Source organism: Glandiceps talaboti, chromosome 8 (genome assembly GCF_964340395.1).
Source record: "Glandiceps talaboti chromosome 8, keGlaTala1.1, whole genome shotgun sequence".
Taxonomy (NCBI): domain Eukaryota; kingdom Metazoa; phylum Hemichordata; class Enteropneusta; family Spengelidae; genus Glandiceps; species Glandiceps talaboti.
The window spans coordinates 22,682,044-22,884,872 of NC_135556.1; the positions used below are offsets into that span (position 1 = coordinate 22,682,044).

The 202,829-nt window shown below is 35.5% G+C and overlaps 12 protein-coding genes across 14 annotated transcripts; 7 read left to right on the top strand and 5 right to left on the bottom strand.

The window, feature by feature from the left end:
• Positions 1 to 4,383: 4,383 nt before the first annotated feature.
• LOC144439386 (uncharacterized) lies at positions 4,384 to 14,317 on the bottom strand. The gene is made up of 10 exons (XM_078128672.1): positions 14,275 to 14,317; positions 12,784 to 13,000; positions 11,453 to 11,591; positions 10,863 to 11,024; positions 10,174 to 10,299; positions 9,548 to 9,640; positions 7,642 to 7,865; positions 6,822 to 6,893; positions 5,642 to 5,810; positions 4,384 to 4,740 (listed from the first exon to the last, which is right to left on the bottom strand). Exons 1-10 carry the CDS (start codon positions 14,315 to 14,317, stop codon positions 4,384 to 4,386), a joined length of 1,602 nt encoding a protein of 533 aa, XP_077984798.1.
• Positions 14,318 to 15,596: 1,279 nt separating this feature from the next.
• On the top strand, positions 15,597 to 18,087 carry LOC144439502 (uncharacterized). The gene is made up of 3 exons (XM_078128797.1): positions 15,597 to 15,700; positions 16,894 to 16,968; positions 17,463 to 18,087. Exons 1-3 carry the CDS (start codon positions 15,678 to 15,680, stop codon positions 18,049 to 18,051), a joined length of 687 nt encoding a protein of 228 aa, XP_077984923.1. The 5' UTR covers positions 15,597 to 15,677; the 3' UTR covers positions 18,052 to 18,087.
• Positions 18,088 to 20,270: 2,183 nt separating this feature from the next.
• On the top strand, positions 20,271 to 33,322 carry LOC144438932 (putative methyltransferase-like protein 24). Of its 2 annotated transcripts, none has more exons than XM_078128157.1 (7): positions 20,271 to 20,576; positions 25,348 to 25,433; positions 26,385 to 26,540; positions 27,176 to 27,402; positions 28,430 to 28,501; positions 29,608 to 29,758; positions 31,772 to 33,322. In XM_078128157.1, exons 1-7 carry the CDS (start codon positions 20,492 to 20,494, stop codon positions 32,066 to 32,068), a joined length of 1,074 nt encoding a protein of 357 aa, XP_077984283.1. In that variant the 5' UTR covers positions 20,271 to 20,491; the 3' UTR covers positions 32,069 to 33,322. The 2 variants fall into 2 exon arrangements, with proteins under 2 accessions (XP_077984283.1, XP_077984284.1); XM_078128158.1 differs by having other exon boundaries at positions 29,686 to 29,758.
• Positions 33,323 to 50,258: 16,936 nt separating this feature from the next.
• Positions 50,259 to 54,830, top strand: LOC144439387 (putative methyltransferase-like protein 24). The gene is made up of 4 exons (XM_078128673.1): positions 50,259 to 50,353; positions 51,376 to 51,447; positions 52,975 to 53,125; positions 54,531 to 54,830. The coding sequence occupies exons 1-4, from the start codon at positions 50,259 to 50,261 to the stop codon at positions 54,828 to 54,830; spliced, it is 618 nt and encodes a 205-aa protein (XP_077984799.1).
• A 23,002-nt stretch (positions 54,831 to 77,832) lies between these two features.
• On the bottom strand, positions 77,833 to 86,902 carry LOC144438564 (coiled-coil domain-containing protein 134-like). 2 transcript variants are annotated; one of them, XM_078127646.1, is made up of 7 exons: positions 86,437 to 86,902; positions 84,333 to 84,454; positions 83,605 to 83,689; positions 82,990 to 83,168; positions 82,582 to 82,650; positions 81,971 to 82,072; positions 77,833 to 79,218 (listed from the first exon to the last, which is right to left on the bottom strand). In XM_078127646.1, exons 1-6 carry the CDS (start codon positions 86,558 to 86,560, stop codon positions 81,974 to 81,976), a joined length of 678 nt encoding a protein of 225 aa, XP_077983772.1. In that variant the 5' UTR covers positions 86,561 to 86,902; the 3' UTR covers positions 77,833 to 79,218; positions 81,971 to 81,973. The 2 variants fall into 2 exon arrangements, with proteins under 2 accessions (XP_077983772.1, XP_077983771.1); XM_078127645.1 differs by lacking the exon at positions 77,833 to 79,218 and having other exon boundaries at positions 81,684 to 82,072.
• LOC144438565 (protein YIPF6-like) lies at positions 86,759 to 95,638 on the top strand. Its single transcript, XM_078127647.1, has 7 exons — positions 86,759 to 86,795; positions 88,315 to 88,431; positions 89,247 to 89,325; positions 89,687 to 89,729; positions 90,673 to 90,798; positions 91,239 to 91,396; positions 91,746 to 95,638. The coding sequence occupies exons 1-7, from the start codon at positions 86,769 to 86,771 to the stop codon at positions 91,862 to 91,864; spliced, it is 669 nt and encodes a 222-aa protein (XP_077983773.1). The 5' UTR covers positions 86,759 to 86,768; the 3' UTR covers positions 91,865 to 95,638.
• A 2,218-nt stretch (positions 95,639 to 97,856) lies between these two features.
• Positions 97,857 to 101,880, bottom strand: LOC144438523 (large ribosomal subunit protein uL6-like). The gene is made up of 5 exons (XM_078127583.1): positions 101,866 to 101,880; positions 100,210 to 100,257; positions 99,294 to 99,499; positions 98,232 to 98,445; positions 97,857 to 98,041 (listed from the first exon to the last, which is right to left on the bottom strand). Exons 2-5 carry the CDS (start codon positions 100,253 to 100,255, stop codon positions 97,938 to 97,940), a joined length of 570 nt encoding a protein of 189 aa, XP_077983709.1. The 5' UTR covers positions 100,256 to 100,257; positions 101,866 to 101,880; the 3' UTR covers positions 97,857 to 97,937.
• Positions 101,881 to 102,191: 311 nt separating this feature from the next.
• On the top strand, positions 102,192 to 109,653 carry LOC144438569 (protein YIPF5-like). The gene is made up of 7 exons (XM_078127654.1): positions 102,192 to 102,325; positions 103,800 to 103,921; positions 104,707 to 104,846; positions 105,873 to 105,907; positions 106,545 to 106,655; positions 107,110 to 107,291; positions 107,722 to 109,653. The coding sequence occupies exons 2-7, from the start codon at positions 103,806 to 103,808 to the stop codon at positions 107,882 to 107,884; spliced, it is 747 nt and encodes a 248-aa protein (XP_077983780.1). The 5' UTR covers positions 102,192 to 102,325; positions 103,800 to 103,805; the 3' UTR covers positions 107,885 to 109,653.
• A 3,478-nt stretch (positions 109,654 to 113,131) lies between these two features.
• LOC144438968 (plasminogen-like) lies at positions 113,132 to 122,021 on the top strand. The gene is made up of 9 exons (XM_078128199.1): positions 113,132 to 113,269; positions 114,235 to 114,397; positions 114,771 to 114,863; positions 115,394 to 115,519; positions 116,465 to 116,632; positions 117,580 to 117,772; positions 119,342 to 119,628; positions 121,107 to 121,285; positions 121,692 to 122,021. Exons 1-9 carry the CDS (start codon positions 113,156 to 113,158, stop codon positions 121,860 to 121,862), a joined length of 1,494 nt encoding a protein of 497 aa, XP_077984325.1. The 5' UTR covers positions 113,132 to 113,155; the 3' UTR covers positions 121,863 to 122,021.
• A 3,693-nt stretch (positions 122,022 to 125,714) lies between these two features.
• On the bottom strand, positions 125,715 to 128,974 carry LOC144439388 (E3 ubiquitin-protein ligase TRIM33-like). The gene is made up of 3 exons (XM_078128675.1): positions 127,888 to 128,974; positions 126,513 to 126,676; positions 125,715 to 125,852 (listed from the first exon to the last, which is right to left on the bottom strand). The coding sequence occupies exons 1-3, from the start codon at positions 128,972 to 128,974 to the stop codon at positions 125,715 to 125,717; spliced, it is 1,389 nt and encodes a 462-aa protein (XP_077984801.1).
• Positions 128,975 to 133,571: 4,597 nt separating this feature from the next.
• Positions 133,572 to 189,300, bottom strand: LOC144438615 (E3 ubiquitin-protein ligase HERC2-like). The gene is made up of 76 exons (XM_078127713.1): positions 189,231 to 189,300; positions 188,890 to 189,124; positions 187,154 to 187,271; positions 185,913 to 186,113; positions 184,897 to 185,113; positions 184,064 to 184,324; positions 183,518 to 183,803; positions 183,006 to 183,170; positions 182,264 to 182,476; positions 181,763 to 181,914; positions 181,390 to 181,535; positions 180,935 to 181,048; positions 180,586 to 180,757; positions 179,666 to 179,939; positions 178,681 to 178,881; positions 177,919 to 178,147; positions 177,136 to 177,463; positions 176,721 to 176,908; positions 175,938 to 176,093; positions 175,310 to 175,495; positions 174,906 to 175,091; positions 174,414 to 174,505; positions 173,430 to 174,068; positions 172,495 to 172,687; positions 171,887 to 172,005; positions 170,905 to 171,078; positions 170,363 to 170,499; positions 169,518 to 169,843; positions 169,009 to 169,184; positions 168,261 to 168,453; positions 167,451 to 167,666; positions 166,794 to 166,975; positions 166,049 to 166,199; positions 165,472 to 165,683; positions 164,851 to 165,072; positions 164,061 to 164,232; positions 163,054 to 163,301; positions 162,517 to 162,832; positions 161,822 to 162,000; positions 161,012 to 161,179; positions 160,159 to 160,384; positions 159,818 to 159,926; positions 158,140 to 158,276; positions 157,480 to 157,667; positions 156,442 to 156,639; positions 155,232 to 155,519; positions 154,534 to 154,630; positions 153,743 to 153,886; positions 153,132 to 153,222; positions 152,466 to 152,643; positions 151,899 to 152,152; positions 151,306 to 151,450; positions 150,506 to 150,731; positions 149,841 to 150,009; positions 149,072 to 149,324; positions 148,484 to 148,672; positions 147,861 to 148,014; positions 146,868 to 146,975; positions 145,745 to 146,035; positions 145,034 to 145,167; positions 144,043 to 144,168; positions 143,190 to 143,461; positions 142,779 to 142,977; positions 141,870 to 142,084; positions 141,074 to 141,251; positions 140,491 to 140,744; positions 140,134 to 140,273; positions 139,518 to 139,613; positions 138,621 to 138,910; positions 137,948 to 138,173; positions 137,239 to 137,433; positions 136,871 to 137,005; positions 136,403 to 136,565; positions 135,684 to 135,789; positions 134,800 to 135,012; positions 133,572 to 134,070 (listed from the first exon to the last, which is right to left on the bottom strand). The coding sequence occupies exons 2-76, from the start codon at positions 188,965 to 188,967 to the stop codon at positions 133,810 to 133,812; spliced, it is 14,634 nt and encodes a 4,877-aa protein (XP_077983839.1). The 5' UTR covers positions 188,968 to 189,124; positions 189,231 to 189,300; the 3' UTR covers positions 133,572 to 133,809.
• A 1,753-nt stretch (positions 189,301 to 191,053) lies between these two features.
• LOC144439389 (cystine/glutamate transporter-like) lies at positions 191,054 to 198,668 on the top strand. The gene is made up of 9 exons (XM_078128676.1): positions 191,054 to 191,618; positions 193,247 to 193,372; positions 193,646 to 193,745; positions 194,003 to 194,171; positions 194,394 to 194,497; positions 195,800 to 195,911; positions 196,765 to 196,914; positions 197,251 to 197,425; positions 198,604 to 198,668. The coding sequence occupies exons 1-9, from the start codon at positions 191,054 to 191,056 to the stop codon at positions 198,666 to 198,668; spliced, it is 1,566 nt and encodes a 521-aa protein (XP_077984802.1).
• The last annotated feature ends 4,161 nt before the right edge of the window (positions 198,669 to 202,829 follow it).

Genomic DNA, 202,829 nt, shown 5'->3' on the forward strand with positions numbered 1-202,829 from the left:
AGCAAAACAGGTTATGTTTTAAGATACCGGAAAGACCTTGCCAGTAGTTTAGCAAAAATATGTGACTTTACTTAACTTATTTACTAAAATATGATAATTTTATTTTTGTAACTTATTGTATTGCATTATACTTAAAACTTAGGTTCTGCACCAGTGTCCCACGTTGCAGAGTACTTGCCAATTTTAAATGAAGAAAGACAACATATGCCACAACTTGTATATAGTTTTGACATTTCATTATGTTTAGTGCATGTCATTTTATATATTATTTGGTGTCTTGATTTGAAGTTACTTGACTTGTAATTAATTTTCACCTTGATTTTACAAGAGACTATAGCTATTTTATTGAAACTATTCTAGTTCCCAAGAAATGTATTTCATATCTCATTGATTTATTATTTATTTTTGTATGATTGAAAACAATCAAAAATCCTTTTGTCAAATATAAAAAGTATACACACATATAATATAGACTAGACTGTAAGATACGTCGTGACGTTCCGCCCTCACTGGCCTCCTCTTAAAATTTCCATTACTTTCCCCAATTTTTGCCATACTTTCCCATATTTTTCTTTGATATTACTGGCACTGGTATAATTATGTTATTCTCCAATATTTTTCTTCATTCAGGCAGAAAATACTAATGACCTAAGGGTAGACTCGTAGTGACAAAGGCTCCTTATGTCACTCATATTTTCTTTGGCTGAACAAAGAATAATGTGTTAACTGAAATTTTGAATTTTTGGTCCCATTCAAAATTGTAAATTCAAAAAAGAAAAATTTAAGTTAGCATAGCAGAATAGTGTAAGTAGCAATAGTTCTTGAAGTCTACAGGTTGGGTTATATGCCTTGGTCTGAATGTTAAAAACCTTGTTGTCATTAGTTACCAACCCTTTGATATCATAGATTTATCACAGCTGTTACAGTTTTAGATTTACTTACCATTGATGAATGTCATTGTATTTTGATGAGTTAATGAACATGAGACAGACAATTTTCATTGCAGTTGTTTTACTTGTGGCACACTGATGGTAGAATTCTATTACCAGCCCCAAATTTGATGACCAATTATCAACAGTATGTTATTTGAAGACTCAAGTATTAGACTTTCGAAGTCAAAATGTGTGAGTTGTTCCAGAGATCACAATCTCTATTGTAATAGTACAGTTTTGTGATATGCTTTCCATAACCTCAGTAGTCTTGACGGACATGATAAAAGTCAACCCAAAATGGTGTTTATTGTTCGATGTGGTTTACACAAGTGAGTGATAGTAGTGTGATGGTCCTGTCAATCATACATATTATATCAGCATGCAGCACTATAGTTTATTAATATGAAATGCTGTCTAATGCCTTCCACAATGAAATGCATTATTAATGTTCAAAATAGGACTACCAATGTATAACTTTGATTCAAAGAATTTGTCATATGTAGGGACCCGTATGTATCAAAGATTCTGTTCTTAACATGTGCAGGAAATGTCCCAAGCCTGATTTTAAAGTTAGAAATAATAAACTTTTATCCTGGGATGCGTGTCATCCATCACCTGTGTAACAATTCATATTGTTCACTCTCTATTATAAGTAGACCCTCTGTACATATAGTCTCCATCCAAGACTTTCCTGATATAAACTTCCATTGTAACAAAATAATATACTTCCAGTGTGTCATAATTATTATTCATGTATATTAAATATATTCTATTCCATGTGTTGTCTCTTTTGTGTCATTATTTCAGTCAGAAATGGTGGACCTGTATTTCTCATATTTTACATTCTCTGATGCTCCAAGGCATGTGATTCAATCCAAGGGTCTTGTGTTTACATTGTAAAATAGATGCTCCTGCAATTAGTTTCCCTGAAAGAATTTACATTAAAAGGAGGGGAAATGGAGCAACACACACACACACAATGAAGTATACCTGATACATCAACACAAGAAAGATACATTATTATCTAGTGGGTCAGGACTACTTTTTATCTTCAGTATGGACAGGTTATGGCCAAATTTATGTGTAAGAAACAAAACAAAACATTCTGCAAAGTTACTAGTACATGTATTTATTTCTATAATTACTGCTGAAAAATGAATTAATTACAGTGCACAAAAATATACATATATTATCTTACATTAAGCTTTACATTTTTGAAGATTGGTCGTTGTTTTTCACAAAGAATCTGAACATCGTCACCTGCTTGATTTTTGATTAGATTAAGTTGCCATTATGTTGAGATTAAGTAAATAAAATTATTAAGTATTAAATTCAATAACATACTCAGAAAGAACCAGTCTTTCCTGAGCTGAAAGTACTTCAATATCTATTGATTGCATCTCGTCTCTAAACTGCATCTTACAAATATATTTAATTTGATCAATTTTAACATGGAACCCTATGACAAGCTAGTGCGAGTGTGGTGTACATTTGTAATTGGAGTATTTGCACAGGTCCTTGCAGTGTTCTCTGTGGCAGTACTTTCATGAGCAACACTGCAAGCACAAGTACAAATACCACTGAGTACCAACACTGGAACTCATGCAGAATGGGGGTTCTGTTATTATTACATATGTTTATTCAAAACAGCAAAGTCCTGTAAAAATAAAAAAGATACTGCGTCTGTGCAATCGCACGTTTCTTGTACAAAAAATGGTCACACCCTTGTTTGCATATCATTTGCATGCAGGTATACAATAATGTTTTTCGTATTGCACAGCAGTACAAACACAACTAGTATGTGCTTGTAACAGTGCAAGTAATCACTGGTACATATGTAATAATCAGTATTACTGTTAAAGTCTTATTTCTATACTGTACATGACTAGTACCACATGAGGGCACTGTTTAGCAACAACGTGTACAGCAAACCCCAACAGGATATCATAGGGTTTTATAATATTTTTTATTTTATATTTCAGCGAAAATATCTTGGGGTAAAAATTTTTGACATTTTTAGACTTGGACAAGCAACTTTGCAAAAAATGGGTAAATTAGTGAAATAAAACTGAATAGAGACAACACTAATGATTAGAACTATCATTGTATTTACAAATGAACCTAATTTCTTTTAAGTTACAAATAGTTTTTATAAATATATTTCAAAACACATATAGTGCAAGTATGAGACAATTTTAGTACTGATGATATTCCAGAATAAAAATATTGATATGTCCAGCCTTAGTTTTGGTGATAGTTACAACCATCTAAAGATTTCCAAAATAGTAAAAACAATTGTTAGTCATAAACACACTTTTTCCCTTGTCACATGCTGCCATAACTAACATCAAATATATATTTTGATGATGGTGAAAGAAGTCAATAAGTTATGTAAATATTGAGTGAAATACTACACCATATTACATGTAAGCATGTGTATTTTTGTATGCATTTCTATTTTCTGATGTGAAATGCTACAGTTATTCATTCGCAAACGTTTTCCTGCTAAGAAATTGTGATGGATTGAATTTCCCATCACTCATAATTTCACACCACAGCAGGCTTTAACGATCCAAGCAGTCCTTTTAAACTTTGTCTGCTGAGAAACTGCTATTCATTGGAGTTGGTATTTTTAGCTTAAATTGACAGAAGTTAGCCCTAATAAAAAAAATTGTGTGGTTCTGATTATGCTCAATTTTAGAATAGGTGGGGTAGGTAGATTTTTCATTTTATTTTATTATATTTTTTTTTTCTGTGTGAGTGTCTAGTTCAGGTTTTCCATCGTTTTCCAAATGGTCTCTGTGTTGTTTATTTCTTCCTATCAGATGTACAGACATTACAGATTGGAAGAACAGTTTTAGAGTGTCTTTTTTAAGTTGATTTCAGTTTCTGCATCCACTTTTTCTTGTGAGACTTCACAATTTATGTGATTTCATTATTTTTTTCTTGAATATGTCAAAAGAGTTTAGGGTCGGTAGTGAAAAGCTAGGTGGGGTCGGGTAACCGGAACCAAACAATTATTTTTTTTAGGGCTTGTCATAAAGCCTCTATTTCTGAGTTGTGAGTACCCTGGTATATTGCAATAAACATCCACTTCATGCGTATTTTGATATTAGATTCTCCCTTCTGGGCGAAGATATCGTTGTGCTGTGAATTATGTATCCTTTTTTTTGAGGACAATTAAATAAATGAATAATAATTTACCTGGTATATTGCATGTAATAAAATCAGGAGTGGGCAAGAAATTGCATATCACTGAAAAATCAAAGGCTACAAAATATGCTACAAGTACTCTACTAAAGTAATGCGTATTTGTATGAGGTGGGACTGCCATAGTGCAACATCCACCATCACACTTCATGATTAATAACTTTGATGTGTCTTCCTGTACACTCTGTCCAATCACTGGAGACTTACTGAGCATGCTCACATCCAAAATCTCACAAATCTATCATCGGTTCAGAATCTTCTTGTTGCTATGGCTACCCCACCAGTCTGTAAACCTGGTGTTAATCCAAGCAAGCTCATAACAACATGGCTCAGCCTGAAAGTAGTTCTCTCCTAGTTTTATCTGGACACTTTGCAAGTTTTCATGCCAATGCCACTGTTTGAAACCCTGCTGTTCTAGCCATTTCAAGGTGCTGTATTTTTGCCTGAAATCTTCTTTTTCTTCTTCATATGTTGGTCTCCAAAGATGGACCTCAAAGACAAGTAGTTTGACGTACTGGAGTGTTCCCTTTGCCAATAATTGTGATAATACTTGCCATTCGGCCCCCTCTATGTCCATTTTCAAAATATCAATTTTGTACTGAAACAAAGGAAAATGGTATTGATTGGAAATTACAAGTAATATTTTACTACAAATAAGTACAATGATTCTCCATTAGCAAATATTTTGTTTATGTGTACAAAGTAAACAATTTGAAACTATATTTGAATTCTTAACTATCATGACATGAAATCATCGTCCTGTGATGTTTGGCAGCTCTTCATCCGCATAAATTCTTGGAAAACTAAGCCTTGTTAAATGAACGCAAGAAAAAAATACATGTGTATTTTCTCATCAAATAGAAACCCAATAGAATAGAGAATAGACAGCATCAGACAGCTGACGGTAGAGGGAAAATATGTATTAAATCATAACAGACCTATGTATCTATGAAATCATGCTAAAAATACTTTAAACCTAAACATTTTCCCTAAAGACTTACTTTTGCTTTATTGCTAGAAAATAAAAATGTTAAAAATAAGTAGTGACTAAAATGGCTTCTTGTACAAGATCACAATGTACCAGTCTAGTAATTAGTAAAAATAAGTAGTGTCTAAAATGCCTTCTTGTACATCATCACAATGCACCAGTCTGGTATTTAGTAAAAATAAGTAGTGACTAAAATGCCTTCTTGTACATGAACACAATATGTACCAGTCTGGTATTTAGTAAAAATAAGTAGTGACTAAAATGCCTTCTTGTACATGATCACAATGTACCAGTCTGGTATTTAGTAAAAATAAGTAGTGACTAAAATGCCTTCTTGTACATGATCACTATGTACCAGTCTGGGAATTAGTAAATATTAGTCTTCGAAAACTAGGTGAAGACTATAAAATTGCACAATTTTCTAGAGGTGAAAATATTTAGGTTTACAGTATTTTAATGAGCACTCTAACTGAAAATGTTTTGAAAGATATTTCATGTAATCAATACTTACATGTTGGTGATCCATTTCTCCCATGAGGCCCTCTAGAGTTCGAACCTTCCACTGTTCTGAAGTGAATGCATCCATTCCTCGCCCATAGTACTTGTCAGTGTTTCTATCCATCAAACCAAAACTGTGAAACCATACTTTCTCTGAATGTTTGTGACTTGGTTGGTGTATGCTAGTGATAACAAAGTTACAAGTAATATAAATCAAAATGACTGAAATTGCACAAAAGGAGTATATGGATGGAGCATATAGCGTCTACGAGTTGGCTTGTTGAAGACATTAAAAGTACCACAGTCTTTGTGCTACAATATCAGTATTTTTTTGGCAAGGTTTGGGAAGTCATTTTCATGAGCAAAAGTAATTTTTGTGCTGTTATGAAGATAGGCATAATTATTTTGCAGGAAAGCGGCCAGTGATTGTATGATGATGAAGAGCCCTTTTAACAGAGAATGGGGAGATATGATAAACCTTGTATAATAGTTCTCCATAAATGATACCATAAATTTGATGGGGAACCCTGGTAAAATAACATGGGAACTAGGGTAGATAGCGGGTAATACATATTTACCATCTTTCATAAAAACAAATTTCTCATAATATCAATTAGTTATGGTAATATTGATATTCGTCACACTTATTTCACCGACAAATCATGCAAGGTACATTTGCATTCATAGTTTGTCTTGTTGATTACATTGCATTATTGTTCAAAGGGAGAGTGATGGGAAGATGTGATGGATAAAGGAGGCAATCTGGAAACCCTCCTCAGTGATAAACAAGGACAAAGGAGGGTTTCAACTCAGTCAAGTCTTGGACAATTTATTCACCACACTGCCCTCTAGTGGTGAACAGTAAGCACCATTGGTTTGTACTGAGGAAGGCAACAGTCACATTGCCACAGCATAGACATGTAAAAAAAGTAATTTGGTTGTGTACTATCAAAGAACATTACAATATTATAGAAGGTCAAGCCTTACGTCAGGAACCTGTTCACTATAGATAGACATAACTGTCACAAGGCACATCATTATTCATCTACCTCATATTTCATTTCGTGTTTTTGCCTGACTACTGTATGTCAATTAAAATTAATTGCAAAAACAGTACACGCATGGATAAGCAAATAGAGCAAATTGGCACCATTTCATCAAGAGATATTGACTGTACATGTATTGTTTGCTACCTCGGATCAAAGGAGAAGACATCACAACCATACCCAGCCATGGCTTCATCAAAGGACCAGTCTTCTCCAATACTGTCGATACAAGGACAATTTCCGTTAGGGCTACTTATCAGGATATAAGAGAAAGTATACCAAAATAAATATAGGGCAGGATGTAACATACAATGATATAAAGACACAGTTTTCAGTAGGTTAACTTTCAGTAAATGTGTAGTTTTAGGCTTAGCCTGGTATGTAAGTAATACACTCGACATATCAGTGTTCAGTGTAGGTAGTACTGAATGTCACAAGGGAACATCTGCCATTTATATGTAAAGAAAACATGTTATCATTTATACATTATTTCCAATGAAAATTGCACAATGTAGTACTACATGTATTAAAATAGCTTGGTATGTTGTTCTTATCTGTGTCTGCTCTCTGTCACCATGACTACTCAACTCTATTCTAGCAAGTATATAACAAAGTTGCAGCATGCTGTGTGAGTGACATGCACTCAAGACTGACTTGTTAAAATGATATAAATGATGAAGCATGGAGTGTTCATATTAAAGAAAAGAGTCTACAACATTTATCAAATAGAAAAGTCTAGAACACAAAGGCTAGACCACAATAAAAAAAATGAGATCCATGGCATCTCATACAAGCTAAAAAACACAAAATCTAAGCTCACGACTGTTTTTTTTTCAAATTCAAAACGATTCGACCAAAGGTTTAGATGTGGAATGTTTGAGTAATTTATGATAAGTATTAAATTTCAAGTATGTTCTATGCTAAGGCACAAAATGTGGGTGGGGAAAAATATCGGGAACAAACCTACCCAATGGAATAGACTAAACATCCATCCGTATCCAAGCCAACTCCTGGATCAAAACATATGTCCCACCCACCATCTTCATCCAAATCATTACCCATGTGTTGACTTTTTTTACAATGTGTTGGGTTTGTTTTCATGTACATCAGTAAACGTCTGATTTCATCATCCCAGCTACCATTAATTTTATCACCTGCCCAAGGCTGCATTTGAAATGATGTCTGGAAAGTCTGCAAGGAAACATCAGGTTAAATTTACACAGAGTTTGATTTCATAGTAGTACACATGTACATGTCATTGATGTAAGTATATGTTATTTGCCAAATACCGTTCCATATCTTGCTGCGAGAGGTAATTTTTCTGGTATAACGGAGAGCCGGAGGTGAGCCGTTATACCAGAAAAATTACCTTGAGCAGCAAGATGTGGAACAGTATTTGGCAAATAACATACTTATACGTCACCTGCGACTATGAATTCATTTTTGAATGTCTAAAAATGCTGTTTCATTTTAAAATAAAATCACTTCCGCGTTATACTGTTGAGCGTAGTATCATGCACCTCTCTGATAACTGCAATGCAGTTGTTTACATGTCAGCCTTAACTTTATCATCCAATCAGAGTGCGCGTTTGCTCAGTTGTATGACGTAATGTTTACTATTTGCATATCACTCAGCGATATATTCAAACTTATAACCATCAGCTGAAAAATGAGTGCATCTTTGTTTTGCGTACTGTATTCCATTAAATGTACATAAATGTTCGTGATATGCTTTGTTGTTCTAGTTAAGCAAAATGTACACCCTCTGTGGTGGTAATTTTCATATCCTTCATAAATTTAGGAATTCATGTTTACGATCGCGTGACGACCGTGCGTTTGCCGCCACTGGACTTTCACGGTTGTGGGTGGAATTTTTGACTATTTCCCTGTGACATGAAAAGTACAGTTCAAAGACTTGTTACAATGTATACAACGGTGATATTTTGTTCGATTGACAACAAATTTGGCATTGGAAATGCTGGTTATAGCTCGATCTCTCGTTGTCTGCTAGATTTGTTTACAAGGGGACGTTCAGTGATCACGTGATACAACAAGCAAAAATACGGCTGTTGGTGAAAAATACGCCTGTGTACCTGCAGGGCTCTCGACCAATGAGAATGCAAGATTGGTGACAGGTGACGTATAATAGGCATTATACCATACATGAGTTAAGTTCAACAAAACATATGGAATACATACTGTGGTCATTCTACAGTAGAACAACGCATTTCTATGTCATGTCAATGCATGTCAGATGTAACTGGTTTTGCTTTGTTCGTAATACGAGTCAAAACATTCAAAATTGCTTAATTTTTCTTTCATATTACTGCCAATGGTAAAATTCTATTATTTCCCAATATTTTTCTTCATTCAGCTGGAAAATACTCGTGACCTTAGGGCTTGTCACTACTCATTTAGCAACTCGCAATGACAAAGACCCCTTAGGTCACTCATATTTTCCTTGGCTGAACAAAGAAAAATATGGAGCTTAGGAATAGTATCTAAATATTTGACAGCTACAGCCATTAATTTCAGACCAGTAACATGATCAACTCACTAAATTACTAATCATATGGTGATGTTGCTTGTCAAGTAGTAATTATTTTGACTAGCACTACAGTGCTAGGAACCCACAGACTTTCTTACACCACTAAGTCAACTTGACTAAAGACAACCATGGCTCATACCAATGCTACTAACTGGTAAATACATGTAGAGGGACTAAAATATTGTCTCCACAAAATAGCATTATTCTGTATTCAAATAATTCTCGTACATCATATATCTATTGCTGTAGATGATGTAAAATCACGAAATGACTGTACATATCAAAAACTATAAAGAGAGGCCCCTGAGAGTATGTGTTAACTTACTTTATTGCGTCCATCAGCTGAAAGCTGCATTTCTGGTTGCCATTCTAGTATTTTAGGTTTCAATTCAACTGGACTTTGTGTATCTTTATGTAGCTGTGTTTTGAATTAAAAAACAGATAAGATTAGAACATACTTGTAAATTGCTGGTGTGTATGTGTGTGTCCATGGGTGTATATGCACGTGTGGTGTGTGTGTCTGTGTGTATCTGTGTGTGCATGAGTATGTGTATGCATGTGTGTGCATGTGTGTATGCATGTGGGTGTGTGTACACAGTGCATGTTTGTGTGTGTGTGAGGTTGTATACATGTGTGTGTACATTTATGTGAATGTGTGTGTGTGTGCTTGTGTGTGTACATGTGTATGCACACGTGTATGCATGCATGGGTGCGTGTGTGTGTGTGTGTGCATGTGTGTATGTGAGTTTGTATGTGTGTGTGCATGTGTGAACTGGTTGACATTACCACAAATTACAATCCTGGTATATCATAAAGATTTCAACGTACTAAGGATTTCTATGTTGACAGTCAATACTTTTTAGCCATGACAAAGTCACTGTATACCTGTAGTAGCAGAATCCTTATCATGACTTGGCTATCATAAACTTGGTGTATTTGTGTGTTACTCACCTTAACCCATGTTGAGTAGAAACAACACAGAGGTGTTTTGATTCCATTTCCATACTTCAATGGTATGAAATTGGAAAATGTTAATGAAAAGCCTGCACCCTCAAGTCTTCTGAACACATTCTCTATCTGTTCCCAAAAATGAAACATTACGTAAATCAAGTTTGAATTGGCACAAATGGCAGATTATGGGGTGTTTTAATCGTATGTGTCTTTCTGTACTCTTACTTCTGAAAGGTAGGAAAACCAAATGTAACATTATGATGATAAGAAAGAGTGAACCAAAATTTCACAAACAATGTATTTACTTGCAATTTTACTTCTACTTTCGGGGAAAATAAAAGACTACATTCTTTGAGTATTGTTAATGACACAAATTAATAAAGACAGCCATACAGGCAATAAAAATCTTTAAATTATTTACAAATCATGATTTTTCCATTCTTGCAAACCAGAGTTGTTCTTCCATGACACTGCGAAATAATGCCTGTGGGTGGTGCATCTTGGACCGTGCCATAAAAGAGGCTGTGGTTGTTTATGACGATGAATCTTCCGTACAAAAATTTTTACACAAATAATAGAAAGGACCCATATTGAAATTTTATGAAAACATAAACTAATATACCCTCTTGAAAATAAGCAAGCCTTTACAACAAAAAATTATCAAATTCACAAAAATGAAATAACATTACCCGTCTAATATCTTCTGGTTTTAAAAGGTGATAGGATTGTCCATCATAGACTATATCCATTTTAAGCAGCAACTGTCGAATGTTGTCAAAAAGTCCTGATGAAAGTCCTTCATGAAATAATTGTAAGCTGGACTGACCAATATCAAGTTTTAATAATTCAATCTGAAAGGTAATAAATATTATATTCCATCATGTTAATATGTTTATCTGATTGGATGAGAGCTCAATGTAGCCATGGTAATAGAGTGATTTGCCAGTAGTAAAACTGTTGGGAATGAGCGCATGATATTTTACATGTAATACTCTCTATATGTGTCCAGTGAGTATGTTTTTGACTGCACCATCAAGATTGTCTGCACAGACACAGGAATTGTGTTGCAATGCAGTTTCAGTCATGAAAAGCAAATATTTGTTGACAAGACTCCTAAGTTGCATTTGCTAGATGGTTCTGTAAAATGTGTATGTAATTGTGTCATTTGTAGAAGCATAACTTGAATATTTGTTGACAGGACTCCCTAAATTGCATTTGTTCAATGGCGCATGCTGTAAAATGTGTATGTAATTGTGTCATTTGTAGAAGCATAACTTACATCATCTCTAATATTTGTTGACAAGAAAGCAAAAAGATTCTTCCCAACTTCTGCTGCTTCTATTTGTCTGATTTGACATCTATCAAATACCATTTTGAAATTATCAACCAACATCTTGTCATTCTTGAAAGATGAACTACTGTGTTTAAGAAAAAGATATGATGAAAATTTCTTAAAAAGAGAAACTCTAGAAAAGAACACTTTTTGTAAGTATTAAAGCATGTACATCACATCACATATAGAAGTTGGTTAATGAAACAGACTGCTGTCTTGAGAAAATTATCACAAACATTGCTAGACATGTGGTTATCGTAATACCTAATCTGGGGCTACTGATAAAATAAACCTCCCACAAAGGTCAGTGTGACTATGAATTGATTAAAAACAATGTATTAACATTGTTTACAATACTAATTGATTAGTATTTATTATCACATTTCCCACGATGCAACATTCAACATGGCGGGTTTGCAAGTTCCCTATTGTGACCTACACTAACTGTAACTGGAACATTTTTCGAAACATCTTTGTTAGATATAATGATGTACTTGTAATATTGTACACCCTGAATAGTGTTGAATTACCTGTTGGTATACATATTTGCGTAACAGTATACACACATTGTATGGTGAAAAAGTGTCCAATCAAAATGATTTTTGGGTCCACACCCAAAAATGAGCACCTTTAATGAATCACAATATCAACTTATTACTATACTACCTATCATAAAATAGATTTCCACACACCCTTCTAATTGACATGCGCAATGTCTAAATTTTGGTATTTTTTAACAATTTTCTGTGAATATAGTTGTATGATTGAAAAGTACTATCCCAGTTACAGCTAGTGTAGCTATGTGGAACATCTAAAGGTAGTGCATGCAAAGAATAGCAATAATTGTTGTCACACTAGATGGCCATAAACCTTTCTTTCATCAGACAATACAGTAATACTGTTATATCAGGGCTCAAAATTAACGATAGTCCATGCCCACAGACTACCAATTCTTGTCAAGGGACTACCATAATTTGCTGATGATGGTAGCCCACTTGGGCTACCACTGATTATGTGACGAGGATGGAAGATTTATGGACATGAAAGTATTTTAATAATACAAATTTCCAATAGAGGAAATCTGTTTTCAGTTCAGGAATATGGGACAACGGAGGAATTTTTTTTTCAGTTCAGGAATATGGGACTACAGATCACAATCCTTGGGCTACCAATTTCTGAAATTGGTAGCTCACTAGGACTACCAAAGAAAAAAGTTAATTTCAAGCCCTGTACATTTGAAAAAAACAATTCAAAATATACAACTTGTTGGTACTTACGTTACTGCAGATATAATACATTCATTATACTTTGGTGTATCCAGTTTTATACCTTGCTCCATATCTCTACAAACTTGCCACAATATATCATTACTACTCTGTTTGATAAGCAGTTGATGTTTACATCTGTACCGAACTCTGGTCAAGACCCTGACAAGGCTTGAGGGCAGATTACCCCATAATGTGGAGGACTTTTTAATAATCTTTGAGTCTTGGCCTGAAAAGAAAAATTTTGTTTAACCGAAACAGCAAATTCGGGTTTAAAATGGTACTGCGCTATCACGCACTTTCATGTACAACAAACGACTGTGCCTATATAATTTGCATGCAGGTGAGCAATAATGTCTTTGGAATTGCACTGCAGTGCAAATACCACTAGTATGTGCATGCACCAGTGCAAGTAATCGTTGGTACATATATAATAATTTAGGTGTTGTTATGTTTCTTAGTATATAAGAATAATTCAAAACTACAATCAAGTTTGTTTTTATGTAAAATTTATTTTGTCCTGTACTACAATAACCCATTGATTACACCCTTGACAATGCTGATGAGATTTCAGCTAAAATTTGGCATTCACTTCCAAGAAATGTTATTATTCTGTGAGTAGGAATTTTCATTTAGTATGATTGATTGCATTTTCAAAAGCAGACAAGTTTCTTTGGGATGATTGCTGAATGTTGCACCAGCTCAACAAACGAACATTGTTTGTTTAGGTCAAAATCCCCTCCCCTAAATGAATATTCACAAGTGCGACATCAAACGTTTCTATATTATGAGGCAAACTATGATGAAAAATGAAGGATGTAATGTAAAAACATGATGTAATGTAAAAATATGATGTAATGTAAAAACATGATGTAATGTAAAAACATGATGTAATGTAAAAACATGATGTAATGTAAAAATATGATGTAATGTAAAAATATGATGTAATGTAAAAACATGATGTAATGTAAAAATATGATGTAATGTAAAAACATGATGTAATGTAAAAACATGATGTAATGTAAAAATATGATTGTAAACACAATAAAATACTACCAGAAACCCAGCACCATATATCATATTAGAAGTACATTTTTTATCATGTTTTCCGTTGAAATTTGGTTAGCAGTGCGAAAATGAAGTTCACCACATCACACTGACACCAGACCCCCTCCCCTACTAAATGAACGAAGTTAGCTCAGTAAGCTTGAACCTTGTGTGACATTGTGCAATTGTCCCTTACACAGACTGTATCAGCTACATTGTACGTCTAAATTTTCAACTCAGCGTAATTTTTAATATCCTGACATGTTTTAATGCATTTGTTACTCAAATTGTCATTATGTGTTTACTGTGCACAGTGCAACAATACATGGGTTTGCAGAATTTGATTGGGGGCCACCAAGACTTTCAAATCCTTCCCACAGCAGACACTGACATAGTGTCATTACAAAACTCACATATCAGAACAGTAAACAGACTATAGTAGAACTGATGTCTTACCTGTGTTCAAATATAACAATACCATTGATAACACAACAGTCATTATAATACAGATACATGTTTTCTTCATAAGCAATTTCTTCATACTACTGTCTTTGACTTTCTGTTAAATTTTCACAGTTCTTGCATCAAAAGGTCACGCTACAGTTTTGAACACCAGATACTTCAACCAATTATGCTAAGTTAATCAGCTACACATTGTAATTACAGGGTCCAGAGGGAATATTCAAATAAAAGATGGTTTTAATATTTTCATTAATCTTGCCTTATTGACTGCAAAATTAATAATTAATAATTAATAGGTCACAATTAATTTTATCCAGAAAATGGCATCACTTGGTTCACACAAGCACCTTGGCAGCCACACAAATGATAACCTGGTAAGAAATGAATAACAAAAAACAATTGAGGTTATTAGTATATAGTGCTGTATTACATTAATGTAAATTATAGTATGAATTTGTGTGTACCATATATGGCTCAATCATGGAATAAAAATCTTCATAGCAACAGTTAATTACCATATTACAACAGTGGTGATCCCCATATACATTTACATATGTCCACAAGTGTTTGGTTTTACTTTTAGTCATGTTACAAGTTTACAACCCATAACACCAAAGTAAAACATTTTCTGTGTGTACCACGATCGTTTATAGCATACTCCACATCAAGTGTAAAAGTATACTGTTTCATTTGCTAATTGACCACTTTAGAATGGTCACATGCCACATTTGTAAATAAACCAATTGAAACAGTATACTTTTGCACTTGATATGAATGCTATAAACGAGGGTGGCACATAGAGAAAGTGCTTTACTTCAGTGTTACCTGTTGTACAAAGACTATAATCCTAACATATTGTCAATATGATTTCAGATATATTAAATAGTACCGTAATTAATCTAACAATGAAGGCATTCAGACACTGGCACTGGACTCAATCTGTATGAATAGTAATTTGATATACAAATTACAATTTAATTTTTTAAAATTTTTATACACATTGATTCAAGTGCCTGTGCCTTCAGGCTTCACATATATATCATGTGAGTTCTACCATGGGTGTATGCGAGATGGTTCTGGATAAGTATATTTTTCATTTAATTTTAATTGTGACTGGTGTTACAAAGATCGATTTCATTCGATGTGTAGACAGGCTTACCTTCGATTGTTACCGAGCAGGCATCATAATTCAGTTTTGATATGTTCGATGTTCCAGCAGACGAGACGTGATTTTGTTGTTGAATGAATTAACAAGTGCCTAAGAGGTCTCCTTGCAGCCTTGGGGTCACCGTCGAGGGGGCTATTCAACACGAAATCGACGTGCTGTCACTGCACTGCACTGGCAGCTTGCTAGCTCGTGTTTGTGTGTGGATTTCAGTGAAACGCGACAAGAAAGTATGAATGAAGAAGAACTAGAGCAGTAAGTATAGATGGAATCAAATACAATACGTAATCAATCACGTGTTACAATCTTACTAATGCTTGACCGAGTGATTATGGAGTCACGACTACTCGCTTGAGCTTGGATTCCCCGCTGAATAAATAAAGTCCGATTCCGTAATCACTCCGTCTGCGCTGCAAGCAGTAAGGACTACAGTAAGGTATAGTATAACACTCAATAATTATCGCCTATACGTTACAATGGTATTTCACACTGCAGATACGCCGTAATAAATCTATAATACTTGTGAGTGAAATAATTTTTGTAATGACTCATTTGCCGAAAAAATGAATAATCAATATATTTAAAAGAATAATGTTTGGACATTGAAAAGTAAACAAATCTGGCCACAATTTGTCATTTGCATAGAACATTCCAAGAGAACCAGAACAGTACCATATTATGCCAAGCATCTTATCAGGTTGATTTGAATTAATTCGTTTATCTATTTGTGTAGAATAAGTAGGGCTATAAGGAGTTGCAATTGCATTATCATACATGTTTTATGTAAACAAATGACAACAACAGCAACCCCCCCCCCCCAGGTTGGAACAGGTCATATAAGCTCAGACAACATTAGTTGTCTGATACATAACCAATACATCTTCAACTAAACACAATATAGAAAGCTATTCTACACGAAATGTCATAAATGAGGGTGAGAGACAGTGTAGACTGATGTGAATGGAAATGTGTAACAAGTTTGTCATTTCATCACAGAGCGCACCAGAATATACTATTTGAAATGTCACATGTTTAGGTTTATGTAGATTTATATCCTTCATTATTCCATCATTAAAAAATGAAACATTTGTCTGTGGAATAATCAGAGACAAAATTGCAACATTCTGCTCACCATACTGATGAAATTCAAAAGTATGATGTTCTAGTAGGTACATGTCAATTATATACATGTCTTGTCTCTATAGCCTTCAAATTCTACCAATATTCTGTAAATTTGGTCATCACTTCATCTGAAGGAATCTTACAGAGCAAAGTTGTTGTTGGTGGTGGTGGGTGTGTGTGTGTGTGTGTGTGTGTGTGTGGGGGGGGGATTCAGTCATTACTCCATTTACAGTTTTCTTTTATTGCATATCAAACCAAAGCAGTTTGACCATATTGTAAGATTACATTATTTTTCATTTTTCTTGATATTTTCTTGATCTTCACAGACTGGCCTTGCAAGAGATTCTACTGGAGGCCAAACGTGGGAAAGCCAGAGCTGAGGCATACGGTCCCTCAGGATGGTAATTATTTTTAACTTTGATATTTCATAGTCCTTGGCCTAGAAAGGAGATAGTAAGGAATTCAGTTCTTACAATTTCCAAATTCCCGTTGTGTGTCCAACATATTCTTGTTCTTTTCCTTGGTGATATTGGGTAAGATTTTGTTAAAATGTAATGAAATGTGTAGAATTGTATTCAACTAAAATGGGATTTTTCTTTTATGTAGTAAGTCCCTAAAATATGAGAGACATCAGAATCTGATGTTACTACCATACTTGGTGCAAGGAAACTGCACAAATAAATCCAGTTAAAAAAATAAAAAAACATTTTCTTGACATGTTAATATTCAAAAATCTGCCCCAATTTCATCCTGTTTTTCCCAACTTGTAGTTTCTTTTGAACAAACAAATACTCCCCCCCCCATAGAATCCCCCCTCCCCCTGTAGAAAGAGGATTAAGTTTCTCATACTGTATTTGTGTGTTAATGTTAAATATGTTGTTTCTGAATATTTCAGGGAGAAACCAAAGCTTCCAGCAACAAACAAAAGATTTCTTAGGACTACTTTATTTAGTACTCTTAGTGACCGTACAAGGGAAGCAAAAAACAAGGCACGTAGGCTGAAACAGAAGGAAATACTCAATAATGATAGAACATTTCACAGAGGAGACTCAAAGGAAGCTAGAAAAGATTATATGCAAAAGAAGCGACGGCATTCGAATAAACCTGAATCAAGGAGAATATCGAAAGGAAAAAATGACAGTTGTAGAGAAGATGAAATAGATGAAAAGATAGAGTCTAGAAGTAAAGCTAAGGACCACCATTATGAGTCTGATTATGATAGAAAAGGGCAGGACCGTAGTTCTGAGTGTCTGAGACACTTGGACACAGAAAGAACAGAGAGGGGTCATAGTTCTGATCAAAAGACCAAGAGGAATTTAAAACATGATGTTTCTTCACGAGAGGATTGTCATAGAAAAAAACACAGAAGTCATAAAAAGCATAAACGTTCTAGATCATCATCATCATCATCAACATCATCTTCTAATACACACAGAAAACACAAGAAAAGACATTCAAGAAAATTAGAACACGATAAGAAATGACAGGAGTTTAAGCTGAACACAATTTTTTCACATTGTGATTTCTCATATGTTTTTTGCAATAGGGCTACACTTGGAAAGGTGTTTCTACCTTTAGTAGCTCTTCATAGTTTTTTATTTACAATATTTGTAATATGTTGTTAATAAATATTTATTTGTTGCTGTTGTAATGCAGGTTTCTAATTACTTGCTCCCTGTGATGAGAATTACATATGATTTGGCATCAAAGTATGATATAATTACTTGCTCCCTGTGGTGAGAATTACATATGATTTGGCATCAAAGTATGACATAATTACTTGCTCCCTGTGATGAGAATTACATATGATTTGGCATCAAAGTATGATATAATTACTTGCTCCCTGTGATGAGAATTACATATGATTTGGCATCAAAGTATGACATAATTACTTGCTCCCTGTGGTGAGAATTACATATGATTTGGCATCAAATTATGACATTATTACTTGCTCCCTGTGGTGAGAATTACATATGATTTGGCATCAAAGTATGATATAATTACTTGCTCCCTGTGGTGAGAATTACATATGATTTGGCATCAAAGTATGTCATAATTACTTGCTCCCTGTGGTGAGAATTACATATGATTTGGCATCAAAGTATGATATAATTACTTGCTCCCTGTGATGAGAATTACATATGATTTGGCATCAAAGTATGTCATAATTACTTGCTCCCTGTGGTGAGAATTACATATGATTTGGCATCAAAGTATGTCATAATTACTTGCTCCCTGTGGTGAGAATTACATATGATTTGGCATCAAAGTATGATATAATTACTTGCTCCCTGTGGTGAGAATTACATATGATTTGGCATCAAAGTATGTCATAATTACTTGCTCCCTGTGGTGAGAATTACATATGATTTGGCATCAAAGTATGTCATAATTACTTGCTCCCTGTGGTGAGAATTACATATGATTTGGCATCAAAATATGACCTTGTCATGTAGTGCCAAACCTGAATGGAAATCTAAAATAATAGATGTTTTGTGTCTTTGCCTGTGTATAAAATCTTTGAAGGTAATTCCTGCCACAATATTTTTAAAAACAGGTATGATGTAGTTTATGTCCTCAATTTATGTAATCAATGAATCAATAAATCAATCATTCATCTATTCAATCAATCAATCAATCAATCAATCAATCAATCAATCAATCATTCATTCATTCAACCAACCAACCAACCTACCAACCTACCAACCAATCAGTGAATTTATAAAATGCCAGCTATGGTTACTTTTAAATTAGTACCCTCTCGTTTCATTTGCAGAGAGGAATCCTTGGAAATGTCTATCATTCTCTCTTTTTTGTTCGCTGTTTTAGTGACCACATTTCAAGTCGGTAACATCTGAGCGTTGGTGACTGACACGGGTCCCTTGGTAGGTAGTCTGGATCGTAACGATAACGTATATTGTATTGTATTGTATTGTATTGTATTGTATTGTATCGTATTGCTTTATTTTCACTAATGTATGAATAATAAATGTACACTTACAGACACTAAAGCTACAATAGTGAAGGACATGACAAATAGCTCTAAGAGAGCTAATGAGACGCCTTGCCCTGCCACTTGATTAAGCATCAACACAGTTTGAAGTGAATAATATAACACTCAGCAAGAATGTATTGAAAAACTTATAAATCGGAATATTATTTGTATAACAATCGGAAAATTGATACATGCATTTAGAATAAGGTATGTAAAAATATAATAATTTTAAGTAATTTTATTTTTGCATAGCTTATTCTAAATGCATGCATCATGTGCGAACATGTAATTTAGTAATTTCATTTTTTTTTAAAAAAACAATAATTATTCTGGAACCACTGTTTTTGAGATCTGTTGGTTGGGAGTTCCAAAGTAAGGTACCAGTATACATAATTACAAAAGTATGTTATAGGAACTAGATTAACGGTACTTGGGAGGCGACTAGTAATTGGGAAAAATATTTTTTTTAAACAGTTGACCATATTTTCCTTCCCAAAATGTTAAATGAATATTAAACAAATTCAAAATATTTAGAGAATATGAGACAAAACAATCTCACAAGGGAATCGACAGGTACCAGTGTAGTTGTATGTACAGTGACAAGTAACGTGACATGGCGTACGTTCAAAAAATAACACTTAAACTCTGACCGTATGCGGATATGCAAATATGATCGAATGTCTGTAACTAGCATACTAGGTGACGTGTGCCACGACGACTACTACTACTACTACTACCATACACATTCAGAACTACTTTACAGTTCAAGGCTTTGGATAAGTGAATTATCTATCTATCTATCTATCTATCTATCTATCTATCTATCTATCTATCTATCTATCTATCTATCTATCTATCTATCTATCTATCTATCTATCTATCTATCAGTATCGTGAGATAATCTTGAAGGTTGTTATAAGTATCCAGCGATGAAACGAACAAGTATTTTTGCTCTATGGACCTTTGCTATAATTAGCTTCGGAACTAATGTCTTTCTATTCTATTTTCAAACAGGTAAGAACTTAAAACTTTACATTTTCATTAGAAGCCGGCCGCCGGCGAAAACAGGCGGCTGTGCATGTAATAGCAATTTCGTTGGCTGGGATTTGAGGGGGGGGGGGTTGTTTTCCAAGTCAATGTTTGAAAGGCGTGAAAATTGAAATCTGTTAAACATTGGAATCGTAAATGCCACAGACACGTTTCCTGAGATATGTGTCAGAATATAATAAAATATCGATAATATTAAATCTTATTTTTGGCCGATAATATGTTCAAGGGGTAAAATAACATGAGTTACTAGGTTACCGCGAAACTCATGTTATTTGACCCCTTACACATATCAAATTATCGGCCAAATATGTCAGCATTATCGTTTATTCTGAAACATATCTCGGGAAACAAGTGTCTGTGGTAAATGCCTTCTCACATGTTAGTCTGACAAGCACAGCTAGCTGTCTTTGGCGCCAGAAAAACGATACAATATAATTGTACCCGTAGCCATGACAAACCATGCCACAGACAGGTACAAACGTAACTTCAAAGCTTGCAATGCATGGTCGACCCCTGACCGGTCAAGGACCAGCACTTTCATAGAATTCAGTATTGACTATACACTTAATACGTGATTGGCATAATCACTTTTGTAAGCGGCGACCCTAATTCATAGTAAACTGGTTATATACAACGAAATGACCTAATCAATTATCTCCTTATGGCGACGCGTAAGAAGACGGTTATATAAACCACAGGCAAAAACAACTTTACATGGTTTATTGCGTCTGCGAAAAAACAGAACTCTCACTAAACGATCCTGAAACGATCGAAGTAGATGACAAACTAAGCGGCCACTACATCCTACAAAAAGAGGACTACAATCAACCAAGAAACAAAGGGTTCACTGAAATAAAAATAAAATTTCAGTAGTAAAGCCTAAACAAAATTCTTTGGTTCCGGTTAGCCGACCTCACCTAGCTTTTCACTGCCGACCCTAAACGTAATTCTCTTTATATATCGAGAGAAAAAAAATAATAAATCGCAAAAATTGGGAAATAGTGGATGCGGAATCTGACATCAATATAATAAAAAGACAAAATAAACCTGTTTTTCCAATCTGTAATGGCTGTACATCTGATAGGAAGAAATAAACAACACAGAGACCATTTGGAAAACAAATGGAAAACCTGAACTAGACACTCACACAGAAAAAAATAGAATACTATTAGAATAAAAAATTTACCCACCCCATCTATTCTAAAATTTAGCGTAATCGGAACCACACGTGGCAATTTTTTTATTAGGCCATAAAAAGAACATCGAAGGAGAAAAATAAAGCTAAGGGAACCCTCAGTAATTACAAGGGGGGGGATCAAGCTCGCTCTGTGGTATAAAACGTGACCCTCCCCCTAGTCAGTTGTGCTAAAAAGTGACCCTCCCCCAATTTCCTTTCTCTAAAATATGACCCTCCCTGTTCAAATATTTCAATGAAAAAAAGTTAACTGCCTCCCTGTGGAGTAGTTGCTAGAGCTCACTAGTAGTAGTCAGGAAGTCCTAGGTTTGGGTCCCACCAGACGGAATTTTTAAGCATGTATTAAAGATCCCACCACATTGATAGTTTTTACAAGCATTCGTTGTTTCCCACCATTACCACTACAGTGAGCTTGTGTTTGTATTGGCTGAGCGGCAGGCCAGAACTGCCATAGACAAGATGACAACGCACAACTGACAACCTCAGACCGAGGTCAACATCTCCACTCTACTACATTATCCCCAATATCTTGGCACGTTGTTCCCCTTTACTATTTTGAGACTCGCTCCTCACACCGCAACTAACAGTTTATTCACTGCATTTCACTGATATGCTGTGATATTACCTTACAATGGTGGCAGTGATGGTATGTATGTGATAGCAGTAGGATTTGGAACTTTTGACAGCGGTGGGATCATGCCAAAATCACAAAATAATGCAAAGTTAGATAACACCAGATATGAACTGAATGCCTTCCGCAAGGAATTTCATGATTTATGCAAGAAATTTAGCTCTATATCTGTGATTCGTCAAGTCCCAATGAAAGTTAGTTGTCAAAAATGTTGTTGAAATGCCAGCCACGCCTCCTATTCTCAGCACAGGACAGCTTGCCATCCTCGACTTCACTCGGCTTTCGTGATCCCCTACATACCCGGGATATGACATGTGCGTGTTGAACTTCCTTCTGTCCCACCACGAGTTTACACTCCGGAAAAAGTGGATAGTGTGTCAAGATTTTGTTGAGTGGCGCGCGCGCCCTCACTGTATACTAATTATATAGGTCAATGTATACGTCACCATTATTGATACATTGTCGCGAAATTTTCTTCGTAGGCTATAGGCGAGGCTTGGTCTATTTTCCATATTTTGACAACACACATCATTTGGGTATAAATTATAGATTATTACACTTGATAAATATGTGAGAGTGCATTTATATCCTGCGATACAGAGCGAGATAAATGATTATGTACAAGCCTTGCAACAAACAGCGGTAGTTTGTTATCGAGAGAAATCGGAAAAGAACTCGGTATTCGGTAAAAAGGAGACGGTTCCTAAACTTCTAATCGAACATCTAAAAAAATACGATTTCTCTTTATTCATCTGCGCATTAGTGTGTGAAATTTGAAAATGATAAGTCCACATTTGACGAAATTGAAACGATGATAAATATTTCACCTGTTTGTGAACTCCGTGCTCATTGTAAACCTAGCTATAAGGCCAAGAAAAAAAAATTGTTTTCTGGTGAGTTTGAATCACTTAAAAATCCTGCCTCAGTCTTCTTTTTTCTCGTGTTTGTCCAGCCAATGCAGAGTGCAGATCCAAGGGGAACACAAAATAAGGTTGGCACCTACGAAACCCCTGAAAACATAGTCTTTCTCAGTGTACAGCTATGTAGAGCACGAGTATAAAGTTGGCATCGGATTCAGATTCAGGTAGCTTCATATTGAGCGTCAGATAGCCTCAGATCCGAATACACCCGACGGCAGTGAAGCAGAATCCTTCCCTGTAGTCTCAATGGTATTATTTCAGGTTTGAGTCTGTCGGGTGTCTTCGGATCTGAGGCCATCTGACGCTCAATATAACGTTCATAAGATAACGCTACCTGAATCTGAATCTGACGCCAACTTTATACTCGTTCGATCGATTAATTACTCAAATTCGTCATTAATATTCATCGGATTATTACTAAAACCTAATCAGTTCTGGCCATTACCCTACGGAACATGTCTATGAAATTACGTTTGAATTGATGCAGCCGTTTTTTCGGAAATCGTGACACACACACACACACACACACACACACACACACACACACACTCTCTCACACACACACACACACACACACACACACACACGCACAGACACACAAACTTCATCGGTATATTATAACCTTCCTTACTTACGGAAGGTAAAAATGAGTCAAAGTAAAATGTGACCCTTCCCTAATTTCTGTTTTCTAAAATATGGCCCTTCCCCGTGGACCGATTTGTAAAAAGTGACCACCCTTATTCCCCCCCCCCCACCTTGTAATTATGGAAAACATCCTAAGAACAATCTTAAATTCATTTAAAATCTATCGGCACATGTTGAAATAATTGCACCAAAGCTTGAAATTCATCCCAACAGCACAATATACCCAAACAGACAAAGTCTCCCAGATCAGAGACACCAACACATCGAGAATGCGATACATATAATGCAAGACAAAGAAACCAAAATGTATCCATTAAATTTAGAAACAAATCAAAACCAGTAACGCAAACTAGATTTCTATTAAAAGGCGACAAAAGAAGTAATGGTAGAGACATACATGTACCGTTCCACAACACAATAGACAACATATCGCATGCCCAGAGAATAGCCATTGCATTGCAATGTTAGAATACAATATCCAGATCACCATCAAGACTCAGCTTTGGCAAAGGTACGTGTGGTAATCATAGATACAAGCAATTTACATTACTGAATGTGAACGACAATTAACCAATGAAATGCATGGAAGGTATTACACCAAATTAATAACAAACGATACACAACAATTGGAGAGATTCAGAAAGTTATTCATCAAATGTATGACGACGAACACACTGACTATGATATACTCTTTTATCGCGATTCCTCAATCATAAAAATTCGTACACCACAATGGTATTAACTATCAAAAATACACAAAGACCCACCACCTGAAACTAAATGTGTGGGTCGTCCCATCATTAGTGGGCACTCAAGCCCTACTAATCACATATCACCATACCTGGACTACTTAACCAAACCACATACGTACAAGATACAGCGGACTTTATCAACAAAATCCAAACTGTAAAAATACAAAAAAAACACCGCAATACTTGCCACTCTAGGCGTAGTGTCGATATACACTAAAGTGATTCACATAGAGGCAATTGATCTTGTCGGGAAAGTATTAAACTCAGAATCGTATTTGTTCCGAATGTTTGAATACAATGCGTACTATTTACAAACAGACTTTTAAAAAAGTTAGAAAAAAACCGCAGAATCATGGTCGTTTTCTTCATCATTTCCACGAGGCACTATATATAATTTGTATAAACTGCTTATGTAAGTTGGGTGATACATGTGGGTACGGGAGTCATTTAATTCGATGCACAATTCCAAAGGAGGGTAAAAAGCTCAACACAAGGCATTTTATTTTTGAAATACAGTATAATTGAATTGAAGCGGTTATGGTTTTACAAGGTATGACGAGTAATAGGCTGTTATGTCTCTCCTTTCGTACAGATGAGCTAACTGACCTCAAGAGACTATTGCAGGACACAATTCAGGCGGAGGCACTTTGTCAGCAGACTCTTAACAGCATCGTCATTGTGAGTAGCAAGTCTGCTTTCGTTATGGTAATAGAAAGAACTCATTAGCTTTGGTAAACACCCAACAAACACTAATTAGTCCTTTTCTTAAGTGATGATTTTTAGTAATCGGGTTACATTTAAAGAATGCATGCTTCTTCAAATTCATAATTTGGTACATGTGTTAACCATAACAAAGCTCACATGTCCACTAAAGTTTGTTGATGTAGTTTTTAGTTTTAATGAATCATTAGATTAGTCTATCAGGTAACAATAAAGACATATATAGTACCAATGACACGGGTGACAGTGTGACACAGACAGCAATGTTATTGAAAATTTGATGGTGACACTGGTGACACAGACAGTTTTCAGCAAGTGAAAGAGAATCACATAATGACAGAGACGGTAATAAACCTTCAGCTGCATGTACTCGAGATATGTATTCTGGCTAACCAGGGATGATATTTCTTCCGCGACACTGCAGTGTGTCTTGGACGGTGCTGTATGAAAAAGAGGAGGCTTTGGTTTACAATGATTGAGATTCAGCTTTGCTGAGAAGTGCTATTTTAATATTTCATTTCCAATAAAAATGTATTGTCATAAATGAGCCGACTGCTTTTTAATGCCTCCTACCCTAAAGAAACATGAATATTTGGGATGACCCCTATTTTTCCATTGGGAAATTTGATAGCCCGACTGAAAATCCCCTGGCCCCACAGGAAGTTAAAAGTGTACACTTCCTTACTACATATATGGCCACACTCTTTCCTCTTTGACAAGGTCGCAAAACTAAAGGACAGTATATGTGGTAAGTTTGAATGAACTGGTTTGTAGAGATGTTGCTGGTCACGGACACACACACACACACACACACACACACACACACATGCACGGACAGCACCCTTTTCAATAGCCCCCCCCCTCGACTTTGTCCATTGGGGCTGAAATACAGCAATATTTCATCAACAGGGTAATGGCGGTGAAGTAATGATGAAGACACACGAGTCTGCCAGGAATGATAAGCTAGGAGTCGAAAAAAACAAACTCAGAAAAGCCTATGTTGAATTAGGTGGTATTTTAAACCAGGACAATGAACGCCTCTTTGCCAACTCGGAGGATAATAAGGTAGGTAATAAAACATGGTGGGTACCAAACATTAAAAATGATTGTATTGTGAGAATAATACTGATGTAAAAGGCTAGGTCTTTGAGATGTGAAACTTGGATATGGAATATTGAACGACTCGGTATGTGGTCGAAGAGACAACATTTCTTATATAGAAATACCGGTAAAGGGGAAATAGGATAGGTTGCAATGCAACACCTTTTGTAATGGCCATGCTGCAAAAAATTGATGTGATGTGATACATTTATGTGTCTGGCTAGATTTACATACAGTTGTTGACATGGTGACACGATACATGCCAAATTCATACGATGCATTTGTGTCCCTGACTAGATTTATCGATGTCACTCATGTTATTATAGCTGAGTTCAGTGCACACATGAGCATACCTAATTATGCTGAAATGTCCAGATATAATCCATACCGAAATCCAAAAGGCAAAACGTATATATAAAAATAGAATATTTTAAATGTGAACATAAATTTTTAAAAGCTAGATATATCAGATAAAATTGCATAATTAATGTAGACAAAATTCAGGAAATAAAATGTACATCTTGAAATTCAAATGTTCTTTTATTGCCTGCTTGGCTTGCTGCCACAGTTATCTCCCTTTTTGTCATCACTCATCACAGTCCATGCTTGAATATATGGTGAAGATAGCTAGATGGCGAAATCACACTGCCAGTGAAGATTTTGAAGCTGAGCTGGGACCGATGTTGAACTACATCAAGACAAAGCAAATAACGTGTAAGGATCAACGTCATATGGGTAATGCAGATCCACATGATGGTGGCTGGGAAATCTGTTTTGATGACATCCTACAATTGAAGGCCGCCAACTGCGTCGTGTACTCTGTTGGGTAAGACATAATCTAATGGTAACCGTTCATATTATGCAGATTTATGCAAATCAAAATCAAAATAACGTGAAATCGAGTGAAATCATCCCTTAATAATTTCAGGTGTCTAGAGAGCCTACAGTAACTACAAGGGGGAGGGTCAGGGGCTGTTGCCTAAAACACGACACCCCCCTGTTTTCATTGTGCTAAAAAGTGACCCTCGATTTCCTGTTTCTAAAACATCACCCTACAATTAAAATATTTCAAAAAACATTGTTTAAATGTCAGACATGGAAAAGGACACTAGTCCCAGAATCAATTGTTTACAGGACTTAATCCCACCGCTGCCACCACTTTGAAAGTTTTAAAGATATTGATTATTTCCCAACTACTAACATCAGAGTGAATTTGTGTGAAATGGGCGCAGCATTATTCAATATCTGTGTTAGAGTTTGAAGGCCAGAAAGTCAACTCGTAAACACTAGATGAGAACACTCCCCATATTGTCAAGACCGTAATCAACATCTTCACAATATTATCCCCGATATCTTACCCAACTGTTCCCTTTTTACTCCCGTGGGACCCACTGTGACGTCTCTCCACACATCACAACTGACAATTAAATCACTACAAGGTTGTCAGCAGCGATTTGATTGACATGGTTTGATATTACGGTACCTGTACCTAACTCTAACCCTAACTCTAACCCCATCCCTAACCACTGTGGCAGCAATGGGATGCCAAATTCCCAAAAAAATGCAAAATTAAAGAATGAGTCAAAGTAAAATGTGACTCTCCCCTTATCCCATTTTCTAAATTTTCTATGGCCCTCCCTGACAACCAATATTTACAAAGTTACCCCCCTCCCTAATCCCCCCCGCCCCCCCCCCCCCCACCCACCACCACCACCATCATCATACTCATTATTGTCATTATCATCATCATCATAGTCTGTATTATGATTGTTAAAACAATCTAAATGGTACGTAAAGTATTGGTGGCAGATCGTTGATACTATCCTAGTATTTATATTCACTTCTCATTGCAGAATTGGTAATGATTGGACATTTGACGATGCAATGGAGAAGTATGGATGTGATGTGTATTCATTTGATCCAACGTATGTATCTGAAAATCATTATATTTGTTAACTAGCCAGACCTGCATTTAAGCAGTGACTTTTCCATTGATATCCAAACCATCATTATAAGCAAAGTATCCCTTATATGGATGAAAAGTTGACAATTTCATTGTCAGGTTACTTGATCACATCATTGTCTTTCTTCAAGTTTGCATACAATGAACGTAGTATTGGGGCACAAGTTGAGTGAATACATTTTTAGCATATTGTCTTAGCTGCACAAAGGGTATTCGCAGCACTCTACTTACTGAGGCACACTTACCCATCACTCACATGTCACCATGGCCTTATGCGGTTGACTGAACTCAAACAGGGTATATTATGATATTATGATATAACTTGTAAACAATCCAATGCTGTAATTATATATACATATATATGTAATTATATATATATATTATATATATATATATATATATAATCGAAAATCCCTGCTATTCAATCATCTGTTCTAACAGTACTTTTACTAGAAAAGTTTTATGTAAGTCTTTTCACTTGAGTTGGTAACAGACTGATAAACTCAGCTTGTGCTACCTTATATACATTCACTATTCTGTGACATGTTTTGTAACTGTATTACGTGAAATGCATATTAAAATAAAACTACAACAAATTAACATATTTGAACATTACCAGATATAAACTGAATGCCTTCCATAAGGGCAAAGAACATGCGTTTTGATTGTTGTTCACATACACATTATATGCATCATCAGAATGCGAAATTCTTAGCTACCATCCAAGGTTGTATCTTTTTAATTAGTAACTATGCAAATGACCTATCACCATACTTTATTATAAAACTACATGAACGGTTGTATAGGACACTTACAGCTTATTATTAATGTATGTATAAGAAATGTATATTATATGAAATTTGACATTGATTCTACAGATATTGCCAAATATGAAAAACTATTTATTATGCAAATAACTAATTTAAATCAAAAGCCACAACAACATGATTTATATGACCCATGTGCTTTTTTATCATCAATGTACATATAAAGTATTTGATATTTGAAGTAGCAATATTGCCTTACTATCAAAAATTGTTCTTGTGAAAAATATTTGTTTAATTGTAGTATTAACAAGCCAAGCTATCAACGTTCTGCAAAAAGTTGGTTTTATAATTATGGCCTATACAACTTGAATACAAACAGTTACACTGGCAACGGAACACATAAGCCATGGAAGATGAGAACTTTCGGGAGACTGATGGAAGAATTCAAACATGTGAGTGTTGTCTGTTGCTTCTTCTCATTAAGTAAAATGTTTTGAGACAGTGGTTTTTGGATGATTTTGATTTACAAAATAATTTGTACCACAAAATGTTATACTAATGCAGTCGACTTGATTTGCAAAGTGAGTCATATGAATATGGTGTCCTAATATTAATTTGCAGAAATTGGAATGGTATTAATCGTAAGGGACTTTGAAATGGGGGGGGGGGGGTACTATTGTCGTGAAATGCACATGGCTGTCGATACTATAAGTAATACAAGTCAATTTTATGACATTATAAACCAAATTTTGATATTTTGTTTATGCAGTGATTAAACAATTTCAAATATTACATTGCAATTCGCTCATTGTTACCTCCCGTAAGGGGAGGTTATGTGATGCTTATGTCTGTCTGTCTGTCTGTCTGTCTGTCTGTCTGTCTGTCTGTCTGTCTGTATGTATGTATGTATGTATGTATGTATGTATGTATGTATGTATGTATGTATGTATGTATGTATGTATGTGTGTCTATCTCTGTGGACACGATATCTAAAAAAATGTGGCATCAATTCTAATGAAACTTGCTCCACATCTTCCATATGCTAATCAGAAAAACTGATATGGTATATAGTGTATAGTTTGTTGATGTAGCACATAACTTTAATGAATAATTTGAATAATTAATTATTTGTAGTAATAAGGCTATATCTTAAGAATGCACACTTCACATTCCACAACATTTGGTATATCAACCATAATAAGCACGCATATCCTAAATAGCTAGTTGACATAGTTTTTAGTTTTAATGAATAATTTGCATAATTAATTATTTCTGTAATTAAGCCGGATCTACAGAATGCACACGTCAAATATCCCACCATTTGGTACATACATCAAACCTAATAAGCGCACTAGTCCTATTAAGTTTCTTGGCATAGTATTATTTTTAATGGACGGGTTTCAGTTTCCTTGTGAATGCTCACTTTATCAAAGTTAGAGGGGAAAGATTACTACCACAGTGGATATTTCGACATCCAAGTCATCAGTCTTTTGTAAAGCTTTAGAGATGTTATGTAACCTGGCAACATTTAATTTGGCTATGACGCATTGGTATTGAGGAAGGAAGCTGCCTCAGGGATCTGTAACAGCTAAGTTTTCATTTGAGGGCTATAATTAATGATTTTTCGTTATTAATCTATAGCTTAAGAATGCACACTTTAAATTCTAGATAATTTGGCACATACATCAACCTTGACAAAGCACACATATCCTACAAAGCCTGTTTGTACAGTTTTTAGTTTTAATGAGTAATTTGCATATTTAATGATTTTCGGTAATTAGGTGATATCAAGAATGCAAAGTTAAAATGTCGTTTAGCTTAGTACATACATCAACCATCACAATTCACATGTTTGATCTATTCTTTTGTGTACTTTTTCATTGTGATGTTTAATTTGTATAAATAATTATTGTTGGTAATTAGTAATGTAGTATATACATTTTAAGTAAAGATGTGCATGTCATGTGTCCTTTAAAGCTTAGTTATAATCTTAATGGTTAATTTGTATAATTAATTATTTTTTCGATAATTAGGCAATAATAACTATTCAGGCTCCAAAAGTCATATAGTTTCATATAATTAATTTTCCAATTAAGGGGTACATCATGTATAATACCTATAGTTCAGCTTTTGCATTCCAACAATATATAGGACCGAAAATATATTGTTTTGCCCTTAACAATGATTTTGCCCTTATGGGATGTATTCAGTTTAAATCTCGTACATTATAATATAGAAATGTGTTATATCAGAAAATGAATTCGGAGCTACCGTGCATAATATATTGGTAAATTTCATTCATTATAATAATAATAATAATAATAATAATAATAGTCAAAAATCAAAACATAATTAAATGTTGTGTTTTATTCAAATTTTAATAAGGGACAGAATACAATGATCTTGTTTGTTTCTTACTTGTATAAATGCTTAAATCGATAAGACAATTTTTGTATTCTTCGCAGGACCGAATTGATGTTTTAAAAATAGATATTGAAGGTAGTGAATGGAAATCACTGGACCAGATGCTTACTAGTGGTACCCTACAACATCATGTGAAACAACTTGTGTTAGAAATACACATCTGGAACTTCAAAACACCTGTCCATGATGATATCAAGAGACGATATAGAATTTTGCAGTGGATTGAAGAATCGGGCTTTAAACTTTGGAATTGGCATTTGAATTCACTGGCCTTTAAGATTGGTTCGGCAGGACAACCATGCTGCTTTGAGCTATCTTGGATCAATACAAAGCTGTGACAAGGATGCCAATTTCGAATTTACGAGTGTGTGTCTACCTTGCTATCTCTTTATAGGTTAAAATGTAGACAATATAGCTATCTCATAATGTACTGAGATCAAAGTTAGGGTATTGAAGACAATATTCTAGTACTCCATGGCGTTTAATGTGTATGGTTTGAAATTTTATGCCACTAAGTGGCCTCCTGCTTAATGTGTGATTTACATAATTAATAATTTTCTGTAATTACGCAATATCTTTAGTATGCACGCTTCGAATTTCATAGTTTGGATAATAAAATAAGTCATTGTAAAATCTGACAATCCTCATTATTTAAATGTCTATTTAAAATGTGACCTTTCCCAAGAACTGAGTCAGTTCCAGCATGTCTACTGAAGCAGTCGTAGCTGTGTTATAATTCGGAGTCAGTTCAAGTACAAAATGATTTACAGGTAACATATGTTGATGTGTGCCACGACTAAATACATATTCAGAACTATAAAGTTCAAGGCTAAATAAACGAATAATTATCCCTATATATCAGTATTTTGAGATATCCAGTCATGAGAGGAACATGTATTTTTACCCTGGGACATTTGCTGTACTTAGGGAGTTTTTACGGCCGGGGGTGGGCCAGTGACTTTTTGTTCATGTTGTACTTAAAAAAATAGTGACTCTCCCTGGAATTCATCCACAAAACAATACAACCCCCCCCCCTCTGACAAATAAAAACACAATGACCCCATCTGTTGACAAGAAACACTCTTTTTGTTCTTGCAAAAGACACTCTATTCTCAAAGCATAATACCGCACACTGCATAGTTAATTTTACATGTTACATTTTCAGTAATTTCAAGTGTATCTGGTTCACTCAAGGATAGACTACTGGGAAAGCCTAAACAAATCAGCCGTGAAATGATAGTGTGCAGTTTAATTTAACCCTTTCATGTAGTGCCAAACCTGAATGGAAATCTGTAATATAATGGATGTTTTGTGTCTTTGCCTGTGTGTAAAATCTTCGGAAGTAATTCCTACCACAACATTGTTAAAAACAGGTATGATGTAGTTTATGTACTCAATTTATGTACTCAATTTATGTAATCAATCAATCAATCAATCAATCAATCAATCAATCAATCAAACAATCAATAAATCAATAAATCATTCATCCATTGAATCAACCATTCATTTATTCATTCATTCATTCATTCATTCATTCATTCATTCATTTAACCAACCAACCAACCAACCAACCAACCAGTGAATTTATGAAATGCCAATTATATATATATATATATATATATATATATATATATATATATATATATATATATATATATATATATATATATACATATACATATACATCTTAACAGTAACGTATATTGTATTGTATTGTATTGTATTGTATTGTATTGTATTGTATTGTATTGTACTGTAATGTATTGCATTGTATTGTATCGTATTGTATTGCTTTATTTCCACTAATGTATGAAATTCAATAATAAATGTACACTTACAGACATTAAAGTTACAATAGTGAAGGACATGACAAATAGCTCTAACAGAGCTAATGAGACGTCTTGCCCTGCCACTTGATTAAACATTATCTCAATACAGTTTTAAGTGAACAATATCGCACTCAGCAAGAATGTACTGAAAAACTTATAAATCTGAACATCATTCGTATAACAATCGGAAAATTGATACATGTATTTAGAATAAGCTATGTAAAAATAAAATAATTTATGCGAACATGTAATTTAGTAATTTTATTTTGAAAACAACTCTGGAACCACTGTTTTTTTCGATCTGCTGGTAGGGAGTTCCAAGCAAAGTAAGGCACCATTATAATTAAAAGTATGTTATCGCATGAACTACTTGGGAGGCGATTAGTAACTGGGAAAAATAATTTTTTTTAACAGTTGACCATATTTTCCTTCCCAAAATGTGAAATGAATATTAAACAAATTCAAAATATTTAGAGAATATGAGACAAAAAAATCACACAAGGGACTGGTGCCAGTGCAGTTGTATGTACAGTGACAAGTAACGTGACATGGAGCGTTCTAAAAATAACACGTGAGTAAATTCTGACCGTATGCGGGTATGCAAATATGATCGAATGTCTGTAACTAGGTGACGTGTGCCACGACGACTACTACTACCATACACATTCAGAACTACATTGCAGTTCAAGGCTTTGGATAAGCGAATTATCTATCTATCTATCTATCTATCTATCAGTATCGTGAGTTAATCTTGAAGGTTGTTTTAAGTATCCAGCGATGAGACGAACAAGTATTTTTGCTCTATGGACATTTGCTATAATAAGCTTCGTAACTAATGTCTTTCTATTTTATTTTCAAACAGGTAAGAACTTAAAACTTTACATTTTCATTAGAAGCCGGCCGTCGGCGATAACAGGCGGCTGTAATGTAATAGCAGTTTCGTCGGATGGGATTTGAGGGGGGGGGGGGGGGGGAGTGTTTTCAAAGTCAATATTTGAAAGGTGTGAAAATTGAAATTTGTTAAACATGGCGGAAATGGTAAATGCCCCAGGCACATGTTTCCCGAGATATGTGTCAGAATATAATCAAATATCGATAACATGAAATGTTAGTTTTGGCCGATAATATGTTCAAGGTGTAAAATAACATGAGTTACTAGGTTACCGCGAAACTCGTGTTATTTGACCCCTTGAACATATCAAATAATCAACCAAATATGTCACCATTATCCTTTATTCTGAAACATATATCGGGAAACAAGTGTGTGTGGTAAACACCCCCTCACATGTTAGTCTGACAAGCATAGCTAGCTGTCTTTGGCGCCAGAAACACGATACAATATAATTGTACCCGTACGCATGAAAAACCATGCCACAGACAAGTACAAACGTAACTTTACAGCTTGCAATGCGTGGTCAGGGACCAACACTTTCATATTGGCATAATCACTTTTGTAAGCGGCGAGCCTAATTCGTTATATATGACGTATTGACCTAATACATATTATCTCCTAACAACTAAACAACTTTACATGGTTTATTGCGTCTGCGAAAAACCACAACTCTCACTAAACGATCGAAGTAGATCACAAACTAAGCGGCCACTACATCCTACAAAAAGAGGACTACTGTCAACCAAGAAACAAAGTGTTCACTGAAATAAAAAAAATAAAATTTTAGTAGTATTAAAGGCCTAAAAAAACTTGTTTGGTTCCGGGTAGCCGACCTCACCAAGCTTTTCACTGCCGCCCCTAAACGTAATTCTTTTTATATATCGAGAAAACAATAATAAATCGCAAATATTGTGAAAAAGATATTGATTATTTCCCAACTACTAACATCAGAGTGAATTTGTGTGAAAAGTCTCACGAGAAATAGTGGATGCGGAAACTGACATCAATATAATAAAAAACAAACAAAATAAACCTGTTCTTCCAATCTGTAATTATGGCTAAGAAGAAATAAACAACACAAAGACCATTTGGAAAACAATGGAAAACCTGAACTAGACACTCACACAGAAAAAATATAACAATAAAATAAAAAAATCTACCTACCCCATTTATTCTAAAATTGAGCGTAATCGGAAACACACAATGTTTTTATTAGGCCAGAAAAAGAACGTTGAACGAGGAAAATAAAGCTAAGGGAGCCCCCAGTAATTACAAGGGGGATCAAGCTTGGTCTGTGGTATAAAACGTGACCCTCCCCCTAGTCAGTTGTGCTAAAAAGTGACCCTCCCCCAATTTCCTTTCTCTAAAATATGACCCTCCCTGTTCAAATATTTCAATGAAAAAAAAGTTAACTGCCTCCCTGTAGAGTAGTTGCTAGAGCCCACGAGTAGTAGTCAGGAAGTCCTAGGTTTGGGTCCCACCAGACGGAATTTTTAAGCATGTATTAAATATCCCGCCACATTGATAGATTTTACAAGCATTTGTTGTTTCCCACCATTACACCACAGTGAGCTTGTGCTTGTATTGGCTGAGCGGCAGGCCAGAACTGCCATAGACAAGATGACAACGCACAACTGACAACCTCAGACCGAGGTCAACATCTCCACTCCACTACATCTTGTCACGTTGTTCACACCACAACTAACAGTTTATTCACTGCATTTTACATATGCTGTGATATTACCTTACAATGGTGGCAGTGGTGGTACGTATGTGATAGCAGTAGGATTTGGAACTTTTGACAGCGGTGGGTTCATGCCAAAATCATAAAATAATGCAAAGTTAGATAAAAAATGAGTCAAAGTAAAATGTGACCTTTCCCTAATTTCTTTTTTCTAAAATATGGCCCTTCCCCGTGAACCGATTTGGAAAAAGTGACCACCCCTAATTCCCAACAGCACAATATACCAAAACAGACAAAGTCTCCTAGATCAGAGACACCAACACATCGAGAATTAATGCGATACATATAATGCAAGACGAAGAAACCAAAATGCATACATTAAATATAGAAACAAATCAAAATGGATTCCGTAGACAACCAGTAACGCAAACTAGATTTCTATTAAAAGGCGACAATAGACAACATATCGCATGCCCAGAGAATAGCCATTGCATTGCAATGTTAGAATACAATATCCAGATCACCATCAAGACTGGTTTGGCAAAGGTCTGTGTGGTAATCATAAATACAAGCAATTTACATTACTGAATGTGAACGACAATTAACCATTGAAATGCATGGAAGGTATTACACCAAATTAATAACAAACGATACACAACAATTGGAGAGATTCAGAAAGTTATTCATCAAATGTATGACGACGAACACACTGACTATGATATACTCTTTTATCGCGATTCCTCAATCATAAAAATTCGTACACCACAATGGTATTAACTATCAAAAATACACAAAGACCCACCAGTGGTGGTCCACCTGAAACTAAATGTGTGGGTCGTCCCATCATTAGTGGGCACTCAAGCCCTACTAATCACATATCACCATACCTGGACTACTTAACCAAACCACATACGTAAAAGATACAGCGGACTTTATCAACAAAATCCAAACTGTAAAAATACAAAAAAACCCCGCAATACTTGTCACTCTAGGCGTAGTGTCGATATACACTAAAGTGATTCACATAGAGGCAATTGATCTTGTCGGGAAAGTATTAAACTCAGAATCGTATTTTTTCCGAATGTTTGAATACAATGCGTACTATTTACAAACAGACTTTTAAAAAAGGTTAGAAAACAAACGCAGAATCATGGTCGTTTTCTTCATCATTTCCACGAGGCACTATATATAATTTGTATAAACTGCTTATGTAAAGTTGGGTGATACATGTGGGTACGGGAGTCACTTAATTCGATGCACAATTCCAAAGGAGGGTAAAAAGCTCAACACAAGGCATTTTATTTTTGAAATACAGTGTAATTGAATTGAAGCGGTTATGGTATTACAAAGTATGACAAGTAATAGGCTGTTATGTCTCTCCTTTCGTACAGATGAGCTAACTGACCTCAAGAGACTATTGCAGGACACAATTCAGGCGGAGGCACTTTGTCAGCAGACTCTTAACAGCATCGTCATTGTGAGTAGCAAGTCTGCTTTCGTTATGGTAATAGAAAGAACTCATTAGCTTTGGTAAACACCCAACAAACACTAATTAGTCCTTTTCTTAAGTGATGATTTTTAGTAATCGGGTTACATTTAAAGAATGCATGCTTCTTCAAATTCATAATTTGGTACATGTGTTAACCATAACAAAGCTCACATGTCCACTAAAGTTTGTTGATGTAGTTTTTAGTTTTAATGAATCATTAGATTAGTCTATCAGGTAACAATAAAGACATATATAGTACCAATGACACGGGTGACAGTGTGACACAGACAGCAATGTTATTGAAAATTTGATGGTGACACTGGTGACACAGACAGTTTTCAGCAAGTGAAAGTGAATCACATAATGACAGAGACGGTAATAAACCTTCAGCTGCATGTACTCGAGATATGTATTCTGGCTAACCAGGGATGATATTTCTTCCGCGACACTGCAGTGTGTCTTGGACGGTGCTGTATGAAAAAGAGGAGGCTTTGGTTTACAATGATTGAGATTCAGCTTTGCTGAGAAGTGCTATTTTAATATTTCATTTCCAATAAAAAAGTATTGTCATAAATGAGCCGACTGCTTTTTAATGCCTCCTACCCTAAAGAAACATGAATATTTGGGATGACCCCTATTTTTCCATTGGGAAATTTGATAGCCCGACTGAAAATCCCCTGGCCCCACAGGAAGTTAAAAGTGTACACTTCCTTACTACATATATGGCCACACTCTTTCCTCTTTGACAAGGTCGCAAAACTAAAGGACAGTATATGTGGTAAGTTTGAATGAACTGGTTTGTAGAGATGTTGCTGGTCACGGACACACACACACACACACACACACACACATGCACATGCACTTAATCTAATGGTAACCGTTCATATTATGCAGATTTATGCAAATCAAAATCAAAATAACGTGAAATCGAGTGAAATCATCCCTTAATAATTTCAGGTGTCTAGAGAGCCTACAGTAACTACAAGGGGGAGGGTCAGGGGCTGTTGCCTAAAACACGACACCCCCCTGTTTTCATTGTGCTAAAAAGTGACCCTCGATTTCCTGTTTCTAAAACATCACCCTACAATTAAAAGATTTCAAAAAACATTGTTTAAATGTCAGACATGGAAAAGGACACTAGTCTCAGAATCAATTGTTTACAGGACTTAATCCCACCGCTGCCACCACTTTGAAAGTTTTAAAGATATTGATTATTTCCCAACTACTAACATCAGAGTGAATTTGTGTGAAATGGGCGCAGCATTATTCAATATCTGTGTTAGAGTTTGAAGGCCAGAAAGTCAACTCGTAAACACTAGATGAGAACACTCCCTATATTGTCAAGACCGTAATCAACATCTTCACAATATTATCCCCGATATCTTACCCAACTGTTCCCTTTTTACTCCCGTGGGACCCACTGTGACGTCTCTCCACACATCACAACTGACAATTAAATCACTACAAGGTTGTCAGCAGCGATTTGATTGACATGGTTTGATATTACGGTACCTGTACCTAACTCTAACCCTAACTCTAACCCCATCCCTAACCACTGTGGCAGCAATGGGATGCCAAATTCCCAAAAAATGCAAAATTAAAGAATGAGTCAAAGTAAAATGTGACTCTCCCCTTATCCCATTTTCTAAATTTTCTATGGCCCTCCCTGACAACCAATATTTACAAAGTTACCCCCCTCCCTAATCCCCCCGCCCCCGCCACCACCACCACCACCACCATCATCATACTCATTATTGTCATTATCATCATCATAGTCTGTATTATGATTGTTAAAACAATCTAAATGGTACGTAAAGTATTGGTGGCAGATCGTTGATACTATCCTAGTATTTATATTCACTTCTCATTGCAGAATTGGTAATGATTGGACATTTGACGATGCAATGGAGAAGTATGGATGTGATGTGTATTCATTTGATCCAACGTATGTATCTGAAAATCATTATATTTGTTAACTAGCCAGACCTGCATTTAAGCAGTGACTTTTCCATTGATATCCAAACCATCATTATAAGCAAAGTATCCCTTATATGGATGAAAAGTTGACAATTTCATTGTCAGGTTACTTGATCACATCATTGTCTTTCTTCAAGTTTGCATACAATGAACGTAGTATTGGGGCACAAGCTGAGTGAATACATTTTTAGCATATTGTCTTAGCTGCACAAAGGGTATTCGCAGCACTCTACTTACTGAGGCACACTTACCCATCACTCACATGTCACCATGGCCTTATGCGGTTGACTGAACTCAAACAGGGTATATTATGATATTATGATATAACTTGTAAACAATCCAATGCTGTAATTATATATACATATATATGTAATTATATATATATATATATATATATATATATATATATATATATATATATATATATATATATATATATATATATATAATCGAAAATCCCTGCTATTCAATCATCTGTTCTAACAGTACTTTTACTAGAAAAGTTTTATGTAAGTCTTTTCACTTGAGTTAGCAACAGACTGATAGACTTTCGACTCAGCTTGTGCTACCTTATATACATTCACTATTCTGTGACATGTTTTGTAACTGTATTACGTGAAATGCATATTAAAATAAAACTACAACAAATTAACATATTTGAACATTACCAGATGTAAACTGAATGCCTTCCATAAGGGCAAAGAACATGCGTTTTGATTGTTGTTCACATTGACATTACATGCATCATCAGAATGCGAAATTCTGAGCTACCATCCAAGGTTATATCTTTTTAATTAGTAACTATGCAAATGACCTATCACCATACTTTATTATAAAACTACATGAACGGTTGTATAGGACACTTACAGCTTATTATTAATGTATGTATAAAAAAAGTATATTATATGAAATTTTGACATTGATTCTACAGATATTGCCAAATATGAAAAACTATTTATTATGCAAATAACTAATTTAAATCAAAAGCCACAACAACATGATTTATCTGACCCATGTGCTTTTTTATCATCAATGTACATATAAAGTATTTGATATTTGAAGTAGCAATATTGCCTTACTATCAAAATTTGTTCTTGTGAAAAATATTTGTTTAATTGTAGTATTAACAAGCCAAGCTATCAACGTTCTGCAAAAAGTTGGTTTTATAATTATGGCCTATACAACTTGAATACAAACAGTTACACTGGCAACGGAACACATAAGCCATGGAAGATGAGAACTTTCGGGAGACTGATGGAAGAATTCAAACATGTGAGTGTTGTCTGTTGCTTCTTCTCATTAAGTAAAATGTTTTGAGACAGTGGTTTTTGGATGATTTTGATTTACAAAATAATTTGTACCACAAAATGTTATACTAATGCAGTCGACTTGATTTGCAAAGTGAGTCATATGAATATGGTGTCCTAATATTAATTTGCAGAAATTGGAATGGTATGAATCGTAAGGGACTTTGAAATGGGGGGGGGGGGGGTACTATTGTCGTGAAATGCACATGGCTGTCGATACTATAAGTAATACAAGTCAATTTTATGACATTATAAACCAAATTTTGATATTTTGTTTATGCAGTGATTAAACAATTTCAAATATTACATTGCAATTCGCTCATTGTTACCTCCCGTAAGGGGAGGTTATGTGATGCTTATGTCTGTCTGTCTGTCTGTCTGTCTGTCTGTCTGTCTGTATATATGTATGTATGTATGTATGTATGTATGTATGTATGTATGTATGTATGTATGTATGTATGTATGTATGTATGTGTGTCTATCTCTGTGGACACGATATCTAAAAAAATGTGGCATCAATTCTAATGAAACTTGCTCCACATCTTCCATATGCTAATCAGAAAAACTGATATGGTATATAGTGTATAGTTTGTTGATGTAGCACATAACTTTAATGAATAATTTGAATAATTAATTATTTGTAGTAATAAGGCTATATCTTAAGAATGCACACTTCACATTCCACAACATTTGGTATATCAACCATAATAAGCACGCATATCCTAAATAGCTAGTTGACATAGTTTTTACTTTTAATGAATAATTTGCATAATTAATTATTTCTGTAATTAAGCCGGATCTACAGAATGCACACGTCAAATATCCCACCATTTGGTACATACATCAAACCTAATAAGCGCACTAGTCCTATTAAGTTTCTTGGCATAGTATTATTTTTAATGGACGGGTTTCAGTTTCCTTGTGAATGCTCACTTTATCAAAGTTAGAGGGGAAAGATTACTACCACAGTGGATATTTCGACATCCAAGTCATCAGTCTTTTGTAAAGCTTTAGAGATGTTATGTAACCTGGCAACATTTAATTTGGCTATGACGCATTGGTATTGAGGAAGGAAGCTGCCTCAGGGATCTGTAACAGCTAAGTTTTCATTTGAGGGCTATAATTAATGATTTTTCGTTATTAATCTATAGCTTAAGAATGCACACTTTAAATTCTAGATAATTTGGCACATACATCAACCTTGACAAAGCACACATATCCTACAAAGCCTGTTTGTAAAGTTTTTAGTTTTAATGAGTAATTTGCATATTTAATGATTTTCGGTAATTAGGTGATATTAAGACTGCAAAGTTCAAATGTCATTTAGCTTAGTACATACATCAACCATCACAAATCACATGTTTGGTCTATTCTTTTGTGTACTTTTTCATTGTGATGTTTAATTTGTATAAATAACTATTGTTGATAATTAGTAATGTAGTATATGCATTTTTAGTAAAGATGTGCATGTCATGTGTCCTTTAAAGCTTAGTTATAATCTTAATGGTTAATTTGTATAATTAATTATTTTTTCGATAATTAGGCAATAATAACTATGCAGGCTCCAAAAGTCATATAGTTTCATATAATTACTTTTCCAATTAAGGGGTACATCATGTATAATACCTATAGTTCAGCTTTTGCATTCCAACAATATATAGGACCGAAAATATATTGTTTTGCCCTTAACAATGATTTTGCCCTTATGGGATGTATTCAGTTTAAATCTCGTACATTATAATATAGAAATGTGTTATATCAGAAAATGAATTCGGAGCTACCGTGCATAGTATATTGGTAAATTTCATTCATTATAATAATAATAATAATAATAATAATAATAGTCAAAAATCAAAACATAATTAAATGTTGTGTTTTATTCAAATTTTAATAAGGGACAGAATACAATGATCTTGTTTGTTTCTTACTTGTATAAATGCTTAAATCGATAAGACAATTTTTGCATTCTTCGCAGGACCGAATTGATATTTTAAAAATAGATATTGAAGGTAGTGAATGGAAATCACTGGACCAGATGCTTACTAGTGGTACCCTACAACATCATGTGAAACAACTTGTGTTAGAAATACACATCTGGAACTTCAAAACACCTGTCCATGATGATATCAAGAGACGATATAGAATGTTGCAGTGGATTGAAGAATCGGGCTTTAAACTTTGGAATTGGCATTTGAATTCACTGGCCTTTAAGATTGGTTCGGCAGGACAACCATGCTGCTTTGAGCTATCTTGGATCAATACAAAGCTGTGACAAGGATGCCAATTTCGAATTTACGAGTGTGTGTCTACCTTGCTATCTCTTTATAGGTTAAAATGTAGACAATATAGCTATCTCATAATGTACTGAGATCAAAGTTAGGGTATTGAAGACAATATTCTAGTACTCCATGGCGTTTAATGTGTATGGTTTGAAATTTTATGCCACTAAGTGGCCTCCTGCTTAATGTGTGATTTACATAATTAATAATTTTCTGTAATTACGCAATATCTTTAGTATGCACGCTTCGAATTTCATAGTTTGGATAATAAAATAAGTCATTGTAAAATCTGACAATCCTCATTATTTAAATGTCTATTTAAAATGTGACCTTTCCCAAGAACTGAGTCAGTTCCAGCATGTCTACTGAAGCAGTCGTAGCTGTGTTGTAATTCGGAGTCAGTTCAAGTACAAAATGATTTACAGGTAACAGATGTTGATGTGTGCCACGACTAAATACATATTCAGAACTATAAAGTTCAAGGCTAAATAAACGAATAATTATCCCTATATATCAGTATTTTGAGATATCCAGTCATGAGAGGAACATGTATTTTTACCCTGGGACATTTGCTGTACTTAGGGAGTTTTTACGGCCGGGGGTGGGCCAGTGACTTTTTGTTCATGTTGTACTTAAAAAAATAGTGACTCTCCCTGGAATTCATCCACAAAACAATACAACCCCCCCCTCTGACAAATAAAAACACACAATGACCCCATCTGTTGATAAGAAACACTCTTTTTGTTCTTGCAAAAGACACTCTATTCTCAAAGCATAATACCGCACACTGCATAGTTAATTTTACATGTTACATTTTCAGTAATTTCAAGTGTATCTGGTTCACTCAAGGATAGACTACTGGGAAAGCCTAAACAAATCAGCCGTGAAATGATAGTGTGCAGTTTAATTTAACCCTTTCATGTAGTGCCAAACCTGAATGGAAATCTGTAATATAATGGATGTTTTGTGTCTTTGCCTGTGTGTAAAATCTTCGGAAGTAATTCCTACCACAACATTGTTAAAAACAGGTATGATGTAGTTTATGTACTCAATTTATGTAATCAATCAATCAATCAATCAATCAATCAATCAATCAATCAATCAATCAATCAATCAATCAATCAATCAAACAATCAATAAATCAATCAATCATTCATCCATTGAATCAACCATTCATTTATTCATTCATTCATTCATTCATTCATTCATTTAACCAACCAACCAACCAACCAACCAACCAATCAGTGAATTTATGAAATGCCAATTATATATATATATATATATATATATATATATATATATATATATATATACACATCTTAACAGTAACGTATATTGTATTGTATTGTATTGTATTGTATTGTATTGTACTGTAATGTATTGCATTGTATTGTATCGTATTGTATTGCTTTATTTCCACTAATGTATGAAATTCAATAATAAATGTACACTTACAGACATTAAAGTTACAATAGTGAAGGACATGACAAATAGCTCTAACAGAGCTAATGAGACGTCTTGCCCTGCCACTTGATTAAACATTATCTCAATACAGTTTTAAGTGAACAATATCGCACTCAGCAAGAATGTACTGAAAAACTTATAAATCTGAATATTATATTATTCGTATAACAATCGGAAAATTGATACATGTATTTAGAATAAGCTATGTAAAAATAAAATAATTTATGCGAACATGTAATTTAGTAATTTTATTTTGAAAACAACTCTGGAACCACTGTTTTTTTTCGATCTGCTGGTAGGGAGTTCCAAGCAAAGTAAGGCACCATTATAATTAAAAGTATGTTATCGCATGAACTACTTGGGAGGCGATTAGTAACTGGGAAAAATAATTTTTTTTAACAGTTGACCATATTTTCCTTCCCAAAATGTGAAATGAATATTAAACAAATTCAAAATATTTAGAGAATATGAGACAAAAAAATCACACAAGGGACTGGTGCCAGTGTAGTTGTATGTACAGTGACAAGTAACGTGACATGGAGCGTTCTAAAAATAACACGTGAGTAAATTCTGACCGTATGCGGGTATGCAAATATGATCGAATGTCTGTAACTAGGTGACGTGTGCCACGACGACTACTACTACCATACACATTCAGAACTACATTGCAGTTCAAGGCTTTGGATAAGCGAATTATCTATCTATCTATCTATCTATCAGTATCGTGAGTTAATCTTGAAGGTTGTTTTAAGTATCCAGCGATGAGACGAACAAGTATTTTTGCTCTATGGACATTTGCTATAATAAGCTTCGTAACTAATGTCTTTCTATTTTATTTTCAAACAGGTAAGAACTTAAAACTTTACATTTTCATTAGAAGCCGGCCGTCGGCGATAACAGGCGGCTGTAATGTAATAGCAGTTTCGTCGGATGGGATTTGAGGGGGGGGGGGAGTGTTTTCAAAGTCAATATTTGAAAGGTGTGAAAATTGAAATTTGTTAAACATGGCGGAAATGGTAAATGCCCCAGGCACATGTTTCCCGAGATATGTGTCAGAATATAATCAAATATCGATAACATGAAATGTTAGTTTTGGCCGATAATATGTTCAAGGTGTAAAATAACATGAGTTACTAGGTTACCGCGAAACTCGTGTTATTTGACCCCTTGAACATATCAAATAATCAACCAAATATGTCACCATTATCCTTTATTCTGAAACATATATCGGGAAACAAGTGTGTGTGGTAAACACCCCCTCACATGTTAGTCTGACAAGCACAGCTAGCTGTCTTTGGCGCCAGAAACACGATACAATATAATTGTACCCGTACGCATGAAAAACCATGCCACAAACGTAACTTTACAGCTTGCAATGCGTGGTCAGGGACCAACACTTTCATATTGGCATAATCACTTTTGTAAGCGGCGAGCCTAATTCGTTATATATGACGTATTGACCTAATACATATTATCTCCTAACAACTAAACAACTTTACATGGTTTATTGCGTCTGCGAAAAACCACAACTCTCACTAAACGATCGAAGTAGATCACAAACTAAGCGGCCACTACCTCCTACAAAAAGAGGACTACTGTCAACCAAGAAACAAAGGGTTCACTGAAATAAAAATAATAAAATTTCAGTAGTATTAAAGGCCTAAAAAAATGTTTGGTTCCGGGTAGCCGACCTCACCAAGCTTTTCACTGCCGCCCCTAAACGTAATTCTTTTTATATATCGAGAAAACAATAATAAATCGCAAATATTGTGAAAAAGATATTGATTATTTCCCAACTACTAACATCAGAGTGAATTTGTGTGAAAAGTCTCACGAGAAATAGTGGATGCGGAAACTGACATCAATATAATAAAAAACAAACAAAATAAACCTGTTCCAATCTGTAATTATGGCTAAGAAGAAATAAACAACACAAAACCAATTTGGAAAACAATGGAAAACCTGAACTAGACACACAGAAAAAAATATAATACAATAAAATAAAAAAATCTACCTACCCCATTTATTCTAAAATTGAGCGTAATCGGAAACACACAATGTTTTTATTAGGCCAGAAAAAGAACGTTGAACGAGGAAAATAAAGCTAAGGGGGCCCTCAGTAATTACAAGGGGATCAAGCTTGGTCTGTGGTATAAAACGTGACCCTCCCCCTAGTCAGTTGTGCTAAAAAGTGACCCTCCCCCAATTTCCTTTCTCTAAAAAATGACCCTCCCTGTTCAAATATTTCAATGAAAAAAAAGTTAACCTCCTCCCTGTAGAGTAGTTGCTAGAGCCCACGAGTAGTAGTCAGGAAGTCCTAGGTTTGGGTCCCACCAGACGGAATTTTTAAGCATGTATTAAAGATCCCACCACATTGATAGATTTTACAAGCATTTGTTGTTTCCCACCATTACACCACAGTGAGCTTGTGCTTGTATTGGCTGAGCGGCAGGCCAGAACTGCCATAGACAAGATGACAACGCACAACTGACAACCTCAGACCGAGGTCAACATCTCCACTCCACTACATCTTGTCACGTTGTTCACACCACAACTAACAGTTTATTCACTGCATTTTACATATGCTGTGATATTACCTTACAATGGTGGCAGTGGTGGTACGTATGTGATAGCAGTAGGATTTGGAACTTTTGACAGCGGTGGGTTCATGCCAAAATCATAAAATAATGCAAAGTTAGATAAAAAATGAGTCAAAGTAAAATGTGACCTTTCCCTAATTTCTTTTTTCTAAAATATGGCCCTTCCCCGTGAACCGACTTGGAAAAAGTGACCACCCCTAATTCCCCTGCCCCCCCCCCTGTAATTACGGAAGACATCCTAAGAATAATCTTCAATTCATTAAAAATCTATCGGCACAAACTCATACATGTTGAAATAATTGCACCAAAGCTTGAAATTCATCCCAACAGCACAATATACCAAAACAGACAAAGTCTCCTAGATCAGAGACACCAACACATCGAGAATTAATGCGATACATATAATGCAAGACGAAGAAACCAAAATGCATACATTAAATATAGAAACAAATCAAAATGGATTCCGCAGACAACCAGTAGCGCAAACTAGATTTCTATTGGAAGGCGACAAAAGAAGTAATGGTAGAGACATACATGTACCGTTCCACAACACAATAGACAACATATCGCATGCCCAGAGAATAACCATTGCATTGCAATGCTAGAATACAATATCCAGATCACCATCAAGACTCAGGTTTAAATTTGGCAAAGGTACGTGTGGTAATCATAAATACAAGCAATTTACATTACTGAATGTTAACGACAATTAACCAATGAAATGCATGGAAGGTATTACACCAAATTAATAACAAACGGTACACAACAATTGGAGAGATTCAGAAAGTTATTCATGAAATGTATGACGACGAACACACTGACTATGATATATTGTCTTTTTTCGCGATTCCTCAATCATAAAAATACGTACACCACAATGGTATTAACTATCAAAAATACACAAAGACCCACCACCTGAAACCAAATTTGTGGGTCGTCCCATCATTAGTGGGCACTCAAGCCCTACTAATCACATATCACCATACCTGGACTACTTAACCAAACCACATACGTAAAAGATACAGCGGACTTTATCAACAAAATCCAAACTGTAGAAATACCAAAAACGCAATACTTGTCACTCTAGGCGGAGTGTTCATATACACTAACGTGATTCACATAGAGGCAATTGATCTTTTCGGCAAAGTATTAAACTCAGAATCTTATCTTTTCCGAATGTCTGAATACAATGCGTACTATTTACAGACAGACTTTTAAAAAAAAGTTAGTAAAAACCCACAGAATCATGGTCGTTCTTTCTATCTGGCATTTCCACGAGGCTCTATATATAATTTGTATAAACTGCTTATGTAAAGTTGGGTGATACATGTAGGTATGGGAGTCACTTAATTCGATGCACAATTCCAAAGGAGGGTAAAAGCTCAACACAAGGCATTTTATTTTTGAAATACAGTGTAATTGAATTGAAGCGGTTATGGTTTTACAAGGTATGACGAGTAATAGGCTTTTATGTCTCTCCTTTCGTACAGGTGAGCCGACTGTCCTCAGGAGAGCTTTGCAGGACACAGTTCAGGCAGAGACACTTTGTCAGCAGACTCTTAACAGCATCGTCATTGTGAGTAGCAAGTCTGCTTTCGCTATGGTAATGGCAAGAACTCATTAGCTTTGGTAAACACCCAACAAATAGTATGACACGAGTGACAGTGTGACACAGACAGCAATATTATTGGGAAATTGGTGGTGACACTAGTGGCAGTGACAGTTCTCAGCAAGTGAAATAGAATCACATAATGACAAAGACGGTAAAACTTCAGCTACATGTACTCGAGATATGTATTCTGGCAAACCAGGGCTGATATTTGATAGCCCTACTGGAAATCCCCTTGCCCCACTAGAAGTTAAAAGTGTACACTTCCTTACAACATATATGGCCACACTCATTCCTCTTTGACAAGGTCATAAAACTAAAGGACAGTATATGTGGCAAGTTTGAATGAATTGATTTAGATGTTGCTGGTCAGGGACAGACACACACACACACATGCACGGACAGCACCCTTTTCAATACCCCCCCCCCCGACTTTGTCCGTTGGGGCTGAAATACAGCAACATTTCATCAACAGGGTAATGGTGGTGACTTAATGAGGAAGACACACGAGTCTGCCAGGAATGATAAGCTAGGAGTCGAAAAAAACAAACTCAGAAAAGCCTATGTTGAATTAGGTGGTATTTTAAACCAGGACAATGAACGCCTCTTTGCCAACTCGGAGGATAATAAGGTAGGTAATAAAACATGGTGGGTACCAAACATTAAAAACGATTGTATTGTGAGAATAATACTGATGTAAAAGGCTAGGTCTTTGAGATGTGAAACTTGGATATGGAATATTGAACGACTCGGTATGTGGTCGAAGAGACAACATTTAATTTCTTATATAGAAATACCGGTAAAGGGGAAATAGGATAGGCTGCAACACCTTTTGTAATGGCCATGCTGCAAAAAAATTATGTGATGTAATACATTTATGTGTCTGGCTAGATTTACATACAGTTGTTGACATGGTGACACGATACATGCCAAATTCATACGATGCATTTGTGTCCCTGACTAGATTTATCGATGTCACTCATGTTATTATAGCTGAGTTCAGTGCACACATGAGCATACCTAATTATGCTGAAATGTCCAGATATAATCCATACCGAAATCCAAAAGGCAAAACGTATATATAAAAATAGAATATTTTAAATGTGAACATAAATTTTTAAAAGCTAGATATATCAGATAAAATTGCATAATTAATGTAGACAAAATTCAGGAAATAAAATGTACATCTTGAAATTCAAATGTTCTTTTATTGCCTGCTTGGCTTGCTGCCACAGTTATCTCCCTTTTTGTCATCACTCATCACAGTCCATGCTTGAATATATGGTGAAGATAGCTAGATGGCGAAATCACACTGCCAGTGAAGATTTTGAAGCTGAGCTGGGACCGATGTTGAACTACATCAAGACAAAGCAAATAGCGTGTAAGGATCAACGTCATATGGGTAATGCAGATCCACATGATGGTGGCTGGGAAATATGTTTTGATGACATCCTACAATTGAAGGCCGCCAACTGCGTGGTGTACTCTGTTGGGTAAGACATAATCTAATGGTAACCGTTCATATTATGCAGATTTATGCAAATCAAAATCAAAATAACGTGAAATCGAGTGAAATCATCCCTTAATAATTTCAGGTGTCTAGAGAGCCTACAGTAACTACAAGGGGATGGTCAGGGGCTGTTGCCTAAAACACGACACCCCCCTGTTTTCATTGTGCTAAAAAGTGACCCTCGATTTCCTGTTTCTAAAACATCACCCTACAATTAAAATATTTCAAAAAACATTGTTTAAATGTCAGACCTGGAAAAGGACACTAGTCCCAGAATCAATTGTTTACAGGACTTAATCCCACCGCTGCCACCACTTTGAAAGTTTTAAAGATATTGATTATTTCCCAACTACTAACATCAGAGTGAATTTGTGTGAAATGGGCACAGCATTATTCAATATCTGTGTTTGGATCTCATTCGCTGAGCTAGAGCTTGAAGGCCAGAAAGTCAACTCGTAAACACTAGATGAGAACACTCCCTATATTGTCAAGACCGTAATCAACATCTTCACAATATTATCCCCGATATCTTACCCAACTGTTCCCTTTTTACTCCCGTTGGACCCACTGTGACGTCTCTCCAGACATCACAACTGACAATAAAATCACTACAAGGTTGTCAGCAGCGATTTGATTGACATGGTTTGATATTGCGGTACCTGTACCTAACTCTAACCCTAACTCTAACCCCATCCCTAACCACTGTGGCAGCAATGGGATGCCAAATTCCCAAAAAATGCAAAATTAAAGAATGAGTCAAAGTAAAATGTGACTGTCCCCTTATCCCATTTTCTAAATTTTCTATGGCCCTCCCTGACAACCAATATTTACAAAGTTACCCCCCTCCCTAATCCCTCCCCCAACACCACCATCATCATACTCAGTATTGTCATTATCATCATCATAGTCTGTATTATGATTGTTAAAACAATCTAAAGGGTACGTAAAGTATTGGTGGCAGATCGTTGATACTATCCTAGTATTTATATTCACTTCTCATTGCAGAATTGGTAATGATTGGTCATTTGACGATGCAATGGAGAAGTATGGATGTGATGTGTATTCATTTGATCCAACGTATGTATCTGAAAATCATTATATTTATTAAATAGCCAGACCTGCATTTAAGCAGTGACTTTTCCATTGATATCCAAATCATCATTATAAGCAAAGTATCCCTTATATTTATGAAAGGTTGACAATTCCATTGTCAGGTTACTTGATCACATCATTGTCTTTCTTCAAGTTTGCATACAATGAACGTAGTATTGGGGCACAAGCTGAGTGAATACATTTTTAGCATATTGTCTTTGCTGCAAAAAGGGTATTCGCAGCACGACTCACTTACTGAGGCACACTTACCCATCACACACGTCACTATGGTCTTATGCGGTTGACTGAACTCAAACAGGGTATACTATGATATAACTTGTAAACAATCCAATGCTGTAATTATATATATATATATATATATATATATATATATATATATATATATATATATATATATATATATATATATATATATATATATATATAATCAAAAATCCCTGCTATGCAATCATCTTTTCCAACAGTACTAAAGACAGTTGTAATTTCATAGAAGACATTCATCGACATTAAAGTGGCCATATGGATGAGAATTTGGTATTTATTCTGGATTTTTATTTGATAAAACAGCTTCACTATGTTTTTCTACTTGAAAAAATAATGCGAAAGAACATATACCAAGCCCATGTTCATAACTCTATGCATTGCAAAATGATGCAAAAAGTGTAAAAAGTTTGTTATTGTACGTACAATAACAAACATTTTACACATTGTTTAATGTTTTGCCGTTTATTGAGATGTGAACATGGACTTGGTATATGTTATTTCACATTATTTTTTCAAGTAGAAAAACATAGTGAAGCTGTTTTATCAAACAAAAATCCAAAATAAATACCAAATTCTCATTCATATGGCCACTTTAACATTACACTAGAAAAGTTTTATGTAAGTCTTTTTACTTGAGTTGGTAAGAGACTGATAAACTCAGCTTGTGCTACCTTATATATACATTCACTATTCTGTGACATGTTTGTAACTGTATTACGTGAAATGCATATTAAAATAAACTACAACAAATTAACATATTTGAACATTACCAGATGTAAACTGAATGCCTTCCATAAGGACAAACAACATGCGTTTTGATTGTTGTTCACATCGACATTACATGCATCATCAGAATGTGAAATTCTGAGCAACCATACAAGGTTGTATCTTTTTAATTAGTAATTATGCAAATGACCTATCACCATACTTTATTATAAAACTACATGAACGGTTGTATAGGACACTTACAGCTTATTATTAATGTATGTATCAAAAATTATATATTATATGAAATTTGATATTGATTCTACAGACATTGTCAAATATGAAAAAAAAAACATTTATTATGCAAATAACTAATTTAAATCAAAAGCCACAACAACAGGATTTATATGACCCAAGTGCTTTTTTATCATCAATGTACATATAAAGTATTTGATATTTGAAGTAGCAATATTGCCTTACTATCAAAAATTGTTCTTGTGAAAAATATTTGTTTAATTGTAGTATTAACAAGCCAAGCTATCAACGTTCTGCAAACAGTTGGTTTTATAATTATGGCCTATACAACTTGAATACAAACAGTTACACTGGCAACGGAACACATGAGCCATGGAAGATGAGAACTTTCGGGAGACTGATGGAAGAATTGAAACATGTGAGTATTGCCTGTTGCTTCTTCTCATTAAGTAAAATGTTTAGTGATAGTGGTTTTTGGATGATTTTTATTTACAAAATAATTTGTACCACAAAATGTTATACTAATGCAATCGACTTGATTTGCAAAGTGGGTCATATGAATGTGGTGTTCTAATACTAATTTGCAGAAATTAGAATGGTATTCATCATAATGCACTTTCAATGAGGGGGTACTATTGTCGTGAAATGCACATGGCTGTCGATACTATAAGTAATACAAGTCAATTTTATGACATTATAATATGTACTTAAACCAAATTTTGATATTTTGTTCATGCAGTGATTAAATTTTGGCATAGTATTATTTTTAATGGAGTTTCAATTTGTTTTTGAATGCTCACTTTATCAAAGTCAGAGGGGAAAGAGTACTGCCACAGTGCATATTTCAACATCCAAGTCAACAATCTTTTTAAAATTTTTTTCCAAGTAGAGGTGTTATGTAACCTGGCAAAATTTGTCTATGAAGCATTGGTATTGAGGAAGGAAGCTGCCTCAGGGATCTGTAACAGCTTAGTTTTCATTTGAGGGCTGATTTTTCTTTACTATGGGCAATAAAGCAAATAAGAGCAATTTGCATAATTAATGATTTTCCGTTATTAATCTATATCTTAAGAATGCACACATTAAATTGTAGATAATTTGGCACATACATCAACCTTGACAAAGCACATATATGCTACAAAGCATGTTTGTATAGTTTTTAGTTTTAATGAGTAGTTTGCATATTTAATGATTTTCGGTAATTAGGTGATATCTTAATAATGCAAAGTTCAAATATCATTTAGCTTGGTACATACATCAACCATTACAAATCACATGTGTTTGATCTATTCTTTTGTGTAGTTTTTCATTTTGATGTTTAATTTGCATAAATAATCATTGTTGATAATTAGTAATGTCTTTAGAATGCAATCTTTAAATTTAGTATATACATTGATTGTAAAGATGTGCATGTCATGTGTCCTTTAAAGCTTAGCTTATAATATCAATGGTAATTTGAATAATCAATGATTTTTCGATAATTGGGCAATATGTTAACTATGTGGGCTCCAAAATTCATATAGCATTCTAACAATATATAGGCCCAAAACTCTATGGTTTTGTCCTTATGGGAGGCATTCAGTTTCACTCTGGCACACTATAATATAGAAATGTATTATATCAGAAAATGAATTCGGAGCTACTATACATAATATATTGGTAAATTTAATTCCTTATAATAATAGTCAAAATTATAACATAATTAATGTTGTGTTTTATTCAAATTTTAATAAGGGACAGAATACAATGATCTTGTTCATTTCTCACTTGTATAAATGCTTAAATCGATAAGACATCTATCACAATTTTTGTATTCTTCACAGGACCGAATTGATATTCTAAAAATAGATATTGAAGGTAGTGAATGGAAATCACTGGACCAGATGCTTACTAGTGGTACCCTACAACATCATGTGAAACAACTCGTGTTAGAAATACACCTATGGAACTTCAAAACACCTGTTCTTCAAGATATCAAGAGACGATATAGAATTTTGCAGTGGATTGAAGAATCTGGCTTTAAGCGTTGGAATTGGCATTTGAATACACATTCGCCAAAGATCGGTTCGACAAAACTGACGTCATGCTATGAACTATCTTGGATCAATACAAAGTTGCTATGAAAGATTGAATATTATATATAGAGAGACAAGGATACTAATTAAGAACGTTGTAGCATTGTCTTGCATGATCCGGTTCATAACCAGATGTAAATTAAGTGCCTCCCATAGGCAAAACTATAGACTTTTGTTCCTACGTACATTGTTTGAACGCAAAATTCTGAACTACAGCTATCATACATGGAGTACCCCTTAATTGGAAATTTAATTATATGAACCTAAATGAAATTTGTCTAATTATCGAAAAAATCATTAATTAGGCAAATGAACCATTATGATTATACACTACATCAACAAGCTTTATAGAATACACGTGCTTCTTTACCATCAATGCATGTACTTAACTATCTACATTTTAAAGCTTTCATTCTAAAGGTATTGCCTAATTATCAAAAAATGATTATTTATGCAAATTGCATTCTTATAATATAGCCAAATCATTAATTATGCAAATTTATCATGAAAACTAAAAGCTACATCAAGTTACATATGCGCTTTGTTATGTTTGGTGTATAACACACCAAAGTATATGGAATTTGAAGCTTGCATTCTAATGGTCTAATATAGTCTAATTATCAAAACTCATTAATTATGCAAATGACATTTCTACCAGAAACAATAAAAAACGTGCACATTGTTATATCATCCTTACGGGAGGCATTCAGTTTAAATCTGGTTTTGTTTTTCGCTTAATAACTTATCCATTTCATATGCTCAAAATTATTTCTGGACTGTATTAAATTCACCGCTCGTACGTGCATGATGATCTTTTGAAGTTTCTAGTGAAGTTATTGTTGAAATTCAATTAGTTTAATGAGATGAAACACGATGTTGATGTTAGATTTTAATGTTGTTAGAGTTCTTTTATGGATGAATAGGAACTATGTTTATATAGTAGCTAAGCATAAATGTATTGAATTAACACGAATATTGGTAGGGCTTTCATATGCCTTGATATTCAATGCTAACATTAATTGTGATCTGCCGTACATTGTATATTTATTTTCAAATTCGAGTTTACCTCAGTGATATATCCTGACATGAATTGTGGTTATGAAATGTTGTTTGATGTCGAACTTACTTCTTAATTCAAAAGTCTGTGACATCTTATTTACCATCAGTACAAGAGTAGATATCGTATAATGACTGCTTGTTTGTACTAAATTAAGCTGAGACATTATTGAATTGAAATTATTTTTTTGTGATGAAACGAAAGTCAACCTTGTTTATGTTCACCTCTGAGTAGTTATTTCGAAGTATCTGTATAACGAGTTTTCGAAAACTTCTTTTTTTTATAAAGATTCGTTTACAATCAATTGTTTTTTTCATTCCTAGCTATATTTTTGTTGTTCGTTGATTTGTTTCTTTAGTTACCGACATTTTCACTTGTTCGACAATTTTTCAACCTAGTCCCACTACCCTTAGACCTACCTACCCCTACCACACATCCCATCCCGATAATAAAAAACAATTACGTTGATCGCTTCCAATCTAATAACCCTAGTGTTCATTGATGTAGGTGAATCCCATAATACTGCTTTCATTTTTGGAGATTTTTGTGGTTATTTTTGACGTGTTTTCACTCATAATTTATAACTTTTGTGTTCGTTTTGGTCAAAGCAAATGCTCAAAAGTTGCACACGATAGACGTCTAAACAATAATTACATGGCACGTCCACTCCCTATTGAGGAAACCATGACGTCCCAAACTGACGAGATCAGTAGTTATATTGCTACTTTCGGAGTGACAATAACGGTATGATAACAATGACAATAACTTGATACTCTAGGCCCTTGTAATTGGTGTATAATAAATATAATTAACTTGATTATATGCGATGATTACTTTTATTATGTTTATGGCTACGAATTATGTATATTATGGGGGATTTAGTGATTAGCATATACACAGTTTGGACAATTGTTTCCGCACGTGCATTTTCACCTTTGATTACTCAATGTAATCACCATTTATTCAGTATATTGCTTTAGATTGTAGTTGTAGTTGTTTTTGTATTGTATCATTTTACTCATTATAGTTACAATTAAGCTTAATTATTTAACTTCAAATTCTATACTTAGTAATCATAAACCTGATTTCATTACGATAACAGTATATAATCATATATTTCCCCTTTTATATTTTTTTTCATCAACTATTTTCACTTCCTGCTATTTGCTATTGTATTATCAATGTTTGGTGATGATAGTAATAATAATAAAACGAATTTATGATGCGCCTAGTCTCCAGGCGCAGACACTGCATTGAACTACTAACAAAATGAGAGGATACAGAGAAACAATTTGAAAACAGTGTGTAAGTGTGTAAGTGAGTGATGGAAATACTTAAAACACAATGATTATCATACTATCATTAAAGGCCCTAGATTAGATCCCAGGTCACTGTATTTGTGCTCTATTACTAGCTGAACCAATACATCTTGATTAATCAATCAAGATATGGTTATACAAGGGAATATAGATATGAGTATATTAAACCCACCATTAACATAATTTTGTCATTGTTGTCGATGATGTAGGAGCTGATCGAAGCCGACACACAAGCCACAAAAGCACAATGAAATTGTTAACTTATTATCAAACGAATTATATCATATTGATTCTTGATCAAATTTAACATACTATAAATGATGGATTTGCTCTGTTCATGTCAGCCCAGCTTATTGAAGATACATATTTAATTCACATTCAAAACCCTCCATAACTCTTCGATTGTGATACCCGTTGGAGTCTTCAGTAATTACAAGTGGGAGGAGAGGTCACTTTTTAGAAATCGATCGGGTGAGGGTCACATTTTAGATGAAAGCACCAAAGGCGTTGTAGCACAACGGTAAACTTTAATTTTCTACTATGGTTATGTGATACTGTTGCTCGGCATATTTGCATACATTTTTTAAAGATTTATTTCCATGCCTGCCCATCAATGGTGTTATATCTGCAATGTACACCATTGCTTGACTGTTGCTACGGGCGTGGTCTTGTTGCCAGGAATATCTGCATACATTTTTGGAATGTTTATTCATTTAACTTCCCTTTACTGGTGTTATATTGGCATTATCCATCATTGTTTACCTGTTGTTATTGGCGTGGTCTTGTTGCTAAGTACATTTGCACATTTTAAAATATTTAGTGTATATATAATCCTTAAAAAAAATTCTGGTTTGACGAAAAATAAAACAATATTCTCAAATAAATGAAAACTTATTTCAATTAAAATAATGTAACCATGGAATAAAAGTACATAAACGGTTAAAATTAGTTTGTAAGTACGAAAAATATAAAATACTATAGCTAAAATAAAAAAATACTTTTGGCCTGAACGGCTTCCCATATGCCTCAGTTCTCTCCCATTTTAATCTTTTTTGTCATTACTCATCACAGCCCATACTTGAACATTTGGTGAAGATAGCTAAATGGCGTAATCATTCTGCCAATGAAGATTTTGATAATGAGCTGAGACCGATGTTAAACTACATCAAGACAAAGCAAATAACGTGTAAGGATCAACGTCATATGGGTAATGCAGCTCCAAATGATGGTGGGTGGGAAATCTGTTTTGATGACATCCTACAAATGAAGGCCGCCAACTGCGTGGTGTACTCTGTTGGGTAAGACATAATATATTTGTTGATATTATACAGACTTGTGTAAATCAAAATCAAAATCAAATAAGCTTTAAATCGAATGATATAATCCGTTAAACACTTTAGGTGTTTAGGTTTGACAATAATATATTGCACATGTCCACTAAAGAATTTATTTACATAATTGCTCAAGAAAAAGAAATTCATTTCTCAATTTTGTATGACGAATCCCATATAAAACATCTTATATCGGGAGTACTAGTGGTATGTAATAATAGACTGTTAACTATCTGTCTGTCTGTTTTTCTTGTCTATTTGTCTCAAATCTGCCATATGACTGATGACGACGACTTTCATCGCGATCTTCTATGCAATTTTGAGTTGACTAGGTTTTTGCCATCCAGCTTTCTACAGCATCCTTCTCCTCCTCCTCCTTCTCCTCCTCCTCATCATCATCATCATCACCAACATCATCATCATCATCATCATCATCATCATCATTATTATCATCATCATCATCATCATCATCATCATCATCATCATCATCATCATCATCATCATCATCATCATCATCATTATTATCATCATCATCATCATCATCATCATCATCATCATCATCATCATCATCATCTTTATTATATGTATTAGATTGCTAAAGCAATCTAAAGGGTTGGTAAAAAATTGGTGGCAGATCGTTGATACTATCCTAGTATTTATATTCACTTCTCATTGCAGAATTGGTAATGATTGGTCATTTGACGATGCAATGGAGGAGTATGGATGTGATGTGTATTCTTTTGACCCAACGTATGTATCTGAGGACATTCCATTTTTTTAATCGCCAGACACGTACTTTGGTTGTGATTTTCCATTTGTATTCAAACCAACATTGTAAGCAAAGTATCACTTACGTGGATGACCATGACCATCCAATTAAAATATTGTCAGGCTACTTGATCACGTCATTGTCTTTCTTTAGGTTTACAGGTAATCATAACACAACCGCAGATGAAGTTATTGGGGCACAAGCTGAGTGAATATATTTTTCCTTTCTTTGCTCCCACAAAGGGTATTGACAGCACTCTCTCTACTTACTGAAGCATACTTACCCATCACTCACACGTCACCATGGTCTCATGCGATTGACTAAACTCAAACAGGGTATATTAAGATAGAACTTGTAAACGATCCAATGGCGTAATTATATATATATATATATATATATATATATATATATATATATATATATATATATATATATATATATATATATATATATATATATATATATATATATATATATATAATCGAAAATCCCTGCTATGTAATCATCTGTTCCAACAGTACTAAAGACAGTTGTAATTTCATAGAAGGCATTCATCGACATTAACATAACACTAGAAAAGTTATATGTAAGTCTTTTCACTTGAGTTGGTAACAGACTGATAAACTCAGCTTGTGCTACCTTATATATACATTCACTATTATGTGACATGTTTTGTAACTGTATTACGTGAAATGCATATTAAAATAAACTACAACAAATTAACGTATTTGAACATTACCAGATGTAAACTGAATGCCTTCCATAAGGGCAAAGAACATGTGTTTTGATTGTTATTCACATACACATTGTATGCATCATCAGAATACGAAATTCTTAGCTACCATACATAGGATATCCTTTAATTAGTAAATTTCCTTAATTATGCAAATGAATCACAAGCATTAAAAAATCTTCATCAGCCAGCCGTATAGGAAAAATCACAACTTGTTCTTAGTGTATGTACAAAATTACGTATTATATGAAATTTGGCATTCTTCAGAGATTGTCAATATGAAAACCATTTATTATGCCAATAACTAATTAACATCAAAAGCTGTAACAGCAGGCGTTATACTATAGGACACTTGGGCTTTGTTATCATCAATGTGTATATGTATATAAGAATTTGGATTTTGAAGTTTGAAGTAGCAATCTTGTAATATTGCCTTACTAATAAAAATCAAAATATTTTTTAATTGTAGTATTAACAAGCCAAGCTATCAACGTTCTGCAAAAAGTTGGTTTTATAATTATGGCCTATACAACTTGAATACAGACAGTTACACTGGCAACGGAACACATGAGCCATGGAAGATGAGAACTTTCGGGAGACTGATGGAAGAATTGAAACATGTGAGTATTGTCTGTTGCTTCCTCTCATTAAGTCAGTGAAATGTTTTGAGTCAGTGGTTTTTGGATGATTTTGATTTACAAAATAATTTGTACCACAAAATGTTATACTAATGCAATCGACATGATTTGATTTCAAAGTGAGTCCTGGAAATGTGGTGTCCTAATACTAATTTGCAGAAATTAGAATGGTATTCATCGTAAGGGACTTTTCAATGAGGAGGTACTTTTGTCGTGAAATGCAGTCATAACCAATACAAGTCAATTTTATGACATTATAATATGCTGCTAAACCAAATTTTGATATTTTGTTCATGCGGTGATTAAATAATTTCAAATATTACATTGCACCGAGCATATTTTATTCCATAACATAGCGTATTAGAGTGTTATATCAGAAAATGAATTCTGAGCTACCATACTGACTAAATAGGTAAATTTCATTAATTACAATAATAGTCAGAAATTAAAACATAATGTTGTGTATTATACACATTATATCGATAACTCATCTATTCCACTTTTGCTTTCTTCGTAGGACCGAATTGATATTTTTAAGATAGATATTGAAGGTAGTGAATGGAAATCACTGGACCAGATGCTTGCTAGTGGTACCCTGCAACATCATGTTAAACAACTCGTGTTAGAAATACACCTATGGAACTTCAAAACACCTGTTCGTCAAGATATCAAGAGACGATATAGAATTTTGCAGATGATTGAAGAATCTGGCTTTAAGCGTTGGAATTGGCATTTGAATCCAATTTCCGTAAAGATTGGTTCGACAGGACAACCATGCTGCTATGAACTATCTTGGATCAATACAAAACTGATATGAAAAATGGAATATCATAATGACAGGGATTCAAATCGCAATAGCAATATTGACTGAAAACAATTTCTTGTTTGGCGTGATCAGATTTATTTATAGGATAATATTATTATTATTGTTTTATTATTAGCTTAATGTTTAACTTCTGAGGATTATCAAACCGAATTAAAGTTCAGTCGTGGCCTACTTCGATCAACATACGATTGATGAATGTTTATTCGGTGTGATAGTATGCCAGAAGTTATGATGGATGGTGAAGTGCCAATATAATTGGTATCTTGGTAATTATAACCGTTACGTGAGAAATGTCTGGGGGATGAGGGATTTGGTAGAACAGTAATGGTGTCTTTATTCAGTCAAGTCTATTGGTGCTGGTGTAGATCTTCCAGCTGGTCTCTAATAGTTCATCGTAGAGATGATCATGTAGTTCGATCACCCTTGTCTGAAATATCTTTCTTTCCTCTCATAAAACCTTCATAGTTCTCTCCCAACATCATATGAAGATTGAACATTTCTCTGATACAATATGGTAAAATCACAACTTATTTCCAAAGAGAAAAAAGGGTTTTGCAATTACATAATGATGTATTCGGTTTTAGCGTTTGAGTATACACTCCTATGTGTAGTCATGGTGGGTGAATGCATGATTAGAGTGGCCGGCTTGGAGGTTGCAGATTCGAGCCCCATCGCTGCCGTTTGTCTCTGAATGGCTAAACATGTAAAATCCTTGGGCAAGATTTGAACCATGACTGTGCCTTAGTCAACCCAGCTGTATAATTGCGGACCTGGTAGGATAGAGATTGCAATGTGAATGCTTTAATCCTATGCGCTTATAAAGGCTGCAATGGATTGTATGCTCCCCCAGGGAGATGAGTAAGTATATAAAGGGCCGTTGTGTCGCTATAGATCCGAGCCAGGGGTGAAGCACACAGATTGTGTGGGTAAGCGCTGTATAAGAATCAATATTATTATGTGTCTATTAGCTGAAAGTCTCATTGTCGTAATTTACCACTCGCATAACATTTATAAGCTCGAGGCTAATCAGTCTATCTCCCTTAGCCATAGTGTATACAATCCTAAACCACCAAATTTCAATAGTGCATTCAACTGAGTAGAATAACTAAAAACAACATTGGCAACGTTATACAAGACTAAGTACAAGCAGGTGACTCATTTAGATTCAGTCTCCCCCCCCCCCACCTCCGGATATTAATGAACTGGGATGAACTCCCCAATTTCATCATAGATAGAACGTCTTGAAATTGAGTGACTAGACTCGATTAGTTTTCTTCTCAAAGACTATTTTCTAGTCTCTCACTCACAATGTTAATGCTCATTTGTTATTTTTATGCCTATCTGTCTTGTGGGAAATAAATTTCAATTTAATTCAATTCAATTCAATATCATATTTTACATATAGACCGTACCGTAGAATATAGATGGATGGTGTGTATAGGTGTATGGTATGTATAGCTTTGTTATGTCGGTAGCACCCTCGTCCAGTTGCTGAGACGAGATTTGACGAGATATCACGGTAAAGCAGAAGAAGTAGAAGATGAGATACAACAACAAACATTGTTCGTCCTTTGGTAGGTGACGAACGTTAACGCTTGTAATTTATATTGACCTGAGCTGACAGCTCTTATTTCAGTTTAATCAAAACCTTGATGTAAGTAATTGTGGCACATGTAATTAAATACACATCATAAACCAGTGACCATACTTCCTAACTGTACCGTGGTAGGGTGATGTTTCGTAATCGACAGAGTTATCAGACGCCCACAGCTCATGTAGACACATCAATTGTCATGCATTTAAACGTGTCTTTCTCCAAATGGTATTTAGCTTTATATACTGTTCATATTAGTATAAGGTGTAACTACGATAGGCCCAGATATCAACTAAACTTATCGAATGACAATAGAGCACGTGTAAAGCCATCATCTTGAAAGATATTGAATGAATGAAATGTAGTATGATTTGTACAAAGGATTACAATGTGCTGGGAGTGATGCAATGTTACAGTAATGCTGTCAAAGCCCAATTCACTCTAATTACATTTTTCTGTACAGAATATGTGAAATTATCCTGAATATTGTTGTTCTGAAATGAAAACTCTTGACATGTACTTTATTAGTGTTGAATATAAGGCTGGTTCCATAAGGCATAGCCAGAAACGGAGGGTAAATTATATTCCTTCTAAACCATTATAAAACAATCATCCGAAATGTGATCATAATGTCAAATGTAATACTTAAAAAGTCACTGGTTAATACTAATATTGGACAGATACCTATTTAATTGAAAAATCGATACCAGAGAATTGCAAATTGATTCATCAGAAATACAATATCCGACACATGATTGAAAATGACTTGTACGGCCCTGTAATTTATACCATTAAGTATTTTGTCATTTGCCTTGAGACTACTTAAGTTAATAAATGACTTTCAGTCCAGTTGTCTAAATTGTTTCCGTAATATAAATGAAAACACAATTCAGAATAACTTCTTGAATCCTGACATGGGGTTGATCAATGTGTGCGGTAATACAACGCACAACTATAAAGCTCATCATCATCGATTATTTTTTTTCTGACAAGGTACCCAACTTGGCCTGTATGATGCCGACAACAACGTCCAATAAAAACAACATAAACAAGTTTACTTTTACCTTTGCTATATTTCGTCGTCTGATTGGTTAGATTGTGTCAGTTAGATTACAACTAATTCAAAACATTTTTTCTAAGAGAAATATATCTGACCATCACAGAACGATTGAGAAATGATTACTTCTATATTAAGTGTGACACAGCTCTTGTACTGGGCTTGTCGATAAATAGACTGCCCTAGAGATTTTTTGTATAGGTGGTACACCATCCTAATGAAGTATTATTCGAATAGAAAGTGTTAGTAAATGATTGTTATTTGAATAGCATGTCGTTAGACATCGACAGAGCACAAACCAATGTCTAGCGTATACACACAATCTTAGGGGCGAGATAAATAGTAATGTAGCATTAAAAAACCCGAATTCTTTTACTTTTAGGGTGGGGTGGGGGTTGGGCCATTTTAATTCTCATCCTACAAAAAAACTACTTTTACTTTTACTTTTAATGAATCCGTTTTATACCCCTAAACACAAATATGTCTTTAAGATGTCAATTTTAAGTAATGGAAGAATTTTCACCATAGTAAATGCGTGGCACTAAAATATAATAAAAAGTGTCAAAAATGACTTTTTTCCTCACCACATACTGGTTTCGATTCCATAGCATAGCACAATACATACTACTACATACTGATTTGAAATTGATTGTGCTGTCTTAAACAATTTTCAATTTTGGCCAATTTAGTTGGGGGTGTGGGGGTGTGTGTGAGTCTGAGGCCTAACTAAAAGAATTGTTTTTTATCCTACATTGAAATATTGATTTCGGCCCCAGGCTTACAGTGATCTAATATGACTTTGCCATATGCCTTTCACGAAATGATGACGCTATGAATCGTGTATGGTTACAATCTCCCCTAGCTTTCTATTTTTTTCTTGTCATCTACTCTTCAGAAAGTCTTTAATCTTGGAGAAGTCGTCAATGGACTTTGAATAAATATTTTGATTGCCTTCTATCGGCACAGTCTTATATAGAAAGATTAACATACAAATCTGGTATACATGGAGAGTTATTACATCCAATCTATTTCCTGTTCATGATAAAATTGCTTGTTCAGTTTATTATCGGAAACACAGAATTATGACAAATCGATGAAACCTAGGAACCATTCTCATTCTGTCAGTGATCACTTCGACTGTGACTGCTGCGTATACCGCAATGACAAAATGATGAATCCAACTTTCACTTTGGTATTACTGAATGTAGGTGCAATTATAACCATTCTCTGCTTTGTGGAAACCAGTGGTGAGTTACTTTATTTCGCTTTGTAGTTATCCTATTTTATTCCATGTGTTCCCTGTTATCACCCAAAATACTATCTACTCTTCTGCTTACTTGTTGCGTGTGCCTTGTCTGCAGGTTCAGTGTCAGTACATGAACCGTATGTGAAGATTCGAAAGACTGGCTTTCATCTCCCACATCACACCTTTGCCACAAAATCATCCGGAACTCTCTTGAACTGTGGTCATCATTGTTTTAATAACGCAGTGTGTAAATCTATCAATTATCTTAAATTTGATGGTATCTGTGAGCTCAATGATATCGCGTCATCTGCTGTTTCTGAGAATGAATTTTCAATCTACATGGAGATAGGACATGATTACAGCTTGGTGAGTACATACTGTCACTTCGTTGGGTTTCGTAAGTAAAACGCTTAGGAATTCAAATTTGACTATAGTACTGTTACAGTACCATAAATGTTTGTTTTCATCACATTTCCGCATTCTTTTCATTTGGAACTTGATATCCTTTAAGATATTAAAGCTAGATTAGTATTTGTGTAATCATGATTATCCCGATTATCTGTCTGTCTGTCTGTCTGTCTGTCTGTCTGTCTGTCTGTCTGTCTGTCTGTCCGTCTGACCACCCGGCCACCAGCCCACCCACACACTCATCCTTCCATAAACCACCCATCCATATCCATCCATCCATCCATCCATCCATTCTTCCATCCATATCCATCCATCCATCCATCCATATGCCTGCCTATATCGAGCTATTCAATTTGTATGTATATAAATTGGTTTGTTTGAACGGTTGTTGTATTTGGTTTGTTGTGTACGTTTTCTGTTATGTACAGTTTTATATAATTCCTTCCAATGTGTGTGTTTTGCAGGCTAACGAAATTGGCAGTTGTGTTAATGGCTGTCTGAACGGTGGTAATTGTACAGAATTATCAACGTGCGCAGAAAACAACGAACGACCATACCAGTACCAGTGTGATTGTTCGATAGGATACCGTGGATGGCGGTGTGAGAGGGGTAATATATCAAAATGAACACATTGATTGAAATAATGTACTTTAAAGAGGGAACGCCCCTTCAGGAAATAGTTATATTCTCAGAAAGTCATTTCAAAGTTTCGCACTATTGCCAAGAAACTAAAAAGTGAAACTGTTGTGCTCTTGTTCTCACAACGCCCCAACGTTGCCTTGTGGGACTTATACATATGTATTAGATTCACACTAAATATTCATGACTATTTATCTAAAGGTAATAAGCACCTAGGCTCATGAATGATGTATTTCTAGAGTCGTTTCGCAAATGAATATATATATACAGCAATGTTTAGATAATTTAGATAGCATGCCGATGTGAGCGGCAAATCAGGCAAATTCGCAAAGACCTGGTCAAGCTGTTGGAGATTGTATACATTCTGAAATCAATGTAATATTGACAGGCGCAAAACTAGCCTCACAGTTGAATACAGATAATATAGTTGAAAAGATGGTCACTCTGTGTCCCATTTAATATTTATTTTGAATTCGAAGTTTGTAGTTGCACTTTTTTAATCACGTGGGTTTTTTTTTCTTTAGAAATCCTGTACTCCAATGTAGCAATGGGGAAAGAAACTTGGCAGAGTGGTCCCAGGGCTAAGCATGGTGGGGTTTCATCAAGGGCGGTGGATGGGAATACTTCTGCTATTTATAATCATGGATCTTGTACTCATACATTTTATAGATTGAATATGTGGTGGAAGGTTGATCTTCAAAGGAGTTATCTCATCAACTTCATAAATATAACAAATCGAAATGGATCATGTAAGTTACAAACTATTATAACAATAATTGTGTATAATTGAAAAAATGCTATTAAATATATGATGAATATCTGATATATGACGCAAATTTACATATTACCCATTTGGGTAATTTTCTCGGATACAACTTCCATTTATTTTTTAATCCTTGAATTCATGAAAGCTCTATGGGGGGGGGGGGTATTGTAATTGTTTTCCAATGTTATAAAGCATTTAAAGATGTAACTGGAACACTTTTGAAAATGTTGTGTTGGGTACAATAACTTACTCATAATATCGTACACCCTGACCAGTATAAAATCACCTGGGAAAACATATCGTTAAAGCTGTATACATAATAAATCAAATCAAATTGATTTTTGGGTCTGCACCCAAAAACCAGTGCCCTCAACGGCGATCACGATTTCAACCCGTTTCTGTACTGCTTGTGGATGTTATCGACCAGACATTATTGATGGTTTACTAATTGTCAGTGAATATATTGTGGTTGCCTGGTCGGAAAAATGATACTACAAATACAATAGATACAACAAGTACATTTTTTAACATGGTGACATATTCAAAAGATAGCTTTGGCTAAGATGTCAACTTTTCAGTACACTAGCTACAGATAATATATACTTTATGGAGTCATAATGGTCGAATGGTTAGAGTTGTCGGCTTGGAATCTGCAGGTTAAAAGGCCTTTGGCAAGATTTGAACCACGATTGTGCCTCAGTCAATCCAGCTGTATAATTGGGGACCTGGTAGGATAGAAGTTGCAATGAGAATGCTATAATCCAATGCGCTTATAAAGGCTGCAATGGATTGTATGCTCCCCAGGGAGTTGAGGAAGTGTAAAAGGGTCGTTGTGCCGCTATAGATCCGTGTCAGGGGTAATAATTGTAAAGCACTTTGAGCACATAGTGGGAAAGCGCTGTATAAGAACCAACATTATAATAATTAAGTCATTTACCAATTTTTAATGAATATATCTTCGGTTATTTGATGAACAAAATGTCCCAGTTGCAGCTAGTGCAGGTTTAAGCAGACGTTTCAAGTCGCATAGTTCCAACAGGTTTGAAATATACGTCTTTTTGTAAATTAGTTTTCCAAAGTATTCATAGCACCCCTTCTTCTAATTCTCCTTCGCAGCTGAACGAATTCTCTCCAGTGAAGTGAGGGTTGGATTGTCAAACGTTATTGCAAACAATCCTGTCTGTGCAGCACTGATAACTGAAATCGACCCCAATAATACCAATCAGATTCTATTAGACTGCAATGACATGTTCGGTCGTTATGTAAGTGTACAGCGAACTGATGATGTTAACCAAGCCTTGACTTTATGCGAAGTTCAAGTGTATGCAGATGAATCTGGTAAGATGGCTTTAACAATTCATTTTAGTACTTTGCCTTGTCCTAGTTCTTTTATCCCTTGTCTCTTGGTCGATTATTTTTAGAAATGAATTTTCCCTAAATTAGTCGAAAAAATGAAGACTTTGTTTATGAAAAATGGCAAATTATTTAATACATGTAGAACAAAGTGGCTAATTTACATTTGTATCAATTATTATTAGTAGTATTCATTAATGTATGTGCACATATGCATTTCGTACACACGTTCAGAAACACCTGCCAGGTGTTGGATATTTACGGTATTGCGTGTGCCTTCGATCAATTTACATGTATCAACGTGTCGAATAGGGTACTTTATTAGCTGTGGTTTCTATATAAAGTCTTAGTTACACACACACACACACACACACACACACACACACACACACACACACACACACACACACACACACACACAACCAACTAGAAGTTTCGTTAATATCCTTTGGAACACCCAGTATACATGGACCTTCAGTTTCTACAGTTTCGCATGTATTGCCAACTCAACTATTAAATATTATTTTTAATAGCAATGTGTTGTATGGTTGTAAGGCAGTCTCAATAGTTACAAGAGGAGGGCCTGGGGGAAATCAAGCCTGTTGCTTAAAATGTGACCCTCTTCCGATTCAGTTTTGTAAAAAATGGCCATCCCTCAATTTCCTTACTCAAAATAGGATCCCCTTGAAATATTCAAAAAAACATGGGTCACTCCCGATATTGTCTGGACCGAGGTTAATATCTCACTTCGCCACATTATCCCTATATCAAGCTGTTAGATATCGGGGCTTACTGGTGATATGGGACAACCGACGGTTGCATGGCACCAAAGGTGCACATTGAGAGTGTTTACGCCCGAAAACTAACTAAGCCCACTGCTCTCTCTCTCTCTCTCTCTCTCTCTCTCTCTCTCTCTCTCTCTCTCTCTCTCTCTCTCTCTCTCTCTCTCTCTCTCTCTCTCTCTCTCTCTCTCTCTCTCTCTCTCTCTCTCTCTCTCTCTCTCTCTCTCTCTCTCTCTCTCTCTCTCTCTCTCTCTCTCTCTCTCTCTCTCTCTCTCTGACATATTACCGCACTGTTATTCCTCTCTCTGATATTACAATGCATTTTAGCTATAGTATTTTATATTTTTCGTACTTACAAACTAATTTTAACCGTTTATGTACTTTTATTCCATGGTTACATTATTTTAATTGAAATAAGTTTTCATTTATTTGAGAATATTGTTTTATTTTTCGTCAAACCAGAATTTTTTTAAGGATTATATATAATTGAAAGTCAAAATATATTTTTTGTTAGTGTTAATTTATTTATTTTTTTTAAACTTTCTTTTTCTCTCAACTTTTGCAAAACCAACTGGTTCTAACCACTCAAGAAAGTACTCTGCTAAAATAACCAGAGTAGCATCATTAAATCTAGCGAGAGACACAAATGCATCGCATGAAATCCCCCTCCCCCCCCCCTCTCTCTCTCTCTCTCTCTCTCTCTCTCTCTCTCTCTCTCTCTCTCTCTCTCTCTCTCTCTCTCTCTCTCTCTCTCTCTCTCTCTCTGACATATTACCGCACTGTTATTCCTCTCTCTGATATTACAATGCAGTGGTGGGATGTTGCAGCGGGATGCCAAAATCACACAATAATAATACAATAAGTAAAATGTGAATCTCTCCTTATTCCATTTCTCCGGGAACCGATTTGTAAAATCTGCCCCAGTCCTCCCCTTGTAATTAATTAATGAAGGCTACCTATTTTATTAAATTTACAATATAATGGATGAGAATAGGTAGTCACACCAATAAGACAACTAAAAAGTGATATTCTTTGTGTTTCGCATTTCGTCTCAGAATGGGATGTGTTTTTCGTCGGCGTTGGTGGATCTGGCGTCAATTTACATCAGTTATGGCTGAACGGTACAGCAGTTGGGCACAATGCTAATATCAGTGTCAACAGCACGGAGAATTATGTACACGGACTCGTTAACAGCTGGGAAGGACTTTACATCAAATATGTAAGTAGAAATGTAAAGAGTGAATTATTATTAACATACTTTTGTCCAGGTTACCTTCACTGACAATATAAGAAATATATTACAAAACATTAACACATATAATAATAGAAATAATAACAAATAAGATAAAACTTTAACTGTACAACCAGACGTATTCTTATTACCTTCCATAACGATTGTTATTCCTTTATTATCATCAGCATATACACAGAATTATACAATTATATAAACATTATTAACAATCATTATATACACCATTATTATAATTATATAATTGTGTAGTGTTTGAAGTAATAATACATTGCTGTGAATTTGAATGACACATGCGTTGTCATTATCAAGGTATGCACCATATAAAATATGAAGGATGCACTAAAATCATTAATTATGCAAATGAGTTATTAAAATCGCAAGCTACGCCAACAAACTTCATGAGAGTCACTTGCGCTTTGTCATGTTTGTTTAAACTTATTTGAAATTTGAATTTGCATATACGATATGGCTTAATTACTATAAATCATCAATTATGCAAGTGATTCATTAAAACTAAAGGCTATATCAGCAAGCTTTGTAAGATACATACACCTCGTTATTATCGATGTCTGTACCAAATTATATTGAATTTTGAAGCTTGCAACCTTAAGATATATAACCTTATTACCGTATATCATTAATTTTACAATTATACATCAATATTAATTGGATATTTACCAAAAGATAATCAGTTCTTGCCACTACTAGAAGAAAGCCTTGTAACAAGTTTCATTTGAATTGATGAATTAGTTTTCGAGATAGCGTGTTCACAGACAGACAGACAGACAGACAGACAGACAGACAGACAGACAGACAGACAGACAGACAGACAGACAGACAGACAGTCAGGCAAACAAAACATATAACCTTTGCTAAGGGGAGGTAAAACGACAGGTGAGGTGGTGTCATAACTATAGTGATATCCACTCATATGTATACTGCACACAGTAGTTACTTCAAAGTTCTTATGTATGAATGATATGTGTATTTATTGATGAAAATGCAAGGGAACCCGAGTGACAAGATACAAATTGAAGATCCATTCCTTGTATTGCTTGTCTGAAATGCCAAGTAATATTTTATTTTCCCCTCTTCTCTGTGCTAATGTCAGGGTTCCATCGTGTGTCTGTCTATCTGCACACCGATCTCACCTTGTCCTTTGAGATGTTAACAGTGAGACTAGATTCTACCAAGGAGGTTTAAGAGTCCCCTTACACCTTCATGATTCTACTGACTTGTCCAAGTGTGAACAGACAGTAGTCAGAACACATCCAGAATAGAGTACGTAATTACATCACATTGTCCGTTGGCTGAACTGTCTGGCTATGGCAGTAGTTTTACTAGTTCGTCAAATTCGTATTTTATCAATGTTTTTGTTTTTTCACCAGGTAAAGCTTTCGTTATTCAAATTTGGAATTGAGGTTGCAACGATTGCTTTTGACGGTGAGGGCAGTAACAAGACAAACTGGTATGATCCGAGTCGAATTATAACGTCATCATGGCTAGACCTGACCAATGAAACACAATTGACTATGTCAATCGATGAATTGTACGGGTTAGTGTATTATTCGTTATTTCGCTAATTACCGAGTTATGAGTGTAACGGTAACATTTATAATTTCTCTCCATATCGATTCCTGTTCTATTCTGATTTATAATCTGGTCAAAGAGAAGGCTGGGTTTTTTATTTGCCATGCTTGACTCTTTTTTGCGATCTCTGTTGTATTATACGACGGATGCCCAATCAGTAACGCTATTGTTGTGTATTACCACGGAAAATATTGAATATCTACACTAATAATTACAGTGGAGATCAATGCAAACGAATAAAAACATTTACAACAAAATAGTATTGGTTAGATAGAGGACAAATCTATTCTCGTAAACGCAGAACTTCTTGACGGTGCTTCTTGGACAGTGCCGTAAATGAGGCTGTCGTTTACGACGATGGACAAATCCGTTGATACCTGGAATAGTCTCACAAAGTGCTACATAAAAAGCTAAGTGGAGGTTCCAAAGGCATACACTAGAAGGACGAATCCTTGAGAAACTATTATATTCTGTATTGAAACCTCACTGAGGACAAGGCAAATGAAATACTTGATAGGTAATACGAGAATTACTAAAGATAACCAACCTCAGGGGAATACCACTCCAGGAAATAGAGACATTTTCATAACATATAGGTTCTGGCGAGTCATTTCATGATTTTACATCATCTACAATTTACTTGCGATTTCAGAGAAACTATTGCATCATGGGAGTCAGCAGAAAATAATCAATGGTTGCACACTGAACATTCATGAGTACTAAAATGACTATACACTTCAGTGTAAAATAGCTGTTATGAATATTCAGTGTGCGACATCAAATCATGATTATAACTGTACCTTTTTTTTATTCTTAAGTAATGGACGGGGATTTTCGGTGAATGATGACGTAAGTGATTGTGCGTCACAGTCTGGATGGCTGGTTGTGTTAGAGGAATCCCCTGTCAACTGTGACTGGGAAACAAATCGAACCAATCGATCGTTAATTTTGTATAGCACATCACAGTATTCAGCCAACTGGAACTCTCAAGGTAAGCCCAAAAATCAAACTTTACTGTTAACTAAACTGTAGCCCATTGTGTTGTTTTATTTCATGTATTTGTCATAATTGACTCTTTAAACATATCTCGTTTCTTTTCAATGAAATAGTTCTGTTCCAAGATATGAAAGATGTGTATCAAGTATAAAATATCATACTATGAGCCTATCCAGTAGTTTATATATATATATATATATATATATATATATATATATATATATATATATATATATATATATATATATATATATATATATATATATATATATATATATATATATATATATATATATATATACGCTCTGTTATAGTTATTTCTTGAGTTTTGTTGATATTTTGTTTTACAGATACAGACGAAGCTGATATCATGACTATATCTGTCTACTATAAATACTAACCAACCTGTCCTGGATGAAAAGGATCCCTGGACTCACGGCCTCTTAGATTAAATTTTGTTGATATTGTGTCAACGCTCGTTTGATCATGTCTATAAACGAAATGGTCGTGTCAAATGTTAAACTTGTTAATCAATAAAACTATATAACATGTTGTTTTGTTTGTCACAAAGATTTGGAGTAATTTATGGAAAATTTGTGTGAACTGCAATCGCGAATACTATCATTGATCCCTAATGACACATTCAAATTGTATCAGTGAAAACACGAGAGCTAATAGTATGGGCAGTACTAGTGTTAAGACTTTAATTCGCTTATAACACAAATACACTTCTCTTTCGAAGAGACCATCTTCGGGTCATTTGAATTTAGCGAATAACCCATGATTTGAGTGTACATTGCTTCAGATATTAATTTAATATTTACCATGGTTGCACCTGTATGTTTGTGTTGTTTTAATGACTGTATAATCACTTCCAAACCTTTTCACAAAGCGCTCATCTCGGGTACTGATAAAAGAAACCGATATGTTATAAAAAGAACAATTATGGTTGCTACAGCAACGATATACTCTCGCCTACAGGGAAGCACTATGCACATTTTCAAACAGACCAATATCCCTGATGCCAATATAAAACTTGTAAAATGATTGACATTGTACATTAACGAACTGACTTGATATTTACTTAACCGCTACTAAATAATTGATTGAACAAAGCTAAAAGGTTCAGCCATGTTCTGATTTATTATAAAATGTTTCATTTCTTTAGCAAATGATGTCGTTCATTATTTGATATGATCACAGCTTTGTTTTGATATAAATCAAATAACGAACGCCCACGTAGAAGAAATGTAATAAAGATCGCTCGCAATTACGACTGAAAGGTCGAAACAGTAAATGTCAATTTACACTCCGGAAAATGTCTTCATTATTCAGGATACAGCGTAGATGTCTATTAAAGTACACTTCTAGATGACGTTATTTTTTACGTACGATACACCATATAACAGTAAGTGTCCATAGTTCAATAGATTTGTAGTAATTTCTCCATGCATTCACAGATCTTCACAGTACATTTTCATTCTCTGCATTCTCTGTCCTTCTTAAGACATTGCAATAAAGGATCACACATGTTTGTTACACAGGTTGTACAACGCTTTCTTAAACTGATTCCGATAAAGTTTGAGTCGGAGTAAGAAAACCATAGAACCCATTGTAGAAAAAATAGTAGGCAACAGGACAAAAACTTGAGGTAACTTTCGATCAAGAAGTTGAGGATGAAAATATGCTAAATGAGTAGCTGTAATGTATGGCAGCCATGTAAAAGTTTGCCCAATTACCTTCACGGCAGTCATAATGGATAACTCACGACGTTTCTTGAGAGAAAGCGAAGCCGATTGTGTTTTTGAAATAGTATTGCACGTAAATTTGGGATATTTGTTTGCTTTCTTTGCAATCCCGAGAACCATTGATGAGAACAGTCCAGAGCTGACCATAACCGGCAAAATGACACCATACCTATTGATTAAGAACGTGTTGTATGCCATGAAGATGATGGGTCGGCAGACAAAAATACCCGTAACAGGATACTCATTCAGTCCGAAGGATGGCAATAGCGCCATTGTTAAACTGATCATCCAGCTTCCAAAGATAAGGCAGGAGTAAAATTGTACAATTACTTCTCTCTGATAAAGAAACGGTCGGCTAAAAAGCATATATGTAGAAGATGTTGCCAGCATCATATTGAAGACAGTTATGTTGTTAGAAAATGTATGAAGCCATGAGGCAAAGACGCAAAACCAGTACGAATCGAGGACAAGCAATGACAAGAACACTGCAGACTGTAAAATCATATTGCCGATGCTGAACAAATTACCTACGAAGAAGCTGATGAATATCCGTCCACGTATTGGATTCAAAGTATCTGTTGACGCTACGATTTTTAGCAGAAATATGAGTAATGCAGCTACTGTCGTACAAACTGTAGAAACAAAGACCATAACAGCAATGTTAGCCATGTCTTCATGAGTCTTGGTTGTGTTGGTCCAGTTTTGCTGCGACGGAATGTTGGCTTCGTTATCCATTTCTTCAGTATATTTACAATGCAACTGACTATTTAATCAGTTCCATTTGAAATGGAAAGTAAACCGTTATTAGCAAGGATCCGGATCCGGTATTGACTTGCTTACATTGTGAGGAAGCTATTTCTCCCCATACAATACGTCACACAATAATATTAAGATCTCACGTCACACGTAATATTAAGATCTCAACTCAGCTCAGATATATATCCATTAAGCATTACAGCCATGGAGCTGGTACCACAACAACACAGTAAAGGGAATGACGCTAATGGTTGAACTGACTACCTGTTTAATACTGATTACGTCACTCGACAATGTGATTTAAATACGTTTTGCATAACTAATCAGGTGCATAAAAGCAGATTTGCGACATGGCCTTTAAAGTATACTTTGAAATATACTTTATTGCAATCATATTATGAACAATAATTCTTCATATTTATTCTGAAGAAAACAAAAAGGATAAAGTAAGACTACTAGAAGCAAATTAACCCGTCGGTTATAATTGTTTCAGTATTAAACCATCTTTTCATTGTTAATCTTAGATATTCAATTCAATTGGAAAAGTTACTGGCACTCTACTAATTATATTACATCTCTGTAACAACGGCCATAAATTATGCATGTTACATCAAATATTACTTCAGTTGTGCTAATTGTCATCTCTCCCTTATTATGTATGCTTCTACGCTTGAAGTAACATACATGAAAAATGATGTTGCCTTGGTGTTTCGGTCTTGTGACATAACATTTTGCACACACTCCGACAAATTCAAATGCAAATGAGACAATTATATAGGTACCCTGCATAGGGGCGATGTAGAAGTAGACAAGTTAAAGTGTTGATTAAAACAATTGATGTCATTAAAATCATAATTTAAAAGTGGATGTGTAATGTTTACATATGTAACTATGTGAAGACTGTGAACATTTCTCGCTATTTCTGTATCCCTCCTGGCCTCCCACTAAACCACGATTAGTGCATCTTAATGTACAACCTATCGTTAGGATATTCTCCTCGGCCTGTTGTGCATTCAGTTCACTTTCATAGAAGAGATGCTATGATACAGAATAGGAGTGTTCAGCAATAGGTGTAATTTAATAGGGAACTTGCAATCCAGACTGAGCATGCTCAGACGCAAAGGACTATGGGATTATCTGTGGTTATCGTAATAATTTATCTCGAGCTACCGATAAAATAGACCTTCCACAATGGTCAGGGCGACTATGAATTGATTATTTGTGGTAACAAACAATGCAACATTATTGTTTACAATGCTAATTCCTTAGTATTTATTATCACATTTGCCATGATGCCACATTCAACATGGCGGGTTTGCAAGTTCCCTATTGTTTTACAGTTTTATCTGATGGTTACAATAATCGATTTTAGCAGTTCCAGAAGTTAGCTGTTGATAGATATGGATATTTCAATAGCTTATCAATGAAGTCCAAAGACAAATAACAGTTTGCAGTGCAATGCATGTATATTTTTTATTTTTCCATATTTTAGTCGTTCACTCCATTGTCATCGTTTAACACTCACAGCTTTAAGGATGCAATTTACTTTGGGTTACGTTTTCATTGAATATTCTTAAAGGCAATGTATACATGTCCTTGAAACTAATGTTATTAACTGTGTTAACTGCAATCTTCATTAGTACAGTTGGTATTATGTAATACTACAAATAGTTTAATTTTGAAGTCAATTACAGCCACTCTGCAAAGAATGTTTGATTTCATAATTCTTTTCAAAAGATGATAATGGTGTGTTGGTGTTCAGTCAATTTGCAAAATTGAAAAGGTGAGCAAATAATTGAAAACATGTAACACTAAACATTGAGACCTGTTCACTAGCCATACTGTTTTGATAAACAATTTGTCTCCATTAGCTGGTATCACATAATAAAGGGATCATTTGTTAATTTCTTGCTTTAAAAAACAAATGGAATACAAGTATCTACCATATATCCACAGTGACTCTCATTAATTTCCAATTACATTATTTGATTACATGTTCAATAAAGACAAGATCAGCCTATTGATTGATTCTCAAATGCCTTGCCAGCTGTCCTGCAGGATTTAGTCATAACAAATCTGAATAGACTCCTCCCTAGGCACATGAACACCAAATATAAAAGCATTCCTTCACTGACAATGGAGCTAAAAGGTTGAGAGGGACAGTTACAGAAATCCATCTAACCCCGAATCTCTACTCAGCTGTCTCTGACAGCAAAGTTGATAAACAAAACATTAAAGTTGCCAAATTGCAACCCTTGTATACACTACTATCACCATTGGCGAGTTTGTTGTTGGTAAACAAATCATAGTACAAGATAGTTGTTTATCAAGCTTGATTTGTCTGTTGAGGTATCCATAATCCATGTTTACTTTTTGTACTTGGTTCATTGTATCTTTGGTTTGGCTAGTGGTGCCATTTTAATACATAAATGACCTTACAAGACCAATTTTGTTGCTACAAATGTTTTATTTTCATACTTGAACAAGTCTAAAATACCCCTACAAGCCAAGTACTACATTGTTTCAACCCATTCATTTTGTTCAAATCAAAATCCAGTACCAATACTCATATACACACACTTATTCAATAATGATTGCAAATATTTCTAAAAACTGTCATTTTATGAAAACTGCATCCATTTCGTTTATCTAAAACTTAATTTCAACAAACATCACTTGAACCATAAACATCAAAATATTAATTGAGTAGCATTATTGCACTTTAGTATGTATAATTGACAACAGTACTTTGATCACATTCAAATTATAGTTCTATAAATGAATTGAAAGTCTGTCAAGTCTTACACTTACTGACTATTGGTAATGAAAGTATACATTCTGTGACATTTTTATGTAATACATGTTTCAGAAGTAGCAATACTACCATTTTAAAATTGAGAATGTTTATATTAGAACTGTCATTCAGATGAATCTATTTTACACTGGGACATAGTGTTGACAGTAATGGATCAATACTACATTCCATTGTGTAATTCTCATCACATCATTATGATATTGTATGCACAATGTTATCAAAATTTAATAGAATTGTGCCTATAGCAATCAATCTAATCCTTAGTCTGTTTACAGATGGGAAAGATCACAACAAGATCAATCTCTCATATGATTGCTCAATTTTGCCAAGTTCATTTCTGTCTGAAAACAGGCTAATTGTTACCATGACAGAGCGAAATCCGACTTACAGTATTACTGGACAAACTGACAATACTATGTAACATTACATCCTGCCCAGGTGCCATGTACAGCACTATGTTATGTATTTACAATTAGCACATGATTTTATGCAAATTACCTAATTTGCATTTCCATGTGTATCCATAAATATCATGCCATCAGACTTTCACATATAAAGGCACATGTTTGTATTTATCTTTAGCCAAATATCACAGTAATGGCAATGGCAGTTGAGTTGAATAACAGTCATTTATAGGAAATTTAACATATCTCTACAGGAGAAAAGGGGACACAATGAAACTTCAGTATAGCTAACTTCAGTGGAAAATGCATCATTTGTGTGTACCACTATATCAGAATGGCAGTAATGACATCATAATCCTGTGTATTCAAAAAAGAAAAATTCATTCAAAAGATATTCCATTTACTGTATTGTTTTTGCCAAAAAAAATCTATATTTCAAAACTGACATTAATTTGTCAATTTCACTGGCATTTGTACGACCTCATGGGTGGGTGGATAGGGTACAGATGTCAAGCTTGTGCTTGTATGGTTAACTTTAGAAGGCTATAGTGAAACACAACTGTTTATAAATTCACATTCAAATCTGCCTTGGTGACAAGACATCAATTATCTCAAATTGCAATGATTTCATAGTATGATCAAAGTGTTACATTCACAGGCAGTAATTATTAATGAGCACATCATTGTCAAAAGCACTGGACAGAAAATTTCAAAATAGAAGAAATAAATTGTAGACAGCACCCATGACATTATAGTGTTACTTGGGATATATTTTCTTCCATACAAAAAGGAGAATTTCATCCAAGGACCAAGGACCAGCCTTTCTTATAAAATATGCCAATTGGTTGTTTTTTTCAAGTGTTACCAAATAAATGTTCATGTATCATGACCAATGGAAATAATGGCCATTGTATAATAATTAGAAATATCATAGTTCAAGGGAGATTATACAAAATGTTTTAATAGCTCCAAAGGTTGTATAGAAAGATTAAGAGAGCTTCCATGCAACACACTTAATATGTGCACTGCTGTGGAATAGATTTTTAGACTTGACAGAAGTTAGCTGTGACCTAGTCTAGCTGCTAGGACTCTTGGGCTATTCTGCTTACTCTAAAAACAACAAGAGATCGCTACTGAGGGCGCTAGTTTAAAGACTGCATCCAGACAGAGGTACTCATCACCTTTCAGCTTTATTTGTAAACCCCTGAAGCATAGATCCAATGTCTTACTACAAAACTAGCTATGGCCAAGATTTCCTAAGTCGTTTACAGGTTCCAATGTGTAGATTTTTATAAAACAGATGTACACTAACTTATGTACAAGTTTTTTTTGTTCAGCTATGGAATAACATAATTACAGGAACGGATTGCAAGGTAGTTTAGTTATGTCATACAAAGACAGTCCGTCCTATCAATATGATGGACATAAATTTGATGTTATATTTTGACACCCACAATTACTGTCCTCCAACATATAATCCTTTGCCATTGTGCGTGCATCAGCCTCTAACAATTAGACCCTTATTAAACACACAAGGAAAAAATTCTGTTTGCAAAAGTCAAATTTAACAACATTATGAAAATCACTGACATTCAACATATTTCAATGCTAGTATTACATTAAAAAAAACATATAATTTAAAAGGGAAAGCAAACAGTAAAAGAAGGTGTTTTGCCCAATGTGTAAGTGTATGAGTGAGTGTGTGTGTGTGTGTGTGTGTGTGAGTGAGGGGGGGAGGGGAGTGTTTGAAATGACATAATGGTGAACAGGTGGACCGTTTATAAAATTAGATTTGTTTGATACTAGCATAGTTACTGATGATGACTGGTCATGGCTTTCTTAAAGTACTGAGATCACAGAAGATCAAAAATTTGCATTAACAACCTAAAAATATCATTTTTATCAAAAGACTAAGTGTATTTACCACAAAGGATTTGTCAGACTGGGGCCGAGTACCACTTGATGGATGTTGTTAAGTACTGCTTTGTATCTAATTTTATGTTCAATGGAATACAATTTTGTAATTAAATACTAACAATTGTTCAATAAATCAATGAATGAATGAATGAATGAATCAACCAATCAATCGATTGATCAATCATCAATCTATCAATTATACTGACTCAATTAACCCGTCTAAAGTCATGAGTATTTTTTAAGTTGTATCTACTCATCCATGGCATTCTGAATTCTTTCCTAAAGTTCTACTAAACTCTTTGGAAGAGTTATAGTGATGCAAGTAGTGAAAATGATTGATGACCTACAAACATAAATCCTAGAGCACAAGAAATTTCTCCATTAATCATCCATCCTTTTCACTGAACCATTACAACTAGTGATCTGATCAAAGACTTCATTGTATAATCACAAATGATTATCATGTCACTGGTATATCCTAATTGAAAATAAATTGCTGACCACTCAACTTTCTGAATACAAATCATAAGTTTATCAATCCCTTAGTACCATCAAACAGAATCTTGATTTTGTGAATATGTTGAGCGATCAACTTTACAATAATCTGTACCTGTAACTGACATAGACAACACTTTAATAATTGCACTTGTAATTAAGTCTACATGACATTATCACCAGAGTGACCTATGCAGTCAGGAATACCTCCTGTTTGGGATAATTATCCTAATTGGGAATGGGAATAAAAACATACAAAGTACTCTCCGTATTTATTCTGATCAGAATAAACAATTTTTCAATTAAATTGTTGACATGTACCATTGGTTTATCCCAGTTCGGATAATTGGATAAATGGATACAATTATTTAAAGTAAAATACTCTTCAAAGGCATGTACTGAAAAATTACCCGACCAACCTATGTCTGACCTCTGGCTTTTTTGTAGGTCTTTGGGAGTAGAAAGCATGCAAACCTGTTTCTATATGTGTCATGTAACGGTGACATGCACTATTGAGTTCAAAATTCATTGATACAAAAAGTAGCCCAATTGGGGATAATTATCCTGATCAGGATAAAAAGAAAGTAACATTTATCCAACTGGGGGATATTCCTGACTGGATGAAGACTTTGATCAGTTTATCACCAAAATTGTAAAAGCTATGTGAGAAAGTTTGTAATGATTCAATATAGCTCACAATCTACAGTTCTGTTCTGGATTGTGACAAACGTGGACCTCGCTTCTTGGCCTTCTTTTCTTTCTTCTTTGGCTTGATTGGTTCACTGCCTTGGAAATTTATCTGCCATGAGAATGATCGAGAAAACAAATGACAATGTCTGAAGTAAAAAATTCGTTAAACAATATGACAATGCCTGAAGTAAAAGTGTCATTAATAAATGATGGAAAGGGACACTGACCTGTTTGATAATTTATCAAAAAATGTAATGGGAGAAAACATAAATGTCACAAACTAGACAACTATAACTACATAAAGGTATGAATCCATGGTATGCCAATGTGTCAACCATCTCATGCTTGCACAGTCCCCTGTAGACTTACACGGTGCTGTATAGGCATGTGTGTCACACATCTTTTAACCAACTACAGGTCTACTGCAGCTAAACATTCTTGACAAAGTTAAAAATTGAGCACCAATCATTTTGTATAACATTATGAAAACACAACATCTAATGAGGCTTTAATATTTGCAGAGATTATTTTGATTTTATTGGATTTCATAAGTTGATAAAATATATTGGAAAGAAATGACTCTTTTTTAAATTATAATTGTCATCAATGAATTCCTACCTTGCTTTCCATTTTGTATGGATTCTGGTAATTTGGATCTCGTTCAATGACATTCAATTCCTGAGCAACCTGTGAATGTAATTTGTAATGCAACACAAATATGAAGTGAAAGAGTGGAATCAGATCATTCAGTACAAATCAGTTGCCAGTAACATCATATATGGAAATTGGTGACAAGTGAGCCCTCAAGAGGCCAGAAAAATGTATGCACAACATTTAGCCGATCAGTTCATTGTTCCATAAACAAAAGAACCAGATGTAAACTGAAAGTGCTCCCTTGGGTTAATTTCTAAACAGAATTATGTAAATAAGCAATGTACATTTATTTTAAGACTAGCAAGCTTTAACAAAAATTCTACGTCAATTGTTTTTTTTTGTTTTTTTTTGATAATTATAAAGGAAACTCACCAAATGTAAAAATGTTGCATGTACACCTTCAAAGACCCCAGTTTGTTGTGCAAACAAGACAGACCATGCCATGGTTTCTTTCCATTCCCTTCTTTTGTCATAGATATCATGAGATATATCAGGAAGTCGCAGTAGTATCTCACCAAAGAATGCCGTGTTTTCTAGAACACTAGATAAAGCTGTGAGTATACAAATGAAATTGAAGCTTATAAGTACAATGTACTACATTATCAGGGCTCTATGCTTGGTACTCTGTAAGGTACACCATGACGAGGTGCCCTCACACATTGGTCAAACCCTTTTCAGCAGGCACAAAGAGAATCAGGGAATCCTAGGAATAACCAGAGAATATTTTCATTTCTAGCATCCTAGGAATAACCTGATAAAAGAGTAGTGAATTTTGACTACACAACTGGGAATTTTATATCAGGGATCTGAAGATATCAAAACTGACAGCATTATTTTCAAAAAATTAGATTTGAACAAATTTATCAGGTTGGATATTTCAATGCAGGATTTCCCACTGGCATAATAAGCTAAAGGTAAAATTTCTAATAAAGCCTATGTCATTATGAAACCAATTAAAGTCTACAAAATGACAATTAGAATTCTTACCATCCTTTGTGTTATCATCTGTTGGGAATTTATCGCCGGGAATGTAATTAGTTTGTTGTATGGCGGCTTTAGCACCAGATAACACCTACAATACACAAAGAATAACTAATTTATTATGATGATGATAATTAATTTTACACAACGTTTCATTATCCAAGAATCCTTAGTGGATTTGAAGAAATATTCTATGTTGAAATATTAATGACCAAATTATTTGACAAAGGACCATTCTTTTTCCACAATAAGATAAATGCACTTTTATCTTCATATTGAAAATCCAGAGGTTAATAATGTACTCATTTAGGACATACATGTCCAGTGAACTTTAATGTTGATTGTTTCTGATTCAAAATTGGTACATAAAAGGAAAAAGTTTCCAAGTGCTCATACAGTTTTTGCTAGGAAAAATATGGAAAATGTAATTCAACATTATAAATTATAATGACTGAATTTGTGTGTGTGTGTGTGTGTGCATGCATCCATGTGCATGTGTGTATGCATGCGTGCATCCATGTGTGTGTGTGTGTGTGTGTGTGTGTGTGTGTGTGTGCGCGCAAGCGTGCATGTGTGTTCATGTTATTTTTTATTGTTAACTCCTTTTATTTGCTTTGGAGTAAAATACAAGTACATCATATCAGAAGCATATGGAAGAAACAACCACAACACTGAATAAGCAATAATCTTTGGTTATAACTTACTACATGTAGGTACCTATCATCAACTCTTACCTCAAATAGCTTTTCATACACTAGAGAAACTAGTTTGTACTGTTTTTCATAGTCCTGTAGAGCTAGGATATTGTTAATGGCTTCCATGTGATCTTGTCTCCTTGTCTGAAACAGTTGTCTATCTGCATTAACATTAAGGATTACATAACAAGTACCAAATGTGACACATTCAGAAATTTGCATAATGATATTCTGTAAAGCTGGAAAATTGTTCTTATTTTCGTTTATTTCAGGAGAAAACAAAAAATGCAAAAATAAGCAGTGACTAAAATGTTATCTTGTACATTAACACATAATGTACCAGTCTGGTATTTAGTAAAAGTTTTTTGCTGAAGACTATAGACTGTAAAATTGCAAAATTTTCTACTAGCGGAAATATCTAGGTTTACACTATGTCTTAAAATGTGTTGATTTGTATACGTTCATTCAGTGATTTCCTTGTGAAGTATTTTGCTACATACATGGGAGTTTTGTCAAAATGTTTAGTCCATCATTTTGTGCTTTTTAGGAACTAGACAGCTATTTCTTACGATTGATTTGTTGCCCTATATTTCATAGTTTCATAGTTTTACTAAGTTGTATATAACTACATAATAAACAATGGGATCAAATAAAGCAGGTTTTCAGGAATGAAATACCAGGATTCATATCAATAGATAATTTACTGATAAATAAACAACAGCAGTAACAAAATTAACATCAACTAAGATTCCTTAGTGTATTTTGAAGAAAATCTTCTGTAATGAAACACAAAATGACAATATTACTCCTCTCCTGTTGTCAAATTCTCGGTACCTGAAATAGAATTTTGTAGAAATAACAAACATTCAAATCCTTGGTTGAAACATTGACTTCCACTCTCCATGATAGCTACACATGAGAATAAGTCAACCATCTTGTTCTATTGGAACCCTCTAGCATAGACTCATAAATGCCGAATCTTTTCAGTGTAAAACATCTCTCATGAATATTCATTGTTCAACCATGAATAAATGTATATTATTTCTGCTGACTCCCATGATGCATTTAGCCCAAAGCAAAGATACCCTCTAAAGGCACAAGGTCAACCTGATGTATCCCTGAAATCGCAAGTAATTGGTAGGTGATGTGAAATCCTTTATTTCCCGAAGTGGCATTCCCCTTTAAGTTACTAACACACACTGGTAAGGTATAACATGCCAGCCTGGTGTTAGGATTTGACTGGCCCAGTCTGATGGTAGCCTAGTTGGAAGGCGATTATTGAACTAACATGTAAACTGCAACCATGACCAATATGTATGGATTCAGTACTAGAACACTAAAAGACTACAAAATATATCTTTATCGTGATTTACTTATCAATTCAATGGATTACATTTTAGTTTTCAAGTAATATAATTTTAACAAATTTCATATAATACACAAATGTTAATCAACAAACAAATGATAATATTTTTGTAATAGACCTTTGTGAGATTCATAGTAATGAAATACAAGTAGCTGTTAGAAATTAAACCAATCAACCTAAACCTTAGACTACTTCGTTAGTGGTCTGAGAGACTTAACTGAAGACCTTGGAAAGCTATTATCAGGTATTCTATTTGTTCAGACCACACACAGTCACAGTGAACAGTACCTTGAATTAAACTTATTTCAATTAAATGAAGTCTGTCATGTTGAGTGCTCTGATCTGTGAATTCATCTTTTCTAAATAATTAATTTAATGATGTAACTATAGTTGATTTACCTCCCATCATGACCATGCTGCATATGTGAAATGTCACAAAATTAGATATAAAAGACATACCTGAAGGACACCAGCATCAACAGAAACCAATTGTATATAATTAGATGATCATAGCTTATGTGGGATGCTTTCATCCATGGTTGAATAAATTCAATCTCATTCGTTCGTCTATCCGTCCGTCCATCCATCCATTCATTCCTTCCTTCATTCATTCATTTAACCACACACAAAAAGGGTGAATCTGTATTACCTAAGTGAACACAATACATGTGATTCTTCGATTTCATGAATGCAATAAACCATGTGTTCAAAGCAAGACTGATAATAATGCATCAATATTAATATATACAACTTTCAGATGAGCTTTGGAAAGGATACACAAGAGCAGACCTTTGTCTTCTCCAACGTTGCTGTTCGCATTGTTTGACTTTTGATCACTGGCGCAAACAGTAAAAGTAAGTACGAAGGAAGAGACAACACATAATTGCATGAAGAAACGCATTTTCCTATCGGGTTGTTATAGCACCATGTTAAAAAAACGAGCACACAATTTTTTTGCGGACGCGGAAGATACACCTGGTGGTCGCTCGCGCTCGGTGGTGAGATATACACGTTGCTCTATTATCAGAAACAGGAAGTAGACGAGGGATTCCCCTTCCCACCATGCAACACTGCACATGCGCACAAATCAATACTAGGGCTTTTCCAAAATGGAGGAAGACGCCAGTACGAGAGATGTGAGTAATGTTTATTAGTGTTTCTACTGATGTAAGAGAAAATTGGTAAATTTAGAAAGTTCCTTGTCAAATTATGACATAGATACTGATCTCTCTATGTATTTATGTTTTGCAATTTATCGCTAGGGTTAACAATTCTCTATGTGTAACAACGATTTAGGATTACACGTACATGTACGCAAATCAGGATGCGGCATGGTTGATGATTTTTGGTTCCACGTCAGCGACAGCTGTGCCATTGTATTCAGTGATTGCAGGTTGTTCTCACTGTTTCAACGTGGTTTATAACAAAATATATTCATGAATAATAATAATGTTAGTGTGCTGAGTTTACCATGTATCGTGGAAGAGGGAAGGGTTTTATCGTAGGCTTCAAGGAGTGTAATGATCGACAAAATCATCGATTATATATCGCCAATATCGGTATTATTTTTATTTTTTGAGAATTCAATCGTGTATGAATAATTGTCAAATGGCTCGATTTATTTTTTCCCCGCCAGATAAATCCAGTACCACCAAATTATTCATAAGCCGTCACCACCAACATTTTGGTATAAAATTAATTCACCGGTAGTACTTTATTGTAATATTTTACATATTGTTATCAATGTTATGACCCCAGTGAATCATAATGTGTGTCCACACTTCTTTCTCCTGAAAACAAAAAAATAATTCAAAAGTCATTTTCTGTAAGAGGACAGACAACAACTTTTAAGTTTAATATAAAATTTGTTGTTTGTATTTTAGCACAATTGAAGATATTTTTTACTCCTAAGCTGTGCAATTGTAATGGTAATAAAAGTGCATAGCAAATGTAACTAGTGAATAATAGGTTTGAAGGGCTTGTTGTAATATATTATGATTCTCATTGTAAGTCAGATATTGTTGTGGTGACAGCTTGAACAGTTTTGATTCAACATCTCATATTATATTCAACAAGCCAGGAAAATTTTGTAATTAAAAAAGGCTGAGATAGAGTTTAATGAATTTCATCCCGATTCGGCATCACATCCTTAGCTATTAATTGTGTAGGCCTGCAGTCAATTTAATGGCACTGGTTTATTTTAATATTAACTAATAATTACTAAAGATCTCCAGTAATACAAATGTACTATGAGTCAGATTTTCTCACTTATTTGTTAAATCCTGGTCCAAGATGAATATACAATGTACACTCTGTAGTCTAAATCGATGTATGTAAATATTTGTGAATATTTCTAGATTTGGCAAAGATTGTGTAAGGTGCATATTTTGTATTATTAAAGTACTCATAATACGACATATTGTATAGTAAATTTAAATGAAGTACCACATACAGTAAACAGACTTTTGTTTGATGCTGTCTAGTTTGTAGTATTAGTGTTTGCATTTCATTATCTCTGTTTTGTTTGATACATGATACAGTCATCTTATGTCTACCATTGTAAATGAATCTCTACTCAAAATATTGGTGATTTTAGAGACAGCTTAGCAATGGTGTATTTTATGATGTATGAAATACAATTTTACTCATTCACAGAATATGACAGATCTTGCCCTAGAGCATCCTATAGAGGGCGATATAACAGTACCTGGTGCACCAGATGAAGATGCTGATGAATTTTCAACATTAGATGAACCAGTCAGTGTTACAGTTGTAAGTAATACCTGCAGACTACAACATGTATCATCACATCATTTCCCCAGATAAGTTTATCAATGAAAATATAGTAAATTCCTACCTATATAAACTACCAGTACATATTAACCTGTTAAGGACTTGGTTTCTACTAAGTCTATGTAATGACACCTTAAAAATAGTAACATAGAATACTTGAAATCTTATGCCAGATATCTTAAGAGTTTCCAAATATGTAGCCTATGTCTGCTTATATAATGCAGTGTGGAGTAGGGAATGGTTACATATTCTGGAGCTATAATGTCACAATGTGTATTTTATATCTTGATGTGTTTTAAAATTTGTAAGTGGACTTTTGCATGATTGTTGATTTGATGTTGAGGGCCTCAATGGAAAGAAGCCGACCCTGCAACGCTCTGCGTTGTTTGTAACGCTTATTGAGTTTTACCCTGAATGAAGATATTTTATAATAAATTTTTTTTATAATAATGATAATAATAATGTGCAGACCAGCAGCTGGACCTTTCAGACTACCAAATCTGTAACCGTTCTGATAGGTCATATTTTCTATCAATGAACAATTTATTCTGTCTTCTGTTATGAATATAAATTACAGTATAGGTCAGTGACATTTGCCAAAATAACATAAATAGACAAAAGAAATATAAAATGAGAGTGCAATATTCAAATCCATGCAACAAATATTTGAAGAACTGAAGTCAAAACATGCAGCAAGAACGTATATAAAAATTACAGGCATTGAGGTATTATGCACAATCATACATTGTACATATTATCATACATGTGGGTTTTTTTCATTTGTTTATTTGTAGAGAAGAGATTTAAAAGCAGTTGGTATCAAATTCTTTCATGTTTTATGGCCAAGACAAAGTAAAGCATTGCTTCGAGAATGTAAGTATGTTGGCAGTATTGTAATGCCTTGGTTTTGTTGGTAGATGAAATGTGAACAATTGTATCATTTACAGTAATAATACGTTCTTGTAAGAATTAACATTAACACTTCACCAGTATATTTTAGCAAGTTGGCTACAATGTATACAACAGCCCTACAAGTCTAACAAAGTGAACAGGGATGTTTAGCCATACAGGATTTTATTCTGCAGAGTATGCAAACTTTATTGTGAAGTGTAAGCAGTATATCAATAAATTAAATAATGTGTTTGCAATCTTCTTTCAAACTGGGATTTGAATGTTGTTACATGTAATTCATTGTTTACAATGTCTGATTTTGTGATTTTCTTTGTTTTTACAGGGGATCTTTGGGGGCCATTAATTTTATGTGTTTTATTAGGAATGTAAGTTAACATTTACTCTCCTTTTTACTGATATTAAAAACTAGAATTGTAAAGCGTACAAACAAACAAACCCTTGAATATGTACATCTGTAAACATTCAGTATATGGTCTACATGCAGTTTGTGGTATCTTGACAAAAACCATAGTAATTTTGAAATGCAAATCTTTTTATAACTTTACAACCCATAACCCCAAAGTAAAGCATTTTCTGTATGTACCACAATTATTTATAGCATCCACATCAAGTGTACAAGTATACTATTTCATTTGCTAATTGATCACATTAGAAAGGCCACATGCTAGGCTTGTGAGTAAACCAATTGAAACAGTATACTTTCACACTTGATATGAATGCTAGATGTATAAACGAGTGTAGCAGATAGAGAAAGTGTTGTACTTCAGTGTTAGTTGTTGTATCATTATTTATGGGGAGGACGTCAATGAATACACTAGCAACATAAGTAACCGACAGTAGGCTGTGTTTTTCCTCACACCTTTTTAATGATTATGTACACATGGGAAGGGGAGGGACAGCTTGAGAACTAAACAGAAACGAATCACTTTTGATTAATGTGTTGGTCATTAAAACCAGTGTCCAAATGACTTGGAAATATGAATCATGTCAAAATAAAGTACATGTAAAACAATGCTTATACATGTATTAGTAAGGGTTATTGTGCTTATTGTGAGTAGCTATGTTTATGTACAACACATCACACAAGTCAAAGTTTGATATGCTGATTTTGTGCTCAAAAAACTAACCCGAGAATTTGTTGAAGATATCTTCAGAATATGAGAGTGCTAGTTTACAATTTGTGAAATACTTACAGTAAAAATGTCAGACTTGGATTCACTCAGAGTTATGTTAGTATGTTACACACTGTTTTAAATTTCAAAATTATGACCTTTGTGTTTGAGTCTCAGTGTTTTTTCCCTCTAACAGGATGTTACAGGGTTCTGCAGCTAATACCACAGAGGATGGTGGGCCACAATTTGCTGAAGTGTTTGTTATTGTTACTGGTGGTGCTATTATTGTTACACTCAATTCACAACTCCTTGGGGGTACAATGTAAGTTTTTACAACACATTTATTTTTGTTTCATGCATATAAGTGCAGCAGAAAACACTTCAAGCACGAGTGCAAATATCCCTGCGTGCCCACACAAGCACTAATGTGGCATGGGGTTCTGTGATTATTACATTTGTTTATCCAAAATAGCAATTGTCCATACAAATGATATGTGTGATCACACGCTTTCGTTTACAACAAATCATACCTTCATTTTGCATATATAATATGCATGCAGGTATGCAATAATAATTTCATGTTGCACTGCAGTGCAAATACCACTAGTATGCACATGCACCAGTGCAAGTAATCGCTGGTACATATGTAATAATTGTATGCAGTAGACCTTAAATTATTATAAAAGTCATGTAAATAGCTGACTAAAAGTGAATATTTTGACTTCAACAAATACTAAATTTGCGTTTTTTTGTTTATTACAGATCCTTCTTTCAGAGTGTATGTGTATTGGGTTATTGTGTCTTGCCACTCAACATAGCTCTCATAGTGTGTAGATTAGTGTTACTGGCACACCAAACCACTGTACTGTTTGTTATCAGATTTGTTCTTGTATTTGTGGCATTTGTCTGGTCAACTTTTGGTAAGTACAGTATCAATAACATTATCATGCGTAGCTATGTACTTGGATAAAGATCGTGTAATATAATTGAAGTAGCTGGTTTTGCAGAACCATGGCATCACTTTAATGCAATATTTACCATCTACTTGTAACATATCAAGAGAAATTACTAATGTCTGGATTTTGTTTAATAGTTCAAATAAATTCTGTAAACTACTGTCAATATTATATACTGCATAACATTCTTATATTGTTGGGAGCTTCAGAGGCCCAGGGGTCTTTCGTTCAAAAAAAAAAATAACATCAATTTCCAAAGTGGCATTTTCTGTCCCATATTTCATATGCTTTGTTTCTTCTTTTTTGTCTACAGCATCTATGGCCTTCCTAGCAGAGAGTCAACCTGTCAACAGAAAAGCACTAGCAGTCTATCCAATCTGTTTATTCTATTTCATTATTGGGTGGATGGTTTTGTCACATACACATTCCTAGCTTGCCTTGTATGGAGTGTCCCGTCCAGCCATTCAAACTTTCAGAGGGAATAATTGTATATTAATTTACCTAATGACTTTGTATGGTATTGTTTAAGACACAAAGGTCACTGTAGATTTAGTTAATGTGTATCTCTTATTTTACATTGTATCATTTTGTGAAAGGCCAAGAGTAAGTGCAAGTTTATCATATTATATGACTAGTTTCCCAAAAGCTGCACTTAGGTACATATCCACCACCCAAGTAGCTGTATTTAGTTTCTTCAGAATAACAAAAACTTATAAAAACCTAGCAATACCGATATACATTAAGACCAGAACTGTGCCATGCAAATATACCAGTCACAGATTAAATAATATGCATTTTAATCATAAACAAAAGAAACCTTTCTGTGTAGGTAGAGGGCGCATACACATTGATACTTTTGGAATTTGATGAATTCTTATGGCACCCTAATTGATAGTATGTGCTGTACATCCCAAATCATTCCATTTAACTTTACATCAATGAGATCAATAACACTGGTGATTGTGCCCAATGTTATCATGTTATTATAAAATTGTTAAAAACTAAGCTTTTGTAGTGAGACAAGGTAAGATACAAAATGTATGTGTTTGCAGGGTTTATTATGAAGTTTAGTAAATTTTACAAGCTGCTTGGTTATGGTATGGGGTGCAAATGTATAAAGAGCATATATATCAAAGAAAACCTATTTTTTACCATACTGGTCAAGGGAGCAAATTAATATGATTATTTACTACTTTCTGCATAGACCCTCGTTGGTGGAAGGTCTATGGTTTCTGTAAATGAACAACATTTTATAATACCCTTTGCTATTTCCAAATTTGGTTTTTCCAAGATGATTAGCTATTAGGTGTACCTCATGAATGTGATTGTGTCCTTTTATGTAAACTATTATTTATATGAGTAGTGTATTAGAGAGTGGTATTGATGGAAAGGTAGGTGCTAAGAACTTTAAACGTGTCTATAAACAGTTCACGTCATCTCAGCCCATCGTCTGTTACTTCACTGTATTATAGTTTATCAGTATACTATTCAGGGGAAGATATACATACATTTTTGATGAGTGTGGTGTGATGAAACTAGTGTTTTAGCTATGGTTTTATTACCCTGAGAAAGAGCAAAATGGATAATTTAATATAATGTGAATGATACAAATTAGCTTTATGCTAGGGAGTCTAATTGTATTCAAATCCCAAACTCCCTAGCTTGAAGATTAATTTTCACATCTTTCTGTAGAAGTCTGTAGCCATTAAGTGCATGAAAGTGTTGGAAAGGACTTGAAAATAACAATTGTAATGCACTGAATATAAACAAAAATAATATTTTAACCTACACTTTGATCATTACAGTATTGGTATAAAAAAAATTGAATACAAGACACTTTATATCAGCTTTTGGTTTCATGAATATTTACATACTAATAATTTCTTGATGTTTGGTGGCATGAAAGTCAATTTAAAAAAAACAACAGCACGTACAAAGACAATTCAGATACCAAATCTATGTCCTTATAAAGGAATTCAGATATTAAACAATGCCATAACTTAAAACTTGAATGTTTATATTTGTTATAGCAATTGACTGCACAGATTCTGTATATGCTATTGTGATATTAGCATATTTATGGTTGCTTACTTTTTTCTTAGTCTAGTTGCTATACGTTGGGCTCAGTTTGCTGTGATCTTTCTCCATGTATAGTCAAATGAACGTGATCTACTGAAAATCTAGCTAAATCTCTTGCTGGGGAAAGGGTGAACAGCGTATGTCAGTAGTAGTCCATCACATACAAACAGGTGGTTGTACTTGGTTACTTCATTTACTTTACTACAAATTCCACATCCAGTTTGAAAGTAAGTCACATGAGCACATAATAACATCATCAAGTTTATATCAACGCTCCATTAGCATTAAATTATGACTCAGTGGTAAGAACAGAATGCTGTGCTAGATAAAAATATTTGACTATACAATGGAGAGAGATCAGAGAAAATCAAGCTGAATGTATAACAACTAGACTAACTTTTCCTTTGCAGTGACTGAAAACAGAAAAAACCTTAGCTACTTAGATGGGAAACTAGTGCAAATTTTTTTAGATTGATGGTTTATTTTGGTTATTACATTTTATTACAGTTTCAATATTTCATTTATATTGGGGAATATGTAGACTGAAAGATTAATCGGTTTTTCGCTTATTTAATCACTCACTACGACTGAAGTATATATCAGCAACCATTTCATTTTACAACAAAATCCACCGAGTGGTGTGATCAACATTACCACACATCTCCCTTACTGTTGTACTTGTAGTGAGTGATGACATAACCAGAAACAATTATGAATTATTCAGTCTAGGAATATGGAGGAAGAGAATTTCTGTGGGCAAAGAAACTTGTATATAGAATGTTCAAAATATTAAATCAAAATTAATATTAATGACTTAATAAGCTCAACATGTTAGAATTTAGGTTGAGTAAAAATCATACTCTATTACCCAGAGTGGGGTATGACTACTTTCAAATGCTGTAATATGGTGATGCCAGGGAAGTGGTGCTAATGCTGGTACCTACCATGCTATACATTTTACCGGGTAGTATTGATAGTGTAATGCAACAATTTATGCCCTTCTTATTCCAACTGACAGATTGATTTTGCTTCTTTGCTGCTGTCAGAGTTCACTTTGGGATGCGTCTTTTTTGTAACTTCTATCCATTGATGTCATACGACAAAGAAACTTCATGTTGAATTTTACTGTACAATATTGGCATTGAAGTCAGAATTCACTTTCGGAAAAGTTTGTTGTAAATCTATGATCATAGGCATGGCAACTCATCCCAATCTGAAGTCTGGTTTTCTGTAAATAAGTCAAGGTAAGCATGTTGGCAAGAAGCTGAGAGGCATGTGTTGTGTGCAAGGTGGATCTACTTGAAGAACTTATTACTACATGAGAACAGCAACAATGACAATTTCTCTGTGTATGTAATGGAGTGTAGCACCATGAAGTATGTGGCTTCATAACATGTACTATGATTACTATGATAACCTGTCAAGGAGATGACTCACATGCACATTTAGCATAATGGGCAAATTTCAGAAAAGTGTGATTTTTAGTTTGCACATGTTTATATTGAGAGAAGCATAGTTGACGATTATACAAACTATTTTACATGGAATCTCACATCAATATTTTGAACTCTCCCCCCCCCCCCCCCCCCATTGAATGTTCAGCGTGGACGTAATGTAAACTACATAACACTATCAGAATCTATTGATAGATGTAATTTTGTGGAATTTTCCATGATGCAAAATGATGTGTTTGTGTGATCTCCTGACCATATACACAGACATTGTTAGACAACAGTTTGTAACATCAGTTGTTGCACAAATTTGTTCAAATTCAGTCTGATTTACTTGTTGCATGTGTGTTGTTCGTTTGTCATCTTTTAAGTCATTAACATGAAAATTTATCATATGAAAGGTTAAGGGTTACCAGTTCAATGGTCACCACACACACACATACACACACACGCACACAGTGAGTTGGTTTTCGAAAAACTTATTTACATCAATGTTGCACTCCTTAATCACCCATGTCAGATTCATTATTTAATCACCAGAAAAAAACCAAAATAATTCATTATGCATGAATTGATGATAGATGGAACAATACATGCAACAAGTAAACCTCAACAAACTGAGTTGTAATCTTTTCAAATACTTCAAAAATTCTTTTAACAATAAAAGGTATTATTTATAACATGCGACATGATATGGATTTTATTTCAAAGTAGACCCCATGTTTGGGTTTTGGCACAATTTGAGCCAAGTCATGAAGAACACTGGCTCTTTAGATTCTTCTTTTACTCCTTTCTTTCTTGCACTTGTGTGAAGAGAACATGTTCATCAGTATCTCCATAGAAAGGAAAAGGGCTTTTTGTAACACACCTAGTTCCTTTCCTATCTTGTGATTTGTCAGTGTGTGGTCACGTGGTATGTAAAATTTTCACATGGTTCAATGAAAATGACATTTACCAGTCAATTTTGGTGATGAGGCCCTTATATTAAAGCATGAAAACTGATGACAGATGACGTCACAACAGATGAAAATGGCATCGCCTTGTGCTGGTGAAGTAGACGCTGGCCAGAAACGTCATAGCTTGTACAATTTTCTGATGACAAACTTTGCCACCTATGTCAGAAAGGATTTGGAATGAACAAAGTTGGTAATTATTAAAAGAGTAAACTTGTGCAAATTCCTGCCTTTTTTCAAACTACCTTTACTGTTGTCATATACCGTTTACTTTTAAGGCACGACAATGAGGTAAATGATGCTTGTTAAAAATCACATGTTGACTTGTGCTCTCGCAACATGTTGTCAGTTTCCCTCGGTCCTTTGGGTCACCCCAGCACAGACTGTTCCCCCTAGGCTTTGCCCTCGGAAAAGTTTGTGTTGGGGTGACCCACAGTTCCTCAAGGAAACAGATGTATGATGTTGCCCTCACAATCAGTCAACAAATGTAATGTTTCGTCTTAAATCATACCACTTTTCCTTGTACTTCAACATTCCCATATATAAACAAACCACTATCTTCTACAAGTCAAATTTTCCATGGACCCCATAACCTGAAGTTGGAATTTACCTGTTTCCCAGAGTTCTAAGAATGAAATGTCGCGATGATGCATACTGACACTGTTAGCATGTTCAGTTTGGTGCTTGCCCCCCCCCCCCCCCACCCTTATTACTTGATCTCTTTCAGAAGTGCTAACATATTTATCTGCTTTTTTACTTCAGTTTTTTTTACCTTACTTCACTATTCTACTCCCATGTTGTCTTGCTCTGGCTTTCTCTTCTCTGACATCAGAGGAAGGAGGCTGTGTGCCTCTGAAATGTACATTACATGTACATTATTAAAGTAATCTCAAGCATGCTACCAGACCATGCTCACATTTTATTAGATTAACCTCAGACCACTACTAGAGTTAGTGGTCTGAGGATTAAAGTGGGGAGGGGGGGGGGGGGTGTCATTTGTTGGGAAAATTGGGATTACATAAGCCAAGATTCATTATCCAGGCTTTTGCATCAGTACCATTTTATATGGCACCATAAGGATTAGATCATACCATCATTTCTTTAAGAACCAATGTTTTCTCTTGCTCTGCCAGACAATGGTCTTCCTTGCCAGAAGTATGCCCGATCCAATATGGGTCTTTCTATTTTGTGAATATACCGTAGTGTGTATAGGATATCTTTTCTCTCCACCCTCACTGACCTGCTGTATGAAAGGGGTTGCCTGGGGTGTGAGGGTGCCCCGTCGTGGTGTACCTTACAGACTGGCATGGCCTGTGAAAGGGGTTGCCTGGTGTGTGAGGGCGCCCCATCATGGTGTACCTTACAGACTGGCATGGCCTGTGAAAGGGGTTGCCTGGTGTGTGAGGGCGCCCCATCATGGTGTACCTTACAAGACTGGCATGGCCTGTGAAAGGGGTTGCCTGGTGTGTGAGGGTGCCCCATCATGGTGTACCTTACAGACTGGCATGGCCTGTGAAAGGGGTTGCCTGGTGTGCGAGGGTGCCCCATCATGGTGTACCTTACAGATTGGCATGGCCTGCGAGAGAGGGTGCCCTGTCATGGTGTACCTTACAAGACTGGTATGGCCTGTGAAAGGGGTTGCCTGGTGTGTGAGGGCGCCCCATCATGGTGTACCTTACAGACTGGCATGGCCTGTGAAAGGGGTTGCCTGGTGTGTGAGGGCGCCCCATCATGGTGTACCTTACAGACTGGCATGGCCTGTGAAAGGGGTTGCCTGGTGTGTGAGGATGCCCCATCATGGTGTACCTTACAAGACTTTAGTTTCTGGTGTCTTGTTGTATAATGTATGAAAATTGGAATAAGTAGTACACAAGTGGTATCATTACTTTAACAAATATTTTGATGCCAAAATATAAAAACACAACACAATCATATTATTTGGTACCAACTTGGTTTATTTTTTTCTCATGCCAGAGAGAAGCATGACATAATGTACAATGTTGTTGTTCATTCTGCAAAAAATTAATCCACTTCTTCAACTGTGGTCTTTTCAGAAACATAAATACCATCTAAGAATTTACGGATATCCTTGTTTTTCACTGTTGTTGACTGTTGGACACGGGCAGCTGAAAAAAGGAACACAACATAAGAAGTATGGTAAGTAAGATTCACAAAATGAACAGACAAATACACTCTGAATAGCATACCTGCTATCTAAAACTAATAAATATATGTCGTAGTCCATAATACCACAATTCTACAACCTTGTAAATCATGATGTGGAGTTTAAAGTACAAACATAAGAAACAAACTCACCAGATCGTGATACAAGTTCAATATCGTTTCCTTGAATGATGATCTCATCTTTCATTTTTTGTGACATTTCCACTGTGACACCTGGTTGCATTGTGACATGGCGGATGACCTTTTCACCAAGGAAATTACGGATTTCGAGCAGGGTGTTGTTTTCTTGTACGTTGCAATTGATGGGAAAATGAGCATACACTGACCTCATCTTGTATTTGTAGCCCTGTAAAGATATCACAAAGTAAAAGATATTACATTTAGGGCTGTGTAATCATGAAGTAAGCCAAGGAAAATAATTATGCTTATTCAACTTTTGTACAACTACACTGATTTACAAGTACACCTATGTCCTCTTCACCAATGCTTAGACCTCTGAATTCAACATTTTTTGTTTAATGAAGCGTTAGCCAGAAAATGCCATTGGACCAATGGTGTAAATTCTTTTAAATCTACCTGCTGTATGCATGTGTGATGACACCAATGGCATAATCCATAATGAGATTCAACAGGGGTGAAACTATGACAGTGTGATATAATCTCCATCAGTAGACAAGATCAGCCAATCACAACATAGATTTCATATTGGACTGAGGCATACCTACGTGGGGTTGAGCCATAGCTATTTATAATCATAATCTTTTTTATTATTATTTATTATTATTATTATTTCTTTAATTCAGGCCACCAAGATGTCCCATAGAAATATAAAAAACATACAAACACAAAGAAAGAGACAGATAAAAAAACATTATACTAGCAACTATCTTGTACTATACATGACAATCCTATACTTTCTCCAAAAGTTTGAACAAAAATATGCATCAGAGTCAATGCAGATTCGAATTAAAGTATTGTGAGACTCAACAATACGTCTGTTAAATGTATACAGCAACTTTCGGTGGAGCGTTGAAAAATTCAAAATATCACTGGTTACACAGATATTACTTATGCTGACTGCACCTCTTTTTTGGTTGAGGCAAAAGTCTAAGTGTTTGTAGAGAGGATATAGTCCAAATCTGCCATTGCAAAGGTTCAGGCTACACAACATTAAGCAGAGTAATCTTAACTTACCAAGGTAACTCCTTTGATCATGTTCTCAATGTGACTGCAGAATGTACGTACACATGCCAACTCTTTGCGGTTACCAAACCATTTTTCTACACTGATCTTATTTTTTGCAATTTTCTTCAGTTCAATATTTGAGTGACTGAAACTCTTGGTCAGAGTACCACGTGGTCCCTTCACAGTTACAGTACGGCATTTCAAACGAATGCTAACTGCAATAAAAGGAAACAGGTTATTACAATTTTAAGGAATACAACGAGTTTGTCAATGCAAGACATGAGAAGGACAGCAATTTAATGTCTCAGTTTGTTACTATAATCATGGATGTATTTATATAGTAAGAAGGATTTTGCATGGACTCATAACATAAGCCAATTTTCTTCATTAATTTATCATGACACTTGCTGTCACACACATTTGCATCTGACACATCCATGCTTTCACTAGCAAATGTATGATAGCGACAGCATGAACTTGCTGCTAAGATAGGGTTATGGGATCAAGTCACAAGATATGCACACTGGGCACATCAGCATTACCTGCATGTGTACATTCACAGTGATGCCAAAAACAAAAACTTTGGAAAATGATAACGAAAGCTACTGCAACTTTCGCTTTGTTATTGTCATAAGAGCGTGGTGATTTTAACTTTCTCTATCTCTGAAAGTCCTTGCTATCCCCAATATTTTTTAGTTCATTAGAGAGCCTGAATTATGATCTTTCTAACAGTATGTAAGTTGAATGTGGGCTAAAGCAGCCTCACAGCGAATATGGTACATAGCAAAAGTCACATGATTTTGTTTACAAATGCTACAGCATTGTTTAAAAGATAGCTGGGGGTTCTGTAAGCTTGCAATATAAAGGTTTCATAATGGATTTATAGTATTTTCACGGCATGTAAATCATGAAGTCTAACTCTTACCTTCTTTAGGGATGACAACAACACGGCTAGACAGGATGGTCTTCATGGCTGTGGAAATGACAGACAGTTAACATTACATACACATTATGCTTAGTAATAAACTATTACACCTTAACATTCAAATCATTTTAATTCCTGTTAATAAATTGAAAACTTGAGTATGATTTTACATGTAAGAGTGAGGAATTTACGGTTTGTTTCCTCAATCTCAATTGTAACAAGGTCTTACAAATAAAGGATTCATTTGTATACAATTACTAGTACAATAAATATGGAAGAACATAGTTATCAAACACTATGCTTCTGAAGTAGAACATATAGCCGACTCCTTTGACAAAATGACAATTTTCACAGATAGCCCACATACATGTATATCCCGTACTGTCACTGGTATCCAGTCAAAACGTCCCCGGGTCAAAACGTCCCCGGTTTCCATAAGTCAAAACGTCCCCACGTCAAAACGTCCCCGTCTTTCCATTTTCCTCGACCCAAACTATTTGTGTGTGAGTGTGTGTGTGTTACATTATATCCTTATTTCTTACTATTTCTTACATCACAATACAGTAATGTGACTGCGTACCCACCTCAGGTGCCCAAAATACGTTTATGCGGCTCCCATGGATCGGCTAACACAAGTGCTAATTAGCGACACAAATGAAGAGGGCGGTAAGGTTTGAAGTCACGCGTGGCGACGCTTCAAATACTTGAATGTTGCGATTGATCAATGTATTTAGCACATCATGCAAATATAGTTAATCGTGATGAACGAAAGTAGTATGCACTGGCAAGTCGGTGAAAACTAAATTGTATCTTTCACGGTAAATCACGAACAGAAAATGGTTCGGAATATGGACATCGATACTTGACCGTGTTTTAGGGAAGGAACGGAAACTGTTACACAGTCAAGTCTCTTGGTTAAATTTTGGTCATACCCGAGGACGTTTTGACCCGGGGACGTTTTGGTCATACCCGGGGACGTTTTGACCCGGGGACGTTTTGACCCGGGGACGTTATGACTGGTAAGCCTGACACTGACACAATAATTCAGGGGACCAAACACTGGCAACAGACCATCGCGTTTAACGACGTTACATGTACATCATTCAATTACAATTTCATATACGATTGTTAAACTATATTGTAGTATGTATGCACTTAAACACATTAATATGAAAGAAAGAAAGAGAGTGATAGTGAAACTGCTTTCTACATTTGTTTTGCATAATATTTCTTCCCACCATCGTATCAAATCGTATACTATACATGATTACCGACACGGCGACAGAGATATCACGCAGAGACCAAACGGGAATATTCACGAAATTCATTTCAAATTAATGTAACGGTCACGACTATTTCTATTATCACCGGTGAATCTCTGCATTTCATATGAATTTGGCGGCATTTACTATACGATTCGGACACCAATTTGTTGTTGTGTACATGTGTTCATGTAGACCAATATGAAATACGATGGAGGGATCACGATTACAACTTTAATTTTTGACGATTATCAAAGTGATAATATTTGTAATATGCAGTGAATTAGACTTGTCTTAATATTTTCTTTATTCCAAATGCCCATCTTGCCCTCGATGACGAAAACAAATGTATGATTTCACCCGATTTCTCATAGGCTCGAGTTCTATTACACACCTACTGTCAGCAATGGCCGTCCAAAGAGGACATGCAAGGGTTGCTGGGAGTAGAGGTTACATTCGGGTCATTTGGGTACCCCTAACTTAATGCTGGTTACATTTCATCTGTCAAACGTTATTTTCGTTTCTTTTCGCGATGTAGGGAAATTTGGTTGTTGCTTTTAGATTATAACAATGATAATGCGTATGGGAAATAAACTGTTTGAATCTGACGTTGCTCGTAGTTCAAGTCTAACATATCGATCCTAAATATAGTTCACAGCGAGAAAGTTGAGGGACAGTGAAACGTGTATTGATCATGCGCATTTTGCACTTCCGCCATTCGTAAAAATGATTTCCACAGACGAAATATGGTTTGTGTTTTGAAATATTCGGTTCAAAATTCAGCATAACCGTTGTCGTTTGACGTAAACAAAGAGAAATATTTTTACACAGCATAAGAGTACTTTGATATAAAGGTAGGTGCTGAAATAGCTTTTCATTGAATGCAGAATGAACACCATTTATCGAACGTTTGGTGATACCGTCGAACTTCATTTTGCATGCACCTAACGTCTGGAGCTAGCGAAGCAAAATCTCTTCATGCAAGAATCGACGTCATGTCATATAGATGTGTGTATACAGTGATTGTCAGTTTTAACCAAGCATGGGAATCGCTTTTTTCCTCGAAGACTTGTAAATAAATGGTTGTTTTCAGTGTATTGACACTAGGGTGTGTCGTTCCTCAGTGACCGAAAAAAGGTGGGGGTGGGGGGGGGGGGGGTGTTGAAGGGTGAACGTCACTGACAGTCAGGACTCTAGACACCTTCGTATCTTCCATTCTAGACCTTTATAATTAAATGTCATCTCTCTGGTGAGAATGCTGTCATTTACTTTTGCATCACATCACCAACCTCATGAAGTTACATGCAATGATGAATGTATGCAAGTGTAAAAAGTAAACTTATGATTGGCATTTGATCATTTTCAATCCTAGGTTTTATGTTCATAATATTCATCACATTTTACACATGAAAAGAATGAAAATGGAATGCATATTTTCATAACAGATTACTGTTAGCTTGGTTCATCTCACTGTTAAGTGGTTTCACTTTGATCCAACCAATATCAAACTGCAGTCACAATTAACTGATGTTTTTCATAGCACAGCCTGTCATTCACACAGCATACACAAATGTAGATGTAAATGTCGCAAGGATGTGGAATTAGATTTACATTTAGTATCAAAGCAGTGTTAATCATGGATTTATTTTGATGAGAGCTCAAACTAGTAATACCTTCTGTCGTTGTTGATTTTAGAAAATGACTATTTGGAGTCTGATGGTTCTAGTGGTATCATTTTTACATACAATGAAGGGGTACTGATTGTGAGGATTTTGAGTATGATTTTACCACAGGGCATTTACTAGAAGGGTTGGTAACCTTATTGCCATGCTCAGGGAGAACAATGACAGTTGTTCAAAGAGTAAATGTAGAAGTTGAAAGATAAAATTTGTTTTGGGTCAAAAAGAGTCAAAATTAGACATTATATACTTGATTAGTCTAGATACTATCCGTGGCTTCAAATCTCAAGATCTCTCTTCTCCCATCTAATTCAATGGGACATCATGAACCAAAATTTGTCCGTGTAAATGAGTAAACCCCAACTATTAGGATGACATAAACAATGTATAAATGGCATCCTGATCCGAAAATATGTACCATATTTGATATAACTGCCACCAGTAAACACTAACTTATCATTGGACAGAATTCTGTGATTGATTGTTTAACAAAGGCATGATGTGAATGACTGTGTGAATGGCTTTGTTTGAATTTTAAATTCCATTATGATCCCAGGACCTCATTGAGGGAGACATTAGAAGAGATTCAAAGGCATTGATAGCTCTAGACTAATATTTGATATGCCTTGTATATCTTGTGTCATTACAGAAAACTATGGCTGGGTATGGACAAGGTGTAGACCAGGAAGGCTTCTTCCAGACCAATTACAGTTATGAAGATCAGCAACAGACTGGATATGATATGAGTGGATCACAAGAATATGTAGATAAGTAAGTATTGAGTAATGGTGCAATGCCCATGAGACTATTTTTCTTTGAAGGTGGACATAGAACAAATCATTTTATTCCCTACTGACGATTTTTCTCCAAACCAGTGAGTTCTGTAGTGTGATTATGGGATGACAATGCAAAACAATTTTCATAAGGTCTTGCGAAGTGTTGCTCTAAAAAATCTTGATTGGAACAACCAGACAGAACCTTGAAGTGAGGCGTGCTACAAAATTAAAGATGGCTTGATGAACAAATGAAAGTGCTTAGGTGTGTTACGTACATTGTAAGACTATGCAACCAAATTTAAAATCTTTTCTGAAAATCAGTCAGCTTTGCATATTACTTGTTGGGTGACTTGTTAGCTGTGCAGGCAACAACTCACCAACTACATTTTTCCAGTAACATGAATAAGTGGTCCAATTTCTCAACATTCTAAAAATACAACACATCAACTACACTTTCAGTTTATTAATGAAATTTCTACTCACAAAGTCAAAATATTTCTTGGAAGCGAAGCTCAAACTTTTGCTGATGTCTCGTCAGCATCGCCAATGGGCAGTTGTCACATTGTCATGACTCAATTTTACGATTTGTTTCCAAATTTTTTTTGACTCTGTGAGTAGAAATTTTCATTAAGAAGTATGAACCCTGAGTCTATAAACATTCATTCTCGTACATTTTTCAGTAATATAACTAAACATTCCATTCTCAAAAGTACATGAAAGAGATTGAAGCCAGAGTTTGTTATCTGTGCCATGTATGAACATATTAACTCCATCTTACAGTCAATATGGTGCATATGGCTATGGAGCTCAACCACCTCCTCCAGTACAACAAACACCATATATGGGCCAGATAATGACACCAGATGCACAGGCAGACACATATACTGAAAGTTTTGAAGACGAACCCCCACTTTTAGAAGGTCAGTCTTTGCTACAAAGATAATATAAAGCTAAGGTTACATATAGTTTTTACGATATGGAGCTAGGATCAGTCCAACTCAACTATAGAGTGATGTGCACACTGTGAAAAGCCAAGTCTTGAGGAAAGTAGCAAGTTTGATAATGAACAAGACACGGGTTTCACATAGGATTAAGTAGTATCTTTAATTCGTGAAACCTGTGTCTTGTTCATTATCAAACTTACATGTAGGCAAAGAAGTTAGATATTTACTGAATAGACAAGGTGTACCATTGATTCATATGGTCAAATACAAACTAAGATGTGAAAATAGTAGTTTTATACAACAGTAAGAATAACGTTTTCCAATTTTTGCAACTCTTACACTAGTTTCTTTGTACATCAATGCATACATTGAAAGGCGTAGAGATTTTGGATGTTCACCTATGACTTACTCTCGGTCCCCTGGCTTCCTTGATTTGTTATTTTACAATTAGCTGTATAGCTATGCATTCACAAAATGGCCCTGTCATTCACTTTGATTAGACTAACAACTAGTCTGGTGCTATCTGTGCATTGTATCTCAAGATCTCACTTGAAGAGATGATTCAATACCATATGTAGCATCTAGACTAACTAACTAACTACTCACTACGTCAGACCTTTGCCAAGCTCTGTCACAGTGTGTGGTTAGTGAAGTTCTATTATGTAATCATTGAGCGTACATCAGAAAAGTGGATTACAGGGACATTTTGATCTCATAGATATAGTTACTTTGTGAAAGTGTATATGAAATAATGACAATTCAGTGAAATCAGTGAAATAACAAATCTATTTGACAAAGATGACAAAGAAACTGTAAAATTATTGAATTTATCAGTCAATAAATCAATTCATTGAAATGAGTTCATTGTTTATCTGTAGATTTTTAATCTGTTTGTAATCTCTACATAATCCATATCAAATCCAGTCTTGTTGTACATGTATATTGATTACTAAATTACCATTTGCAATGACTTTAAAAGCTATGTTTTCAAATGTATTTCAGAGCTTGGAATCAATTTTGAACATATTTATCAAAAAGTAAGTAATTTTGTTATTTAATTCAAGAAAGAGTGTTTGATGTAATTTTTCCCATTTATACCTAAAATAGTATTTTATTACAATACAAGTGTACTTTGCATATTTAAGATATAGGCCTTCTTGCTCTCAGAATTGTATATCATATGGCTTTGTAAACATACTGACAAAGTTTCCACATATCTTTAATTGACCTGTATATTTTTATTGCAAAGCTTATTCCTTGACTTTATAATCACTGGATGTTAACACAATCATTTGAGCCATTATCAATATATCAATTATTAAAAGTGCACCTGATATTTGTTTTATTTTTCAAAATAGGCAATGATACAGACAAAATGTTTTCTAATTCCTCTTCTAAAGATACTTCATTGTGTTTTGTTCCTAGCTCGGTTTATCAATTACTTCAAAGGAAAGTGATATTTGAAACAATTCAATATTTTCTCTGAGTATTTTCATTACCATCTGCAGTAATACTATAACCATGAGGGCTGGATTCATTGGGCTTTTCTTCAAACTTCAGTTTTGTTATAACTGAAATTATTGTCAACATAATTTACAACATACACATGTATATTGAAAGGACGTGATGACTTGATCAAGTTGATGACAATGATAATTGTGTTGTGTATTGCAGACTTTATCTGTTATGAACCCATTTCGGGATACAGACCCAGCAGCCATTCATGACTGTGATTTAGCTGGACCATTGGTTTTTGCTATTATGTTCGGTGCTTCCCTTCTTTTGGTAAGATTTAAGGAAATGTGACATCTGTAATAGTTTGCTTGTAGTTTTGTACTGTGTACCATACCATACCATACCATTGAAGTAACTTTGCAAATGTATACAGTCCAAATTTGAGATTGAATGTGTAGTGAGTTAGTTAGATGTATAGCCAACTCAATATGGTTAAAGAGATTTTGATTCAAGCCAATTTCTTTTAATTTGAGAGAGTTTGAGAGAGAGAGAGAGAGAGAGAGTTTGAGAGAGAGAGAGAGAGAGAGAGAGAGAGAGAGTTTGAGAGAGAGAGAGAGAGAGAGAGAGAGAGAGAGAGAGAGAGAGAGAGAGAGAGAGAGAGAGAGAGAGAGAGAGAGAGAGAGAGAGAGAGAGAGAGAGGGGGGGGGAAGGGAGGGAGGAACAGGACACTTAATTTGTGGATATACATGTATCAAGAATTACTATTTATACTGTCCTTTTGCAGGCTGGAAAAGTCCATTTTGGTTATATTTATGGAATTGGTGGAGTTGGATGTTTAGCAATGTGGATGTTACTTAATATGATGAGTTTGACTGGTGTTTCCCTCAGTTGTATTATCAGTGTCCTAGGCTACTGTCTCTTGCCAATGGTATTCCTTTCTACGTTTGCCATATTGTTTTCATTACAGTAAGTTAACTTGTGTGTTATTACTTCAATAAGTATGAAAACTTATGCTGTGGGCTACTATGAACCTTGCGTACTCAGATTAGGCGAAAAATTACTCTTTTGGTGTCATTTTATTTGCTTTATTTTCTGTTGTGCAAGAGGTTGTTGTAGTGGGGGGTGGGGGGGTGGGGGGATGTACAAGGGGGTTTCACTTGCCAAGATAAAATTTATTTCTTGTGCCTACATGTATACATCAGAGAAACTACCACATGTGGCAGCTGTAATTTCTGTTCCATCCATAGCAAATGATTCATTTCCAATCTTTGCTGTGAAATTTCAGATTTGTTGACTAAATTTGTATATAGAAATTTGATGATTTAACATAAACAATCTTTCATAGTCCATGTGATAATTTGTATATGCTCATAAATGTGTTTTGTTTTCATTACAGGGGTTTGATGGGGAATGTAGTTGCTATGGCTGCCATCCTCTGGTGTAGTCTTTCAGCATCCAAATTATTTGTTACTGCCTTGGCAATGGATGCTCAACAACTTTTAGTTGCATACCCCTGTGCCTTACTTTATGGGGTCTTTGCTCTTCTGACAGTCTTTTAGAGGGAATTCAAGACATTTTCAAACTTTATTTATGACAACATATACAAAGACCACAAATGAAATGAAATGAAAATTGTTACTTGACCTTTGAATTTAAAAGCTATGATGCTACTGTCCAATGAAATAGACACATACACAAATGAAAATTCATATGTGTTGGTAAACCATACAATCTAGTATTGAATTCAAGTTTTGTTCCAAACGCAAACTTGAAAATTGTACCTGAAATTTTAGACTGCATACTTCAGTCTTTGTCAACAGATCGACCCACTAGGCACTTGGAACGGAGTGAAGGAAACCCTTTACATCCGGGCACTTAAAAACCATCATTGAACAAAGGCAGAGGATGATACAAACGTTCAGGCACCTATGACCCCCTCATTATGCTCACATGTCCATAAGTTCAAGTGTTCTGAATAGTGGATCTGTCTGATGACAAAGAGTGAAGTGTGCAGTCAAAAACTTCAGGTACAATTTCAACAAAAACTGAATTTGATCCTAAAGACACATACATCTTGATACTGATTCTGAGTTTAATATTGATACAGGTTGCTGTATAATGAAAACAAATAGAATAATGTCCCTGTGAGATGAAATCTCTCATTAAAAAATGTGTAGAATATAGATCAACTGAAAATGATCTTGTTGAAACCAAGGACAGATAATAATGACTCTTAGTACACCATTCAGAATATTGATTATTTGAAATGTTTCATAACTGTAGGCACAGGCACGCCAGATAGGTGGAATGATTTTGTTTGCAAGATGTGTTCACAAAATTTGCGAAAAACTTTACAAAAAGGAAGGCATTGCAAAGCAACTTCAGTACAGCCTTGTTTGCATTTGATATTTAACAGCAAATGATGAAACAGTGTGAAGACAATTTCTTAAAAGAATTTCTAACCGTGGTGATAATTTTCCTTTAAATTGACTGAGAGCAAGAACAAGTTGACATAGTTACCAATTTTAGTGTCTGTGACAGGTATGAATAAAACATTTCAAAATGTCACAATAGAAGGTTGGCAGGATTCAATGATAGTTGTGGTTGGTTGATCCAACTCAACATTGGTACGATATTTTGTAATGATAAACCGAAATAGAAAACACGATTTGACATGAAAGACAAATAGAATCCCAAACTGTATATTCACATGATGAAGTCAGCAGGTGTACATAATTGTTGTTCACTGTTTTGTATTAAGTACATGTACAGCATCTAGTTCCTTACATAGAGCACTATCAGTGTCTTTGTTAAGTTAAGGGTGGTAATCAGGTAAAATCTGATTTCCCAAGTCAATTTAGAGTGGTTCCCCACCAAAATGATGCTACAATATATTCGAAACTATGCCAGTTTTACTCTCTTTCTGTTACTGGGTTCCCAGACCTTAGCAAAAACACTGACTATCATCAAATGATAATTTTTTGCAAATATAGTCTTATGCCATTGTGATTTAAAGTCTACATAACACGTAACAATTTAAAAAGTTTAAAATTTAGGTATAAATAACATTAAAAAGTAATTGCATAGTTTTCTTTTCTTTTCTTTTTGCACTTGAGTTGCATTATCAAAATTAATTTTTAACAGTTAGGTAGATAGCGTATATCATAAGGCACTGTGTTTGTCATGCATAAAACCAATCATTTGCATGAACTTTGCAATTTAGTCAATTTGACATTTCTAAGGCGATGTCTGTCACTACATTATTGTCTTGTTAAACTTTTACATAGTCCTCACAAAGTTTGCTGAAGATAGTCAGTAAAATTCTCTTTCTTAAAAAAGAAAATGTCATTAGTTCAGTTTTACCTCCTAGAAGGGGAGGTTATGTTCTGGATCTGTGTTTGTGTGTGTGTGTGGGGGGGGGGGGGGGCATCTGTGTGTGTGTGTCTGTCTGTCTCATTTTCTTCAAAAACTTGGGTCAGTTCGAAAGTCAGTACACATTCTTTAGGGTAATGGCTAGAACTGATTTGGTAAACACCGTAAACATTAATGAGGAATTTGAATAAATAACATTTCAGAAAATAAGACTTATGGATTGGGTTCCGTCTGTCCATCTGTCCGTCCGTCCGTCCGCAGCCATTTCTTGGAGATGCCTGGACCGATTTTTTTCAAACTTGGTACAGGGGCAACATGCTATGGCATACATATGCACGTCAATTTGTTTTATGATACGATCCAATATGGCCGCCTAGCAGCCATTTTGTTTGTGAATTTTCCCTGTCCAAAGCCATAACTCAGACATGCTTGAACAGATCTCATTCAAAGTTGGCATTAGGACAGTGTTCTATGACATACATGTGCATGTCCATTGTTGTCGTGATACGATCCAATATGGCTGCCTGGCAGCCATTTTGTTTGTGAATTTTCCATGTCCAAAGCCATAACTCAGACATGCTTGAACAGATCTCATTCAGAGTTGGTATTAGCTCAGTGTTCTATGACATACATGTGCATATCCATTTTCGTCGTGATACAATCCGATATGGCTGCCTGGCAGCCATTTTGTTGGCGCAGTTTTCATGTCCAAAGCCATAACTCAGACTTGCTTGAACAGAGGAGTGATATCAAAAACAACCATATGAGGCCAAACAACATTAACCAGGTTTGAAAATGACAACATAAACTGCCAGTTCCTTAAAACCCAATCATAGCGGGGCTGTCATTTTCAATGACTTGTTATAAAGAATATTGTATGTGTACTTCAGACAGCACCATTGTAGATATATCAAAATGTTCACGAGATGACGTAGCATTAAAGTATATGAACTTATTGCAGCTAAGGCGCAAGAAATTTTCAAATGTACTCGTTACACGACTGCTCCTGAGGTTTAATTTGGTTCAAATCATGAGCAAAATATTTCAACCCCCCCCCCCCAGACTGCACCCCACCCCGATCCTAGGACATCACAAAACGAGTATTTCATAACAAAGTGTTTTGTCATATTCAATTTCATCCGCATTACAGAAGATACATATTGTTTTCTAAATATTCATTTCCGAAATGTCCAGTTTCTACTCGGCGTGGTAAAATCCTAAGTCTAATATCATGTCTGAACTCTCAAGCAAGTTTAGATTTTGTAAGATTCACACATTCTGTTTTCTAAAGATTCATTTCCGAAATGTCCAGTTTCTACTCGGAGTGGTAAAATCCTAAGTCCAATACCATGTCTGAACTCTCAAGCAAGTTTACATTTTGTGAGAATCACAAACATGACAGGGCTTGAATATGTTACAGCAGGAAAATAGTTTGTTTTTTTAAATCGCTAACTTTATAATGAAACATACCATAGAATTCAAGGTAGGAAATAAACATTTTCCAAAGCAGTTTATTATATGAAATTTATGATGGAAATTGCCCTCATAAAGAGTCCACAATCCGGTATTTCTCGCAAACAGGAAACTAACAAATTGGGCTCATCATGGTGACAGTAATTGTCCTTTTCATTAAAAGGAAATCATCTACTCTTTGTAATTATATGAAAATGTTTGTTTTCAAATTATCCATATACAATGACAATCGAAACTAATAGAAAGTTGAGAACAAAGTCTAATTCATAATTCTTAATCGTTCCATGACGTCATATTGTAAGCCTTGTTCATTCTTAAATCTTACTCGAGTTAACCATGGAAGTATCAAGTGGGTGATACTTCCATGGTCTCACACATGAAAACGTTTCGATTTTGGAAGCTAAAAATAAGCACGAACACTCCAGTTAGTAGAATTGATCAAATTTACAAACTGACAGGACATGTGTTATAGAAAGATTTTTTTTTCAAAATCATTAGTCTCCTGACAACGTGCTGATGACATCGACAGGCGCGACCTTTGACACGGCATCGATTAAGTGTTTCGAGTCAAATACACGTTCTTATTACCCTTGAAATTGATTGCCCAAACAAAACCAACCCTCAAAAACTTAAAGTTATATTTAATTCACGTGTGATAGTTCGTGCTTTTCCAACAACAGCGACTTGCGTTGCGTACACACATGGCCGCATACGTAGGACACGATCGATGTGCAACGGGTAAATACTAAAGGTAAAACTAAATTTCGTTGCATCATGGATGTATTAGTATATCTCCCCTAATACATCCATGGTTGCATCAATTGAATTCATTATTGTGATGCCCAAGTGTAGATTTTGGGGTGTTGTGTATTTTGTTTGTTGTGCATGAAATAGAAACAGGTGAAATACACATAAAATTGCAAGTGATGTTAAGTAGGGTTGAGTGGGGAACTTGGTCGAGGCCACAGTCACCTGTGAGCTAATATTCTATTCCAGAATGATAATACTAATATTCTATTCTAGGATGATCATAATACAAAATACCATTGCAGGTGATTGCTCCGGAAAATACGAGTATTTTTTTATAGTATTTTCCGGAGCAATCACCGGCGAGAGTATTTTTTGAATATCGCAAATACCTATAATAGCGTCATTATTTTGTATTATGATCATCCTAGACTAGCATATTAGCATCCTGGAATACAATATTAGCTCGCAAGGTGATATGATATGATATATCTACATACAATGTACGATGAAGCAGACTTAATCTTTACAACAACAATAAAAACGTTACAAAGCGATATGGAACAACTGGTTTAGGTCGAAAAATACAATACACAGGTATCGGCCAACGATGTGTTATTTAACCCCCTGGAGGTAACCATTCCCTACGTCATCCCAGTTTCACGCTTGCTCACGATTTAGACATCTTTTGAAAGTTCTGTGAATTCAGTGTACTAGGGTAATCATTTTACATAAAAGGTAGCCAGTGCGTATTTTTCATAGCAATGCACATCGAATGATGCCATAAAAATTTCGGATCTGTCACCAGCACTTTTCCTGGTGACAGGCGGCGGTCACAAGACACTCCGATATTACATGATGTATATTTAAAATTTAAGTGTTGTAATATATCATGGAAATTGACCGACCACACATGTTACCTTTATAATTGGACAATCTGGAGTTCTGGCAAACACGAATCACGCTTATTAGTTCATTTGGATGTATCTTACTATTGAACTGTCCTACGATGAATGAAGTCGCTCTAATTTGCATACTGATGTTATAATGATTATTTCCAAATTGCCCATACATACGAGGACAATCGGAACTTCTTGAAATTGGATAGTAAAAGTCTCTCATTGGATTTCTAGTCGTTTAGCTTAACGACAAAACAGGAGAGTTAATTATCTTGTACAATGTGGTCTACTCATAAATATAAGTTGAGGTGACAGGATTGTCAGTCTGGCACGAGAAAAATGTCTCGATTACTCCTCGCCATTACTCTGTGGTACTTCTTGTTTGAAGCATGTGTCGCTGGAAAAGTGAACGGTGATTATGCAGTGGATGAAGATATCAATAATGGAATAGAGGTAAAGTATTAAGTTTAGCTATCTTGCAACTGGTCTGTTATTAGTGCCCCCAGCCTTTTTATAGCAAAAATGAGATATTTGTGACACGCTCAATTCTTGTCATAAAAGCAGAAATACATCAAAAGTTGCGTCAACATGGATGGACAGATCAGATAATCTATATGATAACATGATATATATTATACTACACTTTGTGTTGTTAGGCTTGAGATCATAGAAGAGTTACTACCGAAAGGTCAATTATCTATCACTTTATTGAACTGAGGACATTTTACCTCATTGACGACTAGTGTTTTGGCTTCGACTGATATGATCTCAATTATCAGATACAGACCAATGCGTACATGTAAGGCCTTAAGTACAATGTATAAAGATATAACAAATGGACACTAGAAGAGTTACAGAAAATAAATAAATAAAGAACATATCAAGACAGAAAAAAACGAAACAAATCAATATGGTATTACATTGTAATAGCTATGTCAAACATCATGGTATACTATTCATTATATCGACTCGGATTTTGAATGCCGAGTGTAAGAAAAAGGTGCAATATTTCTCAAAGTCTGAATATTGGTGGTTCTCATGAGTCTTGTAAACTTAATTGTCAAAATATGGCTGGTTACGGTAATACTATACACACTGACAGTGTGTGGGTTTATAAATAAAATGATACATTTTATCTTGCTGTGAACACAAATCAACATTACTAACGGAACAAATCAACATCACTGTCGGATGAAATTTGGAAGATTCAAACACGAAACTGTTTGTTGAATGTGTTCACAGTAAGATAAAACGTAACATTTCATGTGTGTGCACTGTCCGTGTCTGTATTTTGTTTTGTGTAATTCACAACAAATATTGTGTGAGATGTTAAAAACCGTCGCACCACCTAATTGAAACACTATAGTCTTTCTGGTTTGGAAGTAAACCAATACATTCATCTTTTCAATCTTGTGTAGAAAAATGTCAGAGACTTGATGTTCATAGCTGGACGTTACCAGTACAATAGAAACACTGAGGAATATGATAGGGATGATCACTCAAAACATAACATAGCATCCGGGAGAAGGAATCTACGTTCCCTACTCTTTGATCCGGTGGGAAAACACGAATCATTACGTGGTAAGAACTTTAAGACTGACTTTGATCTACCGTTGAAGTTGACGAATATGTTTGGTCACTATAATTTAGTTTTTAACTTTGCTTTGTATTCAACCAATCTTAATGCCTATATGCATATTCCATACCCGTCACTTTAGTATTATTCTTTTTAAAAAGTAAAATGTATTTAACATCTATGCTAGAAACTAAATGTAAACTGAATACCTCCTATTTTAAACCGTTTTCACTCTGTATGAAGATGTTTTTAAAATGTGTGAAATTCGGATGCATGGTATTATCAATTTGTCAACATCAAGAGATATGGCACTCTGAGTTATTATTGATTGTACTGAAAATATTGTTTACATGGAGTTTCATTTACTCTTCCTATCAGACATCGAAGATACAACAATGCCCACTGGAAAGTCCGTACAATATACTACTATGTATACTTCTTGGGACGAAATGTTTAATGAAACAAATACAGGTAATGAAACAAGAACAACTAAGCATTGTAACAATAGTTTGAGTATGGGGTTTAATTGTTAATAAATATATACATGTCGAGTATTCCTCAGTACAAGCACAGCGTTAAAAGTACCACCCACGTGGTACAGGTAACGAAGGGTTGTATGGATCATTGTACTGTGATACAGTCACCTAGAGGCGAGTAGATCATATCAGTTAGGCACCATTACACGTATCTTACTTTAGCATATCTCAAGGCCGTATAAGAAATGCACAACTGAACTGATGGGAGGATGACAACACCACAAGCTTGCTTGTTCTGGGTGGAAATTATCGTTTATAGCTCATTATTGTTAAACACATCAGACGAGACTGTATAACACATTGATAAACAGGGAGGCAAGAAAGAATATACGAGAAGGCATCTATGTAATCATATCACTGACTTGATATTGTTTCCTGTGCTAATCTCTTAAATCATGTTTGCATGTTCTGAGTAATGTCACACCCTTGATCTCTTAACAGCTAAACCCATTTCTTTGAATTTAGTTTTTGAACGCTGTTCCCCAGAGGAGTTTAAGTGTCCCAAAGGTTTTCGAGAATGTATCCCAGGAAACTGGGAATGTGATGGACTTCCTGACTGTTTAGATGGGTTTGATGAAGAGGATTGTGAAAGTAGGTGTAGACAATAGCACGGTCTTTAACATTATAGAATTGTATAATCAAAATCGTCACGAATACTTTCCCCGCCGGATGTAATATTGAAAACAGTATCTCAAATGACGGTGAATATTTGATAAAGATAATTATATCTTGGAATTCCATAGTACACACTATAGTTTATAAAGGTTTCACAATGCGTCCATGCCTATACTAGAACATGGGATACCGTTTAAATAAATTCAAGGGGAAACTTTAGAACTAGATATAAACTGAAACTGGTCCTCTCTGTAACTTTCTGAGTTTTTGAAAATTGAATAAACATAGTGTTAATTATGTTAATCAAAATATCATTTCGAAGTAAAAACCTTCTCACATTTCTTCTTAAAATTGATCAAATTATGTCTTAATTATTATACAAATTAGCATATATAGTAGGTTGATTATTTACCAATATACAAGTACTTAAAATTCATGGCAAGATAATCTATAGAAAATAAAGAGAGCGGTAAATTAGGCCTAACAACAACAATTATGTGGTTTGAATACGCTTAATATAGCAGAGGATTTTTTATTTTATTTTTTATACACTTTTTTTAGTGAGTGCAAGTGCGGTAGTTATGTTTTCTGTTGTTTTCCATATGGTCTCTGTGACATTTGTTTCTTCTCATCAGATGTACAGCCATTACAGATTTGAAGAATAGTTTTATATTGTCATTTTAAGTGGATGTCAGTTTCCGCATCCATTATTTCTCACAAGACTTCATTTTTTTGCGATTTTATTATTTATTAGTCGGCGTGAAAAACTAGGTGGGGTCGGGTAGCCGGAACCATACAATTTTTTTTATTAGGTCTTAAAGAGTCCAGAAATAGCTTGCAGTTATATTAAGCCTAACCCTGCACACAAGAAGTAGGAAACTAGAGTAATTTATCCCGTCTGTATCGAAACAAATATTTCAGATGGTAATGGTTGGAGTGACTGGACAAAGTGGGGAGAGTGTAACGTGTTGTGTGGTACAGGTGAACATTCTCGTACAAGACACTGTCTGAACAGTGATGGTGAAGGCTGTAATGGTGATGGCATAGAATATAAACTATGTCATCTAAAACCATGTTACGAAGAAGCAGGTTAGTGGGTTTTAAAGTATGTGCACTTTGTGAATTATTTGGTTTACAAAACATTAATATATTACGTTGCAGCGTTATGTTTACTCCCTGTCCGTATGCGTATGATCTGGTTCAGTTCTGTATTTTGTCTCTCACCACCACCCCTCCCCCTTACCAAGTCAACCTGTTTACTTTGGGAGTGGGGGGTTTGAGCCATTTTAATTCTCATCCTACAAAAACGATTTTACTTTTAATGGATCTGTCTGTACCCTAACTAAAAATATTTCTTTTAAAAATGCCGTAAAATTGAGAAATGGAAGAATTTTCACTATGCATGGCACTAAAATAACGTAGTGTCAAAAAGGAAGTATTTTTTCCTCACTACATACTGCCTTTGTATTTATAGCACTACATACTACTACATACTAATTTGAAACTGATTGTGCTGTCTGAAACATTTTCAATTTTGGCCAATTTAATTAAAAGAGAGTAGGGATGGGAGCCTGAAGTCTAGCTAGAATGTAGTTTTTTTATCCTACATTTGTCATAAACATTTTGTGAATTGAAAACACTAGGAGAGTCCCATTGATTAGACCCAGTCTAATGAGTATTATACGTACATGTAGATTTCACAGTGACTATGGTTAACATCCAATCTTGACAATGCTTTTAAACAAAGTAATGTGTGTGGAGTCATGATGGGCGAATGGTTAGAGTAACCGGAATCTGTAGGTTGCAGGTTCGAGTCGTTTGTTTCTGAGTGGCTAAAGATTTGGGCAAGATTTGAACCACGAGTCCCGAGTGGAATGTACAAAATAAGAAAGCAAATAACAGTTATATATTACTTGGTAACAGGTGAGAAATTATGCTATTGGCTTACGGGTAACTGTAAAACTGAAGCCTCATTGTACACATGAATCCCAAAACATACAAAATTTCAATGCCCTTTGTTTGGTTATTTATATCAGAGACTGGTTGCGGTACACGGTTAATCTCTACACAACCTCGAATAGTTGGTGGTGAGGACGCCTTACCTGGAGAGTGGCCGTGGCAAGCACAGTTTTATTCTCTTCTGCAAAACAAACTGGGATGTGGTGGTACGCTGATTGGCCCAAAACACATTCTGTCGGCAGCCCATTGCTTTGATAGTTATATTGGAGGGTAGGTTTCAACCCATAAATGGAGCAAGTGTGACTTGAATATGAGTATTATCCGGGGTTTGGGTATGGGATCATTCGTTATATAGCTGTGCTGTCCTTTCGGCATGCATTATTGGCTGTTGGTCTGAAATGGGGATGTACATATGGGGAGGCAATTCTAAAATGGAATTTCGTCAGTCAGGTTCTTGGCTTTAAAGTCGCCATATGGATGACAAATTGATACATGTATTTATTTTGGATTGTAATTTGTATAACAACTCTTCTGTGGTTTTAACTTGAAAAAATAATGTGACACAACATATACAAATTCTGTGTTCGTAACTCAAATGGCGTAAATTGCAAGAGTTACACTGCACGTTATTAACACGTTATTATGTATACGATAACAAACAACAAAATTGTACTGCAACCACAGGTTGTTTACAAGTTGAAATGAGGATTTCTGGGATATCAAACATAGCCTTCACTTGTTTGTATATCTAGTCACGGTCCTTGTCAATTATTGGATACCCTTGCTGCTTTCTTCGGGAATGAAAATGTGTGACCGGAGACTACTACACAGTTTAAAACCAGTCGGGTTTTGGCTATGATCACGGATGAAGTTTTGAAGGAGAGTTTGTTCATAAATTTAATACTTTCAACCGTAGATGTATTACATTACTACAACCATGATTAAATGTATTAGGTAATCTAACCACACAGGCAAGCTTAGTGTACATTGGTGGCATTTTACTGTCACAGTCTTTACCCCATTCCAACATGCAAGGTCAAGTCATCATTTACACATTTGAAATTCAACACTGTATTGTTTGTTATCGTTATTTCACACCAATCCTCATCAACGCCTTTGACACCTGAGCACAAAATTGAATTATTTGACTGAAATCTTCAATAGGCCATTCCAGACTGCAAACAGGAAATTGATAATACAGCGCCCTCGCTCAAATTGGGGGTATCAGCATCTAGTACAGTTTCTTAAGAGCTTTGTCCCTTGGTATTCTGTAGAAGTGTAAATCAGGGGTGTTTTCGTATTGTTCAGACATCGAGGAAAGCAACAGTGCTCTTATGATTACCCCAAAGGTACACACAGACAGGATGTAGAGCAACACCATGGCAAATTTTGGAAAGGCCTATTGAATTTATGTAACAGATATAATCCGACCAATATGCGTCGAGCGGTAGCGAGGCGCATATTGGTCGGATTATATCTGTTTTGTACACCGGCTAATTTCCTTTGTTGTGTATTGACTTTAGAATTCCAATATACTCCGGAGATAACTCATACACTGCTATCATACCACCGCAACAACAATACTAATAATAACAGTGTCTGCGCCATCGTGCATGTCTGTATTGCATCCGGGCTATTTATACACTCTAGCTAATACACATACATCCCCTAACAAAATTAGACACTCACTTCACACTTCAAGTTCTCAAATACAGTGCTGTACTATGCATTTTCTCAGAGGATATTTTCACATTGGAGTTAGAAGACTTGTACTCCGGCGTGGGCGTTAAATTTCGACTGACAGTTACAAGTATTAATATCTCGATATTGTTGTTACAGAACTAATGTCAGCAATTGGATAGTTCGATTGGGTAAATACAGATCTTCCAATAAAACAGGAAATGATGAGACGCCGCTAGAATGCAATATCAAAGAGATAACAAGGCATTTAAAGTATGGAGAAGAGAGTGGTAACTATGATAATGACATTGCTATAGTGGAACTGGAGAATGAAGTAATACCCAATGACTTTATCAATTACGCATGTCTAAATACTGAAAAGAAGGCCGTTTTTGATGAACATTCCTACTGCTTCACAACCGGGTGGGGCCGTCTTCGATTACCAGGTGAGGATCTCATTTCTACATTCATGTAAATTCAGAATATCAGATATGTCATGTGAAGATGGGTTCTCATTGACAGAAAACTTGAACTGTGATACATTTATCGAAGTCAATGTATAAGGGATCCAGAAATAGCTAAGCAAGTAGTTTGTGTCTGTAACTTGCAAACACAGATAACAATATATACTAGTTATATATTTATTTTGTGTTCTAAATGTACGATGTCGGAGTGAAATATAATGCAGAGTAGCACCTCACTACCTGCAGACATGTAAAGGCAGATGGGCGAAAAAATCATATGAAAGTTAGGTTGAAGAAACATCACATGTACATTGTTTATTTAGTCAACTGTGAGTGAACATTTAGCCGCCAGTAAGGACTGGATGAGGTCAAAAGAAAGATCCACATTTTATTCTGCCAAAAACATCTTCATATTCGAGATCAGCTGCTTGCTGCTTCTTGTCGTAAACTAAAAGAACTAGTAAATGAAAACCATTACATAAACTAATAGACATGCAAGGACGTGAACTATATTTAGTATTTTCCATACTTGGCCAACAAAAATTAAGTTAATCAGTGACACTTCATATCATGTAAGTTTACTTCAATAAATTGATGACAACCATAGTCATACAGTTTTAGTTTTCGCAACTAAATAGTGACCTTTAGGCCTTAAAAATTGTGTGGTTCCGATTACGCTCAATTTCAGAATAGGTGGGGTAGGTAGATTTTTTATTTTATTTTATTATATATTTTTTGTTCATCTGAGTGCCTGAGGTTTTCCATTGTTTTCAAAATGGTCTCTGTGTTATTTATTTCTTCCTATCAGATGTACAGCCATTACAGATTGGAAGAACAGTTTTATATTGTCTTTTTAAGTTGATGTACGTCAGTTTCCGCATCCACTATTTCTCGTGAGACTTCAATGCGTAAGAAAACATGTTTAGCAGTGAAAAACTAGGTGGGGTCAGGTAACCGGTACCAAACAATTATTTTTTTTAGGCCTAATCAGTGTTTCGTTCATTAAAATGTATTTACTCACAAACCTAGCTACTGTTTTTTATCTCACAGTGACCATAATTTTCATTATTTCTTCATTCGCACAATGGATTTTATGACTAAATACATAGAAAAAACTAAGAGTAAAAAATTGAAACTTTTCAACAAAACACTTTTAAGAAATAATGTATTCTATTCAGTAAGATCAACTTATGCTTTTTTGTATAAAAAATAGCATAAACTCTTGATCCTCTCTGGAGTGAAAAGAGATAAAATTTACCAACACAAACATACTCTCCTAACTCATATACAATATGATTAATAGACAGAGTAGGGGTTCCTTTCTTGTCTTGTTGGATCCGTTTGTATTGAAGAATTGAGAATAATTTAAGTATGTTTGCCATGCCATCTCTGGACGTACCATCTATCTACAAATTTTCTACATCTTTGTCTACACACTCTGTTTCCCTACTGACACACAGAAAGCCATAATTTCACGGATGAAAATGAGATCGAGAAGGATCGTCCCGAGGTATTGCAAGAAGCATTGGTGCCATTGGTTCCTCATGATATCTGTAATGCTTCGAGTTCTTATAATGGAAGGTTAACATCCAATATGATATGTGCCGGATATTTTACTGGAGGAATTGACTCTTGTCAGGTTAGTAATATTGCGTCTTGTATCTATAGAGGTGGTGGTTGATGTATAAGGTCAGTGTATCTATTCCATATTAAACTATGATGGCTTTGTATGTTGGTATTTCCTTATCTCACAGCTTGAGGAAATGGCTGTTGCCCCATAGTCATAGTCTTGAGCTGGAGATTGATTTATACTGTATTAAAATCTAGGAAAGTGATTGCTTTCTCTTTTTTTCACAAAATGCTCTCAATTCATACGTATTTGGGATAATCTCATGAAGCTTTGCACAGACAAAATGAATTAGGTTTAACAAATAACGTAACCTGCCCACAAGAATAAATAAAACAGTTACGCAAATGGCAGATATTCATACGATATTCATACAAGCTTGAGCCTTTATGCTCTCAATCTGTTTGTATTGCATTAGGGTGATTCCGGTGGACCACTGGTATGTCTGCATCAGAATTCAGATGATGGCCTTGGTCATTGGTATCTAGTTGGTGTGGTAAGCTGGGGCGAGGGATGTGCATATACACATTATCCTGGTGTGTACACTAACGTTGACATCTACTTGGAATGGATTCAAGAGAACAGATAAGAAGTGTGAAAGATTCCAAGATTTAATCCCTGTTAGAAGGTCCAAGAAATTACCATCAAATGTCACATGGTTTATTTGGACTATAAAGCTTTCAATTTACATATAATCTTTTCTAATTCTTTATTTCCAGCATGCACTTATATTATTAAAAGAGATTCATTTCCTCATCACTGATATTTGAATAAACCAGTGTACAATCATTATCTCAGAGATATTATTTGATGTATTTATTTATGAACACGGCAAGTGTTCAAGCTTATATCCAGTGGCATAGTCAAGTCGTGGTGATGGAGTACATAGCTTATCATAATAACGGGTTTTGAATTCTTCCCGGGGTTAATTTATTTTGATTATTTTAGTGCACACATTTATCATCATGTAGTTTAGTATTTTTTCATCAGTAGATGTAGAGCTAAACAAGCCCAAAGTTTAAAAGAACAAATGAAGTGTGATAAAGACAGCAGCCATGGTATTTATTGAAATTATAACTGTTCCCAGAATGCATCGTAAATGTCTCAACAGGGCCTAGAAATTTTCTCTGCATCACGCCAAAAAATCTAACCTATCGTGATTTTAGTTTTCATGGAAAGAAAGCCAATCATCATACACTCTATTAGTTTCTCGACGACACTCTCATTGATATCCTTGATAAAGAGAGTTGATTTATTCATGGGAAGAAAAGACTAGTCAGGGTAAGACAAACAACAGAAAAATCAGCATTATTCAACCACAAAAAATGAAATCAAATCAAATAATTACTAACATGTTCGCTGAGCCCTGTGACCCCTAAATGATCACATTCGTAACCCTCCCCCACTCCCTCCCCACATATACAATTAAATTATAGGGTAACCCTTTGAAGTTGAGCATTCTGATGATGTACAAGATGTACAATCATCCAGTACACTATATTAAAGCATAGGAATTTCGCATTGGTATCTAACCTTCACGTTTATATTGTACGTACACGAACAATACTTTTTTATTGATGTATTATATAAAAACGTAGTAGAGTCTATTTATCGATTAAAATTCAAAAAATAAATACCCATTTGTCATCCATATGGTCACGCCATCAAAACTTTCACGAAAGTGACGGACAGTTCTCACACCCATCGCCACACTCAAAACACAATCGAATCTGTCTTCCGACTGAATCCCAGTCCGTTATTAGGATAATAAGGTAATTTTTCAGTTAACAAGACGTTTAGATCGATCAAGTTTTTATTGCATATTCAAATATTTTACATGACGCCAACAGTTTTGCATACCGTAAGCTTAGTAATAGTATACACATACAAAGAGTATGAGACAAAGAAATTAGGGTATTCGTGATGTCATCAACAGAGGTTTTCCCATAAACCCTTGCAGGAAATATCTTAATATATATCAAGATCAGCAGAGCTTCTTTCTTTACAAGTTTACAAAGTTTAGTAAGTTACATGATGCTACTTTATGACCCAAATCATACATGTAAGTTGACAGAAGTAATCAATACACGTGCAGCAGAGCTAGAGATAAGACTGCTGTCTTTTCCTTGAAATGTAGCAATGAGGTGTGTTTTAGCTTTAACACTGGTTTCTTCCTTTTCAACACACATTAATAAAAAGGGCTTGAAGGGGGACTTTCCCAATTACAACACTGGACCTGGACACGTGATCTCGTTCTATGCTTTGTACGATGTGACGCTAGTAACCAAGTTCATTTTAAGAGCTATACCATGTAGTACATATGTGTAACGTTAACATTTATGGTATCATGAATTAATGCATTGTTTCCGTTCTCTCAAAAAGTTGTCTATTTCGTCGACAGGGTTGACAAAATAACACCTAAAGAACTTATTACATGTCGTAATATCTGCTTCACGACGACCACAATTGAATAAATGGTAATCGGTCTTGCGTTGTTTACGACCATTAATATGAGTCACCGATGACATCGCAGGGATAAGGGAGCGTGTAACTGATTGATTGAGCGAGCGATTTATTGATTGATTGATTGATTGATTGATTGATTGATTGATTGATTGATTGATTGATTGCTTATTTGATTGATTGAATGATTGATCGATTGATTGATTAACCTTTTTTGGAGAAATAAAACTTATTTTTTGTTTGATATTGAATAATTTAAATTAGACGAACTACCTTTGACCTCTGAAATCTCTGGCCCGTGATTGGCCAATGACACACACATGATCATTATGATTGACAGAGGGGTGTCAGTCTGTCGATATATGTCAAGTATGATATTGTTTATATATATCAGCTGGTTTTGACCAGGTGACTCCATATACACATTCGCTGAAGCTCGTGTATCTATGGCATCAACTGGTCAAAACCTTTGGTATACCATACCCAGGGGTGGTTTATTGCTTATATATACAATATTTAACTCCCTTACAGGATTCTACACCCCTCAACAATAAGTTGGCAGTCAAATGGTTTAGATGAGGCCATGAAAAGTACAAACACCAGTGTGTTGTGACGTTTATAGTACAAAATGTAACTCAAAATCCTTGTTAGCACAATTATTTACATATTGGTACCTTGTTCTGACTTAACCAATACAAGAACAAGATCAGCAATTACAACATTTGTGAACACAGGGATAACATAAAAAAGAACTCAAAATCTGGCAACATAATTGCTAAACTGAATAGGATGGGTAACAGTACAGGTGTACCAATTTTAGTCAAAATGACACATATTGTTCCTTCTATATATCAACAACTTCAAATCTCCATATGGATGTGGAAAGTGCGCAAACAGCTTCATACTGTAGAGTTAAAAGGCTGGCCTAATGATAGGGCAGTCAAGACCCAATCAAGGTGATGTTTTTACACACACTTTACAGAAGATCTGGCACAAACCTAAAACAAAGTCTTAGGTGCAGCATATTTGGTTTTTAGTTCACAGCATTTTCAATGCAATACCTGATGAACTTGTGGACAGTTTCATTGATGGCTTAAGTTCGTAGACCTTTCCTATTGTGTTAAAACTGAACTATGTGTCAAGGTCCTGAATAAGAATGTCTATATCAGGAAAGCTGAGTTTTTATGAAGTAAATATACAGGATGATGTAGGAAACACAAGCAGCGGAGAAATATGAAAGAACATTCACCTACAATCGGTCACAGATTTGACTCTGAGTGGTCTTACTACTGAATAAAATACTGTAAGCCTACAAATTTTTGCAATTTCACAGTCTACAACTAGTTCTCAAACTTGGCCAATTTTATGAACTACTAAAGTAGCCTGGTGCACCGTTTATGTATAAAGAGACATTATTCACTACTTATTTTTGTGTGTTTTTGTTTTCCAGCGAAATAAGCCACAATAAGTCTTTTAATAGTGAATATTTCCAGATTTACAGTAAAACATAATGATTTATGCAGCAAATCTGCTTGCACTGAAAATATGACTAAATCTGAGAAACTAGAGTCCACACTTTAAAATTACTGATGTCTGGATATGGCACATAAAACTACTTACAATGTTTTAAGTAAGTCTCTTTGTCATGTGTCGAAGCATGGCCCTGTCCTCTGACACACCTGGAACCCATTTCCAGTCCTGTTCATTGACAAGCCTGGTACACATTTCCAGTCCTGTCCTCTAACGATTCTGATACCTATGCTCAGTCATGTCTTCTGACAGCACTGGAACCCACTTATATTCTTGTCCTCTGAAAAATCTGGTACTTATTTCCATCCTGTCCGCTGACAACCCTAGTACACATTTCAAGTCCTGTCCTCTGACAAACCTGGTACATATTTCTTTTGAGGTTCTTCTTCACCCTTTCCTCAAACAATCATACCCTTTTTCATGTTTTCTGTTGCTACATTAGATATGGTCAAGCTACTTTTAAGTCGTATTTGCCTTCTTTACCCATTCTATACGAGTTGAGCTTTCCAGTGTCCCATTTTACTTTGATCCAGCCATTTTCCCCGACTTCTTCAATTACTCTTCCTTTGCTCGGTTGGGGACCATCCTACAACAATGATAGATACCCATACATTGAATGTTTAAAACAAAATAACAAGAGGCAGATGATTCCTAGCCCCTCTGAAATGTTAGCACTTATCAGAATAATATGTTATTCCAAGGTAATGAAGAGATCAAACCATGTACAAAGCGTTTTAAATGTGATGACCTGTTTCATGATTTTATTGATCATTTTTAATCACATTATTTAAGTACCATGCATTTCCTATCACTCAAAGGTTCTAACCTGACCTCCTCATTTCCAGGCATGTCCTGTCCACTGACAACCATTTGTACATACTTCACTATGATTCATGTACGTCAATTCATATCCACTGGTATCCTCGTACCTATCATTTATATATTCTTAACTGATCTATTTCCAGTCCTGTCAGAGTACTTATTTCCAGTCCTGTCCTCTGACAACCCTTGGATCTATTTCCTGCCCTGTTCTCACATGTTCTTACCTGATCTCTCTATTTCAAGTCCTGTCCTCTGACAACCCTGGTACCTATTTCAACCTTTGACCTGTGACAATCCTAATACCTATCATTAACATGTTCTTACCTGATCGCTCTATTTCAAGCACTGTCCTCTGTCCACCCTAGTACCTATTTCAACCTCTGACCTCTGACAATCCTAATATCTATCATTCACATGTTCTTACCTGATCTCCCCATTTCCAGTCCTGTCCTCTGACAACCCTGATACCTATTTTCATCATAGTAGCTAGTTCAGGTCCACTGGTAGGTAAAGGTGCTGGTTGTGGCTGTGATTTAGTTTCTTCTACTACAGCAGCTATGTGTGGTTCATCAACTTCTTCCAGTGACTCTGTATTAGGAGGTAGTAGATTCAATGTACAATATACATAATTGTAATCTATTTGCCACATTTCAAACTTAAACACAGGAAATCCAAATACCCAGAAACTAAAATCTGGTACATGATTCAGAGAATTTTATTCTCCAATCATTTGATTTATATGTCATAACACTACATTTGTACCAAAATATATATCAGAAATTTGCTACATTCATTGTTTAGAAAATGCTGACAAATTCTAACAAGCTAGCTACTGAAAGAATTTTCGTCCAGATATTAAATCTTAATATTTCCTTACACTATTTAACGATATTCTTGCATATTGTCCTTTAATAATATGAACTGATAAAGATGGAAGTGCAGGTGGAAGATAAAAAATTCAATTGTGAAGTGATCTCGCTAATGTGCCTTAGGTGATGTGTGGACTCAATCATTTACACACTCTGTCATAAAAGCTTAGCATTTGGTAGTCTTGCTGCTAGACGTTCGGGCTTTCTTTCGATGCTATAACTATAAGCGAACGAAGTTCGCATGTGAGGGCTTGCCCGAACAGTCTAGCGAATGTCATTTTCAGACCGGACATTCCATTGAGATTGCGATAAGCGGTGGGTGGGGCCATATATGCATATATATACTTTAATATATTCAATCTCTGCATGCAGGTGTTGACAAACACATTTATGTCATTACTATGTCTTATCAGTTTATGGTAATTGTGTTTGATGAGTGTGTAGACGTTGTCATTCACACATTTTAGTTAACCCATTGGTGGTTATTTTCACAAGCCCCTCCTTAAGATGAATATGCATGAAAATTTCGCTATTGTCCTCTGTTTGTGCTTGTCGATAATATTGGCAGTTATTTATATCCTGATGACATTCGCTAGACCTCGGATGTTCCATCCTCGATAGCGTTGTTCGGCTGTGTGTCGTATTTTATCGGAAGAACATCCGAGGGCTAGCTGATAGACTAAGCATTTGGGTGTTTGACACACACACAATCCTTGTTTGAGACACATTGAATCCTGGTCATAAGAGCTTACAGTAAACTGCTGCATAAAATCCTCAAATGCTAAGCTCTTATGACCAGGATTCAGTGTCTCAAACAAGGATTAGGTGTGTTTCAAACAAGGATTGTGTGTGTCTCAAACAAGGATTGTGCGTGTCTCAAACACCCAAATGCTAAGCTTTTATGACAAAGAGTGTATGACGGCTACATACCTGTGCTGATAGTTACTTTCAATTCACCCACAGTTTCTTTCATAGAAAAATCTTCATGTGGTGTGAACTCCATAAAAGCGCTCTCTACTTGACTGCACTCTGTTTCAATAACTAAAATCTTGTCAATTTGTGAGGTCACTCCTTTCTGCATTAACATCACTTGGTTTGAACTTCCATAGTTCACCAGCTTCTCAGCAAATTCTCTTGCATGAGTGAGATCAGAACTTATACCTTCCATTTCCTTCAGTTGTGATTGTAGATTGGTTTTCCGATTGTCGTATTCATCCTTAAGCTGCCTTTGAATCTTGTTCCCACTTTCTCTCACTTTACGTGTTATGTCTTCAACAAATTTTTCAACGTGTTTGTTTATGTCCTTGCTCTCACTTTCAAAGCACTCACCCAAACAAGTTATTGTATGTTGTACCGCCGTTTCACTTTCAGTTATTTCATTTTCTTTTACACTCAAAGTCTCTATCATTCCTATCAGCTTTGTTTTAACTTCTGCAGCGGCATTATCTAAATGTCTGTATTTGTGTTCTGGTTGGGGATGACTGGTAACAGTACACTCAAGGCAAATGGGTTTGTCACACGTATCGCAGTAGAGTTTAACCTGATTGTCACTATGATCACTGCAGTAAGTGGGCGGTTGTAAAGAAACGGGATCAGTGGACTTCATTCTTTTGTATTCCTCAAGATTCAACAATTTGTGTGACTTTGTAGCACGGATATTTTCGTGTGGAGTTACACAGGTTATACATAATTCTGAAGCACATTCTATGCAGTATTTTATCGTATTAGATTTATGACAACCCCCACATACAGCACTACGTCTGTGTGAGTGTTCAATCAAAGTATTGACGAAGGAATCATCTGGGAACTTCTCTACTCCACCCTCGGGTATGCCGTGTTGTCTTCGGCAAACCGGACAGCACAACTCTTTACTCTTTGCAAACTTACCAATACATTGTTCACAGAAACTGTGCAGACAAGGCAGGATTTTAGCATTCTTATACAATTCCGAGCATATTGTACACGAAAGAAAGTTTTCGTCAATATCAGATGATTTTAACTCCTCATTGCTAGCCATAACGAGAGCTGTATGGTGATGATTATGATAGAATGCGTACTGTCAGTAAGTAATAACGAGTAGCACTGTCTGTATAGTACTCCGACTAATCAGTGACCTTATTACTTCCGCGTCCAGCAAACTGAAAGGTGTATAGTAGGGAAACCATATCTAGAATACTTGTCAAACTAAGGAAACACGAATAAAGCTTTCGAACAAGTAATGGTGCAGTCTAAAAGGAAACCACAAACTCACCAAAAATTAGGACATCGGGACCACTTCCGAAACCAGTGACGGGGGTCATGACAGGTCATCTCACCTTCAAACTTCGTCGTAAGAGGGCGATAGAGAGATGAGAAACAATACTTTGTGGCTCAAATTAATGCTAAAATGGTGTTATCTAAATATATTCTAATTCGTCACCTTTTTGCTAGAAAAAAGTATGTATTTTTTCTTGGATACGCCCTCAACAATAATTTTCTAAAAACAATGGTGATATGTACTAAAATGTCATTAACTTGTAAATACATTTTACTACATATCTGAGGAAATGAAAATATTAAGATGTTCTTAATATTCAATGTAGCATCAAATTTGACCTACTACATGTAAAACATTGTATCGGGCAGACACGATTTAAGCAAGGGTATCACATCTAAGTAGGAGATATATCATATTCAAAGTAGAGTAGAACTGATCGAGGTCACCTTTAGGTCATTTGCTTTAAATTTATTGAAAATTGACAAAGAAATGTATGGTGCTAGCAAAAACGTTTCAACGTTTCAAAACTACTTAGATCATTTTCCAATGAATGTGTGCAGGATGCTCTCATTTGTCCAAAACATGTGGATTGGGATCATTGGCTCACTGTATATGTAAGTATGTTGACTTCATCAGTGAAACTGTTGGTACAGTGCACGTGACAGTTTATCATTGCTTGAACACTGAAAAACAATCTCCACCATGTTCTGACACTACTAACTTTCCAAGTGGTTCATCGCCTGTGATGTATATGCAAGTAGGTCTTTTCAACTCTTCATCAGCACCACTAACATAGTTATTTCAATCCTCACAGACATATACAGAACCGTTTTTGTCGATGATGATGCCCTCTGGATGATTGAGCTGACCATTCACCTTCCCCACGGATCCAAAAGAGAGTGTGTATTCACCATGTTCATTAAACACTTGCATACAACGATCATCATGGTCCGACACGATGACATTACCATCACCAGTTATACAAACGCATTGTGGACTGCTGAACTGACAAGCTCCATTGCCATGACTACCAAAGGATTTGATGTAAGTATGGTCTGCATTATAAATACATACACAGTGTGCACTGTAATCAACAACTTAAGCCCTGCCATTAGTAGGGTTAATAGCAATACCATAGGGTGATTTCAACTCATCTTTAACAAAGCATCTTATCAATTTTAAATTCTTGTCACATACAAAACCTGCTTATTAGCACTATCTGTGATATAGATATGACCATTCACCATGCATACATTGAGATGATTTTGTGAAATTGATGATATCTTGGTGATCACCATTGATAGTAATATTTGTATTCTATGATTATATGTATCACAGACCATTTCCTTTGTAAGCATAACACCATAGGGGCTACTTTAATAGCCTACCCTTTCCTGACCCACTCTCCCCAAATCTACACGCCAACCCTTTCTGAGGCATAACTTTGACACTGACAGGTGAACCTTGTACTGGTAAATTATACACTGCTACTGATATTTTATGTTTACCCTCTACCTTGCCTACACCTGTCAAGGAAAACTTTCCCTCTTCATTGTCTGTTACTTTCATTTCTTCCCTTTTGTTATCAGGTGTCTTCATTGCAGCACTGACATCATCAGTAGTGGTGGTTGTAGCTGCATTACCTTTCACTCTCTTCTCAGCAGTTATTATGTCATCATTAATTCTAGCAAACTCTGGCATGTGTGGTTGTCTTCAACTTGCTTCATTGCACAGAAGTCATCAGAGGGTAGAAACGCCACGTAATCATCCTCCACTGGAATGAGCTTTGTTTAGATAACCTCTCTATCTGTGATGTCCTTCCATTTTGTTGACATTACTTGGATTAGAGTTCCATAGTTCATCAATCTCTCAGCTATTTCCCTAGCATGTGTGAGACTATCACTCTCGCCTTCAATTTCCTTTAATTGTGCTCATAGATTAGTACTACGTTTGTCAAGACAACTCCTTAGTTCAGTCACTAATTCATTTCCATTTGGCCTTACCTGACAGGTAACATCTTCAACAGTTTTATCAATGTGTTCAGTTACTTTGTTTTCTTCCAACTGGCAATGCTACTCCAAAGATAGTTAGCACAACTAAACTGAGGTTCAGTAGTGCTATTGGGATCGCCCGGCGTCTGTCTGTCTGTCTGTCTGTCTGTCTGTCTGTCTGTCTCTCTCTCTCTCTCTCTCTCTCTCTCTCTCTCTCTCTCTCTCTCATACAACACAACACAACACAACACAACACAACACAACACAACACAACACAACACAACACCAATGACAACCATAATGTGGGTTCAAAACAAAAAATTCCAAGTTAATTTGTTTCAATGTTTAATGCTATTATTTTTACCATATAAAAGGCAACTCTCCACTTGAGTTGAGATTTTTAATACACTTACACACAAAACAATGAAAACTGGGGTCATTTCATTGTCACAAAATCTCACACAAATCAGATTCCGAATTCAACACCTACCAGTTCAGAGAAAAAGTAAACAATATATCACATACTTAGCATATCTATGTGACTAATATACATATACTAGGTTTTAGAATGTACAGGAAGAAAACAGTCATCTCTAAGTAGTTCAACATTCGCAAAGCATATTAGAGTAGTGCTTCCTCCCCATCCCATCCCCCCACCCCCTCTGTTCATTCCTTGTGAGCTTGGCATCAAAATTTACAAAAGGAAATAAAAAACAAAACAATCACCTCTCAATTTGTAAATGCTCAAGATTTGAAGATTTGCAAAGTCAGTATTACCAATTTAAAACAAGGTAAAGACTTGACCAATGTCAAGTTCTACAATCACTAAATTATTACAATCACTCTCTGGGTGTACATTTCAACAGAGTACTTGACAATAAACTCCTATTCCAATATTAATATGGATACGGTACATTACAAATACTGATCAATAATATGACAAATAAGATGTTTGCAAAGCACTCAGTTGGTCTGAGATTAGCAATTATTACAATCCCAAATGATAGACCACCTAAATAGACATGGTACAAAAAGTTACACAATAAACCAATTGTAATGAAAATGACAAACAAACAAACAAACAAACAAAGTTTGACTACCTACGCAAAATTTAGTTTGAAACCCAAGATGTTTAGAATACAGCATGTCTATTATGTATAGCTTTGAGAAACATTCAAGCCGATAATACATGTCATGGATTAGCATGGTTTGTTTTTTTTCTTTCTTGAGAATCTGAAAACAGACGTCTTAAAAGTTATGAATGTTTTACATGTAATGATCCATATTCTACTATCTGAGCACGGTCTTACCGCGAGTGAATAACATAATAATAAACTTACAGTTTCTATTTCTGGGAATATCCATTAAAAGTTCTATTTGTTGCCTCACAATTTTTGATATGCAGACTTAACTTCAGCGCATAAAAACAATCTTCTGTGTACTTTACTTTCAATACACATTTGACGCTAAGAATAACAGATATCTTTTTTTAATTCCAGGTCTTCTACTAGTGGCACAGTACTACAGTTGTACAAATTGAGGGTGTCTTTTTCAAGGTTAGAATGCTACCCACGGATTCAATATATTGTAATAAGAGCAAGAGAGAGTTAGCCAGGCAAGTGTTTCAGACAGATACATATTCTTCCATAGTTGTTATTTTAAATTACTCTTATGCTTATGCTCCAATTTCTAATCATTTCTGTTAATTCAGAAGCTACTCCTAATATTTACCTAGTAATCAATTCAATTATAAATTAGTTGAACAAAAATAACATTGCATTTTATCATTTCATATATATTTATGATTCCACATAATATTCTATATAATTACAAGTAATATGATTGGCTCTTGAAGCTCACAATTACATGCCACCTGCCAGCGGTCCAATTATATATTTTGTCACATGACTGTTATACTTATAGTATAGCTGGTCTGTGATTGGTGAAGAGACTCCTAATTTGCATGCCACCTGCTCTAAGTAAATTAGTGACACATCAATTAACAAGGTCCAAAAGTTTTGTAATTTTGAAGCCCAACTTTTGTAATCCACTTGGTTAAAAATAGATCATGAATACATTGTTACATTACAGCGTAACAAGGTGACGAAAAAGAAGTTCTATGATTGGTTCTTGAAGCTCACAATTTGCATAACACCTCCTTTAAAAACTCTTGTGTGTCCATTGTACAAGGCTGTCCCAACAACATTGTTACAAGGTAGCACGATGTACAACATTGTTACAAGGTAGCACGATGTACAACATTGTTACAAGGTAGCACGATGTACAACATTGTTACAAGGTAGCACGATGTACAACATTGTTACAAGGTAGCACGATGTACAACATTGTTACAAGGTAGTACGATGTACAACATTGTTACAAGGTAGCACGATGTACAACATTGTTACAAGGTAGCACGATGTACAACATTGTTACAAGGTAGCACGATGTACAACATTGTTACAAGGTAGCACGATGTACAACATTGTTACAAGGTAGCACGATGTACAACATTTTCAGTAATTGTCACTCAAAGAGCTGCTATGGAGTTTCCGTTGTGTCCAAAATGCATATCTTCAATCTTTACCTTGTCACTGTCACATTTTAATCAGATTCCGGTTCAGTGTCTGATTCCACACTATCAATATCTCCATCACTGTCATCTGTGGTATCGTCACCAACTGGTTCTCCCGTCAGTGCTATCCTAGCATAGTCATCAGTATCAATCGACTTACAGAAATGGATGGCATATTTCAATTTCTCACGCAACACTTCCTTGCAGGAATATCGTGGCATCTTGAGAAGGAAGAAACATGTATAGGACTCGGGTAGGAAGTGGTCTGGTGGGTTGTACTTGTCAAGTACCTGTAAAACAAAATAACACAAATGATTCATATTTTGCTGACCAGGTGTTCTGTCAATAGGATGAAAACCAGTCAGAACTCTTGAAAACCTTGCAATAGAGTTTTGCTAAGACTATCAAGTTCCTATTTGTAATTTTCATTCATAATGCTTTATAATTTGTAACTTTGACAAATATGGAACAATTTTGTTTGTATGATTAAATATACAGCATTAAACACTTCTTTTATTGACTCAACTACTTTCATAATCAAACATTTCATTGTAACTCAAACAACAAGGATATATATATAAGTACCAATGTCACTGATTGTATGATGGCAACCCAACGAGCGCATATCTGAGCGAAAATTATTTATTTGCAGAAATTTGAGAAATTTACTCAAACAAATGGTTCAAAGTTCCTTCTGATTTTGATTGTTGTTTCTAAGTCATTCAGACTGTTACAGTACGACTATGAATAGAAAGTCTCACCAACATGTACCCACACACTTTTTTCTCTCTCTAAATTTATTTTTAACTCACTGACCAAACCCATCAATTTTAAGGTGTTACAATGAGACACACAGAATTAAGTACAGACGCCCTAAAGTGTAGATGTGTACATACTGAAATTTTTAATTGACATCAGGCTTCACTAGAAAAGCTAGTTTTGGATGATTGTATTACTAAAATAATCATCAAATTTCGCATATATCACTGACCATGATTGATATCACACATAGCTCATACCTGTAGAACAAAATCTCTGCCTCTAAAGTCAGCTATTGTACGAGGTAGACGCGTCCTTCCCCAGACAAAGCGAAGGAAGAGAGATCTTTCCGTGTTGGAGAACTCTTCCATGACTTCCCAGAACCAATGTACAAGAGGTGCTGATGCATCTACTCCTTTGTAGGTAGCCACACTCTTTAGTAGATGTAAAGGAATATCAGGACTACCACAGATCTAAGATCAGAGATATGACATAGTCAATCAATCAATACACATGTACTGTACTAACTTGTTTCCAATTAATCTATAACTACAGCTGCAAAAGGCAACATTCGGCTGTAGTCTGTATCGTCAAGTCAGTAAGGTCATATCTGCCTAGTATATAATTACATAGCAGATACGACCTTACTGTACTGACGCAACGATATGAAATGTACACATTTACAACCAGTAACAATGAAGTAAAGCACTTTCTCTATGTGCTACACTCATTTATAGCATTCACATCAAGTATAAAAGTACACTGTTTCAATTGGTGTATTTACATGCCCAGCATGTGGCCTTTCTAAAGTGGTCAATTAGCAATTGAAACAGTATACTTTTACACTTGATATGGATGCTATGAATGGTTGTGGTACATACAGAAAATGCTTTACTTTGGTGTTATGGGTTGTACATCAAAGTTGCAAGTTGAGTTTGTTGTTTTACTTGATTGATAACACTTTACGCTTGTAGACAGCATGATTCTTATTATACTGAGAGAATCTAAAAAGTTGATTAATGTAAACAAAACTCTCTCTTCAATCACAATCCTGCTGTGTTCAGTAGTAAAAGTGCACAACTACAGAATCTAGAAACTGATAAAAAGTAGTTTTTATAAAACATGTATGTGTAAACGCTCTTACCATAGTTTCCAGCTCATACCCAGTAAACAATGACAGTAATGGTACAGGTACAACTTTAGCCATACCTTCACGCACCCATTGTGTTTGGTCACCAAATTCATGTAATCTGAACAAAAAAGAACATCATCATTATACATTTCTTTTCCTCATAACTTTCTGGGGACAAAAAGATCAGAGTTTATTTTTGACAAAAACATATATCCAGTGTGTAAGTCGTTCACACAACATCCTTCCAGCCAAAAGTTCTATTTTCCCTTAGATTTTCCTTTCTCAGACATGTCATCTAATCACATCCAATAGAATATATACAAGATCATCTGGTCTTTAATACCCATAGTTCTCTTGATTCTATCAAATCAATACCTTTTGTTGGGTAGGTAGACATATGTATTGCTTGCCTATGTGGTTTTTTTTCTGTCTTACTTTCCAATCTGATGCTGAGCTAGATATAGATGAGACCTTGCTACTCATTGTTTGTGTTAGTTTAGTTTTGTCTTGTTTACATGTCATGAAATGTTTTGTTTACATGTAATAGAACATTTTTTGTTTTGTTTTGTTTATATTTAATTGAATATTTTGTTTGTTTTGTTTTGTTTACATGTCATTCAATGTTATGTTTCTTTTATTTACGTGTGGTGGCATAGGTCAAGAAATGTCAGAGAAGGCAGAGACACAAGGATCTAGATAACTCTCAAAGTACTACCGTTTGTACAACTTACCTGTAATTCAGAGCTGCCCTCACATACTCATTTCTGTTTTCTAAAGTGATACGTGTATACTTGGAACTTAATTGGACTTCCTGTCCACTTGCACTGGGAGTACTGAATGGCATCTCCATTTCTACAAACACACCAGCTTCCATGTCTCTTATACACATCAGACCTGTTGATAAAAATAACCTCATTGTTTATGTAACTTCTTCTATCAAAAGGTTTCATTTTGGACATGGTCATCAATAAGACTCTTTAACTTGTATGTTAAAGCTCTTCTACAGGATAGCTTATGTTAAAATTTAACATATTTTTGCAACACAACAGAGCTCTACTCATGAAAATACTGAGAGTGTGCATTAGTATTAGTGACTGAAACTGTACTGATGTAAAGATGCATTTGCAGAACTTTAATTTGGAGTGATAGGATTATGTCCCCACCTATATATCTCCATATGAAGAACACAAGATACTTACCAGGAACATAATCTTTATCAATTTCTGTAACATCGGCCACACTGAGTGGCATACCAGCTAACTGCTTCCATACTGGCTCTGCCAGGTTCAGACTCAAAGGACTCCCAGTACGAATGGCAATACCCATTAACATGCCTACAACGGAAATAAAAGAGCATTACAATTTTATGAACCTAGGACAATTAAGTATGGCATCTGTTCAGTTTCAAACTTTCAAAACAAAGTATAATTTCAGTCATTTATACTGTGTATCATGTGAGGCCTGTGAATCTTCATCATTAATGCTAAGAGATTAAGACCAAATTTGAACACCAACATAATTCCTACATCACAGACACTATATTGTTATTTATTGGAGGTGAACTTACCAAGGAACTGGTACATTTTCTTGTGTGTTTCTGACTTCAAGTGTGGGTTGAGAAGGAAGCAATCTCTATTAGCACCAGATTCATCACGTCCATTGGGAGTGACAATCAGTAATGGTACAGAACCATTCTGTAATTCATCACACATCTCAGCTATAGACTCACTGTAGCCACCACCACAGTCATCAACACTCTCACCTGTGATAAAATACAGCAAATAATATCTTATGTTGTACATACATAATACTTATATCAATGCACAGCATCTGTTAATAGCAATGTTCTTGCTATGTTTGTGAACCCTTATCATACAGCAGTGGGACAACAGGTAGTTTAGATATTTTATTAGACATTACACCATGGCATTGTGGGATATTGAGGATATGACTGGTGAACTAAGTTAGATTCAAACCACTTATAATCCATACCAAAAGATGTGAATATAATCCATGCTGCGATGTAACCCACAGCTGAGCACACACTCACAATTGACATGCGTCATCAAATGTATACTTTGAACCTCAGCATTAATTTTGTATAATAACTGTATTCTTCTAACAATATTCTTAGCATTAAAGAATGCAGTAACAGAACAGCATATCAGTTTCTTACGACAGATATACAAAGATACACAAATCGGGAGTGCAGTCACAAACCTGACATATTCCGACTAAATGTTAATGAGCTGACAAGACCAGTAAAACACACTTACCTATGAATTTAACTTTCCATACCCTATGTGGCAATAACAAACTGTCAGATCCAAAATTACTCAGTTTAAAACATGTCTGACCAAAGACTGACTTGGTACCATCAGGTCCAGCTAAACCACCTTTACTACGTGATCGCTTCACCTGTATCCTATTCAGCTCTATTACTGGACCATGTTGTCTGTCTCGGATCATTGTGGCTTGCACTACTTTCCTAAATGCAGCCTCCTATAATAATATAAACATTGCTTGTTACATACTTAGAAGCTGTTGAAAGTAAATGCTTTATGTGAAAAATATTGCAATATTATTGACCGACTTTTATTGCAGATAGCCGACTAGTACAATGTCAAATTTCAAACAGTAGCCAGGTTGTACAAATGGGTACATGGAAGGATGCAATTATTTATGTAATTGAGTCAACAGTGTGCACTATATGAAGAGGTCATGTGATGTGCATGGTCCACATGGAGTTGATGATGTGTAATGCTGTTTTCCATGATTACAGTTTTGTACCAGAGATGACAATTAATAGTTTACACTGTGTGCTCTGAGCATGTTGTCAAAAAGAGTTAGATAAGAATTTTTAGTCATCATCACTTGTAGCTGTTGAACACTGCAATGTACCATGCAATGATGTTGTTTTGTGTCACTTTACTGACAACATATGCTTACCTTTCCACTTGACACAAGCAATGACCGTAGTGCATCCATACCAACAGAGGGACCACCATCAGCCTCTTCTGTCTTGCCACGTAAATCAAACATTGGTATACATGGACAGAACAGTTCAGAGAAATGATGCAACAAAACCAATCGATTTCGAAGAATAGGGATGGATATTTCCTTCAGAACATTGTACTCCATGGGTATTTTACTAGGCAACCTTCCAGCATTTACTGGTTTACTAGTTGACCATGCAAGGCTGTGAGCTGATCCACATGCAACATGGGTGATTTTCTTGCCTGTCAGAGAAAAATTGCAGTTTATATTACAAGCATTGTCATCATTATGTTATTCTGGTATACATTCAGAAGCCTAATGTAAGCTTTCACACTATTTTTATTTTAAAAGCAAATGAAAACAAAGATAGTGTCAATGCCAGGGTAGAGTAATCAATATGTATACAAGACTGATAAAAATCTTTAACCAGCACTTACCAAATAAAGTATCCTTTCAAGTATTCACACCCATTCACACCCCTACCCCATCCCCTGTTTTATTACTATAACATGCATGCATGCACGCACACATGCACATGCGCACACGCACGTGCGCACACACACACACACACGCGCACACACACACACTCACACTCACACTCACACACACACACACACACACACACACACACACACACACACACACACACACACACACACACACACACACACACACACACACACACACACACACACACACACACACACAACTGAAATACATGTATGTATGCCCCATCCCCAAATACATGCCTGATACATACTTCAGGATAAAAGATCACTTCATTTATTATGACAATATCCACAATTAGCCAGCATTCTTGAACCAAGAAGACAGAAAACTATGAAATACCTTGTAGTGCTGTGACAAGTCTTGGTCTCTGGATAGCATTAGTTGTACCATCACCTAGTTGACCCTCATCATTGTCACCCCAAGTATACACTTCACCTGAAACACAACCATGATATTACATGTTACTAAAATACAACCATGTATTATTATGACAACTCTATCAGAGAGTATATAGACATATACCTGGATATCATAACTATCAAACATATTAATTCACATACTTCTTATAGTCATTTCAATACTTGTGACTCAGATGCACTAACAGTTGTGCAGAGTTAGATTTTGCAAGGTTTGAGGTTTGTTTGCATGCGACTTTGTATGAAAGTGACTGCCACACAATGAAGGGAGCCTGTGGCAATCTGTATGCATTTCTTACATTGATCAGTGACTGCCACACAATGAAGGGAACCTGTGGCAATCTGTATACATTTCTTACCTTGATCAGTGACTGCCACACAATGAAGGGAACCTGTGGCAATCTGTATACATTTCTTGCCTTGATCAGTGACTGCCACACAATGAAGGGAACCTGTGGCAATCTGTATACATTTCTTACCTTGATTAGTGACTGCCACACAATGAAGGGAACCTGTGGCAATCTGTATACATTTCTTACCTTGATCAGTGACTGCCACACAATGAAGGGAACCTGTGGCAATCTGTATACATTTCTTGCCTTGCAGCGCTGCCACTTTTCTAGGTCTTCTCACATGGTCATCAGTACCATGACCCAGTCTGTGGTAGTCACCCTTGCCCCTGTGGATTAAAACAGTCACAGTATCAGTCTCAGGTTGTGTTTGTGTCATTTGTAATATCTATCTCCTAGTAACGTCTTTTGATTCTAGACATTAAGAGTTTTTCATAGATGACATATCCCATATCAACTCATCAGCAAAATCTCTACAGATGTGGCTTGGAGCAAAATATCAGATTTTTTTTTAGATTCTCTCCTCGTTACAATATGAATACTCACCAAGTGTACACTGCACCCGATTTGGTCAAAGCCACAGAAAACTGAGAGCCACATTCCACTTTACAGACACCCAGTCCAACCAATGACTCAGTCCTCTGTGGTGTTTTACAGCCATCACTACCACCTCTGCCAAGTTTACCGTAGTCTCCATCACCCCATGACCATACACAGTCATCATCTGTCAGACACAATGTCTGAGCATCTCCACTTCCACAGGCTACATCAATCACACGGTAATCCTTCAAGGCTTCCACCTACAAGTATCAAACACAAAGCTCATTTCAAGGCGCAATGTAGAAGTAACAGTGGCAGTCAGCCGCTCAAAATATTTTCCTTCAATATCAAACAGCAGTAGGGGAACTGTTTTTAACTGTATTTTAAATACACAGCAACAATTTCAAATGTTAAAACTCAGTCACCTTTCACTGATACCGACATTTTTATATAATCCTCGATAACTACGTTTCCAGATTTGGACAAATTATCAATTATTTGTTTTTGGTGTGATTCTCTTTTGGTGGTAGAAGTTTTTATATTTGTTGCTCTTTTTCCCAGTAAACCCATAGTAAACTGTCAAACGTACCTGTTTAGGTCTTGGTTGATCTTCACTATCACCATGACCAAGTCTACCATATCTGCCTTTCCCCCATGTATACAACTCACCCGTTGATGTGATACAAGCACTATGAGCACCTCCAGCTGCTACATCCACTACTTCCTTACCACGTAATGATTCTAATACTCTAGGTCTGTCACATTGGCTAGATTGAAAAGAACCAAAATTATCAGAAATCTGTTGTATGGTTACCACAAGAGCAGCACCATAGTGTCCTAGTGTTAAAAAAGCAGGAAGAAACCAGAATATTCTGGGAAAACCTGCATTGTTCGGCAGGGTCACATTGAGCTTCTTACATAAGACCTGGTTAAATGTTAATCAAACCCAGCCGATGCTTGGTGGGTTCAAATCTAGGCTGTAGAGGTAATAGTGACGCCTATGAGGTAACTGTTTGACCACCAACAACCTCAAATTAACACGGGACAGATTCAAAGACAAGCTTATGCTTATACCTGGCCACTACACTCCATATAAATAAAAACTATCCATTATTCTAAAGGTATATGCCAGCGTTTATAAACTAATAATATCAAATTAATAACCATCATCAGTACTCTCAGTTTGGACCTTCTACTTCATGTTCTCATTCCATGTTCGTGTTCATGAGTGCATAAAATCTGCTATATAAAACATTTACGTTCTAATCCATGTTCATGTTCATGTTCATGTGTGCATAAAATCTGCTGTATAAAATACTTACGTTATCATTCCATATATGTTTTCATTTGTGCATAAAATCTGCTACAGTATATAAAATACTTACGTTCTAATTCCATGTCCTAGTTTGCCATCTTCAGCTTCACCCCATGTATACACCTCTCCTTCCTGAGACAAGGCTAGACAATGTTTACCACCAGAATTGACAGCTACTTTCTTGATAACTACATGTTGTATGGATTCTAGAAGTGTTGGTGTAGATACAGAGTCTGTACCACCTATGCCAAGTCTACCACCAGCACCATAACCAGTAGCATATACCTATAGGTTGAGATTGAATGTCAGAGATCAGTTCTATCAAAGCTTGTATGTATATGTACTCAAATTGATCAGCTTGCCCAGAATTTAGTAATTCTAAGATTGTAAGAGGGAGTAGACTCCACTAGTTGCAAGAGAACGATTTTTTTCTCCTGTCCCACAATGTATATTAAATGTGCTTCAATGTTACTGTACATTTATCTTACAATTACATGTAGCTCTGTGAATAAATATATATTAAATGATATAATATCATATATTATTATATTTAGCTACAGATGAAGTATGTACTAATATGCTGTAATATACCACCTCAATATACACTCAAATTCATTCAGTAATATGGTTCAACAAGTGTTCAAATTTATGTTTGAGGACAATATACATATACATGACATGGCGTGACGTGACATGACATGACATGATGACACATCATATTATGTTACAAACCATGCCTTATATCAGAATATGCACTGAGTATGCTATGTTACTTTACACTACATACAATTCATTATTATCATAATGTCAATCCAACTTGCAAGTAAACAGTTATTACCTTACATTTTTCAGTCAAAATCACACCCCTTCAAAATTTCCTACATAAAATTTGAACTAATAGTATGAAAATAAGGGCCCTCTCATCGTCACTTAACAAAAAAACATGCAAAGAATGACAATATATATTCTGTATCATTACCTTTCCATCTGCTGTAACACAGAAGAGAGTTTGTTCACCTCCCACTATCTGTATAGGTCTAAGTGTAGACAGGGCATCACAAGGTGTAGGTAGTTTGACTTTAGCTCCTTCCACTCCCCCTAGTTGTCCTCTGTGGTTATGTCCCCAACCATATATAGTACCACTACCACCCCATGATAAGGTCCAGTCTTCTGGTCTCCTGTAGTCATTACCATATACAAGAATAACTGTGATATGACATTTTTATCCGTAGACTAAAGTACACTTTATATGTATTGGTATCAGTTGACAAAATATAGTTATCAAGAGTACAGAAAGAAAAAGTTTAGCACTCTGGATTGACTGGTGTAACAAACACTTTCAAAATTATTTTCCACCTATGATTCAACCATAATTTCCAGTGAACTATACCTGTTCATCCACATCAACAACTGTTCGTCGTGTTCTTTGTGAAAGATTTGATGGTTATCGTGGTCTCTGGAGATTTCTTCTCCATCTGCAGTGATTTCTCTAATCTTCTTCATGACTTCATCCAGGAAACTGTACGGTAGAGGGATACGTTGTTCCAATGACTGAGCCACTCTGGCTGCTGTACAGTACCGTCTAAACCAAGCCCAACGATGTGACATTGCACAGGATGGTAACGCATCAAGACGTAAATCACATGCTAATGCTACCAATACCTGTAATCAAATAAAGCGTTTTTTAGTCAAAATATTACAACTACACTAGCTGTAACTGGAATGCTTTTAGAAACTGTTTTGTTAGATGTTATAACTTCATCGTAATATTGTATAGCCTGCACAGTATTGTCACAAACATCTGCTTTTTATGTAGCAATCAACCCCTCTTTATCCCTGTTAAAGTTTGTCAATGCCAAATCATGGACTCTCGAACCTATTCAAGAACCTACTCCAGTCTACCAGTCTCAAGAACCTACTCCACTTGCCGAACTTTCATCCACACTGTGGTCCTGGAACAGACTCCCAGACAGTGTAGTTGGAGTGATCAGTGACAATGGTGCTCAGTCCTTCAAGAGCCGTGTGCACAACCATCTTTCAGCACCCTGAAGTAACAAAAGATATTCTAACATACTCCTAAGCTGCAGTGAATCACTGCTTTGGCTCATGAGGTTTATTTATATAGTGCTTTGCTGCCTATAACTGTGCATGACCTGGTCATTTCTTATCAGCTATTGTTTACTTTAGCATTTCATTTTTTTTTTAAAAGGCAAGAAACCAAGTCATTAAAGGGTTATACATACCTTGAAGAATGGACTATGTAATAGGTGTTTTCCTCCCCTTACAATAGGATCTTCATATTCATACTGCCTCTGTAGAGCTTCAGGAAGTCCCTTGACTAACCCTACTAGAGCTGTACCACTGAAAGACTGTAGCACAAAATGATTTTACAATGAGACTCAATATTGGTATATGAAGTGCTTGTATCTTTATATTCATTCATTATTTATTTGCCACTTCAATTGAAATATTACAAAAGTAAAGGAATATATTAAAATAATTGTTCATTTTTCCAATTGCACTACAGCCTATTTCAAGTTAACGTTCACTGGCTCTGTTTGATACAACCATTCAGAAACAAGAAACTGCATATTCTACACTGAGAGCGCAAGATTGTAATTTTAATAATGTCTATTATGAAGTTAACATTAAACATACTACAACTAGACACAGATTTGCAGACACCAATGTTTTGACATCTCCATGTGATGTCTGCATAGTGGCACATTAGTTCATTTCATTTAGACAAAATGTTGCAAGACACTATTCATTCAATCTTGCTATCTTAAAATGTAGCATGTACAGTTTCTTATTGGTTTCTATGTGGTTGTATCAAACAGAGCCACTGAAAGGTACCTTGGAATGGGTTGTACTTAAAACTACACAGTGTAATATCAAAGCAATATTCTAATATTTGGCAAACATTTCATACATGTAACTTTATTTGCTACTTTTGAAGGCTATCACTGTATCAGTACAAATATCTGAACATCAACTCAGAGAATTTTCTGTGTTTAGTTTTAAAGTAGCAGGTACGCACCGACTTTTTTTTTGAAATGTGTATGTCAAGTTGTAATATTTCATCAACTCTTTTACATCAGCGACAGTTTATTAAAGTTTCTTTTCATCAGATTTCAAAATTAGTCAAAATATGACTGATAGATTGTTAACAACTCTACTGTAGTAAGGGAGAATTTTACAAGTTATATGATGAATATTGAATTGGACACGTACCACAATTGATGGTCTTGGAGCATCATCTACCATTTCATGTCCACCAATAATAGCATCCACATTCAGGGCTGGCCCATACTCTGTATTTATCAATTTACGTAGTCTCTGTAATGCCCACATACGTTGAGCAGCAACTAGAAATTAACATGAAGGATATATCATTTAGTAACATACACATGATGACTATACAGATAGGAGCTATGTACACTGTGTTATATAAATATATACACAGGAAAATGCATCCATATAATGCAGTACAAAGCCACAGTGACTATTCCCCACCTGAGCTGAAGGAGGTACTCAGAGGCTTTCAGATGGACATACACATGGAAATCAAAGAGTATAACCATATATGGACATGTGCATGACATGTGCACAATCATATATTACTAACAGAGGGAAGGAGGGAGGGATAGACAGAGTGACAGACAGTGATACAAATGGACAGAGGGCAAGACAACCAGAGACAGACAGACAGACAGACAGACAGACAGACAGACAGACAGACAGACAGACATACATACATACATACATACATACATACATACATACATACATACATACATACATACAGACAGACAGACAGACAGACAGACAGACAGACAGACAGACAGACAGAGTACTAAAACAGGGAACCTTCCATTGTGAAATGTTTCTATGCTAACTTAAAAGATAAGTTACAATAACAATGATTTTAATCAACTGACTTACTGAGTGAACTAAGTTGAGCACATGCTGCAAGTGCTGCAGCTAGACGTGGCATAATACGATGACTGTTAGCACTCTCCAGTCTAAAATCTAACAGACACGTCACCAGGTCTATAGAGGGTCTTGATAAAACTGATCTATCTGATAGCAGATCTTTAGGAGCTGCAGCTGGCATGATAGGAAACACTGTAAATCGCCAGCCCCAGCCATTGACAGAACCATCACTAGTAAATTTCCATTTGAGTTCATCACCAGGGATTCTCAACTCTTGTGACCAATCAGACCATTCTCTCCCTATATAAGTGGAAATGTGAAATCAATCAGTTAATCAATCATTTCAAAATCAATCAATATACAGTGTGCTAGTGTCCAGTATATCTTAGACTCTACAGCCACTGAAATGAGAATCTAGTGCTATATATGTGAGTTTTGATACTTGAGTCAAGTAAATAGCCAATTTAGCAATTTTCTACACTTTCAGTAGTGGTTGGCTTTAGCTCACAGAAGGGTTATTTAAATAAATTCCCAAAACATCAGCGATATATCATTTTATTGGTCTTTATTTTATTTATCAGTTTTTAGCTATCAATTAGGTTTTAAATAACGTGGTTTAATTTTTAAGATGATTAATAAATTTCAAAAGATGCATATGCCTTCTGCCTTCTATGTACACAGTACTTTCATGGAAACATTCCAGACAATGGTTTCTGAGAGAAACGTGAGTTTGGAAATCTTTCAACTTTAGCTTTGATTGTAGAAAATATATCAAATATTTAATGACATAATCAAGAACTAATAGTTTGTTTCCATTTAGTGCTACACATACATGTATTTGAGTCAATGTTTACCAGAAGCTCAACACAGAAATTTGATTTTGAAGGCACAGTTTGGATTAGGATTAAAATGTTAGGTGTAAAAGTTGTCTGGCATAGATATAGAAAATGATGGCCAGACCAAAAAAATAATCCTATGTAATCCTTATGTCTCCATTGATAATGTAACACTAACACAAGAACCTGTATTGCAATCCTGGCTTTTAGAAGCTCTACATATACATAGATTACTGGTCATACCTAAAAATACATAATTGAAGTTTGCATGATTGATTTTTCTGTAATCAACTTACCTGATCTAACTGATACTATTCTACCAGCACCATCCATTATTGTCAATGGATCGTGTCGTCTTTCTGTTGAACATTGACGGTCAAACTCAACTCTCAATGCTTCAGCACCTACAATACAAAGGAGACAAGAAATTTGGTATGTATTTATACATACATACATACATACATACATACATACATACATACATACATACATACATACATACATACATACATACATACATACATACATACATACATACATACATACATACATACATACATACATACATACATACATACATACATACATACATACATACATACATACATACATACATACATACATACATACATACATACATACATACATACATACATACATATACATATCACATTAACCATTTTTTCTGAGTTCCTTCTTGATTTGATGAAACTCATACAACAAACAACTTCATTTTAAGTAAAAACGAAATCAAAACAGCTACCAACATCCTCCCAACTCAACAGCCACCCTTCATAGACACTGTCATTAACATTAACAGAAAGTGTTTCTGGTTTCTGAGCCCTCTTGTGAAAATTTCTAAGAACACTTGGATATTGCACTAATCATGAACAAAGGCAATTCTGAATTTATCTGACTGACGAAGCACATATTAAAATGAAAGCAAAACTAGACTCGTTTTTCTTTTTTCATATACTACTCAACGTCCTGTATGGGACTAAACAAATAGGATGTAGTGTATGCAAATTTGCATTAGTCCTTGATGTTTCTGTTCTGTGTTCTGTTCAATGTTATTTCTGCTTGTTTGACCTTGTTTGAATTGCTCTGGTTCTATTAAGTTGATTATTTCCTGTGATAGATTGTTTTAGTCTTTCATTGTCCATACAAGATATAAAAGTATTTGTGACAGCCTCTGCATCCTGATGTTGAACAAGGGTTTTTGAGTGCTTGTCCCAGGTTGGCATTTGATTTGGTGACAGGTAGTTTTCCCTATGTTATAAAATATTAACCTGAAATTCTGACTTGTCCAGATGTTGAGATATCATCTGCATATGGATGAGTACTTTCTTGTACAACAGGCTGCATTGTTCCCCTTCCACTCTCTGTGTCAGCTGCCACATCTTCTAACTCAGTCACACAAAGCTCTAAAAGCATGTCTGCAACCTGTAAAATACAATAACAGATACTGTATTCTCTTGAAACTACCAAATAATTACCATGTCCTGGATTCAACACAAAATATATTTAACTTTGAAATCAAAAAGAACTGTTTAAATTCATATTCTTTTCTCTCTTGAATAAGAGTTGGCTATCATAAGATACAGACAATATGTACATTTGTCATATTTATGTTGCTTTTGAATTCATAATTTACTTTACACTGACAACTTTAACATAGAAAATGTTGATGTTGATAGCTACATGTATAGTGAGAATCGTTATTTCACATCATTCTATGTACACAGCTTTTTTTGTCTAAGTTTGAGTGATGGTGTACAACCAAAGAATCTCACACTTATGTTGAAAATTGTCTAAAATCCATGTGATGCTTGACATACTACTGGTGATCACATACATTCCTAGCATGAAAATAGCATCTCTGACATCAACCATACACTGTCTATATACTTACCTGTGAATATGTTTTACCAAGTGCTGTCAGAACTGATGACAAGGCATCTTTGCCGTGTGATCCTGCCCTCTCAGCTACAGCTAACTTTAACAAGTCTACCAACACCCTGGCATCTTCAGGCCCTAACTTAGAGGTGAACTCATCCAGTCCTTGGCTTATTGGAGGCTCTACATCATCTGGACTGGTTACCTGTGATGGAAGAGATAGCAAGAGGGAAATAACATAAACCTGTTCATATAAATCAGTGACTTTGTTCTCAACGTGTCATCATTTATGAAATAAACAATGCTATTATATGACAAGATTTTCAAAAGACCCTCGCCTGAGATTATTCACTTCAAAGGAAATGTGTGATATATTTCATATTTCTGTATCAATACATTCTCCCCTATGAATCATGCAAATGTCTGGATGCAATGAAGTCAGGTCTTTCACAAACTCTCTCAACTAATAGTTACTAAAGAAAGTGCACATTATTACTGCAAAAATATACTCAGTGTAGAAAGTAAATTTGGCCACATAAAGTCCTTGTGTCTTCCCCAACTATTTCAAATCAGCACATTCCAAACACAAACTGACTTGACTTACTTGTTCCGTGGTAGTTATGGTCTCTGGCACTATAACTGCCGTTGAACTAGAAGGCAGTACCCTGGATGACAAAGGTGTTTTGACATCAGCGGGAGACTGTACCTCTGATGATGGTGTAGGTGGTTCACTTACTTCTAGTGTCACATCACCAAGATCTAACGGTGTAGTTGCTGCTTGGTGTGGGGTCTCACCAGGTGTAGTGGCTGCTGGGTGGGGAGGAATCTCATTCTCAAGGGCTATCACTACAGCAAACCTATAAAACAACATTATGCAAAGGTTAAAGGTTATCTCCATGGTAATCTAGCAACAGAACGTCTCAATTTCAAGGGCTATCTCCATGGCAAACTTATACAAAGGTTAAAGATTATCTTGATAGCAAGCGAGTAACACACTTTTGATCCACATGACACGGGAAGTCATCACAATAGCCGCGAAGTTAAGTCCAGTGTTTTCAGACCTCTGTTTATAAAATCAGAAATCATTTATTGTTACTCTACTGACCTTTTCCCGCTTCCCTGCCCATATGAATTTGAAATTAACCTTTCAATTTTACATTATATCTACTTCCTCCAGTTTGAGAAGAATGAATACATTTAACAAGTGAATACACAACTTTAATATTTTACAAGTTTCAACCTTTTTATTATTAATAAACCGATACAAATACCAACACAAAAATAAGTTTGATAGTGATGAAATTTTTGTACATACGAAATAAAAAATCTAAAAATCCAGAAATCAGAAGGCTGGCTGACAGCAAGTTACTCACCTAGCATAGATAATTTGAAGTGATGTCAGAATGTGAGTCAATGCTTGTTGCTTAGCAGCATTGGTTTCCAATGACAACACTATTTTAGCCAATGATGGTCTCTGTTTGGATTGAGATCCTGCAGCGCCCCCACCACTCTGACTTGAACTATCTGAACTATCACTGATTCCTGTGGAAAGTATTAGTATATACTTATTAGACGAAGACTTATTAAAATCTCTCAACATATAACACAATAGGACTTAAAATATATGGTAGTATTCACTAACAACACAGAATATATGACAAGTACAACAAGTAACACTGAAGTAAAACACTTCCTCTATGTCCTACACTCATTATAGCATTCATATCAAGTGTAAAAGTACTATTTCAATTGGTTTATTTGCAAGCCCAGCATGTGGCCTTTCTAATGTGGTCAATTAGCAAATGAAACAGTATACTTTTATATTTGATATGGTTGCTATAGACGATTGTGGTACATACACAAAACGCTTTACTTGGTGTTATGGTTTGTATTATCAAATGAAACAGTATACTTTTACACTTGATATAGATGTTATAAACGATTGTGGTACATAAAGAAAACGCTTTATAGTTTGGTGTTATGGGTTGTAAGTTCATATAGTACACATAATACTTTACATCTTGAATTAAGTTCTTACCAACAGAGCAAGCTCCTAGTGAATCTCTAGGTGTTGTAAACAGTACAGGTTCATGTACAGATGGTGCGCTAGTGTCTGTGGTAGACCAGGCAATACTGTGAGATGACCCACATGCTACTTTGGTTATCTTGACACCTTCTAATCCATGTACCAATGCTGGTTTCTTGTTAACTGTAGTAGATCCATTGCCTTGCTGACCATGGTCATTATCTCCCCATGCATATACCTGAACAGTGGATAGAAACAAGGCAAGTTATTGTATCACTTATAATATCAACATAAAATTTGAATTCAAATGAGATTGCAAGGGTTATGTTTGGCCACATCAAGTCAAGTGTAGATTAGCATTCAATGTACTTTGTAAAGTGGAAATGCATTAGTGATACATTCCCTACATTACAATTGTCATGTTTTCAACCTTAGAATGAATGCTATTTATGTAATATATCATCTATCATCAGACCTAATATTTCTCCCCTGACATTACATTTTATGTTCATCCGATTCAAAACTGAAGGAAACAAGTTGATCACAAACAAGACTTCACAATGAAGCAACTGTTAATTATCAAACCCTCCACTCAATGGGAGTCTGTATAAAAACCTTAACTATCCTTCTGTAGATTTTCCTTCAAATTACAACAATGCCATTGACACATCACTTCCAGCAAATGTTCTGTGACATGTGATTTGTAGGCCTGAGAGCAATGTAATCTCCCATACTGCCTTCATTGCATAATATACAATCAAATTCATCCATTATTTCAACCTAACTGTACAACATCTTTTTCTAAAACCTACCTGTCCTTGGTCTGTGACAGCTAGACAGTGTAAAGCCCCAACAGCTACATGTACAATCTTCTTTCCTTTCAGACCCTCTACAACCTGTGGTTTCCTGACATGGGCATCTGTGCCATGACCTAGTCTGAAGTAGTCACCTTTACCCCTGTAAATACAACATGACATCACATTAGTTAGTAGCTGTCATGATTGTACACTGCAATAATATATGTTTTACTTTGTGAGTATGTATGTGTGAGTCTGTGTATGTGTGCATGTACATGTGTGTATGTGCACATACATGTGTGTGTATGTGTGCGTGTGTGAGTCCATAGTTATATGTTTGTTATCCTTGAAAAACTTTACTATTACAAAATGTGCCTATACATATTCATTCTTGGGGTAAATGAATTGTGCATAAATGAGTTTTATTTTGCAAATGTTTTTTAGTTCTATTTTAATTTGTACAATCTTTGCATGTATGGAAAGTCTAATTGAAAATTAACCAGCTCCAAAGACAACTCTGTTTTCATCATAGGGGAAGAATTGTGTAGGTTAACGTACACATTACAATGTACACTTTTATTTTTAAAATGGGACAAATTTGCACTTACCATGTCCATACTTGACCAGATCTTGTGAGAGCCAGTGAAAACTGAGCACCACATTCAATCTGTATGACTCCCTGGCCATTGAGCCTTTCCACATTATGTGGTATATTGACACCTTCACTGCCACCACGGCCAAGTTTACCAAAGTCTCCATCACCCCATGAAAAGACTAAACCATCATCAGTTAAACACAGAGTCTGAGCATCACGACTACCACAAGCCACTTGAATAACCCTGTGTCCTATTAGGCTCTTTACCTGAAAGGAGAGTTACAAAAAAAATATGAAAATATATCCCTTGAACTGTAACCTTTGGCAGTAAATAAAGCCTTAAACTGACAGAAATAGATATAGCCATGCTCCTATCTCATGTACACTGATTGAGATCAAGTGTGATTTTTAAAATGACTCGTTCTCTGTGACATTACATGGTTTCACACCTGAGTAAAGAACTGCCCTGGCATATCTATATTAGTCAGTACAGTGGCATATGTACACTTCACACACCAATGTGAAGACTTGACAACATACCAAAGTTATTTATACCATGAGGAAACATCACCATGCTTACCTGTTTAGGTCTAAGCTGTGTTGAATTATCACCATGTCCCAATCTACCATATTCACCTAGTCCCCAGGTGTATAAGCCACCATCTGATGTAATAGCTGCACTATGTGAACTTCCACATGCAATGTCCCTAGCTCTCCTTGCCTTCAATGCCTCTATCAACCTGGGCTTGTCACAATTCCTGGTAAATAATAATCACATACACATTCATTGTTTTATGGACCTAGAACACTAACCAGTGAAACATAAAATACAGTTTTAAATAACGTAATTATAAAAATATACAATCCATGAAATTAATTGCAGTAATATGTCATAATGTGAGATTTTCTGCTTCTGTCCTCTGCACCTAGACCTCGATGAGATTAGGCGCACTACAAATCGCCTTTATTATTATCATTTTTATAATGATGCTCCTTGATTCATAGACTGCACACTTTCTTAGGTTGGTACGAGATAATTCATTCTTAAAAATATAATGTGTATGACAAATGTCGCAGATCATACAATATATTAAAGTGTAGGGAGCCATTGTTAGGTGTACTTTGCAAAAAATTCAAGTATCTTATGTTGCTATAATATCTAAAGTGTCTCGATTTGATTGGTTGCTAGAATGGAACATCTGTTGGCAAACAAATCAAACTACTTGGTACACACACAATTACTTACATGCGACTGAAGTGGCCTAGCTTGCCATCATCTCCTTCACCCCATGAAAACACTTTACCATCCACAGTCAGTGCCATTGAATGACGACCACCTGAAACAACAGTAGTAGTGGTTAAGTTGGGGCAATTCAAATATCATTTAAATGTAATATTTACATCTTTAAGATATGAACTATAGAAGTCGGTAACACTCCTTGTAAATATATTAGGAAATACTTCCCATATCAGGTAGTATAGTACATATAAACTAGAATAATTATTACTCTGTGAGACAATAAAAGGGGAAGGGAGGGAAGAGATGTTTACATTCATATTCCAGTCTATCATGGTAGGTACCTCTGATGGTTTAGATTATGACATAAATGCTGATATATTTTTTTTTGAGACTTGCTTTCCTTATCGATTTCTTTAAACAATAGAAAAGGGTTAAAATATTGGCAACTTTTGGGCAAGATAAACAAACGTGACAATGATTTCGTTGTTTTCCTTTTATAGTGAGACTTGGTGTAAACTTATACAAGAACTCAATTAGACATGCCAATTAGTTATTCACCCATGTTGATACCACAGCGCCCTCACAAGGTCATACATGGATATTTAATGACTACTCACCTGAATGGACCGCTACTTTCTTGACGACATATTGTGACAGATATTGTACATATCTTGGTAGAGAGACATTACCATTAACAGTGCCAAGTCCTAATCTACCATTGGTAGACTCTCCACAGGCATAGATCTTACCCTCTTGATTCACTGTCAAAACAAATTTACAATGTAATGTCAGAAATTCAGCCTACTGAAAACCTACCCAAATTCTTTGTTAGAAAAAAATAGCACATACCCCGGTAGAAAGGACACTGACTGGCTCAACCTTTACATATAATAAAAAATTTCCCATTGATAAAAAGCCTTTTCATTTTATCAACATAGCCTGTACTTTCACATCCCTACCCTAGTGTCACTTGCGCCTCCTTCATTTTGTTTGGCTAGCCTGGTTAGACAATGTGGGATTTTTAATTTATGAAACAATTTTACCATGGCTTCCGATTTGAAAAACAAGTGTGAAGCAACATATGTCAAGCCATTGTTTGTCACTCAATAAATTGCAAAAAATTAATAAATGTGTAAAATGTTTGTTATTGTACGTACAATAACAAATGTTTTTACACATTTTTTGTCTTTTTGCAATGTATTATGTTACAAACACAGGCTTAAACAATGTTATTTCACATTAATTTTTCAAGTAGGAAGCCATCATAAAATCATTTTATAAATTCAAAATCCAAAATAAATACCCAATCCTCATCCATATGGCCATTTTAACATCACTAACCCTAAAACTGATGTACTGATAAGAGACTAAATGCTTTACATTATCTTGAAATAAAAAACTGACTTACCAATAAAGAGACTCTTTGAACCTCCACAAATCTGTACACACTGGAGCCCTGACAGCATGTCATTGAAGACTGGAGTTTTGATCTGAAATGGGAACATCTTTACAGTTATCGTGATTGAGCTGTAACAACTCCATTGTGTAGATATCAATATGCTATGTATGTAGAATCTAATGTATGTATTAATTTGTTAATGATAATGGAAACACATGTTTGCTGACTGACAGAAATGCACTGTATTATCTAAAGTATCTATTAATTTGATTGGTTGCTAGATTGGAACACCTGTTGGCAAACAAATCAAAATACTATATTTAGATCTCCTTATGGGTCACTACAAGCTAAATATACTGGTTCTTATATATGAAATGATTCTAACTGGAAGATTGCTAATGATCAAATTTAACCTTTAACCTATTTTGGATCTGTATGTTTGCACGTCAACCATTTTGTATCCCCTAACTCTCTTACCTTTGAACATTTAGGACTCCCTAATTTTGGTACAATTTGTCTTGTGGCCCTCTCTGCCTTTAGTCACTCTTACAGACCCCTAACTGGTCTGTATCTTTACAATTAGTCTTAAGGGGCCCTTATTGGTCTATATTTACAATGTCCTGAAGACCCCTTAGCTTTCTGGTCCATATCTTTACAATCAGTGTTAGAATACCTAACTTGTCTATGTGTTTACAATCTAGTCTTACCTTTGATCCCTTTGGACCCCCTAACTGATCTTTATCATTGAGTCCCCACATGAAGACTTTGGTTTGGATTTCATTGGCTGATGCTGTACTTGAACTTCTCTGTCTCATAGTTGTTCTATTGTTACCACTTTCTTCATCTTCATCATTGTCTGATGCTAGGAATGAGAAGCTGGCAGCAATGTCATCTTCATCAGCTCTCATCCTGCCCACCAAGTGAATGCCATGTACTTTGCAGTCTATACCGCTGCTTTTACACTGGCATATGGCTATCTCTATGAAACGGTGGTACTGCATGATAAAATGATTAAAAATAGTCACACATGGCTATCACTATGAAACGGTGGTACTGCATGATAAAATGATTAAAAATAGTCACACATGGCTATCTTTATGAAACGGTGGTACTGTATGAAAAAATGATGAAAAAATAGTCACATATCGCTATCTTTATGAAACGGTGGTACTGTATGATAAAATGATGAAAAAAGTCACACATCACTATCTCTATGAAACGGTGGTACTGTATGATAAAATGATGAAAAAAGTCACACATCACTATCTCTATGAAACGGTGGTACTGTAGGATAAAATGATGAAAAATAGTCACATATCACTATCTCTATGAAACGGTGGTACTGTAGGATAAAATGATGAAAAAAGTCACACATCACTATCTCTATGAAACGGTGGTACTGTAGGATAAAATGATGAAAAAAGTCACACATCACTATCTCTATGAAACGGTGGTACTGTAGGATAAAATGATGAAAAATAGTCACACATCACTATCTCTATGAAACGGTGGTACTGTAGGATAAAATGATGAAAAATAGTCACACATCACTATCTCTATGAAACGGTGGTACTGTAGGATAAAATGATGAAAAAAGTCACACATCACTATCTCTATGAAACGGTGGTACTGTAGGATAAAATGATTGAAAAAAGTTAAATATGACTATCACTATGACACGATGGTACTATGGTCCATAGTATGGACAAAAAAAAGTCCACTGAAATCACACTGATTGTCTCTCAAATACAAACTCCTATGAAGATAAAGACAGCAAACTTGGATATGTCCCATAATTCAAACTGCCATGTCAAAGTCATGTGATATAACTGCCAACTCAAAGGTACTTATCGTCAATACTTCAACTGAAGATGAAAATAATTTCATTTAGTCTTTGAATCCTACCAAAACACTCACCTCTGTAAGATCTTGAAGAAGTGTCACTATCTGTTCAGTAGCACCAATGTTGATAGTTTTGGGGTCTTTCATGGCAGATATACTATCACCCACAGACACAACTACTAGGGATGGCTGATAACTACTATCAGTTGGTTCAACAGACATTCGAAGTTTGTGTACCAATATGTCAGGATGCATTTCTAAACGGATCCAATGCTGTAAAAATATTGACAAAAATTGACGTAAATACTGTCACATTGCATGTTTCAATTAAACATATTCAGGTAAAGTACAGTGGAATCTTATGTCAACTTATGCTTGTCATAAGAGCTTACCATTTCAGAAATTGACATACATTGATTTATCGACATAAAAGGTTATCATTTTGGAGTTTGACATGACCACTCACCAGAGTACTGTACTACAAACCTCAACAAAAAAAGCTAGTCTGTGAAACATAGTCTTGCCAACAGTGCCTGTATTTTACCATCTTCAACAAGGCTGTTATATCTTTTGAAGTCACTCTTATGTACATTTATGATCAATCTAACTTGACGATGTGGAATATGTTTATATATTATGGGGGGGGGGGGGGTCCCCAGGGGGCAATGATGAGACTATTGGAGTTCTACACAACTAACCTCACAACAACTTTATTGCAATTTAATACAGACCACACAAAATGAAGCTTCAATCTGTGTAGCCCAAACAAACAGTCTTGGCAACAGACACTTCCTTTCACCATCTTACACCTTTTGAAATGTGTTTTGGAGTTCAACACAAAGAACTTAGCAGTGCTGTATTACAGACGTTACATTAATATTTGATATCAAAACATTAGAGTTTGCCTGAAAAAAGAATGAATGGTAATCTGTCCAAGACGATGTCAACCAATAACATTCCAATCTGAAGGCATAAATTTGGACATGAACTTAAGTGCCATCAGCTCAGTAAGTATAGTATCCAAGACATTGGTATTTGCAAAATGGCAAGACTACATGTGTATCAGAGTTATTTCATAAAGTGAATATCATGTAGAGTCAGAATACTATTCACCTTTCCCTGTGAGCCTGATGACTGCCAATATGTAGCTGGGTTGCCATCAACAAGTCGACAGGACTGACTTTCTCTAGTTGACACTGTCAGGTTTTTAACACATCTAATCCATTCATCAATCAGTGCACCAGCTCTGTTGGTTTTCTTTTTACCTTTACCAGGTTTACCAGCATTGACAGGTGATGCACCTACAACAAGACAGAGGAGGGTATATTAACTATTAGAGATGACGACAGCAAAGATGATCAATGACAATGACACAAAATGATGGTAATGTAAAACATGTTTTTGATTAGTAATGGTTACATTACCGCTACCACCAACAAACCCCCCCCCCTCCATCACCATCACCAATGCCACCAATACCATCACTACTATCATCACCATCGTCGTCATCATTGTCATCACCGCCGTCGTGATCACCTTCGTCGTCGTCGTCGTCGTCATCATCATCGCCGTCGTCTTCATCGTCATCATCATCATCATCATCATCATCATCATCATCATCATCATCATCATCATCATGTTCATGATAAAATTATCCACCTCAAATTCTATTTTACAGGCTGATGAGAGTACTACTTCCTACCAGTCTACTGGCTACCATTAACTAATCAAAACTGAATGAAACAAATTACTTTACAGTTCATCTTCACTCACCTGGTTCATTGATGCGATTAAACGGGTGTTTATGACTTCGTTTTGAACGGAAACAAGCTTCACAGAAATCAAAGTCTTCACAGGTCCTGCATTTATATCTTGGTCCACTAATTGGAAACATTTGACAACCATCACAACTAGTATACAGAAATGATCAATACTTGGGGATTAATATCTCAACAATCTTCACAGTTCCACTACAAAGAAAGGTCATTTGTAAAGTCACAATCTCTAAATTCATTCTGCAATGGCATATCTTGCCATGTCATATAGGTTGAGAAAGCAAAAACTTTGTTTGAAAGTGGGACCACGTTTTAATTCTTCAACAGTATCAAAACGTTGTACTTACATACTGTAATGAATGAAATTTTCTGTCAAACTATTAAACTAATTAGCTTTGCGGTTGCATCATGAAAATCACAGCAAAATAAACTGAAAATAAGTGTTGGCATAAAATAAACAAGTTTGAAAACACATCAAGTTCAATCAACAACTGTGCTAGCTGTTTGAGATAATATCTGATGTTGCCACATATACAACTGTAAGTCAAATTACATTTGACATTTTCTGTCCAACATGTCTCTGTTGCATAGCTAGACACGGTTGCCAACAATGACTTAACCAAAAATAATTAAAACCCAAAACTTCAAGCACAAAGACTAAGGAGTGACAACATAACATTTAATTCACATCCTCTCTATTCCTACTTCATTTTAGCAACATTTACAGTCTTGCTTTATACCTAAATTTCCAACCTAAGATGTACATTTTTGCATCACAACTAGCAAAAACTAAAACATTGTATAGGACATTTATTGCCACAGTGCATCACTACTGCAGTTTGACACATGTATCTCATATCTGACCTTGTCTTGAAGAGGAAAGAGGTCAAAAGTCAAAGGTCAAAGTTATGATTTCATAGTGTAGATACAGAGAGTTAGATGAAAACAGTACTTACAGATATAAAGAAAATTCTACAAACAAAAACAAAGAAACATGCAAGAATGAATTATCATGCCATCAAGTAGACAATGGTATCTAATAATAACACATGCCAAAGCCACAGACAAGACACACAGACTGTATCAGCAGCAAGCCTACCATGCTCAATTCTGGCCAACACAAGTTCTTGTGAACAAAAAAAATCAAAATTTAAAAGTGGGGTAAAATTAGTCAGTTAGAAAATAACTTATGATGAAGAGAACCAGGAACACTCAGGTTTTAGGTAGTTGCAACTATGTTCTAATTTTGGCATGGTTAGCAAAATGAATCAATCTCTCACCCCCGTTTCTAACTGAAAATGGAACGACTGATCATAGAAGAAAGTATTAAAGAATGTACCAAATACTGACTATTAGGGGTGACTGGATTGAAAGGGGTGGGGGTTTTTTGATTATTTTTTTTTTATTTTTTTTTGTTTTTGAAGTCATGCATTGGATTCTACAAAAAGATGTAGAACTATGGAAGAGAGGTACAAAAAGCACTTACAATCGGTCAGAATGAGTTTGGTCAGGCTTGCTGTCTCCTGACTCGCTGTGCTGTGCCTTATTGCTCTCCAGCACTGTGGCTCTAAACCTATTACTGCTCGCTTTGACAGCTACATTGGAAGAAAGGAACAGAACAAGAAGAGAAAAAACCACAATCATTGGCAAGCCCAGAGGTGGGAAGTTAGACTTACGTGATACCAGGATGGTTACTTGGCACCAGTTCCATTTCACAAACTAGACCCATCCAGTGAGACTGTTGTGGAAAGTCTACAGTTATGTCTCGTCCGTTAGCACTGATAGCTGCAATAGGAATAAAAATAAATGCATGCACAAGTGCACGGATTTGTAACTCAAAACTTTCACAAGGCACATGTACTCTCTTATGAAACACACTGCTGGTGCAATTCCAGTATTAAATTTATACAAAATTGACACTATCTCAGTCTTTGAATCCCAACTTTAGTTGCAATACTGGTCCATCTTCAGTAGTAAAATCAATGATTTGTTGTAATTATCAGGATATAACACTTACCAGTGACAGTTCCTACACTCTGATGGGTTGCTGATCCCCATTTATACTTTGGTGCTGCTACACTCTGTCTCACTCTCACTCTATCACCAACTTTGATGTTACAATTTGCAGGTATTTGAAAGTTATGACCCAACAGTTCTACATGGATGTATCGAACCCAGTATGTGCCACCTTTACGTTGCCAATCAGATTGAACATTCAGATCATGTAAACCATCACGATCCAACTGGAATAGCATAATCAAATAACTGTTATAGCCAAACATATCTCACAGAGAAAGCAGAGAAGCAAATGAAATATCTCACTTACTTGTCAAGTACATACTATCAATCAATCAATCAATGGAAAGAATTCGTATTGCACCAAAATCTAATACGAGTAATGTTCTATGGCGTTGAACAGGAACAATATGATGACATTGATATTAAACAAAGTTTACCAGTAGCTGCTTATTTATTGTATGCAATGAAACTCCAAAAGGAAGTGCATGAATATATTTGAGTATTGTGTATTTTAATATTTTTTTCCTGTCAATGTGTATAAACTTTTATTGTACATTGTATTATGGGCTGATAATTACACAAATAAAGACCACTAGCATTGAACAGGAACTATACTATACTAATCACAGAGATAAACACCATTTTTAAAAACCTGAGGCTGATAAGTGTTCATCATGATCTTCAACCTTGTATTGAAATGGTTCACTTTTGAACGTAATATGATCTTTGTATCACAATTACGAAGTACAATAAACCTTCCATATCATCGTTTTCTCCAACAAATGACGAGAAACAAATTGAAATATTGTGAACAAGACAAAAAAGTGAATTGTAACATATCTTGTTTTTACCTTGACCACTCTGCCAAGATCTGAGACTAAAACTTCTTCATAAGTACGACAACACTTGACCATCATTCCTACTTGAATGTTGTCTCTTACATAGATGGCATAGTCATCATTGTTGAAAAAATCAGTACGTTTCTTGAAGGTTTGATTATCGGCTTGTCCAGCATCTTGCTGCAAATCAATCAATCAATCAATCAATCAATTAGTGAATTTATAAAGCACCAGTTTCCACTACAATGTAGCTCAAATGTGTTGGTACAGTTAGAATGCTCTGGAGAATAGATATGTCTTTAGGTTCTTTTTGAAGATTAGCTGTTGGTTTTTGTTGTATTTCCAATGGCAGTGCATTCCATAGATGGGGTGCAGCACGTGAGAATGTATGCCGCACAACAAATATGGAATAAACAATTTTTTAGACAAATTCTGTTCACAATCATTTCATCCAGAAACTTCAGAAGTGCAAACTATTTTCTGTTCACTGCTTACGGATTCACATTTTCATTTTTGTATTACACTCATAAACTTAATCATGTGCTCTTTTCAAAGACATCAGACATCATTAACAGATGGATTATCTACTCTTTACTGAAATCCATTAAAACCATTTTAGCTCGTTCCTCACTTTACTGCTTAACTCATCCTTCAGTGTCACAGATACTTATTTGTTGATTTATAAGTTTCTGGTATAGGATATTATAACATGCAAAAGCTTTCAATTGCAATAGAATTCATATTTCCACTCTGACCGTTGAACAATGCAAATAAAATGAAAATCACCATAACACAGTAAGATTACATGAATGTTAAATTTACCGGATCTGGAGTAACTTCAGGGATCTCTTCCAAGTCATCTGATACAGACTCAGAGTCAGAGAAGTCTTCACATGATGACATACTTTCAGAGTCTGATATCAAGTCTGGTACTTGTAGGTCAGGATGTTCTAGTAACCAACTAACTAACACTTCAGCTGATGGGGAGTCACCTGAACTACCTGGATAACATAGAAATCAAAATATGTTAACGACACCTGTTTTAACAACATAATTCAAAATCATTGGTCTATTCAATAGAATTGGGAAGAACTACTTAGCCCATGAAATGTTACTGTCAGTTTTGATTGGCCTATGAAATCATGCTGTCAGTTTTGATTGGCCAATGGAATCCTTTAGTCAGTTCTGATTGGCCTATGAAAACATGCTGTCATTTCTTTTAAGCCAATGAAGTCCTGTCATTTTTGAATGGCCAATGACATCCAACTAGAAGCTCTGATTGGCCAATGAAATCCTACAGTCAGGTCTGAATGGCCAATGACATACAAATAAGTTCTGATCATCCAATGAAATGAAATCAAAATCGTACCAGTTCTGATTGGACAATGAAATCCTCTTTTCAGTTCTAATTGGCGAATAACATCCTACTGTGACAAAATCCCTTGTGAAAAAATAAGGATATTTTCTTCAACAAAACCCTGACTATATATACATTCAAGGAAGTATCCCACACTTACTGTGTGCCTTCATGGCAAATTCCACATTCTTTCGAGGAAATCCCATTTCCATGAGTTGTTGAACAAGTGGAGATGGTCTTGGTGGGGATGGTTTCCTCTTCTTTGATTTACTGCTAACTTTCACATTACTGTATTTCTCACTGATGTTGTTGTTGCTAACAATGTTGTTACTAGATGCAGCAGCTGCAGCACCAGTAGATGGTGTAGAGCTAACTGGTGTAGATGTTGGAGTTTCACTAAATGAACTCTGTGTATCATCAATTGTAGGATGACTAGCTTCAGCGGCAAGATACTGACATATCGCAAGAGCAGCAGCCTGTTTATAACAAAGCAAAACATTGGTTCTATTTTATACAACTCTTGCAATTGTCAAACTGAAAAAATCAGTATTAGGCGATATCAACCTGGGCAGAATGAGTGACAAATCAGCTGGAGCATACACTCACATGTAATTCTATCAAACTTCAAAGACACTTTTGATTTGGAGATGGTTTGAAAACCAACCAATCACTAAGAGCATAGCATCCATACACTCACCTCTAACTCTATTCTATCAAAGACAGCTTTGATTGGTGATGGTTTGGTGGCAGCAGCCATCAGATGTTGTAGAAGTAACACCTGGGCCGTGGAGGGTTCATTGCCATCTTCTGACGATGGTGATTCAATAGTTGTAGTCAAAGACAAAAGTTGACGTAGATACTGCTGGCGACTAAACAACACCCTAGCAGCCTTCAATACGCCGAGACGAATCTGTTGCTTTCGAAGCAATTTACAGTTGATGGGATCTACAAAGTAGAATTTGTAAATACATTTATCAATGCAATGATACAAGGTTAGCCATTCAGTGACTGAAATACAGTTTCTGTTGTAACTTGTCTACTTGATATCAAAGCTAATGAGACATGCAACTTAGTTGTCACTTAAAGACAGGACAATGTATTTACTAAGGTTGGGGTACCTGGGTAACAGAGGGAAAAAGGGGTAAAAGTTGCATAGTTTTTCACACAATCTACAATAATTTTGTTTTGGAACCCTGGTAAACTAACTGGGGAGCCCCTGCTTACCGTCCATAACAAAAATACTGCAGGATGAATATAACTTTTGACCAATTTAGTCCAGATCACACTCCAGGAGACTTAGTTTTGTCCATTTACCCAGTAAAAACAGCCACATGTAACAATTTTTGTTCACAAAACGAACAGTAATTCATTCAATGAACATGTCCACCACACTAATCACAGAAAAATATTACATATGAGTAGGTAGGGAAAATCTATCAAAGTTCTACAGTCATTTTACTGAGGGATCCCAATAAAATTATAGTATAATATATGGAAATATAAGAAATTCATCAAAGTAGCCTAACTTTCCTACCAAGGTTCTAACACTTGAAGGTTAGCATAAACACTGAATGAGAACCAAGGCTTTACAACCCTTAATCTGTGGAAGTTTTTTTGTCCTCTGTATACTCTCATAACTTATCACACACCAATACAACCCTGCAACAAAGGGTAAGAATCGTCATATTGTTAACTATTATTTACCTGTATCTGATGTATTGAATGACGATGAACTGCTTGGTCTACTCAGAGAGGCAGCAGCTTCAGTCTTGGGTGCACGGAATCCAGACCCAACAAGACTACCCAGAGATACCCATGTATGTAAGATGTTTTCTGACATCAATAGCTTCTCCACACTAAAATTTATAACCTGGACCTACAGAAACAATGAAACAGAACAAGATTACACACTGTTGCCGAAATAGACATTGAAATAGTACAAGATTACATGGTATTGCCAAAATGCATTACTCCTATTGTATGCATGGTAAAATAAATCCTATTCATTTATCCTATATACAGCTATCTGCCATCTGCTATATGTTTACTTTATGTATGTGGACGTAATTTTTCAATTTGAAAAAAAAATTATTACATACAAAAATATGTAGGTCAAAAAAGTGATGAATACACTTGGTGCACTGTGACAAAATGACCCTCCCTAGCATGTTGCATTACGTAGCATCATCAGTACTTCAGATGGTGAAACTTTCCTGATATTACACACTGAATATACCATAGTTAAAACAGTGACTGTATACAGTCTGTATGAGGTATTAACTCTGATTTGCAAGAAGTTTCAACAGACAGACATAATCTCTATTTCACAACAACAACAACAACAACAACACCACCTGTCTTGGTAACCTAGAGAACAATCAATGTCTATTCATTACTTTCTGAGCATTACCATTTGCAAAAAAAAAAAAAAAAAATTGATGGCTCTTGTTCAAAACACAAAGTGGTCATAACAAAGTTGTAAGAATTGACTTACTGATGAAAGGTTCTTGAGTCTACAGAGTTTCATAGTCCGTTGACCATCACACTGCACAGTCACTTTACCAACACTGGAGATACGTGCCACAGTACCTAGACCCCATTCTTTATGTCTGACAAATCCACCAAGACGTGGTCTGCTATCAATTCCACCAATAACAGCCAACACTGCCATCACTTCACCCTGAGTTTCCAACATACTACTGTCATCATCAGGTGTCTGCTCAATGGGATAAAAGTGTGAAGAAAATAGATACATTGTAAATTAAAATAGATACCATGAGATGAAATTGTAAATTAAAATAGACACTATGAGATGAAATTGTAATTAACATAGTGTCCATCGAAAATAAACTGTTTAAACTTTTGGGGTAACTTTGTTCAAGAAAACACCAATCTATTCACCGTCAATATCACTCACCAGTCACACACATTCATACATACTAACTAGGTATATTTTCTGTATACTGTTACAGAGTTAGAAAGTGGTAAAATGCTACATTATACTAGGTATATAACCAAGTAGTGGATATATCAGTTGGTTTATCATACTATTAAAGTCTGATGGAGTGCTCAGAGTTAGAAAGTGGTAAAACTCCACATTATATTTGGTACGTACCTCAGTAGCCGATATTACAGTTTGTTTATCAGACACCATGTCAGCAATCACACTAAGTCTAACTGAGATGTATTCATTGATAATTCGACTCCATGAATCTAAGGAGTGCAGTTTCCTCATCAGAGACACAAGTTCTTCAGCCACAGTACTGCTGAACGATGCTGTCAGAGAAACTTGAGCTTTGGGGTGTTTCTTCTTCTTTACACCATCAGCTGTTGGCAGAACACAATATCACCAGACAAATGTTACCCTAGAAACTTTGCATGAAATGTCTCTACATGTTTTACTGAAAGGTTTTGATTACAGTTATGAATAATTTTTACTTGCAAGTACACTTTGATGTCTAATTTTTCAATGTATATGTCTCTTTTCCACTATGGTAAAATCCCAGTGAAAATCCTTTTTAAAGACGTCAAATCACAATACCATGGACCAATGCTGATTCTGTGGAGACATGGCGATTCTAAAGGCTTGTTTCACTGCTCCATCAAGCTCCTGACAAACTCTCTATAATCATTTACACAAGGATAACCCCACTTACTGAGTATAAACCATTCAAAATGTTACTGGTACAAACCTGTTGGCAGCAGAGATGGATCTTGAGAACAAGATAACATGACATTTCCAAGTAAGTGAAAGAGTTCATTGACCAGATGTTGCATGGTATCTACTTGCTGACAGATATCCCAGGATGGTAACACAGCACGTAATACTCTCAGAGCCAATACCTACAATTATAATGATACACAACTCATTAACAGTGTTTTCTATGTAAATTATCACTTCAAACTTCTTGACAAATAGTCCCCTGAGGTGTGAACTTAGTCAAAGATTCAAACCATTTTTCTACCCATTCACTGCTGTTCTCTGCAGATGGTGGCATTCTTTGATATGGTAAGAACTGCAGTCAAATATGTGTGGTTCTATGTGTTGAAACCTGATATACTAAAGCTTTTATTAAACTGTCATCACAGCCATCTAGAAAAACCTTAGTAAAAGAGTGTTTGCTTGATATGTCAGTGACTATACTAATTTTTAAACACTGTATTATCAATAATTTTGCACTTTTAAAGGAGAATATAACTCTAAGAAATGAAGGTATTTTTGTAAACTTTGGGTTCTCGAGTGTCATTTCTGATGATTTTGAATCATTTACATTAAAGTTCAATTCTCAAGTTTTGAAACTTGTCTGTCTTTCAATGTAGTTTCTTTCCATGGACACATTCTGCCTCATGGGAACCAGCAGACATGGATATCTAATATTAAACAGAAGATAAATATCCATGATTGTCTTTGATATGGGTATCTGTAAGTGTACTTACCTGTCTGGGTAAATTGTATGCAGTAGGTGGCATATTTCGTTCTCCAATCACTCGTAGTAACTGTTCAATCCACTGTGGTGTACTCAGTGCACAACATACTGCAGGAGATGTAGCTATACTTCTTGCAAAGCCCAGTGTTGCCCATTCACAGTATTGTAGGTAGATGATACTGGCCTTAATACCTAGAATACAAAAACACATTCAGTCCATCAATATTAGAATATATTAGAACCAAATGTGAGATGATTCATGAAGGTTTTCTTCTTTGTTCACAGCTAAAAACCAACCAAATTGAATACTTCAAAGGCCTCACATATCAGAAACAATCCTTTTCATCAAATAGATGCAACACCTGTGACAACTACATCCTATTGTCATACCATCCACCATTATGTGTGATTACACATAGTATTTCCTTTCTTCACTGTGGCATACAGCCATGCCCATCATCATGCTATGACATTTATACTTCATACTTTCTTTATTGTAGCATATTGTCATCCTGATTGCTTTGTTAGATGGTCAATCCTTACTTTCTTCATTTCAGGATATTACCAATACCAAGCTACAGGCACCATGTTAGATGGTCAATACTTACTTTCTTCATTGTGGCATGTATTGTCATGCCCAGCACCATGTAAGTTGTTCAATACTTACTTTCTTCATTGCGACATCCAGCATCAACCAATGTCCTCAGCAGACCACAGACTGTCCTGACAGCTTCTTTCTGCATATTTTCAGCATGTACACCAGTACATATAGCAAGGGATCTCAGGAGATGAATGCCAGCATAGTGAATTAACACAGTAGGATGACTACTCTCTCTCATATGAGTCACCACTGGAATTAAACCAAAATCAATGTCAATTAACTCTTTTGAAAGTTATGACTGATTATGTTACAGCATACTGTAAACTTAGATATTTTCACGACTAGAAAATTTGGCAATTTTACAGTCTTCAGTTTGTTCTCAGAGACTTACTAATTACAAAACTGGTACATTGTGTTCATCTACAAGAAGCCATTTAAGTCACTCCTTATTTTTTCATATTTGTTGTCCAGCAAAATAAACAAAATAAGTCTTCAGTGAAAATTTCCAAGTTTACAGTATTTTGTATCTTCTATGGTTTGATATCACTACTTTTATGATAATTCTCATCAAAGTCTATTCAGCAACTAGATGACACTAGATGACGGTGAAATATCATAGACATGACTGCAATATTTTCTATGAAGGTGGCAACTAAATGAAGTCTATGTGCATTTCCAAATCATTTTTACAGAAGTTCTACTCAAAATATAAAGTTCACAGTATGGGTATCTATTCAAGTTTTACCAAATTTGCCACTCTGATATTGAGATTCCCAAACATTGCCAAAAAAAAAACTACTGGCATGTCATTATTCAAAAAAGTAAAAAAATTGTTCTGAAATTATTAAAATCCCAAGAATTGGTGTGTGTTAATACCTGGATCAATTTCAACTTCTTTGTCATCTTCTTCTGTACTCTGCATTGGAGGTGGTCCAGCTAGTTTTAAGTCATATTTGCCTTCTTTACCCATTCTATAGGAGTTGGTACTTCCAGTATCCCACTGCACTCTGATCCACCCATCTTCACCTAGTTCACCAATCACTCTACCTTCACTAGGTGGAGGACCATCCTACAATGACAAAATCAATGAGATTATGATGGTTGCAAATAATACCCTGAAAACAATGACAGAACAACAACATATAATATTTCTCACTGATCTCCCCATTTCCAGTCATGTCCTCTGTCAACCCTGCTATCTATTTTAATCATAATAGCCAATTAAGGTCCACTGTACCCAGATACCTAGTCTTGCTGCTAGACGTTCGGGCTTTCTGTCAATACTATAAGCGAACGAAGTTCGCAGTGAGGGCTTGGATGCTCCATCCTTGATAGCGATGTTCGGTCGTGTGTCATATTTTATCGGAAGAACATCCGAGGTCTAGCAGATAGACTACCAGATACCCTTGTATCCATAATTCATACATACTTATCTGATCTCCGCTTTCATTTTTTGCCTCTGTCAACCCTAGTACCTATTTCCAGTCCTGTTCTCTGACAACCCTTGACCCTATTATACACATGTTCTTATCTGATCACTCTATTTCAAGCCCTGTCCACCCTAGTACCTATTTCAAACTATGACCTCTGACAATCCGAATACCTATCATTCACATGTTCTTACCTGGTCTCCCCATTTCCAGTCCTGTCCTCTGACAACCCTGGTACCTATTTTCATCATAGTAGCTAGTTCAGGTCCACTGGTAGGTAAAGGTGCTGGTTGTGGCTGTGATTTAGTTTCTTCTACTACAGCAGCTACATGAGGTTCATCATCCTCTTCCTGTGATTCTGGGTTAGGACCTAATAGATACAACACACAATGTACAGAACATTTATTTCATATACCGGTAGTTTAACTTGATAAATTACATCTGTAACTCAAAATTAATGTATTTAACATATGAACACATCAATGGTACCTTGTGTCAAATTGTGGATAAGACGTTTCAACAAATACAGGCAACACACACAAATTCATGCACTTGCATGCAAGCACACACACACATCCCTGTAACATACCAATGTTTCAACAAATAGAAATACATGCAACACAAAGTCAAGCGCTCACCCACACACACCCACACCCACAGACACACCCCCCCCCCCAACCACACAGTCATTTGATTAACATACCTGCTAGCCTCAGTACAGTCTGTGTAAGACCTAGAACACCAGAATTCAGCAGCAAACTGAGACTGTTGGCCTGATGATCTGAAGTGAGCATAGTCAGCATAGCTAGTAGAAACCTAGCCTGTGGTAGAGTTCCTAGACTATTACCATTGCCATATGCTCTACTTGGATTTATACCAGAAGTCTTGAATAGGTAGTCAGCACTCAGTACAGCCTCTCTCAGTGTGTTGATGGCCCATGTGTGCAACTTTGCAAATGTGATTTCCATTATCATACGATTATATGTTGGGATCAGGTAGATATTCTTCAGACAGTGTGGAAGTGGCTCACTGGGATAAATAAGAAAGCCATAAATCAGACTACCCAATGACTAATGCAACAACAGAAATAGAGGAAATTGTGGAACATAGAACTAATGTGTCTCTAAATATCACCTAATTATAATAAAGAAATATTAAATTCTGTGGTTTTCACCACCTCAAATGGTTCAACATTATGTCAGACTTAAATACTCTGAATTTCTGTATGTGTGTACATGTATGCGTGAGTTTGTATGCATGTGTGTGCATGCTTACACACACACCTAGAAAATTCCCAACTCCACAGTGAGTCAAACCCACAATCTAACCCCTTCTACACGTCATTCTGAACCCCACCAACTTTTCCACACAAAGCTAGTACAGTACTGGTTCAATTTAATCTATTCTTACTGTATTTTACTCATCAATGGCTAAAACAAAGAACCTGATGTCATTTTAAAATTTCATGTCCATTCATTGATCAAGAATTCTCTATACTTATTCTATAGTCAGGTTCTATTTGTAAACCATCTGTATGTTGATTCCCACCTGTTATTCTTTGTCAAGGGCAGTAGACCCTGCCAACCACATAGGATATTATATCGTACAGACGGGATAACAAAGTCTTCCTCAACAAGTCCAAGCATAGCTTCAATACCTTTCTGACGAATTTGAGCTCTGTCCACCTAAAAATCCAGAGGGAAGGAAAACAAAAAATGTATTATTCAACTGTTCCAGTAGTTACTGGTAATTTGAAATGTCTGTGATCAGACTGTTGTTTTATCCATGGTCGACAATTAAAACTGGCTTTGAAGGTGCCAAAAGTCTTCTCCTTATCACACTATCAAACTGATATACACCACTGCTACAAAAACAACAGTAGATGCCTCTGATGTATGTAGGTTCACACAATGCTTCTATCAGTTTGCTTTATATGTCTATGACAGTTAGTCAAATTCTATAATTCCTCTGCCTCCTTACAATAAATTTCATGTCACAGTTTCTGACTTACCTCTTTAAAAGTTTACTGTGCCACTGAAACACACTGTGATTCACCTAAAATAATTATGCTTTTTTCTATGTCTTCTTACCTGACAGATGAGTGATTTACGTAGATTTTCAACATTAATTGGGTCTTCAGCCATGGAAAATTCTACAATCTTCTGCATAAGAGCCATTTCTGTAGTTGCACCAGTCATTCTCTGTCTCAACCATTTGAATTTCCTGGCACTTGTGATTGCACTCAAAACGGCTTTCCAGGAATCCTGAATAAACAGTAAACAAAATCAACCTAATTCTCACAATCTTCTCCCAAGTATGCAAAGTACAACAGACATTATATATTTCAGTTTCCAGTTCTAAAAAGATCAACTCACAGTATCTACTGGCAACTATTTTGGATGCCAAATTTTGACCTGATCTTGTTACTACAATAGAGGGATAAATCTATAAGTTCCAGGATATGACGAAACTACAAGTAGATTACTGTTCAGACAAAGAATCCTACTGCTTTCCATAAACATGGATGCATTAGCAAGGATAAATAACTTCAATGAACTTAAGACATAATCCACATTAAACAAGGAAAATTTGCAAACAAAATGGCTGCTCGGCAGCCATATTGGATCGTATCATGAAACAAATTGACGTGCATATGTATGCCATTGTATGTTACCCCTGTACCAAGTTTGAAAAAAATTGGTCCAGGCATCTCCAAGAAACGGCTGCGGACGGACGGACGCACAGACAGACGGAACCCAATCCATAAGTCCCCGTCCCGGACTTCGTCCGGCGGGGACTAATAATACTGCAATGGCATTATGCGTATATCCTTGTTCACCTCATCACCTCCATTGAATGTTCTTTTGCTCACCAAACACTGTACATTAAATCTGTATGCATTCAGTCTAGCATCAAGCAAGAAATGACACCTGAGATCACACAAGTACGCCCTCCATATTTTGCATGGCTACAAATTGTACAGACAAAATACAAAAGAAAGTTTTAATGTTCCTACCTTAGATTGAGAAACAATTATTCTATGTTATCTTGTATTTTTAAATAAATTCTTACCTTATCCTTGGCTGTTTTTTCATGTTTAGTTGACGGTTTAGCTAAAACTTTGACAACAAATCCACTGTCTGGTTTTCCTTCACTAGCTCCAGCACTGCTTTTATCTGGTTTGGCTGCACCTATCAATGATAAAATTAGAAACGGTCTCTATAAATGTTAAACTGGAGTACAAAACTAGCTTTTAGTTAATCTGTTTTTTATACTCAATTACTAGACTTTACACAGACAGTACTGATACTGTATTGCTTTGAAATAAATACAGATTCAGGGCTGAATTGCTGATAAAATTCTTCTTAGAAAACAAATACCATAGTCCGCATTTCCGATTTGACACTATATTGCTGGACTAAATGTTAAGAGTTAATTTCAATTATACACCAGTTGTCAACTTATGTTTTTCTCATATTTAACATTTTCAAATATTAATATTTAACTCACATAATTAATCTAAGATTCTAACAACTGCAAGTTTTAGGATAATTTGCCTTTCTTTACCCTTTTTTTTGATAATCTCAAGATGATGAAAATCAAATAAATGAAAGTCTTCAAAATAAATGAGTGACAATATGGGTAATAATATAATTTCTTTTCAAATACACCTGTCTTACCTTTGGTCCGTCTGTCTCGAATCATTTTGTGAGTGATACTTTTCCATCTTGGTGGTGTACTCAGAATTTTGAGTCGTGATGCAGCAGAGACTTCATTCCCTACTGCAGGTCGAAGTTCATTGAATATAAATAAACAACGCTCAACTACAGGTGCACATACTTCTTTGTAGGATCTCCCTAGATCTTGATGAGCCTGTATAAAGAGAAAACATGACAGTACAACGTTTCATAAGAAATCACTGCACAAGTGAGATATGACTGTCAGTAATTTCACTGAGAAGTTTAGAGATGCACTTGGCAAATACATTTCCATATTGGTCTAAATTAGCATTTTTGTCAGAGTATAATATACTAGTATAATATTGCCAAGTTTTCACAACCTGGGTTCTTCATCAATATTTTATTTTATTTTACCAGATTTCCTCTCTCACAAATTTTAAGTCTAGGGAAAGCACTGTAAATGAATATATGTCATCAACTAGGCAATGATTACAAACATGATGATCGAGATAGTTTTGAGAATGAAGTATTCATATACGAGGATAGTTATTTGTTTTAAACCACCACTTCTTACATTGATTGTTCATAGGGTGATTGCACCTAGGAATTAGTTTCATTTGCTACCAACAACAGGAAAGTGGACTATTTAGGCGTTAGTCATGTACATCATTTACCACTACTGATTTGTCAATCCAAGGCCTTTAAATTTGGGAAATCTTTTCTTTCAAATCAATTATCTCTGACAACCCTTGGGATGGTACAATACCCTCAGAAGTGTCCTACTAATTGGAAAGCATAATTATACAACTATACCTTCCTATTATATGCATTACCAACACAGGCAAAAAGCTGTCCTTTTTTGTCAATTGTGTCACTATTACACTGAATCCTACAAGTAAATCTGTATAGGAATGCAAAACAACCATCTCACATACCTTGATTAGTGAACATTTCATCTGAAAGACAACTTTACACATTTCAGCAATAGATCGTGGTAAGCTGATGTGTCTATGATGACCTGAAGCATCACCTTGAGCTCCATGTTCTGCCATTGCTAGCGCTGCATGTCCCAAGTCTAGATGTTTCATTAAACATGCAGTCAGTAATCGACCAGCTTCTTCTACAGGATGATCATATGGGAATTCTATCGGCATTATCAGATTGTGATGTTTACAGTATCTCTCTGTGTAAGACATGAATGTTCTTACATGTGCATCTTGTATTTTACCTTCTGCTATAGCTAACAGAAATGGACCAGATGGGTCTGCTTGAGACACCTGTCTGGCAAAGAGTTTCTGATTCTCTTCATGTTTAGTTGCAAAGCACATGGCAGATGCTTTGGCTTCACTTTTCTCTTCATCACATGGGCTGATAGGATGGTATAATTGGAGTCCGCCAGCAAAGATATCTGACTTCAACCAATGTTCTAACTCTTCCTCTACTGTAGACACTGGTGTGCTATGTGCCTGGTGGTTGGCATGGAGACCAAGTAACAAACCAAGTACACGCTCTGTGTCCATGAGTGGTGACGATACAGTACTGACATCAGTGGATACAACCAGATCTTGTTCAGGCTGAAGAAGATAAATACACCAGTTAGATGTAGTAACTTTGATTTCACACTTTGCATTTATCGCTTTAACGACTACGTTGGTTTCTGTAATTACACCCTATATATATAGGGTGACAGGCTTTAAAGGTTTATGGTTTCACTTTTGAGCACACTGCTCAAAACTAAGCCAAACTATCTGTAAGTGTAGTAATGTCTGTTGGCATCTCTTTGACACAGTTGTTGCACATCATTTTTGAGTCATGTTTTTCTAGACTAATAGTAGTACAAACATTTCATCATAAAGTGTAACCACTGAAGACTATTTATCAGAGTTATCTTTACATCAAGTGACCACAATTATACTTACCTCAACATATACACCAACAAAGAAAGCTTGCATCATCTCTCTGGCTTCAGAGGAATGCTGGGCTTCTTCAAAATCTTCAGTAGCATCCCGAGCTGATGAAACAGGGAAAGCAATGTTATTCAACTATTAATTATGCACTCATACATAGTTGACATCAAATGCAATATTGTAAACTTGAAAAAGATTATCTCCACATCTTTTACCTCATTTCACAGAGGAAAGAGAAGAGCAAATTAAGAAGTTGTTAACATGTCTTTTGTAGCCATGTTCAACATTTATACAATGCACCAGACTCAATGTTGTACAAATTTTAATCTCTAGAACCAGCTGCCATAAAAAAGCATTGAGTCTTCCAGGACAGAAATGTAATGATTTACTAGTATAAAATCTGGTCATGATAATTCGCAATTTGGACATCAAAGTTAGCAACGTAATGATTTCTTTCTGTGTCAAGAAGTCATTAAGTCCTTGTTACAATGTAAAAATGTTTACCTGCAAAGTTTAGGAGTGTATCACTTCCACAGGGTGCCTGTGACTGGAAGTCTTTGACATCATACACTTTTCCATGGATAACAATCCACAGTCCACCATCTTTGTTGTGGTTTTCAAGATCAGCTTTGCGAATCAATGGAACATCATCACTTCCTCTGTGTGGAATATTACCAAATGTTGATCCTCCTGGAAGAGATACATCAAATTGCATATGTCTTTATGTGTCTCAAAGTATACATAATTCTTAAAAGGGTTGTCAGTGGCCGGGGTTCGCACCCACTCAGTGGTTTGTATTACAGTGACTATAGTGTGGTTTTGAGTGCGTGTTGAACTCTGAAATGTTAAGTTTTATGACAAGCAGTGTAAATCAGTATGACTTATTACATGTTTATTATTAGACATACCAATGACACCTGGCCAGGCAAGATCTTCAGAATCTTCTTTCTCCAATCCTGGAGCTAGTCTGTTGAATTTGTCCAGTAATTCTAGTAGACTGCCTAGCATTGGTATGGCATTACAGGACAACATAACAGCAGATGATTGTACTTGTAATAACACCATACATACAACTAATTCTGGTAATAGTACACCTAGAAATATGCAAACATAGATATATTGAGGTGTGATAATAAGTTTAAACAGTCCCTATAATAATAATTGTACAACTAATTCTGGTAGAAATACAAGTGGAACACATAAACAGAGATATACTGGGTATCTCTTGGCAACTTGGTTGTACCAATTTCATACATTAACATAATTCAAAATTTTATTTCAGTGTATTATCTCTATATCTTAAGAGGTGTTTGTGTTTGCTTGTTATTGTGCTGTTGGCTTGTTGTTGTTGTTGTTGTTGTTGATGTTGTTGTTGTTGTTGTTGTTGTTGTTGTTGATGTTGTTGTTGTTGTTGTTGTTGTTTTTGTTGTTGTTGTTGTTGTTGTTGTTTTTGTTGTTGTTGTTTGTCTCTTTGACATAGGCAACTGCTGCAAACAACTTGTGTTAGTTAGATAGGCAGGTTGTCAATAAACATACCTGATATGTCTGACTCTATGACATGGGCTACTGCTGCAAAGTGTTTGCAACTTGTGTTAGCTAGGCTGGCTGCTACCAATAAGACATCACTCACATGAGAACACAATAGTGATATGTACTTGCATAACAGAGAACACGCTCCTTGAAGTTCTGGGTCTGGAAGAGTATTTAAAACAAAAGTCATGTAATGTTTGTAAGTTCACAAACTTTTAAGAGTTGTACACTTAAGAATATCAATTGTGTAGAATATTAATTGTACAACTTAGGCTTTAATTCAAGCTTAACCACTGGTCCATTACATAAAATTATGCAACATACAACACTCTGAGTTCATCTCCATTCAAAACAAGTGCCAAACAAGAACCAAATTTTTGGTGATGTACACAGATTATACCACATAAGCTATTAAAATATCTTTTAGCATTGTGCTTTCGATCTGTCTCAGTCCGCATTAGAAAGACAAAGTCCCTAGTTACAGCCTACCACTACATGGCGATATAATCAGCCGATTGTAGATGTTAGGTAGTTTGATGCCCCTATCTCTGTTATCTTGGGATTGTAGGGTCTGATGAGGATCATCGATCAACACATCAAAAACTCAATGCCATAAAAACTTTGAATGCTTGAGTGTTATACATGTAACCTAGTATGTAAATCATTTGATCTACAAAGCTGATTAACATTTTGGTCAAATCTTTGGTATCATAACTTTTAAATTTAAAGTTTGATGATATCTGACATAAAAATGTTAGTTTAGAACACCACAGTAACAGTTCTACCAACCTGATAAAGAGCCTGCTTTTGTCTTGTCCTCTTCTCTTGGGAAGAGTTCACCCACAAGAAGACGTTGAAATCGAAGTAACAGTTCTAAAGAAGCTGATCTTTCTACTCTAGGTGACTTAAGTCGTTCATCTGATGTGCTCTCTAGACTCAAATCTTGTAGTTTTGTCAAAGTAGTACTTGCAGCATTCCTGGAACACATGATAGAGGGAGATATTCAACAATAATTTACTTTAAGCCAAGCACGAAACAGTAACAAAACATGTATATTTTTATCCTTATTTGACCCTTCAGCAGTGTTTTCAAACACATTTTCCCTTCTGAATGTCAATAAATTCACACAGACTGGCAGATTGATTTGGTGATGTTAAAAACATTATTACATGAAATATTTGATAAAATCTCTACATAACAGTACCTTAGTAGTTGTTGCACCAACTGTAGCAGTGGTATACTAGTAATTTTACTCTCCTTCTTCTTAGATGTTTGACTTTTCTCTTTTGTTTTAGTTTCTTTCTTTTTCTCCTCTGATTTTTGTGCCGATGGAGGTCCTGGTCCTTCCCCACCCTCCTTGTCATCACTGCCTTGTTCCTCTTTATCTTTCTCCTTCATCCCTTCAATGTCTTTCACTTCAGTTTTCATAGCAGCCTGTAAAGCTGACTCAAGTCCTCCGTCAGCCATAAGACTGCTGACTAACAGGTCCATCATGAAACGACGACCGGGTGTCATGGTAACATTCTCTCCAGCTGTAAATAATGAAATCACACATTTAATAACTAGTCAGTACAAAAAAATATTTCCTACTACTGAATTTTGATTCACAGAACTTCACAACGCAATTTTAATTATCAACTCTTAGCTTATCTAGTATAATTGCTGAATTTAGTATAGTATAATTCACAAAGGAGTTAAACTGGTTAGCTGATTTCATTACTGTTTGTGTTATTTAAGTACCTCACACATTATGCTTTCATGGGATACTTGACAGATTTCTGTACTTGCTTATTGCAAACTAGTAAAATATTTACCTATTATTGTTTTATAAATAATTGGAAAAATATCAACTTTTAGGAGGGGGAGGGGTCCTTTCAAGCCTTACATACGTGACCACAGAGGTGGTTACCACAGTCATTAAGTTATGATTAAGTCCTATTCTGAAAGCACTCTACGTAACTACTGGCATTATTTTAATGTTACTCACCTGCTGTAGGTAAGAGAGATGACAGGGCCCGTGCTCTTTCTTCAGCTGTGGGTAGTAAGATAGACCAACCACTCTGTAGGGTAGACTGAGCTGCAGATTGTACAGTTGATAATACACCTGCATTGCTGGCTAGATCGACTACACGTTGTTTGAGACTGGACAATAAAGATCCACCAAGACCTAGGCCTAGATCTTCTGGGTTTTCATTTTGAATGATAGCTGCATGTAGCTGTAACAAGAAAAGAAATACATTGTCAGCAAATAGTCACATAGTACTGCATATAACAATTAACAAGCTGAACATGACACTACAGGTTTTCATTTGTACATTTTTCATCAAGATAAAAGCTTTGTTTAGTTTGCGATATAACTATAATTCTATAGTATTTTGCAAAGGATCAATGCCCTATGTAATTTGATATTTAAATAGGAAGGAATTTTTGCACATGTGTTTATTGACAAATGAATAAATGGTTCATAAACCCTTATAATAATTTGCACAGTAACAATGCATTATGATTTGGACACAGTAATACTAATTTGTTCACAGGCATCAAGCCAGCATACACAGTACTATCAATGACCAACAGAGAGGTAATTCAACAAATAAGAACTGGACAGTTAACCCTCTTTCTACCAGTAGGATATGCATTTGCACCCAAGAAACCAAATTGGGAAAAACATGATATTTTTGGATAGGCAATCATAACAAAATTTGTGAGAAGTTACAGCTACTGGTGCTTTCAGCTCATCAAATCTCACCTGTAATCTGAGTAGATTCAAACCAGCTACTGCCATACACTCCTTTTCTTGTGGTGGTGGCCAGTCACAACGTCCATCTAAGTCATCACACACCTGACTTAACAGCTGATCTAAGTAATCAAATGTGGTCTTACATACGTCTACACAGAATGGTACTTTGAGATTTACAGTCCAGTGTCCACTAGATGACCAGGCAAAACTCTACACAAACAGAATAGAATTCAATCATATAAATGCAGGCGTTCAGTGGTAACAAGTTTCAGTATTTGTGTGCATGTGTGTGTGTGTGTGTGTGTGTGTGTGTGTGTGTGTGTGTGTGTGTGTCTGTCTGTCTGTGTGTGTGTGTCTGTCTGTCTGTCTGTCTGTGTCTGTCTGTCTGTCTGTCTGCCTGTCTGTCTGTGTGTCTGTGCGTCTGCATACATGCTGGTTTTTGTTTCTTTCACAGGTATACTGAGTGGCTGTTACCTGCAAAATGCTACACATATTACAATTATTCATGTGTGATTGTAGAGGTTTTGACTAATATTCAAACTTAAATTAAAGTATTCACAATGATGTTCTTCTCATACCATTCATGTAATTAACAGCAAAAAGACATTTTCATAAATTTAGATATCCATTCTTCTCTAAAACACTACGTTTAAGCAAACAGTAGTTTTAATCTTCAATAGTTTAACACCCTATTTTACAGGTAAATAATTATATATGTAGACTTTCTGAAAGCCAAGGGTCTGTAGGCTTCATAGCTATCTTTTTGACATTGGCAATAAGATGCAAGAAATGGATACTGGATACATTAGCATGGTTTTCAATGGCCAATAGTTCTAGAATGGCAGTGTAGTCTGATAGATTTGGTTTTCCTAACATAGAATACTTGATAAAGTATTACATACAGCAGGTCATGTAGATCAATATATTCCATATAACTATTACAACAGACTGATAAACTACAAGTACATACAGCATCTAGACATACTGTACTTACCTGTGATGGTCCACATGCAATGCCAGTGATATTCTTTCCTTCCAAAGCACTCATAGTTGTGGGTTCTGACTTAGTATTAAGACTGTTATCACCTAGCTGTCCTTGGTCATTTCTACCCCAGCAGTACACTTCACCTTCCTCAGTTCTGGCAAGACAGTGCATTGACCCCACCTGTAGGTCAACTATCTTCTTACCTTGCAATGCATCTACTAATTTAGGATACCGTATATGTTCTTCATTGCCATGACCAAGTCTGTAGCCATCTCCTTTACCCCTGGAATGACAAAGATTACAGACTTGAACACTGTACATATTTACTGATACAATAATATTATTAAAATATTTGTTTATGAATAACGAGAAATACTTCTTTTTATTTTGAATTATTTTATTTTTTATTTTATTTTTTTATTGAAATTACTTTCATTTGCTTTTCTTTTTTCAGTTAATGTCTGTATTTAGCAATATGCCCCAGTCAGAATAGTTTACTGAAACTGCACATTTTCTTTATTCATGATAATTTCAACTAAAGTGAAAACAGTCCACACTAATATTAAGATTTATCATTTTTTCGTCTTCTTTTTTGTTGACTTTTTTGTTGTTTTTTGCCAATTTTGCTCCTGCATGTAAAATATTACACATCTAACATTGTTGTGTATTTGAACTTATTTTTTCTAATCATTGACTTTTTGTCATAGAAGACAGTTTTATAACTATTAGAACACAGATGAAATAAAATACTAATCTCTCGTTTAGTCCCCCTGGGATATTTTATACATGTACCTGTTGTATCTGTTATGGTCGAGTTATATTAATAAATTCTGGTCTAATCAAAGAGATTATTACAGTAATTTCTTTTTAGATAAACTTTTTTTCTGTTGAACCTTGCATAAAAGTGTGTATAGAGAGTGACAACCTACCATGTCCAAACACTGCCAATTTTAGACAAGCCAGCAGAGAACTGAGCACCACAGAAGACACGGACAATATCATGACCATTCAGCTTTTCAACAATTTTAGGTGTTTTACAGCCATCACTACCACCTCTACCTAGTTTACCGTAGTCTCCATCACCCCATGACCATACACATCCTGAAATCCAACAACACATATAATAAATAAATGATACTTTTACATATATCATATTTGTACGCCATGATTCAATCAGATGATGGTTTTGTTAGACTGGCTGGTTTGTGATCTGTAAATTGCTGATTCAACCATCACAAATGATATTTGTTTCTATTTAAAACTATAAACCCAACTTACCATCATCGGTAACAGCAAGGGTCTGTGCATCACCACTGCCACATGCAATGTCAATAGCTCTGTGACCCTTCAACCCTACAACTATTGTTGGAGTACTGTGATCCTCACTACTTCCTGTAAAGACAGCAATTCATATGATTTGATTAGGAATGAAAACAGGCAATGGAAATCAACGAATATTCTTGCATTATATAATTTATAAAAATTTCAAATGTTGAATGATTAATGTAACATATATGGAAGAATACATTATTTTCAAAGTCTGTTTAAATGATTTTGACCTGATTTTTTACAATCATCTTTGAACACATTACAGGAACATGCATAAATTTGATTCACAGTGTCCCAGTCTGCCAGGATTGCCTCAATCCTTATGTACAAGTTCACCTTTTTGACAGATAGCAGCACTAAAGGTACAACAATTACTAAAGGTAGCAAGTGTTAGATTCACTCACCATGCCCTAGTCTGCCATAGTTGCCTCTACCCCATGTAAAGAGTTCACCCTGTATGGTGATAGCAGCACTGTAGGTACTACCACATGCTATATGCACTACATGTCTACTGGACAATGCTGTCACCAGTGTAGGCTCTTCCTTGGGACTGTAAGATAACAATCAATAGAAAACATTATCACTGGCCAACATAGTAGATGTGGTATGGTGACAAATATTCCAAACCTTCTACAATTCCACACACCTACAGACTGTCACGACTTGTCTCACGACTCGTAGTGACAAGACCCCTTAAGTCAACAAACAAAAAAATTGAGAACTAATAATATCTAAATAACATGATAACACTACAATTATTCAAACTTTCATACTTACTTAGTATCACCATGTCCAAGTCTACCACCATCTCCATTACCCCAGGAATACACCTCTCCATCTGATGTCAAGGCTAAGTAATGTTTACCTTCAGGGTGAGCTGCAATCTTGATGACGTCCTTATCTGCTATATTCTCCAGTAAATGAGGACTCTGTTGTAGGAATATTTACATGAAAATCATTGGTCTAACATTCAGAGATATAAATCTTACACTTTGCATGTCAATACTGTAGAATTAGAGATGAGGATAATCTCCAGAATAGTGCTGAAAAATTAGCATATTTTGCACCTAGCGGACAGTGTGTATATCGTTGTACAATAGGCCACTGGGGCAGTATTTACAGTACAGGTACTTTCCATTACCACAAAAAAATAGTGATAGTGTTTCATGTAATAACCATACGTTCTGCCACAAGAGGGCACTGTTCATGCAAAAAACTATCTTGCCACTAGAGGGCACTATTTAGTGGAAATATTAACTTGCAATATCCATAGCATACCTGTGTTTCTGAGCTATAGAAGTGAACATACACTCTGCCTGAGCTGGTGAGGGCAAGTAGACATCTCTCAGCACAACAAATCTGAGTGACACATAATTCACTCAGGGCGTCAATGGGATATGGACCATATGGAGCTGTAGAACCACCAACCCATGCAATCCAACCCCATCCTAACACTTCCTGTGATGATGACGACGAACCTGATGACGATACCTAAGAAAAGATAAACATATCCTTGTATTAATTTATTATTTACGTATATCCTTGTATTAATTTATTACTTACGTTTTTTTTCAAAGTTTTAGACAAACAGATGTACTACTAGGATTATTTTAAGGCTGCTATAGGCATGTCTTCAACAAAATCTTGCAGGAGAGTCACTGTGTCCCATGTAAGCTGGGGCTGAAGTCCTCAGCAGGGTTCATCTGATTTGCAAGTACACATAACTAATTACCATACTTTGTTATTGTAATCATTAACAATACATGCAACAAATACTTTATTTTTCCATTGCTATCAAACCGACGAGAATGAAACAAACCTTGCGAAAAAAATGTCCCCTCTAGTGACAGTCAAATTTTGTTCCAAATGATAAAAACTGACATTGCTTGTGAGTCAACACATAGGAAGCGATAGGAGAACACAACATTTTGATGCATCAGTGGCATGTCGAATTGGCTTTGCTGCTTAGATGGCACACTGCACAGAATGTAAAACTAAAGTGTTAGACATTGAAACCTACCTTTTGTACAGCTGATGGCGGTGCGTATGGTAACGACAGTCTGTCAAGATGTGACATGATAACAACAGCTGTTTGTCTTAGATCTACCGATGCTTCATCATCTTGAGGTAGTTGTAAATATCTCAGAAAGCAATCTGTTGGGCTAACTTTCAAACTTCCGTTGGACTGAAAATGAAATTAAATCCAAAATATTAGCACAAAATGTAAATGTACTATGAGTTTGAGTAACTGCTGCTTAATTTTCGTAAAATGAAAATGACAAACTATGGTGTGTAGTTTTTGAACAACAAATGTTCAGTACTGTTCTGAAATTTGCTCATTAATATTTTGAAGAACACACATAATATGATATAAACATTCTACAGGATGCATTCATACCAAGATGTAGACACTTGATTTTAAACATGGCATTTGGATTCCATGTTCAAATAACTAAGTTCTACCATCACACTACAAACACAGAGAAAACCAAATGCTCTCAAACATTCATGTTATATCTACAATAACCTTACCTCTTCTAATTTAGGACTATCTGGTCCTTTAGATTTACTAGTATAGACTTCTTCTAATCGTCTAACCATTGGTACAAGTGGTGCAGATGTCCCTGCTGAGTTACTTCTGTTGTCTGTTTCTTGCTGGCCATACTCCCATAGTTGTAAGAGTAATAGAACTGAATTGAGTAGTTCACTCAAGGTCCCTCTTTGTAAGGCTAATTCTAATAGTAATGCTAATGCTGTGTGTTGGTCCTGTACTGGGATAGTGTTAGCTCCTTTAGCTGTTGCCCCAGCATTCAGATCTCTGTATCAAAAAAAAAAAAAGATTTCAAAAATTTTAGTCAAAGTACTTTCTACACTCTCCAGATGCCTTTTTAATTTTTCACTCATACTAACTTTGCATTTTGTTATGTTAATAAAAACACACTCAGATTGAGTATGTAGTCATGCCTTCATTGTTGCTGTCATATAAAATGAATACAAACACAACTCAGTCATTTTCACCTTACCCAGGGACAACAGATCTTATACAGACACAACTTGGCCATTTTAACCATAACTTACCCAAGAACAACAGATCTTAGAAACTTTGAAGCTCTATCCACGACTTCCAGCCAAACTTTAGATACAGAAGTTTCATCAAATAAAGTAGCTTCAGGAAGAGATCTCATGGCTTCCAGAGATTCCTGCAGTAGTTCACTACACAGGTCAGCATCTTCACCAGTCCTCCAAGCTCGACGTAGAAATGCAAATGCAAATGACATGGCTGCCCTAGAACCAACCCTTGCTAGGCCTGTTGTTGCTTTCTCTCCTACATTACTAGCACTGTACAAGATAATAACAGAAACATACATCAGATTAAAATTCCAAACTTATTAGTTATTTCATCTGGACATAATCAGATAGTTTCCAATATCATCACATTTTCATGATTCTCTTAAAAAGTGATTTTTGTTTTGAGCGCAAAAGTGTGACATTACAGACAAAAGACATTTTTTTATATGTATGTACGTACGTAGTTTATTCATTAGGCCACCGACACCTTTGCACACAAAAAACAAATATAAAAATAAATATATATATATATAAAGAAAACAACCGGAATAGAGCAAAAGACATTATACACTTTTGGTTTCTGGTAACTTGTATCTAACATAAATACAAATAAAAATGTTTGTGATGATAATTTCATTTATTTCATTCTACTTTCTATATATCTTTGAAGGTAATGTTACAAACAGAGTATAGTAGCTGTGAATAATTCAATATCTATTGGTAACAAAGTTCTTTTGGAATGCACTCACTCCCAAAAACTGATTGGATCCAATGATTCAGAACTACACGATATGTTAAAGCAACACCATTTCTTATAGCTGTAAAGACAGTTTCTTTCTTACCCTCTACTACTTTTCATCATGGGGCCGTCTAATTTCTTCTTGAAAGCTGCATGTTTTTGTTCTGGATTATGCCTAGCCAATGCTACAAAGTATCTTTCTAGGACAGTAAGTCTTTGTTGTAGTCTAGTTGATGACAAGGTTGTAGTTGCTGCATCTGTAGCTAACTGTTGTTGTTCATACACCAAGGAATGTAAACAGTCTTGTAATTGGTTTACATCTATCAGTGAGAAAAAAAAGAGAAAAGTTATATTACATATTAGTATTTTTGTTCAGATTAAAACTCCAAACTTATGTATTCTTGTTGTTATAAGAAGTACTAGGTAAAATCTCCCTGAGTTCCCCTGTCATTCTACCACGTTCCCTTTCATTGTGTCAAGTATGTAAAATCTAACCGAGTTCCCCTGTCATTCTACAAGGTTCCCTTTCATTGTGTTAAGTATGTAAAATATACCTGAGTTCCCTGGATTTACCGAGGTCACTGCCAACTTATTTAACACCAGCACATAAGCCACTACAATGTATTTGATTTTACCATATTCCGCCATCTCTGTTAATTGGACAAATCTCAGCAAAACTACTTATATACAGCTTAAGAATTTGGTACATGCTTTAAACATTTCAATACTAAGTTTTTCCTGTTTATATGGTTCACTATGTTTTGTGTTCTTGCTAAATATTATCAGTTCTTACATCTAGTACATGAAAATTTCTACTCACAAAGTCAAAAAATGCTAGAAAGCAAATCCCTTTGACTCTGTGAGTAGAAATGTTCATTTGACACTATGAAGCCACAGTCCATGATCATTCAATTTCATACTCTTTCATCATCAACATAATCACTGCCTGTCTTATTCTGCATGGGATTGTACAGAACAGATGAAATCAGTGAGGAGGAAATTCAACCTTATTATTTGCAAGTTTCTGTTTTCCTTACAAACACAAGCCTATTAACTCTTGAATAAAACAATGAACTGTCAATTTTTATCAATTAATCTTAACACTTTTGATAATTTTACCTGGTTGTTTGCCCCAGGTCCATGATTCAATGAGGGACAAAGCTGATGGGGGTCTCCGTTCCTCCTCCTCTTTCCTTTCTTTCTCCTCCTTGTCTAGTTTCTGACAAGGAGGACAGTTACAGCCATTATCTGGTCCACAGTGTCCATCACAGCAACTACAAGACAGTACTTTCATACCACAATAATAGTGGCCTGTTTCACCTAAAATAGACAAATAAAAATAAAAGTCCAGTCACGATTATTTCTCCCTTTTTTACACTTGTATTGAATATTAATATCAACTTAAATATGATTTGGGGAGATAAAATAGCACCTCGGTAACTTATTCAACTTTAAAATCTTGCAAAGAAGCCTCACTACACTTGACATGTGTTCAGTCATTCAGGGATTTCCTGCAAGGGGTTGTGGGAAAACCTTACAGGAAATGACATCACTTTTTAATTTACCATAATCTCTTTGTCTCAACACCGTTTATTATTGATGTTCTTGTGTCCTATAACTATCCCCCTAAGCTATTATTATTAGTTTAACAATATTGGTCCCCATTAAAATTACAGTACAGGGTAACGATTTCACCCTCTCAGGATTATCAGGGTTTAAATTCCTATCAATAGCAAAACCAAAACATCCTGGCTAATAGCAGAAATTTACTAGAATGTCAGATACAGGTACATAGTTTTTAGTGATAATTTGATCAATTAGCAGTATTACTACAATGTCAGATACAGGTACATAGTTTTGGTGATACTTTTGATCAAATAGCAGTATTTACTAGAATGTCAGATACAGGTACATAGTTTGGTGATAATTTTCATCAATTAGCAGAAATTTACTAGAATGTCAGATACAGGTACATAGTTTTTGCGATAATTTTGATCAATTAGCAGTATTTACTAGAATGTCAAATACAGGTACATAGTTTTTGCGATAATTTTGATCAATTAGCAGAAATTTACTAAAATGTCAGATACAGGTACATAGTTTTAACGATACTTTTGATCAATTAGCAGAAATTTACTAAAATGTCAGATACAGGTACATAGTTTTAACGATACTTTTGATCAATTAGCAGTATTTACTAGAATGTCAAATACAGGTACATATTTTTTGCGATACTTTTGATCAATTAGCAGAAATTTACTAAAATGTCAGATACAGGTACATAGTTTTTAGTGATACTTTTGATCAATTAGCAGTATTTACTCAGACAATTTTACCTTGATGGACATTGTTTGTCTCACCTTTCCGTGCTGGTACACCAACACAGTTAATAACAGAGTCAGTGTTTCCAGCAGTGATTTCTCCATCTTTCACCAATTCATTCCATAGTCGGCTTAACCCATCTTTGGAAAATGCAGCCTTTAGAAAAAAATATGGACAAGTTATTTACAAGTTTACCTATAGTATAGTACATACACAAGTCTTTTTCCTGAAATCCTAGATCAAAATTTCTTGCCCATTAATACATTAAGTAGCATAAATAACTTTTTCAATGCAATGGCTATACTTTCCATCAATACAATTGTATGGTTTCAAAGCAATCAGTTCCTTTTAACACAATACTACAATGTCATAGGATAACAAACATAACAAACTCTGCAACAAGGAAAGAGGAAACCAAGAATTTTCATAACATTTGGGAAAAAATAGCAAATAGTTTTATCATACCATCACCTCAATTCTCTATTTATTGATGATACAACTACACTAGAAATTAAAGTTTGTACCTAGCACACAAACTGAAACAAGAATTTCAGGAGGGGGGCCCACAAAAACAATTGACTGGTATAACATAATATCAATGACCACAATAGTAGATAGTTCTTCATTCGCAATAACACAAATTAATAAATAAATAAAAAATGAAATGAAAATGAAAATGACAAATGCGACTGGGTGCTGGAAGATAGCTAATGAAAAGCTAGTAAGTGTCCAGTCACCCATCCCCCCCCCCCCCTCATGAAAAGTATAAATAGTGTATTATATAACTTGTAAACAAACTGTCTACAGCTGAATCAAGTATAAATATCATTGAGATCACACATGTACATGATTAGCTATGCTATACTTAGTTTTGTAAAAATGGGGAATTTGATTAGGCAACCATTACAATTATCAAAATTTAGTCACTTCCTGTAATGAAGCTATTTAAAATTATGTCATTCTTTTTATCATGGATAAATCCAGAATAACATTTTTGATGATAACAATTTATTGTCAATCAATTGAAGAATACATTATTTCTTATAAATGTCATTGTCAAAGGAAAGACAATATCGTATTGACAGAAAAAAACTGAGTTCATTCTCGATAAATAACGCCAAGTAATGATTATGATAATTATACATGGGATGTCCCTGGTACTATCTCCATGGACGAATGTTTTCATTTCATTTTGTACACAGTATATAGTGCAAAGAAACTATTCAATCATGATATCAAATTATAATCATAGCAACGGAAACCAAGAGATTATATTTCCTCCAGACTTGTCACATACCAAACCCCATCACTCATATACAACAACCGACAGCACATGACCATATAACAATTAACATACCCCATACCCCGAATTTCAAGTAGGAAAATAGAGGTTTTATTCACCACACGGTACCTCATTCTCCCTCACTCTTAAAATTATTTAGAAAACATAAAATTAGTATTTCTACCATAATTTAAAGAAAGTTATGTAGTCAATTTAGCAATGCCGGGAGGGGTATATCTATAACAAAAGGACGTCTTTCAAAAAAATTCTTATTGAAAAAAAAATCAAGGCCGTACATATTTTTATAAAAGAATTTGGGAGCATATAATTTTACTTACATTACTGGTATTGTTTACATCTGTGTTGAAGGTAACACACGTCTACAGACGTAAACATTCTTACAACATTACTTGCCCTGATTTGAAGTTTGACCTGAGTTTGACTTTACATATTTTTCCAGTAAATGTCTACAGTACCAGTGCAACAACCCACCTGCAAATCTGTTTTTAGCCACTTCGAATCTAATCGTAGCTGTGTCCGAAGCACCGGTCTGTTGGCGGAAGCACTCATGACGATGTAGAAACACGGCTACGTCTAAACATAATTTGGAATTCAGTTGAAGTTGTTGACGCTGTATGGTTTACTTGTAAACGAATCCGACGAAACGACTGGACTCTGGTCATGAGTGGAATCATACAACGAGTGACGAAGTGAAACAAACCCCTATCTGGAAGAAAATGCATGGAAAATTAACGTACTAACATGGAGATGTGTCCATTGCCATTATTACAAGAGAAAACATCAACGAGGGACATTTTAAAAAGTCAACAAACCTGTGATAGGTGAAAAATTACTTATTTCTTGCCATTTATGACTAATGATGTTCGTCTCCACTACAAGATGGCGACCTTGCAAAGAATTATGGGAACCATTTAATGACATTCCGTGGTTTGGACACCGGAGGGCGCACAACACACGAATTATATCGTCTGTTCACCATGACTTGCAAGACTCCCCAACCCCACGTACCCATGTATGTGAGTTGTTGAAGTGTGATCAGAAATAATAATACCTCTGAATAATACACTACACTATATTACAGCACCTCACGATTTGCTTCCTGGAGAATTATAAGACGGGAACAGAGTCATTATTTGCACTAGCACAGTAGTAATAATGAGATGCATGTAGCTTTACATTTTATTTATTTTAACTTTAATTTGTTTATGTATGTATGTATGTATGTATGTATGTATGTATGTATGTATGTATGTATGTATGTATGTATTTAGTTAGTTAGTTGTATGTTTGTTTGTCTGTCTGGCTGTTTGTATGTTTGTTTGTTTATTCACTTATTCATCCATTCATTCATATATTCATTTATCTATATATTCATTCACTCCCTTGCGTAAGTAATTACTTACACTATTAATAAATTGATTGATTGATTGGTTGGTTGGTTGGTTGGTTGGTTGGTTGGTTGGTTGGTTGGTTGGTTGGTTGGTTGGTTGGTTGGTTGGTTGGTTGGTTGGTTGGTTGGTTGGTTGGTTGGTTGGTTGGTTGGTTGGTTGGTTGGTTGGTTGGTTGGTTGGTTGGTTGGTTGGTTGGTTGATCGGTTGGTCGGTTGGTCGGTTGGTCGGTTGGTTGGTGGGGGAAATGTGACACATGTCAGACCTTATAAACATCTACTAGTATGCCGATTAAAAAATAATATCACTAGAACAAGCTGAAATAGATTGAAAAATATATAACAAAGAATGCCCTAAATATTTATATTCATAAAAGTAAAATGGCAGTTAGGATAGCTGAAAGAGTGTAATAGTATTAGTCCTTCAAGACTTCATGTGTTTCAAGTTGAAGGGTCGTGATATGTTTGAAATTGAGGTCATCATGAAGTTGGGGAGTCATCACGTATTTGAAGTTGAAGGGTCGTCATGTTTTTGGCATCAAAATGATAACGGCTATTTAAAATTATGTAGCGCAATACATTTGATTTAAAGTTATATAGCGCAGTAAAAGGTATCAAATTAAACCTTCACCTTCCTTCCTTCCTTCCATCTAAGATCATACACAAAGCCTGATGAGCTTCCATGATTGTCAAAGTCGGTGACCTTATCTTCTCTGAGAACATAAAACTTATCGTCTCACACAAATACAGTAGCGAACTTATTCGAATAAACAAACAAACACACAAAAATGCTGAAAATGTTCAAGCTATACCCCCAAACAAAGCTGTAAATTTACTATATGTCTGGTTATAAACATATAAATCTAAACCCTTCGTAGACCCATTATTGTTATGAAAAATTTTGTCAATATAATAAACATTAGCCCCGTCAACTTTATGGCTATACTTTAGATAAAGCTACTATATTTCAGGTAAATGTGCACAAGTTTTAAAATATTACTTTTAAAAGGATTACCTGGCCGCTAAATACTTGACCTATGGGCAATCCTAAGTGATACTACATATTATGACCTTCAGCCGGTTGAATAATTAACATGAAACTGTCATACCACTATGCAGGGGTCTCAATTGTAATCTATAAACCACCCACCCCCGTCAAGTGTATGTTCAGTCCTTAATTATTTTTTCGTTCGACATAACTACCAGAAGCTAGGACTATTCGTGAAGGTACGTGATTTAGCTATCAGAATGTCTCAAGCGAGACCAAGGAAAAACTTGGCCGACGATGCAAACTGTCAAGTTGAAATAGTTGGTAATTCGAACAGAGACAAGATTAAGAAAGAGGAGGAGGAGAAGGAGGAGGAGGAGGAGGAGGAGGAGGAGGAGGAAATCGTTGAAGACAAAGTTGTATTAAAGCGACAACTGAATCTGTTCTTCTGTATTACGATGATTGTTGGTACTACAATAGGATCGGGCATTTTCATTTCACCGAAGAATGTCCTACGGTATACTGAATCAGTGGGTCTGTCACTTATCGTCTGGGCATCGTGTGGAATCGTGGTCATTCTCGGTGGATTATCGTATGCAGAGCTCGGCACCACATTCGGTAAATCTGGTGGAGACTATTCATATATTGGGGAAGCGTTTGGGGAGTTACCAGCATTTTTGGTTGTATGGACTTACTTGACCACAGTTTTGCCTGCTGGTATTGCCATTTTGTCTATTTCTTTTGCGACGTACGTGACGGAACCCTTCTATGTTGGCTGTGAAACTCCAAAATCTGCTGCAACACTTGTTGCTGTGGCAACCTTAAGTAAGTAAATGACTAGTTATATTCTATTAGTCTTAATAAACATAGGTTTAGAAGCGTCGATATTGGAGATCGATAAACAACTTAGAAAAGGATCGATATTGGAAATCAATAAATAAATTTACTCAGCAATACTAGTACATGTCAGTGAATAAAAACAACTTTAAATTGCTATGTTTTACAATGTTAGTATGTATTCGAGTTATTTTCACGTGTAAATCTACCCAAGGAGTAACTTTTTCATTGTAAGAAACTGGTACAACGCCAATAATTGGTGTTTATGATATGTGTGAGTCAATATTAAAAACAATGCATTAAAGTCGTAAATCGGTGTGTTGTAACTGCTTCACAGGTTAAGAGTCATGGTCGTAAATAACAGCCTATTTTACGGCACCGTCCAAGACGTGCCGTGGAAGAAATTTAACAGCTTTGGTTTGCGAGAATGAGGTCGAGTCTGCCCCGCAACTAGAACATTTTTTTCATCAAATAACCACAAATACATTCACTAAAATTGGCAAATTACTCATAAAACTGTACTAGTGGTCAGTATTACTTGCACTTGTAGGTAGTGTGTGACGTAGTGGCAAGTTTAAATCTTGAGCGAAAGCTCGGTTTTAAATCTGTCACCATGATGTCAAAACTTAGTCCTGCTCGCAGGCTAGACGGTGCACACGTTTCGCTCAACACCGGACTAGACGACTTAAACCGTATGTAAGTGGAACTTGTCAAAACTGTACTTTCGATCTGTGTATTGGACATTGTACATTTGTTAACCAGTGATCGATATTATCCGTAAGCAGTTTGACATCGTGATCGCCGTTGGGGGCGCTGATTTTGGGGTACAGACTCAAAAAACAATTAGATTTGATTAGATTTGATTTGATTTGATTTAATTTGATTTATCGTGTTAACATTTACAAAAATACGTTCATCCATAGGTGATAGGATACTGTTCATGATATTACGAGTAAGTTATTGTACCTAACAAGACATTTTCAACGACAAAAAGCAGTCCAGTTAATGCTCCTGCAGCATTAATAAACCCCCTATACAGTGTTTCGTTTGAAATATGAACACCGATCACCAAACATCGCATTACCGCAGGCAAGAACGACGACAATCATGATAGATTGTCTATGTGTTTAGTCACATATAGCTTTCTTTTAAGGTTTAATGAGAAACATTAGACTTACCACTGTATTGTAAACAAAGCATGCCTAAGGTATAACTATAAGAAGGGGACACTCCATGGGCAGTCATACGGTGAGGCTCTGCGCAGATCTCCAAAATCAAAAGTGTTGGCATGTCATATTTTATGAAAAAGGGACACCCTTTCTCATACCAAAGCCTAACGTCAGGTATTTCTGACATTTTTATAATTTTATTTTTACATTGCATGGTTGTGTTTTGGCTATTAAACTAGTTTCTAACCTCCCTATAACTGCAGTTCGTAACCTAAAACTCAATCTATGGAGTATAATTCAGCAGTGATGTCAAGTATTATTTTTGCATTGTGGTGAAAAAAGAACATGGAAGTCTTCACAAATGTAGTGAAGATGTACACTTGGAATATCTGCTATCAAAATAATATATGTCTTGTATACGGTAATATTAAGATGTGTTCTTTTCAGTTTTCATTGTATTCCTGAACGGTTGGAAGGTGAAAGCGTCCGCATCAGTACAGAATATTTTCACCGTTGCTAAGGTAACCGGGCTGTTGATTATCGTGGTTGCTGGGATAGTACAACTGTTTCAAGGTGAGCTTGTAAATTAAACTTATAATTAAAACCCTCACCCCATGATCCCATCCCGAAAATGAATGAACAAATTAGAGTAAACGAGTGAATGAAATATTTGTGACAGGTATGATGTCAATTTCCAACATTAATTTTCACAATCAATGCTTCACTCATGTTTGGGGGTAAAAACTGAAAATTCCCTAAAGCATTGATTGTGAACGTGTCGTTAAATTTACTGCTACGAAGCACTTTAATAAATAGATAACATAACTCCTTGTTCCACTAATTCAGGGACAACAGAACACTTGGAAAACGCATTCGATGGAAAGGTCAGCTCCATTCTCAACATTTCCTTGGCATTTTACTCAGCATTATTTGCATACGGTGGATGGTGAGTCCTACTGCTTCAAACTAGTTATAAGTATTCTTATCTGTCATAGTTTTCAGCGATTTTCATATTGTATTCCGAAACATTTTATTCTTAGCTCTCTCTCTCTCTCTCTCTCTCTCTCTCTGTCTCTCTCTCTCTCTCTCTCTCTCTCTCTCTCTCTCTCTCTCTCTCTCTCTCTCTCTCTCTCTCTCTCTCTCTCTCTCTCTCTCTCTCTCTCTCTCTCTCTCTCTCTCTCTCTCTCTCTCTCTCTCTCTCAGGGATAATTTGAACATGATGACAGAAGAGTTAAAGAACCCGACAAGGAATTTCCCTATATCTGTTGTTGTGTCCGAACTTCTTATTACGTTTCTGTATGTGACCGCTAACATCGCCTACCTGACAGCTATGTCTGCTGAAGAACTTCTACGATCGAACGCTGTAGCGGTGGTATGTATGTATGTATGTATGTATGTATGTATGTATGTATGTATGTATGTATGTATGTATGTATTTATGTATGTATACTATGTAAGTATCTATGCATCTATGTATCTATGTATGTATGTATGTATGTATGTATGTATGTATGTATGTATGTATGTATGTATGTATGTATGTATGTATGTATACAAGTAATTTTAACATCTATTCGTCTTCATTTTTCATTAGACCTTTGCTGAGAACGTATTTCCTTCATTTAGCTGGGCAATCACTGTTTTTGTGGCCCTCTCAATATTCGGCGCCCTCAACGGAACCATTATGGCTAAAGTCAGGTGCGAACATACATATTGGGTCTGAGTTCATCCTCACTGTATTTCTCATCCTTTGAAACACACACGAACAAGTCATTCCTGCCAATAATGTACCACTCGCCCTCTCTGAAATAGAGCTAGGAAAATTGTGCCGCTTTCGTCAACACATGTACAGTTTCGTTTTGGTAGAAAAAATTTAAAAGTTGACGGAAAACCGAATATTAGAAGAAATTCTGAAAATACCCCCTGCCCATCCACTTGACTTACTCTCTTGATTCCTTGTATGTCCATGTAAACTTAGAATAAATAAGGTAGACATCAAATCCTGGTGTGAAATAGGTAAATACAATCAATTAGTTAATACAAACGTAATCTAGCTAATCATAAAACGGGATTAAACTTTTAACATTAGTTGTACAGATATTGGTTGCTAAATTATACCAGGGATGGGAGGGGTCTGGCCATAGATGACACTGATAGGTGAAGGGCCAATGTCAAATATGAACAAATGTCTATAGCAAGGCTACATGTTTTAAGGGGAGAACCATTTGGTTTCTGGGGGGGGTATGGAGGAAGTAGGTATGGGAGCAATTTTTTTTTCCAGTCAGAGTGACAGCAATTTTTTTTTCTACTGTCAGTCCTGAATCAATTTTTTTTTCAAATGGAGTAGCAGTGCAAATTTTTTTTTTAATTAGTCATTAAGTTTGTAATGCGTTGTTCATACCTATACCACGTCACAATGGTTCCCAACCTCTAAATAACTTGTTCTGTGCAAGTAGAAGAATTAGCAGTTAGTATGAAAGACGTCTGTCTACCAACCATACTTCTGCTACTTAAATTTGTATGTACAAAAGATGACTGGTAAAATATCCCTGTCTTGTTTTTTAAATTGTCTTAATTTACAGAAGCCAAATAGTCCCCTTCAGATATTGGCTGTCTCATTGAGATATTGCAACAAAAATCCTGAAATATGTTTTCTTGGGTCAGAAAAGGAAAGGAAAACTTTGTGTGCACTTGGGTTTAAAGCAGAGCTATATAGTGCATGCTTTAATGATAAGTGCTGGAAAAAAACAGGAATTTATACTTGTATACGCCGCCAAAGAATACATGAGAATAAGGTTTCCAAATTTGCTCATTTCTGGTGCATTGTGACAAATTTTTTTTGTCACTTCTGTCTGTTATGACAATTTTTTTCTTTCTCAAGCCATTACAGGATCAAAAAAATTTTTTCTGGTTCACCTGGAAACTATTTTTTTCTCTCAAAATCCTCCCTACCCCTCCCCCAGAAATCAAATGGTTCTCCCCTAATCGTTATTTTCACAGAATGGTGTTCGTGTGTGCTCGTGATGGACAGCTACCGGACATCTTATCCATGATTCACGTACACTATCGTACACCCTTGCCGTCCCTGTTGATACTAGGAGCCCTCTCAATGGTATGTACTGATCATAACATCTCAGAGTTTTATGTGTAACAATAAAACACATATCATATCATATCATATCATATCATATCATATCATATCATATCATATCATATCATATCATATGGAATATTGAAAAGGAATAGTTAATTAATATTATATATAACTTCGAATTCGTAGAACTACATGATACCTTCTGATGATCGCAACAGCGTGAAACACTGTGTAACGACCCCTTGGCTATCTTGCTTTATGTTGTGATATATATATATATATATATATATATATATATATATATATATATATATATATATATATATATATATATATATATATATATATATATATATATATAGTTTTGGTAGTACTGTAACTCGGAGTTTCACGCATTGTGCGATCATCAGATAACTCACCGAGTTATATATATATATATATATATATATATATATATATATATATATATATATATATATATATATATATATATATATATATAATGTGTTTGTGTGTATATGAGTGTCTGTATGTTTATATACGTCTCTGTCTCTGTCTCTGTCTCTGTGTATTAAGCTTACCGTGTAAGCGCACGGTGTCTAATACTATCGTGGACAACTATTTCCAAAAGGGACTGTTTTGGCATATCGCATACAACTATATTCTATAATCATGACATCGCATGCTAAGTCTCAAGTTGTAGAGAATCATGTTTACTCTTACTTCAACTTAGCGGATATACATTTTCAGTAACTTTCAGTCTGTGTTAAAGTAAATTTACATGTGTAGTTGCACTCGATTGTAATGGCTAAATCATGTTAATATCAACTGCAGACTGCTAAAAACGTTGTGTTTCTTGATAATGATTCAGTTGATTCTTATCGTTTCGTCAATCGCCGGAGACGGTATCTATCAGCTGTTGAATTTCGCTGCATTTCCAAGATGGCTGATTATAGCTGGCTCCACTGCGTCACTCCTCTACCTACGATGGAAACGACCAAATATTCCCCGCCCTTTCAAGGTAAACTGATGCTTACTTTATCATACCGGTAATATATTAGTATACAAGTATACACCTCCGCATCAGTGGGTGCTTTTAAGTCGTTCTGTGATACCATAGGAAATGTTTTATATCAAACAGGAAGAAATTCTCTTTTCTTTGGTAAAATGTGTAAAAGGTGTATTACACAGAATGCAAACTTATACAATTGTGAGTCGTAGAATAGTATACGTGTCAAACTGTAAGCTCTTGGACCTGTCCTGTTGATGAGTGTTTTCAATAACTAGTTGGCGCATCGTTAATATGTTCCACACAAAAATTCATCTTATGACAACATTCCTTGTATTTTTTTTCAAGGTTCCCATCGTTATACCGTTGACGTTCTTCCTGTGTCTGGTGTACCTTGAGGTGACTGGACTTATAGCAGCACCTGTTGAAGCTGGTATTGGATTAGCATTAATGTTTTCAGGTGTACCAGTCTATTTCTTCGGCAAATGGAAAAATAAACCACGTTTTTTCCGAAACTGTTCAGGTTGGATTACACTATTTATTTGTAACCTTCTAATTCTACAGTGGTTGAAATATAGTTTGACATGTGTACAATATATAACTTTACACGAGTTCTGAACCTGCTCATTGTATATTTGACACAGATTCATGGAATATGCTTGTACTATGTGTCGTTGTGTGTTTTTTGTATTTAACAAGATTTTTATTGCAGTATAAAAAGCTATACATACATTTTTTTCCAGTATCTGGATGTTACACAAACATTTCTTTACTGAAATTCAGACTTAGTTTTCTTTTCCCTATTTAATGTTGGGTCTTGGACGATAACTCAGATAACTCCGCCATTTCTTTATGTGAGACTTGAGCTTATGCAATGTTATATTCAGTTTTCTGTATTGACTGTACATAACTCGTATATGCTCTAACATCACAATATCTCTTTCTTACAACGACAGATGTAAATATATATTTTGCCAAGTATAAGAAAATTTACAAGACATGAGAAAATGAATCGCAAAGGATTATTTGCCAATCTTTTGGTCTACTGTGCAAATATAATTGTCTGCCCCATATCATGAAAAAAATTTCCCAAAATAACTCTACCTGTTCACACTCAAAGAATAAGTGAAGCGATGTCTCTTCCCCACTTTTACAGAATGTACACAGTGGACTGTCAACTTTTGGTGATGTCATTTTACACAATTTAACATTTGTGACACTCAAAGAATAAGTGAAGCGATGTCTCTTCCCCACTTTTACAGAATGTACACAGTGGACTGTCAACTTTTGGTGGTGTCATTTTACACAATTTAACATTTGTGACACTCAAAGAATAAGTGAAGCGATGTCTCTTCCCCACTTTTACAGAATGTACACAGTGGACTGTCAATGTTTGGTGATGTCATTTTACACAATTTAACATTTGTGACTAAAATGTTATGTAATATCTTGAACTGAAATTCTGAAAACTGAAACTGAAATTTGTGTCTATAGTAATCTTCATTGGCAGTTGATATTCTCCTCTAAAACACGTGTAAAATACACTTCTGCTCTTGGGTACTATGTAAATAAAAACACTAGCCCCCCCCCCCACCTATAATTTGTGTCCGGTCCTTAATACATTATAAGAAAGAAATTTATAATCGTGCCAGAGTCTTTCGAATGTAATTAATATGAATTGTCGTCATATCTTACTGATAGATGCTGTTGGAAAGTTTCTCCAGACCTACTTGCTAGTTGTCCAACAAGAGGGAGAAACTTACTAACATGGGAACCCAGATGTACATTTCTCTGTCCAGAACGGGATTGGTTTCATGGATTGAACACCGTCCGATGTTTATTTCTCGGCATGACTATGGATTTATTTCATAGATTGATATATTTGAGAAAAGAAGTAAATAATATTTTTTGATATAGTTACGTTTTATCAGATTATGTACGAATTTTCTTTGTATTTTGGGGCAATTGCCATTACATTTAAGTACAATAAAGTGATCGTGATTTATATAAACTAACATTGATGAACAGAAGTATATTGTGAATGTATAATCAAATATCTGTTTTAAATTCAAAGATAATTTTTTTTAAGTATGATTATGAGAAGGGAAGGTGACAAAAGAAGACCATAATGTGTTAATTTTGTGATTCTTTCTATCGGACCACCACCATAGATTAGTCACGTACCCTATAGGTTCAACGGCCACTTTCTATTTGGATCAGAATTGTAGGCCCGGTCTAGGTACTGTATGAAATTTGGATCGATTTAATTGAGAAGTGTATTTGTGGTAGTATGGTAGTAAATGGACATTTATTTAGTACCTGGGTTTGGTATGCGTGCAAATCAGTTCACACTCGGAATAAACTCTTCGCAAACTAATAAACGGCCATTTCTACACCCCTGTTTGGGTCAACCCTAGGCCGACGAAGACGGGTCGTCTCCTGAAATGACCTTCATTTTAGCGTCACGTTGCTATGGTGACAATCAATGACTGCGGGTAGGTACTAGTATACATACGTTGGTCGTTGAGCAGGCCAACTGAAGGCTCGACCAATTTCAATGGAGTGAAATCTGTGATTTACATATCCTTTTGTCAGTTTTCCTACCCTTTGACCTTCTCACCTGCCTTCATTGAAGTTCGACACAGGCCATTAGCAACCATTGGTGCTGTAAATAGAAAACCAGCCTCGCACCGTGGTTATTATTGTTTCTGATTTAACGCATTTGGAACCATACAACTTGGCAAGATTGTCGACAGGTAAGTAACAAACATACCGACAGTTCAATGTATCTGTTATTACACCCTCAGTTCGTAAAGTGTTGAGTTTGTCGGTAGGGACGGTTTCGGACACACCTGGCACCCAAACCATATCGGTTACACAGTATGGCGATATCAATATGTTATAGTGGACAGCATACAACACGGTCTTGTAAATTCACCCATGCGAAGTTTGGACACGTTACACACAGTCTACTGTGATTACACTCACACAGTAAACCAATAATACGGTTGCCAACAGCACACAATATTTACATGTTATATAAACTTGTAAACTGTAGCGCGTGTCAGGAAGCATGTAGCTGACATAACTATTGTATATAAATTGATATTTGAACCATTAGTTATTACAATTTAGTACTTTTCGTGGTGTTGTTACAACTATCAAGAAAACACCACCATGTACACACATTTTAAGATAGGTGATTTTATGGGTCACAAGTTGAAAATACCATACTGATAAAATACACGTAGCACATATAATTACGGGTAGGTGCTAGCCGCTGTAGGTTGTGTACCAACTATTGTGTGATAATATTCTTAAAATGTTATTACAAATACGAAGATAATAAAGGCAAGTCACATGGGGTGACAAGAGGGTCTCTTTGATGACTGAAAAAGCCATGGAGCGAACTATTGTTACGCTAAATTCGTCGCGGTGGCACAGGTTTACGACACTCATCAACAACAGGGTTGATTATTTAGTTGATCAACAACACTGCATACACACCTAGTATACGTATTCAAGGCAACAGTGTAATCGTTTTATGACTTATCCGTCTCAATCAACACCATCTCGGAACAAAAAGGTTGCTAATTTCTAGCTTCAATTACCCCTTCGTTACTGAACGCCGATTCGTTTTATTTACTGTAGTATAATTCGATAGCTCGTTTTAGGGCGTACAATGCATCATTGCCAGTGGATACAACTGGTTCAAAAATAACAGCCAACTGTGATTTAAAATGTCTTCCTTGACCATGCCTTAATTGTAACCACAGTGGACATTAAACTCGTTACGATCCTATTTGTACCAAGGCAAGCTGAAGTAAACTTTGACATCAATTAAGCAATCTGGTTGACTTTCAAAATAATCGTTTGTGACAATTGTCATTAATCCCTGAAAAGCAATTTATCACTTTGTCAGCCTCGATCAGAAAATTATGCGTCAAGAACTCTATAGGACAATAGAGTCACGTCAGGCCACTATAGCTGGTTTCAGATATCATTCTAAATTTAACAATACCCCTTTATACATTGTTGACCCATTTTCCCTCTTCGTTGTCCCATAGCTCCATCTAACCAGCTCTAGATCTTGCGTCCGAATATGCAAGTGTTTCTTAACTCAACTTAAAATAAACTATATCGACCAGATAAAGTAAATCTCAAAGTAACAACCAAAAAGTCTCAAAAACTTTACAACATGAAAGAGGGGAAGACACCATTTGCCACAAAAGCTCCGTAAATATAAAATCTTATCTTTTTTATTTTAGACGATAGTCAAAGATATAATCCACGTGATAAATTCAATTTCAAATTTTGGTTGATGAGTTGTCACACAGTTATACACATTTTCGGAAGATCGACTTGCTGTGCTTCTAACAATTTCTTTGTAGGTATTAACCGTTTTTTTTCCTTCAGTTCCGTGTGTACAGAAAAGTTAATAAAGAGAAACAATATACACTCTTTGTCATAAAAGCTTAGCATTTAGGTGTTTGAGACACACACAATTCTTGTTTGAGACACACACAATCCTTGTTTGAGACACACATAATCCTAAGCTTTTATGACAAAGAGTGTATATTTAAACAAAACGTGATTAGTAAGGTTTGAAGAAATGTACATCCATTTTAATAAATGCAGAGGTGAAAGAAACATCCTTATAAGACATCATTTGTTCGAAAATTATTTTAAGCTCTCTAAAAAAATTGAATTGTCATCTTGTGATAGAAAGGGAGCAATATAAATGTCTCCCAGAAGAATTAACACTAACACGGTTAGTGTTACAGTAGTTCGTTACAACGTTGTTCATATGTATGATTTATGTGTTCGGTTATCCCTTTATATCTCCACGGGTTATCATAGAACACAATGCTATACACGAGTACTCCTTTTAATTTATCACGTTGTACTTGTGTTTCTTAAACTCGTCCAACTTGTTTCAAACTTGGTCAAAATACCTTCAAACAAGGTCTAGAAATTTGTATCAAACGCCTCTGTTGTATTGTTTAGTGTTGTATACCTCTGGTCAACTCCTTAAGCCTTGGATATGTGCCAATATGTCGACAAATCTCTAAATCATGATAGTCCTATGCAAACAACCAGTCGGTGAGTATCTTGGTTTATGAGCCTGCTTGTCTCGAGGGCACAGCTGACAGGAACAAATGCAAAATGGAATTATCTATCTATGAATGTACTCCGTGTAAATACAACCTGATGTTTGAAGAGTTCAAAGTAAAGTACTGTATGTAAAAGACATACATGTAACACTATTTAGAGATTTTACCCTTCTTGGGGGCGTTGCCCCATGGTTCAAAACACACCGACACAAGAAGTAGAACGAAACAAAGGAAAGTTTTCCTCCCAAAAGACGATGAAGGAGAGATTACGTACTATGACAAGAAAGTATAATATGTAATTCGCTACAATAGATTGTAATGATCAGTTTACAAGTACGTATACCAAAGCCTTTGTTGTATTTAGGCGTCCGTCGTTTACTGGTAATAAATCCACTGGAGGGTTTTTTTTTCTCGACAGGTCATTGCTCTATCGCAGTTCTAGTTTACTGTAAATATAACCACCAATTTTGACCAAATCTGAATTCTTGAGAACTATATCATTATAAAGTAATCTTGGTGTAATAGAGTTTGTCGTTACCTAAAACAAATAATTTGATATACGCTAAGAATCTATGACATACCATCACATTTTCACCTTCGAATATTCAATAGTTTATTCGGAACGTTAAACTACATTTCTCGTCAAACAGTATTGGGTACATATGTCCTCTTTTAGCATACATGTAGACTTGAGAACGGCTATCGTTACACTATTCCTCAACGGAACGGACGAAAATTCAAAAAATTCAAAGGGATAGCGGAATAGTGTAGTGATAGCCGTTCTCAAGTCTACAGGTAGATTAATCCTATTTC

Bases quoted from the DNA above. Each gene is read 5' to 3' on its own strand.
- LOC144439387 (XM_078128673.1), top strand. From the start codon at position 50,259: ATGGGTAATGCAGATCCACATGATGGTGGCTGGGAAATATGTTTTGAT. The intron at 50,354-51,375 runs GTAAGACATAAT...TTCTCATTGCAG, and splicing joins TGCGTGGTGTACTCTGTTGG to AATTGGTAATGATTGGTCAT. The intron at 51,448-52,974 runs GTATGTATCTGA...GTTTAATTGTAG, and splicing joins GTGTATTCATTTGATCCAAC to TATTAACAAGCCAAGCTATC.
- LOC144438968 (XM_078128199.1), top strand. From the start codon at position 113,156: ATGTCTCGATTACTCCTCGCCATTACTCTGTGGTACTTCTTGTTTGAA. The intron at 113,270-114,234 runs GTAAAGTATTAA...AATCTTGTGTAG, and splicing joins ATATCAATAATGGAATAGAG to AAAAATGTCAGAGACTTGAT. The intron at 115,520-116,464 runs GTAGGTGTAGAC...CAAATATTTCAG, and splicing joins TGATGAAGAGGATTGTGAAA to ATGGTAATGGTTGGAGTGAC.
- LOC144439389 (XM_078128676.1), top strand. From the start codon at position 191,054: ATGTCTCAAGCGAGACCAAGGAAAAACTTGGCCGACGATGCAAACTGT. The intron at 191,619-193,246 runs GTAAGTAAATGA...TGTTCTTTTCAG, and splicing joins TGTTGCTGTGGCAACCTTAA to TTTTCATTGTATTCCTGAAC. The intron at 193,373-193,645 runs GTGAGCTTGTAA...CCACTAATTCAG, and splicing joins GATAGTACAACTGTTTCAAG to GGACAACAGAACACTTGGAA.
- LOC144438523 (XM_078127583.1), bottom strand. From the start codon at position 100,255: ATGAAGACCATCCTGTCTAGCCGTGTTGTTGTCATCCCTAAAGAAG. The intron at 99,500-100,209 runs GTAAGAGTTAGA...CTTTTATTGCAG, and splicing joins TGTTGTCATCCCTAAAGAAG to TTAGCATTCGTTTGAAATGC. The intron at 98,446-99,293 runs GTAAGTTAAGAT...ATATCTTTACAG, and splicing joins TGATCAAAGGAGTTACCTTG to GGCTACAAATACAAGATGAG.
- LOC144438564 (XM_078127646.1), bottom strand. From the start codon at position 86,560: ATGCGTTTCTTCATGCAATTATGTGTTGTCTCTTCCTTCGTACTTACT. The intron at 83,690-84,332 runs GTAAGAGTTGAT...TGTGTATTGTAG, and splicing joins TGTATGAAAAGCTATTTGAG to GTGTTATCTGGTGCTAAAGC. The intron at 82,073-82,581 runs GTAGGAATTCAT...TTCTCATGGCAG, and splicing joins CATACAAAATGGAAAGCAAG to ATAAATTTCCAAGGCAGTGA.
- LOC144439388 (XM_078128675.1), bottom strand. From the start codon at position 128,974: ATGGCTAGCAATGAGGAGTTAAAATCATCTGATATTGACGAAAACTTT. The intron at 126,677-127,887 runs GTATGTAGCCGT...CTCCTAATACAG, and splicing joins GAAAGTAACTATCAGCACAG to AGTCACTGGAAGAAGTTGAT. The intron at 125,853-126,512 runs GTAAGAACATGT...TCATTGTTGTAG, and splicing joins ACTGGAAATGGGGAGATCAG to GATGGTCCCCAACCGAGCAA.
- LOC144438932 (XM_078128157.1), top strand. From the start codon at position 20,492: ATGAAACGAACAAGTATTTTTGCTCTATGGACCTTTGCTATAATTAGC. The intron at 20,577-25,347 runs GTAAGAACTTAA...CCTTTCGTACAG, and splicing joins TCTATTCTATTTTCAAACAG to ATGAGCTAACTGACCTCAAG. The intron at 26,541-27,175 runs GTAGGTAATAAA...CACTCATCACAG, and splicing joins CCAACTCGGAGGATAATAAG to TCCATGCTTGAATATATGGT.
- LOC144438565 (XM_078127647.1), top strand. From the start codon at position 86,769: ATGGAGGAAGACGCCAGTACGAGAGAT. The intron at 86,796-88,314 runs GTGAGTAATGTT...ACTCATTCACAG, and splicing joins AAGACGCCAGTACGAGAGAT to AATATGACAGATCTTGCCCT. The intron at 91,397-91,745 runs GTAAGTACAGTA...TTTTGTCTACAG, and splicing joins ATTTGTCTGGTCAACTTTTG to CATCTATGGCCTTCCTAGCA.
- LOC144438569 (XM_078127654.1), top strand. From the start codon at position 103,806: ATGGCTGGGTATGGACAAGGTGTAGACCAGGAAGGCTTCTTCCAGACC. The intron at 104,847-105,872 runs GTCAGTCTTTGC...AATGTATTTCAG, and splicing joins CGAACCCCCACTTTTAGAAG to AGCTTGGAATCAATTTTGAA. The intron at 106,656-107,109 runs GTAAGATTTAAG...GTCCTTTTGCAG, and splicing joins TCGGTGCTTCCCTTCTTTTG to GCTGGAAAAGTCCATTTTGG.
- LOC144438615 (XM_078127713.1), bottom strand. From the start codon at position 188,967: ATGAGTGCTTCCGCCAACAGACCGGTGCTTCGGACACAGCTACGATTA. The intron at 162,001-162,516 runs GTAAGTGTGGGA...TATGTTATCCAG, and splicing joins ATTTGCCATGAAGGCACACA to GTAGTTCAGGTGACTCCCCA. The intron at 145,168-145,744 runs GTAAGTCAGTTG...GTTAATTTCTAG, and splicing joins TGCTCAACTTAGTTCACTCA to TTGCTGCTCAACGTATGTGG.
- LOC144439502 (XM_078128797.1), top strand. From the start codon at position 15,678: ATGAATGAAGAAGAACTAGAGCA. The intron at 15,701-16,893 runs GTAAGTATAGAT...TGATCTTCACAG, and splicing joins AATGAAGAAGAACTAGAGCA to ACTGGCCTTGCAAGAGATTC. The intron at 16,969-17,462 runs GTAATTATTTTT...TGAATATTTCAG, and splicing joins GCATACGGTCCCTCAGGATG to GGAGAAACCAAAGCTTCCAG.
- LOC144439386 (XM_078128672.1), bottom strand. From the start codon at position 14,317: ATGACTGTTGTGTTATCAATGGTATTGTTATATTTGAACACAG. The intron at 10,300-10,862 runs GTAATGTTATTT...TTTTGGGAACAG, and splicing joins AACCAGAAGATATTAGACGG to ATAGAGAATGTGTTCAGAAG. The intron at 4,741-5,641 runs GTAAGTATTGAT...CCTTTGTTTCAG, and splicing joins GAGAAATGGATCACCAACAT to TACAAAATTGATATTTTGAA.